This window comes from Schistocerca cancellata, chromosome 12 (assembly GCF_023864275.1).
Source record: "Schistocerca cancellata isolate TAMUIC-IGC-003103 chromosome 12, iqSchCanc2.1, whole genome shotgun sequence".
NCBI classification, from domain to species: domain Eukaryota; kingdom Metazoa; phylum Arthropoda; class Insecta; order Orthoptera; family Acrididae; genus Schistocerca; species Schistocerca cancellata.
In genome coordinates this window covers 55977147-56220939 of record NC_064637.1, presented here as the reverse complement: position 1 = coordinate 56220939, position 243793 = coordinate 55977147, and the positions used below count along the sequence as shown (strand labels likewise).

At 43.5% G+C, this 243793-nt stretch overlaps 1 protein-coding gene across 1 annotated transcript; it reads right to left on the bottom strand.

The window, feature by feature from the left end:
* Positions 1-265: 265 nt before the first annotated feature.
* Positions 266-197393, bottom strand: LOC126109450 (ras-related protein Rab-8A-like). Its single transcript, XM_049914480.1, has 6 exons — positions 197270-197393; positions 174788-174848; positions 58532-58670; positions 42145-42234; positions 22918-23031; positions 266-367 (listed from the first exon to the last, which is right to left on the bottom strand). The coding sequence occupies exons 1-6, from the start codon at positions 197391-197393 to the stop codon at positions 266-268; spliced, it is 630 nt and encodes a 209-aa protein (XP_049770437.1).
* Positions 197394-243793: the final 46400 nt, after the last annotated feature.

Below are 243793 nucleotides of genomic sequence, written 5' to 3'. Positions count from 1 at the left end.
ATACGCGTCTCCGTGTGTGCAGATCTCTGCCACCTCTCGGACCGGCAGTGCTCTGCCACCGCCGACCTTCGGTGAGATGAACTACAAAAGGTTTAAAAAAAGGACACACAACAAAAATGACTTTTCTGAAACGGTGACATCAGCGGAGTCACCAGAGACAGTAGCTGCCCGGACGACTGCAGGGCGCCGGTGCAGGTGAAGTGCGCGTCCCCCGGCACTGCGACTCCCGAAGAGCCGGGCGGACGGGCGTGGGGCAGCAGGCAGACTAGCAGCCGCAGCGCCACGACTCTGCTCCGGCGGGCAGTTTCGACTTGCTCAGGTCCACTTTGGAGCCTTCGGACTTCTCGTTGCTGTCAAAGAGGCTCGCCTGCAGGCAAAATCGGGACCGAAACGTACAGTGCGTAATGCAACTGGCCGGTGATGCTCACACAAACTGTTTACTAAACAACATGGTACACTAGTTTAATATACAACTCAACACTAACGTATTTCATTTACAATTTATGCAGATTTTATCATTTCTTTGTCTAAGCTATTCGTTTCATAATTTTTGTTGTTCAAATACAAGGGTCACTCCAAAATAAATGCACACTATTTTTGTAAAAATACAGTTTTCATTCTGCACATGTGAAAGTTTTACAGTTTGTAGCTACGTCCTTCCCGCTTGTTTTCAAACTTAGTTCAACCTGTTCCCGTGAGTGGGGCTGTCACAGCATGTCTTCAAGATGGCTGCTACACTTGACGTTCGTCAGAAGAAATGTGCTGTAATAGAACTCCTGTGCTGTGAAAACGAGACAGTGGGAAACATCCACAAGAGATTGAAAAAGGTGTCCGGAGATGCTGCTGTTGATCGCAATACAGTTAGTCGGTGGGCAAGCAGGTTACGTGATGAAAGCGGGCACGGCAATATTGAGGATTGTCCTTGCAGCGGCAGGCCTCGTACTGCACACACTCCAGACAATGTGCAGAGAGTTAACGAATTGGTGACTGCCGACAGACGCATCACAGTGAACGAATTGTCATGCTACATTGGGATAGGGGAAGGAAGTGTTTGCAGAATACTGAAAGTGTTGGTGTTAAAAAAGGTTTGTGCCAGTTGGGTTCACAGGATGTTGACAGTGGCTCACAAAGAAACAAGAAAAACGGTATAAGGCGAACTTTTAGAACATTACGAGAATGGTGGAGATGAATTTCTTGGAAGTATTGTGACAGGTGATGAAACATGGCTCCATTATTTTTCACCAGAGACAAAGAGGCAATCAATGGAGTGGCATCATGCAAATTCACCCAAGAAAAAAAAAATTCAGAACCACACCTCCTGCTGGAAAAGTTATGGCTACAGTGTTTTTTGATTCCAAAGGACTCTTGCTTTTGGACATCGTGCCAAGTGTAACTACAATAAATTCTGATGCATATGTGATGACACTGAAGAAACTTCAAGCTCGACTGAGTCGCGTTTGACCACATCGGCAAAAGCAGGATGTTTTGCTGTTGCACGACAATGCATGGTCACATGTCAGTCAAAAAACCGTGGAAGTGGCTCCATGTGACTATCATCCCTTTGGGAAATTGAAAGACCCTCTTCGTGGAACAAGGTTTGAAGATGATGACTCCCTTGTGCACACTGCCAAACAGTGGCTCCAACAGGTTGGTCCAGAATTTTACCATGTGGGTATACAGGTGCTGTTTCCAAGATGTTGTAAGGCAGATGAGAGGGATGAAAATTATGTGGAGAAATGAAAATACTGTCCTAAAGGATGTATCTACACACTGTAAAACTTTCAAACATGTAGAATAAAAGTTGGATTAAAAAAAAAAAAATTGTGTGCATTTCTTTTTGAGTGACCCTCGTATATTTGTAATTATTATTAAAAACATTTATAAAACAACCAGAAGAAATATGCAAAGTAAATGAAATTCAGTTGTTTGTAATAAAAATACTGTATTTGAAATTGCCATTAGCTGGAGTTACTTTGGTCCTTTGGGAGTAACATTGGTGCGCTGATCAAAAAAAGTTTTAAATTATTTTCCTACTGAAATTACATCATTAGTATAGAGCAAACAAGGCACTACAAATTTACAATGTGTGAAGGATTATCTAGAAGGATGCAAGTTCCATGAAGTAATACAGTGTTGGCAGCATTGGACTAAATGCTGATCATAAATATTTTAACAGCTTTTACACCCTCCATAACTTTTGCCTGGTGGGTTCACATCAGAGAGTGTAATTTTGGATTCTGTCATTATTAGGTAATAAGAAAGGAAACTGTGATTTGTGTCAAATTCAGTGTAGACGATATCTTTAATACTTCTGTAAAAAGTTGCACACATTTGCAAAATATAGGATTACTTTGGCCCAGGCCAAACCTGAATTCAAAATGAAGTTGAAGTGGTGATAGAATCTGATGATTATTCTGAAAGTTTCTCTGATGTGCAAGATGATGTCCTGTACCACAAAATGTTGAAAGATAAATTAGCACATGGACAACATGCTACCATTTTATATGAGAAAGAGGAAGGTTCTGGAATTGATATTGAGGTGACTGATGTGGGGACTAAAGTGAAATGAAAAAGACAAAGTCCTACTGTAAATGATGAGAACAAAAAGAAAATTGTTTTATTCTTGATAGGATTTGATGAGAATTATTAGAGAGAGAGAGAGGGGGGGGGGGGGGCTATTCTCAAGTACCACAGCTTTAGTAATCAGTGTAATATAGCTCATAGCTATTCTGTACAGTATTCTTAACAAATGATACATTCTTTTTTCATATAGCAACTTTAAATTTAATTAGTCAATTGATGAAATATACTGTGCTTGTATATTTACTGTATCACTTTCTGAATATAGTTCAATGTTCCCTATCTTTGACTTTGAAATTTTGTGTTTTATTTGTTGCTCATGCTCCTGAATGTTAAATCTAGAGATATTCATTGAGTTTACATTGTCCCAACGTTATATTACTACTTCTTCATAAAGAAATGTCTGAGTGAGTCAAAGTAGCCACAACTGCAGGTAATATTTGCCCACATTTTTATGATACCACAGCAATAGATGTGATTTTTTTGTTACAAGTTTTTATCAATATTAGAAAAATGTTTTTGAAATTTTCTCTCTGCCAGAATTCTTAGTTTTCTTGCCACACATAAAAGGATAGCAAAAACGGAACCAAAGTAAACCGGTACAGGAATATCTTTTTTTGGTGAAAGGTATTATGTCTAGATGTATTGAGTTATATTCCAAACCTTGTTTCTTTGGATGTGTTTAGGAGAGAAGATTAATAATAAAACATAGAAAAATGAACAAATAGCCTGTGACATTTCATTTAATGCTGTATATTGCAAAAAACCAGAATCCTGAAATTGCTTTTGCAAATAGGGTCCACTACTAGACAAACTGTTCCAACAACAGGAATGAATACTAATGGACAACCAACAAATGATATGAAATGTTAATTTATACTAGCATCTGTGAAAATTCATGGACGATCTAATCTCTTCCTCTAGCTTGTTCTCTCAAGACATGAGAAAATATATTGCAAGCAAAATTGTAGAAGTTACTTCTGAGGTTTGCTAACTAATATTGTTTAACTAAATCATGACAATATTATGAAAAGATTAGACTGCTGCTCACCATATAGTGGAGATCCTGAGTCACAGATAGGCACAATAAAAAGACTAAAAGACTGCTAAACAAGCAAGTGTTTGCCGAATTTGACCCCCCCCCCCTCCCCCGTCTCTCTCTCTCTCTCTCTCTCTCTCTCTCTCTCACACACACACACACACACACACACACACACACACACAACACCACAGTCTCTGGCAGCTGAGGCCAGACTGTTCATTGTGTGTACAAGAGTTGTGTTTGCGTGAGTTGTGTATGTTGTCCCACTTGGAAGAAGGCCTTTTCGGCAAAAGTTTACTTGAAACTTCCTGGCAGATTAAAACTGTGTGCCTGACCAAGACTTGAACTCGGGACCTTTGCCTTTCGTGAGCAAGTGCTCTACCATCTGAGCTACCAAAGCACGACTCATGCCCGGTCCTCACAGCTTTACTTCTGCCAGTATCCGTCTCCTACCTTCCAAACTTTACAGAAGCTCTCCTGCAAACCTTGCAGAACTAGCACTCCTCAAAGAAAGGATATTGCGGAGACATGGCTTAGCCACAGCCTGGGGGAAGTTTCCAGAATCTCCGCTGCAGAGTGGAAATCTCATTCTGGAAAAGCTTACTTGTTTAGCGGTCTTTTTGTTGTGCCTGTCTGTGGGATGTCTGTCTGCGACTTAACATCTCCACCATATGCTGAGTAGCAATCTATTCTTTTCATAATCTTCTCATCATTCCATCCTGAATTTTCCATCATTTAACTAGATCAGGAATTTCAGTGTAGTTAAAGGAGATGGGTTGGAAGTCTCTAGCAAATGAAAAGAAAATACACAGCAAATAGTTATCTACTTACTTCCCTACTTTTTCACAGTGGTATTCTCATCCTGTTGGGGTGAACAGTTTTGAAACTTGATGGCAGATTAAAACTGTGTGCTAAACTAGGACTAGAACTGTCTCAATTAGGTTTTAGCATAGTATCTGATCTAGCTGTTTAGTAAAGCACTCAGTATCTGTGTATTTCTTAATAGGAAGCTTCTCTTTTTGGGAGTTTGGTATTTTAATGCAGTGTTGTGTAGAGAGATGATTATTTTACATGAATGTGTACGAGTCAATAATGTAAGGAAAAAGCGCACAGGTGCCTGAAGTAGAACAATGGTAAATCCAGGATGGGATGTAACAATACTACGGAAGGATAGATGCTACTCACAATACAGCAGAGATGCTGCGTTCCAGATAAGCATAACAAAAAGACTACCTGAAAGTGAGCTTTCGGCCAACAAGACCTTCATCGAAAATGGACTACACACACACACACACACACACACACACACACACACACACACACAGAGAGAGTCTCTGGGTGCTAAGCCATACTGGGTATGGCTTCAGTGGCCAGACACTCTGTGTGTGTGTGTGTGTGTGTGTGTGTGTGTGTGTGTGTAGTCTATTTTTGACAAAGGCCTTGTCGGCCGAAAGCTCACTTTCTGGCAGTCTTTTTGTTATGCTTATCTACAACTCAGCATCTTTGCTATACAATGATTAGCAACAATCCTTTTGACATCTCGTGGAAATCGGGTTTTCTGCCGGATATCAGCGTCTTCCAAACACGATATTTCGACGTCATTACTTGACGTCTTCATCAGGTGTTTACTGAGACTGGCTGCAGCCAGTGCTGACTGTGAAGTACGGGCTGTTATAAGATTTCTTAGTGATAAGGGCCTAAAAGCAATCGATATTCATCGTGAGATCTGTGCAGTTTATGGGGAAAACATTGTGAGTGATGGACTGGTAAGAAAGTGGCTGAGAGCATTTAAAGATGGCCGCATAAATGTGCACGATGAACAACGGAGTGGGTGTCCTTCCGTCGTTAATGAAAGTTTGGTGCAGGAAGTGTACAATAAGGTGAGAGAAAACAGACGCTTTATGATTTCCTCCTTGTGGGATGACTTACCTAATGTTTCTCGTAGTGTTTTGTATGGCATTGTAACTGAGCACTTGAATTACCGAAAATTGTGTGCATGTTGGGTACTGAAAATGTTGACGGATGTACACAAAACCAAATGTTTAGTCAGTGCTTTGACTTTCATTGAGCGGTACCACAACAACGGTGATGATTTTTTAAGCCAAATTGTTATGGGTGAAGAAACATGGGTGGCCTACGTCACACCAGAATCAAAGCATGGAAGTTGAGCAAGGGCATCATTTTGCTGCAAGACAATGTCTGTCCGCATGTGGCGAATCAGACCAAAGATCTCATCACATCTTTTCGATGGGAAACTCTAGATCATCCTCCATACAGCCCCAATCTTGAGGCCAGTGACTACGATCTGTTCCTGCACTTGAAGAAACACCTGGGCAGTCAGAGTCTTCGAGACGATGACGAAGTCAAAATAGCGGTGATGCAGTGGTTAACAAGTCAGGTGGCAGACTTCTGTGGGGAGGGTATTCAAAAACAGGTACAACGTTATGACAAGTGCCTCAATATTGACAGAAAATATGTAGAAAAATAGATTAAGGTACAGGCTTTCATGTAAGAATAAAATTATTGAGATATCTTAACAGTCTCTTTTTTATTTCAAAATGGTACTTACTTAAAAAACACACATCATATTGTACTATGCACCAAAATGTGTAATATAGTGTTACACTGTTCGTGACAATTCGTGACTTGTAAGGGCGTGAACTCACAAAGATCCAAAAAAGTAATGGTTTTAAATGTTCAAGGATATTTTTAAATACTGAATAATTTGATTTTCAGAGGGGTACAAGCATATTTTTAAAGGAAATGTATGGTCACCTTTTTCTATTAAACAGTATAAAAAGTATTTTTGACACTACTGTTGAAAATTTATGTCTTACTTACTCTAAAGCGTAAATAAAACATTGGGTCTGTCAGATCCAGCCCATCCATTTGTGTTATTTTTTGTTTGCATATCCATTCTAGGTGTGAGGGAGTAAAACACACAGCAGTTGAAGTTATTGTGTAGTATTGGCTAAACATGAATAAAATTTTTCAAAAGCTACTGGAACCAGTTGCTTTTGTGATGGAACAATTTTTATTACCACAACCAGTTTCTAGTCACCTAGAAACTTATCATCGTATGGAACACAGTTCTTAGTGATTGATTATTGATAGCATTGCGGGGGTGGGGGCTCGTCACTGAGCTGTGGGAAGACAGAAAAATCAAAACAAACACGCTTTGAATATGATGAGGCATCTAAAGATTGATTTGATGGCATTACTTACGGTTATTTGCACTCGTGGGATTAATTCTGGTCCACAAATAACATTGGAAAACATTTTTTATTATGACCTAAAATAATCTCACATGTGCAAATAACTGTACTGCCATCAGATTGTCCTTATGATGTAAATAATTCCACATACCTCAATTACAGATACTTGTTTCGAGTTTTCTGTCTATCCGAAGCTACGGTGGCTTTCAAACATCTTTGCTCAAGAGCCAATACTGACATTGTTCGGTGACACCTCAGTTCACATAGGAATTTGTGGTGGTGGTGGTGGGGTGGAGGTGGGGGGGGGGGGGGGGGGTTGGAGGGGCGAGGGGGGGGGGGGGGGGAAGTGGATGGCCACTGAAGACGAATTCAGTTTGCACCAAACCAAGTTACTGTACTGAATCTACATATTATAAGATATCACACCAAATACTTTTAAGTGAAAAAGAAGTAATACGTTGGAACTACATGCATTTTTGTGAAGGCTTTACATAGTGACTCGTTTCCCATACCTAAGCAGGTACTGTGGGCAGTGTCACTGCAGCACGGTCACACGTCAGTTTTTCTGATTTCCGGATACATTTCCTAGGCACTTTCACACCTTAAGTTTGAAAGAATAATAAGTGGCTGCAATAGACCATTATCAGTTGGACATTTTTGTTGTGCCAAATACGAAGGTGAGTCAAATGAAAACCTTAAATATTTTTTAAATATTATTTATTGTGCATAAGTGGTACAAAACTGTATCACTTTTCAACATAATCTCCCCAATGCTCAATGCAAGTCCTCCAGCACTTGCAAAGTGCATAAATTCCTTTAGAAAAAATTTCTTTGGTAGTCTGCGCAACCACTCATGCACAGGGGTGACGTACCTCTTCATCAGAACGGAACTTCTTTCCTCCCATTGCGTCTTTGAGTGGTCCAAATATATGCAAATCACTTGGGGCAAGGTCTGGTGAGTATGGTGGATGAGGAAGACACTCAAAATGCAGGTCTGTGATTGTTGCAACTGTTGTACGGGCAGTATGGGGCCTTGCATTGTCATGTTGCAAAAGGACAGCTGCTGACAGCAATCCACGTCGCTTTGATTTGATTGCAGGCTGCAGATGATTTTTTAGGAGATCTGTGTATGATGCACTGCTGACAGAGGTCCATCTAGGCATGTAATGCTCCAAAATGACGCCTTTTTTGTCCCAAAAGAGAGTCAGCATAACCTTCCCTGCTGATGGTTCTGTTCAAAACTTCTTTGGTTTTGGTGATGAGGAATGGCGCTATTTCTTGCTCGCTCTCTTCGTTTCCGGTTGGTGGAAGTGAACCCAGACTTCTCCCCAGTAACGATTCTTGCAAGGAAGCCATCACCTTCTTGTTCAAAGTGCCGAAGAAGTTGCTCACAAACATCCGCACGTCATTCTCTCATTTCAGGAGTCAGCTGCCGTGGCACCCATCTTGCAGACACTTTGTAAAACTGGAGCACATCATGCACAATTGTGGTGTGCTGACCCATGACTAATCTGTAAACATGCTGCAATGTCATTCAGTGTCACTTGGTGGTTTTCCTTCACTATGTCTTCAACTGGTGCAATGTTCTGTGGAGTCACAACTCGTTGTGCCTGACCTGGACGAGGAGCATCTTCCGCTGAAGTCACACCATTTGCGAACTTCCTACTCCATTTGTAGACTTGCTGCTGTGAGAAACATGCATCACCATACTGAATCCTTCATTCGTCAATGAATTTCAACAGGTTTCACACCTTCACTATGCAAAAACCGAATAGCAGAACGCTGTTCTTCCCTGGTGCAAGTAGCAAGTGGGGCGGCCATCTTTATACTGATACAGTATGTGTGCATTTGCACTATCTACATCTACATCTACATCCATACTCCGCAAGCCACCTGACGGTGTGTGGCGGAGGGTACCTTCAGTACCTCTATCAGTTCTCCCTTCTATTCCAGTCTCGTATTGTTCGTGGAAAGAAGGATTGTCGGTATGCCTCTGTGTGGGCTCTAATCTCTCTGATTTTATCCTCATGGTCTCTTCGCGAGATATACGTAGGAGGGAGCAATATACTGCTTGACTCTTCGGTGAAGGTATGTTCTCGAAACTTTGACAAAAGCCCGTACCGAGCTACTGAGCGTCTCTCCTGCAGAGTCTTCCACTGGAGTTTATCTATCATCTCCGTAACGCTTTTGCGATTACTAAATGATCCTGTAACGAAGCGCGCTGCTCTCCGTTGGATCTTCTCTATGTCTTGTATCAACCCTATCTGGTACGGATCCCACACTGCTGAGCAGTATTCAAGCAGTGGGCGAACAAGCGTACTGTAACCTACTTCCTTTGTTTTCGGATTGCATTTCCTTAGGATTCTTCCAACGAATCTCAGTCTGGCATCTGCTTTACTGACAATCAACATTATATGATCATTCCATTTTAAATCACTCCTAATGTGTACTCCCAGATAATTTATGGTATTAACTGCTTCCAGTTGCTGACCTGCTATTTTGTAGCTAAATGATAAAGGATCTATCTTTCTGTGTATTCGCAGCACATTACACTTGTCTACATTGAGATTCAGTTGCCATTCCCTGCACCATGCGTCAATTCGCTGCAGATCCTCCTGCATTTCAGTACAATTTTCCATTGTTACAACCTCTCGATACACCACAGCATCATCTGCAAAAAGCCTCAGTGAACTTCCGATGTCATCCACCAGGTCATTTATGTATATTGTGAATAGCAACGGTCCTATGACACTCCCCTGCGGCACACCTGAAATTACTCTTACTTCGGAAGACTTCTCTGCATTGAGAATAACATGCTGCGTCCTGTCTATGCTGCTACCTACAGGTCATTCTGCACACTGTTTGTAGCACGCTTACCAACTTACAGGATAACGGCGCAAAGTTGTTATTACAAATTTAAGGTTTTCATTTGACTCACCCCCGTATAACAGAAAACAGATGATTTTAGATAAGTTACACCAACTTCTCTTTTTATTTTCTGTACATGACTAGAACAGCAGCTTCTAATGATCCACACAAAGCATGGCCCTCCAGTGGGTAGCACTGAACCCCTGTCCAGCCATCTCAAATTAGAGTTTTCCACAGTTTCCTTAATGGATTAGGGCAAATGTCACATCAGACCTTACAGATGGGACACAGCCTACTTCCTACCTTGTCGTGGCACTATGAGTTTGTGTCCGTTTACAATGATAAAATTCTTGACGGAATGTTAAACGGTAAATTTTCTTCCTTCCTAGCAATTTTCCAAATCCTCATATAGAAAAATTGAGACCTTTTACAGCACTCTTTGCCAAACTTTAGAGGAAAGAAATCTGTATCAACTAATGTCTCCTAGAAGTGAAAATTACAGTTCGCCTCAAGTGACAATATCATGAAAAGGATTGACTGCTACTCACCATATAGTGGAAATCTTGGTTCACAGACAGGCAGTTGGGAGGTTAAATGGAGGGGAAGTGAAAAGGAAAGAAGTAAAAAGACTGCCAGTGTGTTGGTGGAATTGATGGCTGTGTAGTGCTGCAGTGGGATCAGGGGAGGGGACAGGTGACTGAAGGACAGTGGCTAACAAATGTTGAGGCCAGGAGGGTTACAGGAATGCAGTATATATTGCAGGGAGAGATCCTACCTGAACAATTCAGAAAAGCTGGTGTTGGTAGTTAGGATCCAGATGGGGTAGGCTGTGAAGCAGTCAGTTAAATGAAAAATGTATCGGGCAGTGTGTTCAGTGACTGGGTGGTCTCATCTACATATACATCAAGATCCCATACTCTGCAAGCCACCTGACGGTGTGTGGCGGAGGGTACTTTGAGTACCTCTATCAGTTCTCCCTTCTATTCCAGTCTCATATTGTTCTTGGAAAGAAAGATTGTTGGTATGCCTCTGTGTGGTCTCTAATCTCTCTGATTTTATCCTCACTGTCTCTTCGCGAGATATACGCAGGAGCGAGCAATATACTACTTGACTCCTCGGTGAAGGTATGTTCTCGAAACTTCAACAAAATCCCGTACCGAGCTACTGAGTGTCTCTCCTGCAAAGTCTTCCACTGGAGTTTATCTGTCATCTCTGTAACGCTTTCGCGATTACTAAATGATCCTGTAACGAAGCGTGCTGCTCTCCACTGGATCTTCTCTATCTCTCTATCCCACACTGGTGAGCAATATTCAAGCAGTCGGCGAACAAGTGTACTGTAACCTACTTTATTTGTTTTCGGATTGCATTTCCTTAGGATTCTTCCAATGAATCTCAGTCTGGCATCTGCTTTACTGATCATCAACTTTATATGATCATTCCATTTTAAATCACTCCTAATGCCTACTCTCAGATAATTTATGGACTTAACTGCTTCCAGTTGCTGACCTGCTATATTGTAGCTAAGTGATAAAGGATCTTTTCTTCTATGTATTCGCAGCACATTACACTTGTCTACATTGAGATTCAATTGCCATTCCCTGCACCATGTGTCAATTCGTTGCTGATCCTCCTGCATTTCAGTACAATTTTCCATTGTTACAACCTCTTGATATACCACAGCATCATCCACAAAAAGCCTCAGTGAACTTCCAATGTTATCCACAAGGTCATTTATGTATATTGTGAATAGCAACGGTCCTACAACACTCTCCTGCAGCACACCTGAAATCACTTTTACTTTGGAAGACTTCTCTCCGTTGTTTCTCAGCCACCGTTTATCGGTGGCCATTCATGTGGACAGACAGATTGTCAGTTGTCGTGCTCACACAGAACGCAGCACTGTTTGCAGATTAGCTTGTAGATCACATGACTACTTTCACAGGCAGCACTGTCTTTGATGGGATAGGTGACGCTTCTGACCAGGTTTGGAGAAGGTGATTGTGGGTGGATATATGGGACATCATGGGATATGAGCCATGAGGCTAGGGGTCGGGAACAGGTGTGGAGTAGGGGTGGATGAGGATAGTGCATAGGTTTGGTGGGCTGTGGAATACCCGTGTGGGAGGGGTGGGGAAGATAGTAGGCAGGACATTCCACATTTCAGGACGCGATCAGAGGTAGCTGAAATCCTGGTGCAGAATGTGATTCAGTTGCTCCAGATTTGAGGGGTTCTGAGACATGAGGGGAATGCTTCTTTACATCTACATCTACATCTACATTTATACTCCGCAAGCCACCCAGCGGTATGTGGCGGAGGGCACTTTACGTACCACTGTCATTACCTCCCTTTCCTGTTCCAGTTGCGTACGGTTCGCGGGAAGAACGACTGCCGGAAAGCCTCCATGCGCACTCGAATCTCTCTAATTTTACATTCGTAATCTCCTTGGGAGGTATAAGTAGGGGGAAGCAATATATTTGATACCTCATCCAGAAACGCACCCTCTCAAAACCTGGACAGCAAGCTACACCGCGATGCAGAGCGCCTCTCTTGCAGAGTCTGCCACTTGAGTTTGCTAAACGTCTCCGTAATGCTATCACGCTTACCAAATAACCCTGTGACAAAGTGCACTGCTCTTCTTGTGCCACTCTTCTTTGGATCTTCTCTAACTCCACTGTCAACCCGACCTTCTACGGATCCCACACTGATGAGCAATACTCAAGTATAGGTCGAACAAGTGTTTTGTAAGCCATCTCCTTTGTTGATGAACTAAATATTCTGACTCTCCCAATGAATCTCAGCCTGGCACCTGCCTTACCAACAATTAATTTTATATGATCATTCCACTTCAAATCATTCTGTATGCATACTCCAAGATATTTTACAGAAGTAACTGCTACCAGTGTTTGTTTTGCTATCATATAATCATACAATAAGGATCCTTCTTTCTATGTATTTGCAATATATTATATTTTTCTATGTTAAGGGTCAGTTGCCACTCCCTACACCAAGTGTCTATCCGCTACAGATCTTCCTGCATCTCGCTGCAATTTTCCAATGTTGCAACTTCTCTGTATACTACAACATCATCTGTGAAAAGTGGCTGGATGGACAGACATTGAGAGGTGGTGGGTGACTGGAGTGATACGGCATGGGAGATCTGCTTCTGTACAAGGCCGGGTGGGTAACTTTGGTCTGTGAAGGCTCAGTGGGACCCTCAGTATACTTGGAGAGGGACTGCTCATTGCTACAGGTGCGACGGTCACAGGTGACTAGGCTGCACAAAGGAACTTCTCAGTACGGAATGAGTGGCAGCTGTCGAAATGGAGGTATTGCTGGTGATTCGTAGGTTTCGTATGGATGGAGGTACTGATGTAGTCATCTTTGATGTGGAGGTCAACATCTAGGAAGGTGGCTTGTTGGGTTGAGGATGACCAGGTGAAGCAAATGGAGGAGGAGGTGTTGAGGTTCTGGATGAATGTAGATAGGATGTCTTCACCTTTGATCCATATCCCGAAGATGTCATTAATGAACCTGAACCAGGTGAGGGGTTTGGGATTCTGTATGGTTATGTAGGATTCATCTAGATGGCCCACAAATAGGTTGATACAGGATGGAGCCATGTGGATTCCCATTGCTGTACCACAGATTTGTTTGTAGGTGATGCCTTCATAGGTGAAGTAACAGTGGTTGAGGGTATAGTTGGTCACGGTAATAATGACAGATGTTGTAGGTTCGGAATCTATTGTGCATTGGGAAAAGTGGTGTTCAATAGTGGCAAGGTCATGATCATTAGGGATGTTAATGTAAAGAGAGATGGAGTCAATAGTAATGAACAGGACACTGTGCAGTCAGGGAAGGAGGATAGGTTGCGTATAATAGACTGAAGGCTATGAGAGTAGAGATTCTCTTGATGGCGGCCCAGTAGCCAGCCACAATGCGGCATCCTATAGGGGTGTATTTATGGATATTAGGAGGTGGGGAGTGGTAGGGGTTATGAGAGAGATGGGTTCATGGGAGAGGGTCTGGAATAGGCCCAAGGATTTGAGGAGGAACTGGCGATTCTGTTGGATTTCTGGAATGAGGTCACTGTGGCAGGCTTTGTAGGTTGACGTATCTTACACCTGATGGAGTTCATCCACCAGATAATGACTACAGTTCAGAATGACAGTGGTGGAGCCTTTATCAGCAGGTAGGATAATAAGGTTGGGATCAGTTTTTAGGTGGTGGATTGTGGTTCTGCAGATGTAAGGTTGGATTGTATGTTGAGGGATTTAGAGAATGATGGTGAGACAAGGTTTGAGGTTAATAAATTCTGGAAGATTAACAGGGGGTGATATTGAGGCAGTGGGGGTGTATCACAGTTTGATGGAGGAGTGAACTGAGTCAGGCAGCATTCAACATTGGTTTTGGGTGGAGCCTGATTGGTAGCATTGGTCACAAAAAAGTGTTTCCACTGTAAGGACTTGGAGAAGGAGAGAAAGTCTTTAAAAGACCAGCGTTATTGAATTTTGGAGTGGGGCAAAAGGTAAGGCCTTTGTAAAGGACTGATACTTCTGTGGAACTAAGGCTTCTGGATGAAAGGTTCATGACTGTGTTTTGGGTCTATTTAGGTTCTCGATTCTATAGTAAGGGTGGATATGAGTTTTTGAGGGTGGGGTAAATGTAAAAGGACTGTGAGGCACAATTTGTCATCTGTGAGGTTGTTGTAGAGGTGGTGGACAGTGGTAGTCCAAGGTGGGCGTAGGAAATGAGCAGGTTGAAGAGTTTTTAAGGTGGCACTGTGAATGCCACTCTAACTCCTAGAGGGCAAGAGTTTCATTCTGAGAGATGGGATACAGGAATTTGAGATTGCATAGCAGGAGAATTTTATGGATGGAGAGGAGGAATTGCAAGGAGGTTTGGGCCTGACTGACATGGTTTTGCAGGAGTGTGTTGGTGAGTATTAAAGACTTGCAGGATCTGAATGATGGAGGTTATTCTGGAAGGAGGGGTTGCAGTCAATGATGGGTAGATTTTATGTTAAGGCCATTTGGGGGGATTTGGTGACCTGGGCAACAATGCAGGAATAGTATGTGGGACTCGTTTTTGTGTAAGGATAGGAAAACTTTTTGTATTGGCACAGATGGAAGGAGCGAGGATTCACGGTGGAGGATAAAAATGAAATGCGTAAAAATATGCAAATTACATAAAAATACATGTGAAAATATTTGTAAAATATGCTAAATGCTTGGGAAAAAATCACAGAGAGGGTGGAGCAGATGAATTATGGGGAATCAAAATGAAATCTGAGAGAGTAGGCCCAACAGTGAAAGGCAGAAATAAACTGAAATCGATGTGAAATCACAATGAGATCAAAGATAAAAATAAGCAAAAATATGGTAATGTGGGATGCAGGTCAGTGGGTAGATACATCTGAAGAATGGGGACAGTGACATGTGATGGGAGTAGGTTAGGCCAGTACATGTGTATTAGAATAACAGAGGAGAAAGAGATCTGGGTCAGGGAGAAGTCGATAGGATGAGGCACCAGTTCACATGGCACAGGAAGATACGGAAAATAACAGGCGAAAATATGCAAGAGTGATCCAGGAAGAGTGGTCAGTCTGAAGGTCTAGGATTAATTATATCAGTGGGAGTGATGTGTCATGGCCGGTTTTGACAGCAGATGCCTCAGTTACGTTTCAAGCATGGTAGTGAATGTAACAGTCATGCAAATATTCATTCATTCATTCATTTCACATGATCCATTGATCCCATCAGGTAGGAGAAATTTCAGGGATGCATTAACATGAGGCAAACAAATCACAGTAACTTAATCTGTGCACTACATCAACAATAAGCTATCACTATACAGCTTAGTGGTATTCCTACTTCTGCCATTTAGGTTTAATGGAGTAAAATAGTAAGGATTCTGCCAGTCTGGCACAAATTGTTGCCTGTTCAGTTTTACTGTACAGCTGCTGCATATCTGCTGTTACAGTCAGAGTCATAGACAAAGGTAGTCAAGTTTAGGCTCATCCTGTGCACCCAATGTCATGCATTCTCTGCTAGCCAACGAGTGTTCCATAGTTTTCTGAGAACTCTGCTGTGAACTTTGTAGGCAGTATGACCATTAAACATGACTGTTGGAAGTTGTTTAATGAATTTTTATTCCATTGGTATACAAAGTTCTGAAGAGATCTCATGGGTTTGAGGGTGAAAAGAATCTACACCAGTAATGGACACTCGCCTCTACATTGTATGAAGTGTATTTAGAGGAGGCACTGAAATCTCAGAAAAGGAAATACAGAAGAATGGGTATCACCATAGACAATGATATTTTCTTAGCCTCACTTTTTATTGACAATCAAGTGATAGCTGGTGATGAGGAAGAAGCTAATTATACACTTCCAAATCAAAAGAAGAATACAAAAAAAGGTGATTTCCTATAAACATAACTAAAACAGAATATCTGAAGGTGGGAGAAAATCCTGTTTATGACACGAAAGTGGGTGCTGATGTTGTGAAAGGGTGCTGAACTTCAAATGCTTAGGAATGACACTGTCATCAAATGGTAGAAGTATGGATGATGTAAACAACAAAATTGGCCAGGGCAAGCAAGCTATAAAACAACAAAATGGTATCTTCTGGAACAACAACATAACATATAGAACAAAACATATTGTCTATCACTGCATTATTGAGAGTTGTCAGAACTAACTCAAAGCCAAAAGAACCACCTGTTGGCTGTCAAGATGGATTTTTGGAGATAGAGTTGTGCATTTCCGAAAGCCAATCATGTTACAATTGATGGAATCAGAGAGAACATTAACACTGATACCATAATTCTAGACTGCATAGAAATGGGGTGTCTGCTCTGTTATGGTCACTTACAATGTGCATCAGACACAAGGTGACCATAATGAAAAAGGCAATAAATGCCACTTCAAAGAAGAAAGATTGGCAGAACTTCAAGATACTGGAAACATGATGTGACAGATGATTATACTAGTTTGGTTTGAAAAGTTTTTGGAATCACCATGAGAGGTCAGCACTAGCGCAAGTTGTTCACGTAATATTCATTGGACTGTTGCCTGTAAACATCTGACATGGCACTGTTGTTGTTCCCACATAGTGATTTGCAAAGATGGAAAAAATTGAGATTCGAGCAGTGATTAAGTACTTTGTAAAGAAGGGTATGAAAGCAAAGGACATTCCTACTGATTTCCAGAATACATTGGGGGACTCTGCTCCTTCATATTCTACGGTTGCCAAGTGGACAAATGAATTTAAATTTGGTCAAGAGAGCTTAGATGATGATCCATGCAGTGGTCGGCTGAGATGTGCCACTACTCCAGAAATCATTGCAAAATGCGCAAAATGGTCACGGAGGATCGCCGATTGAAAGTGCGTGAAATTGATCACACTTGCCAGATGTCATCTGGAAGGGTATATCACATTTTAACTGAAGAATTAGAAATGAAAAAAATATCTGCAAGACGGGTGTCGTGGATCTTAACGCCGGATCAAAAACGCACGAGAATGGACATATTGGAACAATGTTTGGTCCGTTTTAGGAGAAAGGAACAAAATTTTTTCCGGTTTTGACCGCAGATGAAACTTGCATGCACTATTACACCCCAGAGATAAAACAACAGTCAAAGCAGTGGAAACATGCTTATCTCTGCCACCAAAGAAAGTGAAGACAATTCCTCCAGCGGGAAAGGTCACGGCATCAGTGTTCTGGGATGCAAAGGTGATTCTGTTTGTAGATAATCGCCCCATTGGGCAAACAATTACTAGAGAATGCTATGCTAGCCTCCTGGACAAATTGCAACAAAAGATACACAAAAGAAAGGCAAGATTTAACAAGGATGAAAGTCATCTTCCATCAAGACAATGCGCACCACACATACATGCCGTCACCGTGGCAAAATTACATGAACTAAGGTATGAATTGTTGCCACACCCACCTTATTCACCTGATATGGCTCCGTCAGTCTTCCATCTTTTCCCAAAATTGAAAATTTTTCTAGATGGACGAAGATTCACTTCAAGTGAAGAACTGATAGCTGGAGTTGACAACTATTTTGCAGGCCTGGAGGAAACTCATTTTTGAGATGGGGTCAAGGCACTGGAACATCACTGGACCAAGTGCATTAATCTACATATAGACTACATTGCAAAATAAAAAAGTTTCAGTGCCGTAAGTACTTTTTTTCTATTCTGTTCCGATAACTTTTCAAACCACCCTCGTACATAAGACGATATTATCGAAAGAGTAGGTTGCTATTCACCATATAGCGGAAATTCAGAGTCGCAGACAAGCACAACAAAAACACTGTTAAACAAGCAAGCTTTTGGTCAAAAAGTCTTCATCTGATCTAGATAAAACACACACATTCACACAAATGCAACTCTCACACACATGACCAGTGTCCTTAGCTTCCAAGACCACACTGCGAGCAACTATGCATGATGGGAGATGCAGTCTGGATGGTGGGAGTGAGGAGGAGGCTGGGGTGGGAGGGGGAAGGAGAGGGAGAGCAGGATACGGGTAGGAGGATGGTAAAGTGCTGCTTGTGGGAGTAGACAGGGATGAGACGTAGAGAGGGTAGTACAGCTAGATGGAGTCGGGAGGTTAGATGGAGGGTGTGGGGGAGTAGAAAATGATATAAGTAAACAGACTGTGGGTGTATTGGTGGAACAGAAGGCTGTGGAGTGTTGGAACAGGAACAGGAAAGTGATAGATGGATGAAGGACAGTAACTAACGAAGGTTGAGACGAGGAGTGCCATGGGAACGAAGAATATATTGCAGGAAGAGTTACCACTACCACAATTCAGAAAAGATGGTGTTGATAGAGAGGATCCAGATGGCACAGGCTATGATGGAGTCACTGAAATCAGGAATTTTATGTTGGGCAGCGTGCTCAGCAACTGGGTGGTCCAGCTGTTTTTCGGCCACAGTTTGGCAGTGGCTATTTGAGCAGACAGACAGCTTGCCAATTCATATGCCTATGTAGAACGCAGCACGATGGTTGCAGCTTAGTTTGTAAATAATGTGACTGGTTTCACAGGCAGCCCTGCCTTTTATGGGATTGGTGATGCTCGTGACTGGACTGGCATAGATGGTGGTGGGAGGATGTATGGGACAGGTCTTTCATCTAGGTCTGTTATGGGGATATGATCCTTGAGGCAAGGGGTTGGGAGCAGAGGTAGTGTAGGGACGCATGAGGATATTGTGTAGGTTCAGTGGGCAGTGGAATACCACTGTGGGAGAGGTGGGAAGGAGAGTGGGTAGGACGTTCTTCATTTCAGGGCATGACAAGAGGTAGTGAAAACACTAGCGGTAAATTTGATTCGTTGCTCCAGTCTTGGGTTGTTGTGAGTCACAAGGGGAATTCTCCTCTGTGGCCTGTGGCTGGACAGCGACATTTCGGAGGTGGGAGATGGGGTGGGATGGAGGGTGGGTGGGGGGGGGGTGAGAAAGATAAGGCACAGGAGTGTGTGTGTGTGTGTGTGTGTGTGTGTGTTTGTGTGTGTGTGTGTGTGTGCGTGTGTGTGTGTGTGTGTCTATATATATATGACATAATTTACTGGTACACAGTTTCTTCAAGTGTAAAACCAACAATGCTGCAATTTCCTTGTGTACTTCTGCCTGTGCAGACTGCCTTTGTTCGTGAATGATTGCAAAGATACTTTCCTGAGAAAATGTTTTTACATCAGTAAATAGTGAGTCCTATTTATATCACATTATTACCTGTCGTGCAGATTCACAATGAACATTGCTGCTTTCTACATGTCTAACAGAATTTTTCAATCCCTAATCTAATCAGATAATTTGTAAACATTAATAAGGTATGTTTACAATTTTCTTTTGAACTGCTAGGGTCCTTCAATTTCTTGCTTTATGTTAGACAGGAGCTTTTTGAACATCTTGCCACCAGAATGGAGGACTCCATTCCAAACCCTGGACAAGGAGGCAAAGTCTACATCAAAATTACTCTCAAGTCTTGTATTGTGTCTGTGTATATCACAGTTTTGCAGAGACTGATTTTTTATTATCAGTAACAAAAACCATTACGGACTAAATGTATTGGAAAGCAACTGTAAGAAATCCAGGATCCTTAAAGACACTTCTGCAAAATGTAGAATTATCTACTTTTCTTAATATTTTTAATGTTCACTTGTGCCCAATAAACACTATGTTTACTTGAGGTGCACAGGCATAGAATGTTGATTTATCAAGTTACAGAGAATATAATTACCTATACAAAATGGAAAATTCAAATCAGAAACCAGAGAAAACTTTTAAAATTGTAAAGAGACAGGTAAGGACAGCCAGTGCTTGCCTTAAGTGGCACAACTGCCGGTACTGTTGATAGAAACAGTTAAAACAGGAAGACAAAGAAGAAAGAAAAAAAAAACACTCCTAACTTTTGGAACAGTGTGTCCATTCCTCACAGAGGACATGGGGATTTGGTTGGGGGATGGGCATCTCACAAGCATATGGCATTTGAAGGTCAATGCCCGGACATCAGTTCACTAAATCAGTACTGGTACCAAACAATTCTCAAAAAAACTAAAAAAAAATTTCATTTGCAGATAAGATGATTTCAGAATGCTGTAAATAAAAAAAATTCAGCTGCTTTTCACATTTTTTGGGAAGTGAGTGTGTAGCATACACGAGTTGGCAACTTTTAATTTTTCTTCACTTTTATTTAAATTAAAAGATGTTACTTTAATTAATAAAATCAATGTTCAATATTTGTCAAGCAACACTTTCATTTCATAATAAACATTGAATTTTAATGAAAGTAACAAAATGCTGCTGATGCAGTGGGACTCGAACCTCCAACTTTACATTTGCTCAATCTCTACACTATGCACTCACCTACTGGTGAATACAAAAATAAACTGGAAATGGTTTGTACTTGCAGATCTTCAAATTTTTGAAGGTGGTGTTCTTGAGTTTTTTGTCCAAGAGCGTTGATCTTCAAATCTTACAAGTTGTGGATTGAGAGTGAGCCAGATGGTGGAACGGGGAAGGTGGATAAAGAATTTTCAAATTTCCTGCCATGATATGAAGAAAAGCCCTTTAACACAAGAATAATGTAGCAGAAAAGGGAAACTTCATGGCTAGCATAATGCAATCAAGTCAACGATACAATAACAGTCCAGAAGGTATTGATATCTTAAGTTGTAAAAAATGACTTCATAGAAAAGCATATGCATAAAAACTAGTTATATCATACTTAAGTATTCATATTCTACATATTTGAATTAATTTTGAAGCATTTTGCCTAAAATTCTGTTATTCATTTTATTAATTTTTTAAAGATGTCCAGTGATTATTATTCTAAAAGACATAAAGCATTTGGTTTATGTGTTGTATGTCTGTTCATGTTCATTGTATACATTCTTGGTGGGACAGTGCTTGTAAATGGGGCTGGTGTGCTTTTCTAGAACTGCTCAAGACAGATGTATTTTGTGTTACTAGTTCGGAGTGTGAAATATTGCTGAATATGTTGTTGTGGTCTTCAGTCCAGAGACTGCTTTGATGCAGCTCTCCATGCTACTCTATCCTGTGCAAGCGTCATCATCTCCCAGTATTTACCTCAACCTACATCCGTCTGAATCTGCTTAGTGTATTCATCTCTTGGTCTCCCTCTATGATTTTTACCCTCCATGCTGCCCTCCAATGCTAAATTTTTAATTCCCTGATGACTCAGAACATGTCCTATCAACTGATCCCTTCTTCTTGTCAAGTTTTGCCACAAGCTCCTTTTCTTCCCAATTCTATTCAATACCTCCTCATTAGTTATGTGATCTACCCATCTAATCTTCAGCATTCTTCTGTAGCACCACATTTTGAAAGCTTCCATTCTCTTCTTGTCCAAACTACTTATCGTCCATGTTTCACTTCCATACAGGGCTACACTTCATACAAATACTTTCAGAAATGACTTCCTGACACTTAAATCTATACTTGATGTTAACAAATTTCTCTTCTGCTTGCCGTTGCCACTCTACATTTTATATCCTCTCTACTTCAACCATCATCAGTTATTTTGCTCCCCAAATAGCAAAACTCCTTTACTACTTTAAGTGTCTCATTTCCTAATTAATTCCCTCAGCATCACCCGACTTAATTTGACTACATTCCATTATCCTCGTTTTGCTTTTGTTGATGTTCATCTTATATCCTCCTTTCAAGACACTGTCCATTCTGTTCAACTGCTCTTCCAAGTCCTTTGCTGTCTCTGACAGAATTACAATGTCATCGGCGAACCTCAAAGTTTTTATTTCTTCTCCATGGATTTGAATACCTACTCCAAATTTTTCTTTTATTTCCTTTACTGCTTGCTCAATATACAGATCGAATAACATCAGGGATAGGCTACAAACCCGTCTCACTCCCTTCCCAACCACTACTTCCCTTTCATACGCCTCGACTCTTATAACTGCCACCTGGTTTCTGTACAAGTTATAAATAGCCTTTCACTCCCTGTATTTTACCCCTGCCACATTTAGAATAATTATTTCAAAATTCAGAAACTTTATTTCATTCAATAATCATTGGAAGCCACCCGAATATCGCACTCCTTTCAATAGTTAATCTTCATATAAGAATAGGATCCACAGTCACCATCGTGCCCTACAGGAGACAACAAGAACACCAACAAAATAATCAGCTAAGAAATAACTTAGAATTTTAGATGTGTATGTGGCTTTCGAAGCAACTTACCTCAAAACAATGATCAATACCTGGTTTGAAGAATGATCATTGGATATTAAGCACTTAAGCAAAATAGTTACATAATTTCAGAATGAATATTTCACACTGGAGCAGAGTGCATACATTTTGATATTTCCTAGAAGATTAAAACCATGTGGCACCCCTGGATTTGAACCCAGAAACTTGCCTTTTGGAGGCAGTGCTCTTACACCTAGGCTGTGGGCATTCCCTTTCTCCAGCATTTCCTTTCTGCCAGTAGTGCTCAGCAAGGTATGAAGGTGAACTTTTGTGAAGTTTGGTAGGTAGAGAAAGATGTGATGGTGAAAATAGTGCTATGAGAGGCAGGTTGTGGGTCACACCCAAATGAGAACTGCCTGAGAAAGGTGTGAACAGTGGGACTGGGCTGAGGTCTGGTGTAGGATACAGTTATAGGCTCTGCAGTAAAGTGTGACAAGAGATAGAGCTTTGAGAAGTGATATGCACAGATACATACCCTGCGCTCCCGCTGCTCTCGTATTCTCCTGGCTAACGTCAGGAATGCTTCTTCGATGTTTATGTTCTGTTTGCATGAAACTTCAAAAAATGGCATGTCAAAGTTTTCAGCAATCTGAAAAAAAAAATCAGAGGACTAAGTACCCATGTGTTTAGGTCTCAAAAACAACAACAACAAAAGAGTTATTACACTATGACCACACTGTAATACTACCACTAGCTTTCGTAAGCAGATCTCCCTTCATTCAATCAAACAGGGGCAAAAGTTGGTGTAACTAAGCAAGTTGTGTTTAATCATTTGTTCACTCATCATGTTCCATAAATCCCAGCATGAATGAAACTTCAAGGGCTGTGAAATGAATCAAGTTATACTTTAACTACCAGAATGAGTCACAGCTGACTGCTGCTGTAAACTATATCAGTCACTTAGGACTAGTGATAAATCTGTCACATGGTGGTTATGGGAACTACTTCTAGATTAATTTTTTAATGCATGAAAACCAGACACTTTGAAAAAAGTCACTGGTCTTCTTCATACACACTCGGCTATTTTAAATGTGAACATTTTAGGTTAGGCTTTACCATGAGTGTTATTGACAACAAATGAAACAACAAGTTTACTGTTACCAGTCATTGTTTATTTATCTCCATGATGCATTTCAAAAGTTTAGACCTCCATCATCAGGTGGATATACATTTGTTAGAATGACATATGTGGGTATTATGTTATTATAATTTTAGGCGGAACTTTGGCACGGTCAAGTGGAGAAGCAAAACATTACTTTGGAACATGCTTTTGGCTTTTTTTTGTGACAAAAACTAAATGTAGATCTAACGGTAAAAATAAAATAAGTAAAACAGAATCTCCAGTGATCACAGGTACCTTTCACAGTTGTCTATTATTCTTTATTCTAATGGTCAAGTCTAAAAAATTTAAACTGATATGGTGTTCAAATGTGAATTTTATGTTTTCATGGGAGTTGTTGAATAACTAGTCCAAGTTCAAAAATGGTTCAAATGGCTCTGACCACTATGGGACTTAACATCTGTGGTCATCAGTCCCCTAGAACTTAGAACTACTTAAACCTAACTAACCTAAGGACAGCACACACATCCATGCCCAAGGCAGGATTCGAACCTGCGACCGTAGCAGGCTCGCGGTTCCGGACTGAGCGCCAATAACCGCAAGACCACCGTGGCCGGCACTAGTCCAAGTCACTGATGTCATCTTTTTTGCCACTGATTAAAATGATGGTATCATCTATATTTCTGTAGTAGTAGATGATATTTTTGAGGAGGTGGTGATTGGGATTCAGGATTTTGTCTTCTAAATTATTTGTAAATAATTTTATAGGTAATAATCTGGAAAGATCTGAGCCCATTGCCAGGCCATCTGTTGGTTTGTAGAGTTTACTCTTAAATTTGTTAAATTTCTATACCACCTGAAATATTTATTTCAACACCTCAAAATAAAGATCTCCAAAATAATTTAAAATTTATTTGTAATAATGCTGTTATGATGTATATTCTTTGTACTTTGTGATAATGTTTCTCATTTGCTATGTGATCCCTGCTCCTAATAGTTTCCAGATGCCATCTTTGTTCACAAAATATGACAGTGTATGTGTGATATGTTACAACAGTGAAAGAAACCTGTGACCACTACAGATAATCTATTTTACTTATTTTATTTTTGCCATTAGATACACATTTAGTTTTTGTCAAAAAGAAAAAATAACAAAAATCTTATTCTGAAATATTGTTTTGTTTCTTCACTAAACAATGCCACAACTTCCTCCAAAAATCATAACACAACACACGCAAATATCATACTAACAAGTATAAATCCATCTGGTGATGAAGGTTTAAATCACTGAATTGCAGCATGGAGATAAATAAACAGTGACTCAGCTATTGTTTTTATCTGATACTTCTTACTAGGCACAGAACACTGTCTCCTGCCTTTACAGGGTGAGACAGCTAAGACAGGCCACCCCAAATATATCCAGAATGAATAAATATATTGAGGAGCAGTTTTTACCAAGTTACAGTGGACAATATGGTGTAAAGAGTCAAGATGGCGCAGGTTGAAGTTGTAAGTGAGAACGATCGTGAGAAAAATGAACTTAAAACTGGTAACAAGTGTAAACTGTGCATAAAAAGAGTAGTGAAACGCATTCGGTGCTCAATGTGTAACTTTTGGTTCCATGAGAAGTGCTCAAAGATATCTGTAAAATTTGTAACAAATGATTTCGTGTGGACATGTCAGGAGTGCATTACGGAAACGTGCCAACAAGATATTAATAAAGTTTTACGAGACAAAGACGCGTTAATAAAAGGACTCCAAAGTGAACTAGACACTTTAAAAACGAAATATAGCGCGCTGAGTGAAAAATCTAGAGACGCAAATGTGTCCGAAAACCAGCAGCCTTGTGAGCATTTCGGATGTAAACAAAGACACATGGCGTCGACCTAAAAACAGTGTTCCATGGAATGTTGTGCGAAACAAAATTAAAAGTGCGAACATATTAAGTGTTACAAACAAATTCGGTGCTCTCGAGTGTCAGGAAAAACGCAGTGCAATGAACAATGACAAAAATGCTTTCCCACCCCTAGATGTGAACACACAACAAACTCACGGTACCGTTACTACAGTTCTCGTGACGAAAAATCAACCAAAAAGACCGATAATAAGTACAAACAATACCGTTAGTATAAATCTATCTACGAAAAATGACCCAAAAAGACCCTTAAAAAGTGTAAACAAAAATGAAGTACGTACTGTGAAAAAGTGCGAATCAAAAATCGATGTATATGGGGACAGCCACGCCAAGGGACTCTCTCAAGAACTTAAAAGCATCAGTAAGTCATTGGGAGTAACAGGTATGATCAAGCCAGGCGCCGATTTCAAGGAAGCGACGAAAAACATCGTGAAAAATAAATATACTGGACAAGACAGTGTAATTATCTGTGCTGGAGCTAATGACATATACAAAAACAGAGCTATGTACATGTTTAAACAGCTTGTGAGACTTCTATTACTCCTAACAAACACAAATATCATACTCGTGAACTTCAGCCATAGATACGACCTGCCTGAATACTCGCCCATAAACAAAGAAATTCGTAGAATAAATAATAAACTTAAGAGCACGTGTAAGAGGTTCAGTAATGTGGAACTAATGGATGTCAGCTCACTTGACAGAACATGCTTCACCAGACATGGACTTCACTTGAATCGTAAAGGAAAGTGCACATTAGGAAAACTGATAAGTGAACTTAATAAAAGTAAGTCCCAAAAGACAGTCAGAGAACTAGGGTGGTATGAACCATGTGTGAGACCAACAACAGCAGCCCCTTCAACAGAGGACAACAGCAGTGCACCAGCTAGAACTGTTGATACAGCCACATCTACAGCCACGAGGAACGATAGAGCTGCCATTTGCTTATCTACCAGCAGTAAGAGTGTGAGTAGCTGCAGTGAAGATTTTTTATGGACTATCATCCCCCAGCCAGTGCCACAAAAACTGTAAATATAGATGCGTCTAATTCTTTGCCTATCCTTCTCAAAAACAGAACTTAAATTATGCACCTAAATGTACAATCAATCAAAAACAAAATAGATGAAATTGATATGTTCCTAAGTTCAAACCCATGTCATGTTTTCTGTGTAAATGAACACTGGCTCACACCAGCTGAAATTGCCCTGTATACCCCAGAAGGATTTGAATTAGTAAGCTCATATTGTAGAACCAAAAGTAGTCATGGAGGAGTCGCTATTTTTATAAAGAGAAACTCTAACATTGAATATGTAGCACAAAAAGTCGACCATTTTTGCAAAGAGCAACTTTTTGAAATTGCTGCATTATTGCTTCCCAAACTTAAATTAGTGATCATCTCTATTTATCGCACTCCTAGCTCTGATATTCATCAGTTTATTGACCAAATGGAGACTTTAAATAAGTACCTGCTGGTAAAATACAGACACCACAAGATAGCATACATTGGTGACATTAATATAGACATTCGACTAAAAACACCAACTGTCACACACTTTCAAAACATGCTAAGGTCTAACAACTTGTACTGTATGAATAACAAGCCAACCAGATTAGATGCCTGCCTAGACAACATAATCACCAATTTGACAAAAGACGAGTGTCAGTACGGAGTGATAAATCCAGTTTTATCTGATCATGACAGCCTATGGCTAATGGTCAACAGTTAAAACTATCCTACTCAGCAACCTGAACACATTTAGAGGATCAGACTATTATATCCTGACAACATTACAAAGTTAAGGCAAAAATTATCAGAAGTTGAGTGGGACAGAGTATATAATTGTAATAACAATGGTAATGCTTTTAACTTATTCATGAACATACTAACAAGCTTAGTTCAAAACTGTTGCCCACAAATAATAAAAAAGATGAAAACAGATGGTGCACCAAATAGAAAAAAGAAGCACAACTGGTTCACTCCTGAACTGCATGACCTGAGAAACACACTTATTGCCCTACATAAAATGGCTAAAACTGGTAACCTAGAATCGAAGCAGAGGTATAAAGAAGCCAGGAAGAATTATAGAACTGAAATACAGATGGCAAAGCAGAGAGCCAATGATGCTTTCATTGAAAACTCCAGCAACAAATGCAAAGCAGCCTGGCAGGTAATAAACAAAATAGCAGGGAAGCATAAAAACAGACAAGAAATTCCAATAGTGCCAGGAAAATTAAATGAATTTTTTGTTAACAGTACTAAGTTGGAAGCTACTGCTACCTCTGTGCCAGATGATGCAACTTCTGAAAGTTTTACCCACAACATTCCTGACCTAAATAACTTATCCTTTAAATGGAAACAGGTGTCCTGCCAAACTGTATACAAAGTCATCACAAACCTACATGGCTCATACAGTGAAGATCTCTATGGCATCTCCAACACCATCTTGAAACAAATAATTGACATTATTGTTGCCCCTCTTACCTTTCTGATCAATAGTACTTTTACAGCTGGAAAATTTCCTGAGGTCCTGAAGGCTACTATTGTTATCCCAATCTATAAAAAAGGAGAAAAAAACAAACCTGAAAGTTACCGTCCAATATCCCTCATACCTATATTATCCAAGATAACAGAATGCTGCATTAAAACACAACTTTGCAACTACTTTGCTGAACAAAATCTTTTTTCCTCCTCGCTCTTTGGTTTTAGGCCAGGATTGTCTACAATAAATGCAGTAGAAACTCTTGTGACAGACATACTTGATGGCTTCGAGAACAATTCTATCACTTGTACTGTACTACTAGATCTGAGTAAAGCATTTGATACTTATCCCATGAAATACTAATAAATAAACTAGAGTGCTATGGTGTAAAAAATAACGAACTGGCATTAATCAGATCATACCTGACAAACAGAACTCAGGTAGTTATAGTAAATAGCCAGCAATCAAATGCCCTACCAGTTGTAAGAGGCGTGCCAGACGGCTCAGTGCTTGGACCTTTTCTCTTTCTGGTATACATGAATGACTTGCCTACTTTCATGCTTCACAAGTCAATAATATATGCTGACGACACAACCCTGATTACCTCAGATAACAAATTGGAGGAAGTGAAGAAACAAACAAAAGCAATGCTTGAAAAGTCTGCCATATGGCTCCACAGTAACAAGCTGATACTCAACAGTAGCAAGACGGAAACTATGTATTTCTTCTTGCACAATCTACAGGAAAAATTAAATGAGTCTGACTCTGTAAGACTTCTAGGAATCCACCTGGACCCGAAATTAACATGGAACACCCACACGGAACTGTTATGTACCAGACTTTCTAGAGTAGTCTTTTTGTTAAGGAAACTAAAACATTAGTTAGCAGAAAACAACTTTTATCTTCTTATTATGCATTCTTTGAATCTCACTTACAGTACGGAATAAAATTATGGGGCAACTCAACTGGTGCTCAGACAGTGTTCATGTGGCAGAAGAAAGCAATTAGAGCAATTACAGGTATTAAAAGCCAAGAATCATGTCGAAAGCACTTTAAGGATCTTAACATTACCTTCTCTGTATATAAAAGCGTGTCTTCTTTCCATAAAAAAACAAATACATACCTTAACGTCCAGAACAGATGTTCATTCACATGATACCAGATATAAAAACAATCTTAATGTAGACTTTACTAGGCTATCTAAGGTCCAAAGTAGCTTTCAGCAAACAGGATTAAAATTATATAACAAGTTACCACAATCACTGAAAGACCTACAAGGAGATGCCTTCAAGAAGCAGCTGCACAAATTGTTAGCTGATAAGTGTATCTATGATGTAAAGGAATTAGAATGTAGTAGAGAGTGAGAGTAACTATGATGTCAAGGAAGTGGAATGTAGTAGAGAGTAACTATGATGTTATGGAATTATAATGTAGAGAATAACTCTTTATCCTCATGTAATGTAATCTGAATGTACATAGTTTCCCAATTTTAGATTCACTATCAAATGTAATGTCAAAACTGTCTATTTCAATAAATGTTGGCTAATGACAAGTAATAAATAAATAAAAAGTATTTGCTGATGTCTGCAAGCAATTTTTATTATTTAATGTCAGCAAATTACAACACTGACTTTGCTTCTTCTTTTTCAGTAGAGCTATATACTTTATTTCTGTCAATATGGAAGAAGCTTCTAGGAGAGCTTCAGTGACATAAAATGTATGGGGCTTGGTCAAATACAGGGCTATTACAAATGATTGAAGCGATTTCATAAATTCACTGTAGCTCCATTCATTGACATATGGTCACGACACACTACAGATACGTAGAAAAACTCATAAAGTTTTGTTCGGCTGAAGCCGCACTTCAGGTTTCTGCCGCCAGAGCGCTCGAGAGCGCAGTGAGACAAAATGGCGACAGGAGCCGAGAAAGTGTATGTCGTGCTTGAAATGCACTCACATCAGTCGGTCATAACAGTGCAACGGCACTTCAGGACGAAGTTCAACAAAGATCCACCAACTGCTAACTCCATTCAGCGATGGTATGCACAGTTTAAAGCTTCTGGATGCCTCTGTAAGAGGAAATCAACGGGTCGGCCTGCAGTGAGCGAAGAAACGGTTGAACGCGTGCGGGCAAGTTTCACGCGTAGCCCTCTGAAGTCGACGAATAAAGCAAGCAGGGAGCTAAACGTACCACAGCCGACGGTTTGGAAAATCTTACGGAAAAGGCTAAAGCAGAAGCCTTACCGTTTACAATTGCTACAAGCCCTGACACCCGATGACAAAGTCAAACACTTTGAATTTTCGGCGCGGTTGCAGCAGCTCATGGAAGAGGATGCGTTCAGTGCGAAACTTGTTTTCAGTGATGAAGCAACATTTTTTCTTAGTGGTGAAGTGAACAGACACAATGTGCGAATCTGGGTGGTAGAGAATCTTCATGCATTCGTGCAGCAAATTTGCAATTTACCAAAAGTTAAAGTGTTTTGTGCAATCTCACGATTTAAAGTTTACGGCCCCTTTTTCTTCTGCGAAAAAAACGTTACAGGACACGTGTATCTGGACATACTGGAAAATTGGCTCATGCCACAACTGGAGACCGACAGCGCCGACTTCATCTTTCAACAGGATGGTGCTCCACCGCACTTCCATCATGATGTTCGGCATTTCTTAAACAGGAGATTGGAAAACCGATGGATCGGTTGTGGTGGAGATCATGATCAGCAATTCATGTCATGGCCTCCATGCTATCCCGACTTAACCCCATGCGATTTCTTTCTGTGGGGTTATGTGAAAGATTCAGTGTTTAAACCTCCTCTACCAAGAAACGTGCCAGAACTGCGAGCTCGCATCAACGATGCTTTCGAACTCATTGATGGGGACATGCTGCGCCGAGTGTGGGAGGAACTTGATTATTGGCTTGATGTCTGTTGAATCACTAAAGGGGCACATATCGAACATTTGTGAATGCCTAAAAAAACTTTTTGAGTTTTTGTGTGTGTGTGGAAAGCATTGTGAAAATATCTCAAATAATAAAGTTATTGTAGAGCTGTGAAATCGCTTCAATCATTTGTAATAACCCTGCAGTATTGGGATAACAGTGTTGCAAACCAGTGTCTCACGTCAGGAGAAAAGGTTCCACAAACTTATGGCCTATTATGCCAAATGTAAGCAAAAAAGGAACTCAGGTATTGTTCACATGTTTACTATCATAGCTGTCAAGCCAAGTGCTTGAACTGTTGACCTTAAGTGCTGTTAAACACTGCAAAATGATTCTGCAGAAACAACACTGCACACTGAATTCCATCTGGAATTAATGGCAGCACAGGCCTATGTTAAAAGGCATTTCATGCCTTCAGAAATCATCACTACAGATAAAAGTGTAGAAGCGCTAAGTCTGGTAAGCGTGCAGACCATTCTGTATTTTTTCTGAACAACCGTTCAAATGCTCTCCAAAAGTTCTCCTAAGAGGGTCAGTTATTACACGTGCTGAATGGGAGGGACTTCCATCATGTTGGTACCACACTGATTGCCTTATATCCTATGGTATGTCTTCCAATAACTGCAGCAGTAGCATCTCTAGGAACTTGAGATACTTGCGCGTATTTAGATTCCCATCAATAAAACAGACACCAATGATGCCAGTCTTGAAAAATACTCACCAAACACCAACAGAACAAAAGTGTTGCTTTTACACACTTCTTTGAGTCAGTGTGGATTTTCAACTGATCACTGTGAAGATTGACTTGCCTGTGGTTTATAAACAAAATTTTGCATGGATGTGTCGTGTCTCTTTGCAATTTTGCCAGACTACATTTCGAGAGCTGTGACCAATTTTGGAATTCTGCTGCTAATATGTTAGTATCATTCATTTCATCAGTTTCTCTTCTTTTTCATTGGTGCATTATATTCTGCACACTTCATTTCTAGCACTTTTTTTTTTTAATGTTTGCAAAAACAGATCGTGATGACCTGGGTGCTCTTCAGCATACAGTGGCACTGGTGCTCTAATAGTTTGGCAACATTCACCCTAAACAGTACCTATTTTTTCTACTGACATATACGTTATGATTGTTTCAATAGCTTTACAAGCAAGCTACCTGATTGCTACAACAGCAAAACACTGATGGGCTTCAAGCACACAGGTAAACACATGAACCTCACATGAGTTATGTGCTTGCTCTCATTTGGTATGATATGGAAGAAGTATGTAGAACCTCTTCTCCTGGTGGAGGTACAGGGTCTGTGTCACTGTTATCTTTATACTATTCAATCAAGTACCGTACATGTTATGTAGCTGAAGTTCTAGAAGATTCTTTCCAATACCACAGAAAAAAGGTATATATTCCACAAGAAAAAACAAAGTTGGTATCATAATTTAGTGACTATAAATGATAAAAATTACTTGCAAACTTCAGGAAATTCACCATAGTATCTACTATCACCTGGTGAAAACCACACCTCAGTATATTTATTCATTCTAGATATATTTGGGGTCGGCTGTCTTAGCTGCCTAACACTGTATATTAGAAATGTCGAAAACTTGTGTAATGTGAACGTCAGTGCCAACCATAATTTGCATCCTGATATATAGCTAGCCAACTGTGACAGCTGGTAAATGAAATAACTGGTCCCAAATCCATATAGGTGTAAGGAAAGCACGCAAGTGGAGTATGTGATACACTGTAATTTTTATATGTTGTTATATATTTCTGAATTTTGTTTCTTTTCTTCACTTACATAATAATATTAACCATCATTGGAAGTAATATTATGACCTGCAGAAGACAGAGTTCATCATCTCCCTTCTAATGCAAAATTATGAATTTGTACTGACTGAAATTTAGTGTACACATTTCTCTTCAGTCGATTCAATAGTTTTAAAGCCAGGAACACAACAATCCATTCAAGTGATGCAGCTATTTGTACAAAATATGTATAATTTTCAGATAGAAATAGCTGCAAAACATCATAATTGTTATAGTCAACTATTTAAAATGCAAAGAGTTCAAAGGTTCACAGTCTTTAGCATAATTTTAAAGATATATTAAAGTGTCAACTGATGGTATGTTGATATTGGAACATCAGTAAAAGGTGGTAACAAACTGCTTCATTTTTTTCACAATTTGTATTTTTTTATATTATTTTTAAAAATAAAATCTTTCAAAATTTTATATTGGAAAGTTTTATGTTTAACAAAAATGTTTCTCTGCAGTGACATTTATTTATGCAGAACATGCTATCACACTCAAAACTTTGTGTACATCATATTCCTCTTTGTAAATCATGATAAATGAAAAATTGTAACAAATTAAAGCTTAATGATAATTGTTATTCATTTATATACAGACTGGCGCATGGCCAAGGGCCTTTTTTTATGGAGTTTCTAATGGCTGAAGTTGTCAGTCAGTGATGTAGCAAATTTATAGCAACATTTGGATGGACAAATGCAGTGTATATTTTCCATGTACATAATATATAAATACATATGTAATACATAAAATGGAAATTTGCAAAAATCTTGGAAACTTCTTGATAAATTTACTTCAAATTTTTACGCATTACTCTAATAAACATTGGGACTGACATAGGCTATACATTTTTTTAAAAACAACAATGTACAGGTTTTTGTGTTAAAACTGACCACAAGAAAGTTAATGCTGCACTGTGTTGTGCCATGATGTGAAAATGTACAGGTTACATTTTCTTTTCTGTGGTCAGTTTTGACTATGACAATAAGGCATTTAAATCATTATACAAATTTTGTTACTGTATTTTTTTTCCTTATATATAATTTTAAACAAAATTGTATGGACAACTTGCTGCTGTTTTTCCTTCTTCTTCACAGTCAGTTTTAGCAGAAAACAGGCACATTTATGGCTGATCAACTTATGATTAGAATACTATTAACGAATCTGAATCATCAAAATCTTTGTAATCCTCTTGATTCACAGATGAAAACTATGCGAAATACTGTCACTATCCTCACAAATCCAGTAACCAGAGAGGTCTCTCCCATACCCCATACACAACTGATCCCAACTGAATTACCCATTTATTTTAAGTGACTTCAATTCTCAATCAAGGTTTAGTTGGCAATAACAACAAACAACAGAAAGAGGGGTAAGAGATGGACAGATTTTGAGGGGGGGGGGGGAAATGGACATAGAGAGGGGGAGGAAGAAATGGGCAGGGAGAGAGAGTAGGAGATTAAGATGTAAAGCCAACTCCCATGCATATGAGGGCTGTTCAAAAAATAAGTTGACTTTTCAAATTCAAGGATGGTTTAACTCTCCCGTTTATTTCTTCTCCCGTCCATGAAGTGGCTGCCACTGACTGCACTAAACAAAAAATCTCATAAACTGATTTTATGACTTCACTGTTAATTTGTACTAGTTTATTTTGGGAATGTTGTTTTCACACACACACACACACACACACACACACACACATACACACACACACACACATATGCGTGCACATAAATAAACTGTACTAATTAATAACAGAATATTGGACAAGACAGATGGAAAAAAGAAGAAAACTTTTTATTATTTCAAAAGTAAATGTCATAACTGTTAATACCTTTACCTGAATGTGAGACAAGACAGTCAATGCCTCCGTGGAAAAATGTTCATGGTTGCCTACAGAACTATGACTGTACCTGGGCGTGAATCTCTTAATCGGAAGCAAATCAACAGTCTCGAATGTCTTTCTCAAGGGTTCCCAAAATATGGAAATTTCCTGGGGAGTGATTGGGACTGTACGGAGGATGTGTAAGGGCTTCCCAGCAAAACTTCTGCAGCATAGTCGAAACAACCTCTGCAACATGTGGGTGGGATGCAGAAGGTCTGCTGGAATGCCTTTACACATTCTCCAGTCACCTATCTCTCTCCACCCAGTTTACATATTTATGGAGTCATGAATAAAGATATTCACACCAGTAAATTCATTTCTGAGGAAGAGGAACACACCTGGGTACAATTGTGGTTCTGTAGGCAACCGAAACATTTTTCCATGAAGGCACTGAACTTCTTGTCTCACTGAGAGGTAAAGGTACAGGGCTATTACAAATGATTGAAGTGATTTCATAAATTCACTGTAGCTCCATTCATTGACATATGGTCACGACACACTACAGATACGTAGAAAAACTCATAAAGTTTTGTTCGGCTGAAGCCACACTTCAGGTTTCTGCCGTCAGAGCGCTCGACAGCGCAGTGAGACAAAATGGCGACAGGAGCCGAGAAAGCGTATGTCGTGCTTGAAATGCACTCACATCAGTCAGTCATAAAAGTGCAACGACACTTCAGGACGAAGTTCAACAAAGATCCACCAACTGCTAACTCCATTCAGCGACGGTATGCGCAGTTTAAAGCTTCTCGATGCCTCTGTAAGGGGAAATCAACGGGTCAGCCTGCAGTGAGCGAAGAAACGGTTGAACGCGTGCGGGCAAGTTTCACGCGTAGCCCGCGAAAAATTGGCTCATGCCACAACTGGAGACCGACAGCGCCGACTTCATCTTTCAACAGGATGGTGCTCCACCACACTTCCATCATGATGTTCGGCATTTCTTAAACAGGAGATTGGAAAACTGATGGATCGGTCATGGTGGAGATCACGATCAGCAATTCATGTCATGGCCTCCATGCTCTCCCGACTTAACCCCATGCGATTTCTTTCTGTGGGGTTATGTGAAAGATTCAGTGTTTAAACCTCCTCTACCAAGAAACGTGCCAGAACTGCGAGCTCGCATGAACGATGCTTTCGAACTCATCGATTTTTTTTTTTTTTTTTTTTTTTTTTTTGTGGTTTTAGGGCGCACAATTTCAATGGTCATTAGCGCCATGACTACTCTAAGAATGTACCGTGAGGCACAAGTTGACAACAACAACTAAAAAGGGAAAAGACGATAAAAGAGACTGACAGGCATAGGATTAAAAAACAACATCATCAAATGTCCTTAGCGAGGTTCGTCAAATTGATAAAACAAAGAACACGAGCAGCTGCTCGTGGGTCATCCGCTAAAATGGCATCGAAAGTATTAGGCAGGTTAAGATCGAGGCGCAGTTGGTTAAGATCTGGACAGGACAGTAAAATGTGTCTAACCGTCAGCAAGTGCCCACATGGGCAGAACGGCGCCGGCGCAGCCGTCAGCAGATGGCGATGGCTGAACCGGCAGTGTCCAATTCTTAACCTTGCTAAAACGACCTCCTCCCGCCGAGAAGGGCGTGAGGAGGACGTCCAAGCCACGGGAAGAGGTTTTAAGGCCCGAAGCTTGTTGTCGGTAAGTGCAGCCCAATCGGCATGCCACAGCGACACAACGCGCCGACAAATGACCCTGCTAAAATCGGACGAAGGGACACAACAAGAAGCTGTCCGAGGCTGGAGGACCGCAGCCTTGGCCGCGGCATCTGCAGCTTCGTTCCCAGGGATACCGACATGGCCAGGAACCCACATAAAGCTAACCGGCGGACCGACGTCCACCAGCCACTGAAGAGAGCGTTGGATCCGGTGTACGAAAGGGTGAACCGGGTACAGATCACTGAGGCTCTGGATGGCGCTCAGGGAATCTGAGCAGATGACATAAGCAGAATGTCGGTGGCGGCAGATGTAAAGAACAGCCTGGTAGAGGGCAAAGAGCTCAGCTGTGAAGACCGAACAATGGTCATGGAGCCGGTATTTGAAACTTTGTGCCCCGACAATAAAGGAACACCCGACCCCGTCATTGGTCTTAGAGCCATCTGTATAAATGAAAGTCATGTTGATGAACTTCGAACGAAGTTCCAAAAAACGGGAGTGGTAGACCGAACTGGGGGTGACCTCTTTTGGGAGCGAGCTGAGGTCAAGGTGAACACGGACCTGAGCCTGGAGCCAAGGTGGCGTGCGGCTCTCGCCCACTCGAAAGGTTGCAGGGAGTGAAAAATGAAGGTGTTGAAGGAGGCGACGAAAGCGAACTCCAGGGGGTAGCAGGGCAGAGACATACAACCCGTATTGAAGGTCAAGAGAGTCGTCAAAAAAGGAACGATAAGACGGATGGTCGGGCATTGACAGTAGCCGACAGGCATACCGACAAAGCAGTATATCGCGCCGGTAAGTGAGTGGCAATTCGCCAGCGTCAGCATGAAGACTCTCTACGGGACTGGTATAAAATGCTCCGATCGCAAGTCGTAAACCCCGATGTTGTATGGAGTTGAGGCGGCGTAAGATGGATGGCCGTGCAGAGGAGTATACGAAGCTCCCATAATCCAGCTTGGAGCGGACGATCGACCGATATAGACGAAGTAGGACGGTTCGATCCGCTCCCCACGACATACCACTGAGAACACGGAGGACATTTAAAGAACGGGTACAACGGGCGGCCAAATATGACACATGTGGAGACCAGCTAAGTTTCCTGTCAAAGGTGAGGCCTAAAAATTTGGTTGTCTCCACGATTGGGAGAGCAACGGGACCAAGTCGTAAGGACGGTGGGAGAAACTCTTTGTAGCGCCAGAAGTTAATACAGACCGTCTTCTCGGCAGAAAAACGGAAGCCATTGGCGACACTCCAGGAGTAAAGACGGTCAAGAGAACGCTGAAGACAGCACTCCAGGACTCGTGTACGCTGCGCGCTGCAATAGATGGTAAAATCGTCCACAAAAAGGGAGCCTGATACATCAGCTGAGAGGCAATCCATTATTGGATTGATCGCGATGGCGAACAGAGCGACGCTCAAAACTGAGCCCTGTGGCACCCCATTCTCCTGGCGAAAGGTGTCGGACAGGACAGAACCCACACGTACCCTGAACTGTCGATCCATTAAAAAGGAACGAATAAAAAGAGGGAGGCGACCGCGAAGGCCCCATGTATGCAAGGTGCGGAGAATGCCCGCCCTCCAACAGGTGTCGTAAGCCTTCTCCAAATCAAAGAACACAGCCGCGGTCAGGCGCTTCCGCAAGAAGTTATTCATAATGAAGGTCGACAAGGTAACCAGATGGTCAACAGCAGAGCGGCGCCTACGAAATCCACATTGGACATTGGTAAGTAGGCGTCGAGACTCAAGCAGCCAAACCAATCGAGAGTTAACCATTCGCTCCATCACTTTACAGACACAGCTGGTAAGTGAGATAGGTCGATAACTGGAAGGCAAGTGCTTGTCCTTCCCCGGCTTAGGAATCGGGACAACAATAGACTCGCGCCAGCATGCGGGAACATGTCCCTCAATCCAGATGCGATTGTATGTACGAAGAAGAAAACCTTTACCCGCAGGAGAAAGGTTCTTCAGCATCTGAATATGAATAGAATCAGGCCCTGGAGCGGAGGACCGTGATCGGCCAAGTGTGGTTTCGAGTTCCCGCATGGTGAATGGGGCATTATAACTTTCACAATTCGAGGAGCAAAAGTCAGGTGGCCTAGTCTCCTCTGCCTGTTTGCGGGGGAGGAAGGCAGGGTGGTAATGAGCGGAGCTCGAAACCTCGGCAAAAAAGCGGCCGAAGGCATTGGAGACAGCCTCAGGGGCCACAAGGACTTCATTCGCGACCTTCAAGCCAGAAACTGGGGAGTGGACCTTAGTGCCAGACAGCCGGCGCAGGCTACCCCAGACAACAGAAGAAGGAGTAAAACTGTTGAAGGTGCTTGTGAAAGCAGCCCAGCTGGCTTTCTTGCTTTCTTTAATAATACGACGACACTGAGCACGTAATCGTTTATAATTAATACAATTCGCCACTGTAGGGTGGCGTTTAAAGGTGCGTAAAGCACGTCGACGAGCACGTAAAGCGTCTCTACATGCTCCGGTCCACCAGGGGACCGGTACGCGACGTGGAGAAGAAGTAGGGTGAGGGATGGAATATTCAGCAGCAGAGAGAATGACTTCCATGAGGTGTGCGACCTGACGATCGCAGCTTGTGAAGGTTTGATCCTGAAAGGTCGCCCTGGAGGAGAAGAGCCCCCAGTCTGCCTTGGAGATTGTCCAACTAGAGGAGCACGGAGAGGGAGTATGCTGCAGGAGATGGATAACACACGGGAAGTGGTCGCTCGAATATGTATCAGCAAGTGCATACCACTCAAACCGGCGTGCAAGTTGGGGAGTACATATAGAGAGGTCTAAATGGGAATAGGTATGAGATGTGTCCGAAAGAAAAGTCGGGGCGCCAGTATTGAGGCAGACAAGATTGAGCTGGTTGAAAAGGTCTGCTAACAAGGAGCCCCTCGGGCAGGATGCTGGAGAGCCCCAAAGGGGATGGTGGGCATTGAAGTCTCCAGTTAACAAAAATGGTGCAGGTAGCTGAGCAATAAGTTGCATCATGTCGGCCCTGGTAACGGCAGATGACGATGGAGTGTAAACGGTACAAAAGGAAAACGTAAAAGTGGGGAGAGTAATGCGGATGGCAACTGCCTGCAGGCCGGTGTGCAACGTGATGGGATCGTAGTAAATATCATCCCGGACCAGCAACATAACCCCTCCATGAGCTGGGATACCTACCACAGGGGGTAGGTCAAAACGCACAGAGGTGTAGTGTGCCAAGGCAATTTGATCGCATGGGCGTAGCTTCGTTTCCTGGAGGGCTACGACGAGCGGACGATGCAAGCGGAGCAGCAACTTCAAGTCCTCTCGGGTGGAGCGAATGCTGCGAATATTCCAGTTAATAAGTGCCATTGTAGGAAAAGGAAGATGAGAGAAGGGGTCACCTCGAAGGCCGCTTAGGGCCTGGCTTCGAGCGAGCACTGCCGCCGCTATCAGTAGGTGGACAGTCATCGTCCATGGGGTCTATAGGGTCATCGGCCATCTCGGGAGGATGGCCGGGAGGGGGAGCTTCCTCCGCCGGTGAACGGCCAGATGTTCGGCTACCAGCGGTGCGGCCAGGCGAAACGGATGACGGCCTGGGGCGGCAACCGCTGGGTGGCGCAGGAGAAGAAAGGCGCCGTGGCGGAGAAGGAGAACTGTGCTTCCTATGCGCCTTTTTAGAAGGACGTTTGGTGGAAGTACCGGTCGAAGGCTGGGAGGTCGAGGGACGGAGGAAGTCTGCACGGGATGGTTCCTTTTTAAAGGCCCGTGCATCTGACTTCGGGGTCTTCGACTTAGCAGAAGCTGAGGAAGTGGCTGGTGTCTGTGGGGTGATGGGAGGAAGAGGAGACATCGACTGCGCGATCTTAGCGCTGGCCGAACGGACGACCGTGGTGCTGAAGGTCAGATCGCATGTCTGGGTTGCTACCTCCCTGGTAGTCCGAGGAGAGGCGAGGACAGTGCTGTATTTCCCCGCTGGGAGCAGCGTGGGCTTCCTACTAGCCAATAGCTTGCAAGCAGCCGAGGTGGACACTTTCTCTTTGACCCGTATTTCCTGGATACAGCGTTCTTCCTTATAGACAGGACAGTCGCGGGAGGAGGCGGCATGGTCACCCTGACAGTTCACACAACGAGGAGACGGAGGTGGACAGTCACCCTCATGGGCATCCCTGCCACAAGTGACACATTTAGCCGCATTGGAGCAAGACTGTCGAGTGTGATTGAAACGCTGACACTGGTAGCAGCGCGTAGGTGTCGGGACATAGGGGCGAACAGAAATAACCTCGTAGCCCGCCTTGATGCGCGATGGCAGCTTAACACTATCGAAGGTCAAGAAAAGTGTCCGGGTCGGTACAAGGTCATTGTTGACCTTTTTCATGACCCTATGGACAGCCGTCACGCCCTGCTCAGCGAGGAAAGATTGAAGCTCCTCGTCAGTCAATCCGTCGAGGGAGCTACTATAGACTACACCACGAGACGAATTCAAAGTTCGGTGGGCCTCCACCCGGACAGGGAACGTGTACAAGAGTGTGGCCCGAAGCAGTTTTTGTGCCTGAAAGGCACTCTCAGTTTCGAGTAATAAGGTACCGTTACGCAACCTGGTACAAGATTTGACAGATCCGGCTATGGCATCTACGCCCTTCTGAATAACGAAAGGGTTGACAGAGGAAAAATCCTTTCCGTCCTCAGATCGAGAAACTACGAGGAACTGTGGGGCAGGCGGTAGTACTTTTGTCACTGTTGGCTGGTCACGTTTCCGTTTTTGGGTCGAAGTCGAAAGCGATGGAGTAGAATCCATTGCGGAGGAATCCCCCATGATTGCCAGCGTCTCCGATGGCGCGCTCCTTCCTTGTGGGGACCCTCTCAGAGGGCACTCCCGCCTTAGGTGAATGTTTACACCTCAGGTCACACCTCCCGAGAAACAGACGGAGGGACCAATCGGCATGGTCAGAAGGTATCAGCTCAGGCAATCACCCCTCCCCGGGCCTGGCCTTTACCAGGGGGTACGCGCGTGCCTTACATGTCTACCCAGGGCGGGGACTTACGCGTTACCCCGTCACCGGCTACGCGTGCGAACGCGTGGGTCGGCCTTCAGACACGCACAGGGAGGAAGGAAGAAGAGGAAAAAGAAGAGAGAGGGAGAAAGAGGACAGACCGTCTCAAACGCCGAGGCGGAGACCAGAGAAGGCAAGGAGAAGAAGGCAATGAGAAAGCAAGGAGAAGAAGGCAATGAGAAGGCAAGGAGAAAAAGGCAATGAGAAGGCAAGGAGAAAAAGGGAATGAGAAGGCAAGGAGAAAAAGGGAATGAGAAGGCAAGGAGAAAAAGGGAATGAGAAGGCAAGGAGAAGTCAAGGGAAAGAGTAAGGAAGACAGTGAGGTGGAGAAGAGCAAAGAAAGGAACCAACAAAAGGAAGGAAGAAACGAGAAGTGAGAAACCAAAAAGACCAAGATTATAAGTCGTGAAACCGTCCGTCTCCGGACGCAGGCGCTAACTACCCCCGTGAGGGGGATGGAATCCTTTTAGTCGCCTCTTACGACAGGCAGGAACACCTCGGGCCTATTCTAATCCCCGGACCCGCAGGGGGGGAACTCATCGATGGGGACATGCTGCGCCGAGTGTGGGAGGAACTCGATTATCGGCTTTATGTCTGCCGAATCACTAAAGGGGCACATATCGAACATTTGTGAATGCCTAAAAAAAACTTTTTGAGTTTTTGTATGTGTGTGCAAAGCATTGTGAAAATATCTCAAATAATAAAGTTATTGTAGAGCTGTGAAATCGCTTCAATCATTCGTAATAACCCTGTATTAACAGTTTGGTGATTACTTTTGAAGTAATACACTGTTTGATTACTTTTATCTTTATCTGTCTCATTTTATCTGACTACCCCTTGCAAATGAAAATGGCACACTCGGAAGTATAGCCGCAGATGAATTTTGAGTTCAGCAGTTTTAGTGCAACAGCAGTGGTCGTGGCGTACAGTTTACCTTCTGGCCACGTTCCGCATCCACCGCCCTCTCAGCCACCGCGTCACACTTGTTGCCGGCGAGAACTTTCACCACATCCGGGGATGCGTTCTGCAAACAGAGAGAGTACAGAAACAAACTTGCACGCATTTACAATGAGAATGGCTATGCAGTGGAGTAATGCCTTGCAGAACTTTACCTACACTGATAAGCCTAAACATAATGAACACTGGGCACCCGAACACTGAATACACTGTGGCACAGCAACCACGAGATGTGGCAAGGAAAGTACACGAGTGCAAGTGACACAAATGTGGGATCATTCTAGTAACGATATGGACCACAAATGGGGAAATACATTGACATAAGTGAAACAATGGAAAATGCAGGATGGAATGTACGAGGGCAGTTCAATAAGTAATGCAACACATTTTTTTTCTGAAACAGGGGTTGTTTTATTCTGCATTGAAATACACCAGGTTATTCCCCAATCTTTTAGCTACACAACACTATTTTTCAACGTAATCTCCATTAAATGCTACGGCCTTATGCTTACGCCACCTTGAAATGAGGGCCTGTATGCCTGCACGGTACCATTCCACTGGTCGATGTCGGAGCCAACGTCGTACTGCATCAATAACTTCTTCATCATCCGCGTACTGCCTCCCACGGATTGCGTCCTTCATTGGGCCAAACATATGGAAATCCGACGGTGCGAGATCGGGGCTGTAGGGTGCATCAGGAAGAACAGTCCACTGAAGTTTTGTGAGCTCCTCTCGGGTGCGAAGACTTGTGTCTTGATTGTCATGGAGAAGGAGAAGTTCGCTCAGATTTTTGTGCCTACGAACACGCTGAAGTCGTTTCTTCAATTTCTGAAGAGTAGCACAATACACTTCAGAGTTGATCGTTTGACCGTGGGGAAGGACATCGAACAGAATAACCCCTTCAGCGTCCCAGAAGACTGTAACCGTGACTTTACCGGCTGAGGGTATGGCTTTAAATTTTTTCTTGGTAGGGGAGTGGGTGTGGCGCCACTCCATTGATTGCCGTTTTGTTTCAGGTTCGAAGTGATGAACCCATGTTTCATCGCCTGTAACAATCTTTGACAAGAAATTGTCACCCTCAGCCACATGACGAGCAAGCAATTCCACACAGATGGTGCTCCTTTGCTCTTTATGGTGTTCGGTTAGACAACGAGGGACCCAGCGGGAACAAACCTTTGAATATCCCAACTGGTGAACAATTGTGACAGCACTACCAACAGAGATGTCAAGTTGAGCACTGAGTTGTTTGATGGTGATCCGTCGATCATCTCGAACGAGTGTGTTCGCACGCTCCCGCCATTGCAGGAGTCACAGCTGTGCACGGCCGGCCCGCACACGGGAGATCAGACAGTCTTGCTTGACCTTGCGGCGATGATGACACACGCTTTGCCCAACGACTCACCGTGCTTTTGTCCACTGCCAGATCACCGTACACATTCTGCAAGCGCCTATGAATATCTGAGATGCCCTGGTTTTCCGCCAAAAGAAACTCGATCACTGCCCGTTGTTTGCAATGCACATCCGTTACAGACGCCATTTTAACAGCTCCGTACAGCGCTGCCACCTGTCGGAAGTCAATGAAACTATACGAGACGAAGCGGGAATGTTTGAAAATATTCCACAAGAAATTTCCGGTTTTTTCAACCAAAATTGGCCGAGAAAAAAAATGTGTTGCATTACTTATTGAACTGCCCTCGTAACAATATTATGAAAAGGAAAGCTGCTACTCACCAGAGTAGTGGAGATGCTGAGTCACAACAGGTACAACAAAAAGACAGTTCCCAATAAAGCTTTCAGCCATTAAGGCCTTCGTCAACAATAAACGGCACACACACACACACACACACACACACACACACACACACACACACAAGCACAGTCTCAGGCAACTGAAAGCACACTGTGTGTAGCAGCACCATTACATGATGGAAGTGGTGACTGGAAGTGCTGGAGGCTAGGCAGTGGGCAGGGGAGAGGTGAGAAGAGGGAGGGGAGTAGAGGAAAAGGAGGGAAGAAAAAAGACTGGGTGCGATGGTTGAATGATGGGTGTGTAGTGCTGGAATGAGAAGGGGCTGGATGGGTAAGGACAGTGACTAACGAAGTTTACAGGAATGTAGGATGTATTGCAGGGAAAATTCCCACCTGTGTGATTCAGAAAAGCTGGTGTTGGTGGGAAGGATCCATATGGCACAGGCTGTGAAGCAGTCATTGAAATGAAAGGTGTCATGTTTGGCAGCATGCACAGCAACAGGGTGGTCCAGCTGTTAAATGGCCACAATTTGTCAGTGGCCATCCATGCAGACAGATAGCTGTTTGGTTGTCATGCCCACATAGAATGCAGCACAGTGGTTTGAGCTTAGCTTGTAGATCACATGACTGGTTTCACAGGTAGCCCTGCCTTTGATGGGATACGTGAAGATCGTGACTGGACTGAAGTAGGTGGTGGTGGGGGGTCGTATGGGACAGGTCTTGCATCTAGGTCTATGATAGAGGTATGAGCCATGAGGTAAGGGAGGGAACACGGGTTGAGTAAGGACGGATGAGTATATTATGTAGGTTTGGTGAACAGCGGAAGACCACTGGGGAAGGATAGTGGGCAAGATGTTTCTCATTTCAGGGCACGACGAGAAAGTAATTCAGTTGCTCCAGTCCTCAGTGGTACTGAGGTATCAGGGGAATGCTCCTCTGTGGCCGGGACTTTGGGAAATGGTGGGAGACTGGAAAGATATGGCATGGGAGATTTGTTTTTTGCACAAGGTTGTGAGGATAATTACAGTCTATGAAGGTTCAAATGGTTCAAATGGCTCTGAGCACTATGCGACTTAACTTCTGAGGTCATCAGTTGCCTAGAACTCAGAACTAATTTAACATAACTAACCTAAGGACATCACACACATCCATGCCCGAGGCAGGATTCGAACCTGCGACCATACCAGTCGCTCGGTTCCAGACTGTAGCACCTAGAACCGCATGGCCACTCCAGCCGGCAGTCTATGAAGGCTTCAGTGAGACCCTCAGTATATTTTGAGAGGGATCACTCATCCATCACTGCAGATGCAATGACCACACATGGCTAGGCTGTACAGAAGGGACTTCATAGTATAGAAAGGGGGCAGCTGTTGAAGGGGAGAAATGGAGGTATTGCTGGTGGTTGGTAGGCCTGATATGGATGGATCTTTGCTATGTGGTGAGTAGCAACTTTCCTTTCCATAATATTGACATAAGTAACTCTGATAATGGGCACTGCATTACGGCCCAGAAGCTGTGAATGAGGACCTCAGAAATGACAAAGCTGGTCAGCTGTTTGTGTGCTGCTGTCTTGAGGATCTAAGGAAACTGGTGGACCAGTGGTGAGACCGTGGCAAGCGGATGAGGTGTCGCACATCCACGCCTTTCCATGGCATGTGGAGTTCGGAAGCTCACCCACTCTGTAATGCTGGATAAGTGGCAATCTGTGGCAGACCCGATGACAGAGTACAGTGCCACAGCAGGCGCAAGTGTTTCAGAGCACACCAATCACCACACAGTGTGAAGCACGGAGCTCAGCAGTAGGTGACCTCTGCGTGTTCCCGCATCCATGCGATGACACCGTCAATTGAGATTGATGCGGGTGCTGTGTCATAGGCATTGGACCGATGAAAATGACTCGCTCGATCTGATGAATGGTGTTTCTTGTTACACCAGATATATAGTTGTGATGAGATACGCTTTCATCCAGCTGTTCGAAACACACACCCTGATACCGACACATGCTGGTGGAAGCAATATTGTGCTATTGGGAACATTGACATGGGCTTCCGTGGAACTTGTAGTAGCAATTGCAGTGATCAAAAATCTGGAGTACATCAACATTGTTGCTGGCCACCAGCATCTCTTCATTATATTGTTCGCATTGGCAATATCATTTTCCAGGAGGATAATAGCCTTTGTCAGAAGCCCACAATCTTACTACAGTGGTTTCAGGAGCATGACAGTGAATTGGTGTGGAAGTCCTGGGCACAAAATTCGTCTGATCTCAACCTGAAGAAACACGTGGGATGTTATGGGAGTGCCAGTTCAGCATCACACCATTGGCCCACAGTTTACGAGAATTGCATCGCCTGTGCATAGAAGTGTGATGCCACATACCTCCGGAACCATATCAAGGACTTGTCAAATCCATGCCACGCAGAAACACCACTCTATTACGTGCCAAAGGTGGAGTGACATGCTATTGACTAGCTGACTGTTAATGTATGTCTCATCATCAGAGTTATGTCTCATCAGAGTATACAGTATGTCATGAATAGGCTCCAAATACAACTGTCAGCACATGCAAACACAACAGAAGAGTGCACGGTGAAATAATTTGATGACTGAGGAGTATAGCGGAGTCTGCTCTCCTCTCAGAGCTTCAGTACTGCAGCACTATTTCAATGAACGACTACCCTTGGGAGCAGGCCACTAAATTTACACAAATACTCTGCAAGCCACCGTTTAGTAGAATATGTGTAGTGTACCAGAATAATATTCGAACTCCATGCGGTCTGATGTAGGGTGTTCAACTCAAAGAACGGCTGTCAATAAGGCTCTACGCCAGCACATGGCGACTATGGCTCTCGTTTATTCAATAAGTCCTCAGTAGGTTTCCGCAGGTGTGTGGCACCATACGAATATGCACCAGTCACGGAATTCCTGTCAATTATGGGCCGACAGATTATGAGAGCAGAACTGGCCTTCAGTACCATCACAGAAATCTTCTGTCAGGATCACACCATGCAGTTTTGGTGGTCGAGATATCAACTTGTGTTCACTGTCATTCTCCACAAACCTCTATTTTGCAATTCTGGCCTCTCCACAGAAGCAGTTATCTGAGTGAAAGATGCCACAGCCATTGGAAAAAGACATCGAGCATGAAGGGATGCAAGTGGTCCACAACAATGTTCACAAGTCCACAGCTGTCACAGTGTCTTCAATTACTATCAAAGATTCCACGGAAGTACAGGTTATAAGGAATCCAATCCTGTTGGAACTGTTGTTCAATTACTGAACTTTTCGATATCATGCAAATTTTAGCCAGTCTGGAGTTGATTTCATTACATAAATTATTCAGTTCTTATCTGTGCATATTGACAGAGATTTCTGACCATCAAATAAAATCTTTCCGCAAATGTATTTTTCTGCTTGTATTGTTATGTTATTAGTTATAAACCTCACACCATGAAGACTAGTAGTTACAATTTTAAAAGTATATGATTTGAAAAGAAGTCTACATTAGATACAGTAACTTTCATTCTCCAGTCAAATGGAACTATATAGTTTCAGACATCTTTTCAAGTCTGTAGAATAGGCCTATGTGATTTAGATACACAGACTGAAGCAAAAGAATGGAAATTTATACCAAGGCTAGGATTCGAAAACAGGTCTCTTGCTTACTAGGCAGATTCACTAACCATGACGATACCCTCGCACAGTAGCTTTGCACAACTACACAGATTACCGTAGCATGCTTGCCGCCTCAATCCAAATTCCCATTGCCAGATTTGAATTCCAGCCTTTGCACAAATTTTCATTAGGTGCTTCAGTCTGCATGTACTGGGTGAATCACCTAAATCCTTCACTGCAAACATTCCGGAAATGAAAAGTGTTATCGACGTGCGGTTTTCACAGAATGGATTCGTTAGTCAGGGGCTCATATTGTTAACCAATAAACAGTTGTAATAACACTTAGAAAGAGTATTTTCTGTGCAAGCATACACTGTTTAAATGGAACAATGCCTGGTGACATTAACAAACTGAAAGTAGAGTAAATTGGACTGTCAATGGTGTTTGTCGCAGAAACCTAGTGCGAGTCATTTATGACGCATCGTATTTTGAAAAATTCCCGCACCAACATATGTACAATGTCTGGGCTAGCACATGCTGAAGAACAACACAAGTGCATACGCTAGTTGTATGGAATGTGGCCATTAAAGAGATGACTGACCATCACAAGTTGTGTTGAAGATGGGCAACAGTGGTGGCAATACACACTTCAAGTCTGGTATGGAATGACTGCTGAACAGGTGCTACCGTTTCAGTGGAAGTGTCCAAGCAGACTACATTAATACATCGTTGCAAACCATGGTGTGTAGTGGGTATGTCTTGTAAACAGTTTTTTTCAGCTTTCCCCACAGATAAAAGTATACAGGCGTCAAATCAGGGGAACAGGCCAGTGAAGATATAACTCCTTCGCATTCAATCCAATGATTTGGAAAACAATTCTTAAAGACATGCTGTAGTACTTCGTGCACTATGGGCTGGACAGCCATCATGCTGGTACCACGGGCTCGTCGTAGTCTACAGAGAAACATCTTCTAGCATGTGTGGGAGATGGTTTGTTAGCACGCTGCGATACTTGTGTGCATTCAGTGCAACAGGCATATAAGCTGACGATTAACTATACCACACCACATGTTTACACTCCATGGACACTTCTGTAAAATATCTGGGAGTATGCGTGCGGAACGATTTGAAGTGGAATGATCATATAAAATTAATTGTTGGTAAGGCGGGTACCAGGTTGAGGTTCATTGGGAGAGTCCTTAGAAAATGTGGTCCATCAACAAAGGAGGTGGCTTACAAAACACTCGTTCGACCTATACTTGAGTATTGCTCATCAGTGTGGGATCCGTACCAGATCGGGTTGACGGAGGAGATAGAGAAGATCCAAAGAAGAGCGGCGCGTTTCGTCACAGGGTTATTTGGTAACCGTGATAGCGTTACGGAGATGTTTAGCAAACTCAATTGGCAGACTCTGCAAGAGAGGCGCTCTGCATCGCGGTGTAGCTTGCTCGCCAGGTTTCGAGAGGGTGCGTTTCTGGATGAGGTATCGAATATATTGCTTCCCCCTACTTATACCTCCCGAGGAGATCACGAATGTAAAATTAGAGAGATTAGAGCGCGCACAGAGGCTTTCAGACAGTCGTTCTTCCCGCGAACCATACGCGACTGGAACAGGAAAGGGAGGTAATGACAGTGGCACGTAAAGTGCCCTCCGCCAAACACCGTTGGGTGGCTTGCGGAGTATAAATGTAGATGTAGATGAAGCCAACAGCGATTATCAAGAAACCAATAATACAAGTTTTGACAGTTCACATGCCCACGATTGGTGAATGCAGCTTCATTGCTAATATCCATGCAGCTCTTGGCGGAGAGAGTGGTTATAGGGGTGGAACCAATATTGATGGAGAATGCATAGGACACTAGCCTGACTCATGCCACTTCCTCGTGCAATTGCGTGGGAGCTAACGTTTGAATCAACTACAACAGCAGCAAGAACATTGATTTCCCCCTCTTCTGTCATCACTTGTTTCCTTTTGTTAAGTTGTGTAGGTGTTACAGTACTACATTCACGAAACTTGTTGAAGAGGTTGATAAATAATGACTGAGATGGTTGATGTCTTTTGTGATACCTTGCCACAGACACCATACAAGAACGAACTGCATTCTTTGTACAGTCTCCATACACTATGAGCATATTGATGTCTCCTGCACTCACGACCTACTCTTTGTATGTCAACTACTAACTGACTAGCAAGTCGCGATGCACTGTAAGCAATCATAACAATGTCATACCTAGCAACAACATGTGCTGAATGTCACAAATAAGTGACAGTGTGGGAACTTTTCGAAATACAATACCTTGTAAACTACTTGCACTAGAAACCTGAAAAAAAAACTACTGACAGTCCAATTTATGCTATTTGCAGTTTGTTAATGTCAACAGGTACTGTTCCCTTTAAAAAACTGTATGCTTGCACAAAAAAGCACTGCAGGGTAAAGCAATCAGTAAGTACATTGCACAGGGTGCCATATCTTCAAGAGGAAGGTGGTGTGATTTTTCAGCAGGACAATGCACGACTTTTCAACAGGGCAATGCACGACCACGTATGGCTGCTGCAATGGAACGTGCTCTTCGTGGTGGACATAACAAGTGCCCCGGCCGGCAGGATCATCACACCTCTCGCCAACTGAACACGTACGGGACACAGGTGGAAACTTATTCGTTCTCCAGGGCCCGCAAGGACTGTTACCGAACTGCAAGAGAAGGTCGAAATGCTTGGGACAATTTACTGCAGGATGCAATTCAGCAACTTTATGATCGTTTGTATGCAAGAACACATGCTTTCGTTGCCTTCAGAATGGCTTATGCTGTGTATTGACGCAACTGTTTGGCACCCTTTACTGTGGAATGTGTTTCATTAAGTCTGAATTTTTTTTCGTGTACTAGTACAATGATGAATTACCCATCAGACCACTTATTAATCAAATGATCTCCTAAGAGGGTTTCTTTTTCTCCAGCAGTGTACAACATTTCTTTTTCACTAACAGCTTTTAATTGCCTCAAGAATGGTCCCAAATAGAAATGAATTGTTTCTTCTCTTAATACAGGGTGGCACAGAAAAACGGAAACATTTCCACACTCCAATAAAATTAGAAGTGATGAAGAAATAAATTTCATCCATAGTAATTGAAACCTTACAACTTTGCCATTTACGAAGCATTGATTGCATTCTTCATTTTTTAAAAATTACGTCCTTTAGATGGCGTCTTCCTGTATCAATACATTCGTGAAATCTGCTGTTGAGATTCCTCACTGACCGCTGCATCACTCAGCTGGGCCCGAATTCTCTGTTTTAACTCATCTAGGATTCTTGGTCGAGTCGAGTAGACTTTGCTGTTGAGGTAGCCCCACAAGAAAAAATCGCAAATGGATAAATCTGGTGATCTAGGAGGGCAGGGAATGTTACCGAATCGTGAGATTACAAGGTTGCCAAACAATTGCCGCACATATGCCATTGATTGCCGTGCAGTGTGTGTTGTCGCTCCGTCCTGTTGAAACCAGGCTTCTCGAACATTTGGAAAGTTGTTCAATGCAGTTGTAACGAAAGTTCGTAACATCTCCATGTAACGATCGGCATTGACAGTCATTGTGTTTCCCTGTTCATTTCAGAAAAAATACGGTCCGATAATCTCATGTGACGAAACACCACAGCATACTGTCACTTTACTAGTGTGTAAAGAGCGCTCATTAGGATTTGTGTTAACCCAATGACAGTCGTTCTGTTTATTCACATAACCTGTGAGATGAAAATGTGCCTCATCTGGCATCCACAACTTGTTTAGAAGGTCATTGTTATTGTTTATTTTTGTTATCATTTGTTGACAGAATCCTAATCGTAACCGGTAATCGCTGTCCTTCAATTTTTGCGCCATCTGTAGTTTGTACGGATGAAATTTTAAATCAAGATGAAGAATTGTGCGAACATTCTCCCAGGACATTCCAACCACTGCAGATCGCTTATGAATTGAATGCCATGGGCTCCATAAGGCAGGCTCACATACAACATCAATGTTCGCTAGAGAACGCACACTTCTTGGTCGTCCTGTTGATTTCTTCTTGAGGGCAGATCCAGTCTCTTCAAAGTTATTAATCCAACATTTTATAGCGTGTTTCGAAGGAACGGCATCATAACGTCCTAGATTTAAAAAAAAAACGTCGAAATACCCTCTGCGCCACTACCAGACTGTCATTATTTTTATAAAATCTTTTTATGGCTTACGCACGCTGTTGTCCGTTCCACTGAGCCATGATTACTGAAATGGCGGACTGTTTACTCGCTAACGTACACGAACCCGCAGTGCTGCCATCTGCCCGTGGCTGCCACTGCTCATTTCAAATATTCCCGTTACTGTGTGTCACTCTGTCCTTAGTAGTAGCATAAAATTTAAACATTTGTTTCTGTTACAGAGCGATGTTCATGTAGCAGTTACTTTAAAAGAAGGAAAACAATCCACTTGCACGATCACTATATTCCCATCTCTTTTTCACACCCAACGAAAGATCACGTACGTCTGAGGGAGGGAGGGGAGAGAAAAATGACGTGTCACTCATGTGAAGAAACGTTTCCTGTACCGGCCCTGGGTTTCTACATCTACATCTACATGGATACTCTGTGAATCACATTTAAGTGCCTAGCAGAGGGTTCATCGAGTCACCTTCACAATTCCCTATTATTCTAATCTCGTAGACCGCACGGAAAGAATGAACACCTATATCTTTCCATACGAGCTCTGATTTCCCTTATTTTATCGTGGTGATCGTTCCGCCATATGTAGGTCGGTGTCAACAAAATATTTTCACATTCGGAGGAGAAAGTTGGTGATTGGAATTTCGTGAGAAGATTCCGTCGCAGAGAAAAACGCCTTTCTTGTAATGATTTCCAGCCCAAATCCTGTATCATTTCTGTGACACTCTCTCCCCTATTTCGCGATAATACAAAACATGCTGCCTTTCTTTGAACTTTTTCGATGTACTCCATCAGTCCTACCCTGTAAGGATCCCACACCGCGCAGCAGTATTCTAAAAGAGGATGGACAGTGTCATCCTCAAACAACTGAAGACAGCTGCTCAGATTGTCTCCAAAATCGTTTATATAGATAAGGAACAGCAAAGGGCCTATAAAACACGACCTTGGGGAACGCCTAAAATCACTTCTGTTTTACTCGATGAGTTTCTGTCAATTAATACGAACTGTGACCTCTCTGACAGGAAATCGCAAATCTAGTCACATAACTGAGACGATATTCCATAAGCACGCCCGCATCTCGTGGTCGTGCGGTAGCGTTCTCGCTTCCCACGCCCGGGTTCCCGGGTTCGATTCCCGGCGGGGTCAGGGATTTTCTCTGCCTCGTGATGGCTGGGTGTTGTGTGCTGTCCTTAGGTTAGTTAGGTTTAAGTAGTTCTAAGTTCTAGGGGACTTATGACCACAGCAGTTGAGTCCCATAGTGCTCAGAGCCATTTTTGAACCATAAGCACGCAATTTTACTCTGAGCCGCTTGTGTGGTACAGTGTCAAAAGCCTTCTGGAAATCCAGGAATACGGAAAAGACCTGAAATCCCTTTGAGAGGTTGCATGAGCCCCCTCTCATATTTCTATCTTACTCTGAGTAATTCGATTTTCCTCTCTAATTGCATGCGGTGAAAAGTTGCTATTCCTTCACATGCGGACTTCCCACGCAGTGTCTCTCGTCACCCGGGTGGTCCGGTGACAGGCGGGGGCTGCTGATCTTGAAAGGGTTAAGCCGACGGGTGTGAGGAAGTCGAATGGGTGCTTTCCAGACGCCTACATTGTCATAAGAGCGGGGGCGACACGCCCACAGGGGCCTGACAGAGCGGCTGGGCTAGAGATTCCGTTACTTCGCAGAAACTTGCAAAGTCAAGTCTCTCCAGTAGGCCCTGTCAAATCGCTTCTGTATTTGGTGGCCTGACGCAAAACAAGTGAAAACACTTTCTGGTGGGCTACCAGCGAGGCGTGGGAGTGACTTGTGTTTCCAGGCAGTCTTGTCGGGCAAATTCCCGCGTTTTCTGCGAAATCATAACTGTGATTGGCTTGCTCAGGGGATAGCTCTGTGACGTAGCAAAATCGGCGCAGAAATTGGCGTCAAGTATCTCCATTAGTGGAATAGTAGTGCGTCGGCAAAAGAGTGGAATTTTCTGCCGCTTTTAGAGTTGCTGATTGGAGCATTTAACCATGGCCACTGTCATGGGGGTGGGAATGTTCTGGGTTCAGCTTGTACGGGTGCTCTTGAGAGAGTCAGCTCTCGCCTTTCGGTCGGAGTAGGTTACAAGACTGAGCTCTCACTGCTCTGGACAGCCTGCCTTCTGTTGGCTGTCTAATATACTTTCATTTAATTGTAATTGTTTGATGAAGTTGCTGAAGTTTCGACTTCAACGTAACTTTCCGAGTACAGTTGGCTATTGAGCGTTCTGCGTACAAGCGGCCTTGAGCAGTTTTGGCTAAAGTTGACTGTATCGGAGTTACTGTGTGGCTTCGCTTGTTAAAATCACTCACTGTACCGCCAGTGATTATGTGGCGAACCTTCTTCGTCTCCCTCAGAGGCGTATTTGTGTTGCTAGGAAGTCTTTAGTCTGGAACAACCAGACCAGGAGAATTTGTTTCGGGCTACACTTGTGACATTATCATCACCACGACGGGACGTCGAAGCAACCAGCCATCGCCTCTGGTATGCGTCATGTCCTTGCAGTTAAGAAGACAGCTTGGTAATGTACGTCTGCAGCACTGGCAAATCAGGGACTTTTGGTATGTGACAATCAGAGCTCAGCAGAGCGCGCCTGTTCCCGTCTTTTCTAACGTGATTCTGTCTTGGGTGTTCATTGTCTAAGTTCTCACTACTGTAGCAGCAATTAATGTTGGGTTGGCTGGGTGTTTCTCTTAAGATTTGAGTTGCAAGGCATTGGCTCCACATACCACTTGGTCTTAAATGTCACAATCTAGTTTATGGACAACTTCACCTTCACAGCATTAATTTGAGTATCCAATTTGACGTATTGTAAATGTTTCATGTGTTTTGTTTATTATTTTGAGTTTCGTCATTATAAATCAAATTGTTATTTTGGACAGAACTTTCATTCTGTGGATCGGTAAACCAACCCTTCCATTTCTCACTATGTTAATGAAACTTTCATCAAAATTAATTTGTATCAAATTAAATTATTATTATTATAGTTGTAGTTGTTGTTGTTGTGGTCTTCAGTCCTGAGACTGGATTGATGCAGCTCTCTATGATACTCTATCCTGTGCAAGCTTCTTCATCTCCCAGTACCTACTGCAACCTACATCCTTCTGAATCTGCTTAGTGTATTCATCTCTTGGTCTCCCTCTACGATTTTTACCCTCCACACTACCCTCCAATGCTAAATTGGTGTTCCCTTGATGCCTCAGAACATGTCCTACCAACCGATCCCTTCTTCTAGTCAAGTTGTGCCAGAAACTTCTCATCTCCCCAATCCTATTTAATACTTCCTCATTAGTTATGTGATCTACCCATCTAATCTTCAGCATTCTTCTGTAGCACCACATTTCGAAAGCTTCTATTCTCTTGTTGTCCAAACTATTTACCGTCCATGTTTCACTTCTATACGTGGCTACACTCCATACAAATACTTTCAGAAACGACTTCCTGACTCTTAAATCTATACTCGATGTTAACAGATTTCTCGTCTTCAGAAATACTTTCCCTGCCATTGCCAGTCTACATTTTATATCCTCTCTACTTGGAGCATCATCAGTTATTTTGCTCCCCAAATAGCAAAACTCCTTTACTACTTTAAGTGTCTCATTTCCTAATCTAATTCCATTAGCATCACCCGACTTAATTCGACTACATTCCATTATCCTCGTTTTGCTTTTGTTGATGTTCATCTTATATCCTCCTTTCAAGACACTATCCATTCCGTTCAACTGCTCTTCCAAGTCCTTTGCTGTCTCTGACAGAATACAATGTCGTCGGCGAACCTCAAAGTTTTTATTTTTCTCCATGGATTTTAATACCTACTCCGAATTTTTCTTTTGTTTCCTTTACTGCTTGCTCAATATAGAGATTGAATAACATTGGGGAGATGCTACAACCCTGTCTCACTCCCTTCCCAACCACTGCTTCCCTTTGATGTCCCTCGACTCTTATAACTGCCATCTGGTTTCTGTACAAATTGTAAATAGCTTTTCACTCCCTGTATTTTACCCCTGCCACATTCAGAATTTGAAAGAGAGTATTCCAGTCAACATTGTCAAAAACTTTCTCTAAGTCTACAAATGCTAGAGACGTAGGTTTGCCTTTCCTTAATCTAGCAGGTGCCAAACTCTTTTCTACTCCACTTGCAGGGTCGATTACAGTCAGTTCGCGTTTCTTATTAATCCATGTGCAACAGCAAAAGTCGGAGTTAGAAAAGGGGGGCTTATAGCATCATTTCCATATGAAGATTCTAGAAGAGTTTAGTGTTAAATACACTGCTAGCCCCGGCACCTCGCACCTTGTCAATAGCGTTCAGCACTTCATGTAAATAAAGAGCAAGTTGTGTGTCACAGGAACGATGTTTTCTAAACCCATGTTGACTGTGGGTCAATAGACCGTTTCCTTCGACGTAATTCACAGGGTGACCAGATGCAATTGATTAAAAAGGAGGACAAACAGCTTCAAAAAGGAGGACAAAGGAAGAAAAAAGAGGACACATCAAACGGGTCAATTGCAATTGAGGCTATCACCCGTCAGCTTTGGACAAGCCACGTGACTGCCGGGAATTACCGGTAAAAGTAGTAGTTAATTGTTACTGATGGTCAGATGGTGGTTAACTGAGCAATATAAAAAGAAAATTAAAAACATTGATTGTGGTGACAGTGTGGCGTCAATTGTTTTGTTATGTCAGCAACACGGAATTTTTAAAAAAATGGTTCTGAGCTCTATTGGACTTAACATCTGAGATCATCAGTCCCCTAGAACTTAGAACTACTTAAACCTAACTAACCTAAGGACATCACAAACATCCATGCCCGAGGCAGGATTCGAACCTGCGACCGTAGCAGTCGCGCGGTTCCGGACTGAAACTCCTAGAACCGCTCGGCCACAAAGCGAAAAACGTAAGACCATTCACCTCCCTTCATTCGACGCACCGCTACCAACATCTACAGTTCAAGCAGCAGCTGACGACATCTAAACTGCACTTTAACCTTCCGAATACAAATAAATTGAATGACTACGAAACAATGAAATAAAACCATGACACAGCCGGCCAGTGTGGCTCGGCCACCGAGGCCGGCACGGAATTGTTTACAAACCGAAAAACGTAAGACCATTCACCTGCCTTCATTCGACGCACCGCTACCAACATCTACAGTTCAAGCAGCAGCTGACGACATCTAAACTGCACTTTAACCTTCCGAATACAAATAAATTGAATGACTACGAAACAATGAAATAAAACCATGACACAGCCGGCCAGTGTGGCCGTGCGGTTAAAGGCGCTTCGGTCTGGAACCGCGTGACCGCTACGGTCGCAGGTTCGAATCCTGCCTCGGGCATGGATGTGTGTGATGTCCTTAGGTTAGTTAGGTTTAATTAGTTCTAAGTTCTAGGCGACTGATGACCTCAGAAGTTAAGTCGCATAGTGCTCAGAACCATTTGAACCATTTTGAAACCATGACAGTTAATCTGTCGAGTTATTTCTTACCTTCTTACATTCAGCTTCAAATTCATTTATCCTTTTCTTGAAAGCCGGATATTTGCAGGAAAGGACATCAGAAATTGTACACTTTCGTTTAGGCATAGCTAAATATTTTACGTAACTTACTGGGTTAAAAATTACACTCACAAATCACACGTGCACTACAGGAAGCCAACACAGGGAAGCCAAGCCAATACAAAGCGAAGATACGAAACGAAAATTTTAAATAATCGATATTTGCATTCACTTACAGATAGATCAACGATAACATCGACGATCCTGGTGCGACCTACTGACACCGCCTTCGTGAGTGTTTATCACGAAGGCTGTGCCAATAGTTAAAGTATTTAACAAAAGAGCAATAGAACGGGACGAATTGTAAATTTGACTGTATTACGTTCAACTTTGCGAAAAAGCCGGACACTGTAAAAATCCGCCCGCACCCCGGACAAAGAGCTAAAAAGGAGGACATGTCCGGATTAATCCGGACGTCTGGTCACCCTAGTAATTCATAATGTTCGAACACAATATATGTTCTAGAATCCTGCTGCATATCGACGTTAACGATATGGGCCTGTAATTTAGTGGATTACTCCCAGCGCCGGCTTTAGGGTGGGGCGACCCGGGCGGTCGCCCAGGGCGCCGGGGCCCAAGGGGCGCCACATACTAAACGCATGATTAAAAAAAAAAAAATTACAATTTACAATGACCCATTTCGCGAAACTAAAATATTATTCAGTCTCATTCAATATACGTCGCTAATCTCACGAATGCGCGATGAATTCGGGGTAGCAGAAGAGAAATCATTCTGAATGCAATCTTGAGTTTTTGTAGATATACAGTGCAGTACTACGCAATATTTTTAGACAATTTCCCAAAACGTGAATGCCCAAACAATATATCACTGCTATACTGACTGTTACGGCAGCGACAGCAGCATGCTGGACTGACGTCACAGGCTACACAAGACTCACATGGAGCGTCTTAGCGGGCTTTCAGATTATTTGGATTTCATTTCCATTTAAAAAAATAAAATACTCAAATTTACGATGGAAAAAACCATGTTATGATCATAAGATGACGCCATTAACCACTTAAGACGATTTCTAGTAAACAGTCAAATACCGTGTTGCAAAGCACTGCCAGGTTCGCTATTTATACAATAAAGGGCGCCAACTGGACGACTCGCCCGGGGCACCTGGATGGCTAAGGCCGGCCCTGATTACTCCTACTACCTTTCTTGAATACTGGTGTGACCTGTGCAGCTTTCCAGCCTTTGGGTACGGATCTGGGTTTGGGGAACGCGTGCACGCCTGCCTCACCTCCTGTATGTTTCGCAGCCAGTACGACAGGTGGTTGAAGGACTCCATGCTGGTGACGTCATACATGAGGAGGATGCCCATGGCGCCGCGGTAGTAGGCCGTCGTTAGAGTACGGAACCGCTCCTGGCCCGCCGTGTCCCTGCAACACAGGTAAACAGTCGCCCATCAGCGGTCGTCCAGAAAAACTCTACCCAAATGCAACATCTTTACTGAGTCAACACTCGCTGCAGCGGCTGGCACCGAAGCGCTAACAGCAGGGCCATATTTACACTGCAGACCTCCTAAAAAAAATCTGAAACGAAAAACCGTCATTGTTTTAAAATTGTTACCGTACTAAAAGACATGGACATTGGTGGAAATCAGCATAAAGGCAGGGTTCATATGAAAGTAATATACACTACTGGCCATTAAAATTGCTACACCACGAAGGTGATGTGCTACAGACGCGAAATTTAACCGACAGGAATAAGATGCTGTGATATGCAAATGATTAGCTTTTCAGAGCATTCACACAAGGTTGCCGCCGGTGGCGACACCTACAACGTGCTGACATGAGGAAAGTTTCCAACCGATTTCTCATACACACGCAACAGCTGACCGCCGTTGCCTGGTGAATCGTTGTTGTGATGCCTCGTGTAAGGAGGAGAAATGCGTACCATCACGTTTCCGGCTTTGATAAAGGTCGGATTGTAGCCTATCGCGATTGCAGTTTATCGTATCGCGACATTGCTGCTCGCATTGGTCGAGATCCAATGACTGTTAGCAGAATATGGAATCGGTCTGGTCAGGAGGGTAATACGGAACGCCGTGCTGGATCCCAACGGCCTCGTATCACTAGCAGTTGAGATGACAGGCATCTTATCCGCACGGCTGTAACGGATCGTGCAGCCACGTCTCGATCCCTGAGTCACAGATGGGGACGTTTGCAAGACAACAACCATCTGCACGAACAGTTCGACGACGTTTGCAGCAGCATGGGCTATCAGTTCGGTGACCGTGGCTGGGGCTACCCTTGGCGCTGCATCACAGACAGGAGCGCCTGCGATGGTGTACTCGACGACGAACCTGGGTGCACGAATGGCAAAACGTCATTTTTTCGGATCAATCCAGGTTCTGTTTACAGCATTACAATGGTCTCATCCGTGTTAGGCGACATCGTGGTGAACGCACATTGAAAGCGTGTATTTGTCATCGCCATACTGGCGTATCACCCGGCGTTATGGTATGGGGTGCCATTGGTTACACGTCTCGGTGACCTCTTGTTCGCATTGACGGCACTTTGAACTGTGGACGTTACATTTCAGATGTGTTACTACCCGTGGCTCTATCCTTCATTCGACCCCTGCGAAACCCTACATTTCAGCAGGATAATGCACGACCGCATTTTGCAGGTCCTGTGTGGCCTTTCTGGATACAGAAAATGTTCGACTGCTGCCCTGGCCAGCACATTCTCCAGATCTCTCACCAATTGAAAACGTCTGGTCAATGGTGGCCGAGCATCTGGCTCGTCACAATACGCGTAACTACTCTTGATGAACTGTGGTATCGTGTTGAAGCTGCATGGGCAGCTGTACCTGTACACGCCATCCAAGCTCTGTTTGACCTAATGCTCAGGCGTATCAAGGACTTTATTACGGCCAGAGGTGGTTGTTCTGGGTACCGATTTCTCACGATCTATACACGCAAATGCCGTGAAAATGCAATCACGTGTCTGTTCTAGTATAATATATTTGTCCAATAAATACCCGTTTATCATCTGCATTTCTTCTTGGTGTAGCAATTTTAATGTCCAGTAGTGTACAATGTCAGAAGCATACATGTATCGAATTTATTCTGAAGGTGTAGATACATACAAGACATAAACATTCGTGACGATATTACACTGATGCGCCAAAGAAACTGGTATAGGCATGCATATTCAAATACAGAGATATGTAAACAGGCAGAATATGGCGCTGGGATTGGCAGCGCCTATATAAGACAAGTGTTTGGCGCAGTGTTGTAGTCGGCGCACGAGGGATGGGGCACAGAATCTCCGAGGTAGCTATGAAGTGGGGATTTTCCCGTACGTGTGTTTCACGAGTGTATCGTGAATATCAGGAATCCGGTAAAACAACAAATCTCCGACATCGTTGCGACCGGAAAAAGATACTGCGAGAAAGGGACCAACAACGACTGAAGATAATGGTGTAGCGCGACAGACGTGCAATCTTTCCGCAAATTGCTGCACATTTGGATGCTGGGCCATCAACAAGTGTCAGCTTGGTGTGAACCATTCAACGAAATATCATCGGTATGGGTTTTTGGAGCCGAAGGACCACTTGTGTATCCTTGATGACTGCACGACGCAAAGTTTTACACCTCGACTGGGCCCGTCTACATCTACATCTACATCTACATCTACATCTACATCAACGGTGTGTGGCGGAGGGCACTTTACGTGCCACTGTCATTACCTCCCTTTCCTGTTCCAGTCGCGTATGGTTCGCGGGAAGAACGACTGCCAGAAAGCCTCCGTGCGCGCTCAAATCTCTCTAATTATACATTCGTCATCTCCTCGGGAGGTGTACGTAGGGGGAAGCAATATATTCGATACCTCATCCAGAAACGCAGCCTCTCGAAACCTGGACAACAAGCTACACCGCGATGCAGAGCGCCTCTCTTGCAGAGTCTGCCACTCGAGTTTGCTAAACATCTCCGTAACGCTATCACGCTTACCAAATAACCCTGTGACGAAACGCGCCGCTCTTCTTTGGATCTTCTCTATCTCCTCTGTCAACCCGATCTGGTACGGATCCCACACTCATGAGCAATACTCAGGTATAGGTCGAACGAGTGTTTTGTAAGCCACCTCCTTTGTTGATGAACTACATATTCTAAAGACTCTCCCAATGAATCTCAACCTGGCACCCGCCTTACCAACAATTAATTTTATATGATCATTCCACTTCAAATCGTTCCGTACGCATACTCCCAGATATTTTACAGAAGTAACTGCTACCAGTGCTTGTTCTGCTAGTATATAATCATACAATAAAGGATCCTTCTTTCTATGTATTCGCAATACATTACATTTGTCTATGTTAAGGGTCAGTTGCCACTCCCTGCACCAAGTGTGTATCCGCTGCAGATGTTCCTGCATTTCGCTGCAATTTTCTAATGCTGCAACTTCTCTGTATACTACAGCATCATCCGCGAAAAGCCGCACGGAACTTCCGACACTATCTACTAGGTCATTTATATATATTGTGAAAAGCAATGGTCCCATAACACTCCCCTGTGGCACGCCAGAGGTTACCTTAACGTCTGTAGACGTCTCTCCATTGAGAACAACATGCTGTGTTCTATTTGCTAAAAACTCTTCAATCCAGCCACACAGCTGGTCTGATATTCCGTAGGCTATTACTTTGTTTATCACGCGACTGTGCGGAGCTGTATCGAACGCCTTCCGGAAGTCAAGGAAAATGGCATCTACCTGGGAGCCTGTATCTAATATTTTATGAGTCTCATGAACAAATAAAGCGAGTTGGGTCTCACACGATCGCTGTTTTCGGAATCCACGTTGATTCCTACAGAGTAGATTCTGGGTTTCCAGAAATGACATGTTCTAAAAATTTACAACAGATCGATGTCAGAGATATAGGCCTATAGTTTTGCGCATGTGTTCGACGACCCTCCTTGAAAACTGGAACTACCTGTGCTCTTTACCATTCATTTGGAACCTTACGTTCCTATAGAGACTTGAAGTACACGGCTGTTATAACGGGGGCAAGTTATTTCGCGTACTCTGTGTAGAATCGAATTGGTATCCCGTCAGGTCCAGCGGATTTTCCTCTGTTGAGCGATTTCAGTTCTTTTCTATTCCTTGGACACTTATTTCGATATCAGCCGTTTTTTCGTTCGTGCGAGGATTTGGAGAAGGAACTGCAGTGCGGTCTTCCTCTGTGAAACAGCTTTGGAAAAAGGTGTTTAGTATTTCAGCTTTACGTTGGACCATTGATGACTGGGAACATTTTGCCTGGTCGGACGAATCTCGGTTCAAATTGTATCGAGTGGATGGACGTGTGCGGGTATGGAGACAGCCTCACAAATCCATGTGTGACAGGAGGGAACCGTTCAAGCTGGTGGAGGCTCTGTAATGGTGTGGGGCGTGTGCAGTTGGAGTGATATGGAACCCCTGATATGTACGTAAGCAGCCTGTCTGATCATCTGCATCCATTCGTTCCATTGTGCATTCCAACTGACTTGGGCAGTTCCAGTAGGACAATGCGACAGAATTGCTACAGAGTGGCTCCAGGAAATCTCTTTTGAGTTTAAACACTTCCGCTGGCCACCAGACTCCCCAGACATGAACATTGTTGAGAATAACTGGGGTGCCTTTCAACGTGCTGTTTAGAAGAGATCTCCACACCCTGGTACTCTTACGGATTTATGGACAGCCCTGCAAAATCCACGGTGTCAGTTCCCTCCAGCAATATTTCAGACATTAGTCGAGTCCATGCCATTTCGTGTTGTCAGCAGGGTGTCTAGCGATGTTAAGAAAAAAATTCCTTGAGTTTTCCAGGTTTTCCAGGTCCATTTTTGCATTTTTCCATGGTCTTGTTGTGTTTAGTCCCTAACAAACTTGTCTATATATAGGAACATAATGGGGGCTTTAGTACTAGTTGAATGAAGAAAACCCTTGAAATAAATCTTTTATTTCAACAAGAAAAGAAACATACCAGTGTTTGACAAAATAATTCAACTGCCAAAATTAATATGGACAAAAAATTACAAGATGAGAACAGGTTTCAAATGAAATAAAACATTATTATTAAAACATTTCCATTATGAAGAAATAGATGTTGGTAGCAAACAGGGGTATAAAAAAAGCATTATCTTCTTCAGTATAAATTATACTCTTCACAAGCACCTCTAGAAATAAAATTGACATACAATTTTAACACAATAATTATTGAAAAATAGTAACATTTGTTTGGTAATGACACATGTGTGAACACTAATTCAAATCATGGACAAGCATTTTTAATGATATAACTTCTTGTTCGATTTGAGCAATCTCTCTATCAGCACTTTCTAAAAGTTTAGTTTTTTTCTTTTGTAACTCTTAACTTTTAATTAATGTCTTTCCTCTTTCTCTCATTTTCTTCTGAGGACTTCTCAGCTGCCCTCTTCTCCTTTAGTGCTTCACTGCATCTACTATGTGCATTTCGGAAGTTCTGGATTAATTGTCTCGTGATGGGTACGGATCCAACACCACCACCAAACTTGACTGCATCATTAACAGTATGAAGGGCTATGAGAGATGGTTCTGTCAAATTTTCGACAAGAATGGAGGAGTTGTCAGAAAAACCTCTTTCAAGACTGGCATTACTATGGAAGAGTATGTATGCAAGCTTGACAAGCTTCTTCAAATTTTCGTATCCCCTCTTATCCCCAATGATCGTCATCCAGAATTTATCAATTCGATCACGATTTGCATCAAATTCTTTCAGGATTTCCTTTGTGGTCCTAGTCTCTAAGAGATTCTGGAATTCCCTAGCAATGGAATCAGCCTCATGATCGCCAAAGCAATGTCAGTGGTTACGCCGGTTCCCGTGAGATCACCGAAGTTAAGGGCTGTCGGGCGTGGTCGGCGCTTGGATGGGTGACCATCCAGGCCACCATGTCCTGTTGCCATTTTTCGGGGTGCACTCAGCCTCGTGATACCAACTGAGGAACCTCTCGACCGGATAGTAGCGGCTTCGGTCAAGAATACCATCGTAACGACCGGGAGAGCGGTGTGCTGACCCCACGCCCCTCCTATCAGCATCCTCCACCGAGGATGACACGGTGGTCGGACGGTCGCGGTAGGCCACTCGTGGTCTGACGACGGAGTGCAGATTTGTTAATGCTACACTTGCATTGTCAATGGCCACTTCTGCGTCTAAACATGTGATGCCATTCGTGAAGGCATATGCGAGGGGTGAATTGTCCAGAATTTTGGATATCATACTCTTCATGTATGTACGACACTCATTTCATAACATCAAGATATCTTCCTGAGATACATCACACTGAGCCAGAGCTGTTCTGGTTCCATACCCAAAGTCCACTTTCTGAAGTACTAACAGATTTGTGCTCTCCCTCAAATCTATTTGAACGTACTCTCCTTCTCCAAAATTTTGGGTCTGACAAATTTTTCCATTAAGTCTCTTGCCAAAGAGTGGAGGAGGGTGTAAAGAAAAGGCACTAAGGGGGCATCCAGGTGAAATTTAGTCAGGAATGGCTCAACGTGGGCAGCCATAGTCTCAAAAAAGGCGAAACGGTCTCTCAGCATCTTGTCTCTCAAAGACTCGTGCACTACTTTGTAGATATGATTCTTTGGTATTCCAATATTGATCTTAGGTATAGGTTTTACCTCTTCCTGTTCCTTCTTTAGCTTTTCTATTTCGTTCACATACTTTTGAACCCCTGTTAAAATCTGCTGAGCCCTGACTACCACCATTTTACACTACTGGCCATTAAAATTGCTACACCAAGAAGAAATGCAGATGATAAACGGTTATTCATTGGACAAATATATTATACTGATACGTGATTACATTTTCACGCAGTTTGGGTGCATAGAACCTGAGAAATCAGTACCCAGAACAACCACCTCTGGCCGTAATAACGGCCTTCATACGCCTGGGCATTGAGTCAAACAGAGCTTGGATGGCGTGTACAGGTACAGCTGCCCGTGCAGCTTCAACACGATACCACAGTTATCACGAGTAGTGACTGGCGTATTGTGACGAGCCAGTTGCTCGCCCACCATTGACCAGACGTTTTCAATTGGTGAGAGATCTGGAGTATGTGCTGGCCAGGGCAGCAGTCGAACATTTTCTGTATCCAGAAAGGCCATACAGGACCGGCAACATGCGGTCGTGCATTATCCTGCTGAAATGTAGGGTTTCGCAGGGATCGAATGAAGGGTAGAGCCACGGGTCTTAACACATCTGAAATGCAACGTCCACTGCTCAACGTGCCATCAATGCGAACAAAAGATAACCGAGGCGTGTAACCAATGGCACCCCATGGCCAGTATGGCGATGACGAATACACGCCTTCCAATGTGCGTTCACCGCGATGTCGCCAAACACGGATGCGACCATCATGATGCTGTAAACAGAACATCGATTCATCCGAAAAAATGCTATTTTGCCATTTGTGCACCTAGGTTCGTCGTTGAGTACACCATGGCAGGCGTTCCTGTCTGTGATGTAGCGTCAAGGGTAACCGCAGCCGTGGTCTCCGAGCTGATAGTCCATGCTGCTGCAAACGTCGTCGAACCGTTTGTGCAGATGGTTGTTGTCTTGGAAACGTCCCCCATCTGTTGACTCAGGGATCGAGACGTGGCTGCGCGATCCGTTACAGCCGTGCGGATAAGATGTTTGTCATCTCGACTGCTAGTGATACGAGGCCGTTGGGATCCGGCACGGCGTTCCGTATTACCCTCCTGAACCCACCGATTCCATATTCTGCTAACAGTCATTGGATCTCGACCAACGCGAACAGCAATGTCGCGATACGATAAACCGCAATCGCGATAGGCTACAATCCGACCTTTATCAAAATCGGAAATGTGATGGTACGTATTTCTCCTCCTTACACGAGGCATCACAACAACGTTCCACCAGGCAACGCCGGTCAACTGCTGTTTGTGTATGAGAAATCGGTTGGAAACTTTCCTCATGTCAGCACGTTGTAGGTGTCGCCACCGGCGCCAAAATTGTGCGAATGCTCTGAAGAGCTAATCATTTGCATATCACAGCATCTTATTCCTGTTGGTTAAATTTCTCATCTTTAGCACGTCATCTTCATGGCGTAGCAATTTTAATGGCCAGTAGTGTATTTTCAAAGAATTTCACCCACTATTTCACCCCTCCTTCAGGGTTGTTTTTCCAAAAATGCTGACACACGTATATTTTAATTTCTGATTGCGAAACCAAATAGCAATTTTCGTAGTTCTATCTTCAAAATTGCCTTTTTTCAAAAAAATGTTCATCCCCATTTCAGCGCCTCAGGGGTGGAATTTCGAAAAATCCCTTCTTAAACGACGCCTACAGTGTAAGACCAACATCCTCCCCAAATTTCAAGTTTCTATCTTTAGTGGTTTGGGCTGGGCGTTGATGAGTCAGTCAGTCAATCAATCACACAGTCAGGATATTGCGTTTTATGTGTAGAGAGATCAGCAATCAGAGGCAGGCTTTGGTAATAATTTTTCGGAATGCATATAAAAGGACGTATACTATAACAATTGTCATACAAGGGATGATCCATATTCAAGGATGTTAGATAAACATCAAAGTTTAGTGGGGAAACATCGATGTTTTTACATTGATGTTTTTACATTGATTACATCGACACATCTATGGCACGAGAATAATACCGGAACATCGATATTTCCATATTCAACTCGTTGAATATGGAAAATTTTGGTATACTTTAGCATGCCAAGCCACAAACGAAATACACACATAAAAAAAAAGATTTGTATTACCCCGGTTCCCAGAACTCCTGAAGACAGACGTTGACTGTGGATATATTGTATCACAGTGTGGTGAAATAAATAAAAAAAATTTAAATTTATTGGTTTTTTGAAAAGAGGAAAAATTACGGACATGGAACTGTAACTTTAGAATTTTTGAAGGGCTTTTTTACGGACTGTATTGACCGGCTTGAATGCGGTCAAATTCAGTGCTGCGTGAAATATGCCTGTAATATAATTTACCATTCCGATTAATTACATTTTGAATTCTACGTCATTGTTGATTTAATCAGAGTTCTCACCTTAGACGTAGAATTAGTCCTTCTGCCACAATATTAATTCATTAGTAGCCATCGATGTTCTTCTCTTTGTTGACCGTGTGTATCTTCCTGAGTCGGCATCGGTTCACTTCACGAAGACGGTGGAAACCAAGGAATACAATGCTACGTCACTCTAAATATTTCTCGCAAAACTTAGATACTTATCACTATTTTTTATTCACAATACAATAAGACTTGCTGTGCTCGTCGCACAAACCATAATTACTAACTATATGGCTGCCTTTCCGCACACTCCAAAAATTACGTCCATCCTCCACAAGGCAACAATCGAAAGTGTCCCTTAGCTCCTTGGAGTATGAAACAAAAGAGAATCCAATGTGAACATTACAAAGATTATAATCTACATGCCTCTCAATTTAATCTTTGGCGCAGCCTTTAAGGTATTGTATGTCTCTGCGTCGGAATGTGTCATTACAACAGACACAGCCCCGTTGACTGTTCAGAGGTGTCACTAAACCCGCCCAAAGATGTAAACAACCATGTATGAGCAGCGCCTATTAGACGGAGGGGTTCTGACAGCCGATCAGTTCCAGTCATTCCACCAGGAAGGAGGTACACGGCTCGTGTTCTCTGCAGTTCAACCACGCCTAGACGGTCAATACCACGCTTCGATCGCTTCCGCATTGTTACTCTGTGCCAGGAAGGGCTCTCAACAAGGGAAGTGTCTAGGCGTCTAGAAGAGGCCCAAAGCGACATTGTTCGCACATGGAGGAGATACAGAGAGACAGGAACTGTAGACGACATGCCTCGCTCAGGCTGCCCAAGGGCTACAACTGCAATGGATGACCGCTACCTACGGACTATGGCTCGGAGGAACCCTGACAGCAAAGCCACCATGTTGAATAATGCTTTTCTTGCAGCCACAGGATGTCGTGATACGACTCAAACTGTGCGCAATAGGGTGTGTGATGCGCAACTTCACTCCTGATTTTGAGATGTACGAGTAATATGTGTCCGTAGCTTATCTGTAAAAGGAGTGATCGCCCTACTTCCTAAACTGCGTAAAGTGCCGAAATTCTTCAGAAATTGGGCCACTTTAGACTGATGCTTTTTAGGAACATGTGCGAATGTTCACACAAGCCGGCCAGGGTGGCCGAGCAATTCTAGGCGCTACAGTCTGGAACCGCGCGACCGCTACGGTCGCAGGTTTGAATCCTGCCTCGGGCATGGATGTGTGTGATGTCCTTAGGTTAGTCAGGTTTAAGTAGTTCTAAGTTCTAGGGGACTGATGACCTGAGAAGTTAAGTCCCATAGTGCTCAGAGCCATTTGAGCCATTTTGTTCACACAAATTTTATGGAAATGCATTTTAAGCTCATGTTGGAATCTCTACAGCACTTGGCACGGAATGATTAACATCAATTCATTCGAATTGGCCGCAACATTCCCTTTTTGTACACGTCTCTATTATCATATAGTGTTAAAACAACGCAATGCTTACATTTGAACAGCTGGAAATGTGAACCACGACAATTATTCTTCAGTTCCTCAGAACACCACGTCAAGATTTAAGAACGCACAACACAGCACAACAAACGTTAGAACAGGCACTGCAAGGTTACTACTGGAACTGCTACTGAAACCTTCTACTTCGCTAGGCAAGTCCGTACAGTTCGGCCGTACTACCAATTGTTAAAATTCGAAATAAACCATGAAGCCACACCGTAGTTGCCGTACAAACTGGAGAACATATGTAGCAAAACTAATTTCCGCCATCGCACTAGTAATAAAATAATAATAGTAATAAAATAATAATAGCGAAAAACTCATGAAATTAATTCAAAACTCAGACTGCCGTAAGTAAATACTCGTAATCGCGAAATTTCACAATCATAATCTATTGCAAGCCATATCCTCAACTGTGTCTAAAAATGTGATCACAAAGTAACGAGCAGGTTACTTGAAAGAGGCTGCGAAAGATCGGAAATAGTTGCGAATTAACGATTTTATACTACGTTTCGTGGAGCGTTTCTAAATAACTGTACAATATGCCAATTGCCCCTGTATAAAAACATAGTTTATGTGAAAAAATGAAATCAGATTAACGAGCCGATTAGGAGATAGAGACTCCCGAAAATCAGCCAAAATTGCGAACCGAAAGATTTGATAGCAAGTTTATAACGGCGTAATTAAATAACTATACCCGCCCGGTTAGCCGTTCGGTCTAACGCATGGCTTTCCGGGCGGAAGGAGCGCCGGTCCCCGGCACGAATCCGCCCGGTGGATTTGTGTCGAGGTCCGGTGAGCAGGCCAGTATGTGGATGGTTTTTAGGCGGTTTTCCATCTACCTCGGCGAATGCGGGCTGGTTCCCCTTATTCCGCCTCAGTTACTCTATGTCGACGATTGCTGCGCAAACAATTCTCTACATACGCGTACACTACCATTACTCTACCACGCAAGCATAGGGGCTACACTCGTCTGGTGTGGGACGTTCCCTGGGGGGTCCACTGGGGGCCGAACCGCACAATAACCCTGGGTTCGCTGTGGGGCGGCAGAGGTGTGAAGTGGACTGCGGTAGTCGTCGTGGGGTTGTGGACCACTGCGGCTGCGGCGGGAACGGAGCCTCTCCGTCGTTTCTGGGTCCCTGGTTAACAAAACATGAATAACTATACGATATTGTCACATACGGCTGTGTATATACGTAGTATCGCATGTCCTCAAACATATGTGAAAAAATAGACGCATCTGAATGAGACGATTAGGAGATACATTCATGAAAATCGGCCAAATTTCGGAAACGGCCCATTTCATTCCCACTTTGGACTGCCGTAAGATTCGACAATTTGGCGAATATTTTGCAGCCTGTACCTCCCAATCAGTTCATACACGTGCGTTCATTTTTTTTTTTTTTTTTTCGGAACAAGTTGAGGAAATGCTATACTATGTAAGAACACAGGGGCATGCGGCGACGCCATATAGAATTTTAGTTACGTTGCTCGGAATTTAGTATGAAATTAGCAGATACGCAAATTTAGTCCATTTTCTGAAGTCCGTATCTCCTGATTGCCTCACTAATCTGCGTCAATTTTTTTCATATATATTTTTGAAGATGTACTATACTGTATTTCTACAGAGTGGCATATGACGACAGCGTATTGTTCTATTAATAAAAAATCGCCGATCCGCAACAACTATTTCAGATCTTTGGTAGTCTCAGTCTACTAGGCTTAACGCGCTAGTTAATTTGTAATCACATTTTAGACATAAGCGTATGGCATGCAGTGTGTCACTTGTGGTGGTCCGATTTTTGATTTGCCTTGATACGTTTTACGTTATTAGTGTGTAGATAGGTCTATGTATAATAATTTTCAGAAGAGTGTTACAAACACAAATTAATTTATTACTCGTGATAGGGTGGCGATTACGCTTACTTGGCTATACAGGATGGTCCATTGATAGTGACCGGGCCAAATATCTCACGAAATAAGCGTCAAACGAAAAAACTACAAAGAACGAAACTCGTCTAGCTTGAAGGGGGAAACCAGATGGCGCTATGGTTGGCCCGCTAGATGGCGCTACCATAGGTCAAACGGATATCAACTGTGTTTTTTTTTTAAATAGGAACCCCCATTTTTTATTACATATTCGTGTATTACGTAAAGAAATATGAATGTTTTAGTTGGATCACTTTTTTCGCTTTGTGATAGATGACGCTGTAATAGTCACAAACATATGGCTCACAATTTTAGACGAACACTTGGTAACAGGTAGGTTTTTTTAAATTAAAATACAATACGTAGGCACGTTTGAACATTTTATTTCGGTTGTTCCAATGTGATACTTGTACCTTTGTGAACTTATCATTACTGAAACGAATGCTGTTACAGCGTGATTACCTGTAAATACCACATTAATGCAATAGATGCTCAAAATGATGTCCGTCAACCTCAATGCATTTGGCAATACGTAGAATGACATTCCTCTCAACAGCGAGTAGTTCGCCTTCCGTATTGTTCGCACATGCACTGACAATGCGCTGACGCATGTTGTCAGGCGTTGTCGGTGGATCACGATAGCAAATATCCTTCAACTTTCCCTCACAGAAAGAAATCCGGGAACGTCAGATCCGGTGAACGTGCGGGACGTGGTACGGTGCTTCGACTATCAATCCACCTGTCATGAAATATGCTATTCAATACCGCTTCAACCGCACGCGAGCTATGTGCCGGACATCCATCATGCTGGAAGAACAACGTCATTCTGTCATGCCGTGAAACATCTTGTAGTAACATCGGTAGAACATTACGCAGGAAATCAGCATACATTGCACCATTTTGATTGCCATTGATAAAATGGGGACCAACTATCCTTCCTCCCATAATGCCGCACCATACATTAACCCACCAAGGTCGCTGATGTTCCATTTGTCGCAGCCATCGTAGTTCAAATGGCTCTGAGAACTATAAGACTTAACATCTGAGGTCATCATTCCCCTAGAACTTAGAACTACTTAAACCTAACTAACCTAAGGACATCACACACATCCATGCCCCAGGCAGGATTCGAACCTGCGACCGTAGCGGTTGCGAGGTTCCAGACTGAAGCGCCTAGAACCGCTCGGTCACAAAGGGCGGTCGGCTGTTGCCCAGTAGTGCATATGATGCCAGTTTACGTTACCGCTGTTGGTCAATGACGGTTCGTCGCTAAATAGAATTCGGGCAATAAGATCTGTCATCGTCCCGTAATTTCTCTTGTGCCCAGTGGCAGAACTGTACACGACGTTGAAAGTCGTCGCTATGCAATTCCTGGTGCTTAGAAATGTGGTAAGGGTGCAATCGATGTTGATGTAGCATTCACAACACCGACATTTTTGAGAGTCCCGATTCTCGCGTGATTTGTCTGCTACGGATGTGCGGATTAGCCGCGACCGCAGCTAAAACACCTACTTGGGCATCATCATTTGTTTCAGGTCGTGGCTGACGTTTCACATGTGGCTGAACAGTTCCTGTTTCCTTAAATAACGTAACTATCCGGCGAACGGTCCAGACACTTGGATGATGTCGTCCAGGATACCGAGCAGCAAACATAGCACACGTCCATTGGGCATTTTGATCACAACAGCCGTACATCAACACGATATCGACCTTTTCCGCAATTGGTAAACGGTCCATTTTAACACGGGTAATGTATCACGAAGCAAATACCGTTCGCACTGGCGGAATGTTACGTGATACCACGAACTTATACGTTTGTGACTATTACAGTGCTATCTATCACAAAGCGAAAAAAGTGGGGCAACTAAAACATTCATATTTCTTTACGTACTACACGAACATGTAATAAAATATGGTGCTGGCCGGAGTGTCCTTGCGGTTCTAGGCGCTATAGTCTGGAACCGCGAGACCGCTACGGTCGCAGTTTCGAATCCTGCCTTGGGCATGGATGTGTGTGATGTCCTTAGGTTAGTTAGGTTTAAGTAGTTCTAAGTTCTAGGGGACTGATGACCTCAGAAGTTGAGTCCCATAGTGCTCAGAGCCATTTGAACCAATAAAATATGGAGGTTCCTATTTTTAAAAAAGCAGTTGATATCCGTTTGACCTATGGCAGCGCCATCTAGCGAGCCAACCATAGCGCCATCTGGTTTCTCCCTTCAATTTAGACGAATTTCGTTCTTTGTAGTTTTTCGTTTGATGCTTATTTCGTGAGATATTTGGCCCGGTCACTATTAAGGGACCACCTTGTATACTTGAGGATGTGCTATACTATGTTTCTACACTGTGGCATGTGACGACAGCGTATTGTTCTATTAGTAAAAAATCGCCGATCCGCAACTATTTCCGATCTTTTGTAGTCTCAATCTACTAGGCCCAATGCGCTAGTGAATTTGTAACCACATTTTAGACATCCAATGTACCATTTCACGATGATAAGTAATTACTTGTGGCGGTCCGATTTTTGATTTGCCTTGATACGTTTTGCGTTATTATTATTTAGATAGGTCTATGTATAATAATTTTCAGAACAGTGTTACGAACACAAATTTATTTTATTACTAGTGAGAGGGTGGCGATTACGCTTACTTGGCTCTATATTTTCTGTGGTGTCACCGCCAGACACCACACTTGCTAGGTGGTAGCCTTTAAATCGGCCGCGGTCCGCTAGTATACGTCGGACCCGCGTGTCGCCACTGTCAGTGATTGCAGACCGAGCGCCGCCACACGGCAGGTCTAGAGAGACTTCCTAGCACTCGTCCCAGTTCTACAGCCGACTTTGCTAGCGATGCTACACTGACAACTACGCTCTCATTTGCCGAGACGATAGTTAGCATAGTCTTCAGCTACGTCATTTGCTACGACCTAGCAAGGCGCCATTACCAGTTAATATTGAGATTGTAAAACCTGTACAGTCAAGAGCGATGTACACCAATTATGGATTAAAGTTAAGTATTCCAGCAGCAACGTACCTTATTGGCTATATTAATTACATTGTCATTTTCCAGACCTCACGCCAGCCTGCGTGAGCTTAAAAGCGTGCATTTCGGCCTCCTCTAGCAACACGGTGTTGGCTCTTCTGCCAACACAATATTTTCTCCACTTTGTACAGTAACTACGGACTGAGCGTACGGTTTATTTCGTAGTTTAACAGTTGGTAGTACAGCTCTCACGCCTGGCAGTGAAACGTACAAGAAAACAAAGCGATTTTGAAACCGGCAGGCCTTTGTATTGGACTGAGGCAAGGGTTGGGGGCGGAGGGGACGAGGGTTTGGAATGGGGAAATCCTGTCGGCGACAGGCTTAAGGATAACGGCACTCAACGGGACCAAGCAGAAGGCCGAAACCCGAAGCGGGTACTGAGCGGCCGAAAAGTGAATAGGGCACTGAGCTTTCTAAAAATTCCCTGAGTTTCCCAGAACAAAGAAATTCTCTGAGTTTTCGCGGTTTTCCAGGACGCTGGACACCCTGTGTTGTGGCATTTCTGCGTGCACGCGGAGGCCTTACACGATATTAGGCAGGTCTACCAGTTTCTTTTGCTCTTCAGTGTAGTAGTGTCTTTGAAATCACAGGTAGCAAAATAAGGTGTCTGCATTTTCTGGATGGGGATTGGTATACTGTCCTTCACTGTCCTGTGTTATTGTATTGTTAACACTTTGTCCAACCTCTGTTCTTCCTAATTATCCCAAAAATTCTCTTCAGCATCGATTTTGTTAGGGTTTGTAGTTCATGGAGCGACTGTCGCCTAACATCCATCAAAACCAAGTCTGAAAGCTCTGTTAGTGAACAACGGAAATGTGTTGCCGTCAATTCCAATCGGTTACGCAGGCGCATCAGTCTGGAACCGCGCGACTGCTACGGTCGCAGGTTCGAATCCTGCCTCGGGCATGGATGTGTGTGATGACCTTAGATTAGTTAGATTTAAGTAGTTCTAAGGGACTGATGACCACAGATGTTAGGTCCCATAGTGCTCAGAGGAATTTTCGGTTACGCAGTGCTCTGAAGAAGACATATGGCAACGTGTTGAGAGCTATTAACTATCTTGTGAATACAATTGTAAAATTTGCGGTGACTTCAGAGTTCTAACTTCCAACTTGGCTACACTAAATACTACTGTCTCCTGACTGAAATTGCCGAGATAACGTTTCCCACTCGGTAAATAAACAAATAAAATAAAATTAAAAAAGACTCACCACTATGTAAATCTTTGAATCGAGGAATAAAGAATGTTCAAAACATTTCTTCGGTAGATTCTACAAGATTTTACTTCCTCCTTTACATATTCAATTAACTTTAATCAACAACTTTGTTGACAGAATAAACCAAGACACAGATGCACTCAAATACATTCTGAGTAAATTTCCACATATCGCTGAAAGTAAAAGGAGAGTGGGAATATTTACTGGACTCCAAACTCGAGAGCTTCTCAATGGACCTGAATTTGATGCACCGTTACAAAATAAGGAGAAGATTGTATGGGTTTTCTTCCGAACCGTGGTCATAAATTTCTTGGCAAACTTTCCGGCACAAAATTATAAGGACCAAGTTGGAGCATCTTATATCATTGTACCAAGCAATGGGGTGTCATATGTCCCTAAAAACCCATTTATTACACTCCCATATAGACTTCTTCCTAGAAAACTGAAGAGCAGTCAGCGATGAACACGGGGAACATTACCACCAAGTGATGTCTGCAATGGCAAAACGATACCAGACCGTGTAATGTCCCCACAGAAAATACCCTCTACCACGCACCAATTAATCATTGTCAATCAAACCATCCACATTCATTCACTTTGGAAAAGTATCTGATCTGATTTTCTCGTAACATATGAGGCGACAGCTCGACGACGCCAAAGTATTTTCTAGTGCGTTTATTCTTTGAAATAATAGAGATGCATATATGCATTCTCCATGGTTGTTAGAGTGGTAACTAGGACAGCTTCTGGAGTATCTGTTGAGGGATTGACGTGTTTCTGAGAGATACATATTCTGCTTTTCTTCTCGCTAAAGCGAGCCAATTAACATTTGTGCCGCTAGCGGTTTGTTTGAAGAGAAAGAGACTGTAAACGGAAAATAATTAAGACGTGGAATCACCGGAGATCTGGACATGTAATGGAGATGGATTTAATACACAATTTCCTTCATAAATAAGGTTTGTGACTTTTTTTGTTCTGGAGTGAATGAACGAATGAGTTTTTTCTGAATCATTTGATGATCACGTTGGCCCTGTGAAGTTTCAGCTGTGTCGAAGAGAGCCTGCAATCACTGAGTCTGTGTTAAATCGTCCAAAAGGGCTTCGTACACATCTGGAATTCGCAATCTTTCGTAAAAGGAACAAATTGTCCACACGATTGATTCTCCCGACTGAATGCAGTGTTTAACAGTAATAATAAAATGTTAAAACCGCTAGCCCTAGTCTACAGTTGCTGCTTATTGTTGGACGATCGCTGGAGATGTCCCAGACCCACATTTGAAGCGAAAGGCAAAAAGGCGCTGTTTGTAATGTCGTGATAAGTTCTATTTTTATCATTCCATTCTATGCACTTCTGTTTATTTCTCAGCAGCTGTTTGTTACCCGCGGTTTCGCTCCCATATCAGTAGTTTTGTTATGACGCGTGATGGTGAGTAGGAAAGCTGCAATTTATAAATATTTGTGTATATAGTGGCGTAAACATCTATACATAAAAATGTATGCTGTGCTGGTAGGTAAGTACATCATAAATGTAATTTTATTATTCTGCTGTGCGTCAAATTTGACAGCAAGCATTATATTTTCTAATCATGTTGAAAAAATGCCTCGATTCACTACATCAGTATAGAAATAGAGTTTTCAGGAGTTTCTCTGTCTAAGCTAGTATTGGATATGAGATTCTACCACCAGAGCAACACTTAGCAACCGTTTCTTCCTTCAATTTCAATGCGCTTTAGTGCCTATACTTTTGATCAATTCCCCTAAGACAGTGGTTCCCAAACTGAGGGGAGGGGGGGGGGAATTTCTATTGGGTAAAAATTAAACGAATGGATTCTGTTTCAGTCACGAAACTAAATTATTTTCAAACGATCATTATTATTATTATTATCACAATTTTGTAAAACTCCAATAGTATTTATATATCTTATCAATAATTACTTTTTCTCAATTAGCAGCATTAATGCTATGATGGTTACAGGTGCCTGATCACTCACCAACTGAAAACGTCTGGTCAATGGTGGCCGAGCAACTGGCTCGTCATAATACGCCAGTCACTACTCTTGATGAACTGTAGTATCGTGTTGAAGCTGCATGGGCAGCTGTACCTGTACACGCCATCCAAGCTCTGTTTGACTCAATGCTCAGGCGTATGAAGGCCGTTATTACGGCCAGAGGTGGTTGTTCTGGGTACTGATTTCTCAGGATCTATGCACCCAAATTGCGTGAAAATGTAATCACATGTCAGTTCTAGTATAATATATTTGTCCAATGAATACCCGTTTATCATCTACATTTCTTCTTGGAGTAGCAATTTTAATGGCCAGTAGTGTATATTGTAACTGAAGCCATCAAACCTATATTCAAGACAGTGGGAATTAAAATGTCCTGTGGTGCCTCTCCTGCTCTCCAAGAAACTCACAATTAATACTGAGTCATCGGGAGAATAAGAACTCTTCAGAAAATCTACACTCTTTACTTCCTATTAGCTAATAACTTTCTCTTTTATGCGACATAAAATTGAATACAGGAAACATAAAACCAGTAAGGCCAAGAGACAAGCAAGACAGTACACATTTCTTCAGTCCTTCGGTCCCAGAATTTTTTTATCTCTCTCTCTTGCTACAGCTTTATACGGCGTGCTTTCTTTTCTGCGAAAGAATCTGTTGCCTCATCGAAGTTCGTTAAACTTCTTGCTAAATGATAAATCAAAATGTCGCTGTCTAGTACTGAAAAAGCTGTTAATACGAATAATACTCAAGACAGACGTGGTTTCTCGATCTGATTACGTCTATTTTGTCACTGTCTGCTAAAAAAAAAAAAAAAAAATGGCTCTGAGGACTATGGGACTAAACATCTGTGGTCATCAGTCCCCTAGAACTTAGAACTACTTAAACCTAACTAACCTAAGGACATCACACACATCAATGCCCGAGGCAGGATTCGAACCTGCGACCGTAGCAGTCGCGCGGTTCCGGACTGAGTGCCTAGAACCGCTAGACCACCGCGGCCGGCAGCACACTGTCTGCTAGATAAAACGATTAGGTCCTTCTAATATTGCAGCAGTTGTAACGCCCACCAAATAACCGAGTCTGTTTTGGCACAAATTGTCATTGTTATCTACCTCATTTACTTAAATAACTCGCCAGAATACGAGAGTTGCCCAGAAATGCACGCATTTTCTCTCTTCAGCAGTTCTTTATTGAACATAATGAGTACTACAAACACGAAAGAATCGTTATTATATCCACAAACCCTATCTTCCCACGTAATCTCCATCTCGTTCTATGGCCTTCCCCCAGCGCGAAACAAGGGCGTGCATGCCCTGTCTGTATCAATACTTGTCCAGGTGGCGGAGCCAGTGCTTCACTGTGTGAATCTCCTCCCCACTGTCCCCAAAATATCTTCCACAAATGGCATACTTTAATGGCCCAAACAAGTAGAAGCTCGCTGCAAATCGTGGAGCTCCGCCGAACTGCCTTCTCCTGACCTCACTCTCTGCGACCAGTGAACTGTACTTCTGTCGACAGCAGATGCTCCGTCGACTTTGCACACGCGTTTGCGAATATTCCCAACAGTTCTTTCTCTGTAGTGAGAAACTCAATGACGGCACATTGCTTGTAACGTACATCACCTACAGACGCCATTTTGGGACTGTTCTGTACTACGCTACCTGTCGGAGTGACGGAAACTTGACGCGCTCACTCGGGACACTTCAAATACACTACTGGCCATTAAAATTGCTACACCAAGAAGAAATGCAGATGATAAGTGGGTATTCATTGGACAAATATATTATACTACAACTGACATGTGTATACATTTTCACGCAATTTGGGTGCATAGAACCTGAGAAATCAGTACGCAGAACAACCACCTTTGGCCGTAATAACGGCCTTCATACGCCTGGGCATTGAGTCAAACAGAGCTTGGATGGCGTGTACAGGTACAGCTGCCCATGCAGCTTCAACACGATACCACAGTTCATCAAGAGTAGTGACTGGCGTATTGTGACGAGCCAGTTGCTCGGTCACGATTGACCAGACGTTTTCAGTTGGTGAGAGATCTGGAGAATGTGCTGGCCAGGGTAGCAGTCGAACATTTTCTGTATCCGGAAAGGCCCGTACAGGACCTGCAACATGCGGTCGTGCGTTATCCTGCTGAAATGTACGGTTTCGCAGGGATCGAATGAAGGGTAGAGCCACGGGTCGCAACACATCTGAAAAGTAACGACCACTGTTCTAAGTGCCGTCAAGGCGAACAAGAGGTGACCGAGAGGTGTAACTAATGGCACCCCATACCGTCACTCCGGGTGATATAGTCTGTCTGTAAACTGAAGAGCGAGCGAGCGAGTCCCCACTCCGCCAACCCAGCTACGTCACAAGGCGCTTCTACAAGCTGTTTCACAACGTAGTACCGGCCCTGCCGCGGCGCGCGATTTAAATCTGTGGCGACGCCGTACACACATACGTCTCGGCTGCGTTTACTTTCAGACAAATGCATTAAGGCCATAAGGAATAGAAAAGACGATAGCTTCTTTCGAAATACAACAATAGAGTAAATAGTATTAACATAAGAACTGAAGTCAGGATTCTACTACAAACATAGAACCGAATGCCTGTTCATGTGCATATGGTACATGTTCCTCCACTGCTATTCGTAAAACAAACCGCACATAATTCAATAAATCTGTAGAATTTATGGCTTGTTCTTACTTTGTGTTTCTACTGAAAGGTAGAAGTTTTCATTGAAGGACTGTGTTGAAACTTAACAATTGTTGCAACATGAAGAGTGTTAAAAAAGTAAGCAGAAATTTATAATTTTATGTGTTAGTCCGATTTGCACTACTTTTTTCTCACTGTCTTCGTGAACATGTCTCTAAAGTATGTGTACAATGTTATGCATATTGGCTATTTACTCTGTTGTCAGTTGTCAAAAAGATTACATGTGTTTTGGGAGCATCAACGATTATTTGTTTTGTATAAAAATAGATCAGATAATCTGTATCAAATTTTGTTGTAAGAATGGAATAAAATGTATGAAATTTTTAAAAATATTGAATATTGCTTTTGGTGAACTTGTTATGAGTAAACCAAGGGCATACAAGTGGTATAAACATTTCAAAGTGGGTCTTAAAGGGCAGCAGTTTTAACAAGTATGGATGAGATTAAAAATATGCAGTTAGAAGACCTATAAACTATCCCGAAGAAACAGTTCCTAAAGTGTTTCGGGAATTGGAAAAAGCACTGGCATAAGTGTGTATTATGTAATGTGGAATATTTTGAAGAGTATAACATTGCTGAAGACTAACAAATAAAGTTCTTACCAAAAAATAAAAGTTAATATGTAAGGGCACCTCGTATATCAAGCTTTCTGCTTGGAAGTCCAGAATCGGGGTATGTGTTTCGAAGTGTTTACGATAGCTATTGTGCACATGTCTTAAGCAGTATGTCTTAGAATCGGGTGAACAGTGACCGTGACAGACATTTAGTGTTCCATCAGCATCAAAGGTTTTACGTGATTTTGAAACTGTCTATAAGGATGGGTTTGCTCACAAAATTATTAATTTCCTTCGTGGCGATTCCAGTACACCATGCGGCTTATTTCCGCCTTTGTTTCTTTATGCGTCCTATTGGGCGAGGCTGACGTTTGCCTAAATTACAGCCGTTTGGTTGGGAGTAGTAATATTAGCCGACAGTTCTTTTTGCGTCGCCTCTTTAACATACGCTGTACTAACATTAGAGACGATCGAACGCTTGTTACTCCGCAAATATCTTCTTCGCATTCTGCACATTTTCTTACAATGCTAGACGATTATCCGTCACTTCCGGATGTCGAACTATATCAGTAAGTATACAAAGTTAACTGACACTGGCAACTAAAATCCCACGAACAGAAACGACGTATATCACTGCACGCCGATCTGCACCGCTACACAGGTAATGGGCAACAGATTTTGGGTGCCCCTGTAGTCCGGTGGCAGCGTTCTTCCGGGAAAGGCCACTTCCCCCACCAAAAGCGCTGCTCGCTCTTCAGTTTACAGACAGACTATACACCAGTATGGCGATGACGAATACACGCTTCCGATGTGCGTTCACTGCGATATCGCCAAACACGGATGCGACCGTCATGATGCTGTAAACAGAACCTGGATTCATCCGAAAAAATGACGTTTTGCCATTCGTGCACCCAGGTTCGTCGTCGAGTACACCATAGCAGGCGCTCCTGTCTGTGTTGCAGCGTCATGGGTAACCGCAGCCGTTGTCTCCGAGCTGATAGTCCATGCTGCTACAAACGTCGTGGAACTGTTCGTGCAGATAGTTGTTGTCTTGCAAACTCCCCCATTTGTTGACTCAGGAATCGAGACGTGCTGCACGATCCGTTACAGCCGTGCGGATAAGATGCCTGTCATTTCGACTGTTAGTGATACGAGGCCGTTGGGATCCAGCACGGGGTTCCGTATTACCCTCCTGAACCCACCGATTCCATATTCTGCTAACAGTCATTGGATCTCGACCAATGTCAGCAGCAATGTTGCGATACGATAAACCGAAATCGCGATAGGCTACAGTCCGACCTTTATCAAAGTCGGAAACGTAATGGACGCATTTCTCCTCCTTACACGAGGCATCACAACAACGTTTCAGCAGGCAACGCCAGTCAACTACTGTTTGTGTATGAGAAATCGGTTGGAAACTTTCCTCATGTCAGCACGTTGTAGGTGTCGCCACCGGCGGCAACCTTGTGTGAATGCTCTGAAAAGCTAATCATTTGCATATCACAGCATCTTATTCCTGTCGGTTAAATTTCACGTCTGTAGCACGTCATCTTTGTGGTGTAGCAATTTTAATGGCCAATAGTGTACATACATATCGTTAACCCTCTTTTAATCAGTATCAAATGCCTATTAGGCCTACTACAAGAAAAAAGTTTTATGTTAGGAAATAGTTTCACATTTCATTCATATGATCATGTTTCTTAAGCTTGAGATCGAATCTTAAGTTTGAGATCGAAAAGTGGTTGTAAGAAATTTTTATATAAATTCGGAATCGCCATATTCTTCTGTATAATTTGTGTGATATCCCTGTTTCCTCTCCTTCCTCGTTCTAACAAACAACCTTGTCATCACTAATTCTGTAACTATTCCTGCTATTGTCATAACTTATTCTCCGGTGAACTTCACTAGGCCTGCCAGAATCACCGGTTTAATTACCACGCGTTTATTCTCCGTCTTGTCGTTATTAGGTGTTCGCACAACGCGTTTTCCGCGCAATTCGGGGAATAGAACTGTTGCGGTTGCTAGCTGGCCCTTAGTAGTGTAGCGATCTGGCAAAAATTTTCTGTGTAAAGTTCATTTTCCTGGATACACCGACAAGATTGTATATTATCTTTCTTACTTGTTATTTCTGTTAATCGCTTATTTCCACTTTGCTAGTCTACATCTACGGATTTCGCTAGTAATTATAATAATGCTGATCATTCGCACACCAAATCAACCACATAAACAAACAGCGATAGGCATTCACCCGTTAGCATAGCCCCATCCCCTTTTGTCTGTGGGGAAGTTTTCTATTTCTAGATGTGACGGGGATTCCCCAGGCACAGACATCACGTATGCCGGCCGCTGGTGGCCGAGCGGTTCTGGCGCTACAGTCTGGAACCGCGCGACCGCTACGGCCGCAGGTTCGAATCCTGCCTCGGGCATGGATGTGTGTGTTGTCCTTAGGTTAGTTAGGTTTAAGTAGTTCTAAGTTCTAGGGGACTTATGACCTCAGCAGTTGAGTCCCATAGTGCTCAGAGCCATTTGAACCATTTTTGAACAACATCACGTACACTATGCACTCATTCAAAAATGAACTTAGTATGTTTCCAAATATGAATGATCGATAGAACAACGTGCACTGGAATCTAGGCCCTTTGTGAAACATAGTTTTTTTCCGAGAAGATGAATTTGTCGTCCCTTGAAATTGCCGCCAGGGGTAGGTACCGCCCCCCCCCCCCTCGCTCCCGCTAGACCCCGGGGGAATATTTTGCAGCAGAACATTATCGTCACAGCCGTTGAACATGTTCTTGGACGATCAGTTTTACTGCGAATCTTTTGTTCAGACGTGCTGAACTGTTATTGTTAATGCTGTTCAAATTCCTGACTACTGCAGAACATTTCAGCGCCAGAAAGTACCACTTTGCAACGAGAGCTAATGAACTTACACTATCTATTACGCGACGCTACGTTCCCCACAGGTGGCGCTTTACCAACCGAACTGCTGGCGGCTTAGTAGAGAAAGCCACGCCGCGATTGGTGTTACCAGGGCAACGGCGTCATGTCCCCTCCAGTGAGCCAATCATCAAAGGTCGCAACTGATTTTAATCGCACTATAATAATTACAATGAATACCTAACCTTAGCGCCTATATCGCTATTACGATTAAATGAAAATAAATATTTACCTTTTTTTTATTACACCTACACTAACGGATGGATTGGGTTTCTCATACTTACATAGAAGGACTACTGACTCATAAATAGAGTCGGTAGTTCTTCTATAAATCTGAGAAACCCAAGCCATCCGTTGGCGTAGGTGTAATGTAAAAGTAACAACGGCGACAAAACATCGCCATACTAACAGTTAATCTAGACACCAAACGAAGGTAGAAAGGAAGGGGGTTCAGTAGTGCCGTCTGTTGCTAGCTGGAAAACTTTATTTTATTGCAGCTCTGACACACTCAACCCGTTCAACACAATGTTAATTTTACAAATAGTGACTAAATGCCCAATATTAAATCCGTCGATATTTGTACTTGTTACATAACCAGAAACTTTAAGCCTTTCTCTAGGAACAAATTTAAGTTTCGTAGGGATGAAATCTTCACTGGTACACCGAGCGTGTTCATTTCTAACCTGTCTTTAAGTTCAGTTACTACACTAAGCTTGAGATATGGAAACATTTGCGTGTGCAACCGAGAATAAACACCTAATGAATAATGTGACATCCAATAACAATCATAAAATGCATTACCTACTAATATCGTATGTATATATTAATAGCAATCATTGGCGCAGATTAAATCCAATCCATACTATCCAAAATTGATCGATGTCCAAGGAGGACCTCACAGTACAAATTTGCTGGGTTGTTGTTGTTGTGGTCTTCAGCCCTGAGACTGGTTTGATGCAGCTCTCCATGCTACTCTATCCTGTGCAAGCTTGCAAGGTTTGCCATTCCTTAATTTTTCTTCTAAGATAAGTCTTAAGGTCAGTAGTGCCTCACGCCGGCCGAAGTGGCCGTGCGGTTAAAGGCGCTGCAGTCTGGAACCGCAAGACCGCTACGGTCGCAGGTTCGAATCCTGCCTCGGGCATGGATGTTTGTGATGTTGTTAGGTTAGTTAGGTTTAAGTAGTTCTAAGTTCTAGGGGACTAATGACCTCAGCAGTTGAGTCCCATAGTGCTCAGAGCCATTCAGTAGTGCCTCACGTGTTCCAATATTTCTCCGGAATCCAAACTGATCTTCCCCGAGGTCGGCTTCTACCTGTTTTTCCATTCGTCTGTAAAGAATTCTTGTTAGTATTTTGCATCTGTGACTTATTAAACTGACAGTTCGGTAATTTTCACATCTGTCAACACCTGCTTTCTTTGGGATTGGAATTATTGTATTCTTCTTGAAGTCTGAGGGTATTTCGCCTGTCTCATACATCTTGCTCACCAGATGGTAGAGTTTTGTCAGGACTGGCTCTCCCAAGGCCGTCAGTAGTTCTAATGGAAGTTATCTACTCCCGGGGCCTTGTTTCGACTCGGGTTTTTCAGTGCTCTGTCAGACTCTTCACGCAGTATCGTATCTCCGATTTCATCTTCATCTACATCCTCTTCCATTTCCATAATATTGTCCTCAAGTACATCGCCCTTGTAAAGACCCTGTATATACTCCTTCCGCCTTTCTGCTTTCCCTTCTTTGCTTAGAACTTGGTTTCCATCTGAGCTCTTGATATTCATACAAGTGGTTCACTTTTCTCCAAAGGTCTCTTTAATTTTCCTGTAGGCAGTATCTATCTTACTCCTAGTGAGATAAGCATCTACATTCTTACATTTGTCCTCCATCCCTGCTTAGCCATTTTGCACTTCCTGTCGATCTCATTTTTGGGACGTTTGTATTCCTTTTTCCCTGCTTCATTGACTGCATTTTTATATTTTCTCTTTTCATCAATTAAATTCAATATTTTTTCTGTTAACCAAGGATTTCTTCTAGCCCTCGTCTTTTTACCTACTTGATCCTCTGCTGCCTTCACTACTTCGTCCCTCAGAGCAACCTATTCTTCTTCTACTGTACTTCTTTCCCCCATTCCTGTCAATTGTTCCCTTATGCTCTCCCTGAAACTCTGCACAACCTCTGGTTTAGTCACTTTATCCAGGTCCCATCTCCTTAAATTCCCACCTTTTTGCAGTTTCTTCAGTTTTAATCTACAGTTCATAACCGATAGATTGTGGTCCGAGTCCACATCTGCCCCTGAAAAGTCTTACAATTTAAAACCTGGTTCCTAAATCTCTGTCTTACCATTACATAATCTATCTGATACCTTTTAGTATCTCCAGGATTCTTCCACGTATACAACGTTAAAGTTATATATGGTGGGAATTAGTGAAGTTCGGTGGCAGGAGGAAAAAGACTTCTGGTGAGGTGAATACAGGGTTATAAATACAGAATCAAATAGGGGTAATACAGGAGAAGGTATAATAATGAGTACAAAAGTAGGAGCGAGGGTAAGCTACTACGAACATCATAGTGAACGCATTATTGTGGCCAAGATAGATACGAAGCCCACGCCTACCACAGTAGTACAAGTTTATATGCCAACTAGCTCCGCAGATGACGAAGAATTGATGAAGTGTATGATGAGATAAAAGAAATTATTCAGATAATGAAGGGAGAAGAAAATTTAATAGTCATGGGTGCCTGGAGTTCGGTAGTAGGAAAAGGAAGAGAAGGAAACGTAGTAGGTGAATATGGAACAGAGGTAAGAAATGAAAGAGGAAGCCGCCTGGTGGAATTTTGTACAGAGCATAACTTACTCATAGCTAACACTTGGTTCAAGATCATGAAAGAAGGTTGTATACATGGAAGAATCCTGGAGATACTAGAAGGTATCAGATAGATTATATAATGGTAAGACAGAGATTTAGAAACTAGGTTTGAAATTGCAAGACATTTCCAGGAGCAGATGTGGACTCTGACCACAATCCATTGGTTATGAAATGTGGATTAAAACTGAAGAAACTGCAAAAAGGCGGGAATTTAAGGAGATGGGATATGGATAAACTGACAGAGACAGAGGTTGTAGAGAGTTTCAGGGAGAGCATAAGGGAACAATGGACAGGAATGGGGGAAAGAAGTACAGTAGAAGAAGAATGGGTATCTTTGAGGAATGAAATAGTGAACGAAGCAGAAGATCAAGTAAGTAAAAAGACGAGGGCTAGTAGAAATCCTTGGTTAACAGAAGAAATATTGAATTTAATTGATGAAAGGAGAAAATATAAAAATGCAGTCAATGAAGCAGGGAAAAAGGAATACAAACGTCCCAAAAATGAGATCGACAGGAAGCGCAAAATGGCTAAGCATGGATGGCTAGATGACAAATGTGAGGATGCAGAGGCATATCTCACTAGGGGTAAGATAGATACTGCCTACAGAGTCCTTTGGAGAAAAGGGAACCACTTGTATGAATATTAAGAGCTCAGATGCAAACCCAGTTCTAAGCAAAGAAGGAAAGCAGAAAGGTGGAAGGAATATATGGATGGTCTATACAAGGGAGATGTACTTGAGAACAATATTATGGAAAGGGAAGAGGATGTAGATGAAGATGAAATGGGAGATACCATACAGCGTGAAGAGTTTGACACAACACTGAAAGACCTGAGTCGAAACAAGGCCCAAGGAGTAGACAACATTCCATTGGAAATACTGACGGCCTTGGGAGAGCCAGTCCTGACAAAACTCTACCATCTGGTGAGCAAGATGTGTGAGACAAGCGGAATACACTCAGACTTCAAGAAGAATACAGTAATTCCAATTCCAAAGAAAGCAGGTGTTGACAGATGTGAAAATTACCGAACTATCAGTTTAGTAAGCCACGGCTGCAAAATACTAACACGAATTCTTTATAGACGAATGGAAAAACTGGTAGAAGCCGACCTCGGGGAATATCAGTTTGGATTCCGTAGAAATGTTGGAACACGTGAGGAAATACTGACCCTACGACTTACCTTAAAAAATAGATTAAGGAAAGGCAAACCTACGTTTCTAGCATTTGTAGACTTAGAGAAAGCTTTTGACAATGTTGACTGGAATACTCTATTTCAAATTCTAAATGTGGCAGGGGTAAAATACAGGGAGCGAAAGACTATTTACAATTTGTACAGAAACCAGACGGCAGTTATAAGAGTCGAGGGGTATGAAAGGGAAGCGGTGGTTGGGAAGGCAGTGAGACAGGGTTGTAGCCTCTCCCCGATGTTATTCAATCTGTATATTGAGCAAGCAGTAAAGGAAACAAAAGAAAAATTCGGAGTACGTATTAAAATCCATGGAGAAGAAATAAAAACTTTGAAGTTCGCCAATGACATTTTAATTCTATCAGAGACAGCAAAGGACTTGGAAGAGCAGTGGAACGGAATGATCAGTGTCTTGAAAGAAGGATATAAGATGAACATCAACAAAAGCAAAACTAGGATAATTGAATGTAGTCGAATTAAGTCGGGTGATGCTGAGGGAATTAGATTAGGAAATGAGACACTTAATGTAGTAAAGGAGTTTTGCTATTTGGGGAGCAAAATAACTTAAGATGATCTTAGTAGAGAGGATATAAATTTAGACTGGCAATGGCAAGGAGAGCGGTTCTGAAGAAGAGAAATTTGTTAACATCGGGTATAGATTTAAGTGTCAGGAAGTCGTTTCTGAAAGTATTTGTATGGAGTGTAGCCATGTATGGAAGTGAAACGTGAACGATAAATAGTTTAGACAGGAAGATTATAGAAGCTTTCGAAATGTGGTGCTACAGAAGAATGCTGAAGATTAGATGGGTAGATCACATAACTAATGAGGAGGTATTGAATAGAATTGGGGAGAAGAGGAGTTTATGGCACAACTTGACAAGAAGAAGGGACCGGTTGGTAGGACATGTTCTGAGGCATCAAGGGATCACAAATTTAGCATTGGAGAGCAGCGTGGAGGGTAAAAATCGTAGAGGGAGACCAAGAGATGAATAGACTAAGCAGATTCAGAAGGATGTAGGTTGCAGTAGGTACTGGGAGATGAATAAGCTTGCACAGGATAGAGTAGCATGGAGAGCTGCATCAAACCAGTCTCAGAACTGAAGACTACAACAACAACAACAACAACAACAACATAACTTTAACCTATCCATATCCCTTTTTAAATTTTGTAACCTACTTGCCCGGTTAAGGGATCTGATATTCCACGCTCCGATCCGTAGAACGCCAGTTTTCTTTCTCCTGATAACGACATCCTCTTGAGTAGTCCCCTCCTGGAGATCCGAATGGGGGACTATTTTACCTCCGGAATATTTTACCCAAGAGGACGCCATCATCATTTAACCATACAGTATAGCTGGATGCCCTCGGGAAAAATTACGGCTGTAGTTTCCTCAGATCACAATATAGTAGTGATGAAGAGTAGACTGAAGTTCAAGACATTAGTCAGGAAGAATCAATACGCAAAGAAATGGGATACGGGAGTACTAAGGAATGACGAGATACGTTTGAAGTTCTCTAACGCTATAGATACAGCAATAAGGAATAGCGCAGTAGGCAGTACAGTTGAAGAGGATGGACATCTCTAAAAAGGGCCATCACAGAAGTTGGGAAGGAAAACATAGGTACAAAGAAGGTAGCTGCGAAGAAACCATGGGTAACAGAAGAAATACTTCAGTTGATGGATGAAAGGAGGAAGTACAAACATGTTCCGGGAAAATCAGGAATACAGAAATACAAGTCGCTGAGGAATGAAATAAATAGGAAGTGCAGGGAAGCTGAGACGAAATGGCTGCAGGAAAAATTTTAAGACATCGAGAAAGATATGATTGTCGGAAGGACAGACTCAGCATACAGGAAAGTCAAAACAACCTTTGGTGACATTAAAAACAACCGTGGTAACATTAAGAGTGCAACGGGAATTCCACTGTTAAATGCAGAGGAGAGAGCAGATAGGTGGAAAGAATACATTGAAAGCCTCTATGAGAGTGAAGATGTAATAGAAGAAGAAACAGGAGTCGATTTATAAGAGATAGGGGATCCAGTATTAGAATCGGAATTTAAAAGAGCTTTGGAGGACTTACGGTCAAATAAGGCAGAAGGGATATATAACATTCCATCAGAATTTCTAAAATCATTGGGGGAAGTGGCAACAAAACGACTTGTGTTGGTGTGTAGAATATATGAGTCTGGAGATATACCATCCGACTTTCGGAAATCATCATCCACACAATTCCGAAGACGGCAAGAGCTGACAAGTGCGAGAATTATCGCACAATCAGCTTAACAGCTCATGCATCGAAGCTGCTTACAAGAATAATATACAGAAGAATGGAAAAGAAAATTGAGAATGCGCAAAGTGACGATCAGTAAAAGGCTTTAGGAAATGTAAAGGGACGAGAGAGGCAATTCTGACGTTACGGCTAATAATGGAAGCAAGGCTAAAGAAAAATCAAGACACTTTCATAGGATTTGTCGACCTGCAAAAAAGCGTTCGACAATATAAAATGGTGCAAGCTGTTCGAGATTCTGAAAAAAGTAGGGGTAAGCTATAGGGAGAGACGGGTCATATACAATATGTACAACAACCAAGAGGGAATAATAAGAGTGGACGATCAAGAACGAAGTGCTCGTATTAAGAAGGGTGTAAGACAAGGCTGTAGTCTTTCGCCCCTACTCTTCAATCTGTACATCGAGGAAGCAATGATGGAAATAAAAGAAAGGTTCAGGAGTGGAATTAAAACACAAGGTGAAAGGATATCAATGATACGATTCGCTGATGACATTGCTATCCTGAGTGAAAGTGAAGAAGAATTAAATGATCTGCTGAACGGAATGAACAGTCTAATGAGTATACAGTATGGTTTGAGAGTAAATCAGAGAAAGACGAAGGTAATGAGAAGTAGTAAAAGTGAGAACAACGAGAAACTTACCATCAGGATTGATGGTCACGAAGTCAATGAAGTTAAGGAATTCTGCTACCTAGGCAGTAAAATAACCAATGACGGACGGAGCAAGGAGGACATCAAAAGCAGGCTCGCTATGGCAAAAAAGGCATTTCTGGCCAAGAGAAGTCTACTAATATCAAATACCGGCCTTAATTTGAGGAAGAAATTTCTGAGGATGTACGTCTGGAGTACAGAATTGTATGGTAGTGAAACATGGACTGTGGGAAAACCGGAACAGAAGAGAATCGAAGCATTTGAGATGTGGTGCTATAGACGAATGTTGAAAATTAGGTGGACTGATCAGGTAAGAAATGAGGAGGTTCTACGCAGAATCGGAGAGGAAAGGAATATGTGAAAAACAGTGATAAGGAGAAGGGACAGGATGATAGGACATCTGCTAAGACATGAAGGAATGACTTCCATGGTACTAGAGGGAGCTGTAGAGGGCAAAAACTGTAGAGGAAGACAGAGATTGGAATACGTCAAGCAAATAATTGAGGACGTAGGTTGCAAGTGCTACTCTGAGGTGAAGAGGTTAGCACAGGAAAGGAATTCGTGGCGGGCCGCATCAAACCAGTCAGTAGACTGATGACCAAAACAAAAAGTTTCCCCTTGCTTTCAGGCGTTAGCAGTACCAGCACAGCAAGGCCATTTTGGTTAGTGTTACAAGGCCAGGTCAGTCAATCATCCAGACTGTTGCCCCTGCAACTACTGAAAAGGCTGCTGCCCCTCTTCAGGAACCACACGTTTGTCTGGCCTCTCAACAGATAGCCCTCCGTTGCGGTTGCACCTACGGTACGGCTATCTGTATCGCTGAGGCACGCAAGCCTCCCCAACAACGGCAAGGTCCATGGTTCATGGGGGGGGGGGGGGGGGGTTATCCATTATGCCCTGCATTTTCATTGATATTGTCAAGTTTTGGAGGACGTAGATTGATTTCGCTCTGCAGCAATTGTACGAAAATTCAAATAAGTCTGAAGAATAAGAATGTTGAAATATAATTGAAGAAGTAAATATTATGGCTGATTCCCTGATAAGTTTATCACTAACACGCTTCCGCTCTTATTAGTAACACATAGCAGCAGAGGTATTTGCTGCATTTTTCCAACACCTGTAAGTGCTATCAAGACCTAAGGTTACATAGCATGTTCAGTTTTGGAACTCACCCACAGATACCGTGGGTAAGCGGAAACGGTCGGAACACAGTCCCAACCACAGTCCGAAATAATTAGGTTTAAATTTATTTCTCCTTCAGCTTTACTCAACAGCGGTAAGGGACAAGTTTGTTAGAAATTGGAATTTAAGTTTCAATAAATTCTCATCAATATTTTAAGTACATCCGCTGTGATTTTTTTATTAAAACAACAAAACCTCGAAAACAACAATTTAAAAGATCTGAACTGTTTCAGTTGCTGACACTGAGATTTGCATGAGTAATTCTTGCAGTAATAAAGTATAACGATCTCAAAAATTAATCTATGATTTTTCACATTAAAAAATTAGTTTTAGCATCGCATGACTACAGCACATAAACAATGTTAAGGTTGGCCGTTAACATTATGTTAAAAAAATGGTTCAAATGGCTCTGAACACTATGGGACTTAACTGCTGAGGTCATCAGTCCCCTAGAACTTAGAACTACTTAAACCTAACTAACATAAGGACATCACACACATCCATACCCGAGGCAGGATTCGAACGTGCGAACGTAGAGGTCGCGTGGTTCTCGACTGTAGCGCCTAGAACCGCTCGGCCACTCCGGCCGGCCATTTTTTTAACATTAGAAATGTTACCATCATCGTTTTGGCGATATTTCTGTTGATCAACGCGATTTTTGGGCGACACGGGCAAATCCGGGTGTATTTTTATCCACAGACTTATTTTATGTTATTTGTAATGATGTTTATCGCTCTGCTGCCTTGTGAAATAGTGAAATATTGCAATCCCAAAGTTCTACCAGTTTTCAAATAGTGACTCCAGTGCTAATATTAAACTGCTATAGTTAATTAGGTCATTACAGTAGTGTGTACTTCCCTTTAACTTCCCATACTGCTAGTGGACGAATCAAAATCGGCTTTGCTCTTGTTGCCTGTCACAAATGTATCCATAGTTAGAAACTATCACAACAGGACACAGAAAAAATAATGAACTGCAGCAGTTACATTAAATTCAACTACAAGTAATAACTGAACTGATTAACAAAACACCTGAGCTCAAGCAAGGCCAACAATGTACAGTAGATGGTCTTATCTAAAGAAGGGATGGACGACAGTCGATAGTGTTATATATGTATCGATACTTCAGATCTATCTACAACTTTACTGAATATCAATAGTAAGAACCCCGAGATGGCAGAACTCCACTTACGTCAGATACACGCTATCTCCCATAGGTGCAAAGTTCTAAGGCGCCATATTGGTTTCCACTTGAAGCCTGTCTGTACATATGCAGTTTCTGAGCACCAGCAAAGTGAGGTGCTCTCGAAAACCCAACGTTAATTCTATGATTCGTTATAATAAAATGTCGAGAAACGACATATTTGTGGTAAAAGAATTATTACAACTTTCGTATTGTGAGAGTATGCCATTTGAAGGCAACAGCATGTTGAGGATCCATTGGAAACGCATTGTTCTTGGTACAGTTTGTTATAATTAAATTTCAATTAAAAATATAACTACGATTAAAGCTTTCAGGACAAGGTAACACGCTAGATATGAGTAAATCACAATCATGGTTGTTTTAGCGCAATGAATACAATCACAGGATGGTAGTTTGCATCCCACTACATTTTCTTCTAACCTTTGCGTTTTTAATAAGTTCTGATACTTCCTCATTCCCGGGTGGAGTTGCTAGTCTCGAATCGGGTGCCTCCCCAGATGGCGGATAAGGCAACGTTCACCAGATATGGTGGACACCGCGGAAATAATATACCCGGGGCGGACCAAAACTAGCAAAACAGCAACTGCTGCCTTGCAGTTGGGAGTTGGATCTCCAAAGACTAAGGATTAAAAATCACCCGTCGCCCGGTAGGGGTTGGACGCAGGGTTGACAGCCCGCTATGTAAAAAACATTGTTGCGAAACTTCTACAAATTAAAGCTGGACGGATGAAGGAAGACGGACCTGGCATGGAAAAGGACAGTGACTATGGAATACAAGTAAACGAAGGAGGGAATATAAGGAAGAAGAGAAATATAAGGTGTAGATCAAATCTATATATTGGTACTTGGAATATGAGATCCCTATATCGCCCAGGAGCACTGAAAGTGATGCTTCATCAAATAATGAATCTGATGCAGAGTGTAATAGTACTACAAGAAATTAAAAATGGTTCAAATGGATCTAAGCATATGGGACTTAACATCTGAGGTCATCAGACCCAAAGACCTAGAATTACTTAAACCTAAGGACATCCATGCCCGAAGCAGGATTTGAACCTGCGACCGTAGCAGCAGCGCGGTTCCGGACTGAAGCGCGTAGAACCGCTCGGCCACAGCGGCCGGCCTACAAGAAATTAGATGGACGGGGAGTGGAGTTTTAGAAAAGAAAGATGCGAATATATTCTATAAATGCATTTGGTAATAGGGTTTACACCAATTAGTTCAAGATTATCAACACCCAGGATAAAAGGGAAATTCTTTAACTATTCCATAATCAATGCCCATGCACCAACAGAAGAATCCGAAGAAGAAGAGAAAGAAGTACTCTATGAATCTTTGGAAAGCGCTATATTAAAATAATAGACGGAGACCTAAACGCTCAGGTAGGGAAAGAACAGATTTATAGAACGATAATTGGCCCCCTAAAGCAAACGTGTAACAAGTAATGAGAACGGAGCAAGGCTTATACTGTTCACAGAATCTAGAAATATGGTAATAGGATCAACACTGTTCCCGCATAGAGAAATACATAAGGGAACAAGGACCACACCGGATGGAAAACCAGTGAACCAGATCGACCATGTGTTCACAGATGTGAGACAGAAATTGGACATGTGGATTCTCACACACCCAAAGATAAATACAGACCATTTTCTGGTGTGGGCATGGGTGATAGTGAGGATATCTAACACAGCGAAAGGAGTCCGACCCAGGGTACAGAAATACAATATAACATCTTTAGAATCAGTGGAAGTTTAGAGTACAGTATCAGCAGAACTCGGATTCTGGAAAACGTTGGAGAATATAACAACTCGAAGGTCAGTGGAAAGCGATAAAAAAGACGGTGGAGACATCGGAAAGAGAGATGCTTGGAATTGGGACAAGACAAGTAAGACCATCATGGTTTGATACTGAATGTGAAATAGCAACTGAAGAAAAGAACAAAGCATATAGAAGGACACTGCGATCACACTGTATGAGGAGGATAGTAGAAGAATACAAAGAAAAACGGAGGATTGAAAAGAGTACTCACCAAAGAAGAAAGACAGAATGGATGAAAGCAAGTGTCAAAGTAATGGAGCTCATGAGAAGCAAAAATAAAATAAGAAAATTCTATAGCGAGGTGAATGTGGCACAGAAGTCTTTTGGTAGTAAGACAAGCTTAATAAGAGATGAGAAGAATATAACAAGTGAAGAGAAGTGAATATGCCAAAGATGGCGCAGATATTTTGATAGTCTCCTCAAACCTAGAATAGCTATACCAGGGATTCCAATAGAAACGAATGGGAAAGAGCACCCAGACAACAACACTGCCCCACCAAATATAGAAGAAGTGAAAACTGGTATGAATGAAATGAAAAACAACAGGACGAAAGGGACAGATGGTATTGCAGCAGAACTGTGTAAGCAAGGAGGAAGAGAGCTGGAACGAAGTCTTCTGAAAATGGTCACCAGAATATGGGAAGAGGAGAAAATGTCCCAACAATGGAAAGAGGGTATCGTATGTCCCATATATAAGAAAGGAGATCAGATGGAATGTGGCGATCACAGAGGGATCAAACCACTTAATCTGGGATATAAAATATTATCTAATACACTATTCGACAGACTCCTCCCAATCATACAGAGGGAGACGGGGCCATACCAATGCGGATTTCTCCGTGGGAAGTCAACTACAGATCAAATATTCACCTTAAGACAAATCCTGGAAAGAACACCGAATACGGGGTTCGCACGCATCACCTCTTTATAGATTTCAAAGCAGCTTATGATAGCATAAATAGAGAGCAGTTATATCAAGCTCTTGATGAACTGGGGATCTCTAGAAAGGTGGTAAGGCTGTTGAGAATGGCAATGAGCGAAACACAAGGTAAAGTAAGAACAGGAGGAATGATGTGCAATACATTATTAAAAGCGGAGTGCGAAAAAGGGGTTTCATTGGCATGTGTTCTTTTTAATGCCGCCCTGGAGAGGGTGATGAAAAACGCAAACCTTCTGAATAGGGGAACGATCTTCTATAAATCAGTGCAGATACTGGCCTACGCACATGACATAGATATAGTAGCAAGAACCCAAAAAGCAATGGAAGGTTAGATTAGATTAGATTAATACTAGTTCCATGGATCGTGAATACACTATTTCGTAATGATGTGGAACGAGTCAAATTTTCCAATACATGACATAATTAAGTTAATTTAACAACATACTTAAGTTAATATAACAACTTTTTCATTTTTTGTGTTTTTTATTTTCATTTTTTATTTTTTATTTTTTAATAATATTTATTTTTTAAAATTTATATCTAAAAATTCCTCTATGGAGTAGAAGGAGTTGTCATTCAGAAATTCTTTTAATTTCTTCTTAAATACTTGTTGGTTATCTGTCAGACTTTTGATACTATTTGGTAAGTGACCAAAGACTTTAGTGCCAGTATAATTCATCCCTTTCTGTGCCAAAGTTAGATTTAATCTTGAATAGTGAAGATCATCCTTTCTCCTAGTATTGTAGTTATGCACACTGCTATTACTTTCGAATTGGGTTTGGTTGTTAATAACAAATTTCATAAGAGAGTATATATATACTGAGAAGCTACTGTGAATATCCCTAGATCCTTAAATAAATGTCTGCAGGATGATCTTGGGTGGACTCCAGCTATTATTCTGATTACATGCTTTTGTGCAATAAATACTTTATTCCTCAGTGATGAATTATCCCAAAATATGATGCCATATGACAGCAACGAGTGAAAATAGGCGTAATAAGCTAATTTACTAAGATGTTTATCACCAAAATTTACAATGACCCTTATTGCATAAGTAGCAGCACATCATCAATGTGTTTCTTCCAATTTAATCTCTCATCAATGGACACACCTAAAAATTTGGAATATTCTACCTTAGCTATATGCTTCTGATTAAGGTCTATATTTATTAATGGCGTCATACCATTCATTTACGGCTCTCGAACAGGCTAGTAGGAACATGGGGTTAATGATTAATATACAAAAAACAAAATATATGGCAACTGGAAAAGCACATAGAGAAAATATGCCAAATGCTATAACAATGGGCAATTATACGTTTGAGAGAGTTGAACATTTCATGTACCTGGGCTCGACAGTTACCCATCTAAATGATACCTCCTATGAAATTAAGCAGAGATTAATACTAGCCAATAGAGCCTATTTTGCCCTAAAAAGACTTCTATCCACAAGGCTCCTGACTCTTACCACTAAATTAACTATCTATAAATCACTTACACGACCAGTACTTACATACGCGTCTGAAACCTGGACATTAACAGCTAAAGATATTGAAATACTGGATGCATTTGAAAGAAAGACGAATTATCGGCCCAATCTGTAAAAGAGGAAGATGGAGGAGGAGATACAACCACGAGTTGTATATCATATACAAAGACGAACCCATCAGAAGGATAGTGAAATCACCCAGACTGAGGTGGGCGGGACATGTGACTCGCATGAAGATTAGATTAGATTAAATTAGTACTTGTTCCATAGATCATGAATACGACACTTCGTAATGATGTGGAACGTGTCAGGTTAATAAAAGGTGTCTATACAAGATATCACATTACACAAAATATTACATGACACTCAATATATTTTTTTGTGGGGGTTGGGAAATTACCCACTTACTATGTCCAAAAATTCATCTAATGAGTAGAAGGAGTTGCCATTAAGAAATTCCTTTAATTTAATTTTAAATCCTATATGCCTATCTGTCAGACTTTTTGATGCTATTAGGTAAGTGACCAAAGACTTTTGTGGCGGCATAATTTACCTCCTTCTGAGCCAAAGTTAGATTTAACCTTGAGTAGTGAAGATCATCCTTTCTCCTAGTGTTGTAGCCATGTACACTACTGTTACTTTTGAATCCGTTCGGATGGTTAATAACAAATTTCATAAGTGAATATATACAGGGTGAGTCACCTAACGTTACCGCTGGATATATTTCGTAAACCACATCAAATACTGACGAACCGATTCCACAGACCGAACGTGAGGAGAGGGGCTAGTGTAATTGTTTAATACAAACCATACAAAAATGCACGGATTATGTTTTTTAACACAAACCTACGTTTTTTTTAAATGGAACCCCGTTAGTTTTGTTAGCACATCTGAAAATATAAACAAATACGTAATCAGTGCCGTTTGTTGCATTGTAAAATGTTAATTACATCCGGAGATATTGTAACCTAAAGTTGACGCTTGAGTACCACTCCTCCGCTGTTCGATCGTGTGTATCGGAGAGCACCGAATTACGTAGGGATCCAAAGGGGACGGTGATGGACCTTAGGTACAGAAGAGACTGGAACAGCACATTACGTCCACATGCTAACACCTTTTTATTGGTCTTTTTCACTGACGCACATGTACATTACCATGAGGGGTGAGGTACACGTACACACGTGGTTTCCGTTTTCAATTACGGAGTGGAATAGAGTGTGTCCCGACATGTCAGGCCAATAGATGTTCAATGTGGTGGCCATCATTTGCTGCACACAATTGCAATTTCTGGCGTAATGAATGTCGTACACGCCGCAGTACATCTGGTGTAATGTCGCCGCAGGCTGCCACAATACGTTGTTTCATATCCTCTGGGGTTGTAGGCACATCACGGTACACATTCTCCTTTAATGTACCCCACATTGAACATCTATTGGCCTGACATGTCGGGACACACACTATTCCACTCCGTAATTGAAAACGGAAACCACGTGTGTACGTGTACCTCACCCCTCATGGTAATGTACATGTGCGTCAGTGAAAAAGACCAATAAAAAGGTGTTAGCATGCGGACGTAATGTGCTGTTCCAGTCTCTTCTGTACCTAAGGTCCATCACCGTTCCCTTTGGATCCATACGTAATTCGGTGCTCTCCGATACACACGATAGAACAGCGGAGGAGTGGTACTCAAGCGTCAACTTTAGGTTACAATATCTCCGGATGTAATTATCATTTTACAATGCAACAAACGGCACTGATTACGTATTTGTTTATATGTTCAGATGTGCTAACAAAACTAACGTGGTTCCATTTAAAAAAACGTACGTTTCTGTTAAAAAACATACTTCCGTGCATTTTTGTATGGTTTGTATTAAACAATTACACTAGCCCCTCTCCTCACGTTCGGGCTGTGGAATCGATTCGTCAGTATTTGATGTGGTTTACGAAATATATCCTGCGGTAATGTTAGGTGACTCACCCTGTATATTGTGAGGCTACATTGAAGATTTCTAGCTCTTTAAATAAGTATCTGTAGGATGATCTTGGATGAGCTCCAGCAATTATTCTGATTACACGCTTTTGTGCAATGAACACTCTTTTACTCAATGATGAGGTACCCCAGAATATGGTGCCATACGAAAGCAGAGGCGTGGTAAGCTAATTTACTCAGATGTATATCACCAAATAGCATAAGTAGCTGAACTCAAACGTTCCAGAAGATCCTCAGTGTGTTTTTTCCAGTTCAACCCCTCATCAATGCATACACCTAGAAATTTTTAATATTCTACCTCTGGTACCGATTTCTGATCGAAGTCTGTATTTATTAATGGTGTCATTCCATTTACTGTGTGGAACTGTATATACAGAACTACCAAATAGAATATTACAAGGAAAGCCAGGAGGGCAGAGAGCACGTGGTCGACCAAGGGCCAGATGGAAGATGGAGTAATCGAAGATCTTAGGAAGATGGGCTATAGAAACTGGATGATGATGATGATGATGTTTGGTTTGTGGGGCGCCCAACTGCGCGGTTATCAGCGCTCGTACAAATCCCCAACCTTCGCTCAGTCCAATCTCGCCACTTTCATGAATGATGATGACAACACAAACACCCACCCAACTCGAGGCAGGTGGAAAATCCCTGACCCCGCCGGGGATCGAACCCGGGACCCCGTGCTCGGGAAGCGAGTACGCGACCGCGAGACCACGAGCTGCGGACTATAGAAAGTGGAGAGTATTGGCAAAGGACCGAGAGAAATGGAAGGAAATTGTAGAAGAGGCCAAAGCTCATCATGAGCTGTAGAGCTAAGAAAGAAGAAGGACACTTCCTTATTAGTTGCCGGCCGTGGTGGCCGAGCGGTTCTAGGCGCTACAGTCTGGAACCGCGCGACCGCTACGGTCGCAGGTTCGAATCCTGCCTCGGGCATGGATGTGTGTGATGTCCTTAGGTTAGTTAGGTTTAAGTAGTTCTAAGTTCTAGGGGACTGATGACCTTAGAAGTTAAGTCCCATAGTGCTCAGAGCCATTTTGAACCTTATTAGTTTAATGTAAGTATACACTATAATATTCGATGTTACGTGCATATAAGTTCTTGACGAGTCAGTTTTTTCAATAGACTTAATATACTAGACAGCTTGCACTCCTTGCAGCAAGATATTTTGTCCTTTTTTTCTTTTAAGTTTTGTAATTCATTGGTTGTAGAGATTCTGTTACTGAGTAGGAACAGTGATCAAGTAAGAGTGACCGTAGTGTTTCACTAAAAAGTGAGAATGATTAAATAATTTTTATCTTATGTGGAGAACTACTGCACATTTGTGTCGTACTACTTGTAATGGGACTTATATACTGAAAAGCCAAAGAAACTGGTACACCTGCCTAATATCGTGAGCACGCAGAAGTGCCGCAGCATGACGTGGCATGGGCTCGAATAACATCTGAATTAGTGCTAGAGGGAATTTACAACATGAATGCTGCAGGGCTGTCCATAAATCCGTAAGAGTACGATGGAGTAGAGATCTCTTCTGAACAGCACGTTGAAAAGCATCCTAAATATGCTCAATAATGTTCATGTCTGGAGAGTTTGGCGACCAACGGAAGTGTTTGAACTCAGAAGGGTGTTCCTGGAGCCACTCTGTAGAAATTCTGGACTCGTGGAGTGTCGCATTGTCCTGTTGGAACTGCCCAAGTTCGTCGAAATGCACAATGGATACGAATGGATTCTGATGATCGGACAGGATGTGCATGTACATGTCACCTGTCACAGGACTAACCAGGGGTCTCATATAACTCCAATTGCACACGCCCCACACCATTACAGACCCTCCGCCAGCTTCAACAGTCCCCAGCTGACATTTAGGGTCCATGGATTCATGAGGTTGTCTCTGTAGCCGTTCACGTCCACCTGCACCATACAATTTGATGCGACACTCATCCGTTCAGGCAACATGTTTCCAGTTATCAACAGCCCATTGTCAGTGTTGACGGGCCCAGGCGATGCGTAAAGCTTTGGGTCGTGCAGTCATCAAGGGTACACTAGTGGGCCTTCGGCTCAGAAAGCCCATATCGATGATGTTTCGTTCAATGGTTTCCACGCTGACACTTGATAATGCTCCAGAAATGAAGTCTGCAGCAATTCGCGGAAGGGTTGCACTTCTGTCACGTTGAATGATTCTCCATAATTGTCGTTGGTCTCGTTCTTGCAGAGTCTTTTTCTGGCCGCATCAGTGTCGGAGATTTGACGTTTTACCGGATTCCTGATATTCGCGGTACATTCGTGATATGGTCGTACGGGAAAATCCGCACTTCATCGCTACCTCGTAGATGCTGTGCCCCATCGCTCTTGCCCCGACTATAACATCACGTTGCAACTCACTTAAATCTTGATAACCTGCCATTGTAGCAGCAGTAACCGATCTTACAACTGCAGCAGACAGTTGTCGTCTTATCTAGGCGTTGCCGACCGCAGTGCCGTATCCCGCCTGTTTACATACCTTTGTATTTGAATATGCATGCCTATACCAGTTTCTTTGGCGCTTCAGGGTATAAGAATACCTTCATCAGCAGTTCGTTAACAGTACACACAATAAATGAAAATCTCCTTCCAGTCAAACTGGACAGGAACTCTAACACGCCACACAGCATTTAAAAAATTTCCTAGGCGTCTAAAATAAAGAAAAAGAAAAAATGTTCAAGCATGATGCACTGTGAGTGTTACTGCACAAACACTATAGTCTGGTGGATCTGCGTACGGCTAGAGCTTGCCGTTTTCTCACTTCTGCCATTGTTTCTCTAAATCAGGCATCGACCTCTTCGTTACTATCATAGACGAGGCAGCTAACCCGTTAATCGTCAATTAACGAAGTTAGCTTTTCGAATAATGGAGTACACTTTAAGTTAATTCTGGGGAGCATTAACCGACTATTTAATTTCCGTTCACTTTTTTTGAGTAAGTTAATTGTTAATTAGGTATCCTCTAAACTACTGGCCATTAAAATTGCTACACCAAGAAGAAATGAAGATGACAAACGGGTATTCATTGGACAAACATATTATACTAGAAATGACATGTGATTACATTTTCACGCAATTTGGGTGTACAGATCCTGAGAAATCAGTACCCAGAACAATCACCTCTGGCCGTAATAACGGCATTGATACGCCTGGGCATTGAGTCAGAGCTTGGATGGTGTGTACAGGCACAGCTGCCCATGCAGCTTCAACGCGGTACCACAGTTCATCAAGAGTAGTGACTGGCCTATTGTGGCGAGCCAGTTGCTCGGCCACCATTGACCAGACGTTTTCAATTGGTGAGCCATCTGGAGAATGTGCTGGCCAGGGCAGCAGTCGAACATTTTCTGTATCCAGAAAGGGCCGTACAGGACCTGCAACATGCGGTCGTGCATTATCCTGCTCAAATGTAGGGTTTCGCAGGGATCGAATGAAGGGGTAGAGCCACGGGTCGTAACACATCTGAAATGGAACGTCCACTGTTCAAAGAGCCGTCATTGCGATCAAGAGGTGACCGAGACGTGTAACCAATGACACCCCATACCATCACGCCGTGTTATACGCCAGAATGGCGATGAAGAATACCTCCTGAACCCACCGATTCCATATTCTGCTAACAGTCATTGGATCTCGACCAACGCGAGCAGTAATGTCGCGACACGATAAACCGCAATCGCGGTAGGCTACAATCCGACCTTTATGAAAGCCGGAAACGTGATGGTACGCATTTCTCCTTCTTACGCGAGGCATCACAACAACGTTTCACCAGGCAACGCCGGTCAACTGCGCTTCGTGTATGAGGAATCGGTTGGAAACTTCCCTCATGTCAGCAGGTTGTAGGTGTCCCCATCGGCTCTGAAAAGCTAATCATTTGCATATCACAGCATCTTCTTCCTGTCGGTTAAATTTCACGCCTGTAGCACGTCATCTTCGCGGTGTAGCAATTTTAATGGCGAATAGTGTATTTATAACAAAACTGACACCGCGCCGCCCGCGGAAATCGTGTTCTAACAAAGAGGCAGAATTGTCAACTGTGGCACACGTGATTCAGCTAACCAACTTGCAAAATCAGCTAGGAATCGGCTAGAAAAAATATTTGTATGAGGCACAAGATTACTTCTAAATAGGGAATATTAAAGGCACCACTGGTGTTTTATTTGCATTATGTTCCTTTCTTCAGACTAACTGAACACTAATGTTTCCATATCACAGTAACGTTTTTCATAAGCACAACATGTGAATTCTGAATGGAACAATTCTCGCCATATGAATAACAGGTACTTCACTGTCATTTCTTCTCCCATGACTTGTGCTAATGTTGAGGTGGGCCCTGGGTTGTCACTGCTAACAATCTTGCCGTAGGCTGGGATAGTGCCTATGAAACAAACAATATTTTGTAAAGGACTGTGGTGCAGACAACCCAAAAAGTTTATAAATAAATGCATTATTCAGTTATTTCTGATCTTACCTACTTTTTCAGAACTACATATTCAAATTGAAAGCTGTGGTAGCACATTTCGGAGCTCCGGTCAGTGCCATTCAACAATTTATTTTGCGTCAGCTGCGTCAATGTCTATCAGTTCCAAACATGTTGAAACTACATACCATTTGTTTCCCGAGAAGTTGATGTTTTACTGGAGTCATGTTCACTGTACACTCGGGAGTGGTCATACGGGATGATCCCCACTTCATCGCTACCGCGGAGACGCTGTGTCCCATCGCTCGTCCGCCGACTGTAACACCACGTTCAAACTCACTTAAATCTTGATAACCTGCCGTTGTAGCAGCAGTAACCGATCTAACAACTGCGCCAGACACTTGTCTTATATAGGCGTTGCCAACCGCAGCGCCGTATTCTGTCTGTTTGCGTATGTCTGTATTCGAATACGTACCCCTACACCAGTTTCTTTGGCGCTTTAGTATGTGTACGTTAGAAACATAGAAATGGAGCTTAAGTTAGATTAAGTAGTGTTTAAGTCTAGGGACCGATGACCTCAGCAATTTGGTCCCATACGAACTGATGTGTTGGCAAATGTGCCGACACCTTGTAGATAGAGGAGGCCGAAATGCACGCTATAATCTAACGCAGACGGGCGTGAGGTCTGGAACATGATACTTATTGAATGTTATAAAGAAAAGTACGTAGCTGCTGAAATACTTAACTTTACTCCATCAGTTGTATACAGCATTCTTGATGATACAAGTGAGACTCTCATATATGGTTAATGGCGCCTTGCTAGGTCGTAGCCATGGACTTAGCTGAAGGCTATTCTAACTGTCTCGCGGCCAATGGGAGAAAGGCTTCGTCAGTGTAGTCGCTAGCAAAGTCGTCGTACAACTGGAGCGAGTGCTAGTACGTCTCTCTAGACCTGCCGTGTGGTGGCGCTCGGTCTGCAATTACTGACAGTGGCGACACGCGGGTCGGACATGTACTAATGGACCGCGGCCGATTTAAAGCTACCACCTAGCAAGTGTGGTGTCTGGCGGTGACACCACACGAACCTACCACAAATTTCTAATTCTTCCGAGCATGAAACAAAATATCAAGCAAGTGTCGTCCACAGCTTTGTCTGCACTCTGTGGACAAAATTTTCGACGACTCTAGAGCAAAGTTATCTTGAATTTGTCCCATGACAGGTCTAATTTTTGTCTCGAGTTGAGGGATTGGTCGTGAATTGTTACATAAACACAAGATTTGACATACCCACACAAAAAACGGCACATGTTGTCAAATCATACGATCTTGGCGGCCAGGTCAGATAGCCATTGCGAGAGATGAGACGAGCAGAGAATATTTCTCTTAGCAGCTTGTTGTTTCAACGGCAGTGTGGCAGTTTGCCCAATCCTATCGGAACCACGTGGCTCCGCACTCAGTTTTTGCAATTGCGGCCATAAAATCTGTTCCATTGGAGCGATAACTATCACCGATCAGTATCATTTCTTTTACAGTCTCGTCTTCAAAAATTATGGCCCAGCTAGTCCGCAATCAATAATCCACAGCAAACAAGGACTCTAGATCAATCCATAATCCACAGCAGACAGTGACTCTAGATCTACGTGTTTACTATGCTATTCACAATAAAGAGCCTGGCAGATGGTTCAATGAACCACCTTCAAACTGTTTCTCTACCTTTCCATTCTCGAACGGCGCGCGGGAAAAACGAGCACTTAATTATTTTGTGCGAGCCCTGATTTATCTTATTTTATGGTGATGATCATTTCTCCCTATGTACAAGGTGTAAAACTTTGCTTACGCCGCTTTTTCCCCAACATTTGAGGCTTTAATTAAACAAATTGGTTACACATGTATCATTCAAAGTATTTTCCACCGCTGGCCACTACTTTCTCCCATTTTTCGGGCAGTGTACGAATCCCGCGTCGAAAAAATTGTTCATCTTTTGAAGCGATCCACGAATCGATCCAATTTGTGACTTCTTCACGAGATCGGAAGTGTTGGTCAGCCAGGCCATGCGCCATTGATCTAAACAGGTGACAGTCAGAGGGAGCAATGTCTGGAGAATACGGCGGGTGGGGTAGGGCTTCCCATTTTCACAAGTACATTTTTCACCTCTTTTGCAACGTGGGGTTGAGCGTTGTCGTGCTGCACTTTATCGTGCCTCTCGCTGCATTTCCGCCGTTTGTCTTTTAATGTTCTGCTAAAACGCATTAACTGCGTTCTACAACGAGCACCTGTGTTTGTTTCACTTGGTTTTAACACCTCACAGTACACGATGCCGAGCTGGTCCCACTAAATGCAGAGCGGTTTGGATGTCGACGTGGAAGCATGGCCGGGATATCCCTATGATTTTTTGCGTCTAGGGTTAGCGTAAAAACCCATTTTTCGTCCCCGGTCACAATGCGATGCAGAAAGCCCTTCCGTTTTTGCCTCTCAAGCAACTGTTCACAAACACACAAACGCCATTCAACGTGTCTTGGTTTCAGCTCACACGGGACCCAAGTTCCTTCTTCCTAAAACATACTCATAGCCTTGAAACGTTTTGAAATAGCTTGCTGTGTCACTCCCACTAATCGTGCCAATTCTTCTTGAGTTTGACGCGAGTCTTCACTCAGCAATGTCTCCAATTCTGCATCTTCGAAAACTTTCTCTCTTCCACTCCTATGCCGGACTACGGCCTTAAAAATCACCGTTTTTGAAGCGTTGAAACCACTCACGACACGTTCTTTCCTTACCATACTTACTTGAGAGCATTCGATGACACTCAGCCGCTGTTTTTTTAATATTGAAACAAAACAGTAACGCCTCCCGCAAGTGACGAGAATTAGGCTCGTAAACTGACATTTTCAATCAAGAACAACATTATGATGCAGACACAAATCGACTAATGTTTGAATGAGGTTATGTTAACAGAAGTCCAAGCTAAATGAGTGACGTCTGCGATCTGTTTCTTTCGACCGCCACTTACCGTTGTCGCCACCTATCGGCAAACGGCGGAAGCAAAGTTGACAACATTTTAGGTGGGTGTCAACAGAATGTTTTCGCAATCGGAGGAGAAAACTGGTGATTGAAATTTCGTGAGAAGATCCCGTCGAAACGAAAAACGCTTTTGTTTTAACGATCGTCACTCCAATTCACGTATCATGTCTGTGGCACTGTCTCCCCTATTTCGCTATAATACAAAACGAGCTGCCCTTCTTTGAACTTTTTCGATGTCATCCGTCAGTCCCACCTGATGCGGATCCCACTCCGCACAGCAATACTCTAAAATAGGGCGGATAAGCGTGGTGTGAGCAATCTCTTTAGTAGACCTGTTGCACCTACTCACAAGGGAACCTCCCCATCGCACCCCCCCCTCAGATTTAGTTATAAGTTGGCACAGTGGATAGGCCTTGAAAAACTGAACACAGATCAATCGAGGAAACAGGAAGAAGTTGTGTGGAACTATGAAAAAAAAGCAAAATATACAAACTGAGTAATCCATGTGCAACATAAGCAACATCAAGGCTGATTTTAGGGCAGGAGCGCTGTGGTCCCGTGGTTAGTGTGAGCACCTGCGGAACTAGAGGTCCTTGGTTCAAGTCTTCCCTCAAGTGAAAATTTTAATTCTTTATTTTCGTAAAGTTATGATCTGTCCGTTCGTTCATTGACCTCTCTGTTCACTGTAATAAGTTTAGTGTCTGTGTTTTCGCGACCGCACCGCAAAACCGTGCGATTAGTAGACGAAAGGACGTGCCTCTCCAATGGGAACCGAAAACATTTGATCGCAAGGTCAGAGGTCAACCGATTCCTCCACAAGAAAACACGTCTGATATATTCTATACGACACTGGTGACGGCATGTGCTTCACATGACAGGAATATGTTGTTGTCGACCCACGTAACTTGTACACTTGGCGAATGGGTAAAAAGATTCTTCTACCTTGCCCGATTTAGGTTTTCTTGTGGATGTGATAATCACTCCCAAAAAGTGATGAAAACATAAGAGTTTGTCACATAAACTGCAACAAATGAATGCAACAGTTTCACAGTCGCAGTTTTCCCTGTGCTCTGTCAAAACATATGTATTTAACGTTTTCAAATTTTTCCGTGTGTAGACCGTCAAATCCTGCATGTCAATCTAAACATGTCCTGGAATTTTGGAGAGCGTAGTTGATTATGTGTGAGTGCCTGAACTTTGATAATTATCTGAATACAAAAAATTAAACTTCTCGCTCGAGGGTAGACTTGAACCGAGGACATCTCGTTCCGTAGCTGCTCACGCTAACCACGGGACCACGGCGCTCCTAAGCTCACGTTATCCTTGATGTTGCCTATCTTGCGCATGGACTATTCAGTTTGTATATTTTGCTTTTTTTTCATAGTTCCACACAACTTCTTCCTGTGTTCTCGATTGATCTGTGTTCAGTTTTTCGAGGCCTATCCACTGTGCCAACTCATAACTAAATCTGAGGGGGGTGCGATGGGGAGGTTCCCTTGTAAGTGTTCTGCCGGTGAATTGCAGTACTTGGTTTGCTCTATGCACAACATTATCTGTGTGATCGCTCCAATTTAGGTTATTGGTAATTGTAATCCCCAAGCATTTAGTTGAATTTACAGATTTGTGTGACTTACCGCGTAATCGAGATTTAGCGAATTTCTTTCAGTACTCACGTGAATAACTACACACTTTCAGTGTGAATTGCCACTTTTCGCACCATACAGATATCTTACGTAAATCATTTTGCATTTCGTTTTGGTCATCTGATGACTTTACAAGACGATAAATGACAGCATCATCTGCAAACAATCTAAGACGGCTACTTGGATTGTCTCCTATGTCGTTAATATGGATCAGGAACAATAGAGGGCCTATAACACTTCCTTGGGGAACGCCGGATATTACTTCTGTTTTACTCGATGACTTTTCGTCTATTATTACGATCTGTGACATTTCTGACAGGAAATAACGGACCCACGCGCACAGCTGAGGCGATATTACATAGGCAAGCAGTTTGGTTAGAAGACGCTGAAAGGGTCCTGTAGTCCCCTTTCACGATCATTTTATTTGCTTTCCAACACTACAGAACTCTCTGGCATGCATGAGTGGATTAATGTGGGTGTGTTTCATTTTGCTACACACATGGCTTACCCTGCTCTAGGATTTCGGTAAACCATAGAACTTCTTATGCGCAATTAGGTTTAGTTTAATTTGTTTTGGATGTGCTAACTTGTATATTGCCTTTCCACAACGCAGAATAACTTTTGCGTTGATTTGAACTATAGGTGTAGATGGCATTGAGTCCGTGTTTTTCTTTTTATGTAAGCTTTATATACATTGCAATTTATTATTTCTTTGCAAACCATATCAACCAAAACAACTAAAAATAAACGCAAAACACATCTATTTAAAACAGCAGATAAAAATTCGCTTCATGCCTTCCTAAGAGAGCGTCTCCATTCCTTCCAAGCTAATTGTGTAAATGTAGACCAGATATGGCTCATATTCAAAGATACAGTACCGACAGCAATTGATGGATTCATACAACATAAGCTGATAAGAGACGGGAATGATCCACCATGGTACACAAAACACGTCAGAACACTGTTGCATAAGCAACGAAAAAAGCATGCCAAATTCAGAAGAACGCAAAATCCCCAAGACTGGCTAAGTTTCACGGAAGCTCGAAATTTAGTGCGGACGTCAATGCGAGATGCTTTTAATAGTTTCCGCAATGAAATATTGTCTCAAAATATGGTAGAAAACCCAGAGATTCTGGTCGTATGTAAAGTACGCCAGTGGCAAAAAACAGTCAATAACGTCACTGCGCTATAGCGATGGAAATGTTGCCGATGATGGTGCGCCCGCATCTCGTGGTCGTGCGGTAGCGTTCTCACTTCCCACGCCCGGGTTCCCGGGTTCGATTCCCGGCGGGGTCAGGGATTTTCTCTGCCTCGTGATGGCTGGGTGTTGTGTGCTGTCCTTAGGTTAGTTAGGTTTAAGTAGTTCTAAGTTTTAGGGGACTGATGACCATAGATGTTAAGTCCCATAGTGCTCAGAGCCATTTGAACCATTCGATGATGGTGCCGCTAAAGCGGAGTTACTATATACAGTTTTCCGTTATTCCTTCTCGAAAGAAGACGAAGTAAGTATTTCAGAATTCGAAACCAGAGCAGCTGTTAGCACGAGTGACATAAAAGTAGATATCTTAGGTGCTGCGAAACAACTCAAATAACTTAAGAAAGGCAACTCTTCCAGATGGTAAACCAATCAGGTTCCTTTCATAGTATGCAGACACAACAGCGCCTTTATTAAGAATCATATACAACCGCTCACTTGACGAACGGTCTGTTCCTAACGACTGGAAAGTAGCACATGTCACTTCAATATTCAAGAAAGGAAATAGGAGTAACCCATTGAATTACAGACCCATATCACTGACCTCAATCTGCAGTACGATTTTGGACCATATACTGTACTCGAACTTAATGAATTACCTTGAAGAAAATGACTTATTGATACATAACCAACACGGATTCAGAAAATTTCGTTCCTGTGCAACACAGCTAGCTCTTTATTCCCATGAAGTAATGAGTGCTGTCGGCAAGGGATCTCAGATCGATTCCATATTCCTAGATTTCCAGAAGGCTTTTGATACCGTTCCTCACAAGCGGCTATTAATCAAATTGCGTGCATATGGAGTATCGTCTCAGTTGTGTGACTGGACTCGTGATTTCCTCTCAGAGAGGTCACAGTCCGTAGTGATAGACGGTAAATCATCGAGTAGAACAGAAGTGATATCTGGCGTTCCGCAAGGTAGTGTCATAGGCCGTCTGCTGTTGCTGATTTACATAAATGATCTAGGTGATAATCTGAGCAGCCAACTTAGATTGTTTGCAGATGACGCTGTAATTTACCGTCTAGTAAAATCATCAGACGATCAATTCCAATTACACAATGATCTAGAGAGAATTTCTGTACGGTGCGAAAAGTGGCAATTGGCACTAAACAAAGAAAAGTGCGAGGTCATCCACATGGGTACTAAAAAAAAAATCCGATAAATTTTGGGTATACAATAAATCGCACAAATCTAAGGGCTGTCAATTCGACTAAATACCTAGGAATTAAAATTACGAGCAACTTAAGGGGCTCCGGAAAGGCTCAAAATCATGAAAAGTTCAATTTTTACTTTTTTGCGTTTTCTGAATCTGCAGACTATTACCTTTTAATATATATATATAATTTATTCAATTCCGAAGACTACAACTATTTTTAAATTTTTTTTGAAATGTGTTCTACATGGGCGTGACCCACTGTGGCGCTGTGCGATATGTTAATTACCTTGGTGACGGTGATTCTAAAAGTTTCAAACATGTTCAAGGACTGAAGCCCTATGGTGATGATGTTGTAGTGCAGAAATTTGAGTGTATTGGACACGTAGAGAAGCGAATGGGAACAAGACTTCGGCGACTGAAAGCTTCGTACAAAAAAAAAAACAAAAACTCAGTGATGGTAAAGGGTTGGATGGGAAGGGAAGGTTAACTGACAGTGTAATTGACAAAATACAGAACTATTATGGAATGGCTATTAGGCAAAATACACAAAGTGTCGACGAAATGAAGAAGGCTGTTTGGGCTTTTTTTTTTCATACTTCTTCAACCGATGAAAATCCCCAACATAGCTTGTGTCGCAAAGAAGAAGACAGTTGGTGTAAACATAACAAAGGATTGCTAACTGATGAAGTGTACACTCATAAGCATAGTCTGCCTCATACAATAATGGAGATGATAAAACCTATTTTCAGAGACTTAGCAGCACCTGAACTGTTGAAAAAGTGTATTCACGGAAAAACTCAAAACCCCAATGAAACTGTAAATAGTGTTATATGGTCGAGAATCCCCAAGACTGTATTTGTTGGAATAGAAGCACTTCACTTTGGTGTGTATGATGCTGTTGCGACTTTCAATGATGGCAACATTGTAAGGTGCAAGGTATTTAGAAATATGGGAATGAAGATAGGTTCTAACATGGTACGACCGATGCTTGCTTTAGACAAGGAACGCCTTCGGGCTGCAGACAGGGCTGTAAAGAGTCTAGAAATACAAGCAAGAGTAAACAGGAGGAGGAACAAGAGGAAGCTGGAGGAGGATTTTGCAGAGGATGAAGATAATCCATCCTATGGACCTGGAATGCACTAAAAAGTTAATCCAATCTTTGTCGCTCGATTCCCAACACTTTTATTTTCTCATACTAATTACATGTTTTCTAAGGATCTTCCAAACATATTTGTTTCAAACTTTCAGTAAATGTTACACAGTACCTTCTGCATAATTTAACACAGCCTTTTTTCCAAAAAACGGTATATTTTTGAATATATAAATAAAAAATTGCAAAAAAATGTTGTGAATTTTCATTACAATTGAAAAAAAAAATCATCTTTAATAACTGAACTAAAATTTTGTAAAATCCCTGTGTTAAGTTGTAGCCCATATTCCAATAAATAATCTGTAAAAAGTTCAACTTCCTACCTCAAATACTTTGTGAGGAAAGATGTAATTTATAAGCGTTATTTTAACATTGCAAGTATAGGGCGTTCCGGAGCCCCTTAAATTGGAAAGACCACATAGATAATATTGTGGGGAAGGCGAAACAAAGACTGTACTTTGTTGGCAGAACACTTAGAAGATGCGACAAACCCACTAAAGTGACAGCCTACATTACACTTGTACGTCCTCTGCTGGAATATTGCTGCGCGGTGTGGGATCCTTACCGGGTAGGATTGGCGGAAGACGTCGAAAAAGTGCAAAGAAGGGCAGCTCGTTTCGTGTTATCGCACAATAGTGGTGAGAGTGTCACTGATACGATACGCGTGCTGGGGTGGCAGTCACTGAAACAAAGGCGGTTTTCTTTGCGGCGAGATCTATTTACGAAATTTCAGTCACCGACTTTCTCTTCCGAATGCGTAAATATTTTATTGACACCCACCTACGTAGGGAGAAATGATCATCATAATAAAATAAGAGAAATCAAAGCTCGAACGGAAAGATTTAGGTGTTCCTTTCTCCCAGGCGCCATTCGAGAGTGGAATGGTAGAGAAGTAGTATGAAAATGGTTCGATGAACCCTCTGCCAGGCACTTAAGTGTGAATTGCAGAGTATCCATGTAGATGTAGGTGTAGATGTAGATGCATTGCAAGTGTGGTAATTAGTGATTATTGATCGGTGGCGTGTGTCGGTTACTGTAGTAATTTTTTTGAGTGATTTGTGGGGAATGTGAGTCGAGTAGGATCCTTTTGGTGTTATTTTTTCGTCTTTAACACGGAGTAACTAACTATACGATGGAGACGCGTAGGCGTTCAGGGAGCCGCAATCGGGAGAAACGGTCAGGCAATAATGCTGAACAAAGGCGAATTCAAAACGTAGAGTCCGCCCTGGAGGAAATCACGGAAAACGTTTGTCCAAGCGTTGTCCGTTCTTGAGCCCGTTACAGTAAATTCGAACCAGTCGGTAAATGTATATTCGTTACAGGCTGTCGTACAACAGTTAGTAGAGGGAAATAAAAAGCAAGCAGAAGAGTTTAAAAATCAAGCAGAAGAGGATAAAAGGCTTCTAGAGGAAGTTACTACAAAATTAAGTAACGAAATACACAGGTGCCAAAAAAAAAAAAAATAAAAAAAAAATGTATCCACTGTTTAGAAGTCCATAACTGGCAAACTAATTGACGAAGTTGTCTCATTTTTGGTAGTGTAATAGTTTGTAGTTCCGGCAATCGCCACACAAGCTTTGTATTGCGTTGTTTAGTTTTGTCAGATGACATTCGGCAGATAGTCAGTGTTTTGGTCTTAGTTGCACCTAGTTACTCGAGTAAACATGGCTGACGCAAGGCTTACATTCGATGAAAGGAAGTCAGTTTGAAGTGGTATTTTAAGTACGAAAACATTAATGAGGTTCAGCGGCAATGGTGAAATGAGTATCAAACAGAGCCACCGACACGTTTAATGATTCGTCGCATTTGGACAAATTTGAAGACTGTGTTAAAGACGTACACAAACAACGATCTAGACGACCTGTAACAGTAACAAGTCCAGCCAACTCCCCTGGTGTGTTAAAATTCACTCGCTCACCACAGAAGTCTGGAGACAGTGTGCCCGTGAAACTGGAGTGAGTCGCTCAAGTGTTAGGCGAATTTTGAAGACGGCAAACTGGAAGTGCCACGTCCCACGATTGCTACAAGCAATGAACGAGGACGACCCAGATTGTAGAATGGAGTACTGCGAGTGGTTTACTAAGATGGTGCGCAACGATGAAGAGTTTGCAGAGATGATTGTGTGGTCTGATGAGGCACAGTTCAAACTCAGTGGTACAGTAAATCGCCACAATTGCATCTACTGGGCCGCCGAAAATCCGAACGTCCATGTAGACAAAGCCGTGAATTTGCCAGCAGTAAATGTGTGGTGTGGGTTGTCTTACCGGGGCTTGACTGGGCCATTCTTCTTTAACGGCACAGTTACCAGTGAGGTGTACCTTCAGAAGCTTCAGACATCCATTTTACCTGCCATCCAAGACTTGTATGGAGACGGAAGAGTTTACTTTCAACAAGATGGTGCCCCAGCCCACTACCAAAATCGTGTTAGGGCGTATCTCGCCGAAAATCTACCAGGAAGATGGATAGGCTGCAGAGGTGCTGTGGAGTATCAACCACGTTCCCCAGACCTAACTTCTCTGGAATTTTGCCTGTGGGGAACACTAAAGGACGTCGTTTATCGACAAAAGCCACGCACATTGGATGAACTTCGACAACCCATCGTACATTCATGTGCAAATATCCAACTGAACGCGTTGCAGTTCGGCGGCATCGTTTGTGTGTGGATGTTAATGGTGACCATTTCGAACACCTACAATGATATCTTTAAGCTACACTTTCACCAAAAATGAGACAACTCCGCCAATTAGTTTGCAAGTTATGGACTTTTAAACAGTGGATACATTTTTTGGACCCTTCTGTAGTACAGGGTATCGGAGATAAACTGGAGAACATCCACCAACGTATCTGCGCTTTAGAGGAGGGGCAGCGGGTCATTAGCAAGCGTGTTGTGGAGCACAAAGAAAGGGTCGCTGGGAATCTCCACGCGTTAGAGGAACAATACCGTAGTGGCCATGCGTCTATTGTGTCCCGAACAGAAGACGCTTCCGTTAACTGTCCCTTCAACTTCAGAGCCCAGGTAGAAACCCATAGCCAGGCGCTAATGGTCCTCGAGCGAGATCTAGGGCGAATACAATTGCAGCAGGACAGGGCACACCGAAAGATGCGGGAAGAGATAGCCAAAACCTTGGACACAATAGCAGGCAAATCTGGCGGTAATAGGAAGACGAGTACACCCTCATTAGCTGACACAGACGAAATCAGTCGCTAATGAAATTTCAACACGGACAGCGTGTGAGATAAATAAGCAACAAGAAGGGGTAACCAAAGTGCTACGCGAGCGTTTAGAATTACAAAAAAATGGTTCAAATGGCTCTGAGTACTATGGGACTTCACTTCTGAGGTCATCAGTCCCCTAGAACTTAGAACTACTTAATCCTAACTAACCTAAGGACATCACATACATCCATGCCCGAGGCAGGATTCGAACCTGCGACCGTAGCGGTCGCGCGGTTCCAGACTGTAGCGCCTAGAACCGCTCGGCCACTCCGGCCGGCTTAGAATTACACATGAAAGTTGTAACGGCCCACGAAGCTAAAATAAATGTCGGCACCAATGACTCCTGCTGTCTCGGTTCAGAGGTCATCCTCAGTTCATACAGGCGGTTGGCAGAGTTGGTGAAGGCGGAAAGCCTCGCTCGCGGAGTGGAATCAGAGCTAACTATTTGCAGTGTCGTTCCCAGAACCGATCGCGGTCCTCTGGTTTGGAGCCGAGTGGAAGGCTTAAACCAGAGGCTCAGACGATTCTGCGGAGATCTGGGGTGCAAATTTCTCGACCTCCGCTATCGGCTGGAGAAAAGTAGGGTCTCCCTGAATAGGTCAGGCTTGCACTACACGCCGGAAGCGGCAACAAGGGTAGCGGGGTACGTGTGGAGTGCACATGGGGGTTTTATAGGTTACAGAATTCCCTCCCTAGACCCGACAAGACGCCTCCAGAGATGCGACAAGGTAGCAGTACGCAAAACGCAACAGGGAATGACAATATTAATGTTGTAATATGAAACTGCGGGAGCGTCTATAGAAAGGTCCCAGAGCTGCTCTCATTAATAAACGGTCACAATGCGATGTAAACAGTAATGAAATTCTAAACTCAGATTGGAATGTATACCGCAGAGACAGGCTGGACAGTGAAGGGGGAGGCGTGTTTACAGCGATAAAAAGTGCAACTGTATCGAAGGAAATTGATGGAGATCCGAAATGTGAAATAATTTGGGTCAAGGTCACGGCGCAAAGCAGGCGCAAACATGATAATTGGATGTCTCTATAAGCCCCCTGGCTCAGCAGCTGTTGTGGCAGAGCACCTGTAGGAAAATTTGGAAAATATTTCGAGTACATTTCCCGACCATGTTATAGTTATGGGTGGAGATTTTAATTTGCCAGATATAGACTGGGAGACTCAAACGTTTATAACCGGGTGGCAGGGACAAAGAACCCAGCAAAATTTTTTTACGCGCATTATCTGAGAACTACCTTGAGCAGTTAAACAGAGAACCGACTCGTGGCGATAACATATTAGACCTTCTGGTGACAAACAGATTCGAACTCTTTGAAACAGTTAACGCAGAACAGGGAATCAGCGATCATAAAGCGGTTACAGCATCGGTGGTTTCAGCCGTAAATAGAAATATTAAAAAATGTAGAAAAATTTTTCTGTTTAGCAAAAGTGACAAAAAGCAGATTTCAGAGTATTTGACGGCTCAACACAAAAGTTTTCTCTCAAGTACAGATAGTGTTGAGGATCAGTGGAAAAAGTTCAAAACCATCGTACAATATGCATTAGATGAGTATGTGCCAAGCAAGATCGTAAGAGATGGAAAAGAGCCACCGTGGTACAATAACCGAATTAGAAAACTGCTACGGAAGCAAAGGGAACTTCACAGCAATCATAAACATAGCCAAAGCCTTGCAGACAAACAAAAATTACGCGAAGCGAAATGTAGTGTGAGGAGGGCTATGCGAGAGTCGTTCAACGAATTCGAAAGTAAAGTTCTATGTACTGACTTGGCAGAAAATCCTAAGAAATTTTGGTCTTAAGTCAAAGCGGTAGGTGGATCAAAACAAAATGTCCAGACACTCTGTGACCAAAATGGTACTGAAACAGAGGATGATAGACTAAAGGCCGAAATACTAAATGTCTTATTCCAAAGCTGTTTCACAGAGGAAGACTGCTCTGTAGTTCCTTCTCTAGATTGTCGCACAGATGACAAATACGTTTGAACATTTTATTTCGGTTGTTCCTATATGATACATGTAGCTTTGTGAACTTATCATTTCTGAGAACGCATGCTGTTACAGCGTGGTTACCTGAAAATACCACATCAATACAATAAATGCTCAAAATGGTGTCCGTTAACCTCAATGTATTTGGCAATACGTGTAACGACATTCCTCTCAACACCGAGTAGTTCGCCTTCCGTAATGTTCGCACATGCATTGACAATGCGCTGACGCATGTTGTCAGGCGTTGTCGGTGGATCACGATAGCAAATATCATTCAACTTTCACCACAGAAAGAAATCCGAGGACGTCAGATCCGGTGAACGTGCGGGCCACGGTATGGTGCTTCGACGACCAATCCACCTGTCATGAAATATGTTATTCAATACCGCTTCAACCGCACGCAAGCTATGTGCCGGACATCCATCATGTTGGAAGTAGATCGCCATTCTGTCATGCAGTGAAACATCTTGTAGTAACATTGGTAAAACATTACGTAGGAAATCAGCATACTTGCACCATTTAGATTGCCATCGATAAAATGGGGGCCAATTACTCTTCCTCCCATAATGCCGCACCATACATTTACCCGCCAAGGTCGCTGATGTTGCACTTGTCGCAGCCATCGTGGATTTTCCGTTGCCCAATAGTGCATATTACGCCGGTTTACGTTACCGCTGTTGGTGAATGACGCTTTGTCGCTAAATAGAACGCGTGCAAAAACTCCGTCATCGTCCCGTAAATTCTCCAGTCCAGTGGCAAAACTGTACGCGACGTTCAAAAGTCGTCGCCATGCAATTCCTGGTGCATAGAAACATGGTACGGGTGCAATCGGTGTTGATGTAGCATTCTCAACACCGACGTTTTTGAGATTCTCGATTCTCGCGCAGTTTGTCTGCTTTTGATGTGCCGGTCCGGACACTTGGATAATGTCGTCCAGGATACCGAGCAGCATACATAGAACACACCCGTTGGGCATTTTGATCACAATAGCCATACATCAACACGATATCGACCTTTTCCGCAATTGGTAAACGGTCCATTTCAACACGGGTAATGTATCACGAAGAAAATACCGTCCGCACTGGCAGAATGTTACGTGATACCACGTACTTATACGTTTGTGACTATTACAGCGCCATCTATCACAAAACGAAAAAAGTGGTCCAACTAAAACATTCATATTTCTTTGCGTACTACACGAATATGTAATAAAAAATGGGGGTTCCTTTAAAAAAAAAACAGTTGATATCCGTTTGACCTATGGCAACGCCATCTAGCGCGCCAACCTTAGCGCCATCTGGTTTCCCCCTTCAAGCTAGACGAGTTTCTTTCTTTGTAGTTTTTTCGTTTGATGCTTATTTCGTGAGATATTTGGTCCGGTCACTATCAATGGACCACCCTGTATAATTGCTATAAATGGAGCTATTGTATCAGCATACTCTGAAAGGAACCTGACTGGTATACGAGTACAGTCTTGACCGGATGCCTTGCCTTTATTGAGTGATTTAAGCTGCTTTGCTACACCGAGGATATCTGCTTCTATGTTTCTCATCTTGGCTGTTGTTCTTGAGTGGAATGCAGGAATGTTTACTTCGTCTTCTTTCGTGAAGGAGATGCGGAAAACTGTGTTTAATAAGTCTGCTTTAGTGACACTATCATCAGTGACTTCACCGTTGTTATCGCGCAGTGAAGGTATTGATGGCGTCTTGCCATTGGTGTGCTTTATGTATGACCAGAATCTCTTTGGGTTTTCTGTCAGATTCCGAGAGAGCATCTCGCATTGAAACACGCGTTATATTTCGAACTTCTGCAAAACTCTGCCAATCTCGGGGTTTTTGCGTTCTTTCTGGATATAGACACTTCTCACGGACCATGCGAAGATTCTATGTGTTTATTCACATGAACATTAAGCTGGAAGTGTGGTTCGTTACTGCAGATTGTTTTCTTATGAAAATCACTATCGAATCCTTGTTTTGTGACTACACAGTCGGCAAATGTTCGAAGTTTCAAATGGTCCACTGGCTTTATCTCTTGCGTTAGTTGGGTCGTAAAGGAATGTAGACACAGATCTTTTTTTTAAAATTCGATGCAAGCTGCTTCTCGGAATGGTTGACTGTTGAGAACGGCGGCGAATCGAGTTGACGGGAATCACAATGGTGAGAGGGACATTATCTACTGATCGACGAGAAAGAGGTGTGTGTGTGTGTGTGTGTGTGTGTGTGTGTGTGTGTGTGTGAGAGAGAGAGAGAGAGAGAGAGAGAGAGATTGGTGCTTATGGGCGCTCAACAGCGAGGTTATCAGCGCCCATACTCATATTAAAAGTGAGAAATGTGGAGAGAAGTAGCAAAATGGGATCATGCACGTTAAGACTACAGGAAAGAAGAATAGATGTTATAGAGGAGACTACAACACAAGTAAAACGAAAAATGAGCTAAAAGGAAGGCGCAGGGAAACGTCACTGGCTGACCACTTACGTAAAATATTGGCGAGCCAGTCAACCCATGAACATATATGAAATCCGTCTCCCTAAAATTTTGGGGAAAAGCGTTGGACTATTCATTAAAGTTTAAAACTCACACCACATTCTTCTAGATCTTATAATTAAATTTTCCCTGAGGCATTTAAGTATCTTTTTTTATCTACGATAATGATGTAAGCTGAAGATATGAATTAACATTTGTACTCCATCAGGGCTCGAACCCAGATCTTCTCGCTTACTAGGCAGAAATGCTAACCATTACACCACCGCGGCACGATGACAACTTTGCTGCACGAACTACCCATGTCGATTGCCCTCCTCTACACAAACTTCAATTCATTATTTTCCCCATACATTGTCATATTGCCAGGGCTCTCCAGCACTGGAAAAGCACCTCAGCGTTGGACATAATGGGGAAGTCCTGTACCATAGGTGATCTTATAGACCTTATAATTAAATTTTCCCCGAGACATTTAAGTCTCATCTTTACCAATAATAATGATGTAAGGTGATATGAATTAAAATTTATGTTGCGGAGGGCAATCGCCTTGGGTAATTCGTGCAGCAATGTTGACCATAGTGCTGCGGTGGTGTAATGGTTAGCATTTCTGGCTAGTAAGCAAGAAGATCTCGGTTCGAGTCCTGGTTGTGACACAAATTTTAATTCATATCTTCAGCTTACATCACTATCGAACCACATTCGTTTGATCATTACCTAAAATAGACTGCCGATCCGTCGCCAAATCACCCGCGGCCCACTGGCTGGAAAATAAAGCGCGGCCCAATACAATTTGGCGCACGATGATCTGTATGCCAAAGTGCCACACGTTCGAATGTCCTCTCGTCGGAGCAAAAAGCCGTGCGTCATAGCGCTGTGGTCTTTGTGAAGGCAAGTGAGGAGGACCTCGTCCTGTCTACGTGGCTGGAAGGAGGCATGCCACAGCCGCGTCGTGGACTTATTGTCGGTCACTTCCAGCCACTCATCCTCCCTCCGACGCAAGACTCTGGAGCTCAACAGCTTGCAGGGGGATGGCACACTGAAATACCTGGGGATCGAGGCACGCCTCCTTCGCTGCTAGATCAGCCCTTTCGTTTCCCACAATTTCCTGGTACCCACCGAGCGAGTGGTTAGACACTGGACTCGCATTCGGGAGGACGACGGTTCAATCCCGCGTCCGGCCATCCTGATTTAGGTTTTCCGTGATTTCCCTAAATCGCTCCAGCCAAATGCCGGGATGGTTCCTTTGAAAGGGCACGGCCGACTTCCTTCCCCAATCCGATGACCTTGCTGTCTGGTCTCCTTCCCCAAACAACCCAACCCCCCCTGGTACCCAGCAGCAAGAAACCTCCTTCCCCAGGAGGTTGAGGAGGCCATCCTGAATAGTCTGGACTATTTTATCTTCTGGGTACAAACGTTTAGGGCACTCAGGGAATCGGAACAGACAAGAAATTTACCACCTGAAGAAAGTCTCATCTGCTGCAGAGGCCGCAAGACTGCATACAATTCTGCATCAGAGATAGTAAGGGCTCGAGGCAGTCGAACCTTGAGAACACGATCCAGGAAAAAAAAAAAAAAAAAAAAAAAAAAAGACTGACCAACCGACGGAATCCCCCTGTTTCGACCCATCCGTAAGAACAGCGATATAGTCATGGTGCTCATACAGGGTGGCGCACGAAATGTGTTACCATTTTGTTTTTGAATATAAACTTTGTCAATACAATCTGAAAGGAACATATACTACAATGAAGAGCCGTCCATGGAGATTTGTTCTAACTCAGCACATGCTCAATATGTCCACCATTTCGTTTCCTAACTTCCTTCCAACGAACACTGAAGTTAGTGATTACCCTACGGCACATGTCTTCCGTAATTTCACTGCAAGCTTGAAGAATAAGTCTTCTGAGCTCCATTAAATCGCGTGGACGTTTAGGGAAAATTTTTTCCTGTACGTACCGCCAAAGGAAAAAGTCACTTGGATTGAGGTCTGGACTATTGAGGGGCCAATTTAGTCCGTCATTGAAGCGACCTGGAAACCTGAGTGAAATGATCCGCATGTCGAAATGCTCGTGAAAAAACTCCAACACGGTGTTTGCAGTATGTGGCCTTGCTCCATCTTGCATGAACCACTGCGTGTTGAAGGGCAAGGCAGTAGCAAGAAGCTGTGGAATGAAGCTATTGCGAAGCACTCTCAAATAACGCTCGCTGTTCACAGTTTCTTCAAAGAAAAAGGGTCCAATAAGTCCGTGACTGGAAACTGCTGCCCACGCTGTAATCCTCGGAGCATAATGTTCATGAAGCACTTGTGGGTTTTCAATGGCCCAAAAGCGTACATTTTGTTTGTTAACCACGCCGTCTAAATGAAAATACAAACGCTGTTGACAGTTTCTTCCCTATCCTCCGCCCACTGAGCTAACAGTAGTCCCTGCTGCTTGTGTTCTTCAGTGAGCTTCTGTGCACAGGTCATCTTGTATGGGTACATATGGAGGTCACTTTTAAGAATGCGTTGGACGGAGTGTCTGGATATTCCCAGTTGCACTGCTGCCTTTCTACCTGATTTCCCGGGACTTCTCTGTACAGCAACTCGTACCGCTTCAATATTCTCCGGCGAGCAAACAGGCTTAGGCCGAGGTCGCTTCGCTTCCAATACTGTTTCTTCCTGCACACATTTATCGTACAACCTGTGGATGGTCTTTTTGCAAGGGACCCATCGTGTGTTAAACTGTTGTCGAAAACGCCTCTGAGTCAAAACAAGGCTTTTCGTTTCATGAAAAAGTAACACAATTGTCGATCGTTGCTGTGTTAGTCAGTCTTCCACTGTTAGCCATTGCTGCTTCCTAGTCTCCTAGCGGCAATATCGTGAATTACAAGTCATTTCGTAACTCATTTGTTTTTCCAAGCTCTGCTGGTACTGCTGTAGAGATCCCAGCGGGATATCTAATGTGCGTTTGTGAAAGAAACAATTGGTAACACATTTCGTGCGCCATCCTGTATAAAATGTCAGGAAATATTGCATTAAAAACGAGAAAGAGGATGTCCAGGCAATTTGATGTTCACTACCGATCCTGTATCTTCAAATTTCCTTACTGTGGTGTCACCGCCAGACACCACACTTGCTAGGTGGTAGCTTTTAAATCGGCCGCGGTCCGCTAGTATACGACGGACCCGCGTGTCGCCACTGTCAGTAATTGCAGACCGAGCGCCACCACACGGCAGGTCTAGAGAGAGACGTACTAGCACTCGCCCCAGTTGTATAGCCGACTTAGCGAGCAGTGGTTCACTGACACATAGCGCTCTCATTTGCCGAGACGATAGTTAGCATAGCCTTCAGGTACTTTTGCTACGACCTAGCAAGGCGCCATTACCAATTGATATTGTGATTATAAAGCCTGTACAGTAACGAGAGATGTTCTACAAATGTGGATTAAAGTTAAGTATTCCAGAAGCTACGTACTTTTCTTTATAGCATTCATTGCGTATCCTGTTTCAGACCTCACGCCAGCCTGCGTGAGCTTATAGCGTGCATTTCGGTCTCCTCACACAAAACAGTGTTGGCACTTCTGCCGACACTTCACTTACTATACTCCGTTCATCATAAGAAGAAAACTGATATAAACAAACACAAAGATGATGATTGGTCAGAAGCAGTAGCACACGTACACTGGTGTTGTTACACTCTTGGAAGTAGGTCCTCGTTATGTGTTAGATATATTATTGGTAAGTTACTTTAAATGAAACTTGAAGATGAAACTTGAAACTTCCTGGCAGATTAAAACTGTGTGCCCGACCGAGACTCGAACTCGGGACCTTTGCCTTTCGCGGGCAAGTGCTCTACCAACTGAGCTACCGAAGCACGACTCACGCCCGGTACTCACAGCTTTACTTCTGCCAGTATCTCGTCTCCTACCTTCCAAACTTTACAGAAGCTCTCCTGCGGACCTTGCAGAACTAGCACTCCTGAAAGAAAGGATATAGCGGAGACATGGCTTAGCCACAGCCTGGGGGATGTTTCCAGAATGAAACTTGAAGATATTTAAATGTATTATCAGCGCCCCCGGTAGATGAGTGGGCGGTAACTCAGCGTGTTCGGTCAGAGAGTTAGATGGCCCTCTGCAATAAAAAAAAACTGAGTTAATGGATCAACGATGAACTGAAACGGATGTCTTGCGACGTCCGCACCGAGCAAATGCAACGAACAAAAACGAACAAAATGAGATAAAAAAAAAGTGGTCAGCGCGACAGACTGTCAATCCTAAGAGCCCGGGTTCGATTCCCGGCTGGGTCGGGGATTTTCTCTGCCCAGGGACTGCGTGTTGTGTTGCCCTAATCATCATCATTTCATCTCCATCGACGCGCAGGTCGCCGAAGTGGCGTCAAATCGAAAGACTTGCACCAGGCGAGCGGTCTAACGGACTGGAGGCCCTCGTCACACGCCATTTATTTATCAGCCATCGAAGTTTTTCTTAATCATGCTTTAGCTACATAGTTTTTATTCCAAAAATCGTGTATAACCACAGTCTCTGCAGCGTTGCAGTATAATAATGGCTGAGGCTGCTTCCTGTTCCGCAGTGAAACACGCGTGTGGAACATGGTTAAAAAGTGCCGAGGAATAGGCTGCTTTTAATATTTTTTATAAATTTATAGAGATAATCGTCTTTCAAGTTCTCCGATGGACTGTAATAGATACAGTTGACACAGAATTATACACAGTATCGATAGCGGAAAGGTAGCGTAAATGGTTAATTATTGCAGTTCATGATTTCGCTGGTTCAAGTCTGTAGTGAGTCATTCTTTTTCTCGTTAATTTGAAATATCTAAATCTCGTAATTGTAAAATTCATCATCTTCTTTATGAATAACGCAGTTATTCTTGTCTTTAATTACATTTTGCACGCGAAATTCCTGTTTTCATTTCAAATATAAGTTCTTAATTATCAATATTTTATGAAAGACTGATAATAAAGGTTGCTTAAACTTAAAAAAAAGACATTACAGTTTAATTTTATAAGGCAAAAATGAAAAACTAAATACTCTTATTTGGACTGTGTCCACTGTTTTATGCCATAGATGTAGAGAGATGCAGCAACATGAAAAACAATCATTTTTCCAGCATTGAGCACACGATACAATTGCTGCATTTTCAAATTTGCTACTGTACCGTTACAATATGTCTCCAACGGAACTGACCTGGATCCAAGTTGCGGGATTTGGCCCGAGAAGTAACAAGACTGTTAAGCTGCCAGACGTACTGAAACTAACACACGCAGCTTTTTCACACGTCACTGCCGAAAGCTGGCGGGATATAGAACGACACGTCACAGGATGAAAGGAGAAAATGCAGGGCCTGGTTGGCTTCGTGGATTCTGTTGTCGATCGACTCGTTATCAACGTAGCAGGTGACATTTGCAGAACTGAAATGTATTTCTCGGATTCGGATAAGGAAGGAACCAAGAGGTTATCAGACGACTGACTAATTAATGCCTTCAGTGGCTCCAGTATCCAACAGTACGGTGAAATCCCTACAGTATGCTTTGGCATCACACGCAGCTCACTCAGAAAAATTACCCTGTTTAGAAGTTAGAAATTTTCATCACCCATGTTTGCAATTTGAATACTATGTCAGGAGAGAAGGAGAGCATTTTATGCTTTCCGACCGGTCACCTAAGAATCCCGCGGTAGTGCTGGAGTTTTGCCGAAAATCATTTCATTTTTAAAAATTATGTGCCATTCGAAGCTCTATTGTTTCTTCGCGCGTCTCTTTATACCTGAACTGCAACTGCACACATCAATGCAGGTTAGTTGGACCGCTGGGCCCGCATCTCGTGGTCGTGCGGTAGCGTTCTCGCTTCCCACGCCCGGGTTCCCGGGTTCGATTCCCGGCGGGGTCAGGGATTTTCTCTGCCTCGTGATGGCTGGGTGTTGTGTGCTGTCCTTAGGTTAGTTAGGTTTAAGTAGTTCTAAGTTCTAGGGGACTTATGACCACAGCAGTTGAGTCCCATAGTGCTCAGAGCCATTTGAACCATTTGGACCGCTGGTTGGTCAGTGCTGTCCAAGTTTAATGCGCCGATAAAGCTGTTACCTCTCAGTCTGTGCATATAACACAGCATAAAACTTATCTATGAAGATAGTAACTGTTGTCGAAAGACCAGATACCACTGATGACCGTGCAGCTTCTCTAGAATAAATGACCTCAGCTGCCGACAGATGTTGTTGATATACCTCGAACATGTAAGCAGGAGATCCCGGGTTCAAGTCCAGGTCGGGGCACACATTTTCAGCTGTCCCCACCGTGGTATATCAACAACATCTGTACAGCTGAGGGTTTCAATTCAAATGGTTCAAATGGCTCTGAGCACTATGGGACTTAAGATCTGAGGTCATCAGTCCCCTAGAACTACTTAAACCTAACTAACCTTAGGGCATCACAGACATCCATGCCCGAGGCAGGATTCGAACCTGCGACCGTAGCGGTAGCGCGGTTCCTGACTGTAGCGCCTAGAACCGCTCGGCCATACCGGCCGGCAGGTTTCAATTAATTATCATAAAACGTATCGTTGTCATCGTAGTTGACTGTACTGGTCACAGCTTGGCTTCCGCTCCACGTGAAACGAAATCCAGTGACATTCAAGAAAACGCGGAAGAATACGTCACGTAATGTTTACATCAGGTTTATTCTTATGATGAACAGAGTATAGTCTCTGCACTGTTGATGCATTAGGCGCATTTCGCCCCCCAAAAATTACACGACGTCTTCGATCGGTCGCTGCATAGCATTCACCGTACTTTAAATGCACTTTCAACATCTAGGTGCATTTATCCATCGTGCAACTCTCGATTGTAGCTCATAACAGTACTCACAAATGACAATGGTAATCGGTAATCAGAATATCAACAGATGACAATCGATTAAATTTCAGATCCGATAATCTCACAATATGAAAGACGCGCTCAGATTAAAAACTGCATTCTTTATAGGACAACCCTTTTATAAATATGGCTATCCTTCATCACCCAGATCCAACATATAACTCATTTATGTAAAAACAAAAACGTTGGCGCATGACATTTCTGCGGTGATCGTTTCAGCTTCATTCTATTAAACAGAATCTCGTCTCCTACCTTCCAAACTTTACAGAAGCTCTCCTGCGAACCTTGCAGAACCAGCACTCCTGATGAAAAGGATATTGCGGAGACATGGCTTACCCACAGCCTGGGGGATGTTTCGAGAATGAGATTTTCACTCTGCAGCGGAGTGTGCGCTGATATGAAACTTCCTGGCAGATTAAAACTGTGTGCCCGACCGAGACTCGAACTCGGGACCTTTGCCTTTCGCGGGCAAGTGCTCTACCATCTGAGCAACCAAAGCACGACTCACGCCCGGTCCTCACAGCTTTACTTCTGCCAGTATCTCGTCTCCTACCTTCCAAACTTTACAGAAGCTCTCCTGCGAACCTTGCAGAACTAGCACTCCTGAAAGAAAGGATACTGCGGAGACATGGCTTAGCCACAGCCTGGGGGATGTTTCCAGAATGAGATTTTCAGTCTGCAGCGGAGTGTGCACTGATTCTAAACTTCTGCAAGGTTCGCAGGAAAGCTTCTGTAAAGTTTGGAAGGTACGAGACGAGGTACTGGCAGAAGTAAAGCTGTGAGGACGGCGCGTGAGTGCTGCCTGGGTAGCTCAGTTGGAAGAGCACTTGCCCGAGAGAGGCAAAGGTGCCGAGTTCGAGTCTCGGTCCGGCACACAGTTTTAGTCTGCCAGGAAGTTTCATATCAGCCCACACTCCGCTGCAGAGTGAAAATCTCATTCTGTGGTTCATTCTATTAGTTTCAACACAGGGGTTTGGGAATTTGCTTGCTTTAAGAATGCACATGTAGTGTTCTCGCTTCCCGTATTCCTGACGTCACGCCGTTTCGCCGGCTGTGGTCTTGCGTCTTCTCCGCGCCACCTGCTGCGTTGACACTGAAGCGGCGGGATCAGTGGAGGTAGACAGTGTTGCCAACATTCCGACCGTCCACCTCCCCTGAGCCGGTCGCCTCTGAGTCTCGAGATGTCGGCGGCTGCGAATCTGTAGTGTCTGGTACCACGATACCATCCTCAGTGTTCTGCTAGAACTGACACACGAAAAATATAATATTTCGTGAAAGCACATAACATGAATGTTTATGTTCAAGTGTGATGCTTATCGACAGTAACGAATAGGAAATTAAATTAAGGACGTTCTAACAGTGCTGGATCACTAAGGAGGGCAATGATCTGCTACTGAGCGAAGTTTACCGCAGCGGATCATACGGAATACGAATCGGTTAATCAAGGCATCTTCTTGGTCCAACATAGAAGCCGTACCACCTCGGCTGTATGTATCACCAAAGATTGCTAAGAATAATATTCCATTAAGACCAACTGATAGCGATCCTGCTCACGGACGTATAAACTGGCGAAACATTTGGTCCCTCTACTCCAGCTGCACATAGGAAAGACTGATGCATATGTAAAGGACTCAGGAGACATCATCAAGAAGCTGAAGAAACTAAAACTTGGACCAAACGACATCCTAGTTAGCTTTGATGTTGTTTCTTTGTTTACCACAGAGTCACTCGGTGATTGCCGGCCGGTGTGGCCGAGCGCTTCTAGGCGCTTTAGTCTGGAAGCGCGCGACCGCTACGGTCGCAGGTTCGAATCCTGCCTCGGGCATGGATATGTGTGATGTCCTTAGGTTAGTTAGATTTAAGTAGTTCTAAGTTCTAGGGGACTGATGACCTCAGATGTTAAGTCCCATAGTGCTCAGAGCCATTTGAACCATTTCACTCGGTGACTGTGTATTAGATCAGCTTCATTTTCCCTCATGACATCACCAAGCTCTTTGATGCAAGTCTGATCAGGAGCTATTTCGTATGGAACAGCAACTTCTATGAACAGATGGAAGGCGTCGCCATGGGTAGTCCACTTAGTCCAGTGGTGGCCAACTTGTTCATGGAACATTCTGAAGCACAGGAGTTCGATTTGGCACCTTGTAAACCAAAGGTGTGGTACAGATATGTCAATGATACTGTCATGTCATGGTGACGAAAAGATCGTAACTTCCTAATCCACCCGAACAGCCTCCAAGCCAACATTAAATTTATCACGGAGGTACAAAAGGGACAACAGCTACCATTTCTAGATGTGCTGGTCAAGGGGAATGGTGGAAACCTGGGACACAGGGTTTATTGATTGATTGATTAATTGAGGGGGGCTATGAGACTAAACGGCGCCTTCCCACGATTCACGTGGCTCCTCCCATCGGAGGTTCCAGTCTTCCCTCGGGCTTGGGTGTATGTGTCCTCCTTAGCATAAGTTAGTTTACGTTAGATTAAGTAGTGCGTAAGCCTAGGGGCCAATGACCTCAGTAGTTTGGTTCCGTAGGAACGTACCGCAAAAAAACTAAACGGCGAGTTCATCAGTCCCATGATTCAAAAGTTACAAACAGAAAGAGAGAGGACTGCTAAAACTGGGCGGATCCAGTCAGAGGAGTCAAGCTATAAAACGAGGAAATTAAAACACACACAGCAGAAGGCGTAAATGGTTATACCAAATCTTAAAAAACTGGAAAAAACAGAGGGGTAAAGGAGCGGTCTTCCCACAGGGGAGTGGTCATACGTGCCAGACTGAGAAAACATGAAGACAGGTCCCAACCACAACCATCCAACCCCTGCTCAAGGAGTAAAGCAAAACATTATATCTGAAAATAAAACCACTTTCATGGAGGAAACTGAGGACCAGATGAACCATCTGTGAATAATCTGCTAATATTTAAATTAAGAAATCAGGAACACTACGAGGTGCGACAATAAAGTAATGAGACTGATTTTCTTTGCAAGATGTGGCAACGCTGCAGGCTTGCGTAGGCACAATATCTTTGACCTTGGTCTATAAGCTGCTTCTAGTCCAAGCGGCACATCAATGCAACTGCTCTTGAGTTGTGCTGTAATAAGTTAACATGTGTTTGTGTCTTTCGTCACAGAAATAGAGCCGCATAATATTGCTTCAAAAGGCTTTTCGAGAGGAGCTCATGTCAAAAGCTCAAGTTTTTCGTTCGCATAAAATGTTTAGTGAAGACAGAACGAATGTTGAAGATGAAGACCACAGTGGACGACCATCAACCTCACAGACGGATGTCTACTTAGCCAGGGTGCGTGAACTCGTACGGTCTGATTGAAGATTATCCCAGAAAATGATTGCAGAAGAACTTAACATCAATAGAGAAATGGTTGGTCTAATAATAACTGAAGATCTTCGTATGAGAAAGATTTGTGCAAAAATGGTCCCCAAAAATCTCACACCACAACAGCGAAAAACACGGAAAAATGTGGCAGCCGATCTGTTAGAAAAAACACAAATCAATCCAGAATTGTTATCACTTGTGATGAAAGTTGGTTTTTTCAGTACAATCCAGAGACAAAATGCCAAAGTTCGCAATGGTGCTCAAAGGGATCACCCAGACAAAAAAAAGCCCGCATGTCAAAGACAAAAGTGAAATGCATGCCTGTGTCCTTCTTTGATTCCAGGAGAATTGTTCATAAAGAATGGGTGCCTCATGAACAAACAGTTAACCAATATTACTACAAAGAAATTTTAGAAAGACTTCGTAAAAGAGTTCTTCGTGTCCGTCCCGACATTGCTGATAATTGGATTCTGCATCACGATAATGCGCCATCCCATACTGCTCTGACAGTACAGCAATTTTTAGCCTCAAAACAAATTTCAGTACTACCACAGCCACCTTATTCACCAGATTTTTTTTTTCTATTTCCGAGAGTCAAACGGCGGTCAAGGGACACCATTTTCAAACAACACAAGATGTCCAAAAAGCTGGGACGAGGGTCTTGGAGGATATTACAGAAGAAGAGTTCCAGAAATGTTGCAATCAATGGCAGAAGCGCTGAAAAAAGTGTGTGCAATCAGAAGGGAACTACTTTGAAGGAGAAAACACTAAACTTGACTAAAACGGTAAGCAACATTTTTTTTCACATAAGTCTCATTACTTTATTGTCGCACCTTGTATATTTAGTACAACTAGCCAAAAGTAGGGGACATTCCATCAATATATGTCATACCGTCAGTCAGGCTCCACAACAATAGTGTAGGGATGTTAGATTACAAAAGAGAAACAGTGAGTGAGATTGGTATGATCAATGCATAGGCAGCATAAGTCAGTGGACTCCTTTCGGGAGGAGTGGAAGGAAGAGCGCCAACCAGGATGATTGTGCCAGAGTTTGTTACTGAGAGCAGTAGCACACCTGATGTGTTTCCAATCTTGTGCAAAGAAAGATTTGACGTACATCTGCATATCCGCAGCTGGAATGACGAATGGGAATGGGCTTCTGTAGCCAAATGGCCACATTACTTGGTACACAAGACAAATGAGCAGGCAGCACAGCCAAGGGCAGAGAGAAGGTCGTGGATAGCAGAGTCCAAAGGGTGACGAAAGTAGCATGTCAATAGCCTGCAGGCTGCCCATTGAGTTGGTACGTATTTAAACACTGTGGAGGGAAGTATGAGTAACAAGATGAAGGGTCCTGTTAATGGCTAGCTGCTCCACTGCGAACACACTATATGATCCCAGCAATAAATGGTTTTCTAAGCCAGTAGGAGACGTGAAAACGTATCCCGCATTACCTATCGTCTTAGAACAATCAGTGTAGAAGATGGTAGCATCCAGGAACTCTGCAAGGATGGAACGTACAAGATGCCAGAAGACCAAAGGGGCAACAGAGACTTTAGGACCCTGGAATAGGTCGGTCCTAATCCGTGGTCTAGGCACCATCCAAAGGGGCGTGAGGGAGGAAATACACAGAGCACATTCCAGTGAGGGGAGATGGAGATCCCGATAGGGAAGTGAGAAGCTTTCTAACTGGCAATCTCACCTGTGTAAGCAGTTATCAGGAGGGAGACATTCCTCATTCGCAAAGAGGACAGGGTACACGGGAGGGTGAGGGAATTGGCGACTGGTGATTGCATAAGAAACCAGGAGTTAGCTGTCATTTTTGTAGAGGAAGAGTCCTCACTTCTGCAAGGAGGCTGTCAATGGAACTAGCGCAAAAGGCACCAACAGCCAGATGCACCCCACAATGGTGAACAGGGTCAAGTATTTTCAGAGTGGAAGGAGCCGCTGAGCCATAAACCTGACAGCCATAATCAGCTCTGGACAAGACCAGAGCACAGTAAAGATGGAGAAGAGTAGCACAGTCTGCACCCCAAGATGTGTGGGCCAGGAGGCGGAGAGAATTAAGCTTCTGCAAACATGTAGTCTTTAGATGGCGAATATGGGGCAGCCATGTCAGCTTTTTATAAAAAATAAGGCCCTAGAAAAGGGACTGTGCTCCAACATCTATGAGCTGGTTGCCTAAATAAAAGTCTGGATCAGGATGTACTATGGGTCAACGATAAAAATGCATAACCCGCGCTTTGGAGGGAAAGAACTGGAAGCCATGAGAGATGGTCCACACAGAGGCCCATCAGATGGCACCTTGGAGCCAGTACTCATCAGATGCTACCAAGTGGGAGATGCACCAGATGCAAAGATCTGCGACGTACAATGCAGGAGTAGCCAGAGGCCCAACAGACGTTAGAAGCCCATTGATGGCTATGAGGAAGAGTGTGACACTTAACACAGAACCCTGTGGCATACAATTCTCTTGAATCTGAGCAGTGCTGAGTGAAGTGCCAACTCAACCCCAGATGAGCTGGTTGGATAAAAACTCGCGGATAAAAATTGGAGGGGGTCCACAAAAGACCACGTTATGGATGGTAAATAAAATGTGATGATGCCAAGCCGTGTCATATGCCTTGTGTAGGTCAAAGAACGCCGTGACAAGGTGCTGGCGGTTAATAAAAGCCTGTCGGATTGGGATCTCCAAATGGTCAGTTGGAGATCGTCCTTCCCAGGATCCACACTGATATGTGGAGAAAAGGCCCCAAGATTCGAGTACCCAACATAATCAGAAGCTAACCATCCCCTCAAGCAATTTACAATGTACATTCGTCTGGCTAATAAGGCGGTAGCTGTCTAGAGACTTTGGGCTCTTCCGAGGCTTAAGGACGGGGATAACTATGCTGTCTCCCCATTGCGAGGGAAAGACATCCATGAGCCAGATGTAGTTGAAGACTTGGATGTTGCCTCTGGGTAACGTCCAAGTGTTGGATCATGTAGTTGTGGACGGAATCCAGGCCAAGAGCCCTGTCACGTGAATTGCCAAGAGCTTGCAAGGAATCCCATTCAGTGAAGAGTTCGTTACAAGGTTCAGCTTGGTAGGGAGTTGAAACAGAAGAGGGGGGTAATCTGTTCAGCTCAGCGGTTCTGCCAGAGAAAGGTAGCAGGACAAGAGGAGGATGTCGTTGCTGTCGCAAAATGTGTTGCAGGGTGTTCTGCAAGGACCAGCTACTCAGCATACAGAGCACCTTGGAGGATAAGATCCCGGACAGTTAACTGTCCTTATAGCCCCAGAAGGCTATGGAGCTTGGACCAAACTTGCGAGGAGAGGCATACCTCCCTAGGGAGGAAACATAGCGCTCCCAGCATTCCTTTATCAGGTAGCGAGCCTTAGCATGGAGACACTTAAAAGCGATGAGGTTGGTCTGTGAAGAGCATTGTTTAAGCCGCTGTAGTGCTTGTCTGCAGTCCTTGACAGCGACTGCTAGGTTCTTGGTTCACCACAGTATAGTTCGACAACGTGGGGGACCTGTGGATAGGGGAACAGCATGAAGAGTCGTGGCAAAGACCCCCTGCGTACAATTCAAGAGAGAGGTGTCGAAGTTCACAGCAATGTATATAAAGGCCAACTGGCCTTGTGGAATGCCCAACGTGGGGACCTGTCTACCTGTCAGCGGCAGAGGAACGATAGAATCACCGAAAAGTGGTCAGTGTCACAAAAATCATCATGGGGTGACCAATGGAGGGGATCCACAAGAGTAGGGGAGGAGATTGTGAGATTGATAGTAGTAACGGTGCCATTAGTGGCACTTAAGTGGTAAGGGGAACCGTCCTTGGGGAGAAACAAATCAAAGTCTGTAGTAAGTTGGCCAATTGGAAGACCCCTACCAATAGAAATGGCACTCTCCCACAGGGGGTGGTGTGCATTCAATTCTCCAAGGAGGAGTTACATGAATGGGAGGTGCTGTATTAAAGTAGACAGTTTAGCAAAGGGAAGTGGCCTTTCTGGAAGGAGGCAGACATTGCAAATGGTAACTGCTGGAGTCGTTTGCACTCTAACCACTATTGCTTCCAGTTTGGTACGAAGGGGGGTCCAGTCGCTAATGACATCAGGGTGAACCAATGTACAGACCCCTCCAGATACTCGGTCGCAGGTTCGAATCCTGCCTTGGGCATGGATGTTTGTGATGTCCTTAGGTTAGTTAGGTTTAATTAGTTCTAAGTTCTAGGCGACTGATGACCCCAGAAGTTAAGTCACATAGTGCTCAGAGCCATTTGAACCCTCCAGATACTATCCTGGGGCTGGCACAATTCTGACAGAGCGCCCAATAACCACAAAACCATTGGAGAGTGGTCATCATGGAAGCGCATTTCTTGAAGAGGAGGACAAAGCAGAACAGGAGGAAACAAGGCATTGTATTTCCAGTAGGTGACGATAATATCCATTGCAATTCCACTGGATTATCATGTGGCGAGAGTCCATGTTAGACATAAAGAAGCTGAGGGGAGGTCATGCCACCCGGTCAGGGGTTGTCACCAACAGGGAATCGGCTGACATCCATAAATAAGATGAGTCAGGTTGCGAGCGGGAGACAGCACCACAGGGGGCTCTGTGGGGGTCTTATACTGGGACTTATGTTTATTCTTCTTCTCTTTTGGAGGTGGAGGATGGCAGGGCGCAGAGGAAGAACAGGCTTCTGCAAGATCTGGAACTGAAAGTGACCAGATAACTTGGGGTGCACAGATAGTGCATCTCATGGCCAAGTTGTGTTAGTAGGCTTCCGGCCTCAGAGACGCTGGGGGGGGGGGGGGGCGGGGGTCCCAGGGCGAGCCCCATCACCTGAAGAATGGGGGCACTTCTTTGGCTGGAGAGGGGAAGTGGCTCCAGGAGGGGAGGGTGTGGGAACTGCAGGGGAGGAGGAGGTGACAGGTGGATGGGGCTAGGGTAAGGAAGAAATAGGAGGGGAAAGGATCTAACAGAGGCAAAAGTTGAAGAAAGTGACAAAGAAGAGTCTGCTATGTTTTGGAAAGTCCCAGCATAAGTTAAGCTATTTGATCTTTTCTCTCTTGTAAGCTGGGCAATCTGGTGAGTGAGGAGTGTGGTGGTCTTGACAACTGACGAGTGCACACACGGATGGCGGAGTACAAGGGCTTTCTTCAAGGAGTGGGTGTCCAGTGACCACACAGAGGGCTTGCCATACAGTGGGAAGACATATGTCCAAAATGCAGGCACCAAGAGCACCTCATGGGTGGTGGAATGTAGCCTACGACTTCGTGTCACATCTATAGCACATAACCTTGACCTTCTCTGGGAGTGCGGTTGTCTTTACAACCCTTCTGCACATGTCGAAAAAATGAATTCCGCGTCACTCCAGATTAGCCTGGAGTTCCTAGTCAGTTTGCAGGATGAGGTCCCAATGAAAAATCACTCCATGGACCATATTCAGAGACTAGTGAGGGGTAGCAGACAGTGGGACATTGCCAAGACGATCAGAAGGACTGGGAGGCTGGGTGGCAGAAGCAGCTTCGATCAACAGGGAGCCCGATCGCTTCTTACTGAGAGACTCCACTTTGCCAAGCTTGTCCTCGATATTCTCCACAAAAAAAACAATGGCTTTGTGGTGATGGAAGTGTCCCCATCCATCCTAGTACAGACGAGATAGTGGGGAAAGGGTTTCGTCCCAAGATGGGGAGCCTTTCCCTCCTCCCAGGGTGTAGCCAGGGAAGTGAAGGCTGCCAGATCATACGAAGCAGCAATCAATGATCCTTTACCATTCGGAGAGATGGCCATTTGAGAACGGCCAGAGTTTTGCAGCTCGATATGCTTCATGCACCAGGCATCTGCCCTGATACCACCCACTCCAATCAGGGGCTCTCGCCACCCAACCACAGCAACGGCTGTCTGGCACAGTGGCCATTTCTCGGAATTCCAGGAATTCCGATGATCCAGGAAGACAAGCAACCATTCCTTGGCAAAGATGGGGAGGGAAGAGCTCAGGTATCAGTAGTGTGATCCCTGTGTTGTCAGGGTGCTCAGACAGATGAGTCATAGGAGCCCCACCACACAGACTGACTACACCTGCTGTTGCCATACAAGAAGAGGGGAAGGAAGGAGGGAGAGGAATCCACACTGTAGACGCTAGGGAGTGAGTGCTTCCCCAAATGGCTCACACTAAAAACGGAAGATTTAGAAGGGGAGGTCAAACCTCAAGCAGGGAATTAAATGCCAAAAAGGATGAAAGAGAACAGGCAGGAGGAACAAAAATTTCAAGCAACAGAAGGAACCAGGTGGATAGCCATGTCGACATGAATCAGAACACAGAGAGGGGAAGGAGGGCTGGCGGAGGGAGGGAGGGGCACGGTGGAGGAAGTGCAGCCATGGGAGAAAAAATGGGCTGCAATAGCTCGAGGCCCTGTGTGGCCACGCACAAACTCATGAAAGAACCGTGAGCCCCCTGGGGTGAGGGAGTATCGAAAACCGACTCACATGGACCAATTACTGCACAAAGTGTCAAATCACCATGGTAGCCAGGAAAGAGGCGTGATTAATACGCTTGAAATGCGTGCAAGACAAATATGTGAGCCGCAGCACCTCAGACGCGAGATGCAACACCTGGAAAGCGTTCTGAGGAGCAATGGCTACTCCACCAGTTACATGAGAAGAGTAATAGAATCAAATACTCTGGGAAGTGACGGACCGGAAAAAGAAATTTTGGGTACGGCCCTTTCTGCCATACTTTCCCAAAGTGACGGAGAGAATCGACCGCAGGGCTATACTGCGCAAACACGGCGTAAAGACTCTTTATAAATCGGCAAAAAAGATAAAAGAGTGTCTCACATCGGCAAAGAAGAAGAGACCCACTTGCAGTATCGGGGATATCCCCGTATATTATGTACCTGTGGAAAAGTCGGTGTTGGAATGACTGGGAGATCAATCAACACTGATCGCCGAACGTAAGCGGCATTTAGGTTGGGGCAGGTGGAGAAATCGGCCGTGGCAGAGCACATGCTGTGTGAGTCCGACAGCATAGAAAGATACGTTCTTGCTGCAGAGAAGAACTATTGCAGCTGTAAAACAGGACACTAGTTACAAAGAAAATATATTTCGTATATGTCAGTTCTGCTTTAATGAGAAATGAAAACTAACGTTTATACACGCAAATAGATATTACTTCAATAATGTACTTAAAAACATGACATGAATTGTATTCTGATACATCAAGTTTTTCCAAGAATTCTGCTAGAACTCACAATATTAAAAAAATGGTAAACAGTATTGTAGACAACAAATGCCTGCTGAACGTGAAATTGTGGCTCCTGGACCAGGGACATAAATATTAACTTTGTATTTATCAGAAGACCTCATGTCTAGCAAGAGCTTTGGATTGCGTAACAGCAAGTTGTAGACTTCCTTAAAGCTACGTATTAAAATGAGTCTTAGCAATCGCTATTGCTTCAATAGTTTCTGTAGTAAAACGAGATTTTTCATCAATCCAAAGGGAATTACCAATTGAAAAGACACTTTCCGCAACAGTATTTGTGCCTGGTTCAGCAAGAGGAAAACTCATAAGCACGTCTGTATTTATATATGAAATGCCTACATCTTTAAATACGTAGAATCGTCACACCATATCTTATCAGCATCCACATTATTTTTTCCCCACCATCTCTTATCAGCATCCACATTATTTTTTCCCATTCTTCAAGTTTTCTAGAAACATATTTGATCATACATTCTAACTCGTCGAATTATTCATCTTCATTTAACTGAATCGTCGAACCTGAATCTACTGTCTCACGAATTTTCAGACTTTTCAAAACCTCATTCCAAGATACAACATTTTTCAATGTTATCTATGAAATGATTTCAGAGGCTTACATCAAAAACCGGCATTCGAAACAGCTAACGAAAGTCGACACTTAAGTAATTAATTTGCAATAATTTTATATTTCGACTGAGTGAAAACACCTGCATTTTCTAAATTAATTAACATTGGAGAAATAACTGAAGATTGAAACTTACTACATTTCCAGTTATTGATTTTTTTCTTCAAGCAGTTCTAGTTCCTCAGCTGATTCAGTAGCAGAAGCTTTCATTTTTTCCAACTTTTGAATTGAATTTGAAAACGTTTTCAGTAGGCTTTGTGTGAAATGAACCTTAAGAAGTGACTGTGGGTTCTCAAAAACCGTTTTAGTAATGTAGGAAATCCAGTCTGAGACAAGAAACAAGATTTTAGAGGTCCATACATATCAATAAGTCCTGACTCCTGGCAGCAATCACTACCATTGGGTTTTAACACTACTCAAAACCTGTTCCACTTTGAACACATTATTCAATTTGGAATAAACAATTAAATAAACATTGTTCGTCCTGCCCATCTTGTACCTACCAAAATTAGCGTTAGAGTATTTGCACAAAACGTGACCAGCTTTTGAACTAAATTATGCATTCTTAAGCTAACCAGGACATAACTACTTAATACTTCTGCTGTTTCTCCACGATCGTTCTGAAATGAGATTTTTTGCACTGAATACCTTTGTTAGGAGTGAAGTATCTAACTATAATCAGGACTAATTTTAAGCTTTCGTGATTTTATGCATCATTCATAACAGAGACGTACTTAGTGTCTCTAATCTCTGATTGCACGTCATGTGTTGCGTATGATGATAAAGCTTTCAGTAAAATCGATTTGCACTTTGTTCTGAAACACGTGAATTTCTTCTCAAAAAATTATCTGATGATGAGAGATGTGCAATCCATTGAGCGGAATGAATGGTTGTGTTTTGTAGAATGAAACGCAAACAGTCCTTCTTCAGCAGCGACGTGTTTATCCTGCTCAGTTTGCAGTCGATTCGCACTTACAAAGGAAGTTATACTACTGGAAGTTCTCGCGGAAATTACCAAGATGTACTCCTTTTTAATGTGTTGTGTTATGTCGGCATGTTTTCCATTTTCAGGGGGTACAAACGATATAAAGCTCGTAGATTTTGTGTTTTGCTTCAACAAAGGAAAATCTATTTTAAGAGCTTCGGAGAAAGTACATTTTCTTACGTTGACATTAAGATGCACGCCTTTGGTCGTATTATAAAACATGATAATCTCAGGTTTCTCCTGATGCGGGAGCACTATTTACTGCATGGTGCGGAAAAGAGATCAAAATGCAGCTCTTGGCTGGTTGAGCAAATAGGAAACCAACGTTGTGTCTTCTGTAAAACCGCAAGCAGTTGTCTACACACCTCGTTTCTTATTAGGTAGAAACTGCTGTTGTATTTCATTTCTTTTCACCGTGCCGACGTATGTGAGGCTTTTTTCGAAAGTTCATTGACTAGTTCTTCTGATGAGTACCGACCGCCACCTGTAATATTTCTCCGTGTGTTTTCAATAGGTTTCACCAATCGAAGTACAGCCTGTGTGGGAACACTGTGACCTTTCTCATAGTTTGAAAGAGTGTGGCCATCGCTGCCTTTTGCGGAATAAATGTATACATTATACAAGTAATATGTCCGAGCACCAGTGAAGACTGAATTTTCAAGCCATATTTTGCTGTTTTTTTTTTGGCATATATTGTACATTCTAATCACACAGCTTTCACGAAAAGATATAAGAATTTCATCATCATGAAACGCAGAAAAAATTGTGAAACTGCTGCTGCTACTTTCTTTCTCTCCTCAACGATGATCTGGTTGTTAAACCGCAATGCAAACAATAAAAACAAAAATCTTTCTTTATTAACGGCGCGTTTGAAAACATCTCTGCCTGTCCCATCGGTTGCACCGGCCAGTGTGGCCGAGCTGTTCTAGGCGCTTCAGTCTGGAACCGCGCGACCACTACGGTCGCAGGTTCGAATCCTGGCTCGGGCATGGATGTGTGTGATATCCTTAGGTTAGTTAGGTTTAAGTAGTTTTAAGTTCTAGGGGACCCATGACCCCAGATGTCAAGTCCCATAGTGCTCAGAGGCATTTAAACCATTTGAACCCATCGGTTGCAAACAAGCTGTAAACCGATTCGTTTCCCAATTTGAAAATGGGTGAATACACCAACAGACCAATTAATACCTTCAATTCAATGTCTTCAACTTCTTGTACAAGGAATAAGCGGTCATTTGCGTACTGTGCTTTAAGCTTAGATATTTCCAGATTTTCCCATAAAATCGTTTCATCTACAATATTTTGAGTAAAGAACAGTTCCTATACCTTCAATACAGCAATGTTTTCTCCGGGACTTTTCGCCGTCTGTTGCAGTCCAGGAAGCTGCAAGACAATGTTGTGTTGCCTTCTTTTTACGTTAGGTGGTGGTTGTTGATTTCTCCAGTGAAATAGTCTGTTCTTACGGAAGAAGTAACCTCCTACATTGTCATAAGCTGTCACATCTTCGTCACTTTTTGTTTCCTGCTATGAATTAGTGCCGTGATCACTAAAGATCTCGAAATCAGGGTCATTATCACTGTCATCAAAGTCTTCGTCTGAGGATTCACTGAGGCGTCCTGGAACATCCACATCTGCCTTACGTAAAACACGCTCCACAGAAGGTCCAGCTTTCCAGCCATAAAGGAAGGTAGCATTCAACAGAATAACGACACGCAAAGACTATGGTACGTCTGAGAGACCTCTCAAGGCCCGTAAATAAGAAACAAAGGGCAGCAACAAACACGAGTTCTGACACGTATAGCTTGTCAACCAATAGGAAGGTATACAGAAGAGTCCATTTCACTTTGAAGGGGTGTGTGAAATATCACGAGACAAGAAATCGTACCGGTTTGAGAGACGGTCCCTAGCAGGATTTAACCCTTAGTTGGTAACATGTGAAAAATTGGATTCCCATCTCTTTCCTTTACACCCAAAATACCTGAAATAATTTTCCTGAGGTCATTAGGTAAGTTTGGTAGCTGGAGCCTTCTCTGCATATGACGTCTGATAAGTTCATTCCTACGCTCTTCATCAACTCAAATCTTGACATCGTAGCTAACATAGGCACTTGCGCACCTCATAGATATTACAACGTAAAATACTGCCAGTAGCCATCTCCTTGTTGGTTCGGTTGTTTGGTTGAAGAGACCAAACTGCGAGGTCATCGGTCTCGTCGGATTAGGGAAGGACGGGGAAGGAAACAGGCCGTGCCCTTTCAAAGGAACCATCCCGGCATTTGCCTGGAGCGATTTGGGGAAAACACAGAAAACCCAAATCAGGACAGCCGGATGCGGGATTGAACCGTCGTCCTCCCGAATGCGAGTCCAGTCATCTCCTTCTCCCGTTAGTTGAGTAGTTGCTGCACTTCATGTAGAGACAGTCAACACCAGATTTTGTGGCATTATAGAAACCGATAATTTCTGGTTTGTTGCTACCTCATCAGTATATGCAGTATGGTGCATTGAAGAAAGCGCTAAAACTGCCTTAGAATGAACTTTTAGACATCATAGTTGTATGGAGATAAACAGCGATTAATTTACTTATAATAAATCATTCACAATGACAGTCACAATCGCATTATTTATTTTGCCGCCAACCGGTTCAAAATGGCTCTGAGCACTATGGGACTTAACATCTGAGGTCATCAGCCCCCTAGAACTTAGAACTACTTAAACTTAAGTAAGCTAAGGACATCACGCGCATCCATGCCCGAGGCAGGATTCGAACCTGCGACCGTAGCAGTAGCGCGGTTCCAGACTGAAGCGCCTAGAACCACTCGGCCACCGCGGCCGGCCCGCCAACCGGTTTCGGCCCGCGATGGGGTCGATGGTAACTACACTCCTGGAAATGGAAAAAAGAACACATTGACACCGGTGTGTCAGACCCATCATACTTGCTCCGGACACTGCGAGAGGGCTGTACAAGCAATGATCACACGCACGGCACAGCGGACACACCAGGAACCGCGGTGTTGGCCGTCGAATGGCGCTAGCTGCGCAGCATTTGTGCACCGCCGCCGTCAGTGTCAGCCAGTTTGCCGTGGCATACGGAGCTCCATCGCAGTCTTTAACACTGGTAGCATGCCGCGACAGCGTGGACGTGAACCGTATGTGCAGTTGACGGACTTTGAGCGAGGGCGTATAGTGGGCATGCGGGAGGCCGGGTGGACGTACCGCCGAATTGCTCAACACGTGGGGCGTGAGGTCTCCACAGTACATCGATGTTGTCGCCAGTGGTCGGCGGAAGGTGCACGTGCCCGTCGACCTGGGACCGGACCGCAGCGATGCACGGATGCACGCCAAGACCGTAGGATCCTACGCAGTGCCGTAGGGGACCGCACCGCCACTTCCCAGCAAATTAGGGACACTGTTGCTCCTGGGGTATCGGCGAGGACCATTCGCAACCGTCTCCATGAAGCTGGGCTACGGTCCCGCACACCGTTAGGCCGTCTTCCGCTCACGCCCCAACATCGTGCAGCCCGCCTCCAGTGGTGTCGCGACAGGCTTGAATGGAGGGACGAATGGAGACGTGTCGTCTTCAGCGATGAGAGTCGCTTCTGCCTTGGTGCCAATGATGGTCGTATGCGTGTTTGGCGCCGTGCAGGTGAGCGCCACAATCAGGACTGCATACGACCGAGGCACACAGGGCCAATACCCGGCATCATGGTGTGGGGAGCGATCTCCTACACTGGCCGTACACCACTGGTGATCGTCGAGGGGACACTGAATAGTGCACGGTACATCCAAACCGTCATCGAACCCATCGTTCTACCATTCCTAGACCGGCAAGGGAACTTGCTGTTCCAACAGGACAATGCACGTCCGCATGTATCCCGTGCCACCCAACGTGCTCTAGAAGGTGTAAGTCAACTATCCTGGCCAGCAAGATCTCCGGATCTGTCCCCCATTGAGCATGTTTGGGACAGGATGAAGCGTCGTCTCACGCGGTCTGCACGTCCAGCACGAACGCTGGTCCAACTGAGGCGCCAGGTGGAAATGGCATGGCAAGCCGTTCCACAGGACTACATCCAGCATCTCTACGATCGTCTCCATGGGAGAATAGCAGCCTGCATTGCTGCGAAAGGTGGATATACACTGTACTAGTGCCGACATTGTGCATGCTCTGTTGCCTGTGTCTATGTGCCTGTGGTTCTGTCAGTGTGATCATGTGATGTATCTGACCCCAGGAATGTGTCAATAAAGTTTCCCCTTCCTGGGACAATGAATTCACGGTGTACTTATTTCAATTTCCAGGAGTGTATCTTACCAACCGTGCACAGGCAGGGTGACGACTCCAGCGAGCGACCAAATGGTGTAAATTGCCTTGAAGATGACCCCATCGCGGATTGAAGCCGGTTGGCGGCAAAATAAATAATGCGATTGTGACTGTCATTTTGAATAATTGCCTTAGAATGTTTTGGAACAAAAGACGTGACAGATCCTTAGTAAAACCATAAATACTGGAGCCCACTTCCTTCTTTTGGGTTGGGAAGAAACTCTTCTAGAACTTCTCTTTTGTTGGATTTTAGAGTTCCAACATACGTATGTCAACCTGTTTTTCAGCAGCTCCTTACACAATTCAATGGAGGAAAACCAATTGTCTGCTGTGATATTCCTGTTTGTCCCGTATATATACTTTTGGAAAGTCAAATCACAGACTGTGTTGACTTGTGGAACTTTATCTCTTTCTCAGATACTGTTGCTCCATTACTATCTTTCCCTATATAAATGTAAGTATTACACAAATATGATGAATGTGCATCTGTGAGGCACATGACTTTCATGTCATATTTAGAAGGTTCCTTGGGCATAAATATTCTGAATCGGCATCTGCCTCTAAATGGGATTAGACTCTCATCAACACATGCATGAACCCCAATCGAATATGCATAATCAAATCTGAGAGCCACCAGTAAAACTTCACTTTGTTTCAGAGACATGGTCGCACGAAAAATGGGACGTTCAGTACAGTCATTTGCCAAAAGTGATGCCAAGTTTTCGCATCCAGACTTTAAAATGGAACATGGAACCATCAAACCAATCATTGCCTCAGTTTCAGTTTTGCCTGTATCTTTATAACTGGAAGTCGAATGATTTTGTAATTTATTCCTTATCACTTGGAGTTTTAAGTTGGAATGTACTACAATCTCGTCCAATACCTCAGTGTTAAAAAATTAACGCCATATCTCCTCTCAGTCTGGATCGTTACCCAACTGATTGGAAGTGTCTCACCAGGATGACAATCAAATTTTTATACTTTTTTTGTTTGGTGTCTTAGTACCGAAATTGGGCGGTCTGAAACTCCAACTGAAACAGTTCATCTTGACATGATAAACTGTGTCAGTTCGCTGTCATCATTTTCCGTTTTCTGAAGAGAGTCAACACTACCTTGTTCATTCTCGGACATGCAGATAATATCATTCACATCTGTTTCAGAATCACTGTCATGGTCTGAATCTGATACGTGATCTTCCTCAGGAACATAAGAATCGTCTGAATGATAATCATCATCACTTTCTTCAAACTGCTCTGAGGCCATCTGCACCACTCTTTTGTTTGTATGCGACACACGAGGTATCCCTCCACTAGTAGACATCTGCAAGTAATGCGGTATTTGAAAAGTAAGGAGCATAACACAAAAATCTTACTCGCTTAAAGTAATATCCGTCTGTCAGACGGAGTACAAGTCTTACCTCAACAGTAATACCCGCGTGTGATACGATGTGACTGACGATTTTGCGCGAGTAAAACAGTACTATAGTGGAAATGAAACAATAGCGTCAACACAGTAGCAAGATCAACTCACGAATGAAGCATAGGTGAAATATCAGATCCAAGTAACAATGCACGTTCGTCAACAATACAGATACCCGCCTAAGAGACGACTGTTACCAACTGGGGGTTAATACGCATGTGTCTGTCGAACAGAACAACAGACTATAGAATGCAATGACGCGACTTCGCTGAGCCCTCCCCCCCCCCCTTCCGAGTTGTTCAAAGCTCAGTGTGTAGCTATTCGTATTCATTACTACAGCTACGCACGAGAAGTGAACATCAATATCCCTATAACAGCTTTATCAAAACCTTGTTTTTTTTCCATTGCGTCATTCCTAAGATAAAAATGAACATAACGAAGCTCGCGACAGAGTTGCCAGCACTGAGCAAGACAGTGTAAAGTCCTCTTTTCCTACTACAGGGGGAGTGGGGTAGGGTCGTAAAATATCGACTAGTCGATATTTTGAAAAACGAAATGTAACTGTCGATACTATGTATCTGATAAATCGATACATAAATGGCAACACCGAGAGCCTATATTTTATTTTATATCATATATTTTTTGGAATTACCGAAAAATATTAGAAATAGTTATTTTAAAATTGTAGTAGGATATAGTTTTACTGTAGTCGAACATAATTTTACTTTCACTGTGTCATGGAGTCCTACTACTTTCTGAGCTTTCATCACATCCAGTCTCTCTCTTTGACTTTGTGAAGCCAGTTATGTGGCACATAGTAGAAGTCCGATTGCACTGGTGGGAGGGGGGGGGGGTTGGCAGTGTGAATGGAGTAACAAGATTTCCGATGTGAAGAAATAGCACACCAGTTGCGTTAAAAATTGTTCTGCTTCTTCACCTCGGCATTCTTCAAAAACAATTGTAAAAAAATGATGAAAAAAGATTGGTCTCTGCAGTGGGCAGAGACAGGTGAGGGGAAATGCTGACGTAATCGGGGTAACTAACAGAAACTGCAACGTTTAACTTCATCATATTTGACACTATAATTACTAGATGGCTGGTGTTTGCAGAAATAAAAAAAAGTAGGGAAGTCAACATGAAGTGTTCTGGATAAATCCGATATGACACGAAACCGAACGACGGGCCCATCGGACACATTTTATTGTGCCAACTTACATGCAGTTAACATTGTTGGCAAAGTGGTTATCGCCAAGCATAAACGTGCATTGTTTTCCATTCAATTCTTGCTCTGTGGGTGATGAGTAGGCTGCTAGCTTGTTGGTGTACAGACTATCTAGCACTAAATCGATAAACCAGCAGTATATTTATAATGTGCAGTCGATATTTTTATATGCTTGTACGTCGATATCTTTCCGTCTATGTATCGATATATTTACCGATATACTTGATAATAATATTTTTTTAAATACTGATGTATCGGTTTCCCGATATTTTTAAAAATATCAACAGTCCTACTCCGTACTTCTACTCTCAACGTGTACTTTTTGCTCTAGTTACAGATAAAGGGCCATGAAAACATGAAAACTGAGATGCGACAGCTAGCGATTGTGTTTACTTGAACATTCGAGTAGCGCCTGGATCTCAGTAAGTATGAAAACCATATGAGACAAACCTGACGCATAAAACAAATAAAAATCTAGAGAGAACTAAATGAAAAAGTTAAAGTTACTGAGAAGTAAGGGACTATGCATAAACGGGATATTTGGCGTCCCATTCAAAATTTGTTGCTACAACAGGACACATAATGGCGATAGAGGCAGTCCCATTCAAAATGGGACGTCCGGTTACCTTATGATCACTTTCACTGTCACTATTTACGTCACCTTCATCGTCGAAAGAGATTTCTTGCTGTATGTAGTCTCGTTCAGCATTTGTAACATGTTTGCACAATGGAATCCAATCTTCTTTAGTCACTTAATTAAATTTTTCCACACCCAAATGTTTCACAGATGTTACGTTGCATTCTCAGAAGCCACCCAACCTTTCATAACAGACCAAATATTCGTTATTGGATTTAATTCCGGGTGGTAAAGAGGAAGGTGTAAAGCAACGTGACCAGCAGTCTGTACAATCGTTTCGACAGGATACTTGTCACTCCTTGATTTGGTTCTTGGAACAAGCTCATAGACAACAGGTTCTAACATGTCATCCGAAAATGGAATATGTTCTTTTGTTAGCCACTTCCTGATATAATCTTTGGCAGAATTGTTTATTTTAATGTTGTGATATAGAGAATAGTCGCGAATTACTAGAGAATTAGGTTTTAAACTGGGAATCACCTTTTCCGTCAACCATGTTTCATAATTTTGTTGGTTCTTGTGGTTGTGTAATCCCCAGTTGCTCGATTCGATTTCTATGTGACAAGCGCATTTGGAATCAAGTCATTTTCACAGCCTGCATGACTTGTTATTAGGCGTTGTCCCTTTGATATCCATTTGGGGAACTGTGAGTTGTATTATCACTCCACAATTTCTCACTTACGTGTGGTAATAAAATGAAAGTTTCATCAATGTAATAATGTGTGTTTCCCTTCCTAATATTTTTTGTTGCTCCATACACTCAATTCTTTTTTCTGGGATGTCTATCCTCTCTAATAATATGATCCTCCTTCCTTTTGTTTTTTCCCAGTGGAAATCTAATTTCCTTAATAACTGCCTCACACTAGTGTTCCTACCTTGAAAGTCTCTAGCTGCTTTCATTTTCAGTCTAATTCCCTTCACTGTAGGCACACTTTCTTCAGTCACACAATAATGGTAAAACTTTAAAACCAATATGACATTTACTATATAAAAAATGTTAGATAATTATTTTGAATTGCTTGATTAGACCATACACTCTTGGATTCACTCATGATTAAAAACTTAGGATATCTTCAACTTTTTTTCCTATTGGCTCTAGTGATCATTTATTTTTTCATCCTTTGATGATAGAATATATTTAATTTTTATTTCTAACATCTCTGATGTAGTTATTCTTTTTGGATGTATTGATAAATGAATATCTTTAATTTTCGCATGAAAATCTTCAAGTTTTGAAATGAATTCATTATTAATTTCTGGTTCTAATGATTGATGATGTTAATTTTTTCTAAATCGTTATTGAGTTTAGCACATAACTTATGTCGAATAATGTTCCTTTCTTAAAATTAAAATGTCATTAAAATTATAATTCATTCATAAAAATTTATAATAGTTTCAAAACAAATCATTTATTCCTAAATAATTTACAGGTTGTGTTGGTACAATTCCTCCAAATAAATGCAAACCAAATTTTACATCTTTGTTCTTATAATATAAAATCCAGTCAGTACCAACATGATCTAAATTTACTAGTCCACATTCTAAATTTTTCGTTTGTCAGATAATTCATCAATCATAAAAATGCAACAAAAATATTTAATTTTTAATTGTTTAACTAATTCCTCTGTCAATATTAGCATTGGAGTATTAAATTTTTTGACTATTTCTTTGCACTCTTTTTCTACATCCACTTCCTTTTTTTTCCATTGCTGAAATATCCATTTTTTGTTCTTATAATTCTTTGTCAGCTTTTTCTTGGTGATAACTGAATTTGGAATTGCTGGAGCTTCACCAATGATTGAATCAATAGTAACTAGATACGGTAATGCAGCTAATAATAAAGGTAAAAAATCAACTTCATGTTTTGTTAATTTTTGTTAATTAAATATTCAATAATTTTTTACAACAGCGATAGCAAAAGTAATGAGCAAATTTCCACCAGTTTTTTAATCTTTCTTCTTGTTTGTGCAAGGTGTTATAAATGATTCAATGGTATTTAATTTTTAATTATTTATTTAAGCTTTAATTGATTTTGGTTTATTTCACCATTTGGAAGTGTAGTATAATCAATACTAAACTTATTCATTTATATGGATTGAAATTAATAAAGAAATTTTTATGATCCCCATCCATTTTGATCAATATTTAATAGAAATCCTAATTTTGGTTTTACATATATTATTTCTTTAACTGCAGTTACAGCCAATATTTCACCAATTGAAGCCACTCAGGCATACATTCTTTCTTTTTCAGCTAACTTAAGTTTCTGTGAGCTCCATATCTTTATCTAATTCTTTATTATCTCTATAAAATACCATGTTCTTTAAATGCTTCATCTAATGGATTTAATCCTTTACCTCCACATGCTAATATTTCATTTACTTTATTCTCAGAGTCATACCAATTATAACCAGGTAAATACATTTCAAATGGCAAATTATTAATTGCATCATTAAATAAGCCTTTTCCATATTCCTTTTCCAAAATGTATACAGCAAATTATTCAAAATTCTAATAAAATATGGAATTCCTTTTGGATTATTTATTATCAAGTCATTAAGATGATTAGTAAAAATTTCTTTTATTCCAATTTTTCAATTATACTAATTTTTATTTCCAGCTAATCCTCCTCTATAGATTGCTGTCAATCTATCAATTAATTGATGAACATTATTCATCCAAATATATTCAAACAGTTTTCTGAATATTTTTTCTTCCAACCTTCACCAACATTTTGAAACAAATCATTAAGATTTCTTCCTGAAAAACTAGATAAATAATCTACAACAATTCTTTCTATGAAATAGTTATATTTATTTCCTTTACTTGATTTATTTTTTGTGGGTTATTATCAGAATATACAGCATTTGAGTCTGATAAAATTCCAGCATAATTTTGTAAATCAAGAAATTCAAATTTAGCACCTAAATCGCCCAAAGTAATTTGTTTTTTAGTTAAGAGACTCATTAATCCATCACTACCTTCATAATCTTTTTATCAATTTTTTAAATTTATCATTGAATTCAACTGGATATTACCTATACATTTAGAAGTACCATCAGGTTTCAATCCAAAAAGAGTATCTTCCTATGATTAATAAATTTTAATATTCTTTCATTTATATTATTTTTTTAACATCTTTGTCTTTTGATTTTTCTGCCTTTCACTTCTTCATATTTATGCACTAAATCACATATTTCTGATTCACTTAATATATCTCTTTCATCACTATCACATTGTGTAATTGTTTGAATATTGTTAAATTCTTCTAAACAATTTGATTATAAGGAACCATTTGTTTCTCAACTTCTCTATTTGCTTCGATAGCTTTCAAAACACCATCACATAAACCATGGATTCCTTGTTTAACTTGTTCAGTTGCATAGATAACTATTTGATATTTTTTAAATTTTTCATAATCTGGACTACATTGTTTTTCAATTATTTAAACTCTTTTTTAATTCTTTTCTTATCTTTCTATTTCATTTAGCTTTTCTAACAACGTGGTAAGACAGAGATTTAGGAACCAGGTTTTAAATTGTAAGACATTTCCAGGGGCAGATGTGGACTCTGACCACAATCTATTGGTTATGACCTGTAGATTAAAACTGAAGAAACTACAAAAAGGTGGGAATTTAAGGAGATGGGACCTGGATAAACTGAAAGAACCAGAGGTTGTAGAGAGTTTCAGGGAGAGCATAAGGGAGCAATTGACAGGAATGGGGGAAAGAAATACAGTAGAAGAAGAATGGGTAGCTTTGAGGGATGAAGTAGTGAAGGCAGCAGAGGATCAAGTAGGTAAAAAGACGAGGGCTAGTAGAAATCCTTGGGTAACAGAAGAAACATTGAATTTAATTGATGAAAGGAGAAAATATAAAAATGCAGTAAATGAAGCAGGCAAAAAGGAATACAAACGTCTCAAAAATGAGATCGACAGGAAGTGCAAAATGGCTAAGCAGGGATGGCTAGAGGACAAATGTAGGGATGTAGAGGCTTATCTCACTAGGGGTAAGATAGATACTGCCTACAGGAAAATTAGAGAGACCTTTGGAGATAAGAGAACCACTTGTATGGACATCAAGAGCTCAGATGGAAACCCAGTTCTAAGCAAAGAAGGGAAAGCAGAAAGGTGGAAGGAGTATATAGAGGGTCTATACAAGGGCAATACACAATATTATGGAAATGGAAGAGGATGTAGATGAAGATGAAATGGGAGATACGATACTGCATGAAGAGTTTGATAGAGCACTGAAAGACCTGAGTCGAAACAAGGCCCCCAGAGTAGACAACATTCCATTGGAACTACTGACGGCCTTGGGAGAGCCAGTCCTGACAAAACTCTACCATCTGGTGAGCAAGATGTATGAAAAAGGCGAAATACCCTCAGACTTCAAGAACAATATAATAATTCCAATCCCAAAGAAAGCAGGTGTTGACAGATGTGAAAATTACCGAACAATCAGTTTAATAAGCCACAGCTGCAAAATACTAACACGAATTCTTTACAGACGAATGGAAAAACTAGTAGAAGCCGACCTCGGGGAAGATCAGTTTGGATTCCGTAGAATTACTGGAACACGTGAGGCAATACTGACCTTACGACTTATCTTAGAAGAAAGATTAAGGAAAGGCAAACCTACGTTTCTAGCATTTGTAGACTTAGAGAAAGCTTTTGACAATGTTGACTGGAATACTCTCTTTCTAATTCTAAAGGTGGCGGGGGTATAATACAGGGAGCGAAAGGCTATTTACAATTTGTACAGAATCCAGATGGCAGTTATAAGAGTCGAGGGACATGAAAGGGAAGCAGTGATTGGGAAGGGAGTAAGGCAGGGTTGTAGCCTCTCCCCGATGTTATTCAATCTGTATATTGAGCAAGCAGTAAAGGAAACAAAAGAAAAATTCGGAGTAGGTATTAAAATCCATGGAGAAGAAATAAAAACATTGAGGTTCGCCGATGACATTGTAATTCTGTCAGAGACAGCAAAGGACTTGGAAGAGCAGTTGAACGGAATGGATGGTGTCTTGAAAGGAGGATATAAGATGAACATCAACAAAAGCAAAACGAAGATAATGGAATGTAGTCAAATTAACTCGGGTGATGCTGAGGGAATTACATTAGGAAATGAGACACTTAAAGTAGTAAAGGAGTTTTGCTATTTGGGGACCAAAATAACTGATGATGGTCGAAGTAGAGATGATATAAAATGTAGACTGGCAATGGCAAGGAAAGGGTTTCTGAAGAAGAGAAATTTGTTAACATCGAGTATAGATTTAAGTGTCAGGAAGTCATTTCTGAAAGTATTTGTATGGAGTGTAGCCATGTATGGAAGTGAAACATGGACGGTAAATAGTTTGGACAAGAAGAGAATAGAAGCTTTCGAAATGTGGTGTTACAGAAGAATGCTGAAGATTAGATGGGTAGATCACGTAACTAATGAGGAAGTATTGAATAGGATTGGGGAGAAGAGAAGTTTGTGGCACAACTTGACCAGAAGAAGGGATCGTTTGGTAGGACATGTTCTGAGGCATCAAGGGATCACCAATTTAGTATTGGAGGGCAGCGTGGAGGGTAAAAATCGTAGGGGGAGACCAAGGGATGAATACACTAAGAAAATTCAGAAGGATGTGGGTTGCAGTGGGTACTGGGCGATGAAGAAGCTTACACAGGATAGAGTAGCGTGGAGAGCTACATCAAACCAGTCTCAGGACTGAAGACCACAACAACAACAACTACTAAAACAACAACATTTATTAAGGATACAAATACAATAGTTATTTTTATTATCTGTTCATAATTTATGTTGGACGTTTTTATGCTCAACATTTTAATATTTAGTGTTTTTATGTTTAGCGTTTTAATGTTCACTATTTCAATGTTCAATGTTTTGATGTTCAATATTTTAATGTTCTATATTTTAATCTTCAATATTTTAATCTTCAATATTTTAATCTTCAATATTTTAATGTTCAATGTTTTAATGTTCAATGTTTTAATGTTCAATGTTTTAATGTTCAATGTTTTAATGTTCAATGTTTTAATGTTCAGTGTTTAAATGTTCAATGTTTAAATGTTCAATGTTTAAATGTTCAGTGTTTAAATGTTCAGTGTTTAAATGTTCAATGTTTAAATGTTCAATGTTTTAATGTTCAATGTTTTAATGTTCAATGTTTTAATGTTCAATGTTTTAATGTTCAATGTTTTAATGTCCTGTGTTTTCATGTTCAATGTTTTAATGTTCAACATTTTAATGTTCAATATTTTAATGTTCAATATTTTAATGTTCAATATTTTAATGTTCAATATTTTAATGTTTAAAAAATTCGTATTCTTTAATGTATATTTCCTGTTATTAATATTCCTTATCATATTTATTGTTGTAAAACCAAATTCATCTTTATTCCAACATTTACTACACGATTCTTTCAAATCGTCAACTTCTAAATCATCTCCAACAAATTCATGATAAATATGATTTAAATTTGTATCATCTTCTCTGAAAACATTTAAAAAATTAAGACAATCTCTAGCTAATTGTATTGGCATTTTTGAAAAAGTTTGAGCTAAATAAAAACAGTCAATTGCTTTGTGTCTACCACTAGTAAAATATTCTCCAATTGTATCTTGATTTTCAAGAATGGAAAGTCCAACTGAATTATTTTCACATTCATCTGCTGGAATAAATTCATCAGTATTTTCAATAAAAGTGGTAATTTTTTCATTAATTTGATCTTCAATTTTTTCATATCTGTTTATAAATTCTTGATATTATGGTTGATATAAACTTATAACCTATAATGAGCACCAATGGTTCGCCAACGTTTTTTTCTGCTGAGTATTTAGCTTTCCTATGAAAACCATTGGTAGGATAATGTAGTCACCACATTCGTAATTCTATGGATTTTATTCAGATACTCAGCAATGTCAGGCTAAATAGCACGGATGTGCAAGTTAGTTTTGACTTGATATCATTATATACCAAGTTAGGACTCTTCATTTCTTATTGGCCGACATTTTGATAAGAACATCATTATTTGAACATCTGCTTTCGTCATCTTATTTTCAGTTTAATGGTGAATTTTATGAGCAGATTGATGGAGTTGTTATGGTAACCCTCTCTCCCCACTGGTAGCTAATTCATTCACAGAAGACTTCGAGGACAAAGCAGAGGATTCAGCAAGTTTTAAGCCAACGGGCTTCTGGAGGTACGTGAACGACGCATTTGTAGTATATGGATGATTTACATCGATTTTTTAAGCATTTGAATTTGTCGTCGTTCATGGCACATTTACGACATTCTGCATTTTGTAAAACCACACATACAAGTCTATATTTACATGCCAGTAGCTGCCACGCCGTTCATAGACCGTAGGTCTCCTTAAGATCTTAGTGCATAGAGCGCAGTGTATATCCGAAATATAATTTGCAAGAAGAGATCACATACCTCAAGAGCATTTTTAAATCGAATGGATTTTCTCTGCAACAAATTCGTACAGCATTCAAAGTAAAACCTAGAATGCAGGTATGTGACGGGGATGAAGGTAGTAATTCCTTCATATCAAGTGCGTTTTTATGCTATGTGGGTGCTCTTTCCTCGAAGATAGGTCGTATTCTCGAAAAAACACTGCGTTAAGGTGATCTTGATCTTCCGGCCTCCCACGGAGATTGCAGCTTTATTCGGCTCTGTAAACGACGATTTATTGCTTCGAAAGGCGGGCGTGTACCAGATTCCTTGCGGAAATTGTGAGAAGTCTTGCATAGGTCATACAACACGCAACATCCATGAGAGATTTGAGGAATATCGAAGATACACACGCTTATCACAGACAGACAAGTCAGCTGTCGCCGAACATTCTATTGATACAGGGCATTCCATGAAGTACAGTGATGTGAAGATTTTAACACCCACCTCTTCCTTTTGGGATTCTGTCTTCAAGGAAGCTATAGAGATCAGATTAGCTAATAATTGTTGTTGTTATTTTGGTCTTCAGAGACTGGTTTGATGCAGCTCTCCAAGCTACTCTATCCTGTGCAACATTGTTCATCTCCCAGTACCTACTGCAACCTACATCTTTCTAAATCTGTTTAATGTATTCATCTCTTGGTCTCCCTCTACGATTTTTACCCTCCAGTACTAAATTGGTGATCCCTTGATGGCTCAGAATATGCGCTACCCACCGACCCCTTCTTCTAGTGAAGTTGTGCCACAAATTTCTCTTCTCTCCAATTCTATTCAATACCTCCTCATGTGATCTACCCATCTAATCTTCAGCATTCTTCTGTAGCACCACATTTCGAAAGCTTCTTTTCCCTTCTTGTTTAAACTATTTATCGTCCATGTTTCACTTCCATACATGGCTACACTCCATACAAATACTTTCAGAAACGACTTCCTGACACTCAAATCAATACTCGATGTTAACAAATTTCTCTTCTTCAGAAACGATTTCCTTGCCATAACCAATCTACACTTTGTATCCTGTCGACTTCGACCTTCATCAGTTATTTTGCTCCCCAAATAGCAGAACTCATTTACTACTTAGAACCTCTCATTTCCTAATCTAATTCCCGCAGCATCACCTGATTTAGTTCGACTACATTCCATAATCCTCGTTTTGCTTTTGCTGATGTTCATCTTATATCCTCCCTTCAAGACACCATCCATTCCGTTCAACTGCTCTTCCAAGTCCTTTGCTGTCTCTGACAGAATTACAATGTCATCGGCGAACCTCAAAGTTTTTATTTCTTCTCCATGGATTTTAATTCCAACTCCGAATTTTTCTTTTGTTTCCTTTACTGCTTGCTCGATATACAGATTGAATAACATCGGGGAGAGGCTACAGCCCTGTCTCACTCCCTTCCCAACCACTGCTTCCCTTACATGCTCCTCGACTCTTATAATTGCTGTCTGGTTTCTGTACAATTTGTAAATAGCCTTTCGCTCCCTGTATTTTACCCCTGCCACCTTCAGAATTTGAAAGAGAGTATTCCAGTCTACATTGTGAAAAGCTTTCTCTAAGTCTACAAATGCTAGAAACATAGGTTTGCCTTTCCTTAATCTTTCTACTAAGATTACTCGTAGGGTCAGTATTGCCTCACGTGTTCCAACATTTCTACGGAGTCTTTCAGTGCTCTAACAAACTCTTCACGCAGTATCGTATCTCCCATTTCATCTTCATCTACATTCTCTTCCATTGCGATAATATTGTCCTCAAGTACATCGCCCCTGTATAGGCCCTCTATATACTCCTTCCACCTTTCTGGTTTCCCTTCTTCGCTTAGAACTGGGTTTCCATCTGAACTCTATATATTCACGCAAGTGGTTCTCTTTTCTCCAAAGGTCTCTTCAATTTTCCTGTGAGGTAAGCCTCGACATCCTTACATTTGTCGTCTAGCCAATCCTGCTTAGCCATTCTGCACTTCCTGTCGATTTCATTTTTGAGACGTTTGTATTCCTTTTTGCCTACTTCATTTACTCCATTTTTGTATTTTCTCCTTTCATCAGTTAAATTCAGTATCTCTTCTGTTACCCAAGGATTCCTACTAGCCCTAGTCGTTTTACCTACTTGATCCTCTGCCGCCTTCACTACTTCATCCCTCAGAGCTACCCATTCTTCTTCTACTGTATTCCTTTCCGCCGTTCCTGTCAATTGTTCCCTTATGCTCTCCCTGAGACCCTGTACAACCTCTGGTTCTTTCAGTTTATCCAGGTCCCATCTCCTTAAATTCCCACATTTTTGCAGTTTCTTCAGTTTTAATCTACACACACTACTTAATCTATTGTAAACTAATTTACGCTAAGGACAACAAACACACCCATGCCCGAGGGAGGACTCGAACCTCCGGCGATGGGGCAATGCAATCCGTGTCATGGCGCCTTAAACCACGAGGCCGCGCTCGTGTGATCAGAAGTGAACAGCCTACTTAAATTCCATTTTCTCGAGACTGGAGGCATTTAGAGACCTCCTCCCAAGTATAAAATGAAATTCAATATCTTAGCAAAATTTCATTCGCAACAGCATAGGAGGATGTAATATGCAGCAGGCGCAAAATCATAGGCACCGTTATTTCTTATTGCAACGTTTTCGTATTTGTTACTCGTCGTCGTCGTCGTCGGCTGATACTCGTATCCGAGTTTTCATTTCTCTCCCGAGATTTCCTTTGTCACGGTTCAGGCGTAGAAGTGTCGTTGATAGCTTAGCAATCCAATCCTAGCGTGGAACAGGCGGCCACAGACATTACAGCTGATGGAAGGTGGAGGACGCGGCTGAGCCTGGAGGAGTTTACGTCTCCGGCGTTTGTCATCCTCCATTCTTCGACGTTCCAGCTCAAAGTTTTGAAGAGCATTTGAGGTAACTGAGCGCCATCGACTTCAGTCTTCTGCTATTGTGGACCAGTTACTCGGATCGATGTTCAAGTTTTGCAGATTTTTCTTGTACTGATCCTTATAACGTTTGAGAGGGGCACCTCGTGGCCTTTTACCTGTGCTCACTTCGCTGTACAGCATTTGGCGTGGAAGTCTGTCATTTTTCATCCGCTGGACATGTCCGACCCATCTGAGTTTCCGAGGCCCAAGGGTGTCTTTCACTTTCCTCTCTAGTATCTATTATCTACCCTTCGACCCAACGGCGAAGCGAGCGGAAGAAGAATCATATATCCCAGGTTCTCAACGATCGTGGAGGCGGAAGAGGTCATGCCAGACGAACTGGCTGTAAAGGCTCCGCTCAGCCATCATTGAGCTCGCGGCAGTTCGTTGCAGTTCTGGTACCGGAAGTCACATGTCACATACGTATGTGCCGTGATGAATTGTTCCAGAATCATAGTGTGTGGGTCACTTCCTCGCAAGCTGTAATCCACCTTAAACAAATTCACGCAAATGGCAATTTCTCCTGTCACTTTCTCTAAAGACCAATGGCGATGGGATAAGGACGATGGTAGCAGGCTCCGAGTGAGGCTGGAAGCTACTAGTCTGGACCTGCACATTGGCGGCAGGTGTGTGATGGTCGCCTTCCTGAGAACCCGTGTGACCACTCGGGAATCCGGTCCTGCATCTGCGACTGGGCAGGCCTATTTAGGATGACCGCTGCCCACCCTGAATGGGGAAGGCCCTAGAAAATGTGGGATAAACATCGGAAGTCACACTTGAACCGGGCTGGGAATCCGCACCCAGTAGGTCACTCCTTATACTGCGGACGTAAACAAAAGAAGAATGAGATGATTATGACAATAGGGACATGGAATGTCAGGACCCTCTTGGACGTGAACAATTACAGGCCAGAGAGAAGAACCGCCCTTATCACCCAATAACTTGCCCGGCTAGATATAGACATAGCTGCCTTGAGTGAGACAAGACTCTCAGGTGAGGGACACATTAGTGAGGTACGTTCAGGGTACACCATCTTCTGGAAGGGAAAGGATGCAGGAGAACCACGCATCCATGGTGCAGGATTTGCCGTAAAAACGAAAATAGTGAAAGATATTCGACTTACACCTGTCTCAATTAATGAAAGACTGACGACTCTTAGAGTACCCATTGGTTCAGACAGATTCATCACCTTCGTCTCTGCATATGCTCCTACTTTAGACAGTGATGAAGACACAAAGAATCAGTTCTACCACCAACTGAACAGTACTCTCTCTAAAATACCCATTCAAGACAAATTAATTTTACTTGGTGATTTCAATGCCAGAGTGGGAAGGGACAACCGTTTTTGGAGAGAGGTCTTGGGTAAACAAGGGGTGGGAAACTGCAATGCAAATGAGTTGTTACTTCTTGGTCTATGTGCTGAGCACGAGCTTTTCATCTCCAATACCCAATTCCGTTTGCGTAACCTCTATAAGACCACATGGATGCACCCACGCTCCAAACATTGGCATCTTATAGACTACGTTATTACGCGACAGCGTGACAAGAAAGACATTCTCATCACAAAAGCAGCACTTAACATCGATGAGTGCTGGACTGACCATAGACTTTTAGTCAGCCGTTTGAGAGTACCAAAGTATCGCAAGCCACGATCCCACTTTTCAAACCCACCACGCATAAAATTCAGCATAAGCAACCTGAACAACAAAAACGTTCGCTCACACTTCCAAGACATACTGTCTGAACAACTTAACAAAGCTCCAGCAACCACAGATGACGTCGAACAAGAATGGACCACATTAAATTACATCATCAAAGAAACTGCTGAGAATGTTGTTGTTTTTAGTGCACGGAAAAGAAGTGACTGGTTTGATGACAACCATGGAGAAATCCAAGCCATCATCAATGCAAAGCGGGATGCTTACCTATCCCTTGCTCAAGATCCGTCCTGCGCAGAAAAGAAAGCACACTTTCAAGAACTCAAGCGTAAATGTCAAAGTGAAATACTTTCCGAATTTGTTACTCATATGTGAAATATCACAACAGCTACGACCACTGACGATACGAGAAACATTTCACCGTGAAGCTGACGTGTGAAGGTACAAGTAACGTTGAAATACTGTTTTTTTGCAGAATGAATTCCATAAAATCGTCTGAGAAAGATGGCAGGGCGTGCGCCTTGATTCTGTCAGCGCAGCGACTCGCCGAAGCCTGGCATGCTCTGGATGACGTCACACAGTGCGCTCCCCGGCCTTCTGTTTAGGATTTGTGTGGTGGTTTTGCGGTGCGCTCCCGCAGGAATTCGAGTTCCTGCGGCACAGGCGGAACGTAAACGCTGTCCTCGATGTTTACCCACAAGAAAAAATCTCGAGGTGTCGAGTTCGGCAACCGCGGTTGCCACTCGAGTAGCGACAGAACGAACAGCTGTTGCAACACGGCCTGTCTAGCGACGCGGGTTCGCTGTCAGTTTCAAGTTGCGGCGTGCGCCCCAACAGCAGTAGGCGATACCAATGACAGTCCTCTCATCTACATATACATCCATACTCCGCAAACCACCTGACGGTGTGTGGCGGAGAGCACCTTGAGTGCCTCTATCGGTTCTCCCTTCTATTCCAGTCTCGTATTGTTCGTGGAAAGAAGGATTGTCGGTATGCCTCTGTACGGGCTCTAATCTCTCTGATTTTATCCTCACGGTCTCTTCGCGAGATATACGTAGGAGGGAGCAATATACTGCTTGACTCCTCGGTGAAGGTATGTTCTCGAAGCTTCAACAAAAGCCCGTACCGAGCTACTGAGCGTCTCTCCTGCAGAGTCTCCCACTGGAGTTTATCTATCATCTCCGTAACGCTTTCGCGATTACTAAATGATCCTGTAACGAAGCGCGCTGCTCTCCGTTGGATCTTCTCTATCTCTTCTATCAACGCTATCGGGTATGGATACCACACTGCTGAGCAGTATTCAAGCAGTGGGCGAACACGCGTACTGTAACCTGCTTCCTTTGTTTTCGGATTGCATTTCCTTAGCATTCTTCCAATGAATCTCAGTCTGGCATCTGCTTTACCGACGATCAACTTCATATCATCATTCCATTTTAAATCACTCCTAATGCGTACTCCCAGATAATTTATTGACTTAACTGCTTTCAGTTGCTGACCTGCTATATTGTAGCTAAATGATAAGGGATCTTTCTTTCTATGTATTCGCAGCACATTACACTTGTCTACACTGGGATTCAATTGCCATTCCCTGCACCATGCGTCAATTCGTTGCAGATCCTCCTGCATTTCAGTACAATTTTCCATTGTTACAACCTCTCGATATACTACAGCATCATCCGCAATAAGCCTCAGTGAAGTTCCGATGTTATCCACAAGGTTATTTATATATATATATATATATTGTGAATAGCAACGGTTCTACGACACTCCCCTGAGGCACACCTGAAATCACTGTTACTTCGGAAGACTTCTCCCCATTGAGAATGACATGCTGCGTCCTGTTATCTAGGAACTCTTCAATCCAATCACACAATAGGTGTGATAGTCCATATACTCTTACTTTGTTCATTAAACGACAGTGGGGAACTGTATCGAACGCCTTGCGGAAGTCAAGAAACACGGCATCTACCTGGGAACCCGTGTCTATGACCCTCTGAGTCTCGTGGACGAATAGCGCGAGCTGGGTTTCACACGACCGTCTCAGCGGGGAATCAGGATCCTTAGGCTGTCTTGTCGCACACAGCAGAGAATACGTACTTTCTCAAAACGCCGAATGTGTTCGACTATAGGCTGTGTATTCTCTGCCCCCAGTATGCTTGTGTTGGGTCATTTGATCTTCCCCGAAAGGTGTGAAGTGACTTTGTCCCTGAAGATTAATTTGCTTGCGAAGTCGTCATTGGCGCAGACTGCCGCCACAGTTAATGGCTTCCACGAGCTTAATTTGTAGGGGTTCACTCTTTATCGAATACTTAATAAAAGCAGGTCTTCTGGTACAGACTGTACGAGTATGCTGATGCAGTAGCTCCATAGTTAACAATCATATACAACCGTTCGCTCGACGAAAGATCCGTACCCAAAGACTGGAAAGTTGCACAGGTCACACCAATATTCAAGAAAGGTAGTGGGAGTAATCCACTAAATTACAGACCCATATCATTTACGTTGATATGCAGCAGGATTTTGGAACATATTGTAAGTAGGCTGTTTATGTTTTCTTTATTTAAGTTAGAGGTGAGCCGCCAGCAATGGTGGATGTGAGGAGAGAGATGGCGGAGTTTTGAAATTACATATATTATGACTTGTGATGATATTAAGGTAAATACATTGTTTGTTCTCTATTAATATCTTTCATTTGCTAACTATCTCTATCAGTAGTTAGTGCCTTCCGTAGTTTGAATCTTTTATTTAGCTGGCAGTAGTGGCGCTCGCTGTATTGCAGTAGTTCGAGTAACGAAGATTTTTGTGAGGTAAGTGATTTCTGAAAGGTATAGTTTAATGTTACTCAGGGCCATTCTTTTGCAGGGATCTTTGATAGTCAGATTGCGTTGCGCTAAAAATATTGTATGTCAGTTTAAGCACAGTCATGTATAATTGTTCTAAGGGGACGTTTCATAATATATTGTGTTCGAACATTATGAATTACCCAGAAGATATCGGTCTGTTGACACACAGTCCTCAGCTCGTGGTCGTGCGGTAGCGTTCTCGCTTCCCACGCCCGGGTTCCCGGGTTCGATTGCCGGCGGGGTCAGGGATTTTCTCTGCCTCGTGATGACTGGGTGTTGTGTGCTGTGCTTAGGTTAGTTAGGTTTAAGTAGTTCTAAGTTCTAGGGGACTGATGACCATAGATGTTAAGTCCCATAGTGCTCAGAGCCATTTGAACCATTTTGTTGACACACAGTCAACATGAGTTTAGAAAACATCGTTCTCTTGAAACACAACTAGCTCTTTATTCGCATGAAGTGTTGAGTGCTATTGACAAGGGATTTCAGATTGATTCCGTATTTCTGGATTTCGAAGGCTTTTGACACAGTACCACACAAGCGGCTTGCAGTGAAATTACGTGGTTATGGAATATCGTCTCAGTTATGTGAGTGGATTCGTGATTTCCTGCCAGACAGGTCACAGTTCGTGGTAACTGATGGAAAGTTATCGAGTAAAACAGAAGTGATTTCTGGCGTTCCCCAAGGTAGCGTTCTAGTGTTACTGTCGCAGTAAGTACAAAACTAAAATTTGCATCCATATCAAAGGCTAAACAATACTCATGGCGATACATAAAAGCATGTTCCATCCTCTTGTTACACAGCCTGCACCCCGTTATACTAGAAATAGTGATGTAACTTCTAGAAAGCCATCGAATAGCGGTTCATGAAATAACAAATAACTATTCATAAAAGTGACTGGTTGCAGCTTTGTGTATTTAAATTAACAGTCACGCGTGCTAAAATATCCATAATGGATAAGCTTAATTAAGCGGAGGTGTATCTTGTTGTGGTTGTTAGTAGTTTCCTGCGTATCGCTTACAATCACGCGCCCAAGTGCAATGTCACATGACTCTTCGAGCAGTGGTCGATACTGTATCGACCCTAGGGTGTATCGAGAAATCTCGAGCACGTTCGAATGCGAATATCGCCCTGGCCGTGGGCCCCAAAAATGTTTAAAGTTTTTCGACAATTCAGCAGGTAAGATCTAGCTTCCGAACTAACCGAACACTACCTTGTTTTTGAGTTCATTGAGATCTTGTTTGCCAGCAAGGACTGCACTGTGCTTGGTAGACCCCGCCACATGCAGTAACATACAGAAGGGACGGAGATGATGTATCTGTAAATACACCAACTTCATTAGAGAAATTTATTTCTGTTTAATGGCATGATCCGTTGAATGGTTCGCACGTTTACACTTGTTGATGGCCCAGCATTGAAATCTGCAGCAATTTGAGGAAGGGTTGCAATTCTGTCACGTTGAGCGATTCTCTTCAGTCGTCGTTGGTCCCGTTCTACCAGGAACTTTTTCCGACCGCAGTGAGGTCGGAGATTTGATGTTTTACCGAATTCCCGATATTGACGGTACACTCGTGAAATGATCGTACGGGATAATTCTCGATTCATCGCTGCCTCGGAGATGCTGTATCCCACAGCTCGTGCGCCGACTATAACACCACGTTTAAACTCAGTTAAATCTTGATAACGAATCCTGCGTCGGGCATGGATGTGTGTGATGTCCTTAGGTTACTTAGGTTTAAGTAGTTCTAAGTTCTAGGCGACTGATGAACGCAGAAGTTAAGTAGCATAGTGCTCAGAGCCATTTGAGCCATTTCTTGATAACCTGCCGTTGTAGCAGCAGTAACCGATCTACAAGTGCGTCAGACACTTGTATTATATTTGCGTTACCGAGCGCAGAGCTGTATTCTGCCTGTCTACATATCTCTGTTACTGAATACGCATACCTATACCAGTTTCTTTGGCGCTTCAGTGTAGAATATAGGAACAACAAATTGACAGCTATGTCTGGCCGGCCAGAGTGGCCGAGCGGTTCTAGGCGCTACAGTCTGGAACCGCGCGACCGCTACGGTCGCAGGTTCGAATCCTGCCTCGGGCATGGATGTACGTGATGTCCTTAGGTTAGTTAGGTTTAAGTAGTTCTAAGTTCTAGGGGACTGATGACCTCAGAAGTTAAGTCCCATAGTACTCAGAGCCATTTGAACCAGCTATGTCTGCAGAACTGAGGTATGGTGAGAAGTGCCTCTGTCCGCAGCTCGTGGTCGTGCGGTAGCGTTCTCGCTTCCGACGCCCGGGTTCCCGAGTTCGATTCCCGGCGGGGTCAGGGATTTTTCTCTGCCTCGTGATGACTGGGTGTTGTGTAATGCCCTTAGGTTACTTAGGTTTAAGTAGTTCTAAGTTCTAGGGGACTGATGACCATCGATGTTAAGTCCAATAGTGCTCAGAGCCATTTGAACCATTTTGAAGTGCCTCTAACTTAAAGTGAAAGCTTGTGTAGTGAAAATAAAACATCAGCAGAAGTGACGGACACTAAGATGTGTACTAGTGTGAGACAGTGTTATCACTAGCTGACAGAGCCTCACGTTTATAGCCAGCTATAAACGTGAGGGCAAGCATGTTATGTTATGTTATGTTACGGTATGTTAAACCGGGGACCAAGAAACGACGGAGAGGCTCCGTCCCCGCCGCAGTCGCAGTGGTCCACAACCCCACGACGACTACCGCAGTCCACTTCAGACCTCCGCCGTCCCACACCAAACCACTCTTTCAGGGTTATTGTGCGGTTCGGCCCCCGGTGGATCCCCCAGGGAACGTCTCACACCAGACGAGTGTAACCCCTATGTTTGGGTGGTAGAGTAATGGTGGTGTACACGTACGTGGAGAACTTGTTTGCGCAACAATCGCCGACATAGTGTAGCTGAAGCGGAATAAGGGGAACCAGCCCGCATTTGCCGAGGCAGATGGAAAACCGCCTAAAAACCATCCACAGACTGGCAAGCTCACCAGACCTCGTGCCGGGGACCAGGCGCTCCTTCCCGCCCGGAAAGCCGTGAGTTAAGGCCCGTCCACACGCAACGAGCCGTCTGCGCAAATGTCTGCGCACATCACACCTGCGCAGACAGATCGTTGCGTGTGGACAGAAGATTTGCACCAACCTGAGGTGTGTGCAAACCTGGAAGTTGGAGTTGGAGGTTTGAGCGAAACCTCTCAAATCTGTGGGTTCAAACCACATCTGCGCAGACAAGTTGGAGCGTGTGTACAGGAGATCGCCGCAAATCTGGCGCGAAACATCTGTTTACTCAGTCTAGTGTTTGTATTTGTGCGCACAGGGCATTAAAATGGCTGATACTCGTCAGTGTTCTCGAGAGTTTGTCAGTGAATTCATTGAAATATATAGAAACCATCCATGTTTGTGGAAGATTAAAAGTAAAGAATATAGTGACCGAGACAAAAAGACAGCAGCATACAATGCTCTAATTGAAATATTGCGGGCAGTTGACGCCTCGGCAAACAGAGAAACGGTAATTTAAAAATAAATTCGTTGCGAACTGGCGAAATTATTTGCGGGTGGATGTCGAAACTTATAATTATCTCTTAAAGCTTGTAACCCCTCATATTATGAGAAAAAATACTTGTATGAGAAGGGCAATTTCTCCTCATGAACGGCTGGCGGTAACATTAAGATTCCTAGCAATAGGAAGGAACTACAAGGATTTGGAATTTTCAACTCCAGTATCAAAACAAGCGTCGAGTAAAATAATACCCAACACATTTGAAGCTATTTACGCTCTCCTGAAGGATGATTCATGAAGGCAAGTCAAGTAAATTAAGTCTGTCAGCGAACTGTTTACCGAAAAGAGTTATCCAAAGTTCAGAAGTCTAGAAGATCTGGTGTAAGAGTAGATCAAGTATACCAGCCAATGTTATGGTATTTTGATCTGCTTGGCTTTCTTAGTGATCAAGAAACGCCAACACCAAGCAGGAGTACAACTGAAGAAGAAATTGGAGAGTCAATGTGCCAGGAAATGGAACACGAAGTAATGGAAAACAAAACAGGTTCGCCCTGCAACTCTCGCACGTACGTGAGAAAATTGCTTTCACTTTAGCAGCCACTGTCTACACCATTTTGACCACTTTCTCTGTTTCCTGCGGTTGGTCTGAATGTTTTTTGCAACACAGACCACAATACAGGGTGATTCAAAAATAATACCACAACTTTAAAAATGTGTATTTAATGAAAGAAACATAATATAACCTTCTGTTATACATCATTACAAAGAGTATTTAAAAAGGTTTTTTTCACTCAAAAACAAGTTCAGAGATGTTCAATATGGCCCCCTCCAGACACTCGAGCAATATCAACCCGATACTCCAACTCGTTCCACACTCTCTGTAGCATATCAGGCGTAACAGTTTGGATAGCTGCTGTTATTTCTCGTTTCAAATCATCAATGGTGGCTGGGAGAGGTGGCCGAAACACCATATCCTTAACATACCCCCATAAGAAAAAATCGCAGGGGGTAAGATCAGGGCTTCTTGGAGGCCAGTGATGAAGTGCTCTGTCACGGGCTGCCTGGCGGCCGATCCATCGCCATAGTGCTTGAACCAATTTCAGACGATAAGGTTTCATAACTAACCTTTTTCGTAGGACTCTCCATACAGTTGATTGTGGAATTTGCAGCTCTCTGCTAGCTCTGCGAGTCGATTTTCTGGGCTGTGAACAAATGCTTGCTGGATGCGTGCTACATTTTCATCATTCGTTCTCGGCCGTCCAGAACTTTTCCCTTTGCACAAACACCCATTCTCTGTAAACTGTTTATACCAACGTTTAATACACCACCTATCAGGAAGTTTAACACCATACTTCGTTCGAAATGCACGCTGAACAACTGTCGTCGATTCACTTCTGGCGTACTCAATAACACAAAAAGCTTTCTGTTGAGCGGTCGCCATCTTAGCATCAACTGACGCTGACGCCTAGTCAACAGCGCCTCAAGCGAACAAATGTACAACTAAATGAAACTTTATAGCTCCCTTAATTCGCCGACAGATAGTGCTTAGCTCTGCCGTTTGTCGTTACAGAGTTTTAAATTCCTAAAGTTGTGGTATTCTTTTTGAATCACCCTGTAGAACTTCTACATTTCTATATTTTAAAATAACTGAGTTACATTTTTGACGCTTACGGTGAGCGTAATCGTTTGCCACTGGTATTTCTTTTCTACACCGACAGATGGCGGGCGAGTAGTAGATTGGGATTTGTGTCGTGTGAACACACCACATTTGCAGCGATCTTTTGCATGTACAGACATCTGCCCAGACAGATCGTTGCGTGTGGACCGGGCTTTAGACAGCACGGCCAACCGGGCGGGGGCAGGCATACCCCGGTTCCCAATCGTCCACCACGAGGGGGGATCGCCATATTGTACAGTAAGCTACCGGTAGCGCGCTCACACCTGCGCCCCCCATCCGAGAACACGTAATGGACTCCGTGCAATACTCCGCGTCATCCCGCACCATTAGTCGGAGAGTCAGCGGCAGTCGGACTGGGGAATTACCAATCTATGTGTAGGTCGTCAACACCACAACCGAAACGGCTGAGTCTGGTGTAGCGGCGTGACGGGGAAGAACGTACTGCTGACGAATGGTGTCTCATTGTGTTCTGCACTACACCGTATCATCATCTACGGCGAGAATGGTGGTGGCCTGAGGAGACGCCTCATTCTTCTTATGTTTCGGAGAGGCTGGTTGGTTGGTTTTTGGGGAGGGGTCCAAACAGCGAAGTCATCGGGTTAGGGAAGGATGGGGAAGGACGTCGGTCGTGCCCTTTCAAAGGAACCATCCCGGCATTCGCCTGGAGCGATTTAGGAAAATCACGGAAAACCTAAATCAGGATGGCCGGACGCGGGTTTGAACCGTCGTCCTCGCGAATGCGAGTCCAGTGTACTAACCACTGCGCCACCTCGCTCGGCTTCTGGAGAGGCACCCCAGTTGGTACACCCACTTTGAAAAATTAATGATTTACTGTGCTAATAAACCCCTTACGTTGATTTTCAAATAGCTGAGCAGAACTGAACGTACTCAGACATTTCTCTCTTTACTTATTCTGATCAACACTAAACCGACACACAATATTTTTAGCGCAACGCAATCCTACTTTCAATAATCCCTACAAAAGAATGGCCCTGACTAACAATAACGGCCGACCGGAGTGGCCGAGCGGTTCTAGGCGCTGCAGTCTGGAACCGCGCGACCGCTACGGTCGCAGGTTCGAATCCTGCCTCGGGCATGGATGTGTGTTATGTCCTTAGGTTAGTTAGGTTTAAGTAGTTCTAAGTTCTAGGGGACTGATGACCTCAGAAGTTAAGTCCCATAGCCATTTGAACAACTAACAATAACCTATACCGTTCATGAAACACTTACCTCACAAAAATCTTCTTTACTCGAACTACTGCAATACAGCGAACGCCAATGCTTCCAGCAAAATAAAAGCTTCTAACTACAGAAGGCACTAACTACTGATAGGCATAATTAGCAAATGAAAGATTTTGATAGAGAACAACGTATTTACCTTAATAATATTCAAAAGTTATCATATATCAGTTCATGATATCCAGCATTACACATTTACTCTTTCTGATGGACACACGTCCAGATCGTCCGCTCTCAAAATTCTGCCATCTCTCTCCCCACATCCACCACTGCTTTAGGCTCACCTCCAACTGCGCAACGCTACGCGCTGTTCACATCCAACTGCCCAACACTACAATAGCAAATATTCCAACAATGCAAACCAGCCACAGACTGGACACAGCACAGTCATTGATTTTCATACAGAGCGCTACGTGCTGTTACCAACATAAAAACCTAAACAGCCTACTTACACAGTGTTACCACCATGGTTTAGTAACGAAATTTTGCGGATGCTCACGCAGCAGAGGCTGCTACACTCTCGGTTCAAAAGGGAGAGCACAAATGACTACCAGTAAAGGTTAGTAGAGATTCTTGCGTCTGTGAAAAGATCTATGCGCGAAGCATACAACTACCACCGCCATATCGTATCAAAAGATCTGGCACAGAACCAGAGAGAATTCTGGCCTTACGTAAAATCGCCAAGAGGGTCTATGGCTTCCATTCATCCCTTGTTTACCAGTCTGGTGTGCAAAACGAAAGCCGAAGTTCTAAATTTCACATTCAAGAAATTGTTCACACATGCGAATCGTACAAACATACCTTCATTTGAGCATCTGACAGACCTACACTACTGGCCATTAGAATTGCTACACCACGAAGCTGACGTGCTACAAAAATGTTCAAATGTGTGTGAAATCTGTTGGGACTTAACTGCCAAGGTCACCAGTCCCTAAGCTTACTCACTAATTGACCTAAATTATCCTAAGGACAAACACAGACACCCATGCCCGAGGGAGGACTCGAACCTCCGCCAGGACCAGCCGCACAGTCCATGACTGCAGCGCCGTTGACCGCTCGGCTAATCCCGCGCGGCTGACGTGCTACAGACGCGAAATTTAAACGACAAGAAGAAGATGCTGTGATATGCAAATGATTAGCTTTTCAGAGCATACACACAAGGTTCGCGCCGGTGGCGACACCTACAACATGCTGACATGAGGAAAGTTTCCAACCGATTTCTCATACACAACCAGCAGTTGATCGGCGTTGCCTGGTGAAACGTTGTTGTGATGCCTCGTGTAAGGAGGAGAAATGCGTACCATCACGTTTCCGAATTCGATAAAGGTCGGATTGTAGCCTATCGCGATTGCTGTTTATCGTATCGCGACATTTCTGCTCGCGTTGGTCGAGATCCAATGACTGTTAGCAGAATACGGAATCGGTGGGTTCAGGAAGGTAATACGGAACGCCGTGCTGGATCCAACGGCCTCGTATCACTAGCAGTCGAGATGACAGGCATCTTATCCGCATGGCTGTAACGGATCGTGCAGACACGTCTCTATCCCTCAGTCAACAGATGGGGACGTTTGCAAGACATCAACCATCTGCACGAACAACTCGACGACGTTTGCAGCAGCACGGACTATCAGCTCGAAGACCGTGGCTGCGGTTATCCTTGACGCTGCATCACAGACAGGAGCGCGTCCGATGGTGTACTCAACGACGAACCTGCGTGCACGAGTGGCAAAACGCCATTTTTTCGGATGAATCCAGGTTATGTTTACAGCATCATGATGGTCGCTTCCATGTTTGGCGACATCGCGATGAACGCACATTGGAAGCGTGTATTCGTCGTCGTCATTTTGACGTATCACCCGGCGAGATGGTATGAGGTGCCATTGGTTACACGTCTCGGTCACCTCTTGTTCGCATGACAGCACTTTGAACAGTGGACGTTACATTTCAGATGTGTTACGACCCGTGGCTCTACCCTTCATTCGATCCTTCCGAAACGCTACATTTCAGCAGGATAATGCACGACCGCGTGTTGCAGGTCCTGTACGGGCCTTTCTGGATACAGAAAATGTTCGACTGCTGCCCTGGCCAGCACATTCTCCAGATCTCTCACCAACTGAAAACGTCTGGTCAATGGTGGCCGAGCAACTGGCTCGTCACAACACGCCAGTCACTACTCTTGATGAACTGTGGTATCGTGTTGAAGGTGCATGGACAGCTGTACCTGTACACGCCATCCAAGCTCTGTCTGACTCAATGCCCAGGCGTATGAAGGCCGATTGCGGCCAGAGGTGGTTGTTCTGGGTACTGATTTCTCAGGATCTATGCACCCAAACTGCGTGAAAATGTAATCACATGTCAGTTCTAGTATAATATATTTGTCCAATGAATACTCGTTTATCAACTGCATTTCTTCTTGGTGTAGCAATTTTAATGGTCAGTTGTATATATCTACGCATGTCTCGTCGACGTATTGAGAACATGCACCTTTTACACTGAAGTGGCTAAAAAACTAGTATAGAAGTGCGTATTCAAATACACAGATATTTAAACAGCCGGAATACGGTGCTCCGGTCGGCAACACCTATGTAAGACAAGTGCCTGGCGCCGTTGTTAGATCGGTTATCAAGATTTAAGTGAGTTGCAACGCGGTGTTATAGTCGGGGCACGAACGATGGAACACAGCATGTCCGAGGCAGCGATCAAGTGGGGATTTTCCCATACGACCACTTCATGAGTGTACCGTGAATATCAGGAATCGTGTAAAACATCAAATCTTCGACATCGCTGCAAGAACGGCACCAATGACGACTGAAGAGAATCGTTCTATGTGAGAGAAGCTCAAACTTTCTGCAAACTGCTGCATCTTTCAAATACATGTGTCAACGTGCGAACCATTCATAACTGGTTCAAATATCTCATCACTCCCCTAGGCTTAGCATTACTTAAACCTAACTAACCGAAGGACATCACACACATCCATGCCCGAGGCAGGACTGGAACCTGCGACAGTAGCAGTCGCGCGGTTCCGGACTGATGCGCCTAGAACCGGTCGGCCACAGCCGCCGGCTGCGAACCATTCAACGAAACATGATTGATATGGACTTTTGGAGCCGAAGGCCCACTCGTGTACCCTTGATGACTGCACGACACAAAGCTTTATGCCTCGCCTGGACACACCAACGTCGACATTGGACTATTGATGGCTGGAAACATGTTGCCTGGTCGAACGAGTCGTTTCAAATTGTATCGAGCGGATGGTCGTGTACGGGTATGGAGACAACATCATGAATCAATGGACGCTGCATGTTAGCAGGGAACTGTTCAAGCTGGTGGAGGCTCAGTAATGGTGTGTGCGTGTGAAGTTAGAGTGATATGGGATCCCTGATACGTCTAGGTACTACTCTGACAGGTGATAGGTACGTAAGCATCATGTCTGACCACCCGCATCCATTCATGTCCATTGTGTATTCCGACGGACTTGGGTAACTCCAACAGGACAATGCGACAACCAACACGACCAAAATTGCTACATTTTGGCTCCAGAAGCACTCTTCCACTGGCCACCAAACCCCCCCAGACATGAACATTATTGACCATATCTGGGATGCCTTGCAACATGCTGTTCAGAAGAGATCCCATTGTACTCTTGCGTATTTATGGAGAGCCCTGCCGGATTCATGTTGTCAGTTCCCTCCAGGGCAATTTCAGACATTAGTCGAGTCCATGCCATGCTGTGTTGCAGCACTTCTGCGTGGTCGCGGGGGTCCTACATGGCATTAGGCAGCTGTACCAGCTCCTTTGGCTCTTCAGTGTATAATAATACAGCTCCACTCTGGTTTGTCAGACTGATAATACTTGCTGAATAAAATATCCATGGCAGCAATAGGTAGTATTGGAGCGAAAACGGATACATCAGTAAAGATGATCTGACGACAGCAACTCGTGAAGACTGAGTCGGTGCACTTTAGAGGCAGAGTCAAGTGGTTACAACTACTCTAAACCGCACCAGCTCAGTCTTCCTGAGTTTCCGTCGACGTATCATCTTTACTGATGTACCTGTTTTGGTCCTGTACTCCTTATTGGCATCCGTTTGGTCACTGGCGCCTTTTACACTAGCCCGGTGGAGAGTCTGTATACAGAAGCTGCCGAACTACCACTGACACACTGCCATGACTTTCTCCTCGGCAGGTACACATGCCATTTGTCTGCCATGCCCAGCCACCCATCTTACGCCTCCTTCTTTGATGACTCCTTTGATCGCCAGCATGTGGCATGTCCCTCTTCTCTGCTCCCTCCTCGAGTTCGCTTCCAGCTCCTGCTCCGGGAACTTAACCTCACCTACCTGCCACTTCACCACCTTGGATTTGTGCGGCAGCTCGCATTCACCTATCCCTTGTTTCGCTCCCTAATGACACTATTCCAGGCTCGCTCTATCGCCTTCAGTTTCACAACCTTCGCGCAATACTTCGCGATAGTACTGTTGTGGCATCGGACGCCAAATGCAGCGTATTGACACCAAAAGTAGTGGATGGGTGCCAGGAGGTGCCGTATTAAAACTCGGCCGAGCTTTTCAAATGGTTTATTGTTTCCACTACAGTGCTTTGTTGACCTCGGTCCGCGTCACAGGCCCCGCAATGCTGAGGCCACCGTCCCAGCGACCTGTGCAATGCGATGCCGTGTCGTGCCGGCCTTGTTCGCCAGCTGTAGAGTTTCAATTACATCAGGATGGCTTTGCCAGCAGCCGGCTCAGCGGCCACCATCCCTGTTGACTCCGCGGTGCTCCGCCGGGAGCCATAGGCCGGCCCCACTGCTGCTTCTTTCTTGGCTGGCGTAGCTGGGAACGCGGCGGCAACAACCTCCCGCGATCCGGCGTCGGAATCTGCGGACCCTCGCCACGAAGTCTCCTACGTGTGTCGGGAGCCGAGACGACTGCTCACGGTAGTGAGCCGAAGAGTGGCCCGCCCTGGCTTTGCTGCAGACCCCGTGTCGGTTGGTTGGTTTGTGGGCGTCAAAGGGACCAGACTGCTACGGTCATCCGTCCCTTAGACCCCGTGTCGGCCTCAAAGGGTCGAATCAACGACCCACCGTGGACTGGGATGCTGTCGCCCCATCTGTCGCTGCGTGTAACCCGGTGGTGTGACATGCACCGCCGTCCAGGAGAGCTTCCACATTTGAATGAATCTCGTTGGAAAACAACACCTATTTATACTCAGTTGCGTGCCTCTGTTTCGCTAATGCAGCTCTCCGAGTCACGTACGCCCCACACCTTGGTTGCGCCCGTGGGTCCCTTCTTCCTGTAACTTGTGACATGCAAACCGATGCGTTTACGCTTTTCAGCAGTTCGATGGCCTATGTGGCTCCATTCCACTTCGCAATTGCTGGTGAGCATAACGTACTGCAATCCAGCCGGCACCTGGTTGTAACTTGTGCTCAGAATATCGCACAAAACTAACTTTCCCTATCCTAAACGGTGGTGCCACTACGGTACCTTTGTGTATACTGATGGCTCTCGCACTGCCCGTGGTGTCGGGTGTGCCTTCGCCATTGGCACTGACGATTTTCGGTATCGGCTTCAGGAACACTGCAGAGCTTTTTGCCCTGTATCAGTCCACACAGTGCATCCGGCGACACCGGCTTTTCAATTGCGTCAGCGGCTCAAATTCACTCAGTGCCCTTCAAAGCCTCTGCCTACTGTAAACCGTCCATCCCTTAGTGCAACGGGTCCAGGAAAGCTGTCACTTGCTAACTCTTGATGGAGCCACTGCGATGTTTATGTGAGTTCCTGGTCACGTCGGTCTGACGGGGAACGAGGCCTCTGACGCTGCTGCCAAGGCTGTAGTCCTCGTAGCTCAGCCCAATAGTTCCCACATTCCCTCCGATGATCTCCCTTCATGGGAACCAGCTCAGGGTTATTAAGCCTCCCTCATCGGCTTGGACGACCTCCTCTCGGCCCTCTCTCCGCGAGATCATTTTACTAAGGTTGCGTATTGGGGCTGTCTTTTTACCCATCGCCATTTGTTAAGCGGTGCTCCCCCACCACTTCGTGCTCATTACCCTCAACCTTTGACGGTTCGCCATTTCCTGACAATGTCCTTTTTTTTTAACCACTTGTTGACTAGAAGAAGGGATCGGTTGGTAGGACATGTCCTAAGGCATCAAGGGATCACCAATTTAGTACTGGAGGGCAGCGTGGAGGGTAAAAATTGTAGAGGGAGACCAAGAGATGAATACACTAAGCAGCTTCAGAAGGATGTTGGCGGCAGTAGGTACTGGGAGATGAAGAAGCTTGCACAGGATGTAGTAGCATGGAGAGCTGCATCAAACCAGTCTCAGGACTGAAGACCACAACGACAACAACAACAACAACAACATATGTTCTCGTTCGTCTTTGCTTTTGAGTTATCGGCCGTTTTAATGTACGGCGCGCGGGATGTCGACAGCGTTTTACTTTTTATCCGCCGTAGCAATATGGCGAAAGACATTTACTCTTTAGTTCAGGACCTCCGTTTCTTTATGGCGTGTGTTATGGTCCTTTCTCCAAGTCCCTGTTTTTACTGTTTTTCTGTCCGTCCATTGGGCTTAACGAGTAGTTGTTTTTAACTGCTTTTATCTCTGACATGAGTGCATACGACTCTAGTTTTTTTGCGACCAAAAACAAAACAAGACAAATAGACAAACTCCTTATTGATGTTATGGATATTTTGTTTAGCAACTTTAAGTATGTGATAAACCAGTGTGGAGCCGTATCATTATAATTGGAGCATTTTGTCAGTATAACGACGAGACTCATGAGGAGTTATACTTCTGGGACATCTGAGAATCTGAAGATGACAGCTAGTAACTGTGAAAACTGGTCATGAAATAAACAATTGCACATCACGCGAACTTGGCTTCTAATACTACAAATCACATCAGATCGGCCCAACAAAACATGTAGATTGTATAATACATGTTCACTTAACACTGAATTTCTCAAGTTTGGTTGAAGTTTTTGAAGATTAGACTTAGTGCTTCATTTCTGTAGTTTGGATTGATATGTTCTATTTGTTGACTATGTTTTTTTGTTAATCTTGTAGCATCATAGAAAATTTAACTGTAATCGGAACTATATAGAGCAGAAAATTAAACATAACAATTCGTTACTTAATGTGACTCGATGCGTTTTTTCGCGCCATGTTTGTATAAAATGACACAGTGGAAAAATTAGGATAGATGTGGTTTCATGTAAAAATTAACCGTCCAAAAGTTATTATCTCAGCAGTCATTTGTGGATACATGGATGGGAGTTTAGGAACGAATCCCATTATTTTAAGAACGCGGTGTTATAATTAATAACAAAATTACATTAGGTGCGCCGAACTCCCACATCTTCCCCTACTGTTACTGAACTGTCTCCCGTGGCACCAACTTGATTTATGATATAATTACAGACGAGCTGTGCTTTTACTTTGATAAGCATTCTCGTGTTCAAGTCTTGCTGAACAGGTACCGGCTGATTTGACTTTTCGACAGTTTTGCTGCGATTCGCAGCGCTGCTTTTGCGGGCTCTTGCGTGTAGCCAATCGCCAATTTCTTGTGGTGTTCCGAAAATTACGCGCGGCAAGACTGTGTGCCTGCCGGCCGCTGGTTTCCCTCACTGCATTGCAAAAAGCATTGCAATGGTGTACTCACCATATCTGCAGTTTTATCGGCGTCCCGTCTAAGTTGATGATTTTCTGTTTGAAGTCCAGACCTGGAAACAGGATAGAGAACAGAAATTAGTGGTTCTGTAGCTGTCAAATAAATTAGTTGCGGCTTTTACGAAATGATAAAACTAAATTCTTTTTTTAACATATACACTACTGGCCCTTAAAATTGCTACACCAAGAAGAAATGCAGATGATAAACGGGTATTCAGTGGACAGATATATTGTACTAGAACTGACAAGTGATTACATTTTCATGTAGTTTGGGTGCATATATCCTGAGAAATCAGTACCCAGAACAACCACCTCTGGCCGTAATAACTGCCTTGATACGCCTGGGCATTTGGTCAAACAGAGCTTGGATGGCGTGTACATGTACAGCTGCTCATAAGACTTCAAGACGATACGACAGTTCATCAAGAATAGTGACTGGCGTATTGTGCAGAGCCAGTTGCTCGGCCACCATTGACCAGACGTTTTCAATTGGTGAGAGATCTGCAGAATGTGCTGACCAGGGCAGCAGTCTAACATTTTCTGTATCCAGAAATGCCCGTACAGGACCTGCAACATGCACCCGTGCATTATCCTGCTGAAAAGTAGGGTTTTGCAGGGATCGAATGAAGGGTAAACCTGCGGGTCGTAATACATCTGAAATGTAACGTCCACTGTTCAAAGAGCCGTCAATGCGAACAAGAGGTGACCGAGACGTGTAACCAATGGCACCCCATACCATCACGTCGGGTGATACTCCAGTATGGCGATGACGAATACACGCTTCCAATGTGCGTTCACCGCGATGTCGCCAAACACGGATGCGACCGTCATGATGCTGTAAACAGAACCTGGATTCATCCAAAAAAATGACGTTTTGCCATTCGTGCACCCAGGTCCGTCGTTGAGTACAACATCGCAGGCGCTCCTGTCTGTGATGCAGCGTCAAGGGTAACCGCAGCCACGGTCTCCGAGCTGATAGTGCATGCTGCTGCAAACATTGTCGAACTTTTCGGGCAGATGGTTGTTGTCTTGCAAATGTCCCCATCTGTTGACTCAGGGATCGAGACGTGGCTGCACGATCCGCTACAGCCATGCAGATAAGATGCCTGTCATCTTGACTGCTAGTGATACGAGGCCGTTGGGGTCCAGCACGGCGTTCCGTATTACCCTCCTGAACCCACCGATTCCATATTCTGCTAACAGTCATTGGATCTCGACTAACTCGAGCAGAAATGTCGCGATACGATAAACAGCAATCGCGATAGGCTACAATCCGACCTTTATCAAAGTCGGAAACGTGATGGTACGCATTTCTCCTCCTTACATGAGGCATCACAACAACGTTTCACCAGGCAACGCCGGTCAACTGCTGTTTTTGTATGAGAAATGGGTTGGAAACTTTCCTCATGTCAGCACGTTGTAGGTGTCGCCACCGGCGCCAACCTTGTGGGGGGTGGTGGTTAGTGTTCAACGTCCCGTCGACAACGGGGTCATTAGAGACGGAGCGCAAGCTCGGGTTACGGAAGGATGTGGAAGGAAAATCAGCCGTGCCCTTTCAAAGGAACCATCTCGGCATTTGCCTGAAACGATTTAGGGAAATCACGGAAAACCTAAATCAGGATGGCCGGAGACGGGATTGAACCGTCGTCCTCCCGAATGCGAGTCCAGTGTGCTAACCACTGCGCCACCTCGCTCGGTGCCGACCTTGGGTGAATGCTCTGAAAAGCTAATCATTTGCATATCAAAGCATCCTCTTCTGGTCGGTTATTTTTCGCGTCTGTAGTACGTCATCTTCGTGGTGTAGCAATTTTAATGGCCAGTAGTGTAGTAGTTCCCGTAAAGTAATCAAATTTTACGACAGCGTGAAACTAGAAATGATTGGCACCACATGACAGATAGGCCCATTACTGAACGAGAGCACATCTGACATACGCTGAATAGGAAAAAGCGTTCGAGATAAAGGAGGAAAGATGCTGCGCATCAACGGAACAGAGGTAATGTCATCAAACCCCGGTGTGGCCACACTTACAAGGGAAACTCGAAAACGTAGATTTAGTCGTAAGATGGCCGATGGATAGCCCGTCAAAAGCTGAACACGGACAAGCATAGGAACAGGAAGAAGTTGTACTGAGCTGTGAAAAAAAAGCAAAACAGATACATTTGACGGTCCATGGCTGTCAAGTGTAACATAGAGCGCACTGGAAAAACTCTTACTTGGACGACCCAGGTTCAGAATCATTTCATTCCATTTACCTTTTTTTTTCAGAAAATTGTGAACTCACCGTGTATTCATTCAACTTTTTGTTCCTTTTCTGTAATCATGGCAGTTGTCATGGTATGCATTGGTTACAGAATATGAGGTATGTGACATTACCGTCGCAAGTAAACGTGATGAATACTGAGAGCAGGCAAGACACCGCATAGATGTCCCACAGATATAAAAACAACAAATAAGCGGGAGTGAAATATGTTACAACAAAAGAACTCAAGAGTGAAAACCTCCAAAACGGAACGCAAGTTCTAAAATGTTAAAAACATATATTTTGACAGAGCACAGAGGAACTGTGTGACTGTGAAACTGTTGCGTTGATTTTTTGCAGCTTATGCGACAAACTATTATGCTTTCATTATTTTCTTGGGAGTGATCACATGCACATTAATATGAACACCTTTAGGGGAGACGTTGATGAAACTGACCAAAAATTTAACTTTCGATTTATTTTTTATTTGTTAGTACAACTCATGGACAATAAGTTCCCAACTAGTTTCAATGTTGAAATCGCATCCGAAGTGCCTGAAAATTAATTAAAAGTGTGGCTCGGGCCCCCTGCCACGACCACGTTTTGAAGCAGCAATTCAATATCAGCTCAGTGAACAACGATGCGGTGTATTACTTTCAACTAAACGTGTGCGGGATACATCTAGAAGGCAGCGATACATACTCTTTGGTTTTATAGATCATTTTTGACTCTGTCCCGTATCTTATAAACTCATATGGAAACGATGCCCTAAAAACACATTTTCATCTGCTACAGTTGTCAGAATTGCAACTTATGATGCAGTTACTGTATTTAATGATGGGGACGTCGGGAGGATGAAGGTATTAGAAAGAATGGGCTTCAAGATAGGAAATTTCGCTCAAGACATCCTAATAAAAATAGATAGCGCGTCTCTGCAGCTGAAAAGTCAGTTGAAGACCTGGTAAAGGAAAGAAGACAGACAACAAGAAACCAGAAGAGATGCCTTGAAGGGAAAGACGACCCAGAGTACAATTGTGGTGACTTCTGAAAAAGTGACATAAGGAAAAAGTTTAAATTGCGTTTCCTGAAAAGTTTGTTTTTTAAAGTTTATGTACCTTTTCCTCAGATTCTATGACTGCTAGAATTATGAAATTTTGTTCACATATTTCTGTAAACGTAATAAACGTTGTCTCAAGAGCAAATTTTCAGATTCTGATTATAAGCTGAGATATGGGGCAAAGTGCTTGGAATTTTGCATGAATTTAAAATTGTACTTGTGGAATTATAATTTAAAAAAATATGAAAAATCTCCTATTTGACCTATTACAAAAACCTCAAGAGAGAAAAATACAACATATCAAGAGATGAAACAGAGAAATTTTTGTAGAAATCTCTTGAATACTTTCTGAGAAAAAGGAACGTACACTACTGGCCTTTAAAATTGCAACACCAAGAAGAAATACAGATAATAAACGGGTATTCATTGGACAAATATATTATACTAGAACTGACATGTGATTACATTTTCACGCAATTTGGGTGCATAAATCCTGAAAAATCAGTACCCAGAACAACCACCTATGGCCGTAATAACGGCCTAGATACATCTGGGCATTGAGTCAAACGGACCTTGGATGGCCTGTACAGGTACAGCTGCCCATGCAACTTCAACACGATACCACAGTTCATCAAGAGTAGTGACCGGCGTATTGTGACGAGCCAGTTGCTCGGCCACCATTGACCAGGCGTTTTCAATTGGCGAGAGATCTGGAGAATGTGCTGGCCAGGGCAGCAGTCGAACATTTTCTGCAACATGCGGTCGTGAATTATCCTGCTGAAATGTAGGGTTTCGCAGGGATCGAAAGAAGGGTAGAGCCACGGGTCGTAACACATCTAAAATGTAACGTCCACTGTTCAAAGTTCCGTCAATGCGAACAAGAGGTGACCGAGACGTGTAACCAATGGCACCCCATACCATCACGCCGAGTGATACGCCAGTATGGCGATGACGAATATACGCTTCCCATGTGCGTTCACCACGATGTCACCAAACAGGGATGCGACCATCATGATGCTGTAAACAGAATCTGGATTCATCCGAAAAAATGTCGTTTTGCCATTCGTGCGCCCTGGTTCGTCGTTGAGTACACCATCGCAGGCCCTCCTGTCTGTGATGCAGCGTCGAGGGTAACCGTAGCCATGGTCTCCGAACTGATAGTCCGTGCTGCTGCAAAGGTCGTCGAACTGTTCGTGCAGATGGTTGTTGTCTTGCAAACGTCGCCATCTGTTGACTCAGGGATCGAGACGTGGCTGCACGATCCGTTACAGCCATGCGGATAAGATGCCTGTCATCTCGGCTGCTAGTGATACGAGGCCGTTGGGATCCAGCACGGCGTTCCGTATTACCCTCCTGAACCCACCGATTCCATATTCTGCTTACAGTCATTGGATCTAGACCAACGCGAGCAGCAATGTCGCGATACGATAAATCGCAATCGCGCTTGGTTACAATCCGATCTTATCTTTATCAAAGTCGGAAACGTGGTGGTACGCATTTCTCCTCCTTACACGAGGCATAAAAGGCAAACCTACGTTTCTAGCATTTGTAGACTTAGAGAAAGCTTTTGACAATATTGACTGGAATACTCTCTTTCAAATTCTGAAGGTGGCAGGGGTAAAATACAGGGAGCGAAATGCTATTTACAATTTGTACAGAAGCCAGATGGCAGTTATAAGAGTCGAGGGGCATGAAAAAGAAGCAGTGGTTGGGAAAGGAGTGAGACAGGGTTGTAGCCTCTACCCTATGTTATTCAATCTGTATATTGAGCAAGCAGTAAAGGAAACAAAAGAAAAATTCGGAGTAGGTATTAAAATTCATGGAGAAGAAGTAAAAACTTTGAGGTTCGCCGATGACATTGTAATTCTGTCAGAGACAGCAAAGGACTTGGAAGAGCAGTTGAACGGAATGGACAGTGTCTTGAAAGGAGGATATAAGATGAACATCAACAAAAGCAAAACGGGGATAATGGAATGTAGTCAAATTAAGTCGGGTGATGCAGAGGGAATTAGATTAGGAAATGAGACACTTAAAGTAGTAAAGGAGTTTTGCTATTTAGGGAGTAAAATAACCGATGATGGTCGAAGTAGAGAGGATATAAAATGTAGACTGGCAATGGCTAGGAAAACGTTTCTCAAGAAGAGAAATTTGTTAACATCGAATATAGATTTAGGTGTCAAGAAGTCGTTTCTGAAAGTATTTGTATGGAGTGTAGCCATGTATGGAAGTGAGACATGGACGATAACTAGTTTGGACAAGAAGAGAATAAAAGCTTTCGAAATGTGGTGCTACAGAAGAATGCTGAAGAAAAGGTGGGTAGATCACGTGACTAATGAGGAGGTATTGAATAGGATTGGGGAGAAGAGAAGTTTGTGGCACAACTTGACTAGAAGAAGTGATCGGTTGGTAGGACATGTTTTGAGGCATCAAGGGATCACCAATTTAGTATTGGAGGGCAGCGTGGAGGGTAAAAATCGTAGAGGGAGACCAAGAGATCAATACACTAAGCAGATTCAGAAGGACGTAGGTTGCAGTAGGTACTGGGAGATGAAGAAGCTTGCACAGGATAGAGTAGCATGGAGAGCTGCATCAAACCAGTCTCAGGACTGAAGACCACAACAACAACAACACGAGGCATCACATCGACGTTTCACCAGGCAACGCCGGTAAACTGCTGTTTGTGTATGAGAAATCGGTTGGGTACTTTCCTCATGTCAGGACGTTGTAGGTGTCGCGAACGGCGCCAACCTTGTGTGAATGCTCTGAAAAGCTAATCATTTGCATATCACAGCATCCTCTTCCGGTCGGTTAAATTTCGCGTCTGTAGCACGTCATCTTCGTGGTGTAGCAATTTTAATAGCCAGTAGTGTACATTATTTTTTGAAAATAAAACTTCAAATTTCATTAAAAAAAGTTGAATATATATAATCAAAGGATTTTATATGTAAATGTGCTACGTTCACGTAAAGCTTGCATAAAATTTTATTGCCATATCTCCAGAACTAAGGATTTGGTGCATTTTTGAAATAGTGTGTGTTCTTCATCAACGTCCCCCCTTAATCGGGCAGGGAGGTATATCACAGTCACTCACCAGGCGTACATATTAGGTGTATCGGTAAGAGATGCCCGTCATATGACACACGCACGATCACTAATGCCGCGTGTGACACACCAGACGTGTTTTCCGGTGGGGAATTCAATCCACTTATCGCCTTGTCATCAAACGTTTGCGGTTTCTATTCGAAAGCCATTGCCTTTCGGCTGCTAATAGAGTAGTTGCGCAGAATAATCTGTCATTGTGTGTCCCTTCCTTACACCTCGCTGCTGCAAACGGATTTTACACCATGACACAGACACAAATTTGATTACAGCGAACAGTAAGGGAATAAAAATTGACAGGAGGGAGGATTGATCACGGCTCACCATCTTGGCAGTCCAATCCCGTGACCACTTAAATCACGACGCCTTTGCTCTTTTAGGCTATTGTATATTGCACTTCTTGTCCTAGGACAAGTAAAATTCAGTACATCTTCTTCCTGTTTTCATGTTTGATCTGTGTTCAGTTTTTGACAGGTTGTCCATCGCGCCATTTTAGCACTAAATCTGAGAGGACTGTGATGTGGAGTTTCCCTTGTTAGGTCGCCACAAGCACTCCAACTTATCTGTCGACCGATCAACAATTTCTATGTGCCGAGGCAAGATGGGCGCCCGAACGACTAATTTTGCTTGTCGAGCGATCACTTGGATCTGTCGTTAAACAATAAATGATAGACACACACACTGCGCTCGCCCTGTCCCTACCGTATTAAGATTTAAAATGGATCTCTAAAACATGTGACGAAGGGAAAAAAGCTGAGTTTCTGTCATTACACACAGTGCCAAGATTGGTCGCCAGTTCAGTTTCTCATTTGCACCTGAAATCATCTTTGATTTTTAACAAATGAACCTCTCGTAGCAGTATTACACTTGTAGTAGTACAGTTAACCGTGCTTCGCAATACTACACTACTGGATATTATTAAAATTGCTACACCAAGAAGAAATGCAGATGATAAACGGGTATTCATTGGACAAAGGTATTATACTAGAACTGACACGTGATTACATTTTCACGCATTTTGGGTGCATACATCCTGTGAAATCAGTACCCAGAACAACCACCTCTGGCCGTAATAACGGTCTTGATACGCGTGGCCATTGAGTCAAACAGAGCTTGGATGGCGTGTACAGGCACAGATGCCGATGCAGCTTCAACACGATACCACAGTTCATCGAGAGTAGCGGCTGGCGTATTGCGACGAGCCAGTTACTCGGCCACCATTGACCAGACGTTTTCAGTTGGTGAGAGATCTGGAGAATGTGCTGGTCAGGGAAGCAGTCGAACATTTTCTGTATCCAGAAATGCCCGTACAGGACCTGCAACATGCGGTCGTGCATTATCCTGCTGAAAAGTAGGGTTTCGCAGGGATCGAATGAAGGGTAGAGCCACGGGTCGTAACACATATGAATTGTAGCGTCCACACTGTTCAAAGTGCCGTCAGTGCGAACAAGAGGTGACCGAGTAGAGACGTGTAACCAGTGGCACCCCACACCATCACGCCGGGTGATACAGCAGTCCGGCGATGACGAATACGCGCTTCCAATATGCGTTCACCGCGATGTCACCAAACACAGATGCGACCATCACGATGGTGTAAACAGAACCTGGATTCATCCGAAAAAATGACGTTTTGCCATTCGTGCACCCAGGTTCGTCGTTGAGTACACCATCGCAGGCGCTCCTGTCTGTGATGCAGCGTCAAGGGTAACTGCAGCCATGGTCTCCGAGCTAATAGTCCATGCTGCAAACGTCCCCATCTGTTGACTCAGGGATCGAGACGTGGATGCACGATCCGTTACCGCCATACGGATAAGATGCCTGTCATCTCGACTGCTAGTGATACGTGGCCGTTGGGTTCCAGCAAGGCGTTCCGTATTACCCTCCTGAACCCACCGATTCCATATTCCGCTAATAGTAATTGGATCTCGACCAACGCGAGCAGCAATGTCGCGATCCGATAAACCGTAATCGCGATAGGCTATAATCCGACCTTTATCAAAGTCGGAAACGTGATGGTACGCATTTCTCCTCCTTATACGAGGCATCATAACAACGTTTCACCAGGCAACGGCGGTCAATTATATTTTGTGTATGAGAAATCGGTTGGAAACTTTCCTCATGTCAGCACGTTGTAGGTGTCGCCACCGGCGCCAGCCTTGTGGGAATGCTCTGAAAAGCTAATCATTTGCATATCACAGTATCTTCTTCCTGTCGGTTAAATTTCGCGTCTGTAGCACGTCATCTTCGTGGTGTATCAACTTTAGTGGCCAGTAGTGTAGAACTCTTTTGGTATTCAAGGAAAGTGATGAAAGCTTTATTCACTCCAGAGCCAATGGAACTGCTAAACGTAATACCGTGTAGGGACCCTGCGAGCACGAAGAAGTGCCACAACACGACGTGGCATGCACGCGACTAATGTCTGAAGCAGTGCTGGAGGGAACTGACACCATGAATCATGCAGGAGGTAAGAGGGCGAGGGGGTGGAGATCTGGTCTCAACAGCACGTTGCAAGGCATTCCAGATACGTTCAATAATGTTCGTGTCTGGAGAGTCTGGTGGCCAGCGGAAATGTTTACTCAGAAGAGTGCTCCTCGAGCCACCCCGTAGCAATTCTGGACGTGTGGGGCGTCGCGTTATCCTGCTGGAATCTACAAAGTATCTACACGTATCAGGTGCCCCATATCACTCCAACTGCACGTGCCCCACATCATTACACAGCCTCCACCAGCTTCAAGAGTCCCCTGCTGACATGCAGAGTCCATGGATTCGTAAGGTTCTCTCCATAGCTGTACACGTCCATGTGCTCGATACAGTTTGAAACCAGACTCGACGGACCAGGCAACATGTTTCCAGTCATCAACAGTCCAATGTCGGTGCTGACAAGTCCAGGCGAACCACAAAGTTTTCAGTCGTGTAATCATCAAGGCTACATGAGTGCGCCTTCGGCTCCGAAAGCCCGTATCGATGATGTGTCGTTGAACGGATCGCACGCTGACGCTTGTTGATTGCCCAGCACTGAAAACTGCAGCAATCTGCAGAAGGGGTTGCACTTCTATCTCGTTGAAAGATTATCTTCAGTCGTCGTTGGCCCCGTTCTTCAGGATCTTTTCCCAGCCAAAGCGATGTCTGAGATTTGATGTTTTACAGGATTCCCCGATATTCACGGTACACTCGTGAAATTGTTGTACGGGAAAATACCTACTTCATTACTACCGCGGAGATGCTGTGTCCTATCGCTCGAGCGCCGACTATATGACGACGTTCAAACTCACTTAAATCTTGATAACCTGCCATTGTAACAGCAGTAACCGATCTAGCAACTGCGCCAGTCACTTGTTGTGTTATGTAGGCGTTGCCGACCGCAGCGCCGTATTCTGCCTGTTTGCATATCTCTGTATTTGAATATGCATGCCTATACCAGTTTCTTTGGCGCTGCAGTTTAGTATTTTTTGGTATTCAATGAAAGTAACGAAAGCTTTATATTTTCATTGGATATGTCCATGGAGGTAAGAATAGAGGGAGACGCCGTGACGTCACAGCTGTGAAGCTATGTGAAGCCGAGGGTAGCCATCTCAGTCCGACCAAAACATTGCTGTTGTAAGCTTGTGTGCATAGGCTTGTCGCTCGCTTTTGGAAGGATTTTGCGCTATTATGGTGACTTGTGTGGTGTTCGGATGTACGAATCGTTCTGATTGTGATGCGAAATCGGAGGGAATAACATTTCATGTGTAAGTTGTCTCGTTAAGTGTGATTTTACAACTTCATTGTGAATGAACGTGTGCTACATCGGTACTTGTACTATAGCGCGTTTTTCTCCTGTATGATTTTAGATTTCCTAAAAATGAAAGTCGGAAAGCTCTGTGGAAGAATGCGGTGAGGAGGAAGAATTGGCGTGCGTCTAAATGGAGCACTATATGTTCTCAGCATTTCCGAGAAGAGGACATAGACCGAACTTCCCTTTCAACAGTAAGGCTCCGAGAAAATGCTGTACCATCAGTTTTCCCTACACACCCAAAACATTTGCAAAAGGTATGTTAATTCAAAGAATTAAATTCTTAGTTTTCAGGTTCACGTTTCAGTATAATACGTACGTATCGTCGATAATCGAAGTGTTGAGTAACTCACTTTGTCTTCATCATGTACCAAATTAAAAGCTAACACTACATTAACTGGCGTAAAGTATAGGCCTAAACAGGACACTGTGTAGATTTGCCATTCTATGTACCGTATTTCAGTAAACATTGGTGGTAATGAACAGTGTTTCCCAGTAGTGTAACGTAACTGAAATGTCCCAGTACGTATTACAAACAAGATGTATTTATGGGGCTTTGGAGGGAGGGTATAGCTAACAGCTTTCAGTTTCTATAATTTTGTTTGTGATACACGTTTATTACTGAATTAACAAAATTGTATCGTTTACATTGAAGGCTAGCTATTAGTAATATTACACTAAAAACTATTTTTAAAAAGAAGAAACGCGGAATTTCGCCTTTACGAGATTTTATTTTAAACAAAAACTTTGAAACAACCAATCTGATGACGTTACATGCGTATATGGTGCAATTAGCGACTGTAACACCCGCAGCGCTATAGCACACTGGCAATGTTTTGGTCAGAGTGTCATGGCAGCGAGCCACGCCCCCATGGCTTCAAAACGTAGTACGGCTGGGATACGTAGCGCCGCCGGCCGCGGTGGTCTAGCGGTTCTGGCGCTGCAGTCCGGAACCGCGGGACTGCTACGGTCGCAGGTTCGAATCCTGCCTCGGGCGTGGGTGTGTGTAATGTCCTTAGGTTTGTTAGGTTTAAGTAGTTCTAAGTTCTAGGGGACTTATGACGTAAGACGTTGAGTCCCATAGTGCTCAGAGCCATTTGAACCATTTTGAACGTAGCGCCATCTCCCCTTATTCTTACCCCCATGATGTAGGCGTTGTCGACCACAGCGCCGTATTCTGCTTGTTTGCATATCTCTGTATTTGAATATGCATGCCTATACCAGTATCTTTGGCGCTGCAGTGTAGTATTTTTTGGTATTCAATGAAAGTAACGAAAGCTTTATATTTTCATTGGATATGTCAATATTTCATATATCTATGCTAAGCATTTTTCAAACAGTAGTCTTCGACAGTCAATATATTGGGACACAGAAGTTCTCGGGACGATCACTATTGTCTTTCGTTGCCAGTAATATTGTCATTGCGCCGGCATTCTAACAGAATATAGCAAACGAGTGAGTGAGTCAAGTGTTGGCTATGTAACATAGCAGTCTGAAATAGCTTGAAGAGAACAGAGAAAGAGATACTGAAGTTGATGGGTTTAGGAGTATGATTTGGTAAAAAGTAATTTGACAAGTGATTTGATGTAATGTTGTTGATCCACTACTTGCATTTCCGTGGTTACTGTACTGCTTGCCCTGCAGGGAACAATATTTATTCATATCGAACTACGAAAAGTGCAATGAATTCAGCTTTCATGATTCTTGAAAGAGGCATGGAAAAGTGCACAGGAAAAACATTTATCATTCAACGTAACTGTATTTACAAACAGCATCGATTTATTATGTGTATTATTTCTTGTTCTATGTTAGAGATATTAGTAATTTAGTTCAAATGGCTCTGAGCACTATGGGACTTAACATCTGAGGTCATGAGTCCCCTAGAACTTAGAACTACTTAAACCTAACTAACCTAAGGACATCACACACATCCGTGGCCGAGGCAGGATTCGAACCTGCGACCGCAGCAGTCGCGCGGTTATGGACTGAAGCGCCTAGAACCGCTCGGCCACAGCGGCCGGCTATTGGTAACTGTGTAACAGTCGAATGATTTTATGCAATTGCTTACTCTGTCTTGATCTTGGATGGGGATGGACGTAACTTGGATGGGGATGGACGTAAGAGTCATTGTAAGGGTACTTACGTTGCATTTCTGTTAAATATAAGTGTTTACTTGCTCTTAAAACTTTTATTTACAGGGTGACAATTACTGAACTATATGAAAAAACTTTAATTAATTACAAACTACGGCGTGCAAACACTTTATTCAACATATAAACGTCACTATTCGGATTTAGGTTACGACGTGTTCGATATGCGTGCCGTCATTTGCGGTGATGTGGCGCAGATGAATAGCGAAATTTTGCGTGACCCGCTGTAGTGTCAGAACAAAGATGCTGTCGATGACCTCCTGAATGGTTATTTTCAGCTCAGCAATGTTTTTGGGGTTATTGCTGTATACTTTGTCTTTAATATAGCCCCAGAAAAAAAAGAGTCGCATGTGTTCAGATCCGGAGAATATGGCGGGTAATGCACGCCCATGCCGGCAGCCTCTGGTAGCCCAGAGCCAGAATGCGGTCCTCAAAGTGCTCCTCCAGAGCATCAAACACTGTCCTGCTTCGATGGGGTCCAGCTCTGTCTTGCATGAATCACATCTTGTCGAAATCAGGGTCACATTGGATAATGCGGATGAAATCATCTTCCAAAACCTTCACAAGCCATCAAGAAATATCGCATCGATTGAATAAAATGTTCTAGGGTTTCCAACTGCGTCAATTGTTTAAAACTACACGAGCTTTCGGCCAAGCACTCCTTGGCCATTGTCAAGTGGTATGACCGCCAGTGGGCTTTTTCTTTTTTCCTTTATTGATTTTCAATTCCCCCCCGAAGGGGGCGGGCTAGCAGCAGCTTAGTACGCTGCTCTACAGCCTACAGAAAAGAAACAAGAAAAACAGGCGATAAAACGGTGACGTCAAGTGTAAAATGACGGAAAAATGCGAAAAGTTAAAACAGAAAGCAAAAGGGGTTGGCAACGTTAATAAAAGACACAGGAATCAGACAAGTAACATAGTACACACACAATTAAAAAAACACGGCGACAGTCTGGTTTCTGTTCGCAAGAGATAAAAGGCACACCCAGGGACAGTATGATGGCCGTTCGCAACACTTTCCAAAAAAAAACACAACACGGAACACTCACTGTAGAACACTCAATGTAGAACACTGCACGAAAGTGGCGGAACAAAGATGACACTCCCGAGCCAATGGCAGTTGGGGGGGGGGGATCTGGAAGAGGGGGGGCCAGTGGGCTGTTGGGCTGTTGGTGCGCCCTTATCAAAGACCTTGTAAAAATAACTAGACTCACTGATGGCGCTGCAGTCGCGGGATAGTTTGAACCTTCAGCTGGACGCCATTATAGTGGTTGTAGTCTGATGTGTTGTGTAGTATTGTTGTTTATGAATACACTGATTCAACGTTGTGTATTTGTTGGGGCGTACATACAGTATTTGTTACTCGTAATTCTACTGTCTGTACATTCCAGTCAAAAGAAGTACAGTGGTGAAGAGTTGTGCAGCGATTACTTGTACAAATAAATTCGAGAAAGGAACGAATATTACATTTCACAGGTATGTGAATATTTTAAGTTGTTTTGTATGTCAGTGCACTTGCTTAATAAATGTTTTTGTAACACGGTATTAGCATAATGTCTGCGCATCTATTTGCAGGTTTCCTTTCTCAAAACCACAGCTGTTACAAAAAATGGTTACACGCTGTCAGGAGGCAAGATTTCCGACCGACAGAATACCATTTTATATGTTCTGATCATTTTGAAGAAAGTTGGCTGATCGGTAGTGTTTTCATGGTCTAGGTTAGGTTGAAACTTGATAATTTGGTCGTAAGTTGCCAAAGCACTATGCCATATATAACGCACTTCTCGTCATAAAATCTAAAGCAAGGTAGAGTCAGAAAATATCTATTAACATAGTGGGCAAATCTTCGAGTATTTTGATGCATTTTGCGTACATCTATTGAAAATGAACTACGAAAAATGCTAGGGGTCCAGTACATTACTTTTAGCTACGGCAGATTCCATGTAGTACGTAAGATAAATTCATAAACAGTGACTAGTTGCTGTTTGTTCATAAATTAAAAAGTATATTGTAGTAACGTAATTAAATGAGGCATTATGTTTGCGACCTAACTCAAGGGAAGGCATTTTATAACCAAAAGCGATGTATAAACATTCGAACTCTGTGCGTCAGTTTACCTCTCTAATGGCCGCCGCCCAGCTATTCAATTTGTCCGCTCTTCACAGTCGACCACTCGTGCGGTTGTGGGGGCCTGGCCCTTATATACGCTAGCTGCCGGCAGTGACGTCACTGGTGACCGTGACATTGCCATATATGGGCTTGTTTTGAGTCGGCGTTCGATGTGCCCTCTTCAACCGCGCGATCGCTGGATCCCACGCAGCGCGGAGCTGCAAGCCACCGTCTCTATTCAGGGAGTGTGCGGTAATTTTTATATCCATAGCTTCCCTTATTAAACTGTCCCAGAAGCCGTTAGTGCGAGCCACGACAGAGGTATCATGAAATTTTATGTGGAGATCGTTTTCTAACGCATCCTCAGCTAACGCAGATTTATCCTGTAAGCGTAGGCGATAATACCTCTCATGTTCTTTCCTGCGTTGTTCCACAGTGCGCACTGTTTGTCCGATGTACTTCTGGCCACACTCACAAGGTATTTCGTAGACTCCAGGTATTCTGAGACCTACTGCGTCTTTAACTGGTCTCAGTAATTGACGGATTTTCGTTGGAGGCCTGAAGACTGATTTGATATTGTGTCTTTTCAACAGGTGGCTTATCTTGCCAGGCACAGAGTCACAGAATGGCAGCAAAACAAGTTTCTTTTCCTGCTCTTTGTCGGTGGTCTTATTCTGACATTTCCCAGAAATCACTTGTTTCACTTGATGGGCGCTGTAGCTGTTATTCCTGAATACCTTGCTTAGGTGGCTCAGTTCGTTGGGCCGGTTGCCGTCGTCTGATATTTCTCTTGCACGATGCACCAATGTTTGCAATACTGTGCGCTTCTGTGCTGGATGATGATGGCTAGTGGTATGCAGGTACAGGTCTGTGTGTGTGGGTTTTCTGTAGACGCTGTGGCCAAGGCACTCACTCACCTCGTTTACGGTGGACAAGGACGTCGAGGAAGTGCAATGCATTATCTTTTTGCACCTCCATGGTGAACTGGATATTACTGTTGATGCCATTGAGGTGTTCCAAAAATTCGTCTAATTTCTCGCGTCCGTGTGGCCAAATGACGAACGTGTCGTCATCGTATCGATAGAAACACTTCGGCTTCAATGGCGCAGTATCTATGGCAATATCCTCAAAATTCTCAATGAAGAGGTTTGCAACGGCTGGAGCCAACGGGCTATCCATTGCTACGCCGTCTGTCTGATCGTAATACCGGCCGTTGTACACGAAGTAGGAGGACGTAAGAGTGTGCCTAAACAGCTCGACCACGTCACTTACAAAGTACTGGGAAATTAGGTCCAAAGCGTCTTTGGTAGGCACATTCGTAAACAGCGCCGCTACATCAGAACTGACCATAATATCGTCCTCACTCAGGCGTAGACGGTTGATTCTCCTGAAAAATTCTGCAGAGTTTTTTTTATATGATGTTCGCAGTGTCCCACATGTGGAGCAAGGAGCTTGGCCAAGTACTTCGCCAGCTTGTATGTTGGAGAACCTACGAGGTGCATTCAAGTTCTAAGGCCACCGATTTTTTTTCTAATTAACTACTCACCCGAAATCGATGAAACTGGCGTTACTTCTCGACGTAATCGCCCTGCAGACGTACACATTTTTCACAACGCTGACGCCATGATTCCATGGCAGCGGCGAAGGCTTCTTTAGGAGTCTGTTTTGACCACTGGAAAATCGCTGAGGCAGTAGCAGCGCGGCTGGTGAATGTGCGGTCACGGAGAGTGTCTTTCATTGTTAGAAAAAGCCAAAAGTCACTAGGAGCCAGGTCAGGTGAGTAAGGAACATGAGGAATCACTTCGAAGGTGTTATCACGAAGAAACTGTTGCGTAACGTTAGTCGATGTGCGGATGCGTTGTCTTGGTGAAACAGCACACATGCAGCCCTTCCCGGACGTTTTTGTTGCAGTGCAGGAAGGAATTTGTTCTTCAAAACATTTTCGTAGGATGCACCTGTTACCGTATTGACCTTTGGAACGCAATGATTAAGGATTACGCCCTCGCTGTCCCAGAACATGGACACCATCATTTTTTCAGCACTGGCGGTTACCCGAAATTTTTTTGGTGGCGGTGAATCTGTGTGCTTCCGTTGAGCTGACTGGCGCTTTGTTTCTGGATTGAAAAATGGCATCCACGTCTCATCCATTGTCAGAACCGACGAAAAGAAAGTCCCATTCGTGCTGTCATTGCGAGTCAACATTGCTCGGCAACATGCCACACGGGCAGCCCTGTGGTCGTCCGTCAGCATTCGTGGCACCCACCTGGATGACACTTTTCGCATTTCCAGGTCGGCGTGCAGGATTGTGTGCACAGAACCCACAGAAATGCCAACTCTGGAGGCGATCTGTTCAACAGTCATTCGGCGATCCCCCAAAACAATTCTCTCCACTTTCTCGATCGTGTCGTCAGACCGGCTTGTGCGAGCCCGAGGTTGTTTCGGTTTGTTGTCACACGATGCTCTGCCTTCATTAAACTGTCACACCCACGAACGCACTTTCGACACATCCATAACTGCATCACCACATGTCTCCTTCAACTGTCGATGAATTTCAATTGGCTTCACACCACGCAAATTCAGAAAACGAATGATTGCACGCTGTTCAAGTAAGGAAAACGTCGCCATTTTAAGTATTTAAAACAGTTCTCATTTTCGCCGCTGGCGGTAAAATTCCATCTGCCGCACGGTGTTGCCATCTCTGGGACGTATTGACAATGAACGCGGCCTCATTTTAAAACAATGCGCATGTTTCTATCTCTTTCCAGTCCGGAGAAAAAAAATCGGAGGCCTTAGAATTTGAATGCACCTTGTAATAGTGTGGGGCGCATGCAGTTGGAGTGATATGGGACCACTGATACTTCTAGATACGCCTCTGAGAGGTGACACGCAGGTAAGCATCCTGTCTGATCACCTGCGTCCATTCACGTCCATTGTGCATACCGACGGACTTGGGCAATTCCAGCAGGACAATGCGACACTAAACACGTCCAGAATTGTTATAGAGTGGCTCCAGGAACACTTCTGAGTTTAAAAACTTCCGATGGCCACCGAACTCCCCTGACGTGAACATTCTTGAGCATATCTGGGATCCCTTGCAATGTACTGCCCCTCATATTAAGGATTTATGAATAGGCCTGCATATCAGCAGGGGACTCTTCAAGCTGCTGGAGGCTCTGTAATGGTGTTGGGCACGTGCAGTTGGAGTGATATGGGACATCTGATACGTCTAGACACTTGGGCAATTCCAGCAGGACAACACGATACCCACATGTGCAGAATTGCTAAGGAGTGGCTCCAGGAACACTCTTCTGAGTAAACACTTCTGCTGGCCACCAAATTTCCCAAACATGAACATTTTTGAGCATATCTGGAATGCCTTGCAACGTGCTGTTGAGAAGAGATCTCTATCCCCTCGCCCTCTTACCCCCTGCAATAGTCATGGTGTCAGTTCCCTCTAGCACTGCTTCACTCATTAGTCGAGTCCATGCCACGTCGTGTTTCGGCACTTCTGCGTGCTCGCGGGGGCCTTACGCGATATTAAACAGGTGTATCAGTTTCTTGGGCTCTTCTGTGTACGTCTGAACTGTGTACTGTATGCTAACTAACGTAACAATTATTTCACAACAATCGCTCATTTTACGCATTTAATCACACACGTCAAAAAAAGTTTTGCATCACCTCGGTTCCGAGAGTTCCGGAACCTGTACAAAAAATTGGAATAGAGATCATTTCCGAATTTTTCAGTGCCCATGAAAACCAGACATTGCATGTTGTACCATCATACATCGAGACCTTCAGAGCCGGTGATGGCGATTGCTGTTCACATCGGTACCTCTGATACCCAGTAACACGTCCTCTTGCATTGATGCATGCCTGTTTTCGTCTTGGCGTACTATCGACAAGTTCATCATGGCACTGTTGGTCCAGATTGCCCCCTGCTCAATGGCGATTCGGCGTCCATAAACAGCCGTTTTAAATCCATCCTAAGCATGTCGATAGGGTTCATGTCTGGAGAACATATTGGACACTCTAGTCGAGCGATGTCGTTATCCTGAAGGAAGTCATTCACAAGATGTGCACGATGGGGGCGCGAATTGTCGTCAATGAAGACGAATGCCTCGCCAATATGGTTGCACTAACGGTCGGGGGGTGGCATTCACGTATCGTACAGCCGTTACGGAACCTTCCATGACCACCAACGGTCTACATCGGCCCCACATAATGCCACCCCAAAACAGCAGGGAACCTCCACCTTGCTGCACTCGCTTGACAGTGTGTCTAAGGCGTTCAGCCTGACCGGATTGACTCCAAACACATTTCGGACGATTGTCTGGTTGAAGTCATATGCGACACTTACCGGTGAAGAGAATGTGATGCCAATCCTGAGCGGTCCACTCGGCATGTTGTTGGGCTCATCTGTACCACGCTGCATGGTGTCGTGTTTGCAAAGGTGGACCTTGCCATGGGTGTCTGGAGTGAAGTTGCGCATCATGCAGCCTATTGCGCACAGTTTGAGTCGCAACACGACGTCCTGTGGCTGCAGGAAAAGCATTATTCAACTTGGTGGCTTTGCTGTCAGGATTCCTCCGAGCCATAATCCGTAGGTAGCTGTCATCGACTGCAGTAGTAGCCCTTGGGTGGCCTGAGCGAGGCATGTCATCGACAGTTCCTGTCTCTCTGTATCTCCTCCATGTCCGAACAACATCGCTTTGGTTCACTCTGAGATGCCTGGATACTTCCCTTGTTGAGAGCCCTTCCTGGCACAAAGTAACAATGCGGACGCGATTGAACCGTGGTATTGACCGTCTAAGCATAGCTGAACTACAGACAACACTACCTCCTTCCTGCCGGCCAGTGTGGCCGAGCGGTTCTAGGCGCTTCAGTCTGGAACCGCGCGACCGCTAAGGTCGCAGGTTCGAATCCTCCCTCGGGCATGGATGTGTGTGCTGTCCTTAGGTTAGTTGGGTTTAAGTAGTTCTAAGTCCTAGGAGAGTGATGACCTCAGATGTTAAGTCCCATAGTGCTCAGAGCCATTTGAACCATTTGAACCTCCTTCCTGGTGGAATGACTGGAACTGATCGGCTGTCGGGACCCCTCCGTCTAATAGGCGCTGCTCATGCATGGTTGTTTACATCTTTGGGCGGGTTTAGTGACATCTCTGAACAGTGAAAGGGACTGTGTCTGTGATACAATATCCACAGTCAGCGTTTATCAAAATGGTTCAAATGGCTCTGAGCACTATGGGACTCAACTGCTGTGGTCATAAGTCCCCTAGAACTTAGAACTACTTAAACCTAACTAACCTAAGGACAGCACACAACACCCAGCCATCACGAGGCAGAGAAAATCCCTGACCCCGTCGGGAATCGAACCCGGGAGCCCGGGCGTGGGAAGCGAGAACGCTACCACACGACCACGAGATGCGGGCCAGCGTTTATCTTCAGGAGTTCTGGGAACTGGGGTGATGATAAATTTCTTTTAATGCGTGTATTTTTACCAAAATTTTCTTTAAAGATAAGATGAAACAGCAGTTTTGCAGAAGAAAAATAAGCAAGTAAACCGACTACAGATATCAAAAAATGTACTGAAACATGTCTGGGTGGAAACAAAACTACTAGTACGTCTTCCAGAAGACGGAATTCATCTCCAATTGTCGCAGACATACTAGTTAGTTTGTGCCTGCATCTCATCATCTACTCAGGGAAGGAGAATACAGTATTTTGCGCTGCGTCGCACGAGCGACGGAGGCAAACAGCAGACGGCTGTGACCGGAAGACGACAGTTAACTGAGCTCATCAAACTGCGCGCCGCACCAGCAACGCAAACGTTATGCGTGCCTGCTTTGTGGGCAACCACGAGAGCAAACGTTCACTTTAACTCTCTGAGGCGCAGTTAAAGGCATTCAGCATCCACCCTAATACGACGTAAACAATAATTTACACCTTCAACTTCTGTAGTCGTGTCGTCCTCAGCTGCGAATAACATTACTGTTTGTCGATAATTATTACTTTCGGACCGCCTAATCACAATTCAATACAACAATTTTTACGCCATACGCGTTTCGCCTTAATTCTTTGCGAGACATCTTCAGCGTCCTGGGATATGCATATACAGCTATTTTTGCTGATACTATTTACTTTACGTTCAGGACGTAGTGTGTACAGGGTGTTTCACAATTTTTGTTTTGAGTCTTAGCACGACATAATAGTACAGCTAACAAGGGGAGGCCGCCAATTGTGAAATTCAGATTCGATTCATACTGCGCATAATAAAAGCTCATGGCCAGAGGTGTAATGTGGCAAAGCACCAAGATGCACTTATCAGCCGTTGTCGAGAAAATCGACAGTTAAAAGAAAACGTTGCGGTGAAATACTTTCTACGATTTGTAATTTCCTACAGCGCCGTGGCGCAGCGGTAAGTGCTCGGATTCGTAATCCGAAGGTCGCCGGAACGAATCTCTGGCCATGCTACTTTTTTTTTAGTATTTGCTTTTTGTAATTCAAATATATATATATGTTGTTGTTGTGGTCTTCAGTCCTGAGACTGGTTTGATGCAGCTCTCCATGCTACTCTATCCTGTGCAAGCTTCTTCATCTCCCAGTACCTACTGCAACCTACATCCTTCTGAATCTGCTTAGTGTATTCATCTCTTGGTCTCCCCCTACGATTTTTACCCTCCACGCTGCCCTCCAATACTAAATTGGTGATCCCTTGATGCCTCAGAACATGTCCTACCAACCGATCCCTTCTTCTGGTCAAGTTGTGCCACAAACTTCTCTTCTCCCCGATCCTATTCAATACTTCCTCATTAGTTACGTGATCTACCCATCTAATCTTCAGCATTCTTCTGTATCACCACATTTCGAAAGCTTCTATTCTCTTCTTGTCCAAACTACACTCCTGGAAATTGAAATAAGGACACCGTGAATTCATTGTCCCAGGAAGGGGAAACTTTATTGACACATTCCTGGGGTCAGATACATCACATGATCACACTGACAGAACCACAGGCACATAGACACAGGCAACAGAGCATGCACAATGTCGGCACTAGTACAGTGTATATCCACCTTTCGCAGCAATGCAGGCTGCTATTCTCCCATGGAGACGATCGTAGAGATGCTGGATGTAGTCCTGTGGAACGGCTTGCCATGCCATTTCCACCTGGCGCCTCAGTTGGACCAGCGTTCGTGCTGGACGTGCAGACCGCGTGAGACGACGCTTCATCCAGTCCCAAACATGCTCAATGGGGGACAGATCCGGAGATCTTGCTGGCCAGGGTAGTTGACTTACACCTTCTAGAGCACGTTGGGTGCCACGGGATACATGCGGACGTGCATTGTCCTGTTGGAACAGCAAGTTCCCTTGCCGGTCTAGGAATGGTAGAACGATGGGTTCGATGACGGTTTGGATGTACCGTGCACTATTCAGTGTCCCCTCGACGATCACCAGTGGTGTACGGCCAGTGTAGGAGATCGCTCCCCACACCATGATGCCGGGTGTTGGCCCTGTGTGCCTCGGTCGTATGCAGTCCTGATTGTGGCGCTCACCTGCACGGCGCCAAACACGCATACGACCATCATTGGCACCAAGGCAGAAGCGACTCTCATCGCTGAAGACGACACGTCTCCATTCGTCCCTCCATTCACGCCTGTCGCGACACCACTGGAGGCGGGCTGCACGATGTTGGGGCGTGAGCGGAAGACGGCCTAACGGTGTGCGGGACCGTAGCCCAGCTTCATGGAGACGGTTGCGAATGGTCCTCGCCGATACCCCAGGAGCAACAGTGTCCCTAATTTGCAGGGAAGTGGCGGTGCGGTCCCCTACGGGACTGCGTAGGATCCTACGGTGTTGGCGTGCAACCGTGCGTCGCTGCGGTCCGGTCCCAGGTCGACGGGCACGTGCACCTTCCGCCGACCACTGTCGACAACATCGATGTACTATGGAGACCTCACGCCCCACGTGTTGAGCAATTCGGCGGTACGTCCACCCGGCCTCCCGCATGCCCACTATACGCCCTCGCTCAAAGTCCGTCAACTGCACATACGGTTCACGTCCACGCTGTCGCGGCATGCTACCAGTGTTAAAGACTGCGATGGAGCTCCGTATGCCACGGCAAACTGGCTGACACTGACGGCGGCGGTGCACAAATGCTGCGCAGCTAGCGCCATTCGACGGCCAACACCGCGGTTCCTGGTGTGTCCGCTGTGCCGTGCGTGTGATCATTGCTTGTACAGCCCTCCCGCAGTGTCCGGAGCAAGTATGGTGGGTCTGACACACCGGTGTCAATGTGTTCTGTTTTCCATTTCCAGGAGTGTATTTACCGTCCATGTTTCACTTCCATACACTCCATACAAATACTTTCAGAAATGACTTCCTGACACTTAAATCTATACTCGATGTTAACAAATTTCTCTTCTTCAGAAACGCTTTCCTTGCCATTGCCAGTCTACATTTAATATCCTCTCTACTTCGACCATCATCAGTATATATATATATATATAAAATTCCCGGCAATCAGTTGCAACAATTATGCATATAATAAGTTGTTGAAAGTCGTTTGTCGTGGAAAAACTGGCGACTTCGAACATGATTATGTTTTCCGCAAACAAAGTTGTATTTCACAAATGTTATTAATTGTCTTCATAATGTTTATATGTGTAGTTAACGGAAGCCGTAGAAACGAATACGTACAGATCCGGCGACCTTCGGATTACGAACCCGAGCGCTTACCGCTGTGCCACGACGCTGTAGGAAATTACTAATCGTAGAGAGTATTTCACCTCAACGGTTTCTTTTAACTGTCTATTTTCTCGACAACGGCTGAGAAGTGCATCTTGGTGATTTGCCACATTACACCTCTCGCCATGAGCTTTTATTATGCGCAGTATGAATCGAATCTGAATTTCAAAATTGGCGGCCTCCCCTGGTGAGTCTCGTCACTCGTCGCGATGTTACTCACATACTGAGATTGTCCCTCAGAAAACTTTTCTAACATCTCCCAGCACCAAATCATCTGCTCGTCCGCCAATCTGTCCAGCACCCAGAGACAACAAAGTTCCTTTACTTGCAATTGATCATACAGAATCGATCGAACTGCTGGTGCATTTAGCCCTAAGGTATTCCCTATCTGCTTAAGGTTACTCGCCCGTCTTCATCTAACATTTTCCTCACAGCATCAATGTTTTCCTCTCTTACTGATGATCCTCTCAGCGTCCTTCAGAGCCAACATTTCGTCTTTGGAATTCTCTTTACCGCCTGAATATGGTTGTACGATGTGGTCACACGTCACCAAGTGAAAGAGTCATTTCTTCAAAGCACTGGTCTATGTTCAAACCACGAACGAAGTTCTGCCGTAAAACTGCCCGAATCTTACTTCGTGACCACGATGCCATAGCAAGCACTTCGAACTAACCTCGCTAGTGGAAGGCTGCGCACACAGACTTGGCACAGCGGCTACGGTGCAAGTATGAATTATTCTCATAACACAGCAACAATTAACTTCCTGCGACTTATTATTGCGTCGTCCAAAAGATTGGAAAAGGGCACAGGTCATCCCCATTTTCAAGTAGAGACGTCGAACAGATGTGCAGAACTATAGACCTATATCTCTAACCTCGATCAATTGTAGAATTTTGGAACACGTATTATGTTCGAGTATAATGACATTTCTGGAGACTAGAGATCTGCTCTGTAGGAATCAGCATGGGTTTCGAAAAAGGTAGTGTGAAACCCAGCTCTCGCTATTCGTCCACGAGACTCATAGGGCCATAGACACGCGTTCCCAGGTAGATGCCGTGTTTCTTGACTTCCGCAAGGCGTTCGATACAGTTCCCCACAGTCGTTTAATAAACAAAGTAAGAGCATATGGATTAGCAGACCAATTGTGTGATTGGATTGAAGAGTTCCTTGATACCAGAACGCAGCATGAATTCTCAATGGAGAGTAGCCTTCCGAAGTAAGAGTGATTTCAGGTGTGCCGCAGGGGAGTGTCGTAGCACCGTTGCTATTCACAGTATATATAAATGACCGTGTGGATAACATCGAAAGTTCACTGAGGCTTTTGCGGATGATGCTGTAGTATATCGAGAGGTTGTAACAATGAAAAATTGTACTGAAATGCAGGAGGATCTGCAGCGAATTGACGCTTGGTGCAGGGAATGGCAATTGAATCTCAATGTAGACAAGTGTAATGTGCTGCGTGTACATAGAAAGAAAGATCCCTTATCATTTAGCTACAATATAGCAGGACAGCAACTGGAAGCAGTTAATTCCATAAATTATCTGCGAGTAGACATTAGGCGTGATTCAAAATGGAATGATGATATAAAATTAATCGGCGATAAATCAGATGCCAGACAGATTCATTGGAAGAATCCGAAGGAAATGCAATCCGAAAACAAAGGAAGTAGGTTACAGTACACTTGTTCGCCTACTGCTCGAATTCTGCTCAGCAGTGTGGGATCCGTACCAGATAGGGTTGATAGAAGAGATAGAGAAGATCCAACGGAGAGCAGCGCGCTTCGTTACAAGATCATTTAGTAATCGCGAAAGCGTTACGGAGATGATAGATAAACTCCAGTGGAAGACTCTGCAAGAGAGATGCTCAGTAGCTCGGTACGGGCTTTTGTTGAAGTTTCGAGAACATACCTTCACCGAGGAGTCAAGCAGTATATTGCTTCCTCCTACGTATATCTCGCGAAGAGACCATGAGGATAAAATCAGAGAGATTATAGCCCACACAGAGGCATACCGACAATCCTTCTTTCCACGAACAATACGAGACTGGAATAGAAGGGAGAACCGATAACGGTACTCAAGGTACCCTCCGTCACACACCGTCAGGTGGCTTGCGGAGTGTGGATGTAGATGTGGATGTACTGCAAAACTATCCTAGTACCGTTTGTGATTAATCTAATCTTCTTCTCACGATCCCTGTGTAAGCGATACGTAGAGGGTTGTAGTTATCGGCCAGCTTGAGTGCCCGTGCGGTTCTAGGCGCTACAGTCTGGAGCCGGGCGACCGCTACGGTCGCAGGTTCGAATCCTGCCTCGGGCATGGATGTGTGTGATGTCTTTAGGTTAGTTAGGTTTAATTAGTTCTAAGTTCTAGGCGACTGATGACCTCAGAAGTTAAGTGCCATAGTGCTCAGAGCCATTTGAACCATTTGTAGTTATCGCTACAGTAATAATCAGGCGGTTCTCGAGACTTTGTAAATAGACTTTCTTGGGACACTTTGTATCTGCCTTCAAGAGTCTGCCAATTCAGATCCTTCAGCATCTCTGACACTCTCCCACGGGTCAAACAAACCTGTGATCATTTGTGCTGACCTTCTCTGCATACGTTCAATATCCCCTGTTTATTCTCTTTCATACGGGTCCCACACATTTGACTAGTATTCTAGGATGGATCCCAAAGAGAGATTTGTAAGCAATCTCCGTTGCAGGCTGATTGTAGTTCCCCAATAGTCCGCCAGTGAACCGAAGTCTACCACCTGGGTAACCCACGACCGAGCCTATTTGATCATTCCATTTCATCTCTCTACAATGCGTTACACCCACACAATTGTAAGAGGTGGGCGATTCCAATTGTGACACTCTGATATTACACTGATAAGTTAACTAAGTAGGCAGTTCTATATTTCTTAACATTTAAAGCTAGTTGGTAGTCTCTACACAGTTTAAAAATCTTATGGAGATTTGACTGATTATTTATGGAGCTTTTTTATAACATTATTTCATTATAAATAAATGCATCTCCAAAAAGTCTGTGTTGTTGTTGTGGTCTTCAGTCCTGAGACTGGTTTGATGCAGCTCTCCATGCTACTCTACCCTGTGCAAGCTTCTTCATCTCCCAGTACCTACTGCAACCTACATCCTTCTGAATCTGCTTAGTGTATTCATCTCTTGGTCTCCCTCTACGATTTTTACCCTCCACGCTTACCTCCAATACTAAATTGGTGATCCCTTGATGCCTCAGAGCATGTCCTACCAACCGAGCCCTTCTTCTAGTTAAGTTGTGCCACAAACTCCTCTTCTCCCCAATCCTATTCAATACTTCCTCATTAGTTATGTGATCTAACCATCTAATCTTCAGCATTCTTCTGTAGCACCACATTTCGATAGCTTCTATTCTCTTCTTGTCCAAATTATTATTTACCATCCATGTTTCACTTCCATACATGGCTACACTCCATATAAATACTTTCAGAAACGACTTCCTGACACTTAAATCTATACTCGATGTTAACAAATTTCTCTTCATCAGAAACGATTTCCTTGCCATTGCAGGCTACATTTTATATCCTCCCTACTTCGATCATCATCAGTTATTTTGCTCTCCAAATAACAAAACTCATTTACTACTTTAAGTGTCTCATTTCCTAATCTAATTCCCTCAGCATCACCCGACTTAATTCGACTACTTTCCATTATCCTCGTTTTGCTTTTGTTGATGTTCATCTTATATCCTCCTTTCAAGACACTATCCATTCCGTTCAACTGCTCTTCCAAGTCCTTTGCCGTCTCTGACAGAATTACAATGTCAGAATATGTTCTAAGATTTTACAGTAAATTGGTGTCAGCGATATTGGATTGAAATCTGCTTCCCTTCATGTAGACGGGTGCGCCGTGTACTTTCTTTCAACTACTGGGCACAGTTTTTTGTTTCAAGAATCTACAGTAGGCTTTGTTTAAACGAGGGACTAAACCGGAATATCTTTCTATCGAAAACAGTCGCAGTTTTTAAACAGTGGCCTGTGCGGGCGAAATGAGGTTAATTGGCGAGACGTGTTTGCCGTTCGGGCGAGGTGCCGTGAACTGCGAAACAGGAAGGCGCCGTGAGTTTGCTGCGGATGCGTTGTACAGCCGCAACGCTTCCGCGGTTCTGTTAATGAGCAGGCAGTGGAGGGTCCTCACCCCCACACAGGAGGTGCCGCGGTCCAGACTCTACGCAGACAGGTCGCCGCTGAGTGTACACGACACCATCCTCTGAGCTGGTTGTATGAGGGACGTTTGAAGAGTCCGTACGAAAATAAACACTTACGTGTTTGGGTAAACCTTTTTTATTTTTCGACATAGTCTCCTTATTAGACTTATAAACTTCGTCCACCGCTGTTCTATTTTGTTGATCCCTTCCAAATAATAGGAATTGTCCAAATCTGAATAATAGCTATTAGTTGCTGCAAACACCTCCTCATTTGAATAAAATCTTTGTCCCGCCAGTCATTTCTTCATATTGGGGAACAAATTGTAGCCTGCCTGAGTGGCCGAGCGGTTCTAGGCGCTACAGTCTGGAACCGCGCGACCGCTACGGTGATGTCCTTAGGTTAGTTAGGTTTAAGTAGTTCTAAGTTCTAGGGGACTGATGACCATAGATGTTAAGTCCTATAGTGCTCAGAGCCATTTGAACCATTTTGAACAAATTGTATTCTGAGGGAGCCAAGTCTGGAGAATATGGGAGATGTGAAACGAGTTGGAATCCTATTTCCGTTAATTTTGCGACCACGACTGCTGAGGTGTGTGCTGGTGCATTGTCGTGTTGGAAAATGACATTTTTGCGGTCCAATCGTCGGCGGTTTTCTTGCAGCTCGGTTTTCAGACGGTCCAACAACGATGAATAATATGCACCTGTAATAGTTTTACCCTCTTCCAGATAGTCGATGAGGATTATCCCTTGCGAATCCCAAAAGACAGTACCCATAACCTTTCTGGCCAAACGAATGGTCTTCGCCTTTTTTGGTGCTGATTCTCCCATTTTTTAGATTGTTGTTTCGTCTCAGGAGTATAGTAATGTATCCATGTTTCATCCACAGTGACGAAACGACGCTTAAAGACCTGCGGATTCTTCCTGAACAGCTGCAAACCATCCTTGCAACGACACGATTCCGTTTTTGGTCAAGCGTGAGCAGTCGCGGAACCCATCTTGCGGATAACTTTCTCATGTCTAAATGTTTATGAAAAATATTATGTACCTATTCATTAGAGACGCTTGCAGCACTATCAATCCCACAAACCTTAACTCTTCTGTCATCCATCACCATATCATGGATTTTATCCATCATTTCTGGAGTCGTAACCTCCACAGGGCGTCCAGAACGTTCAGCATCACTTGTGCCCATATGGCCACTCCGAAAATTTTGAAACCACTTATAAATTGTTTTAATCGAAGATGCAGTCACCGTAATGGTTATCAAGCTTCTCTTTAGTCTCCTGAGGTGTTCGCCTTTCATAAAGTAATGTTTAATCACCACACGAAATTCTTTTTCGTCCATTTTTGACAATCACTCGACTTCCTTAATTCACACGAATGCCAAACACAAAGAAACAGACCAATATAGCTGAAACTTGGTGTGCGTTCTTTCCGAAGATGTTACTAACTGAACATGACTTCGATACGCGCTGGTGGTGCCATCTCTCAGACTTTGCACGGACTTTTCAAACGCCCCTCGTAGTTACTGCTGCTGTTGTGGTCTTCAGTCCGAACACTGGTGTGATCTCTCGACGCACAGTCAGCGCGGATTCAAAAAATGTCGCTCCTGTCCAACACAACTAGCTCTTTATACTCCTGAAGTAATGAGCGCTATCGACAAGTGATCTCAAGTTGATTCTATATTTCTAGAATTCATATTTTTAGATTTCCAGAAGTCCTCCGACACCGTTCCTCACAAGCGTCTTCTAACCAAACTGCGTGTCCATGTAATATCGCCTCAGTTGTGCGATTGGATTCGTGATTTCCTGTCAGAAAGGTCACAGTTCGTAGCAATAGACGGAAAGTCCCCAAGGAAGTGCTATAGGCCTCTATTGTTCCTGACCTATGTTAATGACATAGGAGACAATCTAAGAGGCCGTCTTAGATTGTTTCCACACGATGCTGTCATTAACCCAGTGTGCGATTTGCAAGTGGGGATGAGGGGGATTTCCCTCCCTCTGCATCAGACCATCCCCTCCTCTGGTTTTAGTTTATGCATCCCAACCTGGGAATGTTTATTTCCCAAGCACTGGAGTAAAACTTTACATATAATTTAAATTTGTGGAGCCGAACACTGAAAGTTTTTAATAAGTCTTACTATTAATATTATTAATATGTTTCAGTTTTCTATCATCAGAATAAGTACAACTTTTCACATATGTGCCTCTACTTTTTGAATTCCCCTCGTATATCTGTACCTGTATGTAGATGATTTTGTAAATAAGCTTTACCTATAATGTACTTTTAAAGATATAACAAGGGATGGCTTTTCTGATAGTGCATACGCGTCAATAGTGAGTTTCGGCATTAACATCTATTTATAAATAGCTGTTTAACCATGCGTAACGCCACGGTCCAAGCTAGTAACATATATAATTCTACTAACCCCCTAAGACATCTCCCCCCCCCCCCCCCCACTGGTAAAAGCACAAATCGCACCCTGCATTAACCGTCTTGTAAAGTCATCAGATGACCAAAACAAATTCCAAAATGGTTTAGATAAGATATATGTATGATGCGAGAAGTGGCAATTGACCCTGAATAAAGAAAAGTTTTAAGTTATTCACGTGAGTACTAAAAGAAATCCGCTAAATTTCGATTACGTGGTAAGTCACACAACCTTGAAGGCTGTAAATTCAACTAAACACTTAGGGATTACAATTACAAATACCATTAATTGGAACGATCTCATAGATGGTGTTGTGGGTAGAGCAAACCAAAGACTGCGATTCATTGGCAGAACACTTACAAGGTGCAACAGGTCTGCTAAAGAGACTGCTTACACCACGCTTGTCCTCCCTATTCCCGAGTACTGCTGTGCGGTGTCGGATCCGCATCAAGTGGGACTGACGGATGACATCGAAAAAGTACAAAGAAGGGCAGCTCGTTTTGTATTATCGCGGAGTAGGGGAGACAGTGCCGCAGACATGAATTAGAGTGGCAATCATTAAAACAAAGATGTTTTTCGTTTCGAAGGGATCTTCTCACGAATTTTCGATCACTAGTTTTCTCCTTCGATTAAGAATACATTCTGTTGGCACCCACCTACATAGGGAGAAATGAACATCACGATAAAATATGAAAAGTCAGGGCTCGCACAAAAGTATTTTAGTGCTCGTTTTTCCCGCGTGCCGTTCGAGAGTGGAACGGTAGGGAGACAGCTTGAAGGTGGTTCATTGAACCCTCTCCCAAGCACTTTATTGTGAATAGCAGAGTAATGACGTAGATGTAGATACAATTATTCAGATGCAGTTTCTAATCAAATTGCGTACCTATGGAATATCGTCCCATTTGTACGTCTGGATTCGTGATTGCCTGTCACAAAGGCCATAGTTCGCAATAAAACAGAAGTGATACCTGGGGTTCCCCAATGTAGTATTGTAGACTTTTTGCTGTTCCTAATCTATATATACGATTTAGGAGACAATCTGAACAGCCCTCACAGCTTGTTTGCAGATGATGCTGTCATTTACCGTCTGTTAAAGTCATCAAATGATCAAAATCACTCGCAAAATAATTTAGAAAAGATATCTCTTTGGTGCTAAATTGGGAAATTGACTCTAAATAATGTAAAGTGTAATGTCATCTACACGAGCACTAAAAGGAATGATTTAAATTCCGGTTACACGATAAATCACTCAAATCTAAAAGTTGTTGATTAAACGAAATACTTAGGAGTTACAGTTATTAATTTTAAAGACTACATAGATAATGCTGTGTGGAAGGGAATCGAAAGGCTGCGTTTTATTGGCAAAACAGAAGATTCAACAGGCTTGGCTAAGAGACTGCCTACACTACGCTAATCAGTCCTCTTTTAGAGTACTGCTGCGAAGTGTGGGATCTTTACCAGATAGGGTTAACGGAGTACACCGAAAAAGTTCAAAGAAGGCCAGCAAGTTTTGTATTATCGAGGAATAGGGGATAGAGTGTCACGGATATGATACTGGAATTTGGGTGGGAATCATTAAAACAAAGAGCTTTTTCGTTGCAGCGAGATCTTTTCACGAAATTCCCATCTGCAACTTTCTCCGCCGAATAAGAAGATAAAATGGTTCAAATGGCTCTTAGCACTATGGGGCTTAACTTCTGAGGTCATCAGTCCCCTAGAACTTAGAACGACTTAAACCTAACTAACCTAAGGACGTCACACACATCCATGTCCGAGGCAGGATTCGAACCTGCGACCGTAGCGGTCGCGCGGTTCCAGACTGTAGCGCCTAGAACCTCTCGGCCACCCCGGCAGGCGAATAAGGAGATATTTTGTTCGCGCCAACCTACATAGGAAAAAATGATCATCATAATAAAACAAGCGAAATCAGAACTCGCACGGAAAGATTTAAGCGTTCGTTTCTCTCGCGCGCTGTTAGACAATGGAACGGCCAAGGAAAAATCTGAAGGTCGTTCGATGAACCCTCTGCCAGGCACTTACGTGAGAATTACAGAGCAGTCATTTAGAGGGGCGCGAACAACCATGGAAACACCAAAAACAATAGATAAGCATGCCTAATACTGTGTAGCAAAACTGCTGGCGTTCAAAACAGTTCCCACTCGTCTCGAGATTGATACATATCGGTCTTGTACGATGTTCTTGGGCATCTCATAGCATTCTTGCTGCAAAACAGTAGTAGGTTCAGGTAAAGATGGAGGGGGACAGCAATCATGCATTCTTCATTCCAAAGTAGACCACACAGTCAATAAGACACTACTGGCCATTAAAATTGCTACACAACGAAGATGACGTGCTACAGACGAGAAATTTAACCGACAGGAAGAAGATGCTGTGATATGCAAATGATTAGCTTTTCAGAGCATTCACACAAGGTTGGCGCCGGTGATGACGCCACAACGTGCTGACACGAAGAAAGTTTCCAACCGATTTCTCACACACAAACAACAGTTGACCGCCGTTGCCTGGTGAAACGTTGTTGTGATGCCTCGTGTAAGGAGGAGAAATGCGTACCATCACGTTTCCGACTTTGTTAAAGGTCGGATTGTAGCCTATTGCGATTGCGGTTTATCGTATCGCGACATTGCTGCTCGCGTTGGTCGGGAACCAATGACTGTTAGCAGAATATGGAATCGGTGGGTTCAGGAGGGTAATACGGAACGCCGTGCTGGATTCCAACGGCCTCGTATCACTAGCTGTCGAGATGACAAGCATCTTATCCGCGTGGCTGTAACGGATCGTGCAGCCACGTCTCGATCCCTGAGTCAACAGATGGGGACATTTGCAAGACAACAACCATCTGCACGAACAGTTCGACGACGTTTGCAGCAGCACGGACTATTAGCTCGGAGACCATGGCTGCGGTTACCATTGACGCTGCATCACAGACAGGAGTGCCTGTGATGGTGTACTCAAAGACTAACCTGGGTGCATGAATGGCAAAACGTCATTTTTTCGGATGAATCCAGGTTCTGTTTACAGCATCATGACGGTCGCATCCGTGTTTGGCGACATCGCGGTGAACGCACATTGGAAGCGTGTATTCCTCATCGCCATACTGGGGTATCACCCGGCGTGATGGTATGGGGTGCCATTGGTTACACGTCTCGGTCACCTCTTGTTCGCATTGACGGCACTTTGAACAGTGGACGTTACATTTGAGATGTGTTACGACCCATGCCTCTCCCCTTCATTCGATCCCTGCGAAACCCTACATTTCAGCAGGATAATGTACGACCGCATGTTGCGTGTCCTGAACGGGCCTTTCTGGATACAGAAAATGTTCGACTGCTTCCGTGGCCAGCAAATTCTCCAGATCTCTCATCAATTGGAAACGTCTGGTCAATGGTGGCCGAGCAACTGGCTCGTCACAATACGCCAGTCACTACTCTTGATGAACTGTGGTATCGTTTTGAAGCTGCATGGGCAGCTGTACCTGTACACGCCATCCAAGCCCTGTTTGACTCAATGCCCAGCTGTATCGAGGCCGTTATTACGGCCAGAGGTGGTTGTTCTGGGTACTGATTTCTCAGGATCTATGCACACAAATTGCGTGAAAACGTAATCACATCTCAGTTCTAGTATATTTGTCCAATGAATACTCGTTTATCATCTGCCTTTCTTCTTGGTGTAGTAATTTTAATGGCCAGTAGTGTAACTAAACTGAAAGCCCGAATACATGAGCTCGGACACTGCCCCACGGTACAGAGCACCGACGCGTCCAAAAAACTAGGTCATATTCAGTCATTCTTGCTCCACGATAATGTCAGTGGCAGAGACCGACCAGTACAAATGCTCTGACTTCCAAAGCCAGTTCTCAGTTTGCAGCTAACCTGTCTCGAGAAGCGAGACTGCACCTGCAGTCCGCCTATATCACTTTGATCTACGATGGAACAGCCAGCCCGGTCTTGAGGACTTTGGCGCCGTGGGCTGACGCCGTCTCATCCTTGCCTTCGCTGATGAGAAAACTTGGGCGCCTCCTGCGACCAAGTCTCCTGTAGGCATAGCTGATGAGACCTACTGATTTCCAAAGTACCACCATTCCACGGGAGTACAGTAGTTGCCGGCCCCCCAACTTGTGTCTGCGAGCAGATGCCGGCGTCTCTGGTCGTTCTCTCGCCGAGAGACCGTCACTTAACAGTGTTACTTAAACTTCGATAGCTGACACATGAAAGAGGGTTGTATACGTGGAAGAAGCCTGGAGACACTGGAAACTTTCAGATAGATTTCATAATGGTAAGAGAGAGATTTAGGAACCAGGTTTTACACTGTAAGAAATTACGAGGGGCAGATGACCACAATCTATTGGTTATGAACCGTAGATTAAAACTGAAGAAACTGCAAAAAGGTGGGAATTTAAGGAGATGGGACCTGGATAAACTGAAAGAACTAGAAGTAGTAGAGACTTTCAGGAAGAGCATTAGGGAACGATTGCCAAGAACGGGGAAAGAAATACAGTAGAAGAAGAATAGGTAGCTTGGATGAAATAGTGAAGGCAGCAGAGGATCAAGTAGGTAAAGAGATGAGGGCTAGTAGAAATCCTTGCGTACCACAAGAGATACTGATTTTAATTGATGAAAGGAGAAAATATAAAAATCCACTAAATGAAGCAGGCAAAAAGGAATACAAACGTCTCAAAAATGAGATGACAGGAAGTCCAAAATGGCTAAACAGGGATGGCTAGCGGACAAATGTAAGGATGTAGATGACTGTAGATGTCTACAGGAAAATTAAATTGACCTTTGGAGAAAAGAGAACCACTTGTATGAATATCAAGAGCTCAGACGGAAGCCCAGTTCTAAGCAAAGAAGGGAAAGCAGAAAGGTGGAAGGAGTATATAGAGGGTCCATACAGGGGCGTTACACTTGATAGCAATATTATGGAAAATGGAAGAGGACGTATATGAAGACGAAATGGGAGATATTATACTGCGTGAAGAGATTGACAGAGCACTGAAAGACCTGAGTCGAAACAAGGCCCCGGGAGTGGACAAGATTCCATTAGAACTACTGACGGTCTTAGGAGAGCCAGTCCTGACAAAACTCTACCATCTCCTGACCAAGATGTATGAGACAGGCGAAATACCCTCAGACTTCAAGACGAATGTAACAATTCCAATTCCAAAGAAAGCAGGTGCTGACAGGTGTGAAAATTACCAAACTATCAGTTTAATAAGTCACGGCTGCAAAATACTAACACGAGTTCTTTACAAAAGAATGGGAAAACGTAGAAGCCGACGTCGGGGATGATCAGTTTGGATTCCGTAGAAGTGTTGGAACACCTGAGGAATACTGACTCTACAACTTATCTTAGACAATAGATTAAGGAAAGGCAAACCTACGTTTATAGAATTTGTAGACTTAGAGAAAGCTTTTGACAATGTGGTCTGGTATACACTCTTTCAAATTCTGAAGGTGGCAGGGGTAAAATGCAGGGAGCGAAAGGCTGTTTATAGTTTGTCCAGAAACCAGATGGCAGTAAGAAGAGGCGAGGGACATGAAAGGGAAGCAGTGGTTCAGAAGGGAGTGAGAGAGGGTTGTAGTCTCTCCCCGAAGTTATTCAATCTGTATATTGAGCAAGCAGTAAAGGAAACAAAAATTGGGAGTAGGAATTAAAATACGTGGAGAAGAAATAAAAACTTTAAGGTTCGCCGATGACAGTGTAATTCTGTCAGAGCCAGCAAAGGACCAGGAAGAGCAATTGACCAGAATGGAGAGGGTCTTGAAAGGAGGAAATAAGATGAACATCAAGAAAAGCAAAACGAGGATAATGGAATCTAGTCGAATTAAATCGGGTGATGCTGAGGGAATTACATTAGGAAATGAGACACGTAAAGTAGTAATTTGGGGAGCAAAATAACTCATGATGGTCGAAGTAGAGAGCATATAAAATGTACACTGACAATGGCAACGAATGCGTTTCTGAAGACGAGAAATTTGTTAACATCGAGTATAGATTTAAGTGTCAGCAAGCCTTTTTTGAAAGTATTTGTATGGAGTGTAGCCATGTATGGAAGTGAAACGTGGACAAGAAGTATTTTAGACAAGAAGAGAAGCTTTCGAAATGTGGTGCTACAGAAGAATGCTGAAGATTAGATGGTAGATCACGTAACTAATGAGAAGGTACTGAGTAGAATTGGGGAGAAGAGGAATTTGTGGCGCAACTTGACTACAAGAAGGGATCGTTCTGAGACATCTAGGGTTCACCAATTAAGTATTGGAGGCAAGTGAGGAGGGTAAAAATCGTAGAGGGAGACCAAGAGATGAATACACTAAGCAGATTCAGAAGGATGTAGGTTGCAGTAGTTACTGGGAGATGAAGAATCTTGCACAGGATAGTGTAGCATGGAGAGCTGCATCAAATCAGTCTCTGAGTTGACACATACGATATTACCGGTAGTTTTTTTTTTAAACAATCGTTAATCGATTAACTATCGATTGTTTTGTGTAGGTATTTCAAATGAAAAAGAAACATTTTTATTTTTTAAAATACAACATTACAAGAGATACAAATTTTTTTTATAAAAAGTAAACATGTTTTCCTTTAGTCTCCTGCATTGTTCATCAATTATTTCTCTTGCCTTGGAGAAAACCCTCTCTGCAAGAACTGAAGTCGCTGGTGAGTACAAATATTTAGTGGCCATTGTACGCAACATATTATTAGATTTTGCAGAATATTATATTACACCAGCATGCTTGTCGCTACAGGTGTTTCAAAATACTGACATAGGTCAGTTGTGGAATCACTGACTGATATAACGACTTCGACTTTATTCTGTTGTTGATCGAGTAAATAAAAGTAGATCATTCTATTCCAAACTGAATCAATAGACGTATTAGCACTGATGATGGATGCTTCTGTTTCAGGTATTATTCTTGGTGTCGATGCGATAATAACAGCACACTATTTTTGAAGGACTTGTGCAGCGTTATCTGCCTCTTGAAATGTTCTGAAGCAAAATTTCTAAAATCTAGGATCTAATTATGTCGCAAGCATATTAATGGTCCGTGTATTAAATGGTTTCAGACTTTCTGTGACTGATTTAATCATGGAATGTAGACCTCTTCGTGCCTCATTAGTTGTTAAGCTGCTTTCCAAGTCTGACAACTTTGCAGAAATACCTCGTATAAGCGGTATAATTACGGAAGCAGTCACGTATGACCTCATTGAGATTGTTGTTATTGCTAGATCAGAATGTTTATGAAGACGTGTTCTCATGCAAAGCTAAGTAATTTTCTGTGATGGCAGGCGGTGCTTTTGAACTTTTATTGAATACAATCGCAAGCTCTTTTCGTACTTCAAATATTCTTTAGAGCATGTAGTATGAACTGTTCCATCGAGAGCAGGCTTTGGCAAGGGAAACAGTGAGTAATAGAATTTATTTTTTCAGGACAGCCAGAAGTCGCACTCAGTATGTTTTATTGACTGGTTTTGTACCTTAATTTAATAGCCAAAGACTGTACATTAATCTGTAAATTCAAGGGTTTCTGGTGACGTTCGCGTTAAATTAAACACCGAAACCGGTCAATGAAATACACTCATGGTCATAAATTAAGGATAATTCTGATACATGGTGAAACAACGCTCCGGTGGGCGGTTTGCGCGTTTAAATCACCTCGGGGTATGACCATGCGGTGCATTTGAACTGCGGTCGTCGCACGGTGGGCGCTGGCAGCAGTCCACATACGCAGAGGTGTGTTGGTGCATGTCAGAGTACGGTGCAGCGAGTAAGTGTGCAGACGTTTCCAGACGTGCTAATGGTGACTGCGTGTTGAAAATGGCTCAGAGAACACATATTGATGACCTTATGTGGAGTAGAATACTAGGGCGACTGGAGGCTGGTCAAACACAGCAGGTCGTAGCACGGGCCCTCCGTGTGCCACAAAGTGTGATCTCAAGATTATGGCAACGATTCCAGCAGACAGGAAACGTGTCCAGGCGCTACAGTACGGGACGTTGACAGTGTACAACACCACAAGAAGACCGATATCTCACCACCAGAGCCCGCAGACGGCCACGGAGTACTGCAGGTAGCCTTGCTCGGGACCTTACTGCAGCCACTGGAACAGTTGTCTCCAGACACACAGTCTACAGACGACTGAACAGACGTGGTTTATTCGCCCGGAGACCTGTGAGGTCCATTCCACTGCCCCCTTGGTCACAGGAGAGCCCGTAAAGCCTGGTATCAAGAACACAGTACATGGTCATTGGAACAGTGGTCCCAGGTTATGTTCACGGACGAGTCCAGGTATAGTCTGAACAGTGATTCTCGCCGGGTTTTCATCTGGCGTGAACCAGGAACCAGATACCAACCTCTTAATGTCCTTGAAAGGGACCTATATGGAGGTCGTGGTTTGATGGTGTGGGGTGGGATTTTGAGTGGTGCAGGTACACCCCTACATGTGTTTGACAGAGGATCTGTAACAGGTCAGGTGTATCGGGACGTCATTTTGCAGCAGTATGTCCACCTTTTCAGGGGTGCAGTGGGTCCCACCCTCCTCCTGATGGATGATAACGCACGGACCCACCGAGCTGCCATCGTGGAGCAGTATCTTGAAACAGAAGATTTCAGGCAAATGAAGTGGCCTGCCTGTTCTCCAGATCTAAACCCCTTCGAGTACGTCTGGGATGCTCTCGGTCGACGTATCGCTGCATGTCTTCTGACCCCTACGACACTTCACGAGCTCCGACAGGCACTGGTGCAAGAATGGGAGGCTATACCCCAGCAGCTGCTCGACCATCTGATCCAGAGTGTGCCAACCCGTTGTGCGGCCTGTGTACGTGTGCATGGTGATCATATCTCATACTGACGTCGCGGTACATGGCGCTTTGTAGCACATGTGCTACGGGACGGTTTTCTCAACTTATCACCAATACCGTGGACTTACAGAGCTGTGTCGTGTGTGTTCCCTGTGTGCTGTGCTATTAGCGCCAGTTTTGTGTAGTGCAACGTTGTGTGGCACCACATTCCGCAATTATCCTTAATGTATGAGCATGAGTGTATATTAAGTGCGACTTGTGGCTGTTCTCAAAAACGTAAATTCACACCCGTCCCAGAGATATAACAAATCGCCACTGAACCCACGAACATTCGGCCTGGCGTCCGCACTAGGAGAGGGGTCCCAACGTCAACCAATCGCCAACACTTTCATATTAAAGCCAGCAGACCGAACCGCAACCAAGGCCACCCGATTTTTTGGCTCCGATTTGCCGCCCGTACACACAAAGGCCAGTATTACACTATCATATTTCTTTGACAAAGAAATATGATCAAACTGTGCTGTCACCGCCAGACACCACACTTGCTAGGTGGTAGCCTTTAAATCGGCCGCGGTCCGTTAGTATACGTCGGACCCGCGTGTCGCCACTATCAGTGATTGCAGACCGAGCGCCGCCACACGGCAGGTCTAGAGAGACTTCCTAGCACTCGCCCCAGTTCCACAGCCGACTTTGCTAGCGATGGTTCACTGACAAATTACGCTCTCATTTGCCGAGACGATAGTTAGCATAGCCTTCAGCTACGTCATTTGCTATGACCTAGCAAGGCGCCATTAGCAGTTACTATTGATGCTGTAAAACATGTACCGTCAAGAGCGATGTTCACCAATTATGAATTAAAGTTAAGTATTCCAGTAGTTACGTACGTTCTTTGCTATTATAATTACCTTGCCCTGTTCCAGACCTCACGCCAGCCTGCGTGAGCTTAAACGCGTGCCTTTCGGCTTCCTTCCTATCATAGTGGTTTGGCTGTCTTGCTAAGCCACTACACAAACATTCGTAAAATTTCTTTGACAAATATCTTTGACGTGGCGCTAAATAGGGGTATTAGACTCTCGTCGTATCTTTCGTCAAATTTCAGGATGGCGGACAAGAACTTATTAAGCCCTGTAGTTGCATTGTGTGTGTATTTGGAAGAAAAGCGGCGGAAAAAAGGAAACATACTTTGATGAAGTCATAGGTATTACGTCGAGACAGCAAAACCATTCAGCAAAATTTGTCACGAGAGCTGTTAGTGGAGGAAGTCGAACCTTAATATATAAATTACTACGAATGGATGAGAGTGTATTTCAGTATTTGCTCTGTAAAGTGGCTTCTCATGTTTCAATACAAAATACTCTCTTGAGAAATGCTATATGTGCAGAAGACAGGCAAACTGTGGCAATGGGATTTCTTGATACAGGAGAGAGCTACTCAAGTTTACAACACTTACGAGTACTTACTCACTCCTTGGCGCTACAGTCCATGTTGCGGCTTGGCGCCTCTGATGATCACCGCCCAATCCTGACGATTTTCTGATCGTTTCCTCCATCTCCTGACTCCAGTCTTTCTCAAATCATTTTCCACATCCTCCAGCCATTGTTTCCGGGGTCTCCCTTTGCTCCTTTTGCCACCTGTATTTCCTCAAAAATGGCCCTGAGCACTGTGGGACTTAACTTCTGAGGTCATCAGTCCCCTAGACTTAGAACTACTTAACCCTAACTAACTTTAGGACATCACACGCATCAATGCCCGAGGAAGGATTCGAACCTGCGACCGTGGCAGCAGCGCGGTGTAACATCCATGAGATAATTTTTACCTATAGAGCGACGAGAGGAAATTATGCCTGTAACAGTTATAAACATTATCTATCCGACATATGGAAAAACAGTGAAATAAAACAAAACGATGATAAATATTAATTAGTTATATAATATTTTATGATGTAATTGGACATATCAATGTGTATCATAGAAAGACAATGATAATTTTAAATTTCTTTTATGATCTGCGTTTGTCTTCCTTTGTTTTTACCTTTTTTTGGTTGGCTTTTGTAGGTTGCGGACGCAAGACGCATATCAGACTGAGGTCTGTTAAGAAATTGTAATTATTTGTTAATTATTACTTGAGAATAGAGTTCTTTATTATTATAAATAAGTGTGAATAATTATTGGTAACTTTAATTCCTCTCCCAATAGGCATTATATGTGTTAATTATTTCTTTCCGCTGCAAGGACCGCAGCCATTGATGATAGCGATTTGTATCGCATTTTTATCTGTGTTTCTTCCAAAGTATCAAAGGTTTGCTTTGTGAAAATTAGTCTAAATAGTGCACAATATAAAAGTAAAGTTTAATAAGCATTAATTCAAATACTTATCCTGTTAAAAGGAAATTTGCTCTAACAATAGAAAGTCTCTGTCAATTGTCTGCCGCCATCTTAACAATTATCTCAGCGACAAATTCAAATTACGCAACTCTGCAGACATAAATGCCGAAGGTAATAAAAATGTGTAAAAATAAATGTGCACCGGTAGTCCCGAACTCATTTTAATGAAAATAATTCGAATCAGGTTGGTTCTTTAAAAAACAGTGCTCATAGCACGATCCATATAACAAACTCTTCTTGCTGATGTGTGGAGCCCAAATTAATTACGCACGAGTTGCGAAGAATATTGTTTCAGGTAACATACGACAGTGCTGTGCGCGGCTGATATTCGGTGGTTTTAATGATCATTTTGCTGAAGATAACTGTTTCCACCATAATCAATAGCTGTATAGAATCTGTTGTATGAACTGTGATTTAGTGACACTTACACAACTTACAGACAACACTTTAACACAACGTTAATTTGGAGTTCTTTAGCAACTTGACCAAGTCTTTAGCCAGGAGAAAAAATTATTTAGTAATCACTCACTGTAATGAAATAAGATTACCATTTTCATTTACAAATTAGTTAAACCACTGAATAACACAGCGAACGCCACAGCGGTTCCGGACTGAAGCGCTTAGAACCGATCGGTTACCGTTCGGTTACCGCTCGGTTACAGCGGCCGGCCTGGATTTCCTGTGTAAACCTTTTTGACAGCTCGATCCTCCGACATTCACTCTAATATATAGCTCGGCCATCTCAATCTGTTTCACTTAATTTCAGTCAAAAAGTCAGGATTTCTATACAGTTCTTCCAGTTGCTTGTTTCTCCATATCCCCTATTGCCCCGGCACCAGAAATCTGTCTTAATATTTTCCTCTCCCATCTTCTCAAGAGCACCGGCCGTTGTCGCCGAATGGTTCTAGGCGCTTCAGTCTCTGCACCCGCGCGACTGCTGCGGTCGCAGATTCGAATCCTGCCTCGGGCATGGATGTGTGTGATGTCCTTAGGTTAGTTAGGTTTAAGTAGTTCTAAGTTCTAGGGGACTGATGACCTCAGATGTTAAGTCCCATACTGCTCAGAGTCATTTGAACCATTTCTGATGGACAGGTGGAATATGCTGCAGACGAGTTCATGATCACAGTCACAGCTACAGCTAGCCACGTCTACATCCGGAAACACCCAGGCAGCTTTTCAGAGAGCTGGAATAGAGGATGTGGTCGCACTCTAAAATAGAAAAAGTAGAAGGGATAGCTGAGAAAGAATTTTTTATTTTTGAACTCTGGACGCCACAAGTTAAAAAGCGGTTTATCTGTTTCGTACTTTCCATTTATTTTGTAGTTCTTGCAACACTAATTCCATAATTAAATTAGTCAAGAATAAAAATTAGCTCTTATTGCCCATATAGTGTACTAAACATTTGTTGACCTTCACATAGACCCCTTTCAGCCCTTTATAAATCGCTTTACATGTCTCTGGAATTATTTTGGTTAACGTGCAATGTGATATTCGACTGCAGTTTGTCAGGATGAAACACCTGTACCTATACTAACAATAGGGGAAGTTAGGAAGTCAATTAAAACCCTAAGGAATAATAAGGCTCCAGGTAACGACAACGTTTCAGCAGAGATGATCAAGGGGAAAGGTGAACATGTAACAAGATTGGTACATCAGCTGATAGTGGAAAAATGGGAAAAGGAAGAGATGCCAGACCAATGGAACATGGCCTTTACATGCCCGATACATAAGAATAAGGACAAAGTGAAAATTATTGCGGTATTGCTTTAGTCAGCGTGGTGTACAAAGTATTAGCCAAAGTCATTGCTATGAGAATTGCACCAATTACATAAGAAATACTCGGAGACAACCAATGCGGTTTTCGACGAGGCAGATCAACAACGGACTAGATCTTCATTATAAGGCAAATAATGGAAAAGTTTTATGAATATAATGTGGATGTACACCAGCTTTTTGTAGACTTTAAACAGGCCTGTGATACTGCTAAAAGGAAAAAGCTACATAACACCTTAATGGAAATGGAATTCCCAAGTAAACTTATCAGACTGGTACAAATGACCCATGCCAGCACAAAATGCCAGGTAAAGGTAGAAGGAAACCTTTATAAACAATTTGAGGTCAACCAAGGTTTAAGACAGGGTGATGTATTATCCACGCTACTCTTTAACATAGTGTTGGAGAGACTGATGCGAAGAGTGGAGATTGATAACAGAGGTGGCACTTTCTTTAACCATATGCACCAAAATCTAGCTTATTCCGACGTTGCTGTGTAGAAGTTTGAAAGAAATGGAAGAAGGTTCAAAGTGGCTCTGAGCACTATGGGACTTAACATCTGTGGTCATCAGTCCCCTAGAACTTAGAACTACTTAAACCTAACTAACCTAAGGACATCACACACATCCATGCCCGAGGCAGGATTCGAACCTGCGACCGTGGCGGTCACGCGGTTCCAGACTGAAGCGCCTAGAACCGCACGGTCACACCGGCCGGTATGGAAGAAGGAATTGGCAGACTGGAAAAGGGGGCAGAACAGTTGGGACTTAGAGTAAACAACACAAAAACACAGTATCTCTTTAATTCCAAGATAAATGCTGTTGTTAAAGGTAAATAAATTAAGTTGAATAGAGGCAATTATGAGAGATGTGAGAAGTTCCAATACCTGGGAGTGCTGGTTGCAGAGGATAGCAGAATAAGAGAAGAAATAAAATCTAGGATTGCTGCAGGAAATAGAGCTTACTGGGCCCTGATCATTATCCTTCTGTCACGTAGCCTGAGCAGAAAATCGAAAGTGACTGCCTATCGAACAGTCGTAAGACCGGTCGTAATATGTGGCTCAGAAACATGGACGATGACTGTAGCAGAAGAAGAGCTCTTGAGAAAGTTGTTCAAATAGCTCTGAGCACTATGGGACTTAACATCTGAGGTCATCAGTCCCCTAGACTTAGAACTACTTAAACCTAACTAACCTAAGGACATCACACACATCCGTGCTCGAGGCAGGATTCGAATCTGCGACCGTAGCAGCAGCGCGTTTCCGGACTGAAGCGCCTAGAGCCGCTCGACCACAGCGGTCTGCTACCTGTCCATCAGCACACATTAATAGCATACACTGTACCTCTTGCTCCCCCCCCCCCCCCCCTAGTCGAAACATTTTTATTAAAAAGAGAGAGTCGAATGAACACACCAACTCTGAGCCAAGTTTCCAAACACTCTAGAGGGACGTCAAGTAACTGTAGCGACGCCAGAGCTGTAAGCGGTTACATTTCATGTTGCAGTGCAGTGAATAGAATACGAACGACTTTTATGATCAAATCTACGGCGAGGTCCTAGATCTGATCACATTTATTTGATAACAGGCGTGAACTGACAAAGTTGACATATCAACTTTGACAAAGAAAGATGATTGTAATACCGGGCTAAGGAAATATCGGCCAACAAAGCAGATCGTTGTCGTTCGTTGGCCTAGTGTGTAGGGAGGGTGCTTAAGATAAGTCGCGTGTTTCTACATTTCTTTGGAATCCAAACCGATCTTTCCAATGGTCGGTTTCTACCAGGATATCAGTATTAATATACATTGAAAAGTCAAAAAACATGGTATAGGCATGTGTGTTCAGAGATATGTAAACAGGCAGAATATGGCGGTGCGGTTGGCAACGCCTATATAAGACAGCAAGTGTCTGGCGCAGTTGTTAGATCGCTTACTGCTGCTACAATGGCACCTTATAAAGATTTAAGTGAGTTTGAACGTGGTGTTACAGTCGGCGCACGAGCGATGGAAACAGCATCTCCAAGGCAGCGCTGAAGTGCCGATTTTCCCGTGTGGCCATTTCACGAGTGCACCGTGAATATCAGGAATCCGGTAAAACATCAAATCTCCGATATCGTCGCGACCAGAAAAAGATCCTGCAAGAATGGGACCAACGGCGACTGAGGAGAATCGTTCAACGTGACAAAAGTGCAACCCTTCCGCAGATTGCTGCAGATTTCTATGCTGGGCCATGAACAAGTGTCAGCGTGTGAACCATTCAACGAAACATCATTGATACGGGCTTTCGGAGCGAAGGACAACTCGTGTATCCTCGATGACTGCACGACACAAAGCTTTATGTGTCGCCTGAGCCCATCAACACCGATGACTGGAAACATGTTGTCTGGCCGGATGACTCTCGTTCCAAATTGTATCGAGTGGATGCACTTTTACGGCTAAGGAGAGAACCTCATGAATCCATGAGCCCTGCATGTCAGCAGTGGACTGTTCAAGCTGGTGGAGGCTTTTTAATGGTGTGGGGCGTGTGTAGCTACACAGTGATATGGGACCCCTGATAGGTCTATATACAGCTTTGGCAGGTGACACGTACTTACACATCCTGTTTGAATACCTGCATGCATTCGTGTGCATTGTCCACTCTGACGGACTTGGGCAATTCCAGTAGGACAATGCGACGTCCCACACGTCCAAAATTGGTACAAAGTGGCTCCAGGGACGGTCTTCTGAGTTTAAATACTCCCACTGGCCACCAGCCTCCCCATTGTTGTGGTCTTCTGTCCTGAGACTGGTTTGATGCAGCTCTCCATGCTACTCTATCCTGTGCAAGCTTCTTCATCTCCCAGTACCTACTGCAACCTACATCCTTCTCAATCTGCTTGGTGTATTCATCTCTTGGTCTCCCTCTAGGATTTTTACCCTCCACGCTGCCCTCCAATACTAAATTGGTGATCCCTTGATGCCTCAGAGCATGTCCTACCAATCGATCCCTTCTTCTGGTCAAGTTGTGCCACAAACTCCTCTTCTCCCCAATTCTATTCAATACCTCCTCATTAGTTATGTGAAATACCCATCTAATCTTCAGCATTATTCTGTTGCACCACATTTCGAAAGCTTCTATTCTCTTCTTGTCTAAACTACTTCTTGTCCATGTTTCACTTCCAAACATGGCTACACTCCATACAAATACTTTCAGAAACGACTTCCTGACACTTAAATCTATACTCGATGTTATCAAATTTCTCTTCTTCAGGAACGCTTTCCTTGCCATTGCCAGTCTACATTTTATATCCTCTCTACTTCGACCATCATCAGTTATTTTGCTCCCCAAGTAGCAAAAGTCCTTTACTACTTTAAGTGTCTCATTTCCTAATCTAATTCCCTCAGCATCACCCGACTTAATTTGACTACTTTCCGTTATCCTCGTTTTGCTTTTGTTGAAGTTCATCTTATATCCTCCTTTCAAGACACTGTCCATTCCATTCAACTGCTCTTCCAAGTCCTTTGCTGTCTGTGACATAATTACAATGTCATCGGTGAACCTCAAAGTTTTTATTTCTTCTCCATGGATTCTAATACCTACTCCGAATTTTTCTTTCGTTTCCTTTACTGCTTGCTCAATATACAGATTGAATAGCATCAGGGATATGCTACAACCCTGTCTCACTCCCTTTCCCACCACTGCTTCCCTTTCGTGCCCCTCGACTCTTTATAACTGCCATCTGGTTTCTGTACAAATTGTAAATAGCCTTTCGCTCCCTGTATTTTACCCCTGCCACCTTCAGAATTCGACATAGAATATTCCACTCAATACTGTCAAAAGCTTTCTCTAAGTCGACAAATGCTACACGATATTAGGAAGGTGTACTCGTTCCTTTGTTTATTCGGTGTGCATTAAAAATGAAAATGTTCTTTTCAAAATGGTTTTACTATTTACCTTACTCTTGTGTCAAGTGTGTGTGTGTGTGTGTGTGTGTGTGCAGGGGAGAGATTCGCAGCGAGAGCGATCGTGTCTTCGAAGTTCTGGTGAGTTGGGAAATGGGGCAGGTGCCCCACTTGACGCTCTTGTCCCGGATGCCCATGCCTGCAGTTAGGCCGCTGGTTGTTCTACGAGCTGAGTTGTTTGTTGTTTGGCAGGGCGCACGGGGGAGGAGCCGGAGCGACCTTTGGCCGTAACGACCGCCTGCCGGCTGGGGAGGCGAAGCGGGTCAGCGCGTCTCTGTTTGGTCTGGGCGGGCGGGCCGCATATCGATCCCGGGGCGGCCCAGCCGGCCTGCGCTGGTGACTCACCCGACGCCAGCGCCCCTGGCGGCCGACGCCGCAGGCGCTGGCGCCGCTGCACGCGTTCGCTGGTAGACGTCTGACGTCTGCGGGCAGCGGCGGCGGCGGCGGCTGCGGGTGGATGGAGCAAGCAGGTGCGAGCTGTTACGTCACTACACTGCCGTCTGTTCCTCTCGCTGCTCTTCCAATACACTACCGGAAAACAGTGAAGAACTCGCATATACAGGGTGGTCCATTGATCGTAACCGGGCCAAATATCTCACGAAATAAGCGTCAAACGAACAAACTACAAAGAACGAAACTTGTCTAGCTTGAAGGGGGAAACCAGATGGCGCTATGGTTGGCCCGCTAGAGGGCGCTGCCATAGGTCAAACGGATATCAGCTGCGTTTTTTTTTTAATACGAACCCCCATTTTTTATTACACATTCGTGTAGTACGAAAAGAAATATGAATGTTTTAGTAGGACCACTTTTTTCTCTTTTTGATAGATCGCGCTGAAATAGTCACAAACATATGGCTCACAATTTTAGACGAACAGTTGGTAACAGGTAGGTTTTTTAAATTAAAATACAGAACATAGGTACGTTAGAAAATTCTATTTCGGTTGTTCCAATGTGATACATGTACCTTTAACATATGGCTCACAATTTTAGACAAACATTTGGGTTGGGTTGGGTTGTTTGGGGGAAGAGACCAAACTGCGAGGTCATCGGACTCAATGGATTAGGGAAGGAAGTCGGCCGCGCCCTTTCAAAGGAACCATCCCGGCATTTGCCTGGAGCGATTTAGTGAAATCACGGAAAACCTAAATCAGGATGGCCGGACGCGGGATTGAACCGTCGTCCTCCCGAATGCGAGCCCAGTGTGCTAACCACTGCGCCACCTCGCTCGGTACAAACATTTGGTGACAGGTAGGTTTTTTAAATTAAAATACAGAACGCAGGTACGTTTGAACATTTTAACGCATTAGTCAATACGTGTAACGACATTCCTCTCAACAGCGAGTAGTTCGCCTTCCGTAATGTTCGTACATGCAATGACAATGTGCTGACGCAGGTGGTCAGGCGTTGTCGGTGGATCACCATAGCAAATATCCTTCAACTGTCCCCACAGGAAGAAATCCGGGGACGTCAGATCCGGTGAACGTGCGGGCCATGGTATGGTGCTTCGACGACCAATCCACCTGTCATGAAATGTGCTATTCAATACCTCTTCAACCGCACGCGATCTATGTGCCGGACATCCATCATGTTGGAAGTACATCGCCATTCTGTCATGCAGTGAAAGTGGTAACGTCGGTAGAACATTACGTAGGAAATGAGCATACATTGCACCATTTAGATTGCCATCGATAAAATGAGGACCAATTATCCTTCGTCCCATAATGCCGCATCATACATTAACCCGCCAAGATCGCTGATGTTCCTCTTGTCGCAACCATCGTGGATTTTCCGTTGCCCAATAGTGCATATTATGCCGGTTTACGTTACCGATGTTGGTGAATGACGCTTCGTCATTAAACAGAAAGCGTGCAAAAAATCTGTCATCTTCCCGTAATTTCTCTTGTGTCCAGTGGCAGAACTGTACACGACGTTCAAAGTCGTCGCCATGCAATTCCTGGTGCATAGAAATATGGTACGGGTCTAATCGATGTTGACGCAGCATTCTCAACACCGACCTTTTTGAGATTCCAGATTTGTCTGCTACTGATGTGCTGACTAGCCGCGACAGCAGCTAAAACACCTATTTGGGCATCATCATTTGTTGCAGGTCGTGGTTGACGTTTCACATGTGGCTGTACACTTAAATAACGTAACTCTCCGGCGAACGCTCGGGACACTTGGATGATGTCGCCCAGGACTCCGAGCAGCATACACAGCACACGCCCATTGGGCATTTTGATCACAATAGCCATACATCAACACGATAACGACCTTTTCCGCAATTGGTAAACGATCCATTTTAACACGGGAAATGTATCACGAAGCAAATACCGTCCGCACTGGCGGAATGTTACGCGATACCACGTACTTATACGCTTGTGACTATTACAGTGCCATCTATCATAAAGCGAAAAAATTAGTCCAACTAAAACATTCATATTTCTTGACATACTACACGAATATGTAATGAAAAATGGCGGGTCCTATTTAAAATAAACGCAGTTGATATCTGTTTGACTTATGCAGTGCCATCTAATGGGCCAACCATAGCGCGATCTGGTTTCCCCCTTCAAGCTAGACGAGTTTCGTTCTTTGTAGTTTTTTCGTTTGACGCTTATTTCGTGAGATATTTGGCCCCGCCACTATCTACATCTACATCTACATCCATACTCCGCAAGCCACCTGACGGTGTGTGGCGGAGGGTACCTTGAGTACCACTATCGGTTCTCCCTTCTATTCCAGTCTCGTATTGTTCGTGGAAAGAAGGATTGTCGGTATGCTTCTGTGTGGGCTCTAATCTCTCTGATTTTACCCTCATGGTCTCTTCGTGAGATATACGTAGGAGGGAGCGATATACTGCTTGACTCTTCGGTGAAGGTATGTTCTCGAAACTTTGACAAAAGCCCGTACCGAGCTACTGAGCGTCTCTCCTGCAGAGTCTTCCACTGGAGTTTATCTGTCATCTCCGTAACGCTTTCGCGATTACTAAATGATCTTGTAACGAAGCGCGCTGCTCTCCGTTGGATCTTCTCTATCTCTTCTATCAACCCTATCTGGTACGGATCCCACACTGCTGAGCAGTATTCAAGCACCCTGTACACCAACCCTGTACAGGGGGGAGAAAAATTGTGTCACGAAATTTTAACCCTGGATAGTTGATGCCAGTTGGAATCAAAATTACTAGTGTTGTGTAGCTCGACAGTGCACCATTTTTAAACTGCGGAAACTTGGCGCCACACGCTCCGATTGGCCGTGGGATTGCCCTGTTGCCGTTCGTCGGTTGATGTGCGGCGCTATGGTTGTCGGTTCTCACATACAAATGTCCCTCGCCCTGTCACTGCCCCAACGTGATACGCACACGTGTCGAACAGGTCTTGCTGTTTGTCTGCACCTCACGTCAGAGGCATTCACGCGTAAGCTTCGCTTTGGAGCACACAAACGTCACCAGCGATTTAGTCATACAGTAAGCATGGCTGAACAGTATTCGTTTGAAGAACGAGATATGGTTTTTGTTTATGGGCCAGCCGACGCTAATGCGCATGAAGCTCGACAGTTGTATGAGGGACAGTACCCAACAAGACGCAACCGACACTCGCAAACGTTTACAGTAATTCACCGGCGACTTGGCGAAACAGGCCGTTAGTGGGTTATCGTGGTGATGCTGGAAGATGTCGAACAGGCAGGATGCTGCATTTAAAGAGACCTCGAGCGCTTCAAGGAAGCACTTAAAGCAAGAACTCGAGTGGTTGGACACGACACGGAGTTCATTCACCGGTTAGTCTGGGAGATTTTGAGGAATGGCAGCCAGCATCCATTTAGTTTCCACCCTGTCAGAGACCCGAATCCTGTGGTGGATTATGAACATAGACTAGGGTTTTGCCAGTAGTTTCTGGGACGTGTTGCACGAGAGTGAATTGGCATATCTGAGAGTGTGCTACCGCCTAGCGGGATTTATGCGAAGGAAATGGGGAAAAAAGTCTGTTGCATTGTGTTACCACCAGGTGGCACTGACGTAAACTTTTAGTTGAGTAGTACGGGATAGAGATGGGCAAAACTGTTCTTTTCAGAGATCGGATCAGAACTGTTCACTCCCTGAAATGTATTAGCTCTTTTTCATGACTCACCACTCATTTACAATAGAAAATAAATGGAAGGCACATTGCCCTTTAAACTTGGTTTATTCCAGTACTATACCTGTATTTTGATCTTATTTGATCCTATTTTGAAGTAACACAGATAATGAGTAAGAATTTTGTATTGTTTATTGAAATTTCCACGATATGACAAAGTTTTTGATTATTGATTTATTTTGCACTATCGTGGTTTTTTGGGTGATCGGAAAATGTTGTAACTTGAGATTTACATTAACAATATATTTGGCTATAATGTATTAAAATTTCATTAACCTCATACAAATACATCGCAAGCCATATATTTTTAAAGTGAACGTTTCCTTCCGAAGACGCCTAAAATCGCAAAATCCGTACCAGAATAAGAAAAAAATATATAAATTTGACTGCAAAACGAAAGTGCTGCATATAGCCTTACGCAGAATAAAACAAGGAAAATATTGCTGTATCACATTTTGCGATACGTTTATCGGTTCGCTCGTAATTAAAGCGTAAATTCGAGTGTCCATAATAAAAATCCTATAGTAAGAGGAGTCGTCAGGAACCTAATCTGATCAGTTTAAGCAAATAAAATAAAAACAAATGATGTATACATAACATAATAATGTAATATACATAGCGGTATTACTACGAAGAACAATATTCAGTAGAGACGAACTCCGATGCAGAAGCACTGAGTCGAGCAGGTCGAGCCGCGAGCTGTATTATTGCGTGAGCTAAGACCGCAGATACCAGAGTGAGACCTGAGTTGCTTTGCTCAACGCTCTGGCTAGAGTCGAGAACGGTGGGGTGAGCGTTGAGCGGGCGAGTTCCAAGGGTGGGGGGAGCAGTGAACTCATCCGCTCCGAGACAAATCGTCCGTTCCCTTGCGAGCAGGTTGTTGCAAGTAGTTCCTATGTTATCCGCTAGGTGGCTCTCTGTCCTGTTGCTCGCATCAACTGCCCAGAGGGCAGGACGTGCGACTGAAACAATCGCCGACAGAGTGCGATGCGAATTTAAGCTGCGCCAGACACTGCACGCGGCAGACGATGCACAGAGACGGCACGGCATATGTGAAACACAAAATCCAATGGGGCACTGCACAATGCAGGCAGCCAAGGTAGAAGCAGGGCAGAGGCCGGCGCTGGCTGTGTTGTGTTGCGTGCACTGTGCTGTGACCAGCAGAGGCACTGCTGATATGCTCCGCCTCTCTCTCTCTCTCTCTCTCTCTCTCTCTCTCTCTCTCTCTGCCATGGGAAACGTTTGGAGCTACCGTTCTTTTTTTCTGAATCACTGATTGTTCACTCCTTTGAAAGATTCAACTCTATGAATCAGTTCAAGAGCGGATCCCCCATCTCTAGTACGGGATAGCTGTGCATGCGGGAATGCCCTGTTGCCAGATGCTCTGGACAACGCAGGACCGCAATGCTTCGCCTGCCAGAGATCACTGCCAGAGATGGCGGCTCACATGGTTGGTGGTAGCGCGCCAGCATTCCACTCTGGCGGCGAATTCGCCAGGGTCCCGAAACATCCATTGACAAGACATACCGGAAACAAACCTGTCAACAGCTGTAGTTCGCATACAGAAAGTGTTTTACAAATTGTGTCGGCCCTGACAAGGGCCTTTTTTGTAGCTGGGACACTGTCTACTTAAAGCAGGTGCTCGAACTGGCGACTCTCTGACGCGACACAAGCTCGGTAACTCTTTCAAAGATTCTTGGCATTGTCCTGATTGGCGCCATGTTGAATGCGATCCATTAATGCCTCTTCATTTATAGTTAGTTCATGTCTGGGTGGGTGAACTAGAACCTTGAAGAATCTCCACAGGAAAAAGTCCGGTGGCATGAGGTCCGGTGATCCCGGGGGCCATGTCCTACGAGCACCTCTGCCAATTACTCGGCCGTCGAACAGTTCATTTAAATATCCGCGCACAGCACGATTGTTACGTGCAGGCGCCCCATCGTGCTGGAACCACATGCGTAACCTTATGTCCAGGGGAACATCTTCCAGCAGGCCGGGCAGAGTTTCTTGCAAAAGTTGAAGGTGATTTGCCCCAGTAAGTCGAGGAGGTAGACAGTCTGGCCCAATCAGTTGGTCATCCGCAATGCCTGCTCAACTGTTGAACGAAAATCGTTCCTGGTGTCTGTGGACATATGTGACGTGAGCCCAGTAATGAACGTTTGGAGTGTTGTAAAGGCCATCCCGATGGAAGGTGCACTCGACAGTACACAACACAATGGCGGGGAAGTCGGGATTTCGTGCAACACGTTTAAGAACAACCAACAAAACCATAGTCTGTGGTCATAGTCCACCTCAGGATTTAGGTCTCAGAGGGTGGAAACTAAATGGTTGCTGGCCGTCATCTCTCAAAAACTCCCAGACTAGCTGATGAGTGATCCCCATGTCGAGTCCAACCGCTCAAGTACTTACGGTAGGTGCTTCCTCGAAGCGCTTGAGAACAGTCTCTTCAAATGGAGCATCCCGTTGTATTCGAGGTCTTCCAGCATCTACATCTACATCTACATTTATACTCCGCAAGCCACCCAACGGTGTGTGGCGGAGTGCACTTTACGTGCCATTACCTCCCTTCCCTGTTCCAGTCGCGTATGGTTCGCGGGAAGAACGACTGTCTGAAAGCCTCCGTGCGCGCTCGAATCTCTCTAATTTTACATTCGTGATCTCCTCGGGAGGTATAAGTAGGGGGAAGCAATATATTCGAACCTCATTCAGAAACGCACCCTCTCGAAACCTGGCGAGCAACCTACACCGCGATGCAGAGCGCCTCTCTTGCAGAGTCTGTCACTTGAGTTTGTTAAACATCTCCGTAACGCTATCACGGTTACCAAATAACCCTGTGACGAAACGCGCCGCTCTTCTTTGGATCTTCTCTATCTCCTCCGTCAACCCCATCTGGTACTGATCCCACACTGATGAGCAATACTCAAGTGTAGGTCGAACGAGTGTTTTGTAAGCCACCTCCTTTGTTGATGGACTAAATTTTCTAAGGACTCTCCCAATGAATCTCAACCTGGTACCCGCCTTACCAACAATTAATTTTATACGATTATTCCACTTCAAATCGTTCCGCACGCATACTCCCAGATATTTTACAGAAGTAACTGCTACCAGTGTTTGTTCCGCTATCATATAATCATACAATAAAGGATCCTTCTTTCTATGTATCCGCAATACATTACATTTGTCTACGTTAAGGGTCAGTTGCCACTCCCTGCACCAAGTGCCTATCCGCTGCAGATCTTCGTGCATTTCGCTACAATTTTCTAATGCTGAAACTTCTCTGTATATTACAGCATCATCCGCGAAAAGCCGCATGGAACTTCCGACACTATCTACTAGGTCATTTATATATATTGTGAAAAGCAATGGTCCCATAACACTCCCCTGTGGCACGCCAGAGGTTACTTTAACGTCTGTAGACGTCTCTCCATTGATAACAACATGCTGTGTTCTGTTTGCTAAAAACTCTTCAATTCAGCCACACAGCTGGTCTGATATTCCGTAGGCTCTTATCAGGCGACAGTGCGGAATTGTATCGAACGCCTTCCGGAAGTCAAGGAAAATAGCATCTACCTGGGAGCCTGTATCTAATATTTTCTGGGTCTCATGAACAAATAAAGCGAGTTGGGTCTCGCACGATCGCTGTTTCCGGAATCCATGTTGATTCCTACATAGTAGATTCTGGGTTTCCAAAAACGACATGATACTCGAGCAAAAAACATGTTCTAAAATTCTACAACAGATCGACGTCAGAGATATAGGTCTATAGTTTTGCGCATCTGCTCGACGACCCTTCTTGAAGGCTGGGACTACCTGTGCTCTTTTCCAATCATTTGGAACCTTCCGTTCCTCTACAGACTTGCGGTACACGGCTGTTAGAAGGGGGGCAAGTTCTTTCGCGTACTCTGTGTAGAATCGAATTGGTATCCCGTCAGGTCCAGCGCACTTTCCTCTGTTGAGTGATTCCAGTTGCTTTTCTATTCCTTGGACATCACCACGATATCTCGCTAATGAGCCTGTTTCGTCAAGTCGCTGGTGAAGAGCTTTAAACGTTTGTAGGTGTGGGTGGCTTCTTGCTGGGTACTGTTCCTCATACAACCGTCGAGCTTCATGCGCATTACCGTCGGCTAGTCCATAAACAAAAACCATATCTCGTTGTTTTTCAAACAAATACTGTGTCGCCATGCTTACGTGTGTGTGCTCAGAAGCGAAGCGTACGTGTGAATCATAGTATGAAGGCTTTCACGACCGGATGACATACCTTCTGGTAAACCTTCCGGGATGTAAGGTCGTGGTCCAGTGCTGAGTCGGCAAGACTCACCAGAGGATAAACACCTCTCTTTAATATGTCCAGCGCAGCTCTGGACCAAACGTTAGGAGCTGAAGAGTTTCGTGGACCACGACCTTACATCCCGGAAGGTTTACCAGAAGGTACGTGTGAATGCCTCTGATGTGAGGTCGAGACAAACAGCAAGACCTATTCAACAAGTGAGCGTATCATGTTGGGACAGTGACGGGGTGAGGAACGTTTGTATATGTGATCTGACAACCATGGCGCTGCCTGTCAACCGACGAACGGCAACATAGCAATCCCACGGCCAATCGGTGCGCGTGGCGCCAAGTTTCTGTAGTTTGAAAATTGTGCATTGTCGACCTACACAACATTAGTAATTTTCGTTCTTACTGGCATCAGCTATCCAGGTTAAAACTTCGTGACACAATTTTTCTCCACCCTGTACAGCCACATTCACACGTCCAACTGAAGTGACGCCATAGTTCGTGGTAAGAATCATGTAACCTGAGGTGAAATGTCCGCACGATTTCCCCACAGTGTAGATATTCATACTTGTTTACATACGAGTCACGACGCGAGTAGAGATTTCTAATTAAGGGTACTGAAGAATTTGTCATAATTATGGGTAGCTGCGAACTGCACTAACTATTGCAACGACGGTTTTCGCATGTTTAGATATCCTAGTGACCCTGAATGAAGAAAAAGATGACCCAGAGACTCGAGAATGAGATTTTCACTCTGCAGCGGAGTGTGCGCTGGTATGAAACTTCCTGGCAGACTAAAACTGTGTGCCCGACCGAGGCTCGAACTCGGGACCTTTGCCTTTCGCGGGCAAGTGCTCTACCATCTGAGCTACCGAAGCACGACTCACGCCCGGTACTCACAGCTTTACTTCTGCCAGTACCTCGTCTCCTACCTTCCAAACTTTACAGAAGCTCTCCTGCGAACCTTGCAGAACTAGCACTCCTGAAAGAAAGGATACTGCGGAGACATGGCTTAGCCACAGCCTGGGGGATGTTTCCAGAATGAGATTTTCACTCTGCAGCGGAGTGTGCGCTGATATGAAACTTCCTGGCAGATTAAAACTGTGTGCCCGACCGAGACTCGAACTCGTGCACTTGCCCGCGAAAGGCAAAGGTCCCGAGTTCGAGCCTCGGTCGGGCACACAGTTTTAATCTGCCAGGAAGTTTGACCCATAGACTGTCAAAGAACCAATTCGGGAAAAATGGCGCTCAATTGTGTATTGTAAATATACGTTAATAAAAATAGTTATAAACATGAAATCAGCCATATGCAATTGCGTTTCTTCCCAGTCGAAAACTGTATTGAAGCAGTTCATCTCAAAATTTTTCGATCCCCGAGATATTTTCGCAACTGGAAAAATGGAGAGGAGTACTTTTTTGCTATGACATCAAGTCAAGCGCCGACACGCCACTCAGGAACGATAGAGCCAATCGCACGCTGACCGACCCCTCTTCAGGACGACAACGCGACAGCAGCGGCCTCTAGGCAAAGAGGTCATACGCGCCGCGCCCGACTGGTCGCTGCCCAGTTGATGATGTTTGGTTGTGTGGGGCGCTCAACTGCGTGGTTATCAGCGCCCGTACAATTTCCCAGCCTTTGCTCAGTCCAATTTCGCCACTTTCCTGGATGATGATGAAATGATGAGGACAACACAAACACCCAGTCATCTCGAGGCAGGTGAAAATCCCTGACCCCGCCAGGAATCGAACCCGGGACCCAGTGCTCGGGAAGCGAGAACGCTACCGCGAGACCACGAGCGGCGGACCGCTGCCCAGTTGATGAACAGCTTCAAGACTACTTATTTCCCTCTACTATGTAGCATTGGCTATACTGAAGAAAATTGCTTTAGGTTCAAATGGCTCTGAGCACTATAGGACTGAACATCTGAGGTCATCAGTCCCCTAGAACTTAGAACTACTTAAACCTAACTGACCTAAGGACATCACACACATCCATGCCCGAGGCAGGAGCGGTTGCGCGGTTCCAGACTGAAGCGCATAGAACCGCTCGGCCACAGAGAATATGTCAGAAACGTTCCGATTACTCCACTTGGCACTCCATTTTTTAGCGTCCACAGCTCCACCCACTATCTCTAAATGACAGAATGACAATATGTAAACTCAAAAAGCAACAGTGAATTACAAATAAAAATGACAATCGGTAAATAAACCTATAACAACCGGAATATCAACATGCGAAACAAATACGCTACGAACTTATGCACCAACCTAATAGGGCAGTACGAAAGTCCGACTGCCGCGTGGTTCCCTTAGCTGGAGAAAGTTAGAGAAAGGAATCTGCATGCCCATTCAAAGGAGAAACGCTGTTTTCCGCAATACCATATTTAAGGAGGTAGGACGTCAAAATTTTTAAAAAATCTGATTTCTCAAAAAATATGCCTATATGGAGCGCAAGTTTTTGTGAATAGTTTGAAGTATAAAACATACACACTATGTGATCAAAAGTATCCGGACACCTGTTTGAAAATGACTTACAAGTTCGTGGCGCACGTCATCGGTAATGTTGGAATTGAGTATGGTGTTGCCCCACCCTTAGCCTTTATGACAGCTTCCACCCTCGCAGGCATACGTTCAACCAGGTGCTGGGAGGTTTCTTGGGGAATGGCAGCCCATTCTTCACGGAGTGCTGCACTGAGGAGAGGTATCGATGTCGGTTATTGAGCCTTCTATAGGATTCAGGTCAGGACTCTGTGCAGGTCAGTCCATTACAGGAATGTTATTGTCGTGTAACCACTCCGTCACAGGCCGTGCATAATAAACAGGTGCTCGATCGTGTTGAAAGGTGCAATCGCTCCTCAACAGTGGGAAACAAGAAGATGCTTAAAACATCAATGTAGACTTATGCTCTGATAGCGCCACGCCACACCCACACCCTGCTATCGGATCGCCACTTTGTGTACCGTGATTCGTCACTCAACACAACGTTTTTCCACTGTTCAATAGTCGAATGTTTACGCTCCTTACACCAAGCGAGGTGTCATTTCGCATTTAATGACGTGGTGTGTGGTTTATCAGCAGCCACTCCACCATTGTAAACAGGTGCTCGATCGCGTTGAAAGATGCAAGCGCCATCCCCGAATTGCTCTTCAACAGTGTGAAGCAAGAAGGTGCTTAAAACCTCAATGTAGGCCTGTGCTGTGATAGTGCCACGCAAAACAACAAGGGGTGCAAGACCCCCCTCTATGAAAAACACAACCACACCATAACACCACCGCCTCCGAAGTTTACTGTTGGTACTACACACGCTGGCAGATGACGTTCACAGGGCATTCGCCATAGCTACAGCCTGCAATTGGATCGGCAAATTGTGTACCGCGATTCATCACTTCACATAACGTTTTTCCACTGTTGAGTCGTCCAGTGTTTACGCTCCTTACACCAACCGAGGCTTCGTTTGGGATTTACCGACGTGATGCGTGGCTTATGAGCAGTCGCTCGACCATGATATCCAAGTTTTATCACCTCCCGTCTAACTACACTCCTGGAAATTGAAATAAGAACACCGTGAATTCATTGTCCCAGGAAGGGGAAACTTTATTGACACATTCCTGGGGTCAGATACATCACATGATCACACTGACAGAACCACAGGCACATAGACACAGGCAACAGAGCATGCACAATGTCGGCACTACTACAGTGTATATCCACCTTTCGCAGCAATGCAGGCTGCTATTCTCCCATGGAGACGATCGTAGAGATGCTGGATGTAGTCCTGTGGAACGGCTTGCCATGCCATTTCCACCTGGCGCCTCAGTTGGACCAGCGTTCGTGCTGGACGTGCAGACCGCGTGAGACGACGCTTCATCCAGTCCCAAACATGCTCAATGGGGGACAGATCCGGAGATCTTGCTGGCCAGGGTAGTTGACTTACACCTTCTAGAGCACGTTGGGTGGCACGGGATACATGCGGACGTACATTGTCCTGTTGGAACAGCAAGTTCCCTTGCCGGTCTAGGAATGGTAGAACGATGGGTTCGATGACGGTTTGGATGTACCGTGCACTGTTCAGTGTCCCCTCGACGATCACCAGTGGTATACGGCCAGTGTAGGAGATCGCTCCCCACACCATGATGCCGGGTGTTGGCCCTGTGTGCCTCGGTCGTATGCAGTCCTGATTGTGGCGCTCACCTGCACGGCGCCAAACACGCATACGACCATCATTGGCACCAAGGCAGAAGCGACTCTCATCGCTGAAGACGACACGTCTCCATTCGTCCCTCCATTCACGCCTGTCGCGACACCACTGGGGGAGGGCTGCACGATGTTGGGGCGTGAGTGGAAGACGGCCTAACGGTGTGCGGGACCGTAGCCCAGCTTCATGGAGACGGTTGCGAATGGTCCTCGCCGATACCCCAGGAGCAACAGTGTCCCTAATTTGCTGGGAAGTGGCGGTGCGGTCCCCTACGGCACTGCGTAGGATCCTACGGTCTTGGCGTGCATCCGTGCGTCGCTGCGGTCCGGTCCCAGGTCGACGGGCACGTGCACCTTCCGCCGACCACTGGCGACAACATCGATGTATTGTGGAGACCTCACGCCCCACGTGTTGAGCAATTCGGCGGTACGTCCACCCGGCCTCCCGCATGCCCACTATACGCCCTCGCTCAAAGTCCGTCAACTGCACATACGGTTCACGTCCACGCTGTCGCGGCATGTTACCAGTGTTAAAGACTGCGATGGAGCTCCGTATGCCACGGCAAACTGGCTGACACTGACGGCGGCGGTGCACAAATGCTGCGCAGCTAGCGCCATTCGACGGCCAACACCGCGGTTCCTGGTGTGTCCGCTGTGCCGTGCGTGTGATCATTGCTTGTACAGCCCTCTCGCAGTGTCCGGAGCAAGTATGGTGGATCTGACACACTGGTATCAATGTGTTCTTTTTTCCATTTCCAGGAGTGTATTATAGTACTTGCATTGAATCCTGATTCAGTTTGGAATCCCTGTGTGATGGTCTAGATAGATGTCTGGCTATTACACATCACGACCCTCTTCAACTGCCGGCGGTCTCTGTCAGTCAACAGACGAGGTCAGCCTGCACACTTTTGTGCTGTACGCGTCCCTTCACGTTTCCACTTCACTATCACATGGGAAACAGTGGACGTAGGGATGTTTAGGACTGTGGAAATCTCGCGTACTGACGTATGTCACAAGTGACACCCAATCACGTGACCACATTCGAAGTCCGTTGAGTTCCGCGGAGCGCCCCATTCTGCTCTCTCACGATGTCTAATGACTACTGAGGCCGCTAATATACAGTACCAGGCAGTAGGTGGCTGCACAATGTACCTAATATGAAAACGTATGTTTTTGGGGGTGTCCGGATACTTTTGATCACACAGTGTATATTTGAGAGATTACGAGGTGTGGCTAGAAAAAAACCGGACTAGTACTGGTGAAACAATAAAACGAATGCAATAAGGCTGAAAGTCGCGTGGCCTGTCACGTGACTCTCGCTCCGCCTACTGTTCGAGTTTCATCTGCCTCCTGCACTCAGTCTGCCCGTGGCGTCTGTTTTAAGTAGTTGACGTTTTGTCTGTGCGTTGGAAAATGTTGAGTGTACAGAAAGAACAGCGTGTTAACATCAAATTTTGTTTCAAACTAGGAAAATCTGCAAGTGAAACGTTTGTAACGTTACAACAAGTGTACTACGATGATTGTTTATCGCGAACACAAGTGTTTGAGTGGTTTAAACGATTTAAAGATGGCCGCGAAGACACTAGTGATGACACTCGCACTGGCAGACCATTGTCAGCAAAAACTGATGCAAACATTGAAAAAATCGGTAAACTTGTTCGACAAGATCGCCGTTTAACAATCAGAGAAGTGTCTGAGTTAACAGGAGTTGACAAGTAAAGTGTTAGGCAGATTCTTCATGAAAGTTTCAAAATGAACAAAGTGTGTTCAAAAATGGTTCCAAAATGTCTCACAATTGAACAGAAGGAACGCCGAAGAATGATTTGTTCTGACATCCTGGAAAACATTGAAAGTGATCCCACCTTCTTCCAAAATGTTATTACTTGCGATGAATCGTGGTTTTTTACTTACGATCCCGAAACTAAACGCCAATCGATGCATTGGAAAACTCCTGGTTCTCCACGACAAAAAAAAGCACGAATGTCAAAAACGAAATTCAAGGCAATGATGATTGTTTTTTTTGACATCAAAGGGATTGTGCACATTGATTGGGTACCAGAGGGACAAACAGTGAATCAGCATTACTACATTAGCGTCCTGGCTACCCTACGTGAGCGAGTACGGAGAAAACGGAACGATTTGTGGAGAAAAAAGTCATGGATCCTTCACCAAGACAATGCCCAGCTCACAGTGCGTTGTCAGTGAAGACGTTTTTGGCAAAACACAACATTCCCATCTTAGATCATCCACCCTACTCACCTGATTTGGCCCCCTGTGACTTTTTTTCTTTTCCCTAAAGTCAAGTCAGCTTTGAAAGGAACTAGATTTGAGACTGTTGAAGCAGTAAAAGAAAAAGCGACGGAAGTAATGTATGGACTTACCGAAAATGATCTGCAGCATTGCTATGAACACTGGAAAATTCGTATGGAGCGGTGTAGAGACCGAGGAGGAGAGTACATTGAAGGAGATAACATGAAATTGTAAATAATTGTAAATAAATGTTTTTTCCAGCATCAGTCCGGTTTTTTTCTAGCCGCACCTCGTATAAGGCACGTTATTTGGTCTTAAGTGTAGAAAGATGCAGCGACACACCCCTTTGCACAGCATTCTTCTGTCATACGTAAGTGTATTTCGAACTGCAGAATATCTTCACAGGAGTTCTCTAACACCTGCTGTAATGGATGCCATCAAACCTATATTCAGGGACATTGAAAACTTATTGAGGAAATGTCTTCCTGGCGGTACCCAAAACCCAAATGAAAGTTTTAAGGAATGTGTGTGGGAAAGAGTGCCAAAAACCATTTTTGTGGGAAGAAATGCACTTCTATTGGTGTTTATGATGCAGTTTATGTTTTAATGATGGTGTGCAAAGCAGGAAATACGTTTTAGAGGAGATGGTAATTAATCCCGGAGTGAACTGCATCAAAGCTTTGTATGTGGTAGACAGAGAGCGTGTAATACTAAAATGTAGACTTTCACGGCCGGAAATATCATGTCCATTATAATTATCCGGGCTGTTATGCCGTGGTCGGTTGATGAATTCTGTGTCGATTCCCAACGTTTCGTCTCCGTAATTTACAAGCCCACCAGGAAGATACAGGAATACCTTAAGCCTGTCAAGGACGCTCGCAAACCACTGGAAAAAGCTGGAGTGTATAGGATCCCATGCAGCTGTGGTGATGTTTATGTGGGTACCACTAAAAGAACTGTTTCTAAACGTTTGGAAGAGCATAAGGGAAATTGTAGAAGAGGAGAAACGGAACGATCAGCTGTTGCCGAGCATGCTTTCCAGCCAGGGAACCACAATATTCGTTTCGAGGAGACGCAAGTACTAGCGGCCACAAGCGGATACTACGAAAGGCTCTACAGGGAGGCAAACGAAATCGCTAAACACCCAAATAATTTCAACCGTAAGGAGGAGGGCGTGAAATTAAACGGCATATGGATGCCGGTGTTAAAGAAGATGTGTACCACCCGCCCACTACTGGATGATGGCAACGGCGATCGACGGCGACGAACAGCGGCCAATTGCACTGACGTTTTCAAAACACGTGACGTCACGCCGCGGCGTGGGAGCGCGCGGACACGGAATTTAGCGGCAGTCAGTAGCGAGCCAGTGGGTGTGTTGGACCTTCCATCGAGCTACGGACCCCCTTGAAGATGTCTCCCGCAGTCGGGGACGAAACGTTGGGAATCGACACAGAATTCATCAACCGACCACGGCATAACAGCCCGGGTAATTATAATGGACAAGAGAGCGTGTAGTGAAAGCAGATAAATCATTTTCTGAGGTGATAAAATCAAGAAGAGTGCACCGTAGGAATGTGAAAAGGAAGAAAACTGATTTAGGAAATGAAAAAGCACCTGCTTATCGTGCTGGACAGATCGATAAGAAAGCCGAATACAAGCAGAAACTTTAACAGCCATTTTCCGCAAAACACAAATTCCTGTACTTAGGTACATGCGACACCCAAAATAAAAATCCTATTACTTTCAAAATTGGCATGTTTATTAAACACAAACTCCTTAATGAAAAACTCTAGAATTTTCCAAATCTATTAAAAACTATGGTAAGAATTGAAATAATGAGCTAAACAATTTGAGTTTTTTCTAAACATTAAAATTTAAAATGCAACAGCTCATTCATTTTTTTCATAAATTAAATAAATTCTAGAGTTTCATTCACTTGTAAGTATGGATTGTATGCTGTGCAAATTTCATCGAAGAATCTCTCTTACTTATGAAGGGCCGACCAGGGTGGCCGAGCGGTTCTAGGCGCAACAGTCTGGAACCGTGCGACCGCCACGGTCGCAGGTTCGAATCCTGCCTCGGGCATGGATGTGTGTGATGTCCTTAGGTTGGTTAGGTTTAAGTAGTTGTAAGTTCTAGGTGACTGATGACCTCAGCAGTTAAGTCCTATAGTGCTCAGAGCCATTTGAACTTATGAAGGGAAGTGTAATTATAGCAACAAATGCAGCCAATAGTAAGTGAAAAAATGGTGAAATTTCGCATGTAAAAAAAATTATTTTGTTTTGTTATTGCATGACCACTGTTATGAGTGTGAATCCTGAATCATTCCTGGTCATGCTGACAAAGTTTTATGAATTTATTTGTAAAAATATAGACAGTGGAAATTAAAATGTTTTGTGGTGCCCCTCCTGCTCGAAGTCGGCCCGTTTGACGTCCTACCGCCTCTAACTAAATTGTGTAAGACCTAAATCTGGGACGGCCGCTGTGACCGAGCGGTTCTAGGCGTTTCAGTCCGGAACCACGCAGCTGCTACAGCCGCAGGTTCGAATCCTGCCTCGGGCATGGATGTGTGTGACGTCCTTAGGTTAGTTAGGTTTAAGTAGTTCTAAGTCTAGGGGACTGATGACCTCAGACGTTAAGTCCCATAGTGCTTAGAGCCATTTGAACCATTTTTTGAACCTAAATCTGGATGGGCAGATGCGGATTTGAACTGACTTTCTCGTGAATGCCGTCCTAGTGATCTAGCCACACTGTAACGTTACGAGCATGTGGGTGAGTTCTCCTCTCGCCTAGGGCTGGTTCTGGGGGGAGCTGGATCTGCACTCTCACAGAAATGATGCAGGATTTGCGCTGGACATCATTAAAAGAAAGGCGTTTTTCGTTTCGACGGAATCTTCTCTCGAAATTCCAATCACCAACTTTCTCCTCCGAATGCGAAAATATTTTGTTGACACCGACCTAAATAGGGAGGAACGATCACCACGATAAAATAAGGGAAGTCAGAGCTCGTAAGGAAAGATATAGGTGTTCATTCTTTCCGCGTTATACGAGAGTGGAATAATAGAGAATTGTGAAGGTGGTTCGATGAACCCTCTGCCAGGCACTTGAATGTGACTTGCAGAGTATCCGTGTAGATGTAGAGTAGATCTCGCCTGGGTGCGAGTCGCCGGGACTAGGACGATGCGCAGCCGCCCCAGGTGCAGAACAAGAGGTGCATCGCCGCAAATGGGTAAATCCCAAAGCAGGGAATTTGAAAGATTGTTGCTCACGTGGCCTTTGTGCAGGAGATGTACCAAAAATGGCCGAGTCCGCAGAAAAGCTGAGGAATGGGTTCTTACAGCTATTGGAGGATCTATAATAATTTAGAATCAAATATTAATACAATTTTCACAATGAACCTTTTAATTAACAACTCTTACACGCTTCACGCGATTTCAACAATAATTCTCGTATCTCTAAAAAACAATTACAATATTTTCACAATGAACCTTTTAATTAACAAATTTTACATGCTTCACGCGATTTCAACAAATGATGTCTCAAATGATAGCACTGCATGACAGTTATCATCCTAGAAATTCATTGACCTGCATCTAGTTTATTCATTGACTTACGACGTCTTTAACAGCTTTTTTATTGTGCAAATGTTAGTCAGAACATCATATTCTCCACAATTACACAGCAAATGACAACAGCGAGAATACTTCACACATTGTCACACTTGTGTAGTTATTTAATGAACAGTTTACTATTATACCAGAAATTTTATTTAAATGTTAATTGCAACTGCTATTAAAACTGTACTAATTTATAAATTGTCAGTCACATGTGTTAGTACATTCCACAACTGGAAAGAGAACCAAAAGACACTCCTGTCAAGAAGGCATTATAATTATTTGAACAATGTTTAACAACAATCCGTTTTCATTTAATGTGAGTCCACTTGCACAAGAATACTAATTTATTTATTTCGGAACTAACTATTACTTACATTTATTATAAATTATCTGAGAGTAACCAAATGTTTATGAGATATACAAAAAGGGTGACAAAGAAATGCCAGATAACTATAGATCAATATCAATTGTCCCTATACTAGCCAAAATCATAGAGAGCTGCTCACACACACAGATTTACACGTATTTTGATAGAAATAACTTACTTAATGACAGTCAGTTTGGATTTAGAACTAATCAGTCAACCATAAAAACTATTGAAAGTCTGATAACTGAAATCCACAACGCTTGTGAAAGGAAACTGACCACCTGTGCAACACTCATAGACTTAAGCAAAGTATTTGATTCACTATCACATGAGATAATTATTAAAAAAATAGAATATTATGGTACTGTGGACAAACCACTTAAATTAAGTCATACCAACAGTCAGTGTATGTGAACAATGAAAGCTAAGATATAATGAAAATTAAGAGAGGAATTCCACAGGGCTCCATTCTTGGGCCCTTCCTCTTTAATATAGCCTGCAAAAATGTTTTATATGCTGATGACATGACCATGATCCCCACAGGTGTGAGTATGCAAGAGGTGGTAAACAAAAATAATGAACTTTTTGAAAAATGTAGGGTGTGGTGTATTGCTGAAGAGTTATGTATAAACAACACAAAAACAGAGGAAATTTATTTTAATCTGAAGGTATGGAAAGCAGAGAATCACAGTGTCAAACTACTGTGACTAAAAATAGACCAAAGGCTATCACTGGATGACCGTATAAGCTATCTGACAGGTAAACTAGCACCCATAATATTCCTGCTGTATAAACTAAGATATTCTGTCAGTAAAAGTTTATTGATGATTTGTACTATGCATTCTTTCAGTCACAGCTACAATATGGGACTCTGTTACGGGCTAATTCACCAGGCACAAACTGTGTATTCAAATGGCGAAAAAAGCAATTAGATGTTTACAAGGATTGGGTCCATGAGAAAGCTGGAAGGAGCACTTCAGTAAATTAAACATAATGACACTCCCAAGTCTCTATATTTATAACTGCTTAATATATGTAAAAGAAAATATACAATAATTTACACAGAGAATGAATTTACATTTGCACAGCACTCGAAACAACTGCGTGCTTGATATACCGTATTCTAGGCTGTCACGGACACACAACAGTCACAAACATCTAAGTCTAAAGTTATATAATAAACTGCCACAATCCGTCAAAAACCTCACCCACTTTAAATTTAAGGGGATATTAGACACATGGCTAAAAAATAAAGCATATTACTCAATTGAAGAATATCTTGGACGTAATTTGAAAGGAATGTATAAACAATGAAATAATGTAACTATCATTAATTAATGTGTAAAACCCTATACTTAATTGGCTCTGAGCACTATGGGACTTAACTTCTGAGCTCATCAGTCTCCTAGAACATAGAACTACTTAAACCTAACTAATCTAAGGACATCACACACATCCATGCCCGAGGCAGGATTCGAACCTGCGACCGTAGTGGTCGCCCGGTTCCAGGCTGTAGCGCCTAGAACCGCTTGACCACCCCGGCCGGCTATAATTAATTCTTGAACGTAAACTGCATAATGAATATTGCTGAAATTGTCTGATTAGTAAGAAGTTTATGTATTTATATGTGTTTATGTATATGTAAAATGATGGTGTGAGTAAAATGTACAAATTACTAACTATTAAAAGGATGTTTGTGTTGTTGTTGTTGTGGTCTTCAGTCCTGAGACTGGTTTGATGCAGCTCTCCATGCTACTCTATCCTGTGCAAGTTTCTTCATCTCCCAGTACCTACTGCAACCTACATCCTTCTGAATCTGCTTAGTGTATTGATCTCTTGGTCTCCCTCTACGATTTTTGCCCTCCACGCTGCCCTCCAATGCTAAAATTGTGATCCCTCGATGCCTCAGAACATGTCCTACCAACCGATCCCTTCTTCTAGTCAAGTTGTGCCACAAACTTCTCTTCTCCACAATCCTATTCAATACCTCCTCATTAGTTACGTGATCTACCCACCTTATCTTCAGCATTCTTCTGTAGCACCACATTTCGAAAGCTTCTATTCTCTTCTTGTCCAAACTAGTTATCGTCCATGTCTCACTTCCATACATGGCTACACTCCATACAAATACTTTCAGAAACGACTTCCTGACACCTAAATCTATATTCGATGTTAACAAATTTCTCTTCTTCAGAAACGCTTTCCTTGCCATTGCCAGTCTACATTTTATATCCTCTCTACTTCGACCATCATCGGTTATTTTACTCCCCAAATAGCAAAACTCCTTTACCACTTTAAGTGTCTCATTTCCTAATCTAATTCCCTCAGCATCACCTGACTTAATTTGACTACATTCCATTATCCTCGTTTTGCTTTTGTTGATGTTCATCTTATATCCTCCTTTCAAGACACTGTCCATTCCGTTCAACTGCTCTTCCAAGTCCTTTGCTGTCTCTGACAGAATAACAATGTCATCGGCGAACCTCAAAGTTTTTACTTCTTCTCCATGAATTTTAATACCTACTCCGAATTTTTCTTTTGTTTCCTTTACTGCTTGCTCAATATACAGATTGAATAACATTGGGGAGAGGCTACAACCCTGTCTCACTCCTTTCCCAACCACTGCTTCCCTTTCATGCCCCTCGACTCTTATAACTGCCATCTGGTTTCTGTACAAATTGTAAATAGCCTTTCGCTCCCTGTATTTTACCCCTGCCACCTTCAGAATTTGAAAGAGAGTATTCCAGTCAACATTGTCAAAAGCTTTCTCTAAGTCTACAAATGCTAGAAACGTAGGTTTGCCTTTTCTTAATCTTTCTTCCAAGATAAGTCGTAAGGTCAGTATTGCCTCACGTGTTCCAACATTTCTACGGAATCCAAACTGATCTTCCCCGAGGTCGGCTTCTACCAGTTTTTCCATTCGTCTGTAAAGAATTCGCGTTAGTATTTTGCAGCTGTGACTTATTAAACTGATTGTTCGGTAATTTTCACATCTGTCAACACCTGCTTTCTTTGGGATTGGAATTATTATATTCTTCTTGAAGTCTGAGGGTATTTCGCCTGTCTCATACATCGTGCTCACCAGATGGTAGAGTTTTGTCATGACTGGCTCTCCCGAGGCCATCAGTAGTTCTAATGGAATGTTGTCTACTCCCAGGGCCTTGTTTTGACTCAGGTCTTTCAGTGCTCTGTCAAACTCTTCACGCAGTATCATATCTCCCATTTCATCTTCATCTACTCCTCTTCCATTTCCATAATATTGTCCTCCAGTACATCGCCCTTGTATAAACCCTCTATATACTCCTTCCACCTTTCTGCTTTCCCTTCTTTGCTTAGAACTGGGTTGCCATCTGAGCTCTTGATTTTCATACAAGTGGTTCTCTTCTCTCCAAAGGTCTCTTTAATTTTCCTGTAGGCAGTATCTATCTTACCCCTAGTGAGACAAGCCTCTACATCCTTACATTTGTCC

What these genes read in the sequence shown, in the direction of transcription:
- LOC126109450 (XM_049914480.1), bottom strand. Translation starts at nt 197,393, where the DNA reads ATGGCGCTAGCTGCGCAGCATTTGTGCACCGCCGCCGTCAGTGTCAGC. An exon ending in CGACAGCGTGGACGTGAACC is followed by an intron (nt 174,849 to 197,269) that starts GTATGTGCAGTT and finishes TCCTGTTTCCAG; the next exon opens with GTCTGGACTTCAAACAGAAA. An exon ending in CCGATAAAACTGCAGATATG is followed by an intron (nt 58,671 to 174,787) that starts GTGAGTACACCA and finishes CCTGTGTTGCAG; the next exon opens with GGACACGGCGGGCCAGGAGC.